This window comes from Struthio camelus, chromosome 5 (assembly GCF_040807025.1).
Source record: "Struthio camelus isolate bStrCam1 chromosome 5, bStrCam1.hap1, whole genome shotgun sequence".
NCBI classification, from domain to species: domain Eukaryota; kingdom Metazoa; phylum Chordata; class Aves; order Struthioniformes; family Struthionidae; genus Struthio; species Struthio camelus.
The window spans coordinates 39,770,735-40,052,840 of NC_090946.1; the positions used below are offsets into that span (position 1 = coordinate 39,770,735).

At 47.2% G+C, this 282,106-nt stretch overlaps 6 protein-coding genes across 46 annotated transcripts in view; 3 read left to right on the forward strand and 3 right to left on the reverse strand.

Annotated features, from left to right (window-relative positions):
* Window positions 1-201: 201 nt before the first annotated feature.
* On the reverse strand, window positions 202-24,818 carry ATG13 (autophagy related 13). 9 transcript variants are annotated; one of them, XM_068945783.1, is made up of 18 exons: window positions 24,679-24,818; window positions 18,917-18,998; window positions 18,014-18,094; window positions 17,284-17,403; window positions 16,821-16,867; window positions 16,127-16,267; window positions 14,979-15,019; window positions 14,329-14,425; window positions 13,866-13,964; window positions 13,004-13,094; window positions 10,437-10,535; window positions 8,154-8,264; window positions 7,287-7,420; window positions 5,926-6,043; window positions 5,045-5,122; window positions 4,634-4,750; window positions 4,083-4,211; window positions 202-3,327 (listed from the first exon to the last, which is right to left on the reverse strand). In XM_068945783.1, the coding sequence occupies exons 2-18, from the start codon at window positions 18,983-18,985 to the stop codon at window positions 3,250-3,252; spliced, it is 1,650 nt and encodes a 549-aa protein (XP_068801884.1). In that variant the 5' UTR covers window positions 18,986-18,998; window positions 24,679-24,818; the 3' UTR covers window positions 202-3,249. The 9 variants fall into 9 exon arrangements, with proteins under 9 accessions (XP_068801884.1, XP_009682881.1, XP_068801883.1 ...); XM_009684586.2 differs by lacking the exon at window positions 24,679-24,818 and adding an exon at window positions 24,340-24,469; XM_068945782.1 differs by lacking the exon at window positions 24,679-24,818 and adding an exon at window positions 24,340-24,462 and having other exon boundaries at window positions 18,917-19,043.
* On the forward strand, window positions 24,539-28,549 carry HARBI1 (harbinger transposase derived 1). Of its 6 annotated transcripts, none has more exons than XM_068945796.1 (3): window positions 24,539-24,674; window positions 26,008-26,741; window positions 27,340-28,549. In XM_068945796.1, the coding sequence occupies exons 2-3, from the start codon at window positions 26,072-26,074 to the stop codon at window positions 27,714-27,716; spliced, it is 1,047 nt and encodes a 348-aa protein (XP_068801897.1). In that variant the 5' UTR covers window positions 24,539-24,674; window positions 26,008-26,071; the 3' UTR covers window positions 27,717-28,549. The 6 variants fall into 6 exon arrangements, with proteins under 6 accessions (XP_068801897.1, XP_068801896.1, XP_068801895.1 ...); XM_068945795.1 differs by lacking the exon at window positions 24,539-24,674 and adding an exon at window positions 25,230-25,378; XM_068945794.1 differs by lacking the exon at window positions 24,539-24,674 and adding an exon at window positions 25,237-25,387.
* Window positions 28,550-31,023: 2,474 nt separating this feature from the next.
* Window positions 31,024-169,338, forward strand: AMBRA1 (autophagy and beclin 1 regulator 1). Of its 9 annotated transcripts, none has more exons than XR_011141458.1 (19): window positions 31,043-31,199; window positions 42,595-42,849; window positions 43,093-43,151; window positions 43,894-44,077; window positions 44,752-44,924; window positions 45,715-45,781; window positions 46,417-47,876; window positions 66,803-66,889; window positions 73,684-73,860; window positions 87,159-87,242; window positions 87,804-87,904; window positions 118,459-118,569; window positions 127,179-127,367; window positions 127,831-127,985; window positions 140,476-140,615; window positions 141,895-142,085; window positions 145,884-146,015; window positions 158,239-158,331; window positions 160,058-160,076. XR_011141458.1 is itself a non-coding variant. In XM_068945805.1 (19 exons), the coding sequence occupies exons 2-19, from the start codon at window positions 42,715-42,717 to the stop codon at window positions 168,235-168,237; spliced, it is 2,739 nt and encodes a 912-aa protein (XP_068801906.1). In that variant the 5' UTR covers window positions 31,054-31,199; window positions 42,595-42,714; the 3' UTR covers window positions 168,238-169,338. The 9 variants fall into 9 exon arrangements, 7 of the variants coding, with proteins under 7 accessions (XP_068801902.1, XP_068801899.1, XP_068801904.1 ...); XM_068945805.1 differs by lacking the exons at window positions 141,895-142,085; window positions 145,884-146,015 and adding an exon at window positions 167,747-169,338 and having other exon boundaries at window positions 31,054-31,199; window positions 46,417-46,563; window positions 47,722-47,876; window positions 87,162-87,242; window positions 160,058-160,251; XM_068945804.1 differs by lacking the exons at window positions 141,895-142,085; window positions 145,884-146,015 and adding an exon at window positions 167,747-169,338 and having other exon boundaries at window positions 31,067-31,199; window positions 46,417-46,563; window positions 47,722-47,876; window positions 160,058-160,251.
* A 31,074-nt stretch (window positions 169,339-200,412) lies between these two features.
* Window positions 200,413-222,087, forward strand: CHRM4 (cholinergic receptor muscarinic 4). 3 transcript variants are annotated; one of them, XM_068945806.1, is made up of 3 exons: window positions 200,463-200,542; window positions 216,671-216,712; window positions 218,921-222,081. In XM_068945806.1, the coding sequence occupies exons 1-3, from the start codon at window positions 200,488-200,490 to the stop codon at window positions 220,396-220,398; spliced, it is 1,575 nt and encodes a 524-aa protein (XP_068801907.1). In that variant the 5' UTR covers window positions 200,463-200,487; the 3' UTR covers window positions 220,399-222,081. The 3 variants fall into 3 exon arrangements, with proteins under 3 accessions (XP_068801908.1, XP_068801907.1, XP_009682894.1); XM_068945807.1 differs by lacking the exon at window positions 216,671-216,712 and having other exon boundaries at window positions 200,413-200,542; window positions 218,921-222,087; XM_009684599.2 differs by lacking the exons at window positions 200,463-200,542; window positions 216,671-216,712 and adding an exon at window positions 207,870-208,248.
* A 1,328-nt stretch (window positions 222,088-223,415) lies between these two features.
* Window positions 223,416-231,850, reverse strand: MDK (midkine). Of its 10 annotated transcripts, none has more exons than XM_068945812.1 (6): window positions 231,401-231,513; window positions 228,929-228,977; window positions 225,490-225,576; window positions 225,220-225,381; window positions 224,925-225,086; window positions 223,416-224,407 (listed from the first exon to the last, which is right to left on the reverse strand). In XM_068945812.1, exons 2-6 carry the CDS (start codon window positions 228,933-228,935, stop codon window positions 224,379-224,381), a joined length of 447 nt encoding a protein of 148 aa, XP_068801913.1. In that variant the 5' UTR covers window positions 228,936-228,977; window positions 231,401-231,513; the 3' UTR covers window positions 223,416-224,378. The 10 variants fall into 10 exon arrangements, with proteins under 10 accessions (XP_068801913.1, XP_068801910.1, XP_068801911.1 ...); XM_068945809.1 differs by having other exon boundaries at window positions 228,929-229,162; window positions 231,401-231,429; XM_068945810.1 differs by having other exon boundaries at window positions 228,929-229,126; window positions 231,401-231,427.
* Window positions 231,851-235,391: 3,541 nt separating this feature from the next.
* Window positions 235,392-282,106, reverse strand: part of DGKZ (diacylglycerol kinase zeta) — a 58,184-nt gene continuing 11,469 nt past the window's right edge. For 2 of the 9 annotated variants that reach the window (XM_068945826.1, XM_068945825.1), the window contains exons 2-31: window positions 261,935-262,043; window positions 261,089-261,184; window positions 260,159-260,236; window positions 259,754-259,810; window positions 256,908-256,976; window positions 256,367-256,438; window positions 255,922-256,038; window positions 255,752-255,823; window positions 255,273-255,368; window positions 254,912-254,994; window positions 254,263-254,323; window positions 253,737-253,850; window positions 253,174-253,314; window positions 252,399-252,477; window positions 252,035-252,090; window positions 250,878-250,940; window positions 250,554-250,627; window positions 250,326-250,437; window positions 249,817-250,016; window positions 249,423-249,523; window positions 249,207-249,286; window positions 247,683-247,752; window positions 244,870-244,910; window positions 243,809-243,999; window positions 243,211-243,242; window positions 242,284-242,327; window positions 241,775-241,895; window positions 241,178-241,214; window positions 240,742-240,841; window positions 235,392-237,970 (exon numbers count right to left, since the gene is read on the reverse strand). In XM_068945826.1, the coding sequence (XP_068801927.1) occupies window positions 237,854-237,970; window positions 240,742-240,841; window positions 241,178-241,214; window positions 241,775-241,895; window positions 242,284-242,327; window positions 243,211-243,242; window positions 243,809-243,999; window positions 244,870-244,910; window positions 247,683-247,752; window positions 249,207-249,286; window positions 249,423-249,523; window positions 249,817-250,016; window positions 250,326-250,437; window positions 250,554-250,627; window positions 250,878-250,940; window positions 252,035-252,090; window positions 252,399-252,477; window positions 253,174-253,314; window positions 253,737-253,850; window positions 254,263-254,323; window positions 254,912-254,994; window positions 255,273-255,368; window positions 255,752-255,823; window positions 255,922-256,038; window positions 256,367-256,438; window positions 256,908-256,976; window positions 259,754-259,810; window positions 260,159-260,236; window positions 261,089-261,184; window positions 261,935-262,043 (2,683 nt within the window). In that variant the 3' untranslated portion in view covers window positions 235,392-237,853. Of the gene's footprint in view, window positions 237,971-240,741; window positions 240,842-241,177; window positions 241,215-241,774; window positions 241,896-242,283; window positions 242,328-243,210; window positions 243,243-243,808; window positions 244,000-244,869; window positions 244,911-247,682; window positions 247,753-248,033; window positions 248,079-249,206; window positions 249,287-249,422; window positions 249,524-249,816; window positions 250,017-250,325; window positions 250,438-250,553; window positions 250,628-250,877; window positions 250,941-252,034; window positions 252,091-252,398; window positions 252,478-253,173; window positions 253,315-253,736; window positions 253,851-254,262; window positions 254,324-254,911; window positions 254,995-255,272; window positions 255,369-255,751; window positions 255,824-255,921; window positions 256,039-256,366; window positions 256,439-256,907; window positions 256,977-259,753; window positions 259,811-260,158; window positions 260,237-261,088; window positions 261,185-261,934; window positions 262,044-263,033; window positions 264,324-274,263; window positions 274,404-282,106 lie in introns of those variants that run through there. The other 7 variants (XM_068945822.1, XM_068945820.1, XM_068945824.1 and 4 more) reach the window with 7 other exon arrangements.

The window sequence follows — 282,106 nt, forward strand, 5'->3', positions numbered from 1 at the left end:
TTTCACTGGGATCCTACCAGCTACACCAGGTTTTGTGAACTAGTGTGCCCAGTCCTGTTGGAGGCAGTAACCGGTTCCATCCTGCTCTAGGACCCAAGCTCACCGACTTCTGCTGTTTCCCTGACAGGAAAAACTGAAAGGTTAGGACTGTTCCAGACCTGGCAATGCATGTGGAGAAACGAACAGAGCAGTGTGGCAGTCCATTGCTTACATAAAAGTTTTATTGGAAACTCTTTGAATACTTGAAGTACATTGGAGACTACTTCCAAAACAATGCAATTTAGGACCCTTCCCCTTCACCCAAAGCATCTGTAAATCAGCAGCTACATACTGTCCTTAATATAGAACTGAGGACAGCTGCTAAAATAAACAGCCCTCATAACACAATCTGTGGCAGGCCACAGCAGCAGCTAGATCCTTCCTGAAGCAGAACATTAATGCAGTGATTGGAGATCTGGGAGTCTAGATGTAGAAACTAGGTGTTAAAGCTGAGGAATGTCCAGAAAACAGGCACATACCTCAGCCATAAAGAAGATCTTTATTGCTGTGACCACCCAGCTCAACCCTAGCAGCTCACATGGACAAATTTCTAGCCTTTCAAGCAGAAAAAAACCTGCCACACTGAAAGTCTTACTTGTGAGATGTGGGAGCTGTAGCCACGTTAGGAACAACATCAACAAATGAGCATGAGTATTTGGCTCTGGGGCCCGTCTGGATAGCATTAGCAAGAATTGCATGCTTTCTATCAGCTCCACAGCTTTTCAGTGTAGCAACAGGACAGTAGCAGCACTGGCCAGGTGAAGCTCCACCTATTCCAGTCTTCCCTGTGAATACAGTGTGAACCAGCACTTTACTCAGTCTCTGCTGCTTGGCAGCTCAGATAATAGCACTTTCCCAAGCACAACCTGTAAGTTAAGGGAAAGGTGACAGCCCACTACCTGTCTGTGAGCTACTTCCTACAAGGTGGCAAAGACCGACTTCCTGAGCAGAATGGAGAGCCAGGGGATCCACTAACTGCTTGTGATCCTGGACCCTTTTGATACATTTTGCACCTGTACAAGAAAGTGGCTCTGGCTGTTGGGATCAAATATTTGTTAAATGCCGTGTAACCAAAGCCCTCTTGCGAGCTGTTTCTCTAGAAAGCCTTTTCTAATGTCTGTGCTTCTTTGCAAAGAGTAAGGAACTTCTGTATATGATGTTGCTGAAAAGTTGGATTCGTTGACGAAACTAGAAAGGTTCTGGTGGGTAACTCTCCTTCAATGAAGCGCTCACCTGGCGTTTTAGAGCACACGTGACCTCCCACCAAAACACATCACTCAACAAGAAAGCTGGTAAAGTTCAAAGCATGGTATTGCTCTTGATTTACAATAAGCTACCTCCTGAACTCAGTTCCTTGCTCCAGCAGCAGCACAGAGATAGTAGCCTAGAGATTCCCACAGCCTACTGTCATCTGATAGCAATCTCTTTCAATAAGGAATACACTACATTGAAGAAGAAACCACATTTCAGTAATTAGAAGGCTCATTACTCCACCAGTCTAAGGAAATTAAGATGGTTCCTCAGTACAGAGGAAGCCCAATCCCACCTCTGGGGAAAGAAGGGAAAAAAAAAAAAAAAAAAGTAGTGTTTTAAGACCATAAGGAGGTCTTGCAGTTGCTCACTCTAGTTACATATGAGAGGCGGGGAGAGAACCACAAAAAGACCTACCTTATCTAAGTTTCTGTTTAGTGTCACTATTTCTCCTCCCTTCCTCACATCAGGCAAAGGAGACAACAGCCAAAGCAACCATAGAGCACTGCCAGCCAGTCACACTGCTAATAGCCAGCTCATTACAAAAATAAACTCTCAGCTAATCAAAAGCCAGCTGATTAAAAAGTACCATAAGCCTCCCCAAAAATGTGCTTCTGAGAAGAAGCTGCCTTCTGAATGGCTGAAGAACAGAGCGGATTCATCCATGCCTATCAGAATACAGCTTTTTTGCTAAGTCCCTGCCACTCCACTATACTGATGTGTGCATTTCATTATATCAATGGGCCCTGACTGGATGTAATGGAAACACAGTCCCCAAAACAGAGTATTATATTAAATCAATCATCAAGTTTGTCTCAGAATATAAACATCCTGGATTTTTTCTGGCAAAGGGAGACCATTCCCACTGGACAGGATTCCATGGCACGCTTGCTGTCTGCAGTGATCCAGGGCAAAATGACCTGCACTACTACATGAAAACATCTTTCTTTTAAATATAGGTTTCTTTAAAAGCAATAAATATTTCTTGATTCTTAAGATCATCTATTAACCATAAAGCAGCAAAGTTTGCAAGGGTTAGAGGAAAGAATCTTGGACTAAGACTCCTAATTACACAACCCTACAGAAATAGGATTCCTAATATTTACAGTTGCATTTCAAAAGCGGAGACTATGAATTCAGCATTATCCCAGCTGCTACTTGTAGAACTGCCAACAAAGTCAACACTGGTCAACTCAGCATGGCAGAGTTTCAGTACACTCAGGAAAGGGTGGAAAGGAAACATGGAAAGTGCTTCTGTAGTTTCACTCTTGCTTATCAGACAAACATAACAGAAGGCCTCACAGAAAAAGACCATGTAGAGACCCAGTTCCTTGGAAGCAAAAAACAAAGGTAACTTGTATTATACAGGTCCCAGTGTCTCTCGCTGTGCTCCAGGCACTCACGCTGAAGTCAGGATGAAATGCCTCATTCTGTGGAATGGATGTCCTGGACTTGAAGCTGTTGAATCTGCTGAACTCACAGACCTTGGAAACAGGCCAAAGCTTTCTATGGCTCTAACAAACAGGACTGAAGACTGTAGGAAAAACAGTCTATTAGCAAGAAGCTGTATCTGGGGAAATTACACGGTAGGACCTGTAGAGGAAGCATATGGCAGCTTTTCACAAAGCCCCTCCACACAGAACAGAGACTGAAGAGAAAATGAGTTTCATACATTGGAGTTTGACTTCCTGTGTCCCCATTACAGTCACAAATTCAAAACTGAATGTGAACAGGAAAAGCGGTCCAGATCTATGCAGCGGTGTAGCTGAGGAAAACTGGCAGATGAGCTGTATGTGCTGCTGAAGACAGACAGCGATCAAACAAAGCTCACTTAATGGAAGGAAAGAGTCAAATGAGACAAAAGGTGGAGTGGCGGTAAAAGACAGAGATATTTGTTGACGTCATTCTCCAGGATGCCTTGAGGAGGAAGAGCTGTTGCAGCAAACTTGGAAAACAGCTTCACTGCAAGGTTTCTACAAAGGCATCAAACTCTTTGACATTTTTCTCATGGACTGCCAGCTTCTCTGGTAAGGAGTCCTGGAAAGCAAAGAGGGCACAGATCAGGACTCGCAGCAGATAAAAGGATGCTTGAATGTACACCATGAGGCAAAATTTCTGTTTCTGAGTCATACAACCCCTCCCACTGCTCTGGGCTCCCTTTCCCACTCATGCACAAAAACAGGAGTCCTCTGGCAGGAGCTAGCAAGTGACCCTGAAAAGGGTACTCTGCTCAGAGTTTGTTTGTTCTGCAGGAACAGTCAGTGCATTGGGGCCTGGCCTTGTACAATTCCCTCCAGCAGCTGCAGCACAATAACCTGCTCATGTTGCTGCCTTAATCAAGTCGCTTGCAGCTCTCAGCCTTTGATATTCATTTTTCCCCACAGTACCTTGCAAGGGCTGCAAGCCCAATACTGCGCTCAGCAGACATCACTCCAAACAACCAGATCAGGTTGTCTAATTCAGACAGTTTTACCTGTGTTCAGGCTGCAAGGTCAGGCCCAGTTTGCCATTAAGCCTGATATGCTAGAAGCAGGATTAGTTTTGGGGGTTTGAATGACAACCAGTTTTCCCCTCCATAGCAAGCAGACTGCAGCAGCTTTCAGATAAATACACCTGTTTCAGAGGCTCAGGTGTACACAAATGGGTACATTTGTCTGGAAGCCTATTAATGAGGGACCACTTTGAACAAGGGTCTCTCTTCCGAGAAGATACTAGCTTGTTCAGAGGAGGAATCGAGAGAGCATTATAAAGAACATGTGATTTCCACAAACTGAAATCTCATGGTTCCATACCAAATCCTCTGCCATGGACTGAGCTCCAATGTCAATTGAGAGGCTGCTGAGTTGAGGTGGGTTCTGAAACTCACGGTAAAATGTCCCCAGGTCCATTGGAAGAATGTCGTCTTTTGAAAATGCTGGTTTCTAGAATCAAAGACACTGCTGTTAATTCCCATTCAGAGACTTGGCTTTCCTTTTGCTCTAATCTCAGGTAAAGACAGCACCTCTTATCAGAAAACATCTTAGCATTACAGCTGTTGCTGCAATAATGCAGATTAAATAACTGAAGCTCTGCCCTGAGCACTCGGAAGAGAGAATTTCCCTGGAATCTGGCTCCTTTAGGCATTAAAGAGAGGAGAGCAAGCACATGTGTTGGTAGGAACTGGAAGATTATTTCGTTTGTAGCTTTTGGTTCAGAGTATCAGTGCCTCTGCAGTTTTGGGACTGTGAACCATGGGTCTTTTACCCCCAGGGAAAATTCTTGTGACATCATTTGCTATCATACCAGCACCTGGAGCCCACCTGAAACGCAGGTGTTGTGTGAGAACACTGATCAGGGCACTTACAAAGTCAATCATAACAAAGTCATCGTGGGTGTTCCCTGTGCTGCTGCCACTGGAGCCCTCCGAGTGTAAGCTGCCTTGCAGAGGAGATTCAGTCTCTGGGGAGTCGGGAGGATTCACCTGCTCAAGAAATCAAAAGACTGTGAGCGCTGATCTTACCATCGAGTCTGTCTGCATATTGTGAGTGTGGGGGCAGTTAGAAGGCTAGGCAATAAGCGCACACTACAGCTGGGGCAGTAAACACATTTCCTTGTCTGGAGAGCCCAAGGGCCAACACAGGAGACTTCTTGAAATCAAACAAACGTGGATAACTAAATCTTTGCTCAGAAAAAGTGCACACAAGGTAAGGAATAGGATGGATGTTGCATGAGGGATGCTGAGAAGGCACAGATTACACCTCTGGAAGGGGCTTACCATGGGGTCGTTATCTTCAAGCTCAACATTCTTGGGAGCAAACATGGCAAAAGGAATGTCTAAGTTGGCCATGGTCACCTGAGGAGATTCAGCAAACAGAATTTCATTAAGATGCTCTGCTTCCCCAGAACAGAAAGGATACTGGAAGTCTTTGTCAGGTCTGCTTAAAAAGTGCCTAAGATCACATTGGCAGTTTGCAGGAGGCTGACAACCTCATTTAAAAGGCATAAAACAGAGAGATTGTACTCAAATGACCTAATAGAGATATGTGCCCTGTGGAGGTAGGGTGGGTTATAGACATCCTATGCAAGACAGGCAAGGATTAATAAACTGCTACAGATTCAAAAAATCCCCCTTCACCCATCCAAAAGGCCTAGAAGAGAGCTTAAAGCTTACTTTGGAACAGCCCTAGGAACTGGGCAGATCTCTGCGCTGCCCTAGCTGAGCTTCTTAAATGATTACTTACTGGTGATGAACTGGTCTACTGCACATCCCTCCAAGGAAGGGAGCCTTGCTATCGATTTCTCGAGTTTAAGAACCTGTGGTAGTGGCAGATTGCCGTGGAACTCACATGAAGCCATGAACGTCTTCCATTTGAAGTACAAATAAATGACTTCCAAATGAAGTCTTCCGGACCCAAACAGGGTCTGGGGTAAGGCGTGGGGTAAGGCAGGGCAAATTTAATGGCTGTCACATCCCAAGTAGATTTTATGAAAGATATACTTGTGACAGGACCCTGTAAGCAAATGCTGCAGGCAGAAGTTTTTACTCTCATTCTCCTGGATTGCCCTGGCATTGTGGTATTTAAGTTTCCTCTGTGTAGAACTGCTCGGAGAAGCAGGGTATTATGGTGCCCTCTGAGAAGATCTACTGCCAGTTACCTGATTAATGGGTTTGTTGACAAAAGCTCCCACCTTCCGGATAAAGATGGTCTCCAGAAGGTCATGTGGGGAGCCACACTTCCCTTCGCTGCTGTTTGATACTGTTTCTGTGTCCTCACTGAGGGAGGAAGAGAGACTAACTAGTGACACATGGCACAAACAATATAGACAAGTCACATGCTTTACAAAACCCCTTCATTTTTCTGGGTTTACTCCTAGCATTGGAAGGAGGAGAAGAACAGAAGTCTCTGTCCTTGTACTACACCTTCCTCCTCAATCACCAGCATGAAGGGGGAACAGGACACCCATGGAATCAGTTTTTGCCTACAACTGAAAGAAAACTACTTAGCTGAATGAAAAGTTGCTGCTAAATGAAACAGCCTTTCCTTTTGGAGAGGAACTTTAAACTTCAGAACGTGCAATGAATTCACAGCAGTTCCTTTTTTCACAGTAGTTATTTTTTCAGTTTTTTCAGTTTTTAGTTTTTGCAGTAATACAGTGGTCACAGAGGTCTGTCTGAAGGTGTGGGCAAAAAGCAGAATTGTATCTATCACTCAGCTTACAGAGGCAGCAGTTTAATACATCACAGCAGCCACGGCCAGTATGATTAATTCAATGCACAGCTATTAGTTTTTTCTATGACCTTTTTTTCCCTAACACAAGTATTTGTAACTCTTTAAAACACAAAAACTGGTTGAATCTTCTGGCAAGAGTAAGACTACTTACATAAGGTACCCAGGAAAGTGCTAGTGCAACTATAATGCTTTTGGTTTCCCCATAGCAAAAATCTCCGCTCAAGATATTTAACTCAACTATATGAAAAGACAAGAGACACTTAACAAGAAATGAATGTGGCAACATTAAAAAAAAAAATTGAATTAACAACGAGGGAGATGATTTAAGACAATTTGAAGTTGCATTGTTTCCTTTTAAGGAACTTTGTGCCTAAAGTTTTTAAATAGAATACATGAACAGATCTTCAGTAACTACAACTGTTTTCCATAACAATTCACATTAAGTTTCTTGAGAACTTAAGACTCACTCGTGAACTTACTTTATCTTGCTGTTTTACAATTAGCAAAAACAGTGCAGAAACTGCACTCTAAAACTGAGATAACAGAAGATGCATAGATGTTAAGGTGACTAGAAGGTATAAGTAGATGGCTGAGATCATTGTTTGGAGAAAGGCTGAAAATGTCCTGATCGGAGAAAGCTGCTAGCTGTTTTAAGGGGGGGGGGGGAGGGGGAAAGAAGGCAATAGCTCTGCTACAAACAATAGCTAAAAAGAGAAAACAGAGTTTTACCTTTATATGATTCTAAATAGATTAAGACAAGTGGAGGACCATCTAAGACTGACCTACCTACTAGAAGGAGTAACTGCTGAGTAGTGGGCTCCATCCAGGGGGGTACATATCCTCTCTTGGTCAGCTTGAGTGCCATGTGCTGGCTGGCTAGGAACCGGGGGCACCCCCCCCTCTTTTCCTGGACCAGTCAACTGAAATGCAGGAGACAGTCAAGTTAGGTATCTCTAAATTGGTTCAACAACACAGTACAACATATAACTTAGTCCCAATATGACAGAATCCGTTCTGTTTTTGGCATGCGACTAGGCTCCAGCTACCATAAAGCGGAGGGGAGTGTCAAGCAAAAGGTGATCCCCACGATACAAATGCTGTATTATTTCCTCCCTTTCTCCTCTGCACTTCAGGCCTGATTTACACTGCAGAGCTCTATGCCCACAGCACTTCTAGTTCAAGGAGCAGGGAGGGAATCATACCCTCCTACCATCACTGTGTCAACAAAACTCTCGCGTGGAAGCAGTAGGCAGAAAAACGCTTCTGTCAATTTAGCTTATTTTATCTGATGAATGGATGCAAATATGCCAAAATGGACTGTCAGTGTATCCTACATCTAGGCTAGAGTGCTGTTCTTGGACAGCTAGAGTGACAGCGGCTCTGTACTACAGACAAGGCTTTGGAAGAGGCGACGTTTCTGTGCAGGCAAACAGGTTTGGTGCCTGTTCTCTTAGTGTAGCTTCTCCATGCCACTCCTAGCTAGCCAATTCTTAGCTCCTCTGCAAATTCTCTTTATTTAACCTAGATTCTTTTTATTCCTGAGCAGGCAGGATACCGGTGCATGCACTAGTTTCAAGGCCTCTCTCTGATGTACAAGTGATGCATAATGGTTGCAATACCAGCCACACCTGTTCTTCTACCTTGTACAAGTACCTGGTGAGGGTGTGCAGCATTCAAGCCACCAGCAAAGAGTACAGGATACCCCATGTCAGCTGATCCAACTGCCAAGGTAGCAGGCTGATAGGAAAGACGAGAGCTGGAAAGCTAAGAAAGAAGAGAAAAAACAAGAAGGACAAAGGGAGAGGAGAGAGGAAAGGGAAGGGGAATGCCCAACAGTCTGAATAATCATCAGTCACTGGAGAAGGAAGAGGAGAAGTTGGAGGCAGAGCACAGCGTTTCAGGCTGTCAGAACAGATGCTAGATGTGCAGTAGAAATCAATCATGAAGGTTATTACTTTAAACAGTTCTTATTGTAGGGGACTAAGTTTGGGTCTTGACAAGAAAACAAGACTGGTTTCCTACACACATAGGCGGCTGTGCAAGGTATGACTGACATCTAACATAGGGAAGCTCTGCTCTACAGGCCTGTTTCGCATACTGGAAAAAAGCATGAATGCCATCACCAACTTATTAAAGAGATACTATGTACATGTTTTTTTTTCCCAAAGCAACTGCATTATCAGCTGTTTGAACTCATTTCCATTGTATATGAAAATAGCTGACCTTCAGAGCCTGCTCAAACAGCTTCAGCAATACAATGTAGGGCCCTGAAGGTGTGCTAGTTAAAGAGAGAAATAGGAAACTAACCCTTGTGAGATTGCTTTAGGAATGAAGTGCTGGAAGCAGTGAAACCCAGGAGAAGTTTCTTACATACCTTAAGTAGAAATCTAATTGGGAGGATTAAATAAAACTCCTTCTTGGTTTGGCCTTCTTGACTTCAAAAGGAACGCTTCATTCAGAGCTCTGCATGTGACACGCCAGCAATGCCAACACTAACATCATTTACAGTGGTCTGAACGAGAACAGCACTCACCTGCACAAGAGGCTAGTTAAGCTGAATGGAGCAATCTCTTCTCAGAGAAGGTCAAGTATAAAATTGTTACATGTTGTGCTCCCGGAGATATCAGCCAACTTGACTCTTTTTGGAGGAATTAATATTGCTTTGGAGATTATTTTATGCTTATTTGGAGATTTTTATGGAGATGATTTATGCAGAAATCCCTTAAGGAACTCTAAGGACTCCCAAGTTCTGTCTCACAGTCATTGAACTTAAAAGTTTTACAGTTCTAATGCTAACAAACTGCTTCATCCTCCAGCTGCCTTTGAAAATCCTTTGACAACTTTGTAGTAGCTAAGTGTTCCTATTTTATTAAGTATTTCTCGGTCCTCTCTTTTAAGAGACTTGCACAAGCATGAGAAACATGACATCAGACAAACATGTGAGATGTAAACAAAGAACAGTAAATCAGGTCCTTGTGTTACTTGTAACCATGAAGACAGATAAGTGAGATTTTTTTTTTCTTTCAAATTAACAGCATCTCTGTTTCAACCCAGGAAAAGGTCTAACTAATGACTGCGTAGATTCTAGGGCATAGATTCTGTTAAGAGAAAACACTCAGCAATATGCCTTATTAGTTGTTGTGTCCTTGTCTAACACTTAATACTTGCAACAGCTGCTGTTTGTTCAAGTGTGCTTTTCCTGTCTTGGGAGACCTTAATTTGCAAAGGCATTTAAGCATCCAGCTCTCACTGAAACCCATACAAGAGACACAAATGAAAACTTTGGTAGACTAGGGCCCCTACAGAAAGCAGGTGACATTCACTGAAGCCAGTGGGACCAAATTCACCTATACTTCTATTTAGTTTTTTTTTTTTTTAAAAAGGCTATCAAAGTAGAGTAAAAAATTGATTTACACCCCTACGCTCTCGTTTCCTCTGTCCCCTCTTCTCCCTCCTTTGGGCAAGTTATATATAGCCCTCCTTTGCCAACAGCAGGCTGTGTTCTTCTAGGCGTCCTAGTGTTGCAGCTGTGGGCTGGGCTCCCATCTCAGCAGAGGTGAGGAATGCTTAGTTCCTTCTCAAACACTGACCAGCCTGACAAAGTACTGTGCACTTTTTTTTCCCCCCTTCTTTTAACTTAAAGACTCTTTCAAAAGCTTGCTGAAAACTACTCCTTCCCCATACCCTCATTAAGTGTTATAGGCTGCTTCCTGCAGGATTGCTGTTCAGCTCAAAGACTGCAAGTGTTTTTTATGTTTAAAGAGCAGTGGTTTTGCAAACTAACTAAACCCAATGACGTGCCTGTCTCATTTTTGGTTGACCAGTCTTTTTGATGCACAACAAACATTCTGCATTGTGAAATTTGTGCTTTCCTGTATTTGTTCTGTCAGGCCAGTATTATCTGGCCATGAATAACATGTTCTATTGTCAACTCACTTGATGTGAAAAGGCCAGTCCCATCACTGGGACCTTCAAGGTGTCCGTCACCACAGGAGGAGGGGTCTGAAAATGTGCCTTTGTAACAGTAAAAACACACTGTGCACAGACACAGACACACAGAGGAAACAAGAGAAACAGAGAGAGAGAGAGAGAGAGAGAGAGAGAGAGAGAGAGAGAGAGAGAGAGAGAGGACTTCAGAGAAGAACTATAAAGAGTTGGATGAACTGAATGCTAGCAAAGAGACTTTGGCTGCAGCAGCCAAGCCTACACAGAGAGCAGAATTCTCAATATTGCCAGAAACACATTAATTTTGTAAAGAATTGACTGCTTTCCAATCTCAGCGAACCACTCAACACAGCTAATATTTTAGACTCCAGTGAACACTGACAGAAAGTAACTGCCAGAAACTGTTCCACAGTTAATTGGAATTGTTAACAGCCAATTAGCAAGGAGAAGGCTGAGTAGTTGCCAGAAAAAGCAAAGACTAATTTTATTTGGAAATGTACAAATTATATATATTTAATTAGTCTCCATCCATACATTCTTAATCTTCCAGCATTCTAAAAGACAGCAAGGATCATATCTCGGCATGTCTGTACTGTGCACTCAGACTAAACAGGTCCCAGATTAAGGGACAGTTCAAATACACTGATGTGAAGAGAGGGCTCCTTCACTAGGACTGACACTCCATAATTAAACTCTGTCTTACAGAGGTGCTAATGCAAAAAGGGCATGCCAGTCCTGGGCTGGCCCCTAACTTCTCCCCATTTGTTTTCCTGCTAGCACAGTTCTATGGAATTTGCATTTGTGGGTACCACCTGTGCTCAGACTTTCTCCTGAAATTTAGGGTATTCTCCAATGCGCATAACAGACATTTTATGCAGGTCCACAGGGAGAAGCTAACACCTACTCCCTTGCATCATGCAGGTTGGGCCTCATTTCTATTGGGAAGGCAGGTAGAGCTGTGGATAATCTGCATATGAGCTGTCTATATCACAAAGTTCCTCTTATTTTCCTAAGCATTAAGTTGCATATAGAAAGCTGGAGGAAGATAAATTAGCCTCTTTTTTTTTTTTCCTTATTTACTGTAGAGCCCACTCTGCCAAGACAGTCTCTCAGTTCTAACTGTGATTAAGACTGGCAGTTGCTTTATACATAAGCATGCAGTGAATGCCAACTATGAGCCACAGAAAGGCAAGAACATATTTTCACACTTGATACGAATCTTCGAGGTTCTTCTGGTTTCCTGAAGCTTTTGTCTCACTGAGATGAAAAGCTTTAGGTTCCCTGGGAAATGCCAGCTTCAATGTATTTACAAACACCATTACTGTTAAGCAGTACAGTTAACACTGGCATGGGCAAGCCAGTAGAAATTTCACCATGAACCCTACTGCATTTCACCTGCTTAGTGAAAAGGCAAGACACAGCTCAGCCACAAACCCATCTCCTGAGCTGCATATCCAGGAACAATAAAAGCTTTATTCTATCAGACTTATCATGAGCGCTGCCTGATCAGTTCAACAATGCCAGACACCCCATTACCACAAATCCAGTCAGCACAAAAATGCTTCCTAAGAAAAGCTTATTTCTAGCTAATTCATTCAGCAGAATACATTCTGCTAAACCAATCAGACTAATTCTTGTGAAGCAGTAAGAAGACTCATAGCAAATTCTTTCAGATTGGAACAACATTCCAATTACACTTCATTCTATGCTTCACGCTCACACTAAAACAAATTTATAGGGTCTTTAGATTGTCTTTAAAGTCCAGTAGAGCCATCTGCTAGGCTGGATAACAAAGCAGAATATTCTTGAATATTTAAAGCTATAGGAAACAGCAAAACTGGCTAAGTCTTCAAAATACAGAATTGTGGAGTCAGTTGTATAAGGAGAGAGAAAGACAGAAGAACTGGAGTTTCCATTTTTCAAGATTCAGATGGGATCCATTTATTCTTTTAAAACTAAAACTTAAAATAAATGAAATTTGCACAGGTAGGTGGGAACACAGAGAAGTCTACTTAAAATCCCACCTAGTTCAATACTATGACCCATTTTGTTTGCTGGTACTTATTCCTGCTGCCCCAACTAGTTTTAGATGGGCCTACAAATAAGGTTTCTGTCTTTTTCCTATTTTCCTATTCTGCAATCCAGAAAACATGACTGTGCCACAAGCATTCTCCTGAGCGTTTCTTTCTCAGATTCAGTCTGTTATCGCTAATAATGCTGTCTGGCATCAATCTCCTGAATTTGTCTTTTTGCAGTGATCAGTATGTATATATATTTGTACGCTGCTATCCTCTTCAAGCATGTCTCAGCCCAGCTACAGGACTTGGTTCTTTCAGTCTTTCTTAATAACACAGTCTTCCTAGTTCTTTAGCACTAGGACTAGGTTTCACTCAGAGTGTAACAATAGGAGTAATAAGCTTACATATTAAAATTTAATTATACAGACTGATCTAGCAGCAGGAGGCTGCATGCTTGTACTACAGTTGATGCAGGAATAGGCACGCTCTGCTAATCGTGATTGGTCTATCTAGGAGTAGAAAGAGCCTGTTTCCTCTTACCTGAGATGGAGGAGAGGTGGAGAAAGATGTGGTACAAACTTCTTGGGAATCTTCCACTGATGGGTACACTGCACCATTGTCCTCACCAGCTCTAAAGCAGCAAAAAAAAACCCCAACTTCCTAACTGGAAATATTCCCCAGATAAAACAAACAGTAAAACACACTGGGACAAACATTGCAGGGAAACTGAGAGTATTTGGGTGGAGTTGAAAGGAGAATTATAAAGGGCTCTGATAATCTCCTTGGCAGAACTGAGGAAAACGAGGAATGGAAATTTTAGTTTTCCCCAGGATTATTTACCCCAGAGACTCTTCTTCCCACCCCTAAATAGGAACACTTCCTTTTAAAAACAAACACACAAACAACCACCTAAAGAAAGGTTTTGCTATACCAGCCAATGCTACTGGCTTCAGTGTTGAGAGAACCATTGTCAAACAACGCTGCTGGTCCCAATCTGACTGCCCTCATGTGAATTTTAGAGAGGGCAAACCCTTCATCTACAAAGATAAATTTCAAATCTGTAATTTTTCCCCTTGGAAATCTCTGGAAACACATGCCTCTGGACACCTAGTTCTACAGCAAGATTAACTGCTACCCTTTTAAATTCCCAAAGGCAGCCTAGTTTCAACCTCTTTTGTGGCAGAGTGGTTCTGTAAGGAATCTGGGAACATAACGGGGCTTGCTGCACTCAGCCTTCTAGACCTGAGGGGAAACATGCTGCCCTTCCTCATGTGCACGTCAATATGACTGACCCTGATCCTCCAGGCTCCCTTTCCACGTGGTCAGGTAGCGGAGAAGGCTCTGTGTTTGGGCGTAATGATGCCTTCACCATAGCCCATGACTGCACTCAGTGTTTCCTCACCTGTAATTGCAGGGATGCATGGGCGAAGAGCTGGGATAGGGACGGTCCACAAAGTGATCAATGATAATCCCCATAATAGGAGGGGTCCTCTCAAACTGCCTGCAATGCAACAAGCAAATAGTGTTATTGGCATTCCTCTCTACCATACCCCCACTCTGTGTGGTGCCCTCACAGAAAGCCCTAGTACCTGTTAGTGGGACCACAGCATCTTTCTTTACAATTCAACCCTGCAACTCCAGGCAAGCATCATCAAACAGCTCAGAGTCCCAGAGTCTGGCTCAGGGCTACCCAAATACTCCCCTTGCTGCAAGACTTAAGCATGACAGAGTATTCTCCATGAAGGAGCATCTCAGCAGGGCAGGATAAGGAGAAGGGAAAGATTTACAGGTTCATAATATGGGGGGAGGGGGGGTTAACAATACATTATGGTAAAATCCTTTCTGGCATGATCATGTTTTCTCACCTGGTTGACATGAAGGCAAGGTTGATTCTGTAGGCACAAGACAAAGTGATGGTGCCCACTGGAGTACCCACTGTCCCAACACGGACTGTCTGGAAACCTATACGGTTAAAGCATAATTATCAGATTCAATGGTTACACAGAATATGATTATTTATATTCTATACTTCCCTATTGTAAGGTTATATCATCTTATTTGTACTGTGTTTACATTATCCCTTGCAATCTGAACTCCAAACACAACACAGAACCTATAACAAAACAGCAGTACTAGGCTGCCTTGCTGTTAGGCCTCATCTACCAGACTCCTGATCTGGACTTCCTATCCTGGCCTCGCACATTGCTCTGAGGTGCTTCTCGATCCTGGGTATATCATTATCTCCTTTATTGGTACTGTCCCTTATACACATACCTCCATATTCTTTATTTCAGTTCTGGATTGCTGGAGTCAAAATGGCAGTCACCCTAGGTCCTGTCAAAGTACGTTATACCTGTCACCTTGTGACATGACCCTCTGCAGAAAATATCCACGTTTAAAAAGCACGTGTAAACCTCAGGCTTAATTTTCCTTGCAGCACTTAGAGATGGTAATAAATGGCTCACCAGTATGGAAAAGAGTTCTGCTTTAGTTTATGGCTGTTGCCTAACCATACCTTCTCCCAAGCCACTCAGCTGCACTTCACCAAAATATATCCTGCAGGAAAAAGAAAAAGAAACAGTTGTTAGGTCTAGTGGGGCATAATGCTAAATATATCCATATTCCCTATTTAATTTTGTAATAATGGAAGGGTTGGAGCCACTCTTCCTCTTTATAAAAAAGCGGAAGTAGCAGCCAGAAAGCCCATCTCAAAAAGTATTCCAGCTACTTCAGTCAACAGGAGGAAGTGTCATATGAATTTAAAAAAAAAAAAAAAAAAAGAAAGAGAAAATGGTAGCTGAGTCTAATCAGAAAAACTTTTTTTTTAAGCCTGTCAATCTCTGTGACAAGTCTACAGTTTGTAGCAAAAAAATGAACTGATTCAAATTTCAGGGATGGGTCTGAGTCTTAAAGCTGGTACTCATCACACAACATAAAAGATATTAACTGTACTGAAAAGAGAGCTGCTCTTAAGTATACACCAAACCAGCAACACAGGAGAGAATGAAGAAACGACTGGGATTTCTTTTAAACTTCTTGCCTGTGCAACTGATAACAAACATGAGACTTTGTGCTAAAATTATCTAAATTAGCTATGCACACACAAAGACTTCTCTTGAAGCCAAAAAGACGACCAGAAGGTGATAACCACTAACTGTAAGCCAGTTGGATCTCACAAGCTAAACAGAGCTCATTATCTGGATGAGAAAACTGTAGGAATCATAGGAAGCGGAGTTGAGGACGCACCTTTAAAATGGAATAGCAGGAGAGAGTCTGAGTCTCAACTGCAGAAGCGTGCAATTCAGTTATCTGCAACTTAGCCATGCGTTTGTCAGATACAGGGCACGCACTGAACAACTGGACGCAAGTAAGTAATTCAACCATTTAGCTGCATGTAGAATTTTTGTGATCATCTCAACAAGCTAGGCACGCAAGAATACTTTCAGAGCTTGTGCTCTTTTTTTTTTTTAATGCCTCAGAATGAGGCTATAAGGTGATATACAGCCCAAAGTTCTCTTCTTATCATTGATCTGTAGCAGTTAAATTCCAACCATTTCAATTTGTTATCGCTCATCCCTTTTGACCACATTTACAGATGCACTGTGCAAGTCTACAGCCCCCGCTGTTTCTATTTCAAGTACGCAATTTTCTATTTCACTTTACCTGTACAATATTACATATTCGTGGCCTTGTTTTCTTGAGAGTCTGTACGCTGGAGTTACCCTGGTTATCGCAAGTAAAGACTTCAGTAGTAGAGACAGCCTGTTGTACACGGTGTATGAAACTTTGATTTCTTTGTCACACCTACAGAACACATGAAAAAAATTAAGTCTTCTGTTTCCAATTAAGAAAGTAATTTTTTTAATCAAAATGAGTCTGGGCCAATTGTTCAATGTCAGTTTTATTGCCCAAACAATAAAAGAAAGCCTCAGCGTGACCACCTGTTGTTGACCAACCAGCTAAGAATCCTACTTCAGTCTAGTCGCTTCTTGTAGAATTAGTTACTGAAAAATGCCATGCAGCCTTGTAATAGACAGGAGCATCTTTACAGCATTAAAATCATTTGTAGTTATCAAGTATATGAACTCTATGTCTGAGGAGGTATACTAACTGCAATGGAAGAATGAAGAAAGAATGAAGTTTCTAGTTTCCTTTCTTGACACTGATATTTAACAGCTGGACAGCTGCACGAAACGAAGAGGAGACTTCCCTCTGAAGTGACACAGGCAGCAAAGCCAGCGTGTGCTCATTCATCCACGTGGATCAAGCAAGCTTCCCCATTTTATCAGCTAAAAACCCTCCAAAACAAACATCAGAAAACCCAGCAATACAAAGAAAGTTGGAAAAACGCACTTACTTTTCATTCATTTCTAGACACCAAATTTCCAGCTCCATAGAATCCCCCTGGATCAGAGAAAAGACGGTGAACAAAGGCTCATTTCAGAACACAAAGCTTTTCACATCGCATGAATGACCAGCAACAGCCAAATCTCTCAAAAAGACGTTTCTCTGGCTACCACTTTCTTGTCATCTTGACAAGAGACAAAGTTGCACTCGAAGCTTCATCGCAGAACTTGATCACTTCAGGGCATCACTTCCTCAGAATGGCTAAGCTCTTCACGGGCTAAGAAGCTATGTTTTGCTGCTCTCTCACTTGCGTGTTTGGCCTCAGATATTTGCAGTGAATTGCTTCTTTTCTTCTCGTTAACATACTAGCTAACTTCATGATTGCGGATGTTTTTCCATTACCTTGGGCTAAAATGCAGAAGCTCTGGTGGGTGACTTACGATGCAAGTCAAAAAACAGGAACCTATTCTCACCTCTGAGGTTTTGAGGGAAATCTCCACGCACATGGAACGTCCAACAGCAGGTAGCTGTCCTGCCAAGGCCTTCTTTGCTTCATGAGTAACCTCTGGTATGTCTTTGATTGCCAAATTGAACTGCAGAATGAAAGAGACAAATCAATTTTTGTATTTCTCTGAACAACTGCCTAAAGGTATGCTGCAGACAGATTCATACACCAGTGTATAACATACTAGGTCAGTGTCCATTGAAATATTTATGAAACGCAGGAAGTGGCTCAAGCTTTTCACATTTGCAAACAACATTTCCTTGGCTGCTAATTCAAAAGGTTTTCCTGATCCTGCTGTACAAAGTTATGCTACTTCTTTCTCACTTGAATTGTATGTTCACCCACAGAGTATCTCAAGTCACTTCAATGTTAATGAAGCCCATTACTTATAAAGTCCTGAATCACAGGTGCAAACTTCTGACAAAAAAAGAACTCATGATGCCACCCCAGCAGATCTTGGAAACGTGCCTTAGTCAGCAGGTAGGAGTTGCTGATAGGTATCATTTACCTCTCGTCTAATTAGCCCTCAGAGAGCCCAGAGTGACATGTTACGTGTCAACAAGGAGGAAAAAAACCCCACATAATTGAATATAGTAGTTATTATATATGAATAGTTATTGTAGTCTGCGCAAGAACTGCATGCGTTCTCAACGCTAAAAAACACAGTTATGGAGTTGCTTCAAAAATTATGACTTTACCCAGTCAGAACCTGTTGGAGATGATGATGATCGGGTACAGATTTTCTCTCCAAGTCGGGCCTGGACAATTACTTGTACCGTCTGAAAGAGAAAGGAAAAGACACAAACTGATTTCTTCAGCTCAGCAGAGCCCTCTATTCAGAACGTGGACCAGAAAAATTCCAGGTAAAAAAATTAAAGGATTGACCAGAATGTAGAGAAGTGGAGTTTGCTAGGCTACTCTTCAGGTATAATCACCTTAAATTATTATGTACAATAGGTAAACATATTTCAGACAGAAAACGTTTTTAAGCTGATCTTTTTTGTAATAACATGAAGCAACTAAGTCAATTTCAAGGAGCTGCATTTTTTTCAGTAATACTGAAACAAGATTTACAACTGTATCCTGAAGCTGGAGACAAAGTCAAGTGAGTCATCTGTTGTCAAGAGTATCTACGCGGCTCTAGTAAGGCCAAGTAGTAAAATCTGTGTACCAAGTAAGGCCAAACTTTTCTTTACAGTTACGTATCATGACTCAAAAGAACAGATACTATTTCTTCTGGATGCCACAGAAAAATTTAGATGGGCTGAAAAGAAAGGCTAGAACCCAGCAGGGGATACTATCTAGCTGCTGGAGGCAGTTAAACGCGTTGATAGGAGCTCAAAGCTGACAGCAGTATGATCAGCCTATGACTGATTTTATAGCAGGACATTTTTGGGGGAGGGAAGAGGAATTGACGGTGGGGGAGAAAAGACATTTTTCTAATTCCTCCTAGGATTCTCTTTTCTAAATTTGCCTTCAGCTTTTCTTGTTTTTATCTTTAGCAAGCAAAAAACCTCTGTTATGCTATGCTGTCTACCAGGAGTATGGCTTTTCTCTTAAACAGAAAAGAAGAGAGATTTGCGCACAAGAGGACGAGTTACCTTCAGAGCAAAAAATTTGATGAACTTGTCCAGGTCCTTCCTATCCTGGGAACTGAGATCAGTGTCCATTGCATATGGCAATCTGAAATACAGTACAGGTCTGGGAATGAAGTCTTCCTTCACCTTTCTGTTTGGATTTTAAGATTTCAAAATATTTTGCCATTACAGACTAGCTCAAGAGAAACAAAATGGCTAACAGAACTATGCGGAGTGTGTTAAACTCACAAGAATAATAATATATTTTGTCCGTGCAAAAGGTACCAGGAGAAAAACAAAGGAGGCTCACAATTAAAACTGGATACAAGTTCTCCAACTTTTTTAACTTAATGGAAAAAAAAAAAAAAACCCACCCACTCCAACACTACTCTGGGTTTGATATTAAATTATGCATAGACATGGCAGTCTCAGCTTCAAAAAGAATACCTCTTCAGTTATCAGCACAGGTCAAAACCAAACCAAATTGGTTTCTTGGGTCTAAAAATCCTAAAACCAGTATTCCAGTAGTATTTCAGCAGATACTGAAGTCTATATAACAAACTGCTGCTGGAATGGCCTATATTGCTTACCTCCAACAAATATGTACTTGCAGTATACCTGTATTTGTATTCTTCATTAGGCTACACATTTACTACAACCAACTATAAAGATGTATTCTGCCAATGGACAGATCAAAATTCTACATTCGCTTCTCTTGAAAGCTTTTGATGACAGATACTTAACTCCCACAATCACAGCTTGTTTTTCAAAACATTAATAATGTTTTAGCAATACAATGAAACCTGTACAGTGCATGAAGCCAGATGTGCCAAGGTACTAATCAGATCTCTGCCACCAGCACATGACATGGCCTTGGATAAATGATAATTTCTCTGTGTCTCAGTTTTTTCACTTGTAAGTTAATAATCAAAGAGACCATGGGGAGGATTGCCTTAATTAGCAGCATTAATCGTGCTTTTTACTCATAAGCCTTCAAAGTATTAATTCATTCTTAATCTCTATTGTTGTTTTTGTTTCAAGATGGCTAATTGCCCTGAAGCAGCTTGTCAAACAAATCTCATATTTATGGAGCACGCTGCTCATCACTGAAACGCTGGAGTTCGAAGGTCAGCAAGCACAAGCAGCTAACGCGCACACGGTAACTTTACTCAGCGCTCAAACTTTATGCAAAGAGTGACCTTGCAGCAAGCCTGTAGTACTGGGAAGGGTTGAGTGCTGTATTTATACAAATTAAAGCTTAGCAGGACAAAGGGGCTAATAATCCTGTTCATACAGGAAATATCATATGATCTTTAATGACTACATGCGTCCAGTACTCATATTTAAAATATCTCCACTGAATAGCAGTAAATACTTATTTTAAGTACTGCTTCAGAAGCATCATCTAAGAGGTGGTGCTGCCATTAGAGTACTGCAATTCATAGAGCACTTTACAGAGAGGAGTGCCGATTTCGGAAACGACTCTGCACAAAAAAAAAGTTTGGACACCTAATCTTGTTGAAGAGTTGTAGGCTACACTCAAATGGCATCTCCCAGCATAGTACAGTTCTCATCATAAGTTATAATTTAAATTGAAAACTAATATAAGCAATTCAGCATCAGATACATTCACAAATTATCCTTTGGATATTTTAACCTCATCACCAAAAATATTATACTTTCTTTCTCCCCTTTTATCTCAACTAGACAGAGATCATAAGAGTCTTTCAACTGCAGAGGGAATGCAAAAGAAAGTCAGCATTTAAAAGCACTACATGTTTGACTGATGCACTACTCTAATGCAGAAAAAGTAAGCTTTTAGTATGGATGCTTCCCATTACTAACTGTAGCATCATAAGAAAAATAGGTCAGAATCATTTGTTGCTATTCTTCTGACTTAAGTAAGCAAAGCACTGTAGGGGTTGAGAGGACTTGAGATACACAACAAAACCTGGCTGATATGGACAATAAAACATAGCATAAAAAAGAATTCTTTTCTCAGCAAGGAGAATGGTGACCTTTAAATATCAAGAGAAATCAAATCAGCTTTTAATACAAAAAAAGAAGTGAGAGGACATTTATGTATGACCCCTGAAGAAAGGTGCAAAGCAGTATACATCCTTGTCATAGGAGAGCTGTCAAAGCACCTACACTTTCTTCATGGGACTGAAAGAAAAAACCCATCCCTTTGGCAGAATGACTATTGCAAAACATTAGAGAACTAAAGGATGAAGTTAGGCCCACTGGTGCCTTAGGAAAAGAAGCAAAGCAGATTATCAAAGGGTTCTCTGTGCAGTACAAGAATTGGTTCGGATGCCTGCAATACCCAAATGTCTACAGAGAGGAGAGAAGTGGCCAGAGTCATGTCTTGGATTCACAGTTCAAGGAAATAGTGCTTCACAGGTCTGCCCCCCTCCAGGAAAATTAGGATTCTTTCTGCGAGATCCCACACCACCTGGAACATCCATGAAAAGTCTGGAGATTCATACTCTCATCTCTCAAGCTCCAAATGCTAGCAACAGTTGACTCATCAGAGCCTAAAATAAAGCAGAAAGCATCAGGTGAGGTTTCATGCCAGGGATCTGTAATTCCAGGGGGAAAGAGTGACCCTGGAATTCAGCTCCTGACATGTCTATGGCCTGTCATCTGATGGCCATCATCTCCTCATTTTTGCAGGGAACCACTGGGGAATACTTTTTTTGATGATTACCTGACATCTGCTGAGGCTTAGGACAGCGTTCCTTTTAGAATCATACTTGCTAAGGGTCAAGACAGATCTAGAACTACAGCTATCATTTGATTTACAAAAATGACTTTATACCCTCATGTTAGTTGCCATCAACTGACCTGAACAGGAAGGAAATCTTTTAAACTTAATTCCACCAAACTCATTCAATTTCTTAAGTCCTGTAAGTTGCAATGCCAACACAGCTCCCAGTTAAGTACCAGTTATCCGGGTCAGTGCATCCCACAAGTCATGCTTAACTCAAGGAGGCTGCTACCTAATTTCATACAAAATAGCCACCATAAGGAAATAACCTTTGGTCTAGGTCAGAAACCTACAGATGACTGATTCCCCCTCAACCAAGTAATCCATTGAAAAAACAGATATACCTCACTGCTTTAAGCTTACTCACAGGCTGTTCACAAGTGAAAACAAGCATCTTAGGCACATGGCTTTTTGCTTTGCCTCTTGCAACATCCATCTTTATACTATTTGCCTTAATTCATATGCATTTGTCTCCTCTTTACTCTAAATTGAAAAGTCAGAAACAAATGCTACATGCTGGTTTTTTTGGCTAAGGCCTTATTCTTTCTTACAAGACTACGATGCAGAGATGAATATGAGGCCTATCCAACAGTTTGACATCTGGGCAGTGTGCCTTATATACTCGGTTAGTATTTGTATTCTCCTTCACCAAGGAGAAGGACACATTAACAACTTCATATAAGCTGATGGCATCCTGTTGGCTGATGCAACAAACTGCAACAGCCCTCCCCTTCATGCATTGGTATAACCAAAAGACAAGAAGAAACTACAGCTACCAGCATGCCATGCTCTTGTTTGATGATTAGCAGCCCAGATGCATGCAGCCGTGTGTAGCCGGGGCATACGGCAGGTGCACAATGACACCTGTGAACACTCGAGTTACAGACTGTTTCACCCATGGGCACTTAGTGTGCGTGCGTGTTTGACTCTCACATAAATAGGAAAGGAGCAGAAGCACCTGACAGGTACCAAGCGTTACTACTGCTGGAGGGGAAAGTGTACATGGGCCACTTCCAATATCTCCCTCCTCTGAGATTTCACTTTGAGCTATGACTGCTACAACTTAAATTCATTATGGCTTCCTTTATAATAGATAGTTAGCAATGCAATATAATTATTCAAGGTTTCTACTGGAGAGTGACATCAAAAAGGCCATGGGGGAGAAATAAGAAGCGCTGTCAATGTTAAGAGGACGACTGTAGACACCTCTCATCTCAGTTCCCGCTTCCTGATTATCTGAGTGTGCCCTCAAAACTGAGTTCCTTGTTTCCACCACTCTTTCAAGACTTTACGTGAGTACAGGAAGCAAATCCAATCTCTCAGTACGTCGTATGTGAAGTTCCAGAAAATCCTTGTTGAATCAGTCAAGCAGACAAGAAGCCAATGCAAATGTTTCGACCTTTTAGTATAAGGGTGCCTTTGACAAATAGCTAGTGAAGCTTTCCTAGAACATCTCCTTCAGTGACCAAGAAGTTTCAGTGCAGACAGGTATTTTGTGCACATTAATAAGCAACTACAAAAAGATCTCCATAAAGAGAGCGCTCTGTTTCAAGGCTAGCCTGCAAGTTAAAACTTCAGTATCCTACAATTACTTAGTTTCCATCTTCCCCTTCCTAGGAGGTTAGTCAGAAACCTGCGGAGAAGAGAAAGAGATGGGGAGGGAACAGCTTTAAATTTTAATATCTGCCACTCTTATTCTTTAAAGTTCATGAATTAAAAAAAAAAAACAACAACAGAGCAGATTCAAGGGGTAAAACTGTTTCACATTATGTAAATATTCTGACCAAAATCAAAGGCTATCTAGTCTACCATATGGTTAAATTTTAACTGACAAAGAGGCAAATTTCCTGCTGATCAAGAAAGATTTACTTCTTAACTGAGAAACGGCTTCCCAATTTAGGAAATATCTTACTAAAGCCTGCACTGCGAGCTCTCCACTGGCTTGAAAACAAAATTAAGTAATTCCTGTTGACTGGCAGTTACATTCTGTACTTCCCTAAGGTCTAAAAATGGTATCAGTTCAAAAGTCCATCCTCTCATTTTGTTTGTCAGAGCAAAGCATACAGACTAAAAAAGAATCTGCTTCTACAAACCCCATACTACAACCCCCAATATAACCGCTAAGTCTCAACTTTTGTGAGAATACACATTAAGAAAACTTGAGATTATGCAGATAGCATTTAAACAAAATAAGGCGATCCTGTAAGATCCTTTTGGATCTACAAATACAGATCACTGACTGACCTGGATGACTTATTACTTGCTGTAAGGAGGGTTTCACTACGTCAGGCCGCTCCTGCAATAATTTGGAGACGCTCTAGACTACATTTGCATGGCCAACTAGCTTTCAGCTAAGGCAGTAACTGAACAGCGTTTTTCCCCCTTACGATGCGCCTAGTCACATCCCTTTTGAACTCTGTAAGTAGCTAGTCCATAGACTCGGTTCAAAGTGTCCCTTCTCTACCACTTTGCTAATACGGAGCGTGCTCCTGCTCCCACTGAATCACTAGGAAGTATTCTGGCAGCGGCCTCCTAATAGCCAGGAGCCAGGCTCTTAGCAACAGGAAAGAAAGATGTGATATTTAGTCAGTCTCTTGATCTCTCCTAACAGAAATCAAACTCCAGCGTTACAGGAAAACCAAATACAACGTAGTCTCAAGTTCGAAATATTACTTACAGGCTCTGAAGCATTTTGCTTTTAAAAGGCAACGCTTGGGGGGATTTCAAACAGCTCAGCATGCCACATCCACCCCACCGGTCACCAGCTCTCCTTAGGAAAGCAAACCCGGCCATGTTTACGTGCGGCTTCCAGGGCACCGTCGGGCAGATGCCGACTGACGTTTCTTCCAGAAGCCCTCGTTACGGAAATTCACGAAGCGAAAGCAAAATGGTGACACGGAGCTGTAACCCAGCGCTGCAGAGCCACCTCCCGCTTCTCTCGGCTCCGAGAGCGACGGGCGCGGCAGCAGCGGCAGCAGCAGCCCCCCCGCGCCCCGGCCCGGCCCGGCCCCGGTACCTGCGCGGCGGAGGCAGTGCTGGCGGCGCGGCGGCTCATCCCGCGCGGGGGCTGCCCGAGCGGGTCCCCCGCCGCGGCCTCTCCTCGGCGCCCCGCCGGGCACGGCGGCCCCTCGGTCCCGGCGCCTCCGAGCCCCGCGGCCGAACCGGGGCTCCGGCGTCGCCGCCGCGCAGCGCCGCGCTCGCTCCTCGCCCCCCTCGGTCCCGGGCCCCGGGTGCCGGGCCGGGCCGGGCCGGCGGGGGCCGCGCTACCGGCCGGCCCGCGGGCCGCGCACGGGGCTGGCCGCGGGTGTCAGCGCCCGGGCTCGCCGCGCGAGAGGCCGGCGCGGCCGGATCTCAGCGGCCGGGGGTGCGGGGGGCGCGGCCCGCGGCGGAGACGGGCTGCCCGGGGCCCTCAGAGCGGCGGCCGCGGCCTGCTCCGCGCATCCGCCATCGCCGCTGTTTGTTTTCATCCGCTCCGGGCGGGGGGAGGCGCCTGAGCGTCCGCGGCGGCACTTTCCGCACGGGGCCGCGGCGGCCCCTCCCACCCGCGCCGCCCCGCGCCGCCGGGTCCCGGGGGGGCCGCGGGCGGGGTACAAAAGAGGGCGGCGCCCGCCGCGGCCCCGCCGCGGCCCCCCGCCGCTGTGGCGAATCTGCGGCGGGGGATGCGCTAGGCGGCGGGGCGGGCTCCGCCTAACGGACCGGGCGAGGGGGCGGCTTCGGTGCGGCGGGTAACGGCGCCGCCGCGGGGCCGGGTTGGGGTGACCGCGGGCTCCCGGCGCGGTCGTTGGGGAGCGGAGGGACGCCTCGGAGCCGGCCCCGGCTGGGCGGCGGCGGCCTGGGCCGGGGTCGTGCCCCGGGCCCGCCGCCGGGTGCAGCTCGCCCGTCAGCGCGGGCCGGCGGCGTCCGGGCGCGGCAGCTCCTAGTGAAACCTGCTGGTTTTCCTCGTTGAACGTGGCCTGGGCTGGCAGCGGTTGAGGGCGGCTGCCAAGTAGGGGGCCGCTGGGATTTCCGCCGAGCTGTTGAAAGGAGATTCCTCTCGCCCGTGGGTCCCTTTCCCGCCCTTGGAGGTGGGCGAGTTTTTGGCTCGGCCGGGATCTAGCCGAGAGCGAGGCCCCGCAAGGAGGCTCACGCTGCTGGGCCCAGCTGTGAGCTGGCTGCTTTGCTTGCTTGGGCGCTTCTTGTTTGACACTGAGTTTGGTCCCCACGTTTTTAAAAAGCAAATGCAAAAAGGAATAAAAAGATTTGCTGTAACCTGCTTAAAAAGAAAATCACAACGGAGTCGGAGAGACTGGTTTTCTTTTGTCTTTAAAGAGCTGTTCTGAGTCTCCTCCCTCTTTGTTTTATGCAGGTGAAGCCTCTGGGAAAAGTTCTCTGACAGAAGCAGTCCCCAAGGAGCCCCTGGGGCACGCGCTATGGCTGTACCTATTGCGGTTCTTGACTGTGACCTCTTGCTGTATGGCCGTGGACATAGGACACTGGACCGTTTCAAGCTGGAGGATGTCACAGATGAGTATCTAGTGTCCACGTACGGCTTTCCCCGGCAGTTCATTTACTACCTGGTGGATCTTCTGAGAACCAGTCTCTCTCGCCCTACGCAGCGGTCCAGGGCCATCAGTCCAGAGACGCAGATACTTGCTGCATTAGGTTTCTATACCTCTGGCTCCTTCCAGACTCGCATGGGGGATGCAATTGGCATTAGCCAAGCCTCCATGAGCCGCTGTGTTGCCAATGTCACTGAGGCGTTGGTGGAAAGAGCCTCACAGTTCATTCGCTTTCCTGAGGATGAAGCGACGGTACAGAGCCTGAAGGATGACTTTTATGGGCTGGCAGGCATGCCAGGAGTACTAGGGGTGGTTGACTGCACCCATGTGGCAATCAAAGCACCAAATGCAGAGGACCTGTCCTATGTGAACCGAAAGGGTCTCCATTCTCTGAACTGTCTGATGGTATGTGATGCCAGAGGAGTCCTGCTGAGCGCAGAAACACACTGGCCAGGCAGCCTGCCTGACTGCACTGTGTTACAGCAGGCAGCCCTGACAAACCAGTTTGAAACTGAGCTACATAAAGATGGCTGGCTACTTGGTAAGTCAGTTTTCATCTTTGTTTTCCCTGGAAGTCTATTAGTTGTTGGCTCCTCATTGAGTCTAGAGCATCTGGGCTCAAGTGATAGATTTACTTCTAATTGTTTTCCTGTAAGTTCCTTGAAATCTGAGATTGTTTGGACTATCTTTCCCTTAGAAAGCTAGAAGAACAAAAACAACCTAGTCTGTGTTTTTTATGGTCTGATTATTATGTATATTAGTTATATACCTTCTGTTAAGTCCTTGTTTTCAGCATCCTACCCCTTTCTGAATTATGTACTTTTTAATTTTACGTATGATTCTAGTCCAGTTGTCATAATTTCACTGTATTGCATAGTAAATGAATCTCTCTTTTAACAACCCTCCTCTTCAGTGTTCTTTAGGATTTTTTCATGTCAAATAGAGTGTCTTTATTTTTTGTCTTCTATCACACTTGTAAACCTGAGTTATTGTTGATCTTTCATATTTTCTCATGTGTTCTGTTTTTAGCCGGAAAAAAAGTTATTCTAGATCTACAGTACCGGAAAACTGAGAATGAAGAGCTGAAACCTATTGTTAACCGTAGGTATGTAATCTCTCCTGTTTTTGAACACTAACAGGCGACAGCTCCTTCTTCCTCCGAACGTGGCTGATGACCCCTCTGCATATCCCTGAGACACCTGCAGAATACCGTTATAACATGGCGCATTCTGCCACTCACAATGTCATCGAGCGGACGTTCAGAACCATTCGATCGCGTTTCCGCTGCTTGGATGGGTCCAAAGGCACCCTGCAATATTCGCCGGAGAAATCCAGCCATATCATTCTGGCCTGCTGCGTGCTTCATAACATCTCCCTGGAGCATGGGCTGGATGTGTGGTCTTCCCCAGCCACAGGACACATGGAACAACCAGAAGAAGAATATGAGCAAATGGAATCAATGGACTCAGAAGCTTGTCGTATACGCCAGGAGCTTTTGCTTACTCATTTTAGCTAATTTTGTGACAGCTTCTAAAGGCTGGTCTGGGAAGAATACAGGAGCAAATATGCCCCTCTTCTGTAAGTTCATAAAGACTGATCAGATGTGCGACAGGGAAAACTTTACTGACTTCGTTTCGGGGGGTGTTCTGAACTTCTCTTGATCTCCTTCTAAATGTCCTATTTAGTTGCTGAATTTTTACTGTTGTGATGCACATAGACTCCCCTTTCACTTATTTTAGAGAATAGTCTCAGTAGTGTGAGATTAGAGGAGAGACTTGGAAAATGGTCTTTGATAATTATGAAAAATCTATAAGGTTCAAACGATTTTACAAAGCGCAGTTCTATGCTGGTTTGTAAGCTGAAACACTTAATCAGGTTTTTGAACAACATTTCAACAAATTAAACTTCCTTCTGGGCTCCAGGGTACTCTGGATTCATGAGCAGCAAAGTACAAAAAGCACTCCTCATTTGGCCTGCAGATACAAGATCTTTACTAAATTCCATTAATGGTTTTGCACACCTCCCAAAACGCAATGATTCCTGTGAATGCTGATGGTTGTATTCTGGGAGGAGTTAGGCTTTTTTGGTGGGTACACCTTAGTGTATGCACATATCTTAAAGACAAGAAGGGCTGGATGTTTCTTCTTTCCCAAACTGGAGAAGATGTTAAGCTACAGTTGGCTGTGTCTGTTACTTAACAGATACCAGGAAATGGGCTAGTGAATTTGAGTCTAGTTCTCACTAGATATGGCTACCACAACAAAAACAGTTGTTAACTATTCATCTTGTTGGTTGCTCTAAAAGAAATGTGAAGGACTGACTGGATTAAAAAAAATTGAACCAATTGCACATGTTCTCTACGTGCCTCAGCTCTGATATACGGGAAGGCCCTTCCACCATTGCTGGCAATGTCCCTGTTCAGTGGAAAAAAGACTCTAATGCACGCAGTTCTTGTTGGCACAAAACTTTGAAGTATCCTTATCCTGGCAATAGTCCCTTTCCAAAGGATACGTGCGTTTCCAAGGATATCTCTTGACAGCAGTCTGAGACAGTTTTGTTTCTTAGAGATATTATTGTTTACTGGGCAGTAAATGTAACATCCAAGTGGTAGGGAATTCAGAATGCTGCACAAAAACTAACACTCAAAGTAGCATGGCAATTTAGCCCAGCAGGTCTTCTGCTCTTTGTAGAGAAAATGAGCCTGGTTCATGCCTCACAGGTTTTAGGAATATGTCCTATCCTTTCTCATTCTTAAGGGGTGAAGATTTGCGATTAGACATAGTTCTGTCAGTTTGCAATAGCAGTAAGCATTTAGTATTTTATACACAATGAGCAGGCTTGATGAGGTATAAGCAACTTGTTTCTTGAGGCCTTGATTAGAACTGTAAAATAACATGTACAGCAATCTGAGATGTTCTTCTATTTTCTTTATACCTTCTCTCATGATATATCACTTAAGAACTACTATTTCTTACTGTGGAGAAAACCCCACTCCTTTTACCTAGGAGGAAATGTGCAAGCATTATAGAAAATCATTTGTAAAATAACCATAATGCCAGAATGAAAGGTAAGAGTTGCTGCCATGTATGTCTGGTGTCCCATAATCATATCTGACTGTGCTAAAAATGCTTATCATCAGACCCAGACACCAGTATGAGCTGAGTGGGTGAAGCGAAGGTCAAGTGAGACTTGGACGCATGTAGGTATGCTCAGCTGTCATGTAATAATGAGTTGAAGTTTCTCAGTTTATACTGTTAATAGCTCTTGACAGCATGCACTGAGACGAAAGCAGCGGCACTCCCTGGAACACATTCACCTCTGGGGTTTGTTTTCCTGCAGCCACAGTCGCCTTTGGTAGACTGTAATTTCAAAACTAATCTCACTCCTTATCAGTTTGGGCAAATACTGCATCAGGGTGTACTGACAAAACCAGCCTGCTCTTCGTTGAGTCAGACCTCAGTGCCTTTCAGTTGATTTGGGAAATGGAATCTCTTCATCTAGAGAAGAGTTTGTGTTATGTACTCCTAAGCAGCTTCCTTCAAAACAATCCATCTGGACTCTTCTGTTTCCCTTGGGCTTAGATCATATTTAAACCTGACAGCTGAGAATCGTATTTCTTCTCTGCTTTGCAGCTCCTCTATGCTTCCCCCCTCACAGAACTCATCAGCTGCATTCCAGAGTGCATAAAGTTTGTGTGTTGTCAGAGCTCTGAAATGTAAAGCCTGCTCTGACCATCACATGCTAATACTGTCTGGTAGATCTCAGCCTTCTGTTGGAAGAAGACAGTGACAGTCTATCCAAGGTACTGGAGTTTTCACTGCTTGACTAAGTTACTCCAAAAAATCACATCATCAGCCTTTTCCAGTTTTCCCGTTAAAACCTCCTCAAAGACTGCCTAGTGAAGCTGTTAGCTGCCTTTGCTCCCTCTTACGCTGCCTATTGCAGTAAACCTCAAGCTGTACGCTTCAGTCAGGTGGGCTTCTTGACTTTTTCCTTGCTGATATATAGACACAGAGTGCCCTCATTTGCTTAGACTTTTCCTCCTGACATTCAAATCTCTCCAGAGACTCATGTCTCTGATACAGATGAGGCAGCACAACCTTTACAGCAACTCCTAATATTAGTTCCTGCCTAGGGCTTCTCATTACATGCTGACCCTCTTTCCAAGGGGTTACGTACACGTTTTGTGTCCTCATCCACGATGTTGGAGATTAATATATAATAATGAATATTAACATTCTATTTAAGGAAAATAATCTTTTTCAATTAACTTCTATCTGATAGTATCTTTTTCCTTCTAAATGTGTTTTGTTCTGATACCATCTATCTTTTCTTGCCTTTTCAATTACATTCCCTCCCCCCTGCCATATCTACCTTCAGGATAAAAGATGTGAGACCTGGACAATGTCTTGCAGGGAGAGATTTAAGCAGCATGTTCAAGAAAAGATTAAGTGGTTCCTGTCTCTGCGTGAGAAGACTCCCGCTCCTAAAGAGTTCTGTAACAGCCAAAACGTGACATCCGGAAGTCTGAGCAGAGAAACCCCAAGCAGCCCCTCAATGCAAACCCAGTCAGACTAGAAGTAAGGGATGTATTTTTTGTTCAAGGCAAAGCAGCCGCTGCAGTGACTTGGGGGGGGGAGGGGGGGTGATGCCCCACCTTCCCGGGAGCGCCCCCACCCCTGCTCGCCCTTCCGGGCTCGATTCATCGCGCCTGCTCTCTGCCGCCCCCGGGCGGCCCCGTGGAAAGCGGAGGCGAAGGAGCTCGTCGCTCGGCTCGCGGGGACTGGCACAGTTCTAGCTTCGGCTGCTCGGGCCTTGGCGCCGCTCTGGGCTCTGCTCTTAGGGCCTGGCTCGGCGTTCGGCTGGCTCGCCTGGCCGGAGCTCGGAGCGGCGGCGGCGGCGACGACCGACTCTTGGGGCCGCTCCTCCGGCCCTGGCCCCGCTCCGCCCGGCCCCGGCCTCGGCCCCGCTCCCGCTCCGCCCCGCACCCCCGCACCAGGTAGGCTCCGGGCCTACGCGCTCGGCCCGGCTGCGGGGCAGGGCCGCGCCGGCGGGGGACGGGCGGGCCGGCCGGCCGGCCGGCCGGGGGCCGCGGGCGGGTTCGGGCGGCGCCGCCGCCGCGGGCGCGCCGGAAGGTTGCGGGCACCTGCGGGCGCGGGGCGGCGGCGGCGGCGGCGGGCGGAGTGGGGCCGGGGCCGGGGCCGGGGCTGGGGCCGGGCCTTTGTGAGGGAGGGCGGGAGCCGGCGCCGCCGCTGGGCCGTGCCGGGACCCCGCGGAGCGCGACGCCTTCCCGGGGCTGGGGCTCCGGCCGGGGCAGCCCCGGGCGCGGCCTTCCCGCGGCGTCTGCCGGTCCGCGGGGGGCTGGGGCGCGGCGGGAGCGGGGCGACGGGCGGGGAGGCGCCCCAGGAAAGCGGCCGTTGGGCCTGGGGAGCCTGCGCGTTGCCTCACGCGCGCCTGTCCCGTATGAAACTGCCGCAAGTTGAGCACTTCTTAAAACTTGACTTCAGCTCCGAGCTCGGGCACTCCATTTTTTTTTTCTTTCCATCGCCTTCTTCTCTTGTACTGCCCCCATCTTTATTTTTGTTAAAAGGGATCAATGTTTTACCATTTCTGCAGTCTGGATAACGATAGGTTACGCTTTCAGAGAGTGCGGTATTGAAATGGATATAACACTTTTTTGGTTTTCCTGTCTTATCCTCTTACAAGGTGAAATAGGTGCTGTTCTCTGTGTCCCTCCTTTTGTTTTTCAAGGTGCATATTGCAGAGTACTTACTTCTGTAAGTAATATTTTGCATAAAATCCATTCCTATATATGCCTCCAGCACTGTGATACTTGATTACATCTCTTCTTGTGGGGGAATGTGCCTAGTTAGTTCACTAGCGTTTTGTTTTGTTTTCTCTTACAATAGTCCTTCAGGCAACACCTACGTTTCTGTCATTTTCTTTGAGTTTTTCCAGGTTATTTTTAATCTTGCCAGTAATGTGTTTTCTGTTGTCTTTGGAAAGCGCTTAACCTAATTTCTGCACTGAAAAGCATTTCAACTTCAAGAGTGAGTAGAGAGATGTTTTAGATGATCACTCACAATTTTTTCCCACGTGTTCTTTGGCAGTATCTTTCTGCTGTAAGAGACAGATTCAAGTACCAAGAATAGCCTTTATCTAGGTGGAATTTTGTCCTCAGGAAGATCAGCCCTGTGAATATAGGGAGTGCATTAGCTGCATATGTAGGTTCAGGAAAAGTGCTTCATGCTGCTCTGTTTCTCCTCCATGTGAAATGTTCACTCATGGCTCTCTTTTTCTGTATTTGTCCTTTACTGCTCGACCAAATTTGGTGTCCTTTGCAAATGTCCTCTGGCTTCTTAGGCTTTGCCACTCCCATCCTCTTTCAAATTGCTAATAGGAATGTTAGAATGGGACCCAAAAATGACCTCCTGGTAACGTGCATTTACTGCCAATCCATTACAGTACTGTTCAGTTTTGTTGCTGGGCTAGTTTTCAGAATGTGGGATGGTCTTAAATCTGAGCAGATTCAAATGCCTTATGAGTGAGGTTCAGAAACAGTACCTGAAATTCTCTGCTAAAGTTAAAATCTTTATTCACATTCTGAATCATTACTGTAATGCAATTTCTAGCATTTGAAACTCCTCAGTATAGCTTGCTTAGTAGTACTACAGTCCACAATTAGTGTTGCTGTGGATAAGTTTTTTGTTTTTTTTTTTTTTAAGTTGGTACTTTTGTGTTCAGAAGGTAACAAATGAGTATACATGTATTTGTCTTGTACTCATCTGTTCATTTGTAGCAGTGTAGATGTTAATGAGTGTAACAGTCTATTAGCCTCTCTCCCCCACTCCCCAGTACTTGCGATGAATAATGTGCTTGGATCCAGATATCTGGACTCGTCTTTTCAGATTTGCCTATCAGGGAGGGATTGGCATTTTACCCAGAGTGTTTACTGTGCTGACAGCTTTTCTTTCTTTTCCCTTCTCTGTGTCATAACTGACCCTCTGGATTCTTGTTTGGATGTTTCCTACTTTTCCATTTTTCGCACAGCATTTCTAACTTTTACGCAGATGTAACAACTAGTTGTAAAGAATGCAAGCTGTAATACTGTCTGCTGGTATTCCTTTATCATAAATTAGAGATTTAAATATTTGCTCCTTTGCTGTGTTACAATTTTTATGAAACTTCTGGAAAATAACTGTAGTATCTTTAATGCAATGGTTGACAAGCTAACTGAATTCAAGGTTCTTGCACAGTTATTACTGATGTTCTTAATACAGTTAATGCTAATTAATACTGTTAATAGGAATGTTATTAAGCTACTTTTCTTCCTCCCCTCCCATCCCTTCTACTAAAGTTGCATTATTGGAGACCTGGTAAAAGGAGGTAGTATGTGTTAATAGTTAACTTGTTTACTCTTGTGTTAGCGGTTATGCACTAACCTAACAAGGAAAGTTATAGAATCAAAATAGTAATGAGGTAAGGAAAGAAGAATCGTTTAGTTTTCAAAAAAGAATAACGAGATAAGTGTAATGGAAGAGACTAAATATTAGGAATATTCTAATGCAAGGTTATTAAAATGTCTGTATAGTAGTCTCTTAATGAAAGACCTGTTAATTGTGTTGCTTAAAACATGAGGAGATGTAATTCTCTACTTGTTGGGATTTAACGTTTGTTGTTAAGAACCTTGATTATAATTGTTGCCTAGTAACTATCTGTTGTCTCCAATTTTTGTGAACTGTTTGTTGAAGGCTGATGAGGCTCTGGGCCTGAGCATGGAGAGGGTCGTCTTAATCTTTATGCCATCACAGCTCCGCTTCTAATGCTCTCAAGGAATCATTCAGTGAGGCCTTTGGGCTGTCTTAACAAAGCAGTTCCTGCTGCCCTGCTCCTGGAGCGTAGCACTAGTTCTCCACCTTGGGCAGCGTAGAATTGCTGAGAGGAATCTGTGACTCATGCGTTTGATTCAGTTCTTTTCTCCTTGTATTTTTCTTATACTCTCAGTCCCAGGCCAAGAAGGGAAAGAGTCTCAAGAAGTGACTATGTTTCTTTGTTCAAAGTCGAGATCTTCTTTTTCTCCCATGTCGTCTTTAGTTTTGATACACCTGTGCATGAAGACTACTTCAGCTTCTGCGTGGATCATCTTTGCTTTTGATTCTGTGTGATTTGTTACCTTTTTTGATTATTTCCATGTGAACAGGGAATCGCATGAACAGTATTTTTAAATTACGTTCTTGCTTCCACTTGCGTTTTCTTCTTTACTTGGCTAATGTGCACATGCCTTAAATGTAGCCTTGGCACTGTAAAATATTTAATTTTCATCTTGTGGATATCCATACTTCCTTTGTTACTCTGCAGTGTAAGTACTCCCAAATTTCTCTTCTGTATATGATGTCAATACGTGGCACTTGTCTGTGGCTCTTGAGCTTGAGGAGCCTTGGTGTGACTCTTACTATATATATATATAGGGACTTTGGATTTGAAATTTCTTTACTTCTCTATCTAAAAAGAGAGCATTTCTGCTAGGGTTAATTTGTGTTCTCTCTCTTTTTCCCTCCCTCTTCTTTCTGTCCCTTATTTTCCATTCTTTGCAGTACTTAGTGAAAGATGCCACAGGCCGAATGTAGAATTCGGAAGCAAACTCTTAATCCTCTGGATCTTAGTTTGACTAATTTCACAGTTTTGTGAAATTGTTTTTATTCTCATCTTCGCTTATGGATTGAGACTAATATCTTCTCAAGAATTCATGAAGTTTATGCAGAAATGGTAATAATAGTTATGAAAGTGCTCCATGGTGTCATTGGTAAATGAACCTGTCACCTTCAGATGCGGCTGATCACTTACTTTTTTTTTTTATGATGTCCCTTGTCATTTTTTTCCATTAGTTTTCTGACCTTTAGAAGTTGATATCTGCAACTTTCTGTTCCACTTCCTCATAATTTTGCTGTAAATAACCAGCAATTAAACTCTTGACTCAAGAGTTCTCTTGAAAGTATTTTAGCTCATTTCAACTCGTCTGGCAAGAGAAATTAAGATTCTAATGGCAATAAACTTTCTTGCAGTTGTGTAGTAGTTTGAATTGACAACGTACTGTTGACATCTGTGTAATTTAATTGAATTTCCAGACCTGTTTATAGTTTCAATGTAAAACCTGACACTGAATTTTGTAATCATGAAGCAATGATACTTGCTGAAGCAATGATCTTTCAAAGCTCTGTTCCAATTTATGTTCTGATTAATTCGTACCTGCAGCTCTGAACATTAGAGTAGTGTATTTAGGGCATCTGCAACAGATGTGCTTTGGCATTGCATTCCAAATCTCCCTGGCCTTAATCAAGGGAAAACTTCAGCTTACAGAATAGTAGTTTGGGGAAGATCTAAAAACTTAAAAACAGAGCCCTAGAACAGAAGTTTTACCTTCATGGTAATAATTTTGGACTCTGTTACATAGTTGCATGCAAAACTGATTTTTTTTTAAATTTTTTTAAGGCCGTACAGGAATGTTTTGTACATAGGTGTACATAGCTTAATTTGATCAACACGGTCCTTTTAAAACGCAGTAATAGTTTATTGTCTTCTCCCCTTGCCCTCATCTTAATGAAGTGGTATGGGATGTGGCTTGAGAACTGGCAGCTTTGGCTTCACCAACCTAGGTTAATGGCTGAAGTAGTCCTAAGCTACAATATTGTACACTCTGCATAGCCAAATTATCAGAAGAGAGTGAAGGTCAAAAAGTAGGATTATTTGAAAGCATCCATCTTGCAAGATGCAGTCACCAAGGAGAAACAAATTCTGCAGTAGTCCTTCAAACAAGACTTTGAAAATCTTGGTACTCAAGTTGAAGTCTGGCTTTATGCTCTCTAGTAGTCAAGTGTGAGGAACCTGCGCGTCTTAAATTAAGCTATGGTGTGCGTGGGTTTTCTTGTGTAGTGTACTTTGTGTATGTGTGTGTGTATATATATATGTGTATATATCTATACACACTCGTATACACATGTATATGTGTGTATATACACATGTATATGTGTGTATATACACACTTGTATATACATGTGTGTGTATACATATATGTGTGTGTATACTTTATATAATTTTATATATTTGTATGTATGTATATATGCATGTGTATATATAAAGACGAAACAACAAAATAGTTTCTGGAATTCTAGTCTTGCTTCTTCATTGTTTTGATTAGTCATGCTTAAGACAAGTTTGTTATGCCTCTATGAACTGTATCCGTGAGTTAGCCTTGCTTAAAATTCCAGTGCACCGTAACTTTATTTTCAGTATATATTTATTAAGTTATCTTGCAGCAATATATAAATGTTCCTTGAGGTTATCTCTTCTAGAAGTTTTTTCTGGCTTTGAAACCCGAGAAGAGCTAGAACCTCTTTGAACTGTTATAAAGTTCATGTAGAAGTGCTACAAATGGTGTTAAGGGAAGGCAAATAGTATTTTTAAGAGAAAACTTAAATATGTAGCTGATCAGGTATACTTACAGAAACTCTATTAGTGCTGAACATGGTATCTCCCTCTCCTCTAAAACTTGCCTTGAGTTTAGATCAGTGGAAGTATTCTGAATATGAGTCATGTCACCCTTTTTATTTTTCTTTTTTACAGATTTTTTTGTTGCTATTGCATTGCTCAAATTCCAGTGCTGCATACTTTGATTACTTACCAAACTAGGACTCTTTCACTTGTGCTGTTTGTTTAGCTGAGTTGATTCAGTTGAGAGAGGGCAAATCAGCTTTTTGTTTTGGTTTTAAATAAGCTTTTTTAAAACTTTACTGTCTTGCAAGTGAAAACATGAAAAGGGTTAGAGAGAATGGTGTGACACTTGATATGAATCAAACCAATATTTTTAATAAAACTACTGGTAGAGTTCAATCTGTGCACTTCAGAAAGATGTCAGTGTCCTTATTGCTACATCCGTTGCGGATGGGGCAATGGGTTTATACCCCAAACTGGGCTATAAACAAGGAAGTGATCTGGAAGGTCATTGGACAGAGCTGCGTTATTGCTCATGTCTGTCTATTCTTTCTTGGAGAGCTATTGTCTGTGGGTCCCGAAGAGCAAAGGTTTATCGCTTTTATTAATGAAACTCTTGTAACAAAAGGAGGAGGGACTGCATTAGTCTGTAGTCATACTGTTTTTCTCTTTTGCTCTTGGGAGTCTTTTGATAGGGGTTTCGATGAAGCGTTCTGTCTCAAAGTATGTAATATATAAGGGAAACTGGTGGTGGAAAATACTTTGCGGAAATAGCATGTCTTGTGACTACACCTTATATGAGGATCCTTGATAGTGACGGTAAAGCATTTGGCCTCCACCACGGCATGTACTGTCGTGGTATGCGCTTGTCTGGCCATCTTGTGACCGTTTTGGATAATCCACCCATATGCGCATTAGTGGGATTCCTAAGTTATGGTCAGTGTTTAATAAATACAATCAGAAAAGACTCCTGAAAATTTTTGTGTTCCATACAGTCCCATAGAAGTTGATTTGCCTTTTCTTAATCAGTTTTGACCATCTGTTGTTGCTGTCTATAATATTTGCAGATTCAGGTGGATCTTTTAGTAATGCTAATTACTGCCAATGCAAGGTGATTACTGTTTAAAAAATGACTTTCTGATATTTGGACAAAGCCTGAGATGTTGCAGCCTGAAATTTAATTTAGAATAAACGAAATAGCATACTTAGTTGTTAGTGACTGGGTACTTTGCTTAAGAACAGGTGTTTTGAAAATAGCAGATAATCGCTTACAGGATGGATAGGGCCATGAGCAGAGCTTGAGACAGTTCAGAGTATTAATAATCTGATTTTTCCTTGTTGCTAGAGACAAGTTTATTTGTGTTTTTGCAGGTCAGTGGCACATTTCAGTTCCTGATGGAAGTTTCCCCTGCCCCTCGCTGTGTTGGCTTAGTTCAGTGTACGCACTGGCCAATAGCCTATGGGGATCATATCAGTTTTACAGTCAAACTTGTTTTGTAAGTCTTCAAACTCTGCAAAGGTGCTCTGGGACAGAAACTAATCGCACGTGGCTTTTTCCTCTCTGGGCTTTTCTGGAGAAACTTGAGCGTGCGTTCTCTCTGTCTGTCCCAGATTGCAAAGCCAGAGACAGCTTTTATATTTCATTTAATGTTGCCTCTTTCTTCATCAGTCACTTGAGACTTCTTTCGGCAGCAAAACCATCTGAAGGTATTGGATATTTCTGTCTTTTGGACAGAACTCCCTTTATAAATAGCATTTACTGATTGCAGCTTTTTTTCACTGGTAGAGCTGTTCCCACCCTTTCTGTATGCACGGATCAGGAAAGGCTTTCTGTGCTGGGCTCGGCATGCAACCAAGAAGTCCTTAGGAGTGGTAAGAGAGATTTTTAGCCTGAGAGCTGAAGGCCACATGAAATAACTTTTTTCCCCAATGGAGAATTCAATAGCATGAAGCAGTACTTGGTTGACAAGAAGAACTGAAATTTTTTGTACCAAAAGCCAGCTGTGCTTCCAGAACAGTGGTACGAGATTCTCCCAAAATCAGTAATGCCAAAGATGTTGCGTTGGGGCAGGGGATATGACCACGATCTTTGTAAGGTGCTGAAGTTTGTAATTGGTACACTAAGCCACTGCATAATGCATCAAATATCTTGACATCCTTTCCGTAAGGTAGTTAGAATACACTTCTTTCATTCGCTGCCTTTCCCCATCTTTTTTTGGTGTTTTCTTGGTGTCCTGTGCCACTGTTAAGTGTCTTCTATTTGCTACTTCATTTGGCTTTCTAGATGTCCAGAATCTGTAAAAGTGACAGTTATAACTGAGCTTATATTGCTCTGAGGCTGGGAATCCTTAAGGCTTCTTCGAGGACAGCTGGCAGAGAGCAAGTAAGAAGGCTTGGGGCTGGGCAGTGTAATGCTCTTTCCAAAATTGTAAACAGCCCAGCATGCTGTCCTGAAATGCCCTGAAGGGAAAAAACTCTTAAGAAAACAAAGCTGCCAATTGTAGAAATATTTCTCGTTTCTCACTTTCAGAATTTCTCTGGTGCCCTAGACCACATCCGGGGCATCAATTAATCTTCCAGTTATTGTGCACCACTTTTGGTCATTTTGATTTTAAAAAAACCCAAAAACCAGAACTAGACCAATCCCAGAGCAGTTCCTTGTTCTGATGATTAGCTGCTTATCACTTGTGATAGCTTGCGTATTTGTGATACTAGCAATGCTGCTAATGAGTCAGTCCCCCACTGGTCTGGACAGGTTTGATCCAGTGACCTGCAAGCTTTTTTTATGCTGAGGCCAGAGTAGTATTTTCAAGACCACCGTGCCGCCTTTAAACTTTGCTAGTCAGATGGCTACTGTGTAGCTATAAATATCATTTGTACTTCAGTATTTTATCTGCTCATGGTATTTAATAATGCACTACATCATATTCTCCTTCTTATATTTGAGCAAAATGTTTGGAGTTGATGGGTATCTTTAGTCAATTACGGAAGGAACTGGCTCCTTTATTTAAAAAAAAAAAAAAGGCTATAGAATAGATGATTCAATATCTATTAATAAGATTGAAGACTTCCTGCTAAAGTGAGCAGAGTTGATATCCACACTAGCAAAGGAAAATAAAGTTAGAGCCTTCAAATGGAGAAGTAGATGCAATCTTGAAGTACTGCTGCATGTGTCACCCACCGCTGTAATCAGGCTTTCATTAAGCCAAGAGAGAGGAGTCAGCTTTTCCCATATGAAGTGTGAATTAAGCTTGGCCCCCAAAGAATCCAGGATGGCTCCAGAATGCCAGCTCCACTCAAAAAGGACGTATTGCCTTTTGGTGAGGTCCCAACTTTTAAAAATGTTGAGCGAGTTAGCGGGGTCCTATATAGGCATTAGCTCTGTTTTGTTTCAGGTGGGGCGAACAGGTGAGTTGGTTCAAAACAGGTGAAAAATGAGGGACAGTCCCTGAGAGAATAAGATCAGGTTTGAACATGACCATATATGAAGTATTTATTATATCCAGATTAGCTCAGCAGACGAGTACAAACCTGTAAAGATTTAGATAAGTTGGCTTAAAGTAGGTACTTGATTTTATTTTATGAAGATAACTTGGTCTTTCCACAAGGTGAACACATGAGGTTCACTAACTGCGGTCATAGCTGTGACTTAATTATTTTACAATATGTAAACTTACTCATGGCATAAACAAACATCAAGACGTTAAACATCTTGATTTTTCTTGTTGCTATTGTACTAAAGGTATAGAAGTATTGTGCTGATACTTCTGATAGGACTGAAACTTCCCAGGTTCCCAATAGAGCCTATTCTTTTTCAAGACTAATTGGGTTATCCTGCTTGTAAACTGATCGGAGTCTCTTAAGCTGTTTGGGTTGTTTGTCCTTTACACCTCTTGGAAGGCTATTCCAAAGCTTGATATTTTTGTAATCTCTTTTGACTTCCGGCTTATTCCAGCTGCAAGTCTGGGCTTTCATTTGTGTCCGGTTTACACACTTACTCTTTGATTGATGTAGTACTTGCAGCCTGAGTGCACCCATAAAGAACAGTCAGCTGCTGTCATCTTAATTTTACTAAATGAAACTAGACTTGGTTTCCTCCCATAAAATAGGCTCTTTATTGCCTGTGTAATTCTGAGCTGTCCTTCCCCTCCACGCTTCTTCCAGTTTGAATTAACTCATTTTTTAACATGGGTGACTGGTGATATTTGCGGACTCCAGATGAGTGTTTACTAGAGCTTAGTGAAAACAGATCTTGGTTTAGTGATTCCTTTTGGCTTTATGCGCTCTAGTTATCCTTGCGCTAGTATTTTTGGCTCTGGGTTTTTTTCATCTGTACTGTTGCTTCTAAGAATCCTCATGCAACGTGACATCATATAAGATTGTGTTGCATTCCAGTAAGACTTTTATTTTGTGGAATAACTCCTACCTAAGTTTGGCTGACTTTCACAGAAATTCTTGAAAGAAGACTTATTTTACACTGAAGAGTTTAAGTTCTGTAAAAGATCCAATCTGCATGTTGTTCACATTAAGCATCAGTGAATTTCTAGGTAGCTTGGATTTCTTTGTGGTGAACTCTAGTGAGGGACGCGTTTACTTGTTCATCGGCTTCCTTTTATTTTACTTTTACAAATGAAAACTGATCTGCTTAATTAGAACTCATTTTCCTGGCTTATCTCTGCAGACAGCTCCTCCCTGTAAGCAGCAGCTGTCTTAAATCATCAGTTCAGAAGGCTTTTTTAGGGGAGAGTGGGAGGAAAGGAAGGTTTGCTCATGCCTATTCTGTTTTCTATCATTTAATCGTTCATCTTTTCTTGTGTACCTGGACCTCTTTCTCCTGTGTGTGTTTTTTTCTTTTTTGATTTTCACTCCCTTTCCTGTTGAATACTGATGGTTTTGTTCAATATAACATGAACCAAGGAGGATTTGTCTTCAGAGATTTAAATTCTACGTGATGATAGAGTAATATGTGCCCTGCTGGGATCAAAAGATAGTAGCATTGTAGCAATGTTCCCTGTTTTATGTATTCTAGGGAACTACTCGTTTCTGGAGAGCTTTTGATAATGAACCCCAATCTGAAACCATTCCAAAAGCTGTGCAGCTTGGTTGCTGTGAGAGCTGCTTTATATGGTTCTTTCAAAGAATTAACCTTTTTCTAGAAAATAGGTAGTAATACTTTTTCCTTAACAGCTCCAAGTATACTAAAAGCATTAATCTTTGTCATTGTGTATTACTTGGGTGAACTGTTGTTCTAACAACAACACAGATGGAAAGAGGATGTGCAGGAAGGCTGAATAAATTGTCTAGCACCGCAAATAATGGAGAGTTGTCCAGTGTGCCCCTACAGTCCTTAGTGAAAAGTTTTTTAGTGTGATATGTGGCTGCTTCCATACGTTGTAAACTATTGTGATGGAGCTGGAAGTAATTAGGACTTAAGGTGTATCAGTCATCTGACCTTGCAGTGTAATGGTTATTGTTATTGAAATCTGCATAATTCCTCAGAGACTCCTCTCTTCTTATATTGTTAAATTTTTAACACTCTTCCCCTAGCTGTCGGTCACTCTTCCTAGATGCTATTATTGAAATCGTTGAGGTGTTAAATCTTTCTTCCTTTATTATATATGGCTAGAGACAGAGGGAAGGGGAAGGGTCACAGGTTCAGCTTTTTAATTCTTTTTAGGTGGTATATTTAGGGCATATGTACACAGAAAGGGCTGAATGCTTTCAAAGGCTGTTAAAATGCTGCAGAATTGCCATAGACTGGGGCTTGATAACGGAAGACAGTAACAAAGACTGGGAGGCAGGGTAGATTTTCCCCTTAAATCTAATCTGTTGGTATTTAAAACTCTTTCTGCATCCAGGTAATCCAGGTCAAAGCCACCTTTCTTATCATTCTCTTCTCTTTCTAGGTTTCCATGAAGAAAAACACTTGAAACGTGTGCAGCCTATTTGTAGCTTGGTGGTAGTTGTGATCTGGACCTGCTGGTGTCTCCTCCCAGTACTTGGTGTAACACTAGCTGCTGAAAGCCATGAAGGTTGTACCAGAGAAGAATGCTGTCCGCATCCTGTGGGGTAGGGAACGAGGTACCCAAGCTTTGGGTGCTCAGCGGCTCCTGCAGGAGTTGGTGGAGGACAAAACTCGATGGATGAAATGGGAGGGCAAGGTAAGGTTGTGAAATAGAGGTGCCCAGATTGATCTTGGAGTGGGGGAAGGGAGGCAGGCATTTGAAATAAATTGCCTCATGATTGTATTACACCTGATATGCTCTCTGGCTCTGTTCAGTTCCTGCAGTGATGCGATAATAGATATGTTCCTGCAGGGGGCTTCCCTTCTTGTTTACGTGGCTTACAGTTAAAGTATGATCATATGACACTTGCAACACTTCCTGCTTTGTTGGCTTTTTCAGAAAGTTGAGTTGCCAGACAGTCCACGCTCCACCTTCTTGCTGGCGTTTAGTCCAGACAGGTAATTAACTCCTAGTTCGTTCCCTGTTTCAACAGTCTCCTTACGCTAACAGAAGTGATGGAGGCTTGTACCCGTTGAGTTGTTCAGTCCCAATCAGCTGAGGGAAACCTCTGGTTTTTGACCCGCATGGATGGAATGTGCATACCTTCTTCACCTTACCATAGTTGGTATTTAATTTTTGAGGTACCTAAGCGATGCGTAGCTCTAAGGGAAAAGGTTCTGTCCAGCCATAATGGGATTTAGTGAGTAATTTGAGGGAATAAAGGGTGTTTAAGTGCTCAGCCAAGACAGCACAACAGACCAAATGGTGGGGCCGCTTGCCCTGGGATATTGTGGATTAAAGAACAGGGCAAAATGATGCACATGTTGAAAAAAAGGAATGGAGGTGGGATCTTTCTTAGTGTCATTTGACTTGACAGTAGTTGAGCTGGTGTGGAGAAGAACTGGGAATTGCCCTGGACTCTGTCACGCAGAGTTCCTTTTGAGATGCATGTTGACACTGACTTTCAAGGTCAGGTTTATGCTTGCAGATAAGCTCTTGTTTGTGTGGACCCTGAAATCTGGCCACAAGGAGCTCTATGGCCATTGGTGATGCAGTAGTCTCTTATCCTTTGAGCGTGGGGCTCTGAGAGGGAAAGCGGCTGGGTTAGGTGTGAACAGACCCTGTTGAGACTAAGCTAATCAGTCTGATTTTGTGATACTTGTCTCATGCTAATGTTTGTCCTGCCTTTTGCGTTCCCAGGACCCTAATGGCTTCCACGCATGTGAATCACAACATCTACATCACAGAGGTGAAAACAGGCAGGTGTGTTCATTCGTTGGTTGGACATCGCCGCACTCCCTGGTGTGTGACCTTCCATCCGACCATCCCAGGCCTCATTGCTTCAGGATGCCTAGATGGGGAGGTTAGAATCTGGGATTTACATGTAAGTCTTTCCAGAAACTCATGTGCCTTTGGGGCTTGGAGGGTGGTGACTTTGTTTCGTCTGAGTTGGTTTCCCAAACATTGCCTGGTAAGAGAGTTGCTTGGAAGGTTTGCTGGGACCTGTCCCTCAAAGTGTACAACAGACTGCGGCCTTTCTTCTTCCTCTAGAGAGGAGATGGCAAATTCTTCACTGGATTTAGGTTGTGCTCCTTAGCCTGGCTCAAGTATTTGATGAGTGGTACAGGTAATGCTGGAGTGTGGTGTTTTTTTTTTTTGTTTTTTTTTTTGGCAAGGTATCTGTTTAGGTTATATGAAAGACTTGCCATTTTTCATCCTTCTGAGTCTATTTGAACTCTTCATTAGAGAAGTTGCTGCCCTGTGAGTTTTGTTTTGCCTACTGATTGGTACAGAGACAAAATATATATATGTATCTGATTGCTTTGAAATGTAGTATTTGTACAGGCTGCTTGAGACACACCTATCTACAGAAGTCCGTCTGTGGTCATTGTTGCAGGCAGTGCTATGTTCTGGACATGACCTCAAACGAGAGCAGCTGTTGTTACCAGTAAGATATGTCAGTGCCATCCGAAGTCTTGGAATGATAGAACATACGTGGAAACATACTGATCTTAAACTGTATGATAAACTGCTTGTGGTTCTTGACTCCTCACTCAGGGTGGAAGTGAGAGCTGGTTCACAGATAGCAACAATGCCATTGCATCGCTTGCTTTTCACCCTACGGCTCAGCTCTTGCTGATTGCAACGGCCAACGAGATACACTTCTGGGACTGGAGTCGTCGGGAGCCTTTTGCAGTGGTGAAAACAGCCAGTGAAATGGAACGGGTCCGGTGAGTGCCCGTTTCCAGGGAAAAGCATATTTGTATGTGAAAAATGATCAGGCTTGGGAGATGTGGAAGGTTCCTCTTGAATGCTGCACATCCTCTCATGTTGAGGCAACAGAGAGCAGTGTTGTTCATAGCTTCTTGGCCAAACTGGCAGAACAACAGTCCTGTCAGCAGGAAAAAAGCAATTGGAAATAATGGATCAGCTTGGCTGTTCACATTTGTAATCAGCTGTGAGCCCAGTAGATGCTTTCAAGATCTACTCCGTGTTCATTTTTAAGCTTAGTAGTTAAACTTGCAGGCCGTAAGGGTAAAAGAACGCAGAAGCTGCCAGAAGAGTTCTGAACTGTTACTCCAGTGCAGTTTTAAAGGTAACTGTGTTACTGGAAACTTGATACCTTCTTTTGAGCAATTTAAATTGAGGCAATGAGATAACATTCGAGGGTTGTTAATCTCTCCCGTTGTACCAGATTCCAGTGTGTGTAACAACACACACCGTGTAATAACTAAAACTTCCTGCTATTTCAGTTGGATACAGGAGTATTTGCTTCCAGCTCTTAACTTCTATTTAATATTGCTGTGGACTATAAAATAGCTGCAGTCTTCAGCTGGACAAGTATGTTGTCGTCTTGTTAGTGCATTAACTTTGATATCCTTTGGAAGCACAGATTGTAATGTAGTAATATCCTCCTTGCAAATATTTCATGTGGGACTTTGTTTCCTCCTGTGTCTAGCTTCCTGTGCCAAAGTGGAATGTGAACTGATGATTGATACTCTGGTTCTGGTTTTATTTCAGACTGGTACGATTTGATCCCTTGGGACACTACTTGCTCACAGCAATTGTTAACCCTTCCAACCAACAGGTAGGGATAATATCAGTATCTTTATTGACTGACTAATTGTAAGATCTTCTACGTATGTTAACCCTAGTCTGTTCCTAAGCAGCCTTGTGCTTTTTTGAAAACCTGAAGTCATTCAAGGCTGAGTTCTGTCTTGCTTTACTTGGTCACACGAATGTTCTCATATTACATGTATTACATAAACATGTGGTATGGATGCATAGGGCTATTGAAGAGCTCTCCTGAGTGCTCTTGCCTTGCCTTCTCCTTCTCCTTGTCATTAGTGGTGGGACAGATGCCTCACTGGCCGTCGTCTTTCTGTTGTGCTGTGACGTTCTGCTGAATGTATTACTCTTGAAGCTACATGACGTTAGCAGTGCCCCCCTCAAATGCTGATGCTTCTGTTGGTGTGACTAGTGTATTGTTGAAGCTCATTGGGTTGTAGGAAGAGGCTTTCTGGATCCATAAAAGGAACTGCTGTGAAGTAAAGAGTCAGCTGGCTTCCTGCAAGTCAAGGCCAGGCCTTTTTTCCTCCCTCTAGGGAGAGGCTTATCATATCCTTTCATCTGTTCTGGGATGGTAGCTGGCTTTCTTCTGTTTACTTGGAGGTATGGGATTTTGCTGTGAGGTGACTGAACTTTGATTGCTTCCTTTTGCAGAGTGATGAGGAAGTAGAAATCTCCGTGGACAGCACGGAGATGCCGCATTATCGCCAGCGTGCTATCCTACCGTCTCAGCCCGTGAGGCGCACGCCTCTCCTCCACAACTTCCTGCATATGTTGTCCTCCCGCTCCTCTGGCATACAGGTGGGAGAGCAAAACAGCGTGCAAGACTCTGCTACCCCATCCCCTCCACCACCTCCGCCACCACCACCTCCGCCTCCAGCCAGTGAGAACACGAGGGCATCTGCCTATAACAGGCTCCGGGAGCGTGTCAGCTACCCCACAGCAGAGTGCTGCCAGCACCTGGGGATGTTGTGCCTTTGCAGCCGATGCTCTAGTGCAAGACTTCCTTCTTCTCTCTTCCCACACCAGGAAAATGCACCCTCCACGTCTTCTGGGGCCACTGGCACCTCCTTCTCCTCTGTGCAGACAGAGCCTTATCAACCCCCAGAGCAGGCATCTGTGGCACAGGAGGAGCAGGGGATACTTAACAGGCCCTCTGCTTTCAGCACAGTTCAGAGCAGCACTGCTGGCAACACCCTGCGCAACCTTAGCCTGGGGCCCACACGACGGTCCCTCAGTGGGCCTTTGGCAGGCCACCAGTCCCGGTACCAGCAGTCTGCAAGAGAGATGGCTTCGGGCTTAGGTGGCTCTGACTGGTCTAGGACAGTGCTGAACATGAGTTCTCGGTCAGAGCTGGAAGCCATGCCTCCCCCTAGGACCAGTGCCTCGTCTGTGAGCTTGCTGTCTGTGCTGAGGCAGCAGGAGGGAAGTTCCCAGGCATCAGTCTATACCTCTGCTACAGAAGGGAGGGGCTTCCTAGCCCCAGGGGCTGAGGCGGACAGTGGTGGTAGCACTGGCCCAAGCAATCCGGCCAGCATCCGTAATGAGCTCCAATGTGATTTGAGGCGATTCTTCCTGGAATATGACCGGCTTCAGGAGTTAGATCAGGGGATTGGTGGGGAGCCCAGCCAGTCGCAACAGGCTCAAGAAATGCTCAACAACAACATTGAGCCTGATCGGCCTGGTCCCTCCCATCAGCAGACTCCACACAGCAGTGAAAACAATTCCAGTTTGTCCCGGGGTCACCTGAACCGCTGTCGCGCTTGTCATAACCTGCTGACCTTTAACAATGACACGCTGCGCTGGGAAAGAAGCACGCCTAGCTACACACCAGGGCAGGTCCAGAGTGCGTTTGAGGGTGTTCCTCCAAATGCCAGCCAGGTGCAGCCTGCAGAGAGAACCGAGGGCAGAGCTCCTGCCTCTAGCAGGCTGCAGCTGGGCAGCTCTTCCACCCCACAGGAGGAGAGGACCGTGGGAGTGGTCTTTAACCAGGAGACGGGGCACTGGGAAAGAGTTTACAGCCAGTCGGCTTCAAGCAGACCTGGGAATGTATCACAGGAGGCCTTAAACCAGGAAATGCCTGAGGAAAGCTCGGAGGAGGATTCACTCAGGAGGTAAGACGTATGTTCTGCCTTCCTCCCCCATTTGTTCTTAAACCTTTCCCCTTTGGTCTGAGTTTTTCAGTATTTTTCAGAGCTCAAAACCCTTTCTCATGTGGTCACGTGCTGTTTTATGTAGGTGAAAACAGAGCCGTTGCATTGATGTCTTTTAGAGTTGCCACTGTCATACTGCAGATGTGTGACACGCTACAGGCATACATCTGAAGGTATGTCTGAAGGCTCTAATGGCAGAGACCAGACCCCTTGTGAAAAGGAGACCTCTTATGGACAGTACAGACAGGCAAAAGGGCAGGCTCTGGTAGCAGTTCTCTGGGATGAAACTGTGCTCTTTGTAGTTCCCTGATGCTCCAGGATGTACTGCACTGCCCTTTATACTCCATGCAAAGAGTCTGCTGCACACTGAGAGCCTGTCCTGGGACTAGACGTGGAAAAATCAAGCAAGAATAATGAGGATTTCTTCCCGAGTGATGCGTCTTGTTGAGGATATAGTTGCGAAGATGGAAGAGTTAACAAACATTTCCTTGCTGTGGTAACATAGGGCAAGAAAAGCCAAAGCTCTCTGTCCAAGGGTTAGGAGTATGCTTTAGTTCAGAGCGCTTGATCAAACCCACGTGGTTTGCTTGCCCTTGACAGAGGTAAGTTTTGACAGTGGCTTCCATTCACCTGACTCTAAGGTGAGCTGTTTAGGAGCATGTTGATCACTGAAGACATTGGGCTCTGCTGTATTTAGCAATCTGATTCTTTTTAGCAAGATGATTCTTTTCTGAAGGGACTTTTTAAACTTTAAATATGTTATAGGAAATGGAATGAGCCAAACTATGCTTGCACCATGAAGGACTGACTCTGTGCTTTTACGTGGAAGTGTTTCTCCTGGCTTGTACTGATGGTTCAGCGACAGTGATGCTTTAGGGTCTCCCTGCTTGTTTTAGTTTAGCGTCCTCTCTATCAAGTGGGCTTGTCAGAGGAAAGCTCCAGCCCTGCTGTTTCTGGGAAATGGGTGCTTTGTGCTTTGGAAGAATGAAGTTTCCAGGTTGGTGCAAATGCAGCTAACTCAATGAGGTTTGTTCATAGGAGTGCCTGAGGAAGGGGAATTTTTTCCTTCTTCCTGCAGATAAGCTGATTATACTCAAGCTGGAACACTAGCTGCCTTTCTTGTTGCCTTAGTTGCATAGCAAATAAGTGGTGGTGGTCATGAAACTATTCAGCTGCTTCTAAATCCCTTTCCCAGTTTTTATAGTCTACCATAGTGAGAGTCTCAAGCTGATTACATGATAACTGCTTCTTTATTGGGCCTAAACTTACCTGCCATTAATTTAAATCAGATATTCTCTAAATCCCTCTTAAAGGATAGGGAGGTGAGAGGGAGCTGACAAATTTAGCTTTAAAATGACACTTGGGTAAGTCTCTCTCTCTTTTTTTTTTTTTTTTCCTTCTTCTTCTTTTTGAAATAGCTGTACATGCTTATAGTATCCCTGCTGTGTAGCTTGTTCTCTGGACCAGGTCCCTGTAGTGTCAGAAGTAATGAGGGGAAGTAACCTTTTTGTTCATCAGGCTTTTAGCACTTACTTGGATCGTAAGATGTGATGAGCTCTGGATATTAACTTCCAACTAGCTCTGTAGGAGCTGTATCATTTAAAAATGCCCTGAGGTATATGCCTTGGCAGTCCACTGCAGCTCGCAGGGGCTGGACTGGTTGCAGCCTAACAGCTGGAATCCTGTGACTAAATCTCTGGGTTACTTTGGCTGTTGCGGGTGGTGGTTGCTGCTGTTTGCTCAGTGGCTGTTAACATCTGTGCATGGTTAGTTGCCTGCTTGGTCACCTGTGCAAACAGATGCTTTTTGCTGAGATATATGAATTTGGAGCAAGTGGTCCAATGTGTGAGCCTCATTCCAGAGGAATTCCAATAATAAGAAACCTTCCGTGAAATCCTGTGGCAAATTTTGCCAAGAAGCTCATCTAGAGATGCTTATTTTCCCAGTGTCCTGCTTCTGTCATCAGACTTTCTTCAAGAACGGACATGGTAGGGGCTTCTGCTTCCCTTCTAACTGAAGTTATGGTAACTGTAGAATATGCGAGGTAAGGAGGCTGGAAGCAGTGAAGAATCTGGTATTAAATGCATGTGGCAATTTCTCTGGAGTGAAACTTCTTTTGTCTCCTTGTTAAACATATTGGTTGGACCTCTGGGGAACTTCATGAAATTTCTCCTTTAAAGCAATCCTTGATATGGGGCAGATAAATCCTGCAAGTACAATTTTTTGCCCTTCCCAAAGTAGCTGGTATATTTTTTTCCTTACGGAGCAATAACAAATCAGCAGGTACCCACCTACCTAATTTTTCCATAGAATGGATATCCTTGAGTCTATTCTCTTGCCTCTCAGACCTAGGGTGTGTTCCCACAGTGGGAAGTGCTGGCACCACTTCTGCACAGCAGAGTGCAAAATATGCATTAATTTCTATAGTTTCAGAAGTATGCGAAGATGGCAACTGAGAGTCATGAGGTGTATGCTGTGTAATGCTCCAAGTGTGGCGGGAAGGTGAGGCCTGCATGCCTGAGGGAACATGAGTGATGAGTGCATATGAACTTTCAGTCGATGTAATTTTGTGCCTGTGGACCTCAGTAGGTTAGGACTTCGTGTCAGAGTACATCCATGTATTTGCTTGTAACCACTATCTTATCTTCTGTGTTTCTTTCTCTCTCCATTAGATGTCCTCATTGGGCAGTCGAGCTCTGTATTCAAACACTAGCTGAAATACTTGGGATAAAAATTGCATCTGAAAACTGTTTGTATAGTCTCATTCACTGTTTGTGGGCAGGATCCATTCCTTGACCTGGCTTGCCTGGCTGAGGAGTAGCTTACTGGGAAGACGTTGCTGTAGAGGGTCAATTAAGTTAATAGGTAGTTTAATGAAGGTTGTTCCTCTTTGAATTCTGTTGATGCAACTCTGCCAGCTGGGTAGAGAGACAGTTCTGCTATTTCGGATGGTGCTGGGCTAATTATCTCAGGCTCATCACAAATGCACCAATAAGCATGTAATGAAGTTATTCCTGACTGACAGCTCTGGCACCTCTCTTAGTAGAATGTGTCACTGAGAACCTCGGCAGCACAGTAGTCTTGCACAGGAGTCATATTCAGCTTGGGCCAAAAGCAGCGCATGCGTTGAGTGATGTGCTTCTTGATGCTATTTCAGAGATGTAATACGAAGTGGGAAAGGGACACGGGAGGATTACGGTCTACCTTAAGCAGAAGTTGGTGAGATTGAGCTTTGGCTTTCCAGAGGTTCTCCAGGCTTTTCTCATTAATTCAAATACAGGGCTTTTTTTTTTTTTTTCCCCCGGTAGATCTTTTTGCCTCCCTTCTAACATCAAAGTGAAAAGAGTCTTAGAAATCCCTGAAGTTCTGTCATGTGAAATGCGCTGCATTAAATTGGTGAGAGAAGGTGTTGGCAAGATTTGGATGAAGGGAAGATAACTGAGCAACAGATGATAGCTGGTTTAATTTTTCTGTAGCTTCCTGGTAATTAAAAAATGGACTGAGAAAGCATTGTGTTAATACTATAATCCCAGTATGGGAAAAAGATGCTATAACTTTCAGCCATTGTTACTTTGTGAGCCAATTCAAATTTATAATGAAAAGTTATGAAGGGGATGAGAGCAGATCCTTCTAGTCAGCTCCTTGTTTGACAGTAGCTAGTGCCACCTTCTTAAAAAAGATGATATATAAAGCCCTAGCAGTGGTCTTTTATGAAATATATTTCAGCTCATCCATTAATGACAGAGACACAGTGCAATGCTGTCTAATGAAACTGATCCTGATCTTCACATGCCTCCAGTAATTCTTTGTCCGCTTTAACATGGTACCAGTGACTTCAACAGAACTCTTGTGGTATTTCAGAAAGACAAAAAACCTCTGTTGTTAAATCTAATGTTGGTTCAAGGTTCTGGCATGTCACCTTAGACCAAAATCTTTCTTGAATGGATGCAAGGAGCAAGTAGGGTCCTGTGTCTCCCTGTTAACACATTTCAAACCTTAACCTGTGAAACCACCCCTAGAAAGGGCAAAGAGAGGTACACAAAGTTAAAATTGTCCTTAAAACATTCAAGATTTAGTTATTCACAATGTATTAACTAAGGGGGAAATTTTGATAGTGGTTACCTGTTTATTTTGACTAGGGATTTAGATGGATTACTGTAAATGACAGATGAGCTTTATCCTTTTGCCAGGCAGGTTTGAATGCGTTCTGTGTTTCACGAGGAAAGGCTTTTCGTCGTCGGTGTTCTTTCATTAAGAAGTGTTGTTTGGCAGTTATCTCAGGCTTCTCTAACCAGTCCGTTGCACTTATCCTAGAGGACACGTTCTATAGGATATGGTCCGAGTAACTTCTATGCCTGTGTTGGAAAAACGTGTAATGTTTTTGCCCCGCTCGTTTATTTGGTTTGGTAAACGAGATAGGCTACTGAAGTTATCTGAAGAACTGTAAAGCCTTTCTAACTGTCCCAGATAATGGTTTTGCCACACAGGTAGGAATGTGTGTGGGGTGTGTGAGAGTTTGTATTGTCTAGGGGCATTTGCATAAACTGCTTCAATTTGTTTGTGAGCAGAGAAAAATGCAGAGTCCACAGTGCTGTGCAAATAGTTGAACGGCCTAAGCTGCGCAGCTGACTTGGAAGAACTGTTTTTTTTGACATGTTTTAGGCCCTTGGATGCAGCGTGTACTGATGACAAATGCAGGCAATGTTTTCTGGAACTTCATGTAATAGAGTCCAGGGTGAAATTTGTTTTTAACCTTGCTAGCTCTTGTCTGAAAATTGATGTCCTTCCTGCTTGTGTTCCTGTTACACAGTGTGAGCCCAGTATTCTTTTCTGAGCTAAGACTGCATGGCATTGGTGCCTAAATGAGAGAGTCACGAATAGGATTGCAAATGTGAACCAGTCATTAATGCTATATGCTGCTAGTGAGCTTGGTTGTGTTGTGTTTCCTTTAGAAAGGTATATATGCTTTACTTGTGGTTTCACTTCTGTCAGCCAGACTCAGATCTGTGTGTCTGGCTCTTGGCTGTGGTGTGGAGGCCTGAAGTACCACCAAGCACAGCAGTGTGGAAGCAGTGGTAGGTACCATTCTTACCTGCCTGGGTGGTACAGCAATTCTAGCTCATATCACACCTTTCTTCGTTCATGATGGCCTCCCTGGCAGCATGTAGCTCTCCATACATAGAACAGGTATGAAAAGAAACACCTAATTTGTTTCCCTTTGATTGTGTCTGAAACAAGTTTCTTTGAGCTTACTTCATTTCCATATTGCCTTGCTGCCACAAGGGGGTAATATTGCTTCTGCTTGTTGTTTTCCCTGTCTCCTAACAGAACTGAAAAGTTTCTGAATTATTATATAAAGAAAACAGTGTAGCTTGAAACTTTGTCTTTTCCCCTGGAGTCCTAAATTGTTTTTTTTGCTTAGGTACCATACAAGTTATTCCAGTATATGGGGAAAGGTATGAATGGGGATGCTGAAGGGGAATTGGCTCTGATACAGAGCACAAGCAAGGGAAGTAGCTTATTCTGTTTTTATAAGGGATGGAAACAGATAAGGAGATGGATCTCAAGGTGGAACTAGTATTTTGTTTTTCTGATGAAAGAACGTTCATGAGTTAAAGCTGTAAGAGACCTAGCCAACTTCACAGAATTCATCCCAACTCCTCGCTGCCTCTTAAGCCTTCTTATAGTCTTTGTAGTCTGTAAATGCAGACATAACTGCCTAAGGTTTTGTCTGCGTTTAAATGGTTGTCCGTCCCTTCCTTAGAAGACTTTCATAATATGTGACTTATTCACAGATGATTAGCAGATGTTGGCTGGAGTCTAACTGGTCACCTTTTACATGAGAGTGTGTTTATTTTCTAGTTCAAGTAAACCTTGAACTATTACCTAAACTTTTAGGCATGTCTGTGAGAAGGCTCTGGGTATGCTTTTGTTGTTGTGGGTAGGCGTGGCTTATTCATTGACCGTGAGGAGATGCTTCTTCCAGTCCTAAACTGTAGCTACAGTGTTGATTGGTCAAGCTCAGACCAGTCTATGGTTAAATTAGATTGACAGGATAGGAACGACCTCGCTCCTGACCAGCACAGATAAGTGATGTATACAAGACAGGAAAGAGTGTGGTCACTCTTGTTACTGAATTGCAGCTGGAGTCTGAGACTCTGATGGGAAGCTCCAGTTTGATTTAAATAACTATTCAGATCTCTGCTGATACTGGCCTCTAGTAGCTTTTTCACTGTGTAAAACACTGTCTGGATAGGTGCGTATCACTCATACCCTAGCCTTAAAAGCAAAAAAAGCCAGAACACTTCCCTGCCTACAGGGTGCAGAGTTGCCTACTAGGAGGCAGCTCTGAGACTGAAATTTACCCTCAAAATAGGTAAAGGTGGCCTAAGATGGAAAAGATGATGATCATGTTCCCTCCTTTACTTTTTGCAAGGAGGGAACTGAAGCACAAGGGGGTTGCCTTTCCTAAAGCTATGACATACATCTTGTGGTGGAGACAGAATGCATACCTAAAATATTCAGTCTTGTTTTGTGCTTTATTCCACAAAAACAGCATTGCTGTTGTTTTTTTTTCCTAACTGCTCACAATAATTATGACTTGCTCATTCTCATATTTAGTATCTATCGCAGCAGTGGCATGTGCTGAGTCCCCTGAAAAGGGGGAATTGAGCGGGAGGATGGCAGGCTAGCCCTGAGCTGTTGAGAAGAGACACAGCAGTATGGTGTTGGCTTCTCTGAATGCCAGTTGTCAGTGTGAATGCTTCCCATGCCAAACCTGAACTGACCTATCCCAGTAGTGGATATTGAGTGGATGTGTCGTTTCCCCTCTGCCTGCTCATTCAGACCGTGACTACTGGAAACTGGTTGCTAGGCTTGAGTTCTGGCACTTACATTTTGGGCCCAGCTTGTTTAAACTGATGGCGTGTAGACCTTGCCTTTCTGCTGTGATAACGTTCTTGTGTTGGATCCTTGTTGTGGTGCTGAGTGAGCAACAAAGTGCCTGGAAGACTCTTGATTGTATTAGACACAGAGTGATAGTCTTTGCACAGAGCATGGGGTGTGAGGACAGGAGACTTCAGAAAAGATGGACAAGGGAAAAAGATGGCTTTAGATCGGTTTTTAGATCTGTCTTCCATTAACTTCATCTTGTAGGTGCTGTGGAAAGATTTTTCTAACAAATCTTGTAGCCTTCATTTGTGATAAGGTAGTCTTGCAGAGGTTTATGCTGTGCTCTTTTCAAGCTTGAGAAGAAACTCTAAAGAGGCCTGTTATGATTCTTGAAAATGGTGGAGATAGAGATATGCAGTAGTATTTCAGTAGTGAGTGAAGAGCAATGGGGTAAATAGAAGTTATGAAGGGGTTTGCAAGCAAAGACAAGTGAGTGGTTCAGATTTGTGGTTGGGAGAAGGGGCTTAAGAGATAAGACTTTGGGGTAGGGGAGTGATTTCTGAAAATTTCAGCCTAGACACGCAGGAGTGAACAAAGACTTAATTTTTTGGTGTTGGACATAAAAATAAAGTGATAATCTGAAGTGAGGTGAGCACTTGGACATGATTATTAGGTATGCTGATGGGTGAGATATGTAGCTTTTGGACAAAGCTTGGATGTGGGGTTCTAGAAAAGGGCTAGTTTCTAGAAAAGGGTTGCAGGATGGAGCAATAGGTAAGATAGTGAAAATACCCTTTTATAATCAGGCTGAGGTAGAAATTTAAACTGTTTTAATTTTCTTGCTTGAACTGTCCCATAAGGTTCTAGAAGATGAAGTTGGACGAGATGAGATTAGTCTTAGGCTAGTATAATTTGTTTGGCCTTTTCAGAAAATGGAAAGTGAAAATGGGTTTCATCATGAAAATGTGACCACAGTCTGAAATGTGGGAGAGGTGATTGTCATATCTAAACAGTCAGTTGATGTCTATGTGAGCTCTCTGAGGTTATTACTGCTCCGCTTCAAGGTTTGTTTTTTTTCCAGATGGAGTATGCTGTTATCTGTGTGCAGGCAGGAGAGGCTGTTTACTGAAGAGTCAGAAGTTGGAGCTCTCCTGAGCAGCTCGTTGTTATGTAGAGGAGCAAGGGAAGGAGGTGCCTGCTGTAATACACAAAAAGGATTTCTTCCCTTTCCCCCACCCCTTACTCCTGCAACAGCTTGCTTGTAAGCTAAGCCGGTGTAAAAATTACTCTGCCTTCTCCAATACCTTTGTGGTATTTCCTCACTCAAACCACTTCCCTTCTCCGACCTCTTTTTCTGCATGGATTGGCTTCCACAATAGACTTCTGTTATGGCAGCATTCCTCCATCAGCTTCAATTGTGGCTGAAGGATTAAGTGCAGGCTCTTGAGACTATTTCTTGGAAAAAACAGATGTATTGGTGTCAGGCCTCTTATGGTTGGCAGGTGTGCCCTTTCCTTGATGGAGATCAAATTAGCAAATTGTAAAATGCTTCATATTTTTCCCGTTACCTCTTGAAATAAATGGTGAAGAACAGTGTTTGTGCTCTATATGTGGTACGGCTATTGAAATCCCAAGATTTGCAGGTGATATTTGGGGGCCAGAGTATTGTTTACAAACTCAGGTTGTCACTCTAATATTCAGCCTCACCTCCTTCCATACAAGACAAGGTCTCTATATGGTGTATGAGTAAAGCAGTGCTTTTTCAAACCTGTAGATACAAAACAACGGATAGCTGTGTCCTGGTAAATAGAGCAGGTGAGCTCACTTGTTTGGTATTCCAGGCCTAGCTACAAGGAGTTCACCTTTAAAAGAAACTGAAAAACTTTTTATCTACCATGTGCAGGTCTCAGTTTATAGAACTGTTCTGGGGCTTTGCTTATTGTTATCTGCTCCTACGTGGTAACAGGGGAACTTGTTGGAAAAGGGCTCCAGTGATGCTCCTTAATAAGGACCAAGAGATGCATGCTTCAAAACTTTCTCTACCTTTATAACTTCTTCTGAAAAGTAATGAGATCTAGGGTTTTTCTGAGGGAGGCTTATATGAAATTACCTTACAACAAAGATCTTAGTTAAACACATTAAAAGTTGGAAGACAACTGGATTCAAACAAATAACTGTGTGAAGATACCATAAAATAGATGGTCAATTCTCAGCTTTTCTACAGATGGGAGATGATGTGAATAGCTTCCATCTTTTGAAAGCTGTTCCTTTGTTAGGCTGTCTCCTATGCTGTCTGCAGGTGGCTTCTTTGGGGCCTTCTGGTCTAAGTGCTGCATCATGGACAGCATGTCCGGACAAGCTTGCTTGAGCTGGAACAGTTGCTGCTTTTTCCCTCGTTACTTATGTACATAGAGCTCATGCATTTGTGGTATTGTCTCTAGAGATGACTCTCAGTTTATGATTAACAGTGTTCTTGACATGCTTAAACTATCTAGCTGTGATTCCTAGACCTTGTTTTCCGATGGCTTCAGATGAGCTGCTGATTTGCCTTAAAACAATTTCTAAGTTGCTTTGGTTTTGTTTGTTTTTGTTTTTCTTTTGCCAAGAATGTAGTTATGGGCAGGGTCCCTCAGACCTTCTATTTCAGGCCCATGCACTCAACTAAAAGCTCTCAGTAGCTTTCTCAGATGTGGGGAGGAGCTGGAGATGCTGGCAGTATAATATGCCTTTTTTTATGCTAATGTAAGCCTTTAATCATTAGGTATGCAGTCACTTACATATAGTGTATGCATGCACTCATTTTTCACGCTCTTTATAAATGTGCACAGCATGGTGTGCCTGGGGACAAAGTGCCCTCCTGCAATTATTTGCTCCTTATTACAGAATCTGGGCTAGAGAATTTGCAGCAGAATGCACATTTACTCTCTGGGCCTGGAGCAAATGGAGGAAGAGGGACCTGTAATCTCAGTAATACAACTGTAACCAAAATAGTGATGACTCTAGATTTCTCCAGTTGAGCTGTTCTAGTCTGAATAGTTAATGCATTTTAAACATTTTCCACGTACATATTTAACTGATTGCGCCAAATGGCTGTTTGTGTGATGATGTAACTGAGCCCCCTCCCTTGCTTGTCTCGAGAAAGCACCTGCTGGAACTGAAGTCTGTGAACAGAGTTCATTATCTGCCGGGAAACTGACTCCTTTTTCTGCTTGAAATGCTTCAGCATCAAGTCCTTCCCCCTTTCTTCATGAAGTAGGGAAGCTGGAATAAGTGGCTAAACTGCCCTGCTGGTCGTCTGTTGACCTGCATCTTTTGATATTCCAGTCTGAACAACAGCATTTTAGAGGAAGTGATTGATGTGCAGTAGGACCTCTGTTTTCATGACTTTAGAAACCTACAGAGGTAACAGTATGCCTTCTGCCCCCTCAGGAAAGACACCTCCTCTTCGATTCCCTGTGGAGAAGCAGGAGCCACGTGTAATTATCCCAGAAGCTGATGCAGATTTGCCTGCGTGGGTAAGCAGAGATTTCTGCTGTCCACACAATCTGTGGTGTTGGGAACTCCCAGAACAAGAAGAACTTGAAGTATACATTATACGTATGGGAGCAGGTAGAAGAATAAAGCTGTCTGCAGGTTCAAGGAGTTCATAGTGTATTGGCTGTGTTATGGCCATGTTTTCAAGCCAGTTATCATAACCATGATCATTAGAAACCAATCCCCCCTAGCTGAATTTCTGATATAAACGCATGTTGCTAGGAGTCTAGGTTCAGGCATGCGATGTCTGTGAATTCAGCTTGCCTGAGGTGCCTGTTCTGTTCTGAGCACTGATGTAAAGCTGCTGCTGTAGAGCAAAATAGCGAGTTCAGTAGCCTGAGCTGGGGTTGGTTTACGTTTCCTCTTTCCCTATCCAGAGTCTTTCCCCTGCAGAATGAGAGTGCAAGATCTTTCATTGTCCTTTTCATCTTAGAGTTATTACCAAGCTAATCAATGCTGTCACAGCTGCTCTTGGCCCTTTTAATGTCTTCACAGATGTGTGCTTCCTCTTGCCTGTTGAACTAACCCATTAGTCATTCCCTGGGTGCTGTATGATGAAGATCTCTGCATAATGCTCACTCATTTGTTTTGATGCATGATTTTTGCCAACAGGTGAAGTAACAGAGTAAAAATTTAGCCTTGGGTCTACTCAGGGAATCTATCATCTTCCTCAGAGCTGCTGACCTTCCCTATGTTGAGCTCTTCTGAAGGTGGTACTTGGCCCCTGTGGCATCAGGTGGTAAATGGAGGTTGAAGTTTCTAGTCGGAGTGTAGAGGTGCAGTAATAGCACAGATCATCTTGTGGTATTACTTTCTACTTGAACTGAAGCTGGTAAAATTAAAAAAGTTAACCATGTTCTTGAAGATGTCTGTGTCCTTTCTCCCAATCAGGAGAACTCAAATCCAAACATTTTTGCTGTCTGAATTCTGACTTAATCCAAATACAAAGACTGGTTCTTCACTTCCTGTAACTGTGCTCCTTTCCCTGCACTCCTTCTCCCTGCTGTCCCCCTGCCCTCCTCCATACGGACTCTTTTCCATCCTGGCTGAAGACCTGATGTGTTGTCTATGTTCTGATGGTGAAGTCTTTAAAACTTGCTTTCGATAAGATTCTTGCACTGAATTAGTGAGGGGAGTAAAAAAAAAATATATATATAATATATGTGTGTATACATACACATATATGTATGTATATACATGTATAAATACACACACACACACATATATGTGTATATATAATTTTTTTTCTCTGTGAGTACTTCAGCCCTATAAACAATGTGTTCTCTTCCAGAGATCTAGATTTTGGTTCTCTGATCACTCCACAGCTTCACAGAATCACAAAGTGTTTGAGGTTGGAAGAGACCTCTGGACATCATCTAGTCCAACCCCCCTGCTCAAGCAAGGTCACGTAGAGCAGGTTGCCCAGGACTGCATCCAGATGGCTTTCAAATATCTCCAAGGATTGAGACTCCACAACCTTTCTAGGCAACCTGTTCCAGTGCTCAGTCACCTTCACAGTAAAAAAAAAAAAAAAAAAAAAAAAAAAAAAAAAGCTTTTTCTTATATTCAGACAGAGCTTTCTCTGTTTCAGTGTGTGCCCGTTGCCTCTTGTTTTGTTACTGGGCTCCACTGGGTCTGGTTCCATCATCTTTACACCCTCCCATCAGATATTTATACACACTGATAAGATCCCTCTGAGCCTTCTCTTCTCTAGACTACACAATCCCAACTCTCTCAACCTTTCCTCATAAGACAGATGGGGCAGCCCCTTAATCATCTTAGACCTTTGATGGCCTCACTCCAGTAGCTCCATATCTCTTTTGTACTGGGGTGCCCAGAGCTGGACCCAGCACTCAAGATGTGGCTTTACCAGTGCTGAGCAGAGAGGCAGGATCATCTCCCTTGACCTGCTCATAACACTCTTCTGAATGCAGCCTGGATGCTGTCTGTCTTCTTTGTCGCAAAGGTACTTTGCTGCCTCATGATCAGCTTTTTCGTTAGGAACCCCAAGTCCTCCTCTGCCAAACTGCTTTCCAGCTGGTCAGCTCCCAACCTGTGCTAGTACATAGGGTTGTTCCTCCCCAGGTGCAGGAATTTGCACTTTGCTTGATTGAACTTCATAAGGTTCCTCTCTGTCCGTTTCTCCAGCCTACGGAGGTCCCTCTGAATGGCAGCGCAGCCCTCTGGTGTATGAACCACTTCGGTTTTATATTGTCAGCACCTTCACCTGGGTAGGATGTCATCTTTGACACTGTTTCCACTTCACGATTAGCACAAACTCCTCAGAGACCAAAGCTTTCTACAAAGGCCGTGTTTGGAACATATTTAGGATCATGTATTGCATCATTGTTGTCACTGCTTTCCATACTTTTCTTAAAGAAAGAAAGCATTATTGTAAAAGCTGTCCTTTATGTAGCACAATTTAAAAACATGATCAAAAGGATGCCTGGCAGGGCTTGGATATTCATAAGAAAAGCAACCACCAATTTCAGTTTGTCATTGAGGATGAGGAATTTAAGGTGAAGATGTGAAAAAGATGGACGAGCTAACTTAAGGAGCTGCAAAAGTGTGTTAAGTTTTCATCAGTGCTGAAATTCTTAAGGATGAGGCTAGGCATCCATCTCTTGTAGATGGTTCCAATTGTCTTAGGAAAATTTTACCCTTATTGTATTACTGTTTCTGCCTGGGACCTGTTTTAATGCAGTCCTGATGCCAGACTCTTTGTGACTAACCATAACCATGCGAAAACTGAAATGGGCTAGAAATGTGTAGCAAAGAGATGTCAGAATAGATTCTGTTAAGGCTTTAATTTTGGGAGTCATCTTTTCGGGGAATCTTTAGAACTGCACGCTGATTGCTTCTTTATTTTAAGCTTGGATATGACACTGGTGATAGCTATAGTGCTTTACTGTTTGAAAAGAACTACAGAACTTTTATGAAAAATGAACCTATGGAAGAAAATGCCTGATGGTTTCTGCTTATGTGACTTCAGTTTACTCTTTGAAATTCTGCAACACAATGCAGAGATTTCTGGTGAAATAGTTTTTTTCCTATTCTTTTGAGAATGGAAAGTAAAAAACCCAAACCAGTGGTTTGGATTGGGTGACATTTTTGTTTAGTCTGTCTATTCAGAGTAGAACTGGTCTCCGGGAGCTAATTGGGCTTGTTAACAGTTAATAATTGGACTTGGATTTGAGAGAGGATAGCAGTGTTATTGAACAGCTGGAGAACGTTCAGCTGTCTTGGTGCTTCAGCTTTCTTGTTATCTTTATGTTAAATTTTGCCCCTTCATAAGGGGAAGATGACTGAATAGAGTCTAGTTTTATGCTGTCACTTTTATGTTTGTGTGTGGAACCATAGGAGCATATGCATAGGGACCAGGTTCCCTATGCATAGGGAACTGACTGCTAGCTGTAAATCGGAGGGTTGTAACACATAGTAGTGCAGTAGTGCACCTCCAGATGGGCAACAGGGGATGCAAAAGCCTTTTGAGAGAAGATGTGAAGACCTGGGAGGAAATTCACAGAAGCTGCCAGTGTTGTCAATATGCTTTAGCGTATTCATAGTCTGTCTGTGTCTCTCTGTCTCTCTCTCATCCTAAGGGTGTCCTGTAACTTGGACCGTGTTTCATTTTCCCCTTCACTAGTGATTTTTGCTGTTTGCAGACCCAGAGTACATGAGGGGAGTATAGGAAGGCTGTTCCATAGTTATTGATATCTGATAGGAAAGGAGTCTGTTGAGATCTCAATATAACGCTGCTAAACAGAGGCAATTTATATCTCCTTGTAGTAGTAATAATGCCCCTCCAACCCCACTTCCCAACCCCCCTCCTGCTATTTTAGCAAGCTGGGCCTGAAGCATCTCCCAGGGTGAACAGAATTAATCTTCTTCATGACAGCATTGACTGACAACCTGGAGGATGTTAATGTGTGATTTCCCCCCACCCCCCACCCCCCTGGTGAGCGGAGGAGGAGAGTGGAAATTGCAGTTTCTCTGTTAATTGTACTTTAGATGTCATTTGTGACAATTTCATACAGTCTAGACGGGGATAGTAGAGCACTTACTTCCACAGAGCCTAGTGTTAGCCTGTTATAGATCTGGGCAGTGAAAATGGTGGGGAGATGAGGAGAGAAAGAGGGTGCTGTAAGCTCCAGGAAGGATTCTGGTTTTGAGCATCATCTAATGAAACGTTTCAAAAGGAGGTGCAATCAAGCAAATTGTATTTCTGTTCTCTCTTTGCATGCTCCTCTGTCTGAAACTGTTAGACACGGCGGCTCGCACTTCCCTGTGTCAGAGCTGCTACTATTCCTCCATGGACTATCTTTTTCCCTCTTAACAGAATTGCTACAAACCTCAGCATGCACCTTGGTAGGATATCAGACTACCTTAAACTTTGGGCTTACTGAAAACAAATTGTCCTTGTCTTTTCTGAGACTTTAGGCAGGTTGGCAAAAGCTATGGATGTAGGATCTAAGACTCCTAAAGAATGCAACGTGTGAACAGCACCGAAAATGTCTTCCTATATCTTCCTTGGGGACAGTAGGTACTAGTGTCACAAATTAGATGCCTCATTGGTGGTTATAGCAGTGTATCTGTTATTGAACCCATTTGTCAGTACCGAATGCATTGAGATCTGCAACTCTGGCCTCAAGCCAGAATGAATTAGTTGAATTATAGATTTTATCTGCATCCCATACTCTGTTTTCAGTACAGATTTTGTATTAAGCTTGGGATCAGTAAGTACCGAGACGGTTTGTCCGGATCGCAAGAGATTGCATGTTGCCTTTTTGTTTTGTTTTTCCCCTTTTATACATTGATATCCAGCTGTTATTTGCTGTAATGGTCTGAGAGGGCACAGTTGCAGGATGATTAAGATTTGGCAGTCAGATGTAAAGTTGGCTGTAGCCTCTGGCAGTTACTCTTAACTGAGTTATCTTTGCCCATGTGATTTGCATGTAGACCTAGTGTATGGGTCATATGCTCCAGTATAACATAACCATGGAGGTGATTTTGATGTTGGCAGGCTTGGAACGCTCTAACTTGAAAGACCGTTTTGGCTGAGACCGTTCTGCTCCAACAAAGTAGTCTCAGAGTGGGTCCTATGGAGTGCTTAATGGAGTGCGTTTGTCAGTCTAACCCCAACAACCCAGTAACTCCTGTTCTTTCTAGGGAGCTTTTCTCATTAAGGAGGTGCTCTTAAAGCAGCAACAGTTCCTTTTGCTTCAGAGTGGAGTTGCAAGTTCAGGTAAAATCACAGGGCTTTGAGGCCTTTGTTTACCTGGATGACTGGCCGGTGAATGTCAGTCTGTTGCTCAGGCAGCTGCTGATTTGAAAGTGGCCAAAGAACCATGTAACGGTTTTCAGCCAAGATGCCAGGTACCTTGTAGAGCAGGGGCCTACAAGTGTTTATTTCAAGGGTCAGTTGGGGTGTAAAGTTGAAAAGTGTAGATTTCCTGAACTGTTCTTTCTGTTGGTTCAAGCCAAGCAGACTGCCTCCTGCCAGAGCTATAACAAGATACTCTGCATGCCTTGCTCCTGTACTCTTCCTCCTCCTCTTTTTCCATGCCCTTTTGGTGCTCTCTGCTTGGTGTACCTTTGAATTTCCATCAACTCAGCTGCTGACTGCTTTCTGAAGATGATCCCTCTAAATCAATGCTCTATTCAGGCAATTGTCAGCCTTCTCAGATGTGAGAGAAGTATGGGAGGAGAACACCTAGAGACGTCTTTCCAGCAGAGCCTGTGGGGCCATGCAGCTTGTACTAGTCATCTTCCTTTGTGGCTCTCTGACTTTGCTGTGTCCTTTAGTGGATAGAGCCTGGAGGGCTGGAAGGGAGAAGGGGGGATATGTATTGTATGAACACCAAGACTTTTGACAAAGATGATGAGTTTGACAATTATTTGTGTGCGTGCTTTATGAGGACAGCGTGGGTGTTGCAGGGAAATGGCATACTTGGGAAGAGGGACCGCACCATTAGTGTAGCGTGTAGGTTGCTCAGACCTGGCAAGGAGGCAACTGCTGTGTCTGCGGCTCTGGATTGACCTGATCCTGCCAGGATCTGCGTGCTGGGGGAACGTATTCTCCCAGGTTAATTCCGAAGGGGCTAACAGTGCTCAGAAATGCACAATCCGCAGGTGTAGGAGTGCTCCTAACACAGGCCAGGCAGAACCTGACTCCTGCACTCACCTTCTAAAACGGGCTACTAAGGGCCTGAATAAGAATTCACCAGGCCTGCTGGGACATGAGGCAGTGTTTCACGGGCCGAACTTGGTCTGTAGGGCACCGCTTGTTTTGCTGTGTGTTTGGGTCTGGCACAGAACAAAGAAACTGCCCTGTTTTTTGCTGGCTCGTTGAAGCATCGTTTGAAGAATAGGAAGCCACCAGTATGGACTTATTACTAAGCTGGTCTGAGTTATTGGAAGGGCCGCTCATGCAGTGATTAGGCAGGACTATGTTGAGTGAGGTGTCAGCCTCCGCACATCAAGGCTACTTGCAGACTGCTGTTTTTAGAGCGCTCTGTTATATAAGCAGCCCCAAAGAGCAGACTTTAAAGAAACGTTGGTTTTGCAATGCCCAGTCTCTGAACTCTGAGTCAGCAAGCTAGAAAGGGGCCAGATGACTGAATACACAGAATGTCAGTTCTACCTATTTTTAATCCCTTCTGGGGAGATGTGGATTAAAGCAGTTTATATATGGTGCAAGTGTTAGGTTATGAGACAGTGGCTCGAGGTATACTTCATAAAACTGTTCTGCTGTTTGTTCTGGATGAGCTGCTTTTGCATGTATCGACTTTTGTGCTTGGAGAGGGAGAGAGATCTGGGTATGCCAGGACTGAGGTGTGATGAGAGCTTTCTAGGGAGCCAAGGGATTCCTAATATCTAGCAGTGTTGAAGGTTAGTACTTTTGACTCAGTAACTTGAGGAATTAATTCATCTCAAAGTTTAGGAGATTTAATAACTGTTCCTGAATAAGACAAATGGTTGCCAAGCAACTTGCCAGAAAGGACAGGATTACTTACCTTCTGTAGAGTCCCAGCGCTTTGCGGTAAGCACTGACTCTCCGCATCTGACACATGCCTTTCCAAGTAACTGGGGCAATCTCTTGCTGTTTTCTGTATCCTACATTTATAATGCAGTGCAGAAGGAAAATTTTTATTCTTGGAAAGCAATGCTGAGTTGTCTTGAGATCCTGACTGTTTTTTTTTTTTTTGGGGGGGGGGGGGGGGAGGAATCTCTCATTTGCATTTCTACTATATTTGCCTGAAAAACATTCTGGTTGGGCTTGTGTTCAACATCTCCTTTCTCTTGTGATATTAAGACTTGCTGTCAAGAAATAGAAAGTTGGACATGGATTATATCTGGTCCACCTTTATTCTTCCTGTGTGTAGACTGATGTTTGCTGTCCTGCATAGCAAATGGTAACTGCAAATAAGGAATGTCAGGCTAAGACTAAACGATTCAAATCTCTCTCTCACCAATGTGTAGGGGGGGAATAGAACAGACATGCTGTTGGATCTCTGACTTTCAAGCATAACGATTTTTGTTTGAGTTGCAAAGACTGGAAACAAAATTTAGTAGGAGTGTCCAGGCGAAAAGGCTTGAAAGGGAACTCAGCAGCCTTATAAACTTTTGGTAGTTGATTTTTCCACTCTCTACACCCACCCCAACTCATCTCTCTTGTGAGTGTTAACGTAATGGCTGCAGCAGGCTTGAATGAGTCAGTCTTGAAACAATGCCATGCTCTGCTTTGTGACAAGAAGCTAGATAGAGGTGCATGTAGAAGCCAAGGTGGAGGATATGTTCCTGCTATATACTTTCATTCTGCTGCCTTTCGTGACTCAGACTTGCTTCTCACATATTCAAGCTGTCTGGGTGCATTTGCATACATTTACTTTTTGGGTAATTATTGGTATCTTTTCCTAGGGCAGATTAAGTTACAGAGGAACCAGACATTTTTGTGCCTAAAGTCCTCTTTTTCTGAGCTTTGAGACTAAGATTGGATATCTTGCTGTCAGTAAGCCATAAGCAGTGTCTGTAGAGTCCACACAGGGAGCAGTGTTTTTTTTTTTTCCCATGCTCCTTGGCCCATTGTCCATGTAGCTACTTTTGAGTTGGTAAGTATTTGACAGATGGCTAATACAGGAGTAGTTTTATGGACCTGACAAACTGGAATGGTTTGTCTCCAAAGAGAAGTAGCACCTGAAATTTTCTCTTGAAACTTGGAAACAGGTGTGGGACTACTCTACTTCCTTACCTGAGGTATTCTCTCTCATGTATAGCGAGAATGTTATGATTTGAATAGCTATGTGGCAAAACTCTTATGTCATCAATCAGTGGATAAATATATCATAGAGTTCTCTGCACCAGTGATAGAAATATTCTTAAGAGACTTCAAGAAAGTAGGGCATAATGGGAGGGCTGCTCCTGATTGATCTTTGACTTCGTCATTTGTTTCTCCTTTCTAGGAGGTTGCTGGAGTCTTCCCTCATTTCGTTATCTCGCTATGATGGAGCAGGGTCCCGGGAGCATCCAATCTACCCAGATCCAGCCAGGTAAGAAAAATGCTGTCCAAAGGCGCTTTAGTTTCGTAGACAAAAGCATTTCTTCTGTGTAACTCACTGAATCCTTTGGAAACGGTCCTAGTATTTGGCCTGTCTCCCTCTCTATGACTTGTCATGGAGGGAAGGGGCAATCCAAACAAGAAGATACTGTCAGATTTTGGAATGAATGGGGAAAAGAGGAAGAAATTGCTGTTGGAGTAAGTGCATAAGCATTCGTGAGATCATCTGGGATGGAGAACACTAGGTGGCAAGCAGGTGCAATAGTAGATGAGATGGGATCAGTAAGTTTTAAATCTTTTTTTCCAGAAAAACGAAGCAAAAAGAAATAGTTAATTTGGGAGTAGGAGAGAATGCAGTAAAGGTAGTTAGGAGTAGATGTAAGCAGACAACATGCTTAGAAAAATGGAGTGTCTTCCTAAATGTATCCATATGAGACAGCATAACCAAAGCGTTAAGTATACTTAACTAGGAACAAAATACTGACACTTACTTCTGAAGAATCATGAATCATTGACATGAGACATATAAACAACTGTAGTGCTGCTTAATCCCCAGAAGAGGTGGGAGTGTTTCACAGGACCAGAAAAAGCAAACATGGTAGAGTTATCAAAAATGGAAAGGAGTGATCTTTGCAGTTACCACTTAGTGTATTAAGAAAGCAACAGATGGGATAATGTGACCCATAGACCCTGTCAGAAGAGATAATAGAATCATGAGCAGTAAGGAACGTTGGAAACTCTGAAAGACTAAATTGTGACAAATATGCTCTCTTAGTTGGATTTAGCAAAGCTGTGAATGAGGAAAATTCAGTAGGTGTAAAATGCATCTGATTTAGCCTCTTAAGGAACCTCTGACATAGTTGCTTGGGTTGAAGGCTGCTGGAAGTTATCATAAAGGGGTTTGCAGGAATAGCATTGTATGAAAGTTAAGTATCTATGTTGCTGTAGAAGGCTGTTTTCCCCCCACCCGTGTCTTCCAGATCATTAATGACAAAATCTGCATTTTGGTATAGACAGTACTGTAAGCAGAAGCTCTGAAATAAGAGGTTATGTCGTGAACAGCCCACACAGTGTAGTTATGCTTGTAAATAACTCCTTGCTAACTATCTTCACGTAGATAAACCCCTGTAGAGGTGAAACCTTATATTAGGCTTTTTTCCATTTATCACAATGAAGGTTGCTCTAGAAAGATAATTCAAAGCTCAGGAGTGGTATAAATAGAACTGTTGGTCTGTAGGAGGTGCAAGTAAGTTGAGGTGTCCTACCCTCTACATAAGGTCACTGGAAGATGTACCTAGGTTACCGCAGGTTTTGGGAATGGAGTGTCAGAACAATGTTGATAGAAGTAGAAGCTTTCTAGATGGCAGTTGATTAAATGACAGGTAGAGGGATTGATTTACCTGGAGAGATGGAAGTGAAATTTTACAAATATTTTTAATTAAAAGAAATTATGACATTCAGTTCAACTTATGAAAGCCAAGAGCTGTTAAATGTCTGGAAGCAGACCATTCCTTATTTTCTGGAATGCCTAATCCAAAGAAGGCAGACTTTTTCAGCAAAGATAGAGAGCTGACGCTGTTCTCACAAGGAGCTGCATTTTAAAAAGGAGCAAAGAGGGAGGGCCTGCCTGGCTTACTGATTTCCCGCCCCCCTCCCCCCAAATCAGATTGCTCCCATGATGAGCCTCAATAATGTATATGAAGAGGGAGCGCTGGTGAGACGTTTCCTAGCGTAAGGAGCGTTGTCAGAAGTATTTTTCTGCTTGTAGCAATTTTTGAACTGAGATAGCACTCTTCATGTGGAAGTTCAGCATTTTTATAGGTTGTGGTTGAAATTATAGCAGCTTGAGTATATAAAAAGCTTTGGAAGAAAAGGCCAGTGTTGAATCCTTCTCTAAGGGATTTAGTTTGTTCCGTTAAGTGTCACTCTGTCCTTTTCAGAAGATGAGATGCATAGATCTAGCAGCATGAGCTGGAAGTTTGAGTGGGGTAAGATCAGTGTTCCTCTATAAATCTTACTGGTGTGCTAGGCTAGTAGGATCTTTTTAATTGTCCCTTGACCTCACTAGAAATTGGGGATGTGATTTTAAAAAAAAAGTTACTGCGCTTTGAGTTTCTTGTAGCATCAAAGTTTGTAGCAGGAAAGTTAAGGCTTCCAGATGTCCTTAAATAACAAAGTGGAAAAAGTGAAACAAAAGTGAAATAAACATACATATATCTTTAAGACCAAGCTGTTCCCAATGGAATTGTTTAGAACTCCGTGTATGTGCAGAAGAACTTAAGTGTTTGTTTTATTTTTTTTAAATTTTTATGCTGTATCTACTGCTTCTGAGGAGTGATGCTTTATTTGAATAACTTAGGTCAGGAATGAGGCAGGGAGAACACTTTTTAAGTTTCCTCAGATTTGGAAGGAATAGTCTGATGCAGACTGCTGCAGTCTTTCTCAGTGGCCTCGCTGAACTTCTCTAAGGTCAACTTGGCCGTTACATCATTCTCCATAGTTTCCACACTTAAGCTCAGAAAACTGAAGTTGCAAAGGAATTTACCCTCCAAGTAGAGCTGACATTAAAGAATGCCCTATGCTAATACATTTTAAAATAGTGATATTCGGAAACATGCTCCCAGACTACATCTATAAAGTAATACAAGTTTAGAGTGTTTAGTAGATGAGTGTCTAGGAATATCTAAGGAGCTAGAGAGTTGATATGAAAGAGACCCTCAGGCTTGCAATTTGGCAGGCTTGTGTGTTGTCAGTGAGTTGAAGGCTTAAGTGGAAAGGAAGTGACTAAAAGTAGGTGTCCATTACCAGCTTTGCCTTCAGCTCAGGGACTGGTGATATGTATGCTTCTGTAGCAATCAACAAGAAAATTAATAGCACCAATCACATAACCACTTTAAAATGTGTCTGCTGGCTGGGAAACATTTAAAGATGTGAGTTGTAGTAATGGCAGTGAACAGCCTCGTCATCGGCATCAAGGCAGAGTTTGAGTGGTGTCACTACTTCTGAAATGCTAGGAAGTTTGGGGGTTTGCAGAGCAGTATCTTGCTCTTGGGATGCAGATGTGCCAGTCCTTGTTATGGCTGTTGTGGGAAGCTGGGTCCAGACCTCCTCCAGCTCATGTTTTTGTGAGATAGAAAGAGAGATATATACATACATATCTTTCCTATGAAGATCTTAAAACGGGGAGGGTGAAGAGAAACAGACTTTTTTTTTTTTTTTTAAATCAAAAAGAAAACTGACTGTATATAGAACCAGCCTGTGGATGTCTGACTGAGGTCATGTGTCTGTCTGGGGACTGAGGGCTACCTAGTAGCTTTTTCTTTTACGTTCATGATGCCGTTCAGAGTAAGATACTTGAACTTTACTAATGCTAGCAAAATATTCCTGCAGTTCCTTCTCTTGTAGGCTCTCACTTGCCAGCAGCACTGGTCAGTGAGCTTTCTCTTACAATAATACTTTCTCTCTCCCCATAACGAAGGCACCATCTTGCAGTTACATAGCTTATTGGATGAGACAGAAGCTGCTTGGTTGTGGCTTTTTGCACTGCAGCTTTCCTCCCACTCAGCACCTTGTTCTGTGGCTGTCATGTGCCCTGGCAGCACGGTCTCTCCTTGTGAGCCATCTGCTTCAGTAGATGAGGTCCAGTCCCCTCAGAAACCAGGTTAATTTAGCTCTTGTGGTGTTGTCAAACACGGCCTACGGTTGGGTAGACATAAAACTTGGTTTTAGATTTACTGGATAAACTCTGTGTTTTGCCGCTGCTTTATTAGAAGCACAGATGAGAAATAAGTGAACCAAGCAGTCTACTTTGATTGGCTTGTGTTTAGCCAGCTGATAGACTAAATTTGGTCAGGGCTGATTTACAGTTGTATTAAATAGCTGAATGATATGAAGAGTGCTTAATGTTAACCAGCATTTCTTATGCCACGTTATAGGCTTCTTATCTCTTCAGGATAGCTAAATCTCTTATGCTGACTCTCAGCTCTGATTCTGGTTTGTCTCATCCATATTCCAAGGACAGATACAGCCTGACAAATACGCTTTTTGCCCTACATGTGTCCATCTGCAAAGATCTTTTCCTTCTTCCATTGTGTTGATTGTTTCTCTCCTTCCCTTTGTGTTTTATCACTTGTGCCTTTTTCTATTTCAGATTTAAGCTTCTTACCTTTCCTTTGGAAATCATCTTCACAGTCTATCTGTTCTGCATACCACATGCTGTCAGGAAGCTGAATCTGGCCTTTGGTCATCCATTATGGCCAGCTTTCATTACTTAGTCTTTCTTGTTATTCAAACAAGCATATTTATGCTTTCTCTTGTGGTGCACAGCATATTTTGAGAAGACTAAACATGTGCAAATCTCATTCTTCATAGCCTTCTGTAAAACTCTCCCTTGACTTGATGTTAACAAAGAAAAAAGTTTCAGTGGTTAGATTCCTGGGCTGATGAGACCACTGTTTGTGTTTTCCGGTGTTGCCTCATTTCAGTGATCCTTTCTGTCTGTCTGTGCACATCTCATGTTATGGACTTCTAAAGAATGCACAGAAGCCTTGGTTTATGGAAAAACCCAAAGAAGAGAATAGCTTCCAGTTTACTGGTGCATTGCCATAATGCCTTGCTTTTTGTATACTTGGCCTGTTAAATCTTTGGGGAAGTACAGTGAAGTACTGTATTTGTACAGAGAAGTCTTCTGCGTCAAATAAGCATGAGCAGCTTTAATTCATCAAACAGTGCATAAAAGATCCAGGAGGAAATGAAAACGAAGTGCATGTGTATGATTTCCCTTCCCCCTTTTGCTGCCTGTTGACTAAATCTTTAGATCCTTGAGCCTGTAGTCTCTCTGCTACATCTACCTTTTTACTAAGATAGCAGTAGGGTATAGGGAACTTACCTTGGGCTCTCTCTTAGTATATAAAGAAAGTATATTCTTTCTTTCCTCCTCCTTTTGCTATATGCTCTGAACATGTGGAGGAACGGGAGATTGAATGTCCTTGATGGATGACTGCAGCCAAAATATAAATATAATCCATCCTTTTTAAAGTTAGTACACTACTTTTATGCTGCTCTAGGAAACAGTCTCTTGAAATACTATTAAATGTAGCTTTCCTTTGAAATATAATTTTAGGAATAGTAGCAGAGCACTTTATCAGGCCTGGTCTAGTTGTTTGTTGTTCATGCTGACGAATGTGAGTCTACTCATACGTACAGTAAATCTTATTCCCAATACTTCCCTATAGAACCAACGTAGCTCTGGAAGAAAAGAAAAAAAAAATCTTCTAGCTCATGTAACAGTCATATTATCACAGATGATTATGTAGTTATATTTTTGCCACTAGTTGTAGTGTAACACAGTGAAGCTGTGTAGTGTTGGTCCCTATAAAGCTGAGCTTTACCCTGGGGAGTCTTTGTGGCTAGCAGTGAAGTCTACTCTAAAAAGTACTTATCTTCAGGACTGAGTATCAAGCTAGGCAGGATTCCTGGAAGGCAGACAGCCTTTGTGCTTGCCAATAAGTCAAGAAGAAGGAATTCACTATCCCCTGGAATTCACTGTTTGAGATTTTATTTGATTATTTAAAGCTGTTCCAACTTGAATCTATAGGTAAAAATTAGGGCTCCTTTCTCCATTATCACTCACTTGTCCATGATGCCTTTGTAGGAAATGAGATCAGTACTTCCCAGGATCGTAAAAATAGTCTGGCTGCTGACATGGAATAAAAAAGTACATATATGGAGTGGGGGTGGAGCTAGAGGTGAAAGGAATAGACATCTTTGCATCTAATTAGTTAATTCTGAGAGCATTGTTTCAGTGTCAGGGTAGAGGATGGTTGCTGAGGACCAGGGAGAAGTCTCTCCTTTCTCTCTTTCTCACTGTTTTTTCTTTCTCTTTCTCTCTTTTTCTCCTCAAATTTGAGTTCAAGAATAATAGAAATAAGGCTGAAGAAATGCTTATTGAAGTATCTGAGGTTTCTGCACTTTACTGATGAGTAGTTGTATCACAGAAAGCATGTGCTGGGAGTTGTGGATATATGCAGGATGGGAAAAGGGAATCCATTTTTACCCACTGAACACTGAGGAACTAGGAAATAGTGGTGTGCGATGGTTCATGCAGACAAAGGCCTCGCTGCTCTTGAGAAAGTTTAATTGCAGAGGACACATTTCCATTTAGGTAGAATGAAATGGTTTTAACTATCCTCTTAATGTACATGTAGTGGATCTGATAAAATTGCTACTATACGAAAGACCCACCGTTTGGGTTACCAAGTAGTTGAACAGAGCTGTCAAACGTTTCCCCACTTGATCCTTGATATTTTATGATGCTCCCCTTAAACACCCACAGAACAGCAGGACCTTGATTCAGTATTTATGTGAAGACTGCTGCGTTCCTCTTGGTATTGTAAAGCAGAGTTTAGACTGGGTTTGGGCTTAAATCTTATCAAGGATGCTTGCTGGGATTAGTTGTGTGAACTTGTAATAAATGAAAGAATGGACTCTTCAGAGTCTTCAGAAGCAAACTTTTCTGTGCCATAGATGAGCTTTTTGTCTGTAGGTACTATGTAGTATTTTTGTTTGCACGACGGGAATCGTGTGGGAGTGTAATGTATAAAGAGGAAGTTGCACTTGCTTTTTTTTTTTTTTTTTTAAAAACCTCTGGCTTTGTCACTGTTAAAATACAAACAACCCATTTTGTGTTGTGCTCTTATTGATCTGGAACTTGGAGTTCAAAAGGAAGACTAAGGCTGGCTGTCATTCTCTACTCTTGTAATGAGTGTCTGTCTTTCTCTTGCTCAGGTTGTCTCCTGCTGCATATTATGCTCAGAGGATGATCCAGTATCTTTCCCGGAGGGACAGTATTCGTCAGCGCTCTATGCGATACCAACAAAACCGTCTCCGCTCTTCCTCCTCTTCCGCTTCAGAGAACTCAAGTCCCTCTGTAGAGGGAAATGATCTGGAATTTGAAGATTTTGAGTAAGTGTGCGTGCTGCCTTGCTCTCTTGCTTGACTGTTGTCACTGCAGCACTCCTCTGTGGCTTCCTGTAACTTAGCAAGCAAAGACATCTCGGGCTTCTTGTAGGAAAAAAGATAAATTAAGTCATTCAATCAGTAATTAGAGCAATGATTGCTACAAATGGGTCCTCCTCGTTTCTGTTATGAAAATGAAAGGTGCCTTTGGCATGCCAAGCTATCAACCAGACTTAAAGGACTGGTTAAACAAAGAAGAAACTCCTGTCCTGCCATGGAACTGAGATGAGGAGCCAAGAGGTGTATAAGAGCCTTCAAATCTTACAGCAGAACAGGAAGCACTAAGAGGCTTTGCAGGACTTTAGTTCTTTGGTCTAAGGTGGTGGTAGACAGCCAGCATGTTCTGTTTCTTTTACTTGCTGTAAGTGTAGAGCTTGTCAGATTAGCTAAAGTTCATGAGACTACTTTTTGGAAGACTTGATGATCGTAAATTAGTGTCAAGATCAAACTCGGCTTACTGTAAGGAGGGCAAGCAGCCTCACAGTGAGGCATGGCCCTCCATCCAGACCTTAGAACAGCACTTCCTCTAAGCTACTGTATTTCTTTCTGAGCAGTTCTGGTTCTAGATGAACTCTTAAGTCTGTTATCCAACATCTGCTTTTGGATCTGATGTGAGTTAAGTTAAAATCCACCTTATCAGCAGAACAGAGGATATGACCTTTCAAGTCTGTCTTCTGTGATTCCCTTTGAATATGGGATTTTTCCCTATCTGCTTTAAGTGTTTTACTTATTTTTTTCCCCGCTTTATGTATATTGTGCTTAAAAGATAGGATAACCCTGAACAAGATCATGAAAGTAGCCCATGGGGATATTGTAGTAGAGAGATGTGCTTGGCTGAGGGGAGCTATGAGCACCCAAAAGTCTGGGCTTTTATGTTGTTGCTATCGGAGGATGCTGTGAACTTTGCAACAACCAGAACTTTCATGCTTTCACTTGCTGCAGTGGCACATGCTTGAGGTGGCATGATGCTGAACCTCCAGGTCTTTTGTGTCAGGGTGAAGTCCCGTTGTGAAGGACACTGGTAAAACTAGCCACTCACAGAAAAGTAAGAAGTTAATCCCTTTCCGACTTTTAAAGTGGTGGTAGATTTTTTTTTTTTTTCCCTCTAGAATGTTGTTCTGTGAAGCCGTTGTTTTATGTTCCAGCAATTAAATATTCAGAAGCACAGGGTGAGTGAATGTCTTCCCCTGTCATTGTAGCCTGGTTTAAGATGTAAATGAGGGTAGATATGCAGAAGAGTCACTGCCTAGTAGCTTTTACCCAGCAGCTTTGTGGCCTGGAGAAGCAGAAATGTAGCGGCTGCTGGGCCCGTTTTATGGGGAGGGTGTCTAGCAAGCATAGACCTTAATATTTCCATTATTCCATCCTGTTCATCTGGGGCAACTTGTTCTGCTGGGGAAAGAAAGGATGGTAGGTTCTCCATTCAAAGAGCCGAGCAGATTCCTTCAGAGAAACGTGTTCCTCTGCAGATAATATTCATGCAGCAAGAGCGCTTGTTCAGGGAAGCAAGTCAATCAGCTATGCTAAGGTTGTCTTTTATTGAGGGAAAAGGATCATTTATTCCTTACTGTGCAGTGGCTGAACTTGTTGGTTGAATGTTCCATATTGAATCCTGGACTTCTGTTCATTCAGGGCATTCTGTACTTTTCCATCTCTGCTTCATTATCTCTCCTAGCTGATAACAGGGAGCTGTTGTGTGGGGTCCTTTGAGCTGGAACTTGTCTTGTGGCTCATTTGACTTCTGCTGGCACTTCACGATGAAATTTTTCTCACAGAGAGTTATTTTCTTCTCCTTTGGCTCCCTTGTCCCTTCTGCTACTTTGCTTTCTCACCTGAGCAGTGTCATTGATTTTGTTCTGGCCCTCATTCAGATGTTCCGGCTTCCCTGTCTTTCCAGCTCTGATGTAGAAAAGGGAGTTTCTACTATGCGTCCAACTGTCTGCAGCTCATGCTTTTCTCCCAGAATCCAGTGAACTTTCCCTGATGTAAAAGCCTTATCAATTTGCCTTGATGCTTTATCTTTCTTATCTGGACAATGTAGTTGGTAAATATTTTCTTCCCCTTCATTCCCTCCTAGAGATGCAGGAGAAAGGTGCAGGAGTAAGGGTTTTCCTGCTAAGGTTAATTATTGTATGTTTCAAATGAACTAGTAAGGGACATGTGAAACTTGGCTTCTGCACTGTTTCCGCACATAGGGCCTATACAAATCAAACTAAATCCTGTCCTCCCTTGTGCCAGTCTACTGATGGCCATTTTCTCCGTACTGCATGCCAGGAACAGAATCTTATTTGAATTCATCTATGAATACATTTAGCTTGTGACAGTGATAGCTGTGGTGTTGGTCTAAGAGCATGAGGTGATTTTGTTTTATTTTTAGCAGGGATTAGTAATATCCTTTTGTTGTTCCAGCTGTTATGGGGGAGAAGACGACACAAGCTTTACCTGTATTATTTGATCTAATAATATGTTATCTCTCTACATGTGATGCCTGTGTGTAACCTGTCACTGTTGTCATCTTACTGCTTATTAAATACAACTGACAACTGTAAACTTAGTCATGTCTATATGAGAGTATTTTATACAGGTTGTAATATATAGACAGATTGTAATAGAAGGGTATTAACAGATAAATTGATATGAGTGGGTTTTTAGGTTAGGTCTAACAGAATCAATCCTAAGCTAAAACGAAAAGGCTTATTGTATTCTGGGATAAGAGTTTCTAAGTGGAGAATGACATCACTTTATTCTTCCAGCATAACAGGTAAAAGCAGATTTTTCATAGACAAGTCATAGATGTTGAACTTTCTAATTTCCAGGTATTTCTGAGTGTCCCATCATGTTTGGAACACACAGTAAATTTAGATGGTAGGGCCAACCTGCCTTTGCTTCAGCGTGTTCTACAAGCTTAAGCTCTTGGATGGAGTTTGACTAAGTCTGTTCCAGAGATTTCCTTTGATCTGAAACAGCTCTGGTGCTGGAGTGATCCATATTGTGATTGATGCTTCTGTGACTCCTTGGACATCAGCAAGCTAATTTTATTCATACGTGAGTTTTTATCAGTCACTGCAATCATAATGCAGAGATGTTTCTGCAGATGAATTCAGGCTATCTATTTCCCTTTCTGTCTGCAGTAAGCATGGGAAAGAATACAGGTTTCTTTTGTGTGTCAGACTGAAAAGCAGATATGTAGGGCAGCGCGCCACCTTGCTGTCTCAAAGCCTTGCTGAAATCCTTCACTACAGTTCCATAAAGCTTTCAAGCTAAGGCTGAAGATGTGACTGTACCTGACTCCTCTGTCCGCTTTTTGAGAGCAGGCTGCCTGATAGAATACAGATATGAAGGAGCTTAGAGATTACACTGTTGTAACATCTGCAGCTTTTCCCCTTTCTGCCTTCTCCTTTTTGCTTTGCCCAGGAGGATCAGTGCTGGGTTAGATCCTTGCTAGTCTGTGACTATCGCACGATTGAACAGTCTTTGCTGTGTTGTCTCTGTACAACAAGAAGGGCTTTAGGTTGCAGTCCTGAGATCTTGTTTTGGTGCCTTACCTTTTGATTTGCGTTTGTGACACTGCTGAACCCCCAGCCTGAGAATGTGAGCAATAACAGGCATTCTGCTTTTGTGGAAGCAGGCTGTTGCTCTGCAGAGATGATGAATCGGCTGTGGAAAGCTTACTAGGTTCATTGTCATGGTTTTTAGCTTTCTTTGTTAACCTTAAACTCTTCCAGTTAAAGCATCTTCTGGACATAGACTTGCTGGGTCCTCAGATGGTCATCTTGCAGGGGTCTCTTCATAAGCATGTAAGATATACTACTACACGCTGTGTCTTTCCTCTACCATTCTTGGTTGCCTTATTGACACTTTCACAGCTGGAGCTGACAAATCTGCATTACTTCAACAGTCTCTTGCCTTAAAAGATTCTAAGATCTAAACTCACCAGCTGACTGTCGATTTGTTAAAGCTATAAGTCTCTCTATTCATTTCTTGAATATGATTTTAGTTTACTTCAGAGAGGAGCCTGGTAGGCTTCTTACCCTCTTTTCCATAGGTAAGGTGTTTGGTTTGGGAGTTTGTTTTGTGTCATAGTCGATGCTCCGTTTCAAGTTGATATTTTGGTTTAACTTTTTTCATGCATTAAGGAGAAAGATGCATGGCTAAACAGACATTCATGTGAGATATCCAGGCAATCACCCTTCTCTGGAATGTCTCCCGTTAAAGCATCTTTTCTTGTTAGCTTCTTTGTGTAAGAAGCTTGATGTGTGGATTGGTACCAAAAAAAAAAATTGGTAAATTCTTGGAAGCGATTGCATCTGAATTAACACTACGTGATAAGAAAGTGAAGGGGAAATGCATTGGCCATGGCAGTGTGTTTACTCAGCAAAGCCTGCATTTGGATACTTCAGGTTTTTAGGTTTGTTCTCTCTATGGCTTGACGAGTGGAATCACATAAGTGGTTTATGGGGAGGGATTTGTATGTCATAGCAAGAATGTGTTTTGCTTAATGGCCAAGATAGAGATTGGAAAGTTTGAGTGAATGAGAGGAGAGGGGATTTGAGGTTACCACTTGTTGAAACAATTTCTTCCCCACCCTTGGGAAGGAATTCCATAGTTGTATTTATCCTCAATCTCTGCCTCTTAAGACTTATCATATATCATTGTTTGCTGGAGGCACAGAACAACTGGAGCATTAATCTGTAGAAATGCAGTCAATACACAATGCACCTGCCGTTATATCTTAGCACATCAGCTACTAAGAGCTCACGGAGTAGAACTCTGATGACTTTTTGTGTTTTTGTTCAGCTAATCTTTGCCTTCGCTGTTCTCCTTCACAGCCTCTCCAAAATAAATTCCTTAAAAGTAGGAACCAGTTTTTCTTTACAGTAGAAAATAGAGGTTAGAACGGCTAAAGTTTTGTGAGACTTGAAATAAATATGGTGCTTTGATTTACAGCTCTAGAACAGCAACTCAGAGCAGTCCTCTCGTTGTGGAGGAGAAAGTGCCAGGAAGCCCAGAGATAAGGGAAGAGGGTTACTCTGTAAGGTAACTCTTGTTGCCTCAATTGACCTGTTGAGATGGAGGGGATGCCAAATGCTCGGTTTTGCTTATGGCATAATGAAGGTGGATAGGAGTTGACTTGATCAATGATGGCCTTTTGGTTTAGTGATGGTAAGGTAGCTTATCCAAACCACAGTGACGACCTTCCTCAATTGATGGTATCTTACAAGGGTTTTAAAAGCAGTTAGACTCTTCCCCCCGCCCTTACAGTTTCCATCCTGGTGTTTATCTTTTGAGGCTAACAAAAGACGTTATAGGAAAGACATGAGAATAGATGTGGGCTCTGCGCGTCACTGAAATGCTGATAGTCAGAGATCTTTAGCATCCTTGGTGCACAAGTATACCGGAGAAAAGGCAACAATTGCTTTCTGGAATTCCTAGGTGTTACAGTCTGTCGTGTCTTTCTGTCTCACTTGAGCTGCTACAAATAATATTTGTGTTAATATTTTGTTATTTGAGTTCAGATATTAAAAACAGGATTGCTGTTTGTTGCCTGTACCTGTCTTTGTTGTTGTTTTCTTCCCAGAGCCCTTTTATCTGTGCAGCTCTGTTTTTAACGTCGTCCCTACCACAACTGTTTCCGAGCTCAGATGGCTCTGCCTCATTGGTTTTGAAGAAGGTGGACCTTCCCAAAAGGGACTTTCAAGGCAGACTGAATTTTGTGGAACTTGGCAGTCACGTTTTGTTCTTTTTGCTAAAGATCTTTTGAGCACTTAGCATTGGGTTGGTACTTCTAGATACATAGCAATTTATGTTAATTATATTCATCATCAACAGTTGCCAGCTAAGAATGCGAAGTCCTGGATGAATGGGAGTGATACTGAATCTACACTTTGAACTTCACTTTTCAAGGATTAGAGTCTTAATTTTGTTTCTGATCTACTTGGAGTAGCCTGCAGCTTCATTTTCCCTGATCTTTTTATCTCCAGCTTTCGTAACGGTCTTATATTCTAGTTATCTTGATCTTAATGTCTAATACCAGTGTCTGGATGTAGTGACAGGCAATGACTGTTTCCTTATAGCAGCACTCGAGGACGTTTCTAATCTCTCCAGAATAATGTTGATTCCATTTGCTCAAACTGCAGAAAGGGGTAAGTGTCTTTCTAGCAGGGTGGTGAAAGAATTGAGTGCCTTCTGGAAGCTGAGTGTTGCTAGGCAATCTCACATTGTATTGCATGTGATTGGTGGCCTGGGCTTGTAGAAAGAGTTTTGATGTCGAGAGTTTATTTCTGCCATTGAATCTACTTATGAGCTTTGCTCATTCGCTGCTTTTTGTTTTTGTTTCGTACAAATGAAATTCTTAAGTTGATGTAGGTCACCTTGTAGGTGTCTTCTGGCATTAACGAGAGTGATTAGGAGGAAGCAGGTTGTTACTAGTTTATTGCTGGCAGTGGTTAACATTCTGCAAACTTGTAGGTCTCACAGATTAGGGTTGATCATGCAGTTATGTTTTTAACTGTATTTCCCTTGGAAGAGCAGCAGAGTAATAGTAGAGTACATAGAAAAAATGGTGTTTACTTTTGACTGTCAATTCTAGTGTTGAAGTCTGATGGGGCAGCTGCTTTACAAACTGTGTTCAATCAACACCAGTTGTGAAGTTTCCTAGAGGTTAGAATTAGCCATGGGTGAAGTTTTCCCTAGTCATGCCCGTCTTTGGATGAATATTGGAAAATGCCTAATTAAAGGATTGGAAGAGTGGTTGTAATGTTGGATGCTCAGTTTTTATAAAATATTGAATCTGGTGCTTTTCTTAATACTCATATGCCAATTCTAGCCTGGGGGGGTAGAGATTCTCTACCTTCCTCTGTCCTCTGAAGCTTTTGACTTCTAGTGATTCACTGTAGCTATGGGGTCTATTTACCTTATTCTGAAAGATATCATCAATTTATGAGCCCACCACACAGTGAGGTGATCAAATTAGAGGCAACTTGATACCTTCTCTGTGCTTAGCACTGTGCGAGTGCTTCATTGTGGTTCCAAATTAGTCTTTCTCGGAAGCAATTAATCCTTTGCATTTAACAGGCAAGTGCTGCTGCTGTTTCTCTTGACCAGATGATCAATCCTCGCTTATGTGATGCTTCTCTGAAATACTTGATCTTCTGAAGTGCCATTATTAATCTTGCAAATTCATTTCCACCTGATTGGCCCTCTAAGAGGTAATGAAGGCTGGGAGGGGGTATCTTTTTTCTGATCAGGAGAGCCATTAGTGACCAGCTACCTACAGTACTTCTGCTCTTTTATAGGAAGTTTTAGCTGATAAATTGCTGAAAGATCCCCCCTCCCCCCCCCCCTTTTTTTTCCCTCTTGATGTTCCCTTGAAGTTCTAGTAAAAGACTGACTTTCTGGTCCTCAGAGGAACATGTGAAAACGGAAAGGCATCATGTCTTGACTTATCTAACTTCTTCTTCAATTGTCGTATTAAGCAGCTATATTAAGAATAATTTTGCTAGTTCCTGTCCTTACAATTTCCTTACAGTTTCTCTGATATTTTTATTCTTCAATTTTTTTGGCTTCTACTGTTACACTCAGGATTGTTCTGCAGTCCTAATACATTTCCTTGCCAGGAAAGGCTTTTTGTGTAGCAGATGCTTCTTTTTGCTTAATTTTTTTGGTTCCTTCTTGTTGCATCCTTGTGTTCTGCCTTAAATATCTCTCCTTCAGTAATGCCTTTAAACATAGGCAGGTAGATTTATGCCTCTCATTTTTGCTAGATTATGTGTATTCTTTTAAATCAGTGTTTTCATCCTTCTAGTGTCTGTGGATGTCAATACTTGTTATCTTGTTTAATGTGCTTACTGCTCCTGACTTGCTTATTAGTACATACTTGTGGAAAGAGAGGCCCCGATCAAAGAGGTAAGTTAGTTCTTTTGCATCTTTTCTTTTAAATATTTTGCTCTTTTTAGGTCAGATACCCTTGTCATCAGAACCATACGTAGAGTGGTTCCCTTTTCCTGGGGTGAGTGTATGACTTCTCCAAGGTTCATAGTTTGTGAGCAATATAGAGAATATGGGACAGAAACTCCATGTTTTGATCAAGAGTAGTCTCATTGATCCTAAAGGTGTTACTCTGGCTACCATGTCTCACTGCAGAGTTATAACCAGCTTTCTACCTGCTTTTGTTTTTTCCTTCTAGGATACCTGCATCTAACTGAATATTCAGAATGTCAAGGTTTTATTTATTTCACATTTACTTTTCAGAGGCTTATTTCCTGGAAATACTTTGTCTTCCATAACTCCTTTTGTAGGAGGCAACCAGGATCTTGCAGGATCAGGCAAAGAAATATAAAAGCTCTAACATCTCCTGATGTTTGCTGTTCCTCTCAGTTGATAAAGCTAGTAGTTAGTTTTCTATCGTAGTGGTCCCAACACTGTATGACCCTTACTTATCAGTATGGTGCTGGAAAGTGATTGACATTCGTAGATTCACCAGAAAACTTCATGTGTCTTTTCTGTTTGTTTATTTCTTACTACTTCCACACCCTTCATGAGTAAAGCATGTGCTTTGCCTTGTAGTCCTGTGAGTGTACCCTTCACAGAATGTCACCTGTTTCCGTCTGACTCGGCAGAGAACCCTGTGAACTGCATGGCTTCAGGATCTTTCCTACTCCTTCAGTATGGCCAGTTTGGTATGGCATCCTCCACATACCTTAACTAAAGAACCTAGGGTCAGACTTGAGAGAATAAACTTGACAACATCAAAAGCCAAATGAGTTGGTGTTTTCTGGGAACTTCCACTGAGCTCTTGATATGATCTGTGTGCTACTCCTGCCCTCCCTGCTGTCTCCTCTGAAATAACCTGCTGCAATTATAGACGATTTTAGGTAAGTAAGTGGAAATGCTTTATGTTTCAAGTGTTTCAGGTATTTTTATGAGGAAATATTATGTTCTTTCTGTTACCATGTAAAGATGGTGCAACTGAATCTCATGTAAATACTGCAAGATATCAGTACTTGCCACTTAACCAATTATTTGTTATTTCTATTGTCCTCGAGTGTCTAACCTCTGCAATAGAAATTGATTTAACATTTTAAATCGGATCACAGGAAACACTATAAAATGCTGAAAATAACAGAAATTGGGTTGGTCTCACATAACTTGATTCTTAGGAACTTGCACGACTTACTGGTGCTGGCTCTCATAATTGAATGAGTTTTCAAAGAGGTCATTGTTGACCTAATTCTACTGCGAGTGTAGTCAGTGAGAGTTTTAATACTGACTATACTGAGAACAGTTAGGCCAACAGATTGCATTAGAAAACCCATGCTGTGTGTTTAATTTCACTTCCTAATACAACAGTCTCTAAATATTAAGGATAATTCTTGCCAAGATATGTTTTTTCCTTTTCTGACAATCTTGACTATGTTCTGCTTTTCTATCTTTTGTATCCACTCAGTTAATTAATGCGGTAGCCAGTTTACCAGACAAAAAGAATACTTTTTCTCCTAACTTTAGGATGCATAGTTCTGCATCTCCGTCTCTGTTTTCAGAGCCATAACTGCCACTCCGTTTTATCCACATTGGTCAATCTTTTCTATTAACGAGGAAACAAAACAATAGCAGGAAAAAAAAAACAAGAAGTTTTGGCTGTCTTATCCAATTTAGGATAAATCTTCATCCTCCTTCTGCTCTTTTAAAACTCCATCAACCTTTTTGAATATGTTTGAATGTCTTTTCTTAATCTACTCTGTGTTAATGTTAACTTCCCCCCTCGCCCCCAACAACTTTTATTCTCCATATTGCCATTTTGATTTGTCTCACGCTGGTAACTAAATGGGTTATTCATGAACTGAGTTTTGAGCCAAACCCTTAGAAAGTTATTTTGACCGTTTCTTGGTTCCTGCCATTTTCCTCCTAAGACAAATTAGTCTGTTAAATAATTATGGTGTTAAGTCTCCTGTGTCACTTTACCTGCTGATTACTTCTGATTCTTTTGCTATATCTTACTCAATGGATTGTTCACTTTCTCCATTTATTTCACTGCAGAAGTTTCCCTGTGCTATTCATGTTGGCTGGCGTACATATGACCAAGACTATTCCGGGAGATTTTTTAGCTTTGCTACAGCACTTGCTGTGGCACCTCTTTGTCTCATTTTTTTTTACAAGGAGGTTGTTGTGTTGCGTTTCAGAAGAGGCTTTTAGTATATACATACTCTGAAGGATCCACTTTTCAGATTATGTTATATAGATTCTGTGTTGCAAATCATTAGCTGATGAGTCTGTAGGAAGCTAACACTAGACAGAAAGGCAGAATGTGAGATCTTCGCTAGTACTTTAGAGAACTTGGAAAATTTTTCATTTCTTGCAGGAGTGCTTCATGCTGGCACTCCAGTCATGTTAACATCTGCTCTCGTCCCTCTGTCAGCAGGCTCTGCGTGATACAGAAATAACACAAAGTGCCACCCGTCTTCACTGATCTATAGGGTTTTTTATTTTCCTTTTTAGAAAGTGCAGGAAAAAATCTTCAGCTGGCACCAGGGCAATATCAGCTGCTCCGGTTTTTCAGTAGTAGATGCCTAAAGCACTCTTGCATAGAGTTGAGCATGGGAGTTTAGATGTAAATGACACTGTAAATTAGTAATTCAGAGTACTTGTTTGGTAATATTCCTCTTTCATGCAGCCAGCTACAGGATTGTATCTTGTGCTTCCCTTATGGACTATAGTAAATGGGAATTCTAGCACTCTCAAAGGATATGTACTGCTTCTCACTCCAAATTGTGTTACTTGAGTATAGGACAGTCATAGTTTGGCTCTTTTTGTTTTGTTGGGGGGGGGGGGGAGGGCAGAGAAAATAGGTTGCTGTGTCTGTTGTGGTAAAAACTGAAGAAAAATCTAGTCTATATTTTTTGTCTTAGAGGCTTTTTGTGTTGGAGGATGTATGTGCAGTGAATGGGACAGAACCGGATCTGAGTTCTCCAATCAGAAGCTCTAGCTGATTGGAAAATGTGTCTAAAAATATTTTACAGGTGCTAAGTGCATTGGCTAGTGGCATTAAAAAAATTTATAATGAATGATTAGTTTCTCTAGGTCTCTTGACACCTGCTGTGGGGGGACTTTGTACTTTTTTCTTTTTTCTGCGTGCCAAAACTAGTTCCTCATTCCTTCTAAAACCCACTGTAGAAGTTCTCTCTAACCAGAGAGTTCTGCAGTGTGCAGTCCTATTTTTGTTCCTCTTGCTGCTATTTGCCTCTGTCAGAAGCATCTTCTAATGCTAGTAAACGTCCAAAGTAAATGCAAACCCTCAAGACTCTTTTGCTTCTTTACTCCCAGGGCTGCATATCAGCAGAGTTTCAAAAACAGTAACAAGGACGTTTAAGAAATGTATTGCTTGTCTTACTTCTACTAGCTTTTACTGCGTGTGGCAAGATCTGGAACATGACACTTCTTGTCCCCTTTAGCTATTTCTCTTTGGCAGAAAAAGTTGATATGTCAGCACTGAACTTCAGTATTCCCTCTGTTATCGATTCGCTTCTTACTAGGCTGGAGGCCTCTGAGAAAAGAATGGCAGCAGCTTTTGCTTTGCTGATTTCAGGAACCCTGCTGGTTTCACAGAAACCTCAAGATGATGTGCTTTGTGTCCCTGGTTGTGAACCGCAAATGCTGCGTCTGCAGTGAAATGGGAGGAGAAATGGAAGCTTTGAGCTTTGATTTAGTTTGATTTGGTTTTGGTGAAATAGTTTGAAGTGCTAATGAGCTTTGCAGAACAACCTCTGCTCTTGTGTTCTTAGTTCCTCAAATGTGTGGGAAACAGCGTAATGGACTTTCTTCTCAGCCCACGTTTCTTGCTCACTGACTTTAAGAAACAAAACAAAAAAATCCCCGCATGCACAGCTTGCTGGAGTGGGTTAGGAATGTTCTGCTAGTGTCTTGCAGAAGGAATGCTTAGTTTTCTAGTGATTCTAAGGCTCTGCAAATAACATTCTCCCCACAACTGCCTAAGAAGGAGACAAGTACAACTTCAGTTATAGATGGGGATCTGGAATCCATGGAGAGCAGACTTGCTACTTGTGCAAGGTCACACAGAAAGTAAATTTTTGAACTGAGAATAAAGCATTGTGGAAGTCTGTTTCAGAGCTCGGGAGTCAGTGATGGAGTCTTGCTGTTTTCCTTGCAATTTTAGTCCTATATGTTTATAGGTTCTGTGTGACCCATGGATGAAGTTTTAAGTAAATTGTATTTGTTGAGGCCTCTGGAGGTTCCCTGGTCTAGCCTCCTGCTTGATGTGGGGCCATTGCCAACATGAGGTCAGGTCAGCCATGGCTGTTTAGCTTTGAAACCTCTGTTCAGTCTTGAAACCTCTAAGGATGACGATTCCACAGCCTTTCTGGGTAACCTCTTCCAGTGCTGCATTGCCCTCCTGAGGAAGAAGGTTTTCCTATCTCTACTATGGGACAATAAATCCTGGAGCCTTTCACCTCATTCCCCCAAGGCACAGCCATTTATTGTGGAACAGAATGAGAGGTTTTGAGGAGGTATAGGTTTATCTGATGTCACCTAATATTTCTGACTTCCCTGGAAAAGCTTATGAAGGATGAGATTATCTTAAGCTGTGATGGCGCTTAAACTTGATCTTGAGGGAGCTCAAAAGAATAGTCTCCATGTTATGCTCTGTTGTCAGCACTTCTGGAAATGAAGAAGTGAAACTTAACAGATCTCTCTGTCCATGAGAAAGTTCCCTTCAGGATTGTAGTGTGCTTGGTTTTGCTGTCAAAGTCCAAATTCAGAGGTTTCCGTTTCTTTTGCACTAGCGCTGTTGTTGATTTGTTGACTCTCTGCAATCTGGTCGATACTTTTGAGACACTGTCAAAATGTGAGGAAGACACATTTATTTCCCAGGTGACCCATATTTAAAACTTTCAGGACTCTTGGGTATAGGAAGTTGCATGAATTCAGAACTTTAGGAGCATATGACTCATGCAAGAGACCCACAAAAACTCACTAGTATTCTCAAGATGAGTATTTGATAATGTTGGATTTTTCTTTCCTTCAAGTTTACTTTATCATAGATTTTTTTTAATGTGTAGTGTGTGTATTTATTTTATTTTTTATATATATGTGTATGTGTGTGTATATATATGTGTATATACATGTGTGTGTGTAAATATATATATATTAAATATATATATATAATATATAATATATATATAATATATATATATATATATATATATAAAAAATTTTATTTTCTTTTGCTGAAGGGACAATGGAGACCGATCCAGGCACCGAGCTCCCCGGAATGCCCGCATGTCTGCACCATCACTGGGGCGCTTTGTCCCCAGGTAAGGCTTGTACGTGTAACATTGAAAGGGTAGGAAAATCCAGAAGACACCAGTTGCACTACAGCTCTATGGTACTTTCAGATGAATTCTCTTTCTTGTACTGGGCAGCTGTTTGCTTGCTTTGCAATTGTTGGAACCCCTGAGATGGCAGGTTAGCGTGATTGGTTTGTCCTGTGGCATTTGAAGAAGAGCTTGGTCTTTCGTGCTTCTTATTTGCAAGTTGGGGCTACAGCGTGAAGGCAGAATAGAAAGGAAAGGAAAACCTCATGGGATTCTCAGCGAGACCTGCTGTTTTGAGATTAGAAAGCTATCGTGGGAGGTAAGGGATTTGCTTAGTGGCGACTGAATGGCCACATCGATTGGGGAGGATCTGATCTGTGATTTGCCGCTTGTTTGAAGCACAGAAGTGGATGGCTCAGGAGAGGAGTTCAACCTTCCCTGTGCTATGGTCTGTTGCAATTGAGTCCTGTTCCCTCAAAGAAATTGCACTTGCTGTTCAGGGCTCTAGTACTCTGGGATGTCTTTTTCCTCCCTATTAGTTACTCTCTCTTTCTTTTGCAGGCGCTTCTTGCTGCCAGAGTACTTGCCTTATGCTGGGATTTTCCATGAACGTGGACAGCCTGGCTTGGCTACCCATTCCTCTGTCAACAGGGTTTTGGCAGGTAATGAGACTTCCTTGTTTGGAGTAATGGTATGTATTAGTGATGTTTCTTTTCATGAATCTGTGCCTAGACGGACTGATCAGCAAACGTTTAATTCCAACTGTTGAGGTGTTAGCCAAGTCCCTTGAGGCAAGAGAAAGGACTGCTGGAGAGTGGAGTGGTGAGCTTTCATTCAAGTGTTTGGGCATTGCGGATTCCATACTTCAAGTGTGTGTGCATCTCTACATGAATTGGGGAGGGCTGCTTTTAACAATTCTCCCTTTGCTTAACCTCCTCCCCTGTTCCTAGATATCTTTTTTTTTAACAACCTGACAGGCTAATGATCAGCTTGCTGCAGGTCCTTCTAATTGAATTATAGGGTGCCTTGTTCGTGTTCCGGCTGGCAAGATACAGACAAGGCAGTGCAGGATTCAATTAGGATCTTAATAAGTGTGTATTAAGAACTCTGCTGCCACCACGTACAGCGCACAGGCATTTGGGAGCCTTAAAAGGGCAGGCAGAGGTGGGGCAGGAGGAGCAATATGGGAGAAGAGGAATATGACACTTTGGCAGATCGTGAATGAAACTTACAGATGGCATAATTCTTGACTGGATCTGAATTTCTCTGCAATTAACCTCCCAGTGCAGAGGAGTCATCTTGGAGCTTAAGGGAGAAAGGGAAGATGTGTGGACAGTTAGGCTGGGATGTGCTGCTTTTCCCTTCTGTAGGTAATCACAGAATCATCACTAGAAGGAGTGCTGGAAGGTCTCTGAAGAGGTTGTGCAGCCCATTCCCTTATCCTAAGGCAGGATCAGCTATACCTAAACCACTTTTGACAGGATTTGTCTAACCTGTTTTAAGAGTTCCGTTGATGAAGGTTTCCGAGCAGTTTCAGTGTGTGGATTGTTGTGATTTTTTGCATGGCTAGTTTAGCATGACAGTGGTTTTCATCGTCTTCGATAACTGATTTCTGTCTCTTAAGAACTAGAAGCATCTCCTGATTTTTTTTTTTTTTTTTTTTTTTTTTTTTGTCTCCCTGGGCATCCCATTTGAGTGCATGTATGGTTCATAGTCCTTGCTGTTGCAATAGTAAGAGAGCAACCAAAGACTAAATTCCAAAACACCTCCACCCCTTTTCTTGGGAACCAGTGGAGCTAGCCTGTGGCTTTAGCTGACGCATGTTCTTTCCCATGCTTGCTGATTGTGTGGGCTTCAGCTGTTGGCACGTGGAAACAGCACACTGGCAGATAATTACTTGCTGCCAAGCAACACTGCAGAACTGTTCTGCAGCCCAGCTTTGTTGGAGACACCTGCCTTTAACCCTCCTCCACACCTCTTCACAGTGTGCCGTGTTCCTTTGTGGCTGGGAAACAGCCTGGCTTTTTCTCCTTGCATGTTTTAGGGAACATGAGCCCCAAAATGCACATGAGTGTTTGCTGCATGTAAGCAAGCTAAGATTAGCAAAAGAAGGCTGAAGTTGTAATAATAATAGGGCTCTTAACAAACAAGGCCAGTCTTTTCTGTATGGCACTATGCTGGACCTACTCAAGGCAATGTTTGTTGGCTCTTCCAGCGCTATGGTACCTTACACTGGAAATGACTGGGACTCCACAGTAATGGCTTTTATTGACTTAAATACAAAAATGATTCATTCTACTAGCGCAACAGCTCCTTGTGATATTCTATTTCTTTTACTTTATAGCCACGCTTTCAGAATGTAGTACATTTGTGTTTAAAAACACATTAACGTGTTACAGAAACTAGGAGAGTTGAAGACGTAAATATTAGGTGGAGGCGTGGAAGATGAGAACTAATTGTGGAATAATTAGAGGGTTGCTTGTGTTAGCTAAGTTGGTCAGCAGCATTGGCATTTTAAATATTGTATGTCAGAGCTATTGAAAGTTGCAGTGCTGATAGTATGCTTTCCTTTTTAGTTAGCCTGGGCCAAAGCAAGATGTTATTGTAGTTCTCTCTCCGCTACCATAGTGGAAAAACCTCCACTCAAGCTGACAAGTACATTAACCTTGGCCTGCCAGTTATGGCTGAGGTTGCCAGTCTTGGCAGAGGAAAATCAGTCATCTTCCCGTTAATACAAGCTAATCTAAACTTGAGTGCCTTAACATACCTGATCCTGCTCTGTATCCAGGCTGTCATATCTGAATTATGTTAAATTTATAAATGCCAAATATATTTCTTACGCAACCTCTCCAGCGTTTGAGAAAAGATACCAAGAAACTGTACTTCTAATCTGACAGCTTGCTGAAAACTAGCAATAGGCTTCGGTAGTGCAATAACTGTGGTCAAATATCAGTGAGAACTGTTTTGGGGGAAATACCCAATTACACTTTCTTTCCTGTCCCCTTACCCAGTTACTGACATATGAGGAGAGGAAATAAGAGAAGCAGAGAGATCTTATGGGTGTGGGAATTACTTTGTAGTGTGCTGACTAAATTTCTTAATGTCAGAGTTCTTGCTGTCAAGTTCTATCTGCATTTACTTTCAGCTGACTACTTTATATAAACAACCTCTCATTGTTTAAGTATTGTTCTCATGCAACTGTTGTAGGCAATAGTTCCATGCCAGGTAAGAGTGCCTTATGAATAAATTCTTAGAGCAGCCTGGTTTAATGAACCACTAAAAATTACAAGTTACCTAAGCAGACAAGGTAATACAACACCACTGTAAATCTGCACTGTAACAGCTCTGTTAGTATGTTAGGGCTCTCGGATGCCAGATGGGGACCTAAATTGAGGTTAGAGATTGCTTTGTACTCATCAGGGAGAGGTGGCAGTCCCTGCTCCAGAGCAGTTCCAGGCAAAGTGTAAGAAGGGTGACAACAGATGGGTAAAGCTGGTGGGAGTTTAGGGGGAGAATGAAGCAATAGTAGTCAACATGACAGACATATCTGCATGCCATAAACCTAATTTGCATGTAGTTTTGGAACAAAAACAAGTCCCAGTAGCACCCTCCTGACTGACTCCTCATCTACTGGTACAGTTTACGCCTATTAGCTGGTATGATCTGCTGCATCCCTGTGTTTTGTGGCACCAAGTAAAACGCCATGTCAAAATTTATTACATCAACGTTGTTACCTTTAGCATTCAAACTTGTAATCTCATCAAAAAGTGTTGTTAGTTTGACAAGTTATATTTTCCTGTAAAGTATATGTTGATTGGCAGTAATTACACTGTCCTCCTTTAATCCTTTATTAACTGAGTCTCATATCAGCTTTTTCATTATTTTGTCTAGAATCAAAGTCAGGCTGACAAGACTGACATGTCTCATCCTGTTTCAACCTTTTAAAATACTGGTATAACACTAGCATATTTTTCAGTCTTCCACACTCTATTATTTGAAGACTCATCAAAAAATCAGAGTTCATTTGGCAGCTTTTCTAAAGCTTTTGGTAGTGTAGGTTGTAAGCTACAGTCTGGACTCTCTTCTCCTCATTGAACTGTCATAAATGGTGAGGTTATGGTCTCCAAGGAGAAGTCTATAAAGTGAAACCTAGTTGAAGTGTTTTTTGAAACTGATGGTGAAAGGGATAAAGACGTTTTGGCTTTTAATTCCCTAGGACATGGCCTACTGTGTGCAATGTTACAAGTGGAATACAATGTCTTAGGGCTGTTTGTCTTTTAGTCTCTTGGGCTCTCTTCCCATTACCAGCCAGCAGAGGTTTTTGTTTTTGTTTTTTTTTCTGGTAGGCACTTGGGCTTCCCAGGGGACGCTGAAGGGCTGTTCTGTGGTATGAGGTTACACCTTTCCTAATGGACGCTAGTACTGCTGCAGAGCTCAGCAGTGTAATGTGCCTGGCTTTGGCTCAAGGAACATACAGCTCAGTTTTGTATGTGTACCACCTCCTATTGCTTTTTTTTTTTTTTTTTTCCTTGGAGCTGAATAATTCTGCCCACTGCTTTCTTTTGCAGATTTATCTTTGTCCTAAGACACATTGTGAACAGGACACTGCTAAGTAATTTGAGGGCGAAGTACTGGGTAATTTTCTTGAGCATCTGGTGGTAGACAAATGTAGATCTTAAAGCCTATTTAAAAATCAGTGAATAAATAGAAAACCCACTTCACTGTTGCCAGAGTGCTTATGACCTCTTGTGTGCCTGTATGAGCTTTTCCTTTGGGCTTTATAGCAATTATCTGACTATTTTCTTTGTGGTGAACAGAGACATGCTGATGCTATAGTGGAATAGAAAAGGCTTCATTTTCAGTTTAGTGGAAACTCAGAGGAAGAAAATCAGTTTTTGACAAGAAACTTGCAGGAGGCTTTAAAAATTGAACACAGATGCCGATTTGTTTCATTCCTGTTACTCAACAGGAGACCTGCATGTGAAGTCTACCAGTTTAAGGTATAGTTACCTAGCTTTGTGAAATGCTTCTGTCTCACTTCACTCTGCTTTAATAGAAGTTTATTCAGTTTTGTGCAGCTCATAAAATAAAATATTTTTTTCTTTGCGTGAGCACAGATAGTCTTTGTCTGGTTCTGGCTTTGCCAACAAGACTTATCTGTCTAAATGCAATCTAGCTTAGTTGCTCTGAATCCTGCACCTAATGGGGAGATCCAGACTCAGCATGGCTGAAGGGTTGAGTGGTATGACACTCTTCATTTACAGTTTCTGAGTTATTCCATTCCTATTTCAGGGCAATAGATTCAGACCAGAGGCTGAACACTTACACTTATTCAAAGAATGAGCTTCCTATTACAGATTTTCCCGTAGCCTGCCCCTAGTCAGACTGTGACCCGCTACAAAAGTGATAATGGTACAGCCTTGGATATCTCTGCTTAGATTGCTGACAAAGCTGTGTTATACAGATTGCGATGGCTATCTGTGGCCTTTTTACACTGGAATAGGACTGAGGCCTTGCTCAACTCTCTTAAAGGTAATGATGTTGGAGTGTTGACAGCCTGACCTTGATTGGGACCTATGACTTCAAAGTGTAATGTTCAGTATCTGTTCAGATTCTGTTTCCCCCCAAAGTCGTGTGTGCTATTCCATTCTTGAAAGCTTGGATCCCTGGCAGAATTTCATATCATAAATCTTTGAGTCAGAACTTCAGCTTCTTGTTTCTGGTACTTCTGCCAGAAACTACTGGAATATTAGAACACAGCTCTTCATCATCTAAAGTTTCACTGTGATAAAAATGAATTAAGGATGGATAAATGTTTTCCTTTCTCGGCAAGGGAAAGATTTATTGTAGGGCATGCTATTTCTCCTAATAAGAATTAGCACAGTGACCTCTCATGAGTCCAGATTTATGAACCAGACCCAGCAGCTAAGGTGTCTCCTCATTCATGTTCCCTTTGATCACTCTAGCCATGTTAACAGCTTACTTTTCAAATATATGCTAGTGGCTCCATCCCAGGATGTTGCCCCAAATGGATGTTGATGAGCCCCTGATACACAGACGATGGATAGAGTGTCAGTTACTGCTGCGACTAGAATTAGCCCAATAACCTTGCACTTCTCCTCTAATGATGAAAGTGATCATGATAAGAGGCTGGCTTGGTTGCCTTGGATACAGTATTGCAGGCAGATGCTCCAGTTCCTCACCATTGGAGGTGTGACTGATTCCCATTGCTCAAGCTTCCTTGACCTAAAATACTAGTCCTCTTCCCTGGAGATATTTAAAACCCACCTGGACCCAATCCTGGGCAGTGTGCTCTAGATGACCCTGCTTGAGCAGGCAGGTTGGACTAGATGATCTCCAGAGGTCCCTTCCAACCTTGGCCTTTCTGTGATTCTGTAATCCTGTTCTGTTGCTTGTAATATCTCTTGGTGAGCTGTGAATTCTGTTCTGAGATGCGCTCACCATTCAAATGTGCTTGCAGTGGTACACAACTGTACAAACTGGGACTGAGACAGATGACTTCAGAGCTCCAGAAGATCAGCAAGAGTTGATGGGAAAATACCTCTTTCTTGTCTCTGATGTATGCTTGTTTTTCTCACTGTCAGCAAGTGTGTACTCAATTCTTTCTGGGGGGGCTTTCTCAAAAGTTTCCTGAGACTGACTGTTGCTTTGGGACCATACCTTCAGATGTTTATCGTTGACTTCTTGTTGTTCGCTTGCTTCTGCCTTTTGAACTAAGACAACTACATGAATTTGGAGTAGTGTCCTGATCTAACCCTCCTTTTTACAATGAACAGATCTGTAGCATAAGACACTTTATGAACGTGACTGTGTACCTTCTTATGCAGTGTGTTTCTATTATAAGTCTGTTGTTCACATCTTTCCACATTAAGCAGTAACCTTTTGAGTAACCTCATTCTCTCTGTGCTGTCTCCATGATCTAAGTCAGTGGTCACTAAATGTCATAAAAGGCTTAAAATATGTATCAGGTTCTTTTGTGACTGGAAAGCTGCAGACACCTGTCTGCTTCATGACAGTTCCCTTGGGAACTGTTTATAATGCATATGAAAGTGCAACCTCCCATGTAGAAATGTAAAGAAGGAAAGAGGATGCAGTGCTGCTCTGAAAATGCATGAGATGCAAGCTCGTTGCAGTAGGGAGGGGAAAATGTGCCTTTGTGGAATTGTTTAGAGGTATTTGCAGGGATGTCCCTTTCCCCAGTACAGTATTGAAACTTCTGAAGTCAGCAGGATTTTGGAAGTATGTAGAAAACTGAAATGTGTGACATACTTCTATTTAAGTGTTTGTTTGTAAATTGGCTTCATTTATTCTAATAATACGATTGCACCGAATGAGCTTTCATAAAACTTAGCTGTTAGAACTCAGCTCTCACCTGCCTTCACCCTTCTTTTACTGGGGCTCTCCTAAAGCAGCTTTTTGCTACGAAAGATATTAACATTGCTGCTTGATCATAGTGGAGTATCCCATAAATAAAATATCCTGATAGACTGTTATTGTAGATGGATTGGATGAGGGTAGAACAAAATCATGTACTGTGAGTTAGCTGTGTTTAATATTAGATTGGTTATTGAGTTCTGTTTTGTAGATTCTGTAGCAGAGGCTACAAGACTATATGATGTTATGACTGCGGTCTGAAGGTGAGCTTCTTAGCAAACATTGTTAAAGTGAAATCCCTTCCCCGAAGGTAGGAATTTGCTTGTTCATGCTAACAAAATGGAAACAACCGGTAATATGTAACTTGTTGTGCCTATATAGGGGTCACAAAGCTGATCCACAGATTTTCCCTAGCAGTTCCATCTTTGTGGTACATCAGTCATTTCTCATGTGTTGCAAGATACTAGTGAACTTGTGTTATTTCCGGCTCTGTGCTTTAATTGGCAGTCCAGCTGCCCCTTTTCTCTTACTGTAATCTGTGCCATCCTGTAGCATTGTAGCTTGGCTCAGTGAAGACTGAAAGGTAGCTAATGTGGTTAGCATTTGAAGGAGCCACAGACCATCTCTTTTAAAATACTAGTCTTCTGCAAAGACCCCAAAATGTTCCTGAGCTGGTGGCATTGGTCTTAGTGAAGGTGAATGCTACGCTGAGAGAAGACTTAGTTCTGTCCAGTTGGACATCTCCTGAAAGGGAATAGCAGGTAATGTTGAGAGGAATCCATTAACATGTGCCTTTACGTGACAGAGAAGGTTGTGCTGTTACCCTTCCCCTCCCATCCAAAACGTCAAATTCCGCAGTTAGAATCCGTGCAGTTACTCATCCTCTTTTTGATATCTGCTCCTGACGTATGCTGTCACATACAGAAAGCATAGGCAGGATGAAAGTGTCTGAATACTTTGTGGGCTGGAATGGAAAAGCATTAATCTGGCTGTCTGCTTATAATACCCTTCTTACTCCATGCCTCTGTTTGCTTGTTCCTTCCGTTCAGCAGTAAAGGTACCTTCTGGGTGTAGAGGTATCTGTGTTGCCAGCTGTGAACAGATTCTATTTGAATTCTTCAGCTGGGGCATTAAGAATAAATACAAAGCACTGGAGACTGAAGGCAAGAGGGAATAAACAGACTTGAATCAAAACAAAAAGCATAATCATTTTAGCAGAGAACTGTTGTGAGATGCTATCCCCTATGTGATTCCAATGATGAGGGTACTCTTAAGGCCTGTGCAGAGGCTCCAAAAACAGCTTAACTTCTACAATAAACTTGTGATAATACTGTGCGTATCTTTCATACGGAAGGAGCTGCCTCTTCACACCTGGGAGCTGGTCCAAATAAGTCTCTTAGATATTGCATAATAAAGGTGCAATGGGAGAGTCAAAATGGTGCTATCAGTGCTTTAAAGCCTGCTCTTGCTCAGTCCTTTCTGTTTTTTGTCTTGCCTTTATGCTTTTGCAGCTCAGCCCATAGTTCATATGAACCTGCTAAGTCTGGTAATGTGTTAATTGGGAGGGATGTGAGTCAATTTGAAATGAGAATCCACAGCTATGTGCACTGTGGGGGGGATTTACACTGTAATTCTGGGCATCTGACTTGGGAGGCTAAGCTTCCTATATAGGTAGCAAAGAAAGAGAAGCTTCTGCTCTGATTCCTCATCTGAAGTAACTGAACTTAGGTGGTATGAACCTTGTGGGGAGTTGCCAGTCTCTTTCTCACTGATCATATAAGGAGCCTGGGAAGAGTAGCCTTCTACAATGGGAACGTTAGATATCCAAGATTAGGTAGAGCGCATCCTGCCCCGAGAGCTAAGTGTAAAAAGGGTGATATCTGGGAGAGGAGCCTGAGCAGAAGGGGTGAAATGAAATGAAAGCGGCAATGCAGAGGTGGTATAAGAAACTAAGAAAGAGGGAACTCTGAGAGGAAGAAAAGCAACAGTAGTTTGTATGGAGTTTGTATGTTCTTCCATGTGTACTCTGCTTCCCGAAGTAAATACTGCTTGGCAGAGTGGCAGCGCCATGGTAGCATACAGGTGCTGCTAATCACAGTGCTACTCACATGCTTTTCTTATTTTCTGCATTTATCCACTAGAATGGTAGAGTTGCTCTTGACCACCCTACCCCCAAATATACCCACCCTGCCACTGTCTGCAGCAGATAATCAAGTTTCCTTAGGAGAGGAAGGGCTGTACCCTTCTCTGTTTTTGTAACTTTTTGTTTTGCTTCTTGAGGTTCTTAATTTACTCTGGGTTGTAAATATTACTGAATATTTTGAGACCAGACAGTTAGTGCAGGCTTAGCTCACTGCTCAGAACGTATGAATGCTGTGCGCTTAGGCATTTTTTCTTGTTTCCACCTGTATAATTCGAAGCTGATGCTGCCACCGTCGCTTAACGTGCTGGAATGTTGCAAATGTGATTGTGCTATCAGCACTATGGAACTTGACTTTACAGCATGAGTGAGCATGCCTGCTGCAAGAGCACTTTCTGAGACCACATCAGTGTTATACTGAATAAAAAGACTTGTGCGACTTTCTCCTGGGTTATGCTTTTCCATCTTTATGCTTCCTGTATTTGTAGTACAGTGCTGTGACTGTTTACTACTTCTTTCTTCTCTTTTTCTTCCTCTCCCTACTCCGCAGCACTGTTTGCTGGATGTTGTGGATTGATGCGACAGGCTGTGGACCTGTCAAACACCTCTATTCAACAGAGTAGGCAAGAAACTCTGGTGGTACTCGATTAGAGGCTGTGCTGGATATGGTATGAGGAGACTCACTGTAGGTACATTCCCTGATGTAGCTTAGGGCTGTGTCTTCTCCATATTTCATACCAAAAACATGGCTACAGGACTTAGCAGGTAGAGCCTTGGTACTGTGAGAGAGGGAACTGAAGATCTTGGTCTCCTATGTGGAGGTAGATAACCATACAACAGTGTTATTGTTCATACAGCTGAGCTTTTTGCATCTGTTTTGCAACACTTGAATATGTGTTGAAATATTGTTTCTTGTGCCTCACAGTCTAACGTGTTTGTTAAGGGAATGCATGAGTGCTGTAATCCAGTTTTATTTGTAAGTGAATTAGCCTCATGTCTTGCATTGGTGGAGTTTTGATGGATCTTTCATCATGCCTTGCTCCTTTTTGGTTTCATGAGTCGAAACGGGTAAAAGAGGCTCATGCCAAGTGTATGCAGATAAATAAGGAAGTACCTACAGGATAGCGTTATGGGGAAAATTCTCATACCTTTTCTGGGAAATCAGCACAACTAGGTGCCTCTCTGATAAACTAACGCATGCAGCATGGGGAGCCAACAGGAGGAATTAGAGGTCTGCATGCGGTTGCAGGGCTGTGATCTCATTGGGATCACGTATGTGTTGGGATATGTCACATGAATTGAGTGCAGCAGTGGGTAGACCAGGAGGGCAAGGAGAAGGCATTCCCCTTTATGTGAGAGCAACAGGAATGCATGGAGCTCTGCCTAAGGACAGGTGATGAGCCAGTTGAGAGTTATGGGTCAGGATTAGCAGGCAGACCAGCATGTGCAATGGTAATGGTGATGGGTGTCTGCTACAGACCATCTGGATCAGGAAGAAGTAGTAGATGAGGCCTTCTTCAGACAATTGGAAGAGCCTCACATTCACAGGCCTTGGTCCTCATGGGGGACTTTAACCATCCTGATGTCTGCTGGAGGGGCAGCACAGCAGGTTACAAGCAATACAGGAGACTTCTGGAGTGCGTTCATTAAAACTTCCTGACACAAGTGACTGAGGAGCTGATGAGGGGAGGTTTTCTGCTGGACCTCATGCCTATAAACAAGGAAGAACTGGTCGAGAATGTGAAACTGGGCAGCAACCTTGGCTGCAGTGATCGTGAGATGGTGGAGCTGAGGATCCTGAGAAGCAGGCAAAAAATAGGATGGCAGCCCTAGATTTCAGGAGAGCAGGCTTTGGCTTGCTCAGGGAGCTGCTTGGAAAAATCCTATGGAAGATGGTCCTGGAGAGAAGAGGGATCCAGGAGAGCTGGTTGAAATTTTTTTTTTTCCCCAGGGTTCATCTTCTCCAAGCTCAAGAATGGTCCATCTGGATGAGCAGGAAGTCAAGCAAGAGTGGCAGGAGGCCTGCAAGGATGAACAAGGAGCTCCTGACAAAAACTCAAACACGAAAGGAAACATACAAGAGGTGGAAGCAGAAGTGGGTGACCTGTGAGGAGTATAGAGACGCTGTACAAGCATACAGGGGTGGGGTTAGGAAAGCCAAAGTCAATCTGGAGTACAGCAGCAAAAGGAAGAATAGAGAAAACATGGATCTGCTGCTGAATGGGGTATGGGAGCTGGTTAACAAAGGACACAGAAAAGGTTGAGGTATTCGATGCCTTCTTTGCCACAGTCTTTACTGATAAGACTTGCCTTCAGCGATCCTAGGTCCTTGAGACTAGTGGGAAAACCTGGAACAAAGAGGACTTTCCTTCAGTGGAGGAGGGTTAGGATAGAGACACTTAAACTGGACATACGTAAGTCCTTGGGCCCTGATGGGACATGTCCACAAGGGCTGACGGAGCTGGCCAATGTCATTTTGAGACCGCTCTCAGTTATCTTTGAAAGGTCATGGTGATTGGGGGAGGCTCTTGAGGACTGGAAGAAAGCAAATGACATCCCCATCTTCAAGAAGGAGGATTTGCGGAGTTACAGGCTGGTCAGTCTCCGTGGGAAGATGATGGAGCAAATAATCCTGGGAGCCATTTCCAGAAATACTAAGGACAAGAAGATGATTGGGAGTATTCAGCACGGATTTATGAAGATGAAGTCATGCTTGACCATGATGAGACTGCCAGCTTGATGAATGAGGAGAGAACAGCTATCTTGGGTTTAACAAAGCTTTCAACACTATTTCCCATAACAGCCTCATAGACAAACCAGTGAAGTACATGCTAAATAAATGGACAGTGAGATGAACTGAAAGCTGGCTGAACTACTGGGCTCAAGGGATTGTGATCAGTGGCATGAAGTCCAGCTGGAAGCCAGTCAGTAGTGGTGTACCAAGTCACTGGAGTTGATAGTGGGGCCAGTACTGCTCAACTTCTTCATTAGCGGCCTGGATGATGGGACAGAGTGCACCCTCAGCAAGAGTAGGAGGAGTGATTGATTCACCAGATGGTTGTGCTGCCTTTCAGAAGAACCTCCATAGGCTGGAAAAATGAGCTGACAGGAGTCTTAAAGTTCAATGAAGGGTGCAGAGTCCTGCCACTGGGGAGGAATAACCCCGTGCACCAGCACCGGTTGGTTTCTGACTGGCTGGAAAGCAGCTTTGCAGAAAAGGACCTGGGGGTCCTGATGGACAGGTCGACCATGAGCCAGCAAACGTGCCCTCGCAGCAAAGACAACCAACAACACCCTGGGCTACGTTAGGAGGAGTGTTACGAGCAGGTCAAGGGAAGTGATCCTTCCTCTCTGTTCAGCACTTGTGAGACTGCATCTGGAGTGCTATGTCCATTTCTGGGCACCCCAATACAAGAAAGATATAGAACTACTGGAGCAAGTCTAGCCAGGGGTCATAACGATGTTCAAAGGACTGGAGAACGTGGGGAGAGAGGCTGAGAGAGCTGGGACTGTTCAGCCAGGAGAAGAGATGACTCAAGAGGATCTTATCAATTTGTATAAATACCTGATAGGAGGATGCAAAGAAGACGGAGCAGACTCTTCTCAGTGGTGCCCAGTGAATGAACAAGAAGCAATGAGTACAAATTGAAATGCAGGAAATTACGTTTAAGTATAAGAAAACTTATTTTGCTTTGAAGGTGGTCAAACTGGAACAGGTTGCCCAGAGAGTTTGTGGGGTCTCTATCCGTGGGAACATTCAAAACCTAACGGGGCATGATCTTGAGGAACCTGCTCTAGTTCACCCTGGTTTGAGCAGCGGGGTTGGACTAAGTGATCTCCAGAAGTCCCTTCCAATCTCAACTGTTTAGTGATTCTCTGAACTGTGTAAGTAGACAGGAGCAGTGAAGTGATTTTTAGACTCAGTGTAGGTGAGAATGAAATTTTGTTTTGTTTAAAGCTGTGTTAAACAACATCTTTCAGCAGTAGATACAGCTGCATCTAGTTATAGATGAGCCTGTTATAAAACTCTGTGACGAGTCTGACTGCAGAGGACTTCTGGCTCTTTCGAGGCTTTTCTATGAGAGAGCAGACGTTACTGGAGAATGCTTTGTTATTAGCTTTCCATGAAGATACTTATTTTGTGTCAAATGTCTCTCATTTTTGGTCTCTTCTGGTAAGCTGAACCGAAAGGCAAAAAACCCTCAATCACCTGCTTACACAGAATAAGTGTCTATGGAAAGATTCAATGTGGATTAGCTGCCGTATTTTAGAAGCATAATTTATAAGTTCATTTGCCAGCGCTCATTAGAATGAGCGTAACTTTTCCAGTCAGAGCGAGTGCAGACCACTTTGTTTTACCGGATATGTTTGAGATCTCAAGTATCAGGGGATTTTTGGCTAGTATCTGGAAATGTGACTGCACTGAGATTAGCATTAGTTGGGAAGATCTGCCTTAACTCAAGTGCTCCAGGCATTGTCTGTGACTGGCTGCGTTTCAAGAGTTGTGGAGATGTTTGCAATGTGTTGTCCTTGGTTATGCTGTCCTGTGAGAGGAGTTTCTTTTAGGAGAAATGTGTATGACCACCTTTTTCATGCTCCTGCTGAAGTCCTGTTAAACGATTAAGAGTTTCCAAACACGGAGACCTGAAGCGCTTGCTACGTTATTGCCATCCTGTTGAGAAGGCGGCTGGAGTGATGATTACAGTTCCCAAAAGAGATGTGAGAGTGTAAATGCACTCTTACTGTTACCAACCCTAGACATATGCTTCCAAAAACATATGTGGAAGCCTATTTCAAATGGGAATGGAGTGGTACTGAAGGCCCTGAATTAGGCTGAATTGACAGGGAAGATCTTGAACAGTTAAAGAAAGCAGTTTCTATAGAATGACTTGAGGCCAGAGGTAGGATGTACTTCAAGTAAACCACCTGTGTAGTGCTATTAGGAGCCTAAAGTTCAGTGTTACTGGTCTGTTGCTGTTGGTCCATCAAAGAACCAGGAGTTTGGGGTCTGGCATCGATCCACTTCAGTCTTTCATCTGCAGAGAGTAAAATATGAAGCAATAGTGGCAATCTGTTTATTTGGAGGACAGGTCTTTCCTGCAGTTGCTTCATCCCTTGTGCTGATCCAAACAAAGGAACATTGTGGGTAAGTAAGTGTTACTGCAGTCCAAAGTGAGATAATGTACCTTGGCATGAGTAACATAAATCACATTTGCACGTTATGAAGGGCAGTTCTGGGTGAAGTAGTGATTCTGAAAACGTCTTTGGGGATTTATGAGGTGTAAACCAAGGGAATGTGAATTCCTATTGTGAAGATATGGTTCTAAGAGTTTATATAAGGCAGGTAATGTCAAGGAGTAGTGAACTGTTGTCTTTGTATATGATCTCAGTAACACCATTCCAGATGGTGTGCAAATCCACGAGCAACTCTTGTGTCTGCACTTCAGAAGGGCTCGAAGTAGCTAAAGGAATAATGAGCTGAGGAGAACTTTAATGTGGAGTGACTTAAGTTTAATGTAGTTAGCTAATCAAAAAAGTAGTAGTAACTACCTGATTGGTCTAGATATATCTATATGGCAGAAAGATTTCTGATAGAGCATCCTTTAATTTAATAGACAAAAGGCATAAAAAGATGCAGAAGCTGATGCCAGACCAAATTAGACTGGAAACAAACGGTAAATGTTTGTGTATGTGTGGTGTTTTTTGTTTTTTCTTTTACGCAGCAGAACCTGAAGGAGGGAAAGCTCACCACTTACCTTGTGGTAGTTAACTGCTGAAACAGATGTTTCTCTTCAGTAAATGGAGTGTTTAAACTAGTGAAAGCTTTGCCTGAGCTCAAGGAGAAGTTTGAGCATAGTGCTAGTCCACAGTTCCTAGCATACAGGAGGCTAGATTGGATGTCCTCGGTGGTCCTAGGTGCAGGAGGGGTCCAGCTAGCAGTTTACACTGTGTCACAAGCTGTAGTTTGTTTCAGCACCCCATGCTGGAAGCAAGCACTGAAGCTGAGAAAGCTTGTGTTCTGTCTGCTGATATGGGCTGTCCCAATAAGCTTTTTCTGTTTTGGTGGCTGGGAAACTAAAGGTTGCTTTGAGTTTGAGAATGGCAAGAAGCTTAGCTTGGGGAGATGATGATATTCCTATAATTGAAGGGTTCGGGCTGATTCCTTTTGTGTGCGTTGCTGAAGTGATGAATTTCTGGATATCATTATATCAGAAGGGGTAACATTTTGCAGAAGCGCTCATCTTTTTGTGGGCGGGGAGGGCCCCTTGGGGACACATCTCTTAGTGGGCGGTAAAGCTCACGTAGCCGTAAAAAGTAATTTCCCACAAATTGCCCCCTTTTTTAGGAAGAAAGTTACCCACACTCTAGAGCACAGAGGGAAGATAGGGAATCTGTGCAGTCTGTTGTGCAAAGGGGAAAGGAACGCTCAGTGACCTGCACTGTTTGACTGCCATTTATGAAGAGAGTAGACGTGATTTTTTTTTTGTTTACGTGTTTAACATAATCTGTCTTTGTTTTTTCCTTTTTTTTACTTTACCCTATATAGACTACTTTCATAGAGATTTTTATAGACGCTCCGGCATAAAGACATAGGAAACTCATACAACTCTGTTGCCATAGCAAAAGGGATGTGGTGAGGATGCCCCATATTGATTTCTGGCTCCCTTTCCCAGGTAGATGTGACTGTACCATTGGATCTTTATGCATGATACCTCAGAGTTTGTTTTGATATTTGAGCAATGCATCAATCTATTATAATTCAGTGTATGCAAGTCTAACATTGTCACTAGCTATTAGATACTGCATTAGTAACTTTCCCTCAACAAACTGTCGTCTTTACTTAATCTTACTGTCTTGGTTTTATGGTTCTGGCCTGATGGGTTTTCTTGATTATGGGGGAAGGGTGTACCAGAAAGTACTGTTAGTTGGTCACAACTTGCCTGCCCCTTTCAAGTTACTTTTGACTTGTGGGTTTGTTTGTCCTAGATGCTGTGCTTTATCTTAATGTAAGCTGTACTGAGAAGTTGCTCTCTGCGTGGAGGCTGAAGGAGTTTTGAAAATGGGCTTGATAAAGGCAGAGCCTGTGGAAATAAGTTTAGGCTATGGGCTTTTTACAAAATAGAGAAGTTGCAAGTGTTATGGATGTTGAATATGTGGAAGGTAGCAACTGTTCTGTGTGGGACAGAGTCTCTTAAAGACAGTCAAGCAGAGGACCCCAACAGTGTTACTGCAGTAGCAAGGGAAGGCCCTAATCAGGATAAGGGCACTACATAAACTCAGATCAACTCTTCAACTCACTATCTCAAAACTCAGTCAAAAGTAAATGGCAGACAGGAAGAGATTTGGTTCCTGCTTATACTTCTGTTAGTCTAAAATCAGTACGTGAAGTAAGGAGGTATGCTGCATTTCTGATCTCTCCCCCCCCCCCCTTTTTTTTTTTGAAGGGCATAATGCTACTTCTAGGCTGGAGCAGAGGAGAGGTGGGTCTTCATTCAGATCAGAGAGCTTGCTCTGAGCTGAGCAGGAGCTATGAATCAGTATTTTGCTTCATTGACCAGTGGGTTGACACACTCTCGTGCTGAACTCAGTTCTGGCTCTAATCCAGCGGTTCCTGGCACTTGAGAGTTGACATGTTTGAGAGTTCAAAATCAGCAGGAGCAATGAACCAGGATTTCATCTGTGAAGGCAATTGCTCTGGACTCTCACGTCCTGTTGAATTCCCTACTAGTCTGGCTTTTGAGTCCAGCTCTTGCTCACCTTTGAACCAGATCCATATCTTTTCCCCTTGCTTCAAGCACTGTTTGAAAGGACTACAACTGCCTGAAACTCCAACTTCGACTGTGCTGAGCTTCTTCAACCCACCTGTTTCTTGCAGCAATGCATGGGAGAGGGTGTGTAGCTGTGGCTTATGACCAATTAAATAACTTCAGAGCTGGCAGTAAGCGCAGAGATTGATGTGGAAGAAGTTGCAGTGATGTTCAAAATTGCACATTTGTCTCCTTCAGGATCTTCTGGTGTGGACAGAGTGATGGTGATGAAAGTGGCAAATCAGGAGCTCATTTACAGAAGCCCAGGGAGAAAAGTCCAAGCATTAAAACTGTTACTGCTTTTGACAAGTTAGGGATACCAATGATTAGTATACTAGTTCTGAGCTTTGGCCAGGAAGAGGTCACTAGAGACAGAGCAGTTTCGGTAGTATTTGAGAGACTGGAGATGGTCCAAGTTGGATTTGTCCAAAAAAAAAAAAAAAAAAAAAGAAAAGAAAGAAAGTGCCAGGAGTTCACATGGTGTAGTCTGAGTGTAGTCTGAGAGCTAGAAATATGAAGAAGATGGATCACAAAGAAGAGGTGACACTAAATATGTTTCCCCTTCTCACCCTACACGTCCAAACTGTGGTCCAGCGTATGTGAGGAATTCTGAGAAGTAAGAACTTCATGGATATTTGTATTGTGAGAAGAAAGAGAAGAGCATAAAAAAGGTGTACTGACAAATGTTACGGGATGGAAATCAGCATAAAAGAAATCGGGAGATGAGGATAAAATCACTGGGGTGGGCAGAATGCTTAGCAGTGCTGGGAAGATGCTTCTGTATGTGATGAGAGGATTTGTAGGAGGGGAAGGGAAGGCGAGTTGGAAAGATGGAGGAAGTAATGTCACTTTGTAATTTTCTTATAAGTAATTGAGATTCTGCACAGAGAAAAGGAGGCTGGAGAAGGGGAGGGTTTGAGAAATGAGTCAAAGGTGGTGACAAGGGAGCTGGAATTGCAGGCGTGGGTTTCAGTTAAGTTGGAGAAGCGCTCTTCTTTCAAACAATTGTTCCTATTAGCATTCATGGTGTGGGCATGCATACACCCAGCCATGTGATGCATATCTCCTGGTGTGCTGCACACACAGGTTGTTTGAGGAGCTCTGTCTCTTGGTTTATGTCAGAGTCCAGCTGGATCAAACCTTTGTGGCTTTCCTAAGGCAATGACAGAAGTAAGAGAAGTCTGTGAAGTGGAGGGAATTAGTCTTGTGACAGGATTTTCATTAGAGATGGCTTGCAATAGATGGTGAAATAAGAGCTGGTGTCAGGAGCGAGTCAAGCCCAAAATCTGGTGGGGGGCATGACTGTGAAGAAAGAGGCGAAGAAACCCCCAACTCCTTATGAGGAGATTGGAGAGCTTGGAGAAAATCCAAAACTACTTTGACAGAACAAAAAGGAAGGAAGATATAGGAGGAAGAGGGTTGAGGGCAGGTGAGTAACTAATAGTGCTTATAGACTGGAAATCATAGGAAGACAGAATGACCACACATGAGGAAAAAAGGTTGATAGTAAATACTGAAAGACGTTAGGGTATGGTGGGGAAGGATTCAATAACAGGTTAGAGAAAGAATTTGCGGGCCAGATGGGGTGAACAAATTTGCAAAGCCTTTGAATGATGAGGTGAGAAAGTATTTAGTTGAGGACCTGAATGGGGTCCTCTGTGTGGAAGGCATAGTAATGGAAAGAGCATGAGGGGGGTGTGTTTCTACCTTCTCCTGGCCCAACTTGGCTGTTGAGGTTCCACAGAAGACCCTTTGTTCGTTAGGTATATATATTTCTGTTGACACAAGAAATAGTGGAAGCTGAAGGCAGAACGTTGTTGTGACTTTGCTGCTTGCAAGGAAACTAACTGTAACTGGAAATGTCAAAGTAGCGCAAACGTGTGATGTGGGTGGTGGTTTTTTGTTTTTTTTTTTTTGTCTGTGGCAGGTAGCAGCTCCTACAGGCCTAGCCTCCTCAGCAGAAAGCCATCTGGAACAAGGTGCAAGACCTAATAGACCTAGCAATGCAAAATGCAGCACTGTTATCTGCAAAGTAGGCTGTACTGATACTGTAGTTCTCATTGGAAAAAAAGTCACTGCTGAGAGCTAGCTAATGACCTCTCCTCTGCCATAAGTTTCTTTTATTTCAGAGTTCTTGCTGTTGAATGTGCACATACAGTCCTTAATGTCTATGCTTTAAGTGCCTCAATTAAACAAGGTAGATGTGGTAACAGTGCCCTCTCTCCAGCTGGCTGACTGTGCAGAGCTGTTACGAGAGAGATGTCTGTCTCCCACTCCTATAGTTTTAGTGAGTTACTGCCTACCTTCTGCTGTCCCTCTGAACTGGAAGGCCCAACAAAATTGTTCTGTGGGGATGTAATTTTACACTGAGCCCTAGAACTCAGAGGGTAACTTGGAGTATTCATCATCTTCTGGTCTGTACCAGTGCTGATACTTGAGACTGGGAGCTGGACCTCTAGGTTCTGCTGCTGGGAGGATGAGATCTTGGAGCTTCTTGCCACGGTTTCTTATTAGTTTGTGACCTCTATCTCCCACAAAGCATGGCCTCTTCCACATCTTCATTCTGTGTACTGTCAACCTGCAAATAGGGATTGCTCCATTTACACTATCTGAATTTCCCTCCACTTTTGCTTATAAATGCATTGGAGTAGCTGCACTGGTTATATAGGATAGTAGCTTCTTGGTCAGGTCTGCTTAGCATCCTTTAAAAGTATTAGGAATTAATTCAAGTTGGATTAAGGTCAAGTCTGCCCTAAAAAGAAATAAAAACCTATTTGAAGTAACCATCCCTTGTGAAGCCCAGGGCCTGCATGCTGAGTAGCTGAGCTGCTCTACTGCTGCCCCAAGCTCAGGTTTGACTTCAGTTTTTGCGTGTGTGGATTTGAGTTTGACTTTTAACACTCCTTAAAGTAAAAGGAAAACGTGGCAGTCTCTCTTGATCTTGCAGTTGCTTTTGGAATTGCAGTGAATTGGACCTGTCTGGGTTGAACTCAGCTGTGGCGGTGATTTACACAAGTCACTGCAAGGTTATGAGGCTTAGCTGAACTGCTTCGTGGAGTCCTGCTACCTTCTGGGAACTCTGACTGAGTAGTGTCGCTCTGTTCTGAGTGTTGTGCTATTACATTCATGTTGTTGCACGCTGCTCTAGTGGGGTCTGGACCAGGGTACTTTGTCAGTCTTGTTCTGCTTACTCTGAGATCTCAGGTTTACCTTTGTAAACCTGAATCCCTGCATTGGCTCTATGTGGAGATTATTGCTCCCTGAGATGTTGGAACCTGCTTTGTGTATTGAAACTAATGGCAATAAGGAAGGAGTCTCACTCCCATGGCTGTCATCTGGATCATCCCAAACTGCCCTCAAAACTTTCTCCATCAGAAAGTATTCAAAACATTGCATGAGCCAAGTACTTTATTTACTGTAGTTTTCTTTTACTTTGTTCTTTTCCAGTGGAACAGTGTGGTCTCCTCATTGTGTTCTTCCAGCTTTGGCTTCTTCCTTTCCCTCTCAGTCCTTTAATTTTAAACTGCATTTCCGTTAGTTTCACTATTGATAGTTTCTGTTTTTTTCCCCACTTTGCTTATGTTCTGCCCCTTTCTATTGACTCCTTGCTCACTGCTTTACCCAGAAAAGAACTAGCTGACTGCCTGCTGTGCAGTTGCAGTCCTGCCTTCTCTCCTTTTGCTCATCAGATTGGAGAGGCCTCATGAATTGCTCCCTCGGTGATGTCCTTCCAGCTTTGTGTTCCCTAGGCAAGGTTAGTGCTTGGTGACTTTGCAGACACAGTGACTATGCAGGAGCCGACTATGCAGGAGCTGTTGGACTGGGTAGACACCCTTAACGAGCACAGTGCACTTCTAAAATACATTTCATAAATGCCACCTGTCAGCTGTTCATTTTCCCCTAAGACACTCTGTTAGTTTATTATATGAAGTTTGTTTATTTAAGTTGTCAGGACCTGCATTCTTATTAATGGAGTTGCATTTCCTCCAAGGACACATGACTTCATCTTAACCTTCCCTACATAAGTACAGTTTCGGAGCAGGCAAGTATTTCCTCAGCAGAGGTATCCTGTTCACAGGATATTATGACTGTGAAATGTAATCAACCACTGAGCATGTTTAGCTTAGTGCTCTGTATTGTGATGGCAGCTTTGTCCATGTTACTAGGCTGACACAGCGTTTTCCTTGTAGGTTTTGATGGTTAGGGCTTACGCTGTAATGTAGCTAGTCTTGAAACGTATTTAGGGATAGAAAGAATTTGTCCAAGTCTTCCATTCACTGGTGAGTAGAAGCCTTTGAATGTGTTTCTGTGCTTGGAGATTTAACAGAAAGCTCCGAAGCATACTGCTATGGCATACGTGCATACTGCTATTGCCACAGTGAGAAAGTGGCTTCAGTGTGGAAGCTTTGTGTTGCACTGATATACAGCGAAAACTTGGTCATTCAAATGCTTTTAGGGAACATATTGCTTTTTGGATTAGTGAAAGTTTTGTATTGCAAGGTAGTGATTGATAAGGCATTCGTATGTTCTATAAAGATACTGTTGAGTTTTTTCCACTGAAAATGAGTATTTCGCTTTTAAAGTTGTACTAAGCACATGTTCTTGCATTAAGAGCTGCAGAGGCAGTAGCAGGCATTCGACTTGCTGATTTGTTTGGATTAATTGGGTTTTGTGTAGTTAAAATGCACACTCACAGTAAAAAAACGGCTATTCTATGTAAAAGCAGTTTCACTAGGTATTTTCGCCTTTGTTCTGCATCTGCCTGCTGGTGCAGTTATGTTGATTTGGAATAGTCTCCGTCACTGTTTAAGTATCTGCTCAGAAAAGGAATTTTTTGGGGTGAACTAAAGCTGTGGCCACACCAATCTTTAACATAGGGAATTGATGATAAAGTAAAACCTAGATAGAATATGGGATGAGGTTGGTAAGTGTGTCAGTTGCTAAACTGAAAGTTGCAGGAGCTCCAAATTATCTAGAATTACATGCAGGCTTTTTGGCAAGACTGGATTAGGGTCTGATGCTACAGTAGCATCTGTGTTAGATGAGTGAACTGTAATAGGCCTAATAGTGTGGATGATGACAACTGTAGAGAACGCAAGTTAATATGAGCCTTGAGTGGTAAGGACCTTCTAGTTAGGGAATGAGAGCAGCCTTGTGAAGGGATTTTCTATTGTTGCAATTGAAATATTCCTCTGAATCCAGGCAACCTCTGCTAGACCAGAGAGTTAACTTCATTAATGATTGCTGGAGGCAAAAGGATCCTAGTACTGTAATGGTTCCATTTCTTGGCCTGTATTCCTGGACAAGGTATTGCTGATGAAAAGGCTGACTGTGCATGCCAGTGAGACTTTGCAAGCTTTTTATTCAGATAAGAGAATTGGGGCAGGCGTCCAGACAGGCAAATGAGTCTTTAAAATTTGATGTTTAGCTTCTTTGCTTTGGCATATAGCCGCACTATTTGAGGACTCAGCCCAACCGGTACCTGAGTTGTGTGGTACAATGAGCTCAGATCAGCTCTTGTGCTCAAAGGGCTGTTTAAGCAGAGGAGGGGAAATCGGGGAGAGCAGGTCCTCCTTTCTGCTATAACTGCATGGGGAGGTTTGTCCTTGCATGCTTCAGAAACGTGGCAAAGCAAGACGGGAGCTCCGGAGACTTGAGAGCTTAAGTCTGGTGACTGCTCACGGCCTGTGCAGAGTTGTGCTCCTTGGTGGAAGGCTCCCCTCTTTGTCTCATCTCCACAAGACTCACCATCTGAGGCAGTTTGGATTAGCTGGCACATTTCATGCTCTGAAAAGTCAGAAAGGGAAAGAAAAGGGGGCTTTACAAAAGGAAATGCCTGCCAGGCACAGATTTCACTCTGTTTTTGTGCAGAGGATAAACACAGATGTGAAGGTTAAGAAGCAGACTTCCAACAGCATTTAATGATGGGCTTGGAAGCGATGCAAAGGATTTAGCAGTACAAGAAAGTGGAGGCATTGCAAGGGGCAGAGCTGGCAGAGGGAGGAGCCCATGTGACACACAGCACAGATTAGCTATTGAGACCTTGCTAGTTCACCTTCACAGGGATTTTGTGAAACTTAAACTCTGGCAGGAGAAACTTGGCATTTTGATTTGATTCAAGAGACACCTACTGTTTCTGGAAAATTTAGGAAGGAGGAAGACTCTGAACGTGCCCTTGCCCTCATGTGTGGGTTCAAACAGAAGGTGAAAGAAGGTTTTTTTGTGTGTGTGGCGGTTTTTTTTCTTTTTTCTTTTTTCTTTTTTTTTTTTTTTTTGGAGATTGCGAAGTTCAGCTCTCCTCTGCTTTTTCATCCAGCAATGTGTCCTGGCCTCATTTACTCCCCTCACCCTCTCAGCCCCTGCCAGTTTCATTCCGAAAAACACTTTTTGCTTGCAGTGTTAGTTGCTTGGAAGGGAAGTGACTGCAAATGTAGTATCTTACTGATTTTTAATAGATTGATACATACCTCCAGATGGAGAAAAGACTGTAACCCAGATCTTTGCTTCTCCTCACATTGACAAAGTAAAATTGTATTTATCTCCCCAGTATTTGGCCAATAGTTTTCTGACTCCCGTGACAAGGCAGTAGCTGATGGCTATCATAACTGTGAATCTGAGTACGAGAGGATTGTATGATGTGTCAAATAACAGAAATAAGGAAGAAAGTGTTAATCCCTTCCTCCAACCCTTTACTCATTGTTTTTTTTGTTAGAGTTTCTTTGTGTGTACAGATGACAAAATCATCTGAAAGGCTGAGAATCTGCAGAAAAGGTTGAAACAAAATATTAGATGAAATAAAATGCAGATGGAAATGTATTTTTAGTGCTTGATTATTTTCTCTAAAATCCTATACTGTAGGAAACATGTTTTACTGCATGAATCACATGGTAGAATGAGGCATGCTTTTGACACGTGCTATGGTCACGTGAAAATAAAGAAGTGTTCTCAAAACATGAAACAATATCTATAGGAACTTCTTTTAAAGCCTCCAACAGCTGCTCTGGGAAGACTCCGGCCTTGACTCATGTTTCCCAGCGTGGGTCCCAAATCTAAATAAGGAAATTTACCCACAGACTTCTCAAGCAATTTATGAGCTGGTAACAGATAATTTCTTTAGCTTCCACAACCTTTTTCTATCAGATTCTCTTAATGATAGAACGTTTCTATTTGTGGACAGATTTCAGTTGATTCTGTAGCCCAGTAACGTTTATTTTCACCTGTGTAGTTCATGGAGCATCTCCTTCTCTGTACGTACAGTACTGGAGTGATGTGTAGTATTAGAATCTCAGGAGCCTTATGGTACTCCCTAAACAAATCTGGTTTTGTTGTTTAAATCAGTATGTGGGAATGTGTGCATGCATGCTCTTACATAGGGTAAAGCAACCAATGTGGTTGTACAGTACTTGCTACCTTGCAAGAAGGGACATCTACGCTATGCAGATTCTCTGACGTAGTGAATCCATACAGACCAAATAATTACATATCACTATCAAGATACAACTGCTGCTATGTGTTTCATTTTTCAAAGTCAACCTCTCACTTGTCTCATCCCTCCCTTCTGCTTTCTAGCAGCTGCTAAGCAGTCATTTTACTCTCTATTTATTGCTAAGGTGAGGCTTGAGTAAGACATACTGATATTCCCACAGTTCAGATAGTATTGCTCATCACCTAGATTTTGCCTTATGGCATGAGAGACTATCTATCTTATAGACAAAATAGTGTGCAAGATTTTTTTTTTTTTTTAATCCTGACAGACTTTTCTTGTGGCAAGGTTGCTAGCGGTGATAACTGGTAGCGATTTAGGAGGCAATAAGAAGGAATTCCTTTATTAGTTTCCTGCTCAACTATGAATATGTGATATGGATGGTTGCAGAAGTTCTTGGCAAGTTGGAGACCGTGGTCTATGACTACCAGAGGCCAAGAGACTTCAAGTAGCTTAAGGAAGAAGTTGAAACTGCTTGTTCCTTACTGGTCATGCTGAGTAGAATGAAAGTGCTTTTTAAAAAGTCTGCTTAATCCATACATGTGTACAAAGGCTATGTTAAGATACCTTATTTGTCACTGAGGAGAGTATGATATTTTTTCTAGTCTGAGGGGTTCTACGTGAAATACTTTTGTCTTGACTGCTGTTAGTTCTGGAAAGTCACAGTGCTCTTTCATAGTTGATTTTCCTACTCCCTGCTGTAGCAGGGTGGCATGAAGAGCGGTATCTCTATGGGTGAAGAACAGCAGGGAAGCAGGGATTCTGTCTCTTAGGGAGAAAAATTATCAGCTTGATTGGTGGAGTGCAAACTATTCTGATGAGAGAAATGCATTTGAAGAGGATCTTAACCTCTTCCAGTTTCCTTTCAGGGAAACTAGACTCTACCATCAAATGCTATAAGCATTTCTTTATTAAATGTTATCTGACCAGACAGAGGAAGGTCTCTAATGTCAGCAAGGTAAGATGTTAAGGCATCATCATGACTGTACTAGGGATGGAGGCTTTGGGCAGGCATCTGTTTGTTTGTCTTCGTTCTTGCAAATCAATTGATTTTTCTTTTGAAGTCTGAAGCTTGTGGCAGTGAAATTATTTTCTGTGTGATGCTTGCATTGTTCACAATGTGAGTGAAGCCCTTGGGCACTTGACTTAGATCCTATTAGGACAGTCCTCTTCGCTCCCTGCAGCTGGGGTCTGCTCAAGTTCCCGTTGATTGTAGGGCTGTGGAACTGGGCATGCTAAGTATTGCTCCTGTTGAAAGGAAATTTTTGTAATAGCAGTGAGCGTGAATGGTGAATTGCATTTCTTCTTATTGTTGTACAATTGGGGTAAAGGAAAAATAATGGCCTTTTGGAAGAGTCCAGTCTTTGGAGAGCATAGATCTCTTTGGAGCTTTCTCAGTTAACATCACAGAATCTAAGCTTCCTTCAGTGCTTAGCATGTGCTGAACTAATTAACATTTTGTACGTTCATTCATTGAATAACAGTAATTTTGCCCATTTCCTATTTAAAGCTTGCTGATAAAACAGTCTCTTGAAATGGCTACTTATCAAAATGAATCCTTGAAAATACCAGGCTGCTCTGCATACGGTTTCTAGAGCGTTAGTCCAGTTCTTTTAGTGAGCTTTGCCATTTCAAAGGCAGTGTGTCTGTGGTAGCCTGGAACAGAGGTTTGCTGGAATTTGTCAAAATCATGTCCAGGAGAGAATGTATTTCCTGTGATCGAAGGTAGTCCCCCAAAAAAGGCTTCTCCATAAAATATTTCAGGGTCAGAGATGTCCAAGCGTCTATTACAACTCCACCCACTTCAGTAGGATTCAGTGACCAGTAGTCACATTTTGATTCAATCTAAATTGCTTCAGAATTGTCTGAGAGAACCTGATGCATTCTTGCAGCAAAGAGCTTTCTCCTTGGTTCGTTAAATAGATTTGCCCTGCATTTTGGGCTTCCTGAACACTGGATTAGAATAAATCTAGTTCTAGAAAATGTGGAATTTTCCAGCTGTGATAGATTTGCTCTGCAACTGTTAGATAACCTCAGTATCGTTAGCTACAGTTACAAACAGGCTCCTAAAGAGGTAATTACTGTTCAAAGGTGCTCTTGCTTAAAAATGCAGGTACCAGTCCGGAGGGAATTTTATAGCAGGGCCTAATCACGGTCTCAAATTGAGTCACAGCTTAAATTAACTAGCTCAGGGATTTCTCCAGCTTATCTACGTTATCTTTAAACATCTTCATGAATTTTTCTCCAAGTATCAGGGAGTCTGCCAGAAAATAGGAACTTAAGCATAAAGGACCTGATCTTAAAAAAACAAACACACACACACAAACAAGCAAAATAAACCCTCCAGTTTCTGTTGAGTCTATGGCAAAGAAATTCCTGTAATATGTAGGTGTTCTGCATCCTTGAAACTTGTACCCCAAGGCCTGTGTTGCTGTAGAGTACTAGGTCCTCCTATGAGAGCCTGATAGTAGTCTGGAAGTACCCTGCTCTTCACTGAAGAGTGTCATGCAGAGTTGGTCTTTTCAGTCTAAGCTCAAACATTGGTTTGCACGGCTTGGCTCGTAAATGAGCAATAGCTGGCTGACAGAGGTTGATTTCTCCACATGCCAAGATGAGTTGGACCCTCTGAGGGGATTGAGACTGATGGTTAAATAACTGTCACGTGTAGGTGGCCTATAAGAAGAGATTTTTTGTTTTTTCAAGTCTTTGTTAAGACTTCCCCCCCCCCAACTCTTTAAACTCTCTTGTCATGTGCTGAGTGGGGGCGGATGGAGATCGGAGTGGTGGAAGGAGGGGGGGGGGTCCTGAAAGCATTTATCTTCGTTTCTGCCATCACCCAGTGTTTATTACCCAGTGATAGACAGACACAGGAAAGCTGCCAGTCAAACCTACATTCACTGCATTTCAATTGGCCTTCACTTTGGATTTCAGCATTCTGAAATCTACATCTTCTCTGCAGAAAAAGGTCGTTTTGTTCATGGTGATGACAAGCCCGAGACCCTCGGGTACCTACTGCAGTCACTTGTGATTCCATCAAACAATGGAAGATCCAGGAATCAGGAGAGACTGTCAAGTGTTTGGTGAGAACTCTTCCTTGTAAGAGCTGATCTCCTGCTGCCCATATTTACGAAGCTGAAGTGGTGTGGGGTTTTTTTTGGTTGTTTTTTGTTTTGCCTGCAGGTTACACTGGAACTAAAGAGGCAACAGCACTTTCTTGTGCTCTTACCAAGGCTGAAAGCCTGCCTAGGCGAAGCCTGCACTGACAATGAGTTCTCAAGCTGTACAGTGAATGGAAGCTCTGTAGTGAAGATTTTAACATTCTTGTTAAGTTTTTCACCTGTAGTCTCAAATCTGCCTTATTAACCACTGGAAAAAGAGAACAAAAAGGGTTAGGACAGCAGAGTTGTGTACTGGGGATTACTTTCCTCCCTAAATTGAGTGTCCGAAATGTTCCTCACTTTTAGTTGTCTTCACTGTAGGACAGTACATGTGTTCAGCTCCTGGTGGGGTTAGTGATACAAAAGTTATTGCATTTTGTTATATGTAACTAGATCTGCTTTAATAATTATAATTCTCAACTATGTAATTAGTTTAAATGGAGGTAATTATTTAATAAAAATATGTAGATAATGGAATTGGCATTAGCGCTTGGGCACTGGTTTGGATCCTTTGAGAAGTGGACCCAATCCTTCTGAATAGGCACTTTCACTCAGCTATAAACTTTGTTCCGTGTCCTCATCTGTTTGATAATAGTATTTAAGTTGCCTGAAGCACTAACCTTAGTTGATAGCTTTTGCTGACTCTGAATGTTGTGCAGAGCTGTCAAGTAGATGAAGGAGAACTGCTTCTTTTCTTTGTTGGCCTTTCCTGCGCAAGATGTGACCACCTGTCAAGGTAGAGGGGACAAGAGGTTTAAATGAACATCATAACTAACCTCAGAGTTCCAGGGAAAGGGATGAGAACACCAGAATCTCAATGGAAAAATGTCATAAACTCTCGCTAACGCCTTTTTGGTGTTACTTTTAGCGATAGGTACAACAGTTGTTGTATGAGCCAGACACGCTTGCTGTTTGTGCAGTGGTTAATGATGTTGCTAGCCCTCTACTATGAGGTGAAGGGAGTGAGTGCAAGATTACTCTCCTAAGATAGGCATGGCAAGTAATATATGAACTGGAGGATAATCTACCAAGTTTGTTCTCACTGCAAAGCAGGAGAAGACCTTGTAATGTTCATCTGTAATAAGATAAATATTCTGGAATGATGTACCCTGAGTAGTACTTCCATTGTCCGTGTTTGCAGAGTATTTCTTTTCTTGTCTCATTCAGTCCTGTAATGCAGTTATTACCTAGTTAGCAGTGTTAGTTACTGTTTCTGTGCAGCCAGTCCCACTGCTTGAAATTTAGATAGAAACTTATTTTCTGTTCTCCATCCGGTGGTGGAGGCAGCACAGCAAAAGGGCTGCTGTTCTGTACCAAACACTGATTTGCAAGGGGGAGACTTTTAAAGGTGAAGCAACATGAAATTTAATTGTCCTTCCTCCACTTCTGGTTGAAAAATGTAATTTCATTAATGCATTGAATCAACTTTCTCCAGTGCATATCTTTTTGTTTAGAGGAGATCTTTGTTTTGGGGGATATAGAGAACAAGGCCTTGGGCATATGCAAGAGCAATGGAAATATTCTTAATTCTGCTCTCCAAGTGATGTGTGAGCATCTGACAGAGGCAGATACAGAGACTGAGCAGAAGCACAATGGAGGTCTGTCAATTGCTGGAGGCCTGGCACAGTTGAATACACAGTGTAAAGCTGACTGCTCAGAAATCTTGCTCTTGGCATATTTTCTGAGTTTTCTCCAGACCTGAAAACCAGGACTGAAGACAGCTTATCTATGAAAATGGGACTAGCAGCAGCCCTCTTGATGTCTTTCTCTGTGTTTATCAGCAGTGGTCTAGAATTTGCTTTGCCTGCTCTGCCTTGCCCCCCTCTCCTCTCCTTGCTCTTTACTTTGCAGAGAAAATGTAAACCGTGTTTGTGCGTATGCGCTTGTTTTCAGGCCACCTTTATTTTACAGCCCTGAGTGTTCTGCTTGGATTTGATAAGGAAAGTAAAAGAATCCAGCCTTAGTCTGCTCACCTTCCTCTGTACCACTTTCCTTTACTATCAATTAGCAAGCTTTTTAGCTGTCTGCAAGGGCAGCTGGCCTGCCCTTTATCAGAAACAGAATTGTCCAAGAGATGATGTCTCTTCCACGATTGTTCCTGGGGCAGCAGAGTCCTGGACCAGCCCTTCTGGGAAAACAAAGTTACTGACTTTTGTCTGTGCTTCCCATCAGTGTTGAGATGTCTAAATCCAGACTGCTTAGAGTCTGAAGGCTGCATTTTTCCTCATTTGTGCTTGGGGATGATCTTGTTTTACTCTCTCTTATCAAACTTTCTTGCCTTGAGTTTCACTGGGGGTCAGTGTGTGACTGTAGTACAAGGGCTGCTCGCGTATGAAGGTGTCGGTGTCTGAGCAACTAGGAGTAGCAAGAGATTTTTTCTTGATGCCAGTACTGCTTTGGGAGGACTGTTTCTTTTCTCCGCTTGTCTCCACAGGGATTGCGTTTAATGCCTGTGAGCTTTTTTACATATATGCCAACTTGAGGTACTAGTGGCAGTTCCTTTCTGACTGGAAGATGATGTTCTTTGCATAAGTTTCTCAAGCATACTGCTTAGCCTTGTGCTTTGGGCTGTTGCCTGGATCATATTAGCAAGGATGTTGTCGTTTGCCTGAAGTGGTACTCTGCTGTTATTTCAAAGGGTCCAAAAAGGACTATCTGTGTCAAGGGCTTAACAGTGGGTTCTAATTTCACCTTCATTTCAGGTAATTAAGGTTGTTAATATTTAGTTATAATCTTCACTGTGGCAAATATTGTAGGCAACCTGCACCCTCTAAGAGTGGAGTTTACAGTAAAAGTAGAGAATGTGTCCACAAATATTTGTGATCTGGCAGGGCAACACTGTTGCTTACTATATACTCTGGTCTGCCTTCGTAGGTGTACTGGAAAATTTTGGGTCTGTGAAATGTAGCTTCACTAGTGCCAGTAAAATAGAATGCGCTTGGACTGAATCAGATCCGGACTTCTGCCTGTATCTGGGCAAATATTTTCTCTTATCGGTTTTCTTTTCTTTCAGAAATGTGTGGCTGGGATGTGCTTTCCTATTAATTTCCTGTGCTCTGTGGTTTATTTAGAAGGTGTTGCCATTTCTATAAATAAGGTTTCTTTAAGAACTCAGAGTGTGTATTGTGTATTGGATTTTGATGAGTATTCTATGGGTTTTTATGTCTCCTGAACTATTTTCCAGGTGGTCTTTTGGAGGTTAAGTTGCTAATTATTTCCCCCTTTTCTGTAGGGGCTGTGATTGGGGATGGACAGTCAGCAGTAGCCAGCAACATTGCCAACACAACCTACCGGCTCCAGTGGTGGGACTTCACTAAATTTGATCTACCTGAAATCAGCAACGGTAAGCTGGAAAGGACGCTAGCACTTTTTTTTTTTTTTTTTTTTTTAAACTCTCTACCAGCCAGAGCTGCCATAGGCCCTAGGTTCTTCCAAAGGCATGTGGCTAGATGTTGCAGTCCCTGGATTACTTGCCTTGTTGCACTGGGAACTGTAAAACGTGTAGCCTTTTGGGAAAGTTGACTAAGTACATGCAGAGCTGTTAGTTCTCTGTTTAGCTTTTATGTTGTTGCTATCAGCCAATTCATGCATAAATGGAGCTCTTCTGTTATTTCAGTGAGCGTTCTCATAAGAATATACAGTCCTCTTAGAATCATCCTATATCAAATCTCCTCGTTCTTCTACCAACGCATTTCTAGAGGGCTAACTGAGTAACATATTGGCTCTATCCCTTTGCATTAGAAGCTGCTGCTAACTTCGATCTGGATTCTCCAAGTTATTGATGTTGGTGTGGGTTAAAGCACTGAAATACATTTTGGGGATCTGTTGGATCCTGGTCTGTTGTAAGCTGGGGGTAGATGTGGCTTCTTGCTGTTTGCCAAAGCAATGATTGTCCCAGATCTCAGGTAGAAGCTGCTTGCAGGTCAAGAACGTGAGCAATAATACGGAGTTTTTCTTTCCCTTTGTGAAAATCTGACCATAGTTTTAACATGTTTTATGCTAGCAGTAAGCTGGCTCTCACCCTGGAAGAGGCTTTGTGAAGCTTGTGGCCAGAACTGACCAAGGAATGATTTTGGGAGTAAAACTAACTTGACTAGAAAGGCTATTTTTTACCCAGAGTGGTTTCCTGATGTAGCTTGCTGCGCAGCTGCAGACGTGTTTGTGGCAGCCTAGGGTGAGGATAGGAGGTGGATAGGACTGTTAAGTTGAAGTGTTGTTTTAGCTTAGGCCATCTCCATGCATGTGTGAAATTTATTGCTTGAGTGCACAGCAAAAATCAGGTTGAGTGCTGCTTTAAGGGACTGACTGCTTTTAGGAGGACAGGGATTCTGTTTTCAGGAAGTCTTCTGCTTTCACACATAGACACTGAAGCAAATTAAGAACTGAAAAGTTTCTCCCAATGCCAGCTCTGTCTGCTCCATAACGTCAAAAATTATGTATCCAACAAGACTCACCTCTTTGGCATGCTGTCCTGTTGCTTACAGAACCTACCAAAAGAGCATATATGTTGGCACCATAGTAGCAGCGATGCTGGGAGTTGAACCTGGCCATGGGAGGGACATTATACCTCCCAGTACTCTGGAAGTCAGAGTAGCTGGGAGAAACCTGGCGATAGCCAACTGCGTTACAAAAAGCCGTTTCTTACTGCATCGTTCCTCCAGATAAAATATCTGGTGTTTGTCTCAGATTTCTTCTGAATATTGTCCAGAATGCTGTGGGGTGATGCTTATAGTCTGGTGGGAAATAAAAGCCCTGTTTCTGGAAGTTAGCCTTCAGTGTTGTGCAAGAGAAAGATGCTTTATATTTTGTCTTTGAGAAGCATTTTGTCCCTTGGGAAGGAGCATGCAGTATCATCCTGAAAGCAGAATATTGTGTTTGACTGCAATGTGCTAGTGTGCTGACACATCTTGTTACATGCCAAACTCTATAGTTCTAGTATAAGGTTGTAGGCTGAGGATCAGAGCTGCGTAGCAGGTGAACTTTCTGCTGTGTGGCATACTTTCCATGGTCCCGCCAGACTCCAGAACAGAGTAAAGATGAAGTTAGAGCAGGAAGAGTCTTCCTGCTGGTTTAAATTCCTTGGGGCTTTTCTGCAGGCTTATAAAGCCACAGCTGCTAATAGCTTTTCTGGCTTCATCTGGCTGCGGAGCAGTAGGCTGCTGATTAAAATTTTTTCTGAGATGTTTGTTTATAATTTATGGAATCCCACAGAAAGTAAGAACCATCTGTTCCTCAAAGCATCAATATCTCAATCTTTTCCTTCTTACCTATCCTTCTTACTTCCAATTAGCTGGGAATTGGACTTGGATATTCCTAAGGTTTCTGTTGTCATTGTGTCCTTCTTGCAAGCAAGGTTTGTGCTGCAAGCCCATCCCCAGCCTTTCTGACTCCCCACTCTGTACTGCCTAATACTTGGCTTGTCCATCTTGTTTTATTACTATTTGGAAACATTTGATTTTGTTCTCCTTTTTCCTTTCCACTTGCTGAGCTCAGCTCTGGCGTTTCGAGGTTGTTAGCCGTATCTCCCTCTGCCAGGGTCTAGTAGGGCTGTATAAAGATGGAGCAGCTGTGCTCATTCTAAAGCAGGCATTTGCCAAGCTTGTATAGGCACAGAACAAAGGCAAGTTGCAAGTTCACCAAACCAGAGGTTGTTAATGTTGATGAGGGCCACTAGTAATCCTCTTCCTAGCCTGATGCTTGGTGTGTGGCTAATCTGTTTTTTTTTTTGTTAAAACCCTAGGCCCAGTTTTATATAATAGGTATCCTTGTGTAAGATCATTTTGTTTCTTTATAGGGGTCTTATCCCAATGTGCCTTTTGTGCCACTTTCTAAAGTGTTGGTACAGGTGCACAAATTCGTAGGAAGATATTGTGAAGCTAAATAAGTGGTAGTGGAATGGTGGATTGGAAGATTTTTTTTTTTTCTTCCTGTCCTTGATCTTAAAAATAAAGTATTTTCCCAGAAAAGCATGTGGCCTTCCCTCCCCCCTCTCCCCATCCTTTCTGATCTGTAAACTAGAGACGGTCATGTGAGAGAATCTGCTTACAGAGAGGGTGCTACTGCGCTTCCTAGGACTTACTGAGCCACAAGTGGTTTGGGAGTTAAGGCAAATGAAATGATGCAGCTGTAATCCGAGATTGCTTGCCAGCTCTACTTTCCATCAGAAAAGGCTGCGGGGCCAATCCGTACCTCAGAAGAGCTCTTCTTCCTGTTATAGTTAAACAAAGAAAAGATCATTTGGAAATAGGATGTTTTTCACTGAAGCGGATCTGTCTGAGCAAGTGGCAGCAGTGTGATTAGTGCGGTTGTGTGACCTCAGCCGCAGGGCGCAAGCCCCATGCTGAGCACTGGCTGCTCGCCGCGCTCAGCTCCGTGCAAGGACCTCGCTGATGCTGCATCCAGTGCGTGCCTGAAGGAGGGCTCTGAAAGTCTTGAGGAGATGGCTTTGCAGGGACATGGGATTTTTAGTCTCAACCCTGTCTTTCTCTGCTAATTATGAAATGGAAGGAGATGGACTTGGATTTCTTCTCTGCTTTTGCCAGTTTTGCTTTTAATAACTCCGAAATGAACATGACCCAGCCTTAGACTGTAACTGTCAATCATAGCAGCACTGGGCTGGGGAGTTTATTTGGCAGCGGAGGCAAAGCTATCTGTTGGCATTTATTTTATTTTCTTCTAGTAGGTGTTGCTGATTATTTTATGGATCTGATTTAGTGATATCCAGCAGCTAACGGGTGGAAATTCAGTCCATGAACACAGTATAAGTGCAAACATTTGAAGCTTTTGTCTTTTGTTTGTATCTCTTGAATATAGTTACTCTCATGCTGCTCACTGCTCGTTATTTCAATTTCTGCCTTCCGTGGGTAAATCTAGTCCTATTCTTCTACATTTAGTCACAGATCAGGAATTTGTCCTCTATTATAACACTGGCTGGGACTTAAGGAAAGAGATGTGATTGATACTCACTAATCCACAGTATGATACAGAACTTAAAAGAAGGAAAAAAAAAATCCATATAAGCAATGCATAAATAGGAGCAGCTGTTAAGAAAGTGCATCCTTAAGAGTGGCTAGGAATGGATGGACTGCTGTGCCCACCGTTATTTCCTGGGTTACCTTTGGCAAATAGACTGCTGTTCCTGCTAGTGTTCCAGACCTTTTGCAGCTTCAAGCATAATTATGCTGTAGGTGTTAAGCACCCCAAGTTGGCACAACAGCTTGATTAATTTGTTCTTTTATGTTTCTTTTGATTTGTTCTGTCAGCTCAGTGGCTGCATTAACAACACAAAAGAAAACAAGATGAAAGGGTAGCCTTGTTGCAAATGGTTTTTCAAAAATAGCAGTTTTTACCCTAAAATCTTCTGTATTGGCTTGATTTTCGTAGAACTGGCCTTGGACTCAAAGAAATCAAATAGCCTGTGGCTTTGTCAAATTTATGAAGATCATCCTCTCCATGACCGGGGAATCTGTTAGATGCTATTCCTTAAAATTAAACCATGCTGAGATCTCCACTTCTTGAGTCTGGACTTTTTCAGTGGGCACACTAGGCTCCTTTGGCTCTAGGTGTCGGTGCTACCTGTGCCCGTCATATTTTGTGAATGAGGAAAGGGCAAAGGACCTTAATGTCAGTATGAATTGGATCTTGAAAGACTGAAATAAAAGGCATTCTTCTTGTTCAGTGCAACTTGCATCTGTGATGTTTTATGTTCTGGGCACACATTGCGGGGGGGGGAGGAAAATAGTTCACTACTGCAGGGGAGCTCACAGTCTGTCTAAGAGGCATTCACCATATGCAGCAAACCTTAACAAGAGTAAGACACATAGTCATGTTGGACATCATTGCGGGTAGCTCACCAAAAACCTCTGTCCTGTGTGCTGTGCTAAAGGAGGGGGGAAAAAGAGGAAAACCCATGTGGATAGAAAACAAAAAAAACGTGCTATATAGGCTAAATAGACTCTTGGTGATTGGTCACCCCAAACCAAGATCACTTTAAAAAGGCATATAGTAAAAGCTAGATGGGGAGAGAGGAGGGTTAGAGATGTGGGGAGGAAAAAAATTAGCAGTGGAACCGCTTCATTTAGAAAGAAGGTATATTCAAGACATGACAAGGTCCCTGAATCTGTAAATGATGTAGAAGAAATACAAGCATTTCTTACCTTACAGGAATAAGAAAATATGTTTTTGTTTTGTTTTTTAACTCATGAATGTCCAAAGTTCCATTAGATTAAAAAAAAAAAAAAAAAAAAAAAAAGACTGACTTTAAAAGCTGAGAAGAGGTGTGAACTCTCTAGACTGTTTTTCAGTAGTTGTAGAAACAAAGAAGAAACATAGGCTGCGCCCACGGAAATCATTGTCTGCCCCCTCTAAAGTTTCTTGCACCTCCTTGTAAAGCAGCAGGAATTGTTTGGTTAGGGCTCCTGGGCTAGATGCTCTATCAGGCCAAAGGTGTGGGTTTCAAGGACAAACTGTCTACTTTCACTACTGAGCACAAAAGGGCTGTAATTTTAACACTGTAGAGAAGCTGTGGATACCTCATGTGTACTATATCCTGATCACAGAGATGCAGGACTCCAGTTGATGTATTGAGCAGAATAGAAAGGAGAATGAGTAGTACTTCTTTGAGCCCAACCTCAAAGAAGGGGGTTGGGCTACAATGTATCTTCAAATAACTGGAAGTTTTTGGAGTATGGGGTTTTGTGCTTCATAGCCATACCTCTAGCAAATGCTCTCCCTGTGTAATACGTCGGTTTGCTTTCTTGCCAGCCTTCTTACTTGGCTTTCTAAGTAGTTAACACAGATTTGGTTGGGAGGGTCACAATACTCAGCTGTCTGGCAAGTTCCCCTTTCCTTTCTTGTGCTGTTTTCTAGATCACTGCAGATTAGAGTACAACTCAAAGGAATAGGTGAAAAAGGACCCCTGAACCTCTAAATCTAGTTTCCTGCTGTCTCAGGCAACCACATCTTACAATTCCTCTTAAAATTAGTCGCGTTCTTTGCCCCTTACACGGCAGTTGAAGGGCTGTTCCAGAATCTTACTCTTCTGATATAAATCACCTAATTTCAAAGCTGAGTGGATGTTTTTATCTTTACCCATTTACTCACCTGCCAACGTTATTTGTTAAGAGAAGTACGATTGATGTGCTCTGGCATTTACATTTCTGATATATTTTTGTAAATACAGTCCTCTTTCCTCTTGGTCGTTTTTAACCACACTCTCATTCCCTCAAAAATAGATTTTGCGTTTTCCCCTGCCATCTTCGGATCTTTGGTGGACTTGTTACCTTTTTAGGGCTTAATATTTCTTGAAGGCAGATGACTAAACCAGTACCCAATATTTTGCACAAGTTTTTATATTAGCACATATATTTCTCTGGGAAGCGTGCTGCCTGATGCAGCTTAGGATTGCCATCTCTTTCACTGTTATGCCATGTGGGTGGCTCAGTCATTGCTACGATCACCAAAGTTGATACTCTGTTTCCAACTGACAAGCTCCTAGATAAAGCAGAAATGTGTAAATGTTAACACACTAGAATTTTTTTATGCTTCTGTGTAGCTCGGTTCTCCATCTGTGTTCTGATCGTGCTCTGTTAATGAAATCGCCCAACTTTACCAACAGAATTCATCAGCCAACTCCTCTCTTTGTGCCTAGCCCATTGATAAAGATAATAAATAGGACTGGTTTTGAAATGAGTCATGGAAGAATTCTGCAGGAATCTTCCCATTTTGATGGGGATGACAGTGCAACCTGTTGTCATGTATCCTTTAGTTAGTTGCCTGCTTATACTGCAGTTCTTCTGTTAATGCTCATCTTCTCTTGTAATGACAAAACGAGTACTTTAGTAAAGCCTAGAAAAAAAAATGGTGGCAAATTTTAGTTATTCCTTTTTTAAAATTATGTGGCACAGTCTTTAATATGTGGTCTTTCTGTTCATCCAGCCTTAGGCTAAGTACTCAGGAATTTTGTCATCTTTCAGACTGTCTGTTCTTTGAAGTACCATGTGTATTTTGAGTTCTGTTATTACAGCACTGGCAGTGACTACCATTATTTACCTTTTTCTGTTCAACATCGTTTTGTTTATACGAGGCTGAGAATTACTGTTTTTGGCAGCTCTGAGACTGGAAAAAATGGCTGAATAATTTTAGAGTACAGGTGTAGGTGGTTTGGTACAGAATGTAATTAAATAGTGCATTTTTATGCTTATTTTTGTATCGGGGTTTCTTAAATGAAACAGTAGAAGTTGATGGTTCCTACTCAACCACATGGGAAAACAGTTCCCATGAAAAATGTCTCCAAGACCAGAGAATATTAAATAAAGATGAGGTTCAGTGAGCCCTCTAAATCAGCCATGCTGGGAGAAGGAGCAGTCCTCTTTGACTCCCCCTCATGACTTCTTTTTCTGCTGCTGCAAGCGTCTATGTGGCCATGTGGCATACCAGGTTAGGGAACTGTTCTGGCTGAAAAATGACCTAGAGATTTTTCAACTGTATCAGTTACCTGATGTAGCTTTTCACAGAAGCGTTGGGCACAAGGGTCAGGGATTGTTTCTTCTGGCAGCAGTGCCAGTTTGTTAAAGCACTGAGTTGCAACCTTGATTTGATTTGGAAGTTCAGGCTTTCAGAAGTATGTACAAAAGCTTTCTTAGCACTGTTCTTTTGTTAAACTTACAACTACTGTAGTCCAAGAAGTACTTTCGTAAACTTGTGCCATTTTAGCTGAACAAATCAAAGCCACTTGTATGCTGAGTGGGGTGTGAAGGTTTGGAAGAGAGTTTCTGGACTACAGACACTGACATAATGCTCTGCGTTATGCCATAGCTTCAAGTGCGGGGGACAGGGTGTACAGTCTTCTAGCGTGCAAAGTCACCATATTGCAAATGTGGGCTTGCTTTCTTTTTTGTATTTTGTCTATTTTTGTCTTTTCTTTCTGTATTCCTTTGAGTCTGAAAACACTAGAATGTGAAGTTCCCCTCTGCCTCCCAAATATCATCTATGCAAATTCAGCTCTAAACCTTCTGGAATGGTTTTAGTCAAAAATTGGAGTGCTTTAGGTCAGGCGGAGGGAGCAAACATAACTCCATCCATATCTTATCAAACCGCATTTGAACTGTTCATGATTATGATTGCTCCAATAGGCCTTGTAGCCTCATTGTGCTAGGAATGGCACAGGTGCATAGTAAGAGTCGATAGCCCAAAGAGCGTATAGGCCGAGTACACAAGGCACAGAGGGGAAAAGATTTGTATGAGGTGACCCAGAGGCTCTCTGGCAGAAATGGAACTAAAACTTATGTCTTCTGAATTGCACTCACTGCCCTTTCTGCTGAACAGTTGCTTCACTGGTTGCATGAGTGAGACAAATAGACTCTCATTTCATTTCTCATGCTGGAGTAATTAAGTGGTGAGCTGGCTAGAGAAGTCCCTGCACTTTCTCACTAACTTTATCCAAGGTTGGTATACGAATCAACTAACTGTCAGAAGTGAATGTCTGTACCTGCAGGGAGGAATGTTTCTCTTACCTCCTGTTTGTTGGAGATAAGGGTAGGTGGGACTGTGGGCTCCACATGAGAAGGGGAAATGAATCAAGGTGTCCTGTTTCTAATGATACCACTGCTGGAGTTTGTCAGAGAATTATGATTTGGGACTTGTTTAAACTGTGCTGTCCTTTGCAAAGAAAGGCAGGATTTGATGAAATGCAACCACCACTAGTTTGTGGCTGAAAGCTCCAGGAGGTAAGTAGATTTCATTCCCTGGGCTCGTTGCAGTGTCTTATCCCTGTTTTGGAGTAAGTTTTGTATTAATCAGGGTATTAATATTTCACAAACTTCTGGAGGATGCTAAATGTCTCAAACATTTTTTGCATGGACTGTCCTTCCTCCAGCATTAGGTCTTAACCTTGCTTTGTTCTGGGTTGAACTTCAGTGCTTTAATCATTGTTCTTTCCTTTCTTCTTTGCAGCCTCTGTGAATGTGCTTGTTCAGAACTGCAAGATTTACAATGATGCTAGCTGTGATATCTCTGCAGATGGGCAGCTACTGGCAGCCTTCATTCCCAGCAGTCAGAGAGGCTTCCCTGATGAAGGAATACTAGCTGTGTATTCTCTGGCACCCCACAACTTGGGCGAGATGCTTTACACAAAGCGATTTGGTAAGCTTGCAGCAAGAAGTCAGGATGGGAGGGAGTGTGAGAAGTTACCTCAAAGCTCAGCCTTCAATGAGAAATGTAGCAGTCCGAACTATATACTGTGACTATATACTGTAGTAAAAGGAGATATTTTATTGGCCTTCCGACAGCCACAAATACAGTATTGCTAGATAGAAGCTTGTGATACCATCTGGACATATTATAAGGTGCTGATGGGGAGAGAGCTGTTAGGGGAGAATTTTTGACTTCATAAGGCAGTATCTTTATAGGAGGCCACATACTGCAAGGAAAACTACCGCAAAATTTGTACTTGTGGAGGTCTGCTTATTCCTTTCTGTCTCCTGTGAGAATAAGCTTAGTATGTCCTGCATTATGGGAATGCTGGGAGGGGATAAAGAAGCTGTGAAGAGGAGGGGTGGGGAGGTGTAACAGCCTTCAGGAGAAATAACCACTATTCTGTTTATAGGCCCTAATGCTATTTCTGTGAGCCTGTCTCCAATGGGCAGATATGTAATGGTGGGACTGGCTTCCCGACGCATCCTGTTGCACCCCTCCACAGAACATATGGTTGCTCAAGTCTTCAGGCTGCTACAGCCCCATGGGGGAGAAACCTCTATGAGGGTGAGTGTATGTGTATTTTGTTTCTGTGTGTTTTTGCAAGTGATTTTTTCTTTCTTTGGCTCTGGCCTAGTTGTTAGTTGCTGGGTTTCCCCAGCAACTAACGGAGCTTTCTCAGTCTACAAGGATTGCTCTGAGCCATCTATCCGTTGACCTCATGTTGGAGAGAGACTTGCCTCTGGGACAAATTGCTTGATTCAGCTTCAGAATGTAGCTGCTCTATCAGCTGATGTAAAACACATTTATCTTTTTCACCTGCTCCACACTGAGGCAACATAAGGTCAAAGATGAGGATATTCTTTAGGGAACCAAGTCACTAGTTTTTCAGCCCTGGTTCTGGGCTATTGTTCTCCTGGCACGGGTATCTTAAGGTAGAAGACTGATAGATTAAAGAGTATTTATGAAAACAGCACTTCCTGGTCAGTAGGTACAGTTGCTGAAAGCTGTGTGTAGGTATGATGAGATCACTAGTTACGTGGGTTCAGTATCCTGCTGGATCCTTTTAACGGTCTAATTTTCCCTGATACTGCTTCTGTTTTCATTTATTGTAAGATCCCAATGAAATTTGTAGGTTTCTCTGCCAGATACGGGAATGTCTCTTCCCACAGTCTTTTTACCACATGATAATAAACGAAGATGGAGAAATCCTGTTATCTCACATTGTATCCCTTCCTGTAAAGGACTATGGTAGGATTTTTTTTTTTTTCTTCTCTCATCCATCCTTTACATTTAGCTCTAAACTTCAGTGGATGAGGCTACTAGCCCTTCCTTTTGGAGAGTTCTTCTGTAGCCACCTAGTTCAGTAAGCTTCTTCCTAAATCTTCCATTCAGATATCTTCCATCTGTATTTCTTCATCTCCATTTCAAACATATCTTCTTTCTCCATAATGTTTTATACTCTTCAAATGCTTGTACCCTTGCTCTTAGTCGCCACTTGGTGAAGTAATGCTTTATGCTCCCTTAATCTTTTCTTGTAATTCAATCTTGCAGCTTCTAGTTTTCTTTCTTTTCTGAATTCTCTCCAAAATACTCATTTTTTTTACCTCATTCTGACATACATTTAAATGTATGGAATGTCGCACCAGAACCCCACAGAGGACTTTTTTCTTGCTTTTTTTTTTTTTTTTTTGGACTACAGAGCTTTGCTTATACAGTCATCCTATACATCCTTATACATGACATCTGTTTTTTGCCATTCTGGTGCATTGAACATTTTATTCAGTTTTTCCCCACTCTTTCTTTTCAGACTCACTGCACCCCTGTCTTTCTCATCTGTTGTACTTCTGGATTTTTCTCCAGATGGATTGAATGTATTCTAAAGGTTGCTTTTTTCATCTTTCTTGCATGTGTATTTTTAGCCTCCAAATTGTGTTTTCAGATCTAGCCAGTCTAGCAGGATTTGCTAACTAATGCTGTTTTTCCCCTTCTCCACATCACAATTGAAGATATTAAGTACATCTAATGTCTGACTGGTTTATACTTCCAGTTTTCTGGTTATGTGACAGGGTCACAATTAGATTAATTTGAATTAATTTGGTTAAAGAACCTTCCTCTGGGAAGATGTTGAGTATTTTTTCAACATTCTGCCATGTTGTTGGTCATCTTTTGCTGTCTGTAGGGCCAGGCTTGGAAAACAGAACCGTTGATTTTGCAAATGTTATCCCTTCATCTAGTTGTAAAAATTAGTAAATTAACTTTTGTTTCTTCTGTCTTGAGTTTTGCAGTAAGACACCTCCATAAGTTTGTAAAGCCTTTCAGGACATGTAAAATGAACAGTTTAAAATAGGAGACTTCACAGTATTCATAGTACGCTCAGTCTTGACAGTGACTGCTGTATTCATATTCAGTTGAGTAAAAATTTGTTTGCAGCTTGGCCCGCATGCAGTAGAAAAAGGTTTAGGAAGAAGGCACTGGGGCGGAGTTCTTCAATCTATGATTTAAAATATACATTCGAGAGAACTAGGAAGCATCTTTGTTGCCTCTCTACTGAAGCGGTTTGTGACGCAAAGCAATTGTTGCTCAGCTTTTTAATTAAAAATAAATCATAGCCATGCTCTGAACCAATGCCTAGTGGATATTTTAATTTTGCATTGCTTGCAAAACTCCCAAGAGAGAAATTGAAGAGAAACGCTACATCAGATTCCATGGAAATTCTTAAAAGCTATCTCATGGTCATTCCTTCCTCCTCTGACAACTTTTGATTTGCGGTCAATGATGGACTGGGAGAATAAGGCTTGGCAATATGGCCAGTAAGTCACTGCAAAAGCTTGGCAACCTGCTGAGGGGTGAAATACAATAATTATTTCTGCTTCCAATTAAAATGGAAAGACCGTTCCTCCACCATTCCTGACTAGCAGTCAGGGAAATGCAAGTTACTTTTCCTCAGACAGTTTCTTCCTCCTTGCTGTTGAAATTGAGGTTTTGAAGATACAAGTTGATTAACTTTATTACATGAAATGCTAATGCATTTAATTGTACCTAGAAATCAACTGACAGCTGGTGCAACTTTCAGAGCTGGGGAGAAATGCCCTTTCTGAGGGCTACAGAACTTGTGGATTGTGCTAAAGAGCATCTGAGTTATAGAGCTGTACACTATCTAAACGAATTGCTACAATGGAAAATATTTTAATATTTACGAGAGATTGGGTAGAGTTCTGCGGGTCAGGATTGATGTGATTTGACAGTTATGAAATTGCACTCAGAAATGGAGTAAAAGTAGTGAATTGTCATCAAACGTGGTAGAGTCATGAGGCAGAGGTTCAGGCTCTTTCCATTCCCTCCCTTGAGGCTGATCTGCTTAGCGTTTCAGATGGAAACCTGCCTTTGCCAAAGAACAAGTTTGTTTTTGAAACTGAGGCTTAAAAAGCCTGCTAGTAGTGTTGGCTTTTAACGAGTGTGTGGCATGTGTAAGCCTGAGACAGATATTATTCTGGCAAGCTTGGATAGCATCTCTGAAATCTATCTGTAGCTGAGTAGTGTAGTGAGGGAATTGCTTTTAGCTGGTCTCTAGCTTGGTACAGGTAGCTATTGCACTGGGATTTGTGTTGAAACAGCTGAGTTTCAGAGGTGGGATGTTTGGAGAAAGAACACAGGCTTTTGCAGCCTATTTACAAATCGGAGAAGAACAGAGAACATCCAAAACCCATTTTGGGAAGCACTGCTTGTATAGGCTGCTGTGTAAGAGCTATATGCAGCATTCAAGAGGCCTCATCCAAAAATGCAATTTGTTGCTGCAGTGCTGCTAAGGTTTACATGGATCTGCATGTGATCTGCACATATGTTAGATTAGTTTGGCCACAGACTCTAGGCAGCTCTATAATACTTGAGAACTTTTGGGCTAAATCATAATATAATCACGTATGGAGATGGTGCAACTTTTCTGCCCATGCTGTATCTTCACGGATAAACAGAGAACGTCCCTGCAGTAGCTACTATACAATAGGAACGTTGTTTTAACTGTATAGAAATAATCATGGCAATGGTGATCCTACGTTTGAGATGATTTAGGTACAGTCATCTTGCCAAATTCAGCTTAGGGGAGGGGAGTCTAGATGAATTACTTCCAGATCTGGCCATGGGCTAAGAAGAGGTATGCAGTTACATCGTGGTTTACTCAGGTACTTCTTCCTGCCATCTTCTTTAAGTCAACTGTTTCCTCTGGTATTTATTCCTTCCAGATGTGTAGGCAGCTGGATGACAGCCTCCCCTCATCCAGATGAGGGTGCATATAGCTCTGTCATCAACATATTGTTGACACTTGATCTTGTATGCTGTTCTCTTGAAGCTAAGCAGATGGAGAGCAGGATGGAATGGCAGCTGTATGTGAATCCTTTGCTCTTGTCGTTAGATCTTTAACGTATTGTAGATTCTGCTATTGCAGCCTCAGCATGTCGTTTAGTGGGAATTCAGAGGTTCTGCTTTTGGTTTGCAGTCTGAGTTAAGGGGAATAGTAGAGGTTTGTCATTCTTTTTGCCACAGAAGTGACCATATTTTTATTAGATTGTTTCAGTATTGACTGCTGTCAGTGATTTTTGTGAGAGAGAGCAATAGCTGGAGGCACATTCCTGTTTGCACAGTTCAGTTTGCTTTTGCGTCTGCACTGAGAGTGTACTCATCTATCTTTTGTCATGCTAACGCCCCCTTTGGCATTCCTGCTTCTGTCCTTTCATCTCTTCCACTCGCGCGCGCGCGCGCACGTGTGATTGGTGAGACAATTGTTTTGTTTAGCAATTTCTTGCTTACTCAGCCTTAGGTTTCAGATTCAGGCCTGGCCTAGTGCTTTAAAGGGCTTTGTGGAGACATTACCCTGTCTTGGCAGCCCTTTGGAGACCATTAGCAAATTAATGAGCCGCGTTAATCCAAGAGTGTTATATTCCTGAGTGAGAGCTTTGTTACCTGAAATGATCAGCTTGTACGACCTAGTTCTTGTCAATTTTTTGAAGCTTCCCAGTGATTAATTTGAAGCTGTTTCCTATGTAATAGTTGCATGGCAGGCTTGTGAGACAGAGTACCAGATTATAACGCTAAGAGCTACTCTAAAGAAAGGAAGGGTTTGGTGTGCTGTAATGAGACTTAAGCTGGTTTGAAAGATCAGCAATAAGCTACATGATCAAGCACGGTCAGGAAGAACCAGCAAGATTTCATCCGTGTTTAAAATTTCTCATTCCATCCACAGGCACTTCTGGTGCTTACTGGTTTTAGGATATGGGTCAAGTATCCTCAGTTGAGGTTTCAATTGTTGCTGAAAATTAAGGGTTAACTCTGAGGTAATTCACTGTGGCCCAGGAAGCTAGGATTTTCATCACTGACAGCAAATGGGGAAGGGAAAAAAAAGGGCAGAAAGACCTCTGTTGCATCGGTGAAGAATGAATTTTATATAAGATCCTGTTGCATCTGGGAAAGATAAATGGAGTTGAAAGAAGTTTTATTTGTGCTGAGCAGTGGATGATAAGATCCATTTGAGGATAAGACTGACAAATCCCAAAAGATGCGTGCATTATTTTTGCTTCTTCCATTTTAATAGAGAAGATCTAATGGGAAGACATGTATTATGTTAGCAGAAAATAGCTGTGGAGGAGGAGATGAGAGCAGTATAGACCAACCTATTTAACAAGAAGAGACTTTGTGAGCAGAAAAGCAAGATTTTTTTTTCTTCTGGCTGATCATGTGAAATGCATACTTTTTTTGCTGCACCCGATTCCCCCTTTTCTTTATCTGCATATAGATACAGAAAGGAGACTCCTTCCAAACAGAGGAAGATCTGCCAATGTCCTTGTTTGAAAATGCCAACTGATTGACACTCTCTTATGAATGAATATATGGAGCCATTGATAATTTATTCCTAAGAGCATTTACTTTGTTTCACATTCAAGGTCCTCTACTTTAGACAAGCTAGACCTAAATTCTGCTGCTGAGGGCTCAAGGTTCTGTGACAGTGCAATGCCGAAGCCTGAATTTCAGCAACTTTCATGACGTTCATAAAAAAGAAAAAAAAAAAAAAACGAAGTAAAGAATTATAATCTAAGACAAAAAGGATAGTGTTATTTATTAAGGAGGTCAACTAAGGAAGTCTGTTTCTTATTATACTTCTGGACCTTAAAAAGCCACAGACTTGTTTAAACTAATTGACAGCACTATAGAAGGCAGTGATGCAGATGGCTTCCTAGGAGCTAAGCAAAGGGCATATAATACTTTCAGTACAGAGTGACAGATGATTTATAGCAACTTCTTATTCTATGTCCTAGTATGAGAAGTGAACTAGTTAATATGTTGACATAAAAAAAAAAAAAAACAGGTGAAGTCTTTCAGTTGCAACACCGTATTGAGATGAATAGGGCAAAAAAGATACTGAATTGATTTAGGTACTGTTCAGTCTTGGTAAGGTGCTTGCAATCAAAAGAGATGAGATGAAACTTCTAAAACTTCAAGTTCTTATTCAAGGTCAGAACTGTGGAGCAGACGGTGATGGGCAGATGAGGACATGCAAAATATGTGCAGCCCAAGTAGCGCTGCTATTGTTTTTGCTCTGCTTATGCCTTTCAGTTGGTACTTTACAGAGCAATAGATGAGGCACAGTAAAAGTGTAGTTCTGTAAAGTTTTCTGCCTGTGTTTAAATGTTCTTGAAATAGTCTCAAGGTTTTGCTTTGGGGTGTCCTTTTAATGAACATCATAGTCTTGTGGATTGACTGTGCTTTTGAGGCTGCATTTGTACTATATAGTTCCTGTAGCATAACTTGTTAAAGCATATTATCATATGAGGTGTCTCTGCTGGCTAAAGATGCTAGTATAGCTGCTGATATATTAGCAATGCTGTGCTGCCTCTACAGTTACTCTGTAACCTGTATCCATACTGAGAGCACTTTGTGCGCTAATGCGTATAGCTCTACTGGCAATGCTTATCTTGTGCCTGTACAAATCTAAAGCATAAGCTGGTAAGCACTCCTTTCTTGAAGCTCTTTTCCCTACAACCCATGCCAGAGTGGCTGTGAAGCTTTGGATATTACCAGTAAGAGAGTCTGCTGTCCAGGACGCAGAGTATGACGGTTGTACAAATGTGGAAGGATACAAGAGCATCTATACCAAGGTTGGAGTAGAATGAGGTGATCAGGGTCCTAGCATCTCAGGTCTTCCTGCTTGCACAGCTCCAGGTAGGAGGCGCAGCTTCTAGTTCTTCCCTGGCGTGCTGCAGGTGAAATCTACTTGCCCTTTAAGCCTCTGTACTGTGGTGCTGTAGCTTTGGGCCCTTGAGTCAGTTCTGGCATTAGTCATCACCTTCTTCCCAGGGAAGAGTCAGCTCCTTACAGGATGCTATTTGTTCTGCAACTTGAAACTCAGATTGATATAGCCGATGCAGTTGTCATCTTTGGGTTCAGATCCTTTTCTGTAACTTAGTGTATCTTCATAGCAATGTCTTCTTACTCCCACCAAACCACCCAATTCCCTCTGTGTACTTCTGACACTCTTCAACTTTGTTTCTATTGGAGTTAGCATGTCAGGTATTTCTCTTCTTGTGCGTTTTCACAGTCGGTCAGCCTCTGGTGAGAGCATCAATTCAGTTGAAAACTAGTCGTTAAATTGTAGGCTAGTGCCTGACAGTCTGCTCCAGTCTTTTCTCTCCTTTTACCTATCAGGATGGAGCTTCACGGATGACAAGGTTTCCCCACGTAAGCAAGAGAACAGCTGCACCCCATGCTCCACCCTGCCACATAGGCTCTTTATTGAGGCTGATCTATCAGCCCAGTTTACTGCTTGGGCTAAGTAAAGGTAATGGCCTGAAATTTATTAGCATCTTGCAAAGGAGAGGCATCTAGTTGAGAGCAGAAATGTCTCTATTGAATTTAGAAAGAGAAAATGCAAGAGTTCCTGCTGAGTTTCCCTGCCCGCTTGTGCCAACTTTCTCTTCTCCTCCAGCTTCAAAACGTTTTTCTTCCTTGGGTGTCAGAGAGAAGGAGAAAAAAGGTCCCCCTCCACTGAACAAGCATTTGGCACTTTCCTTCTGCTCTCCATTGCTGTCCTTATAGGTAGGAAGACCTTAATCAGACAAATGACGGTGCTGATGATGTGGTGCCTCTGCTTTGGCCAGGCGTGGTACTGCTGGGACCAGGGCAGTGGTGCAGCGCAGTTGCTCACTGGCAGCAGTAGCACAACAGGCTTAGGGCAGCCTGCTGCATCCTCAATGACTGACAGTATCCTGGTGAGTGCCGTCCAGCTTTTTAATGTTGGCAGACCCCATAAATGGAGGGGGAAGATGGAAATCGAGCAGTGTAATTAAATAGCAGCACCTTCCCTGGGACAGAGTGAGGGGGGAGGAGGGAAGCATCAGGTCAGTAACCAGGGTTTTGCAGAGCAGAGGCTTCTAGCGCAAAGTTTTCTTACCCTTCCAGGGCAGGAACAAATTAGCTCTCTAGCTCTGTGCCTGTGTTGTGCCCTGGGTCCCCTCCTTCCCACGCAAGTACAGCAGCTTGATGGGGAGGGAGGGATCATCAGGAAGGCTTCCTTGAGGCTGTTGATTATCATGCAGCCTCTCTTGGCTCTCTACCATAAGTAAATATTTAGTTTAATGTCTAAGCAGTGGCTGTGCCAGGTGCTACAGTGCTGATGTTCCAGCACTGCTGAGTTGAAGGGGGAGCAGCAGCAGCCGACTTGGACAGCCTTTGCGCTCCCCATGCAACGTGTTTGCTGAACACTTTGGCGGCCTGGGTTTTTTTGCCTTTCCTCTTGCCTTACATCCCTTTTCTTTCAGAGCCGCCTTCTTCCCCTACCAGGCCAGTGTTGCTCCTAGATTAGCCACAGAAGTAGCTGTGAAGTGATAAAATGAGCTTTAGGGAGCTTTGTAAAGGATGTATATGCCCACTTCTGTTAAAGGAGAGTGGAACAAGCACACCAAAGAGATAAGTAGTTGCTTCTAGTATAATCTTTGAATATAGAGAAGTACAGACATAAATGACTTAACCAAGTCTTTCCCCACACTTCATGGATACAGGGATGTAAAATGGAAGTAGCCGGCTGTTTCTTTAGTGTTAGAGTTGCCTTTTATGTAGAAGTTTAGCTACCTAAACAATTTTGGTATTTCTAGAGAAAAATGTCTCATCTTGATGACGTTCTCCTCTTGAGAGATGGAATTCCTTAAAGTACAGGAAACTTGTGGAATTCCCTGTGAAATGTGAGGAGATCACCTGATATAGGATTTTCTACAGGAGTAAGCAAAGGTTAAGCAACTGTTCCGTATGATCCAGACCAGGCTGTGTAGTCACTAAAGGGAAGGGGGAGTATCTTCCTTGCCTATTGAAATGACATCGCATATGTTGTTGCGAAGAAGAGAACGGCTTACTATGCTTATGTTGCCTGTTGGGGCTAAAACTTCCATAGGGATACTCTGAAATGTCCTGTGCGGCATCTGAAGCTCCCACACCTCAAACTTTGCAGCATTTGTAGCTGGAGAAATGTGACTTTCAAAACCCTGTTCCGAAACAGCATCTGAGAACAAATGAAATACAACTGACGGCTTAATAAAATGCTGAGTGGCCATGTCTAATGGTGTGGTTGTGGACGATTGAATCAGTTAGTATAGCAGTGCCAAGGGCGAGTTTGACATTGATTCTGGTGAACAGTTTGGAAGCTTGCTGTGACTGCTGATAGTGGTTATGAGTTGAGGAAGTGTGATGCAATATGATCTGTCCTAAATCAAAATTTCATGCTATTAAATATAAGCTCTCTAGAGGCTTTGGTAGGGCGTGGTGGATGCTTCAAAGAATGGTGGACACTTAAAGCAGTGGTTTTAAACAGGTTCCTGGACCCTTGCTGGTCAACAGGGCTATTACACATGACCTACAACTAGTTTGTGGGCTGGTCCTAAAAGGGGTAAGTGGTGAATTGGTCACTTCTATGCATTCATATTGCTAGTTTTAAGAGCGTTTGAGGCTTGGCAGTGATGACCTAAAAGTTGTAGAATCATGGCAGTATGGGATGCCTGTGATAATTGAAGTTATTTCTAGAAGTTCAGAACTAAAAACATGGACAATCCCACTGGCAAAGAGGTGCAGTCACTCCGTAGCAACTTTTCCGGCTGGCTAGTTTGGCTGAAATATTTCAGTAACTTCCTATAAGATTTAATGATAGAAGCAAAAAATAAAATAAAAAATCCCAAAAGGAATTGGCTGTGATCTATGGAGAATGATGCTTCCTGGCAGCTTTCTGACCTTCTTAGAAGAGAGGGACCTGCTGCTGTTGAAAGAACTTGATTTCTACCCCTCGCCCCCCATGGATAGAGTAGGGGGTCTTGCTAATGGATGCAATTGTAGCAGCCAGTCTGTATAAATGCATCAGATTGATTAGCTGGGTCCTGGTTACTGCTGCGAGTGGTGATTGTGCCAGTACAGCTGCTCTCTCTTTTTATGTGCTAATTACTATACCTACGGATGTCATCACCCTTAACACTGCACGGAGTTGTCCCATTAGCATGGGAGTGGGAAGCAGCAGGGGAGGGGAGCTCTTCAGAGTGACGGACTGTTTAGAAGCGAATGGAGAAGTGGATTGATGAAGCAACTAATCTTGTGTAGAATTTTTAAGTCACCCCCTCTGGGAGATTCTGCCCTCAGCCAACGTTTTTGCAGATTTGTAGGGCCAGGCCCATGACCTTGGCAGCACTTCCCATTGGGTATACCATTTACTGCAAAGGACCTGGATGTTGAGCTGTGGCTAACAAGTCTCCCACCTTCAAGCAACCAGTTGTTGAGCCTACATGGCAACAGCTGTACAAGTTGACTTACCAGTGGAGCAGAACTTAGGGCTAGCCCATAAAATGAGCCTCACTAGCTGTGGTGCCTTACAAAGTCATTCTCAGGAGAGAAGAGAAACTGTTTCTGACTTACTAAAGAAGTGTATAATAGAATACCCTTACAGTTTTTGAGAGATTTGGGGTGCTCAGTTTCTGAATTGATGCTACCTGCTCTTAAGGCCCCCTCCCTTCCCTCCTCAAAATCCAGTCTCCCCATCTCAGAGTGTACCGTAACTTCCATGGCAGCAGGTGTTACCAATGTACATTTCTTGTTCTTTCTACAAGATAAGCAAGGGGGTAGAATGGGGCAGGTACAACAGGGATGAGTAAGAGATACTTAAACCCCTAAAGGCCTGTTCCTTCCATCCAAACGCTAAGCTTCTCTGAATAACGCTGACTGCTGAGTGATATCCAGGGTAAAGCGTGACCATCATCTGTTAGTAAGGAAATCCTGAAGTACGCTTTCTCCCCTAATGTGGCCTCTTCAGAGGAGAAGTTAAATGTGTTGCTGATAATAGGAAATAATATAGCTATATTGTTTTGCTCTGGCTTGCTTTGTATTATGGTAGTCGAGGGGAAGGTTCTGGGTACCAGCTGTTGTAGGATATATGGTTATGTGTTTTCTTCATCAGACTTCTCAAGCTAAATAGTCAAAACAGACAACATATGGGGTAGAGTTGCAGAGGAAAACAGGTACATAAGCTGTCCTCCTGAGCCAGTTTGGTATGCTAGCCAATGAGTCCCACACTAATGAATCCTAATTATTACTTCAGGCCACTTCAGCAATGCAGTGGTGGTTAATTTGTATTCATGTTTACCATTATCCTTGTGTCCCAGTGTATCCGCATTCCCTTCCCTGCTTCCTGATCCATCTGCCTTTTGAGGGGAGTCTTGAACAGAAAGTTTGTGAATGGATGGATGCCCACTAAAAAAATCTAACGAAAACATGCCTCTCGCCTATGACAACTCCTTGAAAATCTAGATCCTGAGTCTATATTACCTGCAGTGATTCCAGGTTGAAATGATAGGTAAATTTATGCGGAAATTCTGTTAAAGATTAGGGCTAGTAAACATGATCATTCAGTCCTGCCCTTCTGAAGCCATGATTTGTACTCACGATGCAGCTTCTTTTCATGTATTTCTAGTAGCCAAACCAGCTCATTACTCCTCTTTCCACTTCCCATATCTTAGTTTTATCGTCTAGATTTGTCAGATTTTCTGGCTGTGTGGAATGTTGTCAACATACCCAATTCTGGTCGCTGGACGGCAGAGCACATGGAAGCGTCGTGCTATACGAAAGACATCAGTGTCTTGGAGCAGAAGGAGAGTACCCATGTAGATATAATCTGCTGCACTTTCATTGAAGCTCAAATGCTTTGGAAGCCAGACTAGTGCAGACTACAAAGCAAGACTAGAAAGCAGAGCTTGCTGTTGGGTTATAGACTATGTCCTTAGCACTGGGTTCTCGTTCTCCTTTATCAATGCAGCGTTTTGGAAGCACTGGTTTGTAAGGCTAACTATTTGCAGTCTTAGCATTTCTTCAGCTTCTTACCCCACTGAGGGTTTTATGAACTGAGGAGTGTGTTACTTCTGTACTTGTGCCGTTCTCATGAGCTCTGGATTAGATTTTTTTCCTTATCTATGCACCACTGAGGGGGAGGGAAGGAGTTGGTCAAACTCTGAAAACATTTTAGAAAGTTGTTTAATTTTTTAATGCAAAAATGATATAACTTAGAAAAATCTTTGTTTGCTTAATAAAAAAGGAACTGCTGATGTTGAAAGCCCGTATATTTGCCAGTTTCCTGATCCACCCTGGTGGATTAAGATGAGAGGTGAAGTTAGAAGGCCTGAAGATTCCCGGTTGCTCAGTTGTCTAACAGCAATGCCCCTTGCCCCCAGCATTTTATGTAATTAGTTTGTATAGAGGGACTGTGCAGCCCACTGTGAGTGATGGTTGGATTCTCCTGGTGGCGGCGTGTCTTCTGTTCTACAGCTATGTCCTAATCAGTCTATTAAACACTTGTGGGCACACGTATGTGCTTTTCTGGCAAATGCTTGCTCTTGCTCCTGGGTTGATGGTTTCTTGCAACGTTGTGTAAAGTGGCATGTCTCCTGGGCCAGCTGTGCTGCTGCAGGGAAACTGAACATTTGTTTGAGCCTCCTTGGCTCTCCTGCCTTGCATTGTCCTGTCAAGTAACACTCTGTCACTGTTTCAGAGAGTTTTCAACGTTCTGTACCCAATGCCTGCTGACCAGAGAAGACACGTCAGCATAAACTCTGCTCGCTGGCTGCCTGAACCAGGTCTGGGATTGGCATATGGTACCAACAAGGGGGACCTGGTGATTTGCCGACCAGAGTAAGTGATTGCTTTATGTTTTTACTGCTGTGAACCCTTGACTTTTCTGTTTTTAGGGCGGTGGGGAATAAGATGGCTTTTCACTGCTTGGGGCGTTGTGTTTGAGAGACGAAAAAAAGTCCTAATACTTATTTTGAACTGCTATGGACATTATCTTTACCATGTCTTTCTAGGCTTTCCACTTCCTTTGTTTCATGTGTGTCTAGTGCGATGTCTTTCAGTCTCTTTGGGTTTATGGATCTGTAAAACTTTCCAGTGGAAACAGCAGATTTAAGACATTGAGATATGCTTACTTTTCTTAGCTTTCATGGACTCTCTGGAATCCACCAGCCACAGGTTGAAAGTTGCTGATGTAGATTTCTCAAATAGTTGTTACAGTATTTAAGCATGAGGTTGTATGAGCTGCAAGATTTTTTTTTTTTTTGGTCATGATTATGAGCAAGTCAATTAATTGTTTTGGTTCTCACTTGAAAACCCATCGCTGTGATGCGTAGACTTTAGCTCTATTTATACAGTGCCGTGGAGGATGTAACTGTCCCTTTGTTAACTTACAAGAAAACCTTAGCTAATTTAGATGTTCTGTGACACAGATGATAACCGACAGTTTGAACGGTGAAGTGTGTGTTGCTTTCAGTATTTATGGGTGGGTCTCTGCACCATATATATTCATTGATTCCCTTTCCTCTATAGTGTTCTGCAAGTGTTTCTTTTGAAGCAGTTTCTTTTGTGCTGTGGAAACACTTCAGAGGTTTCTCTCCTTCATTTATTTCCTGTTACTGAGCTACCTTGATACCCTCGGGCTATGCTTCACACGTTGAAGTTCCTTGTAGCTCTGAAGTTGGCAGCTAGACACTTGCAGCACCGCTGGTGATCTTACCACATGCACGTGGACTCCATCTGTTGTACATGAGATCAGCATGTGGTGCTTGTGGAGAGTCATATGGTCAGTGTAGAATCGCAATCTAAATGAGAGTAAATATATGCAATTGTAATAGTGACTTATTCATTACAGCCTTCTGATGAAATCTGCAGTCAGAATTCAAATTGGACCAATTTCAGTAGTACAGAATGCCAGCACTCTTCAAACAGCACTCTTGTTCTCTTGAACACAGTCTTTCATTAAAGCCTTACTTATACATGAAGTTTTAGAAGATATTATTATGAAATAAGCTATAATCACTCTCTTCCAGGATAAGTGGCTTTCTTCAAGAATAGTTGCTGTACTTTCTAAGTAGGAGAAATATTCAGGAATAATGGTTCTCTTATTCTTGAACACTAGGGAGTCATTTCAAGTTGTTCTCAGTATAGAGAAGTGATAAGATCTAGTCTACTGATTATGGCTTCTAAGATGAACTTGGACAAGAACCCAGGGAAATGGAAGAAAGTCTGCCTGAAGGTGGGTGCTTTGACTGAAGGTCTCTGCTGCAGAGCTGAGCTTGGTCTGGCTGCCCTGGCTTGCCACAGCCTACAGTAAGTATTCATTCTGGTGCTTGCAGTAGCCTTGAGTTAAGTGGCATATCTCTTATTGATGCCTCACTAACTAAAGCCACTCTAGGAACTTTTTCATGGTGTATTATATTGTCACAACATCTCTGTGCGATCTTTATAGCTTACCATGTTGCTAGGGCACTCTTGTCTCCTTATTTCTGTCCTAGCAAGAGTCATGCACAAGTCCAGCAAAAGTAAACTCTTTTGTATATGGACATGAAAAAAGGTGGATGTAGAGATGGGAGATTTAATGATGGTTTGACGGAGATGCTTCAGCAGGGTCCCTATTGGTGAATTGGAGTAACTGATACTTCTAGTGATTTTTTCAGACCTCACGTGAACTGATGGGTCCTTTTTGGAGCAGCACACCTGATGTGTACTCTGTTTTGGACTGCATCGTTTTATAGACCAAGTACAGGCCAGAGTGACTTAAAAACCTCTATGAAGACAAAGGTATTCACTGAACTGAGTAATTTGCATCGAGACTCAGACATCAGGGCATGCAAATCAGTAAGGCTGTATAAGAGCAGAAGTGGCTTGCAGCTGCAGCGTCTGCCCCAACCTGCCGCAGATCTACTTCTGAGGTGCTTGGAGGAAGAGGAGAAAACCCAATATATAGACACCATCTGAGTAGTTCCTGGTTGAATAGACTTGGTTCGAGGTTGGCATACTTGAAAAATTTTAACTTGAGAAATGAGGGAGAAAGATGAAAATATTTGTTTAGTTTTCATATGCAGTTATGCAGAGGAAGAAGAAAATTGAGTAGTGGATTCAGCAGTTGGCAGAGGACAGTAAGCGGAGGTAGTGTAAGAAACAGCAGGGATCAAGAAAAGAGTGTGTTGCTGAAACCACCCCCACTGTTCTAATATGGCAAAGAAAACTGTGGTCAGTAATGAACAGCAGAAGTAGTTATAATTCCCTGATTCTCTATTCCCATGTACAATGGAGGCATTTGAAACTGAGTACTACAGGGATAACATAAACAGGTTGGAACAGCAACTGTGCTTCAAATACAGGATTTGGAAAGCACATGCTTAGGAAAAATGAGATAGGTAGAATGGAAGAACAAACTGACATGAGCAAAAACAATTTGAAGCCCCATGGGCTCATAATGAGAGAATATGCAAGTAGTTTTTTGAGAATTCTAAAGCAATGGTTATTAAAATCAAGTTTGGAGTTATCTTGCTATGTTGAGGTAGCACCAATGGCAGGGTATTTTGTAGATGGAAATGGGGAATGTCAGGTTGTTTTGTCAATCTACAATGGGAGCTAAGTACACAGATTTTTTTGAAGGAAAAAGGAAAGGAAAACTAAAAACGTGCATGGGACAAAATGCATTGTAGTTTACCTAAGGTAGGTTATAGCAGGTTGATCTCACCCCTGCCCTTAAGAATTTTTTTTTTTCCTTCTTCTCCCTTCTCCTTCCAACGAAGGAGTTGCTCCAAGTCTCATATCTCTGCACTTTAGCAAGGCAGTTCCTGTGTGGAACTACAGTCCTAAAGAGTAAGGCTTAGCAGAAGAGCTGGTAAGGAGAAGGTAAAGGTCTGGCTAAAGGAAAGAATGCAGATTGAAGGTGAACTCTGTCACGAGAGGTGTTATTGATGGGCTTCCTTAAAAACCTGTTCTGGGGCTAGTTGTTATTACTTTTTGCATTAATGCCCTTTAAGGGTGTGCTGAGTAAATTTGAAGAGGTTGTGACATTACCGTTGTCATCAGAGAAGGATTGGAGTACTGCACAAAAATTAGATTGCCTTGAAAGTGACTGGAGCTATAGAAATGAGAGAATGTAATACTACAAAGTGCACTTAGTGACTAATAACACTAAGCTCAGTAGTTACAATGACAGAGGAAGAGAAAGACCTGAACTTTTAGTTAATCGTAGGTGATTATGAGGCATCAATGTATCGTGGCAGTGAAAACAACAAATGCAGTTCTAGGATGAGACACAAGATACTTAACAGTAGAGATAGGAGAATGCTAATATGACTGCAGAAGTAACTAGAGACATTAGGTGAAGCAGTTTGAAATTTGGGTATGCGTATTTAGAAGAACCACCTTTGAACTGGTACAACTGAGAAGAGCTGCTGGTGGAGTCAGTGGAACATATTAATTAACTAAGACGACCTGCAGCGTGGGGTCTTTAGCCTAGCATAAGGAGGAGGTTATATAGCCTTCTGTAAATACATCACAAGAAAAATATGTGTAAACTACAGGAAAGGAGAATTACTTAAGCTTATATACTTTTTACTAGAGAACAAACAGGCATAAATTCACTATGAGTAGGCTATGGCTGCAAACTAAAGAAAGTTTCTAACCAACTGACTTCTGCAATGGCCAATAAGCAGGTTGGATGGATGCAAAAGGCTTAACTATTTGGAGATGCAGCTTGGCTGACTTACAAAGGCAAGTATATGAATTGATTGCTTGTAACTGGAGGTAGGACTGGATTACTGACCCAGGAGGCTCTTTTCAGTATTTTGGGCCAAGGTCCCTGTCTAAATAGGTGTTGACTTTCGGAGCTGTTGTAGTGTAGAGAGATGAGGTGGTGACAGCCCTTATCCAGAGGTATAAATGCACCTAAATGGGCCTGAAAGAAGTCTGTAAGAGACTGGAATTCATGAGCTGTGATGAGGTATTAACAGCATAGGTCTATAGCTTGTTCTGTCTGCAAGATTTTATAGGATACGCAGGCCCTGGTTGATGCCAAGGGCAAGTTAATGAATAACTGGGGCAAAGTAAAGAATGCCTGGGTTGTTATAACCTGCTCTGTCTCTGTACAGAAAAGGACATTTCACCGTACTCCCTCTCTCAGGAGTTGATACTACTAAACCGCCTGTGGCTACTGTTTGCCCTAAGAAAGTTATTCTGGGACAGTGTGCTAAACAAAAAGCTGTTTCTGCATGAAGCACTTGTAGGCTAGGTTATTGTCTGGCAAATGATAGGAAGATAGCACTGCCTCCAAAACCCTGGGAAGCTGCCAACGCCACTTGTGTCACTGTGATGTGCTGAACATCACAGCACAGTAGCTGTGAAGTTAGAATGAAAGTTTTATCAGCCAAAGATGTTTTAGATTTTTACCTTTACAAGATTTGCAACCAGAAAATATATCTTGTTAGCAGGGTTGTGTTGTAGTGAGCGAGGGAAAGAAGGAACCTTGTGTACCCATTTCCTTAGATTTCAGGGTGTCATTCAGTATACTGTCTTGTCCTGTTGAAAAGCATCGGTTTTCTTCTTCTTCCATTTATGTGACTATATTGGAAGAAACTTTGAATATGACTTCGGGAAACTTTCTCCTTTCCCAAACACTCAAAGGCCAACACGTTGTTTACTAATACCTTAGTCTGAACTTACAATATTAAATACAAACTTGTATTGAAAACTGAGATATCCCAATTTCCATTAAATGAATAATATTCTAAATAAGGATAATGAGTAGTAAAGGTGGTGGAGGTGGTGTTCTGCAGCATCTGCCCATTCTTCCCCTGTTCTTTTCTTTTGCTTGTTTAGCTGCTGGTTTGACTTGCTTGCAAATAAGTCAATTGACTACCTATCTTGGAGCAGGTCTCTAAGACCTACTTAAAACCTTTTCCACTTTCCTGCTGAATTAGTGTCTTTTTGAAGTTTGGTCTGCCTGAGAGCATTAGGAAGGGAACCCAGCATTTGGAAATAAGTTCCTTTGAAAAGTGACTAACAGGACAAGCAATTTACTTTTCATGTTTCAAGTTTAAAAGTCTGTTTGATCTTTGTTTTTCTTTGAAAAATCATCACCCGCCTTATAAGAGAAGGAGTCACTGGGAGAAGGTTCATGGAAGTGAGTTTGGAGAGAGAGCACAAAGTGCAGGAAGCTGGGATGAAGAAAGGCATCTGTAAGACCTAAAGATGCACTCAATTCCATTCATTTTTCTATGTAAGGTAAGCTGTGTGGTGTCCTCAGGGGATACTTAGTGCTTGTCTTGCTTTTTAACCAGTTGCAGTGATGATAGGCTGGAGCAAGGGTACTCAATCTGTGGTTCCCAGGTGAGTCCTGCCCATAAGAGCAGTTTTGGCCTTTGGTCCCAAGTCTGAAAGTCTCTCGGATGTGGACTGGAAACAGGTTTTAGTCTGAGATTTTGACAGTTTGTTTCTTCCCTGAGAGTCCTGTAATCCAATCTTGTCACGGTACAGTGACAATTAGTAGACATGAGCATGCATAGTAGATCATGAGACTATTGTCTACTTGCCTATGGCTTCACATTATCACGCAGTACCCTGTGCTTTTTGGATGCAAGATGGGTTTGTGTTCAGCCTAGAAGTGTGGGATTTGAAAGGCTTTGTGATTGACACATTTTAAAGGCTGGGCACAGTTGAGCTAAGTCAAGATGCCAAATTCATGACAGTAATGTTCTTTGGGAGGGACATTCCTCATAAGCACTGGAATCCCTTTGGCATATTGTGTGAGGTAGCATACTCCGCTTAGCATATGAAGTGAGTTACTACGTATTCACTGTGGCTTAGAGGTCTGTCACAGACTTTGGTACAGAACAGTTTGAATTCACCCCTCCCCACTGGTATCCTGCTGCACACTGACATTTCTGCATAGCTACTAGTGCTTTTTAGCCTCCCTCAAGCTGTTTCTCCTTCACCACGCTCTGCCTGACAATTTTTGTATCTGGGTCTAGTGCTAATGCTTACTAAGGGTTTGTACTTGTTTTTGTGTAGTTGAAGGTTTGATTCTGTTCCTGAATCTTTATTATTTTTTTACAGCACAGAATGAAATCCAGTGTCTTGGGACAGTATAAACTCCTCTACTGAATTAAAAAGGAATTTATCTTTGAACGCTCATAGCATTTCCTATTCTGTCATGCCCTAACAAGAGCTTTCCTATTCAGAAACAAGCCATGATGTGGCTTCTTAGACATTAGTAGTCTTGTAGACCACAAGCAGGTGAGACTGAAAGTGAGCAGTTGCAGTCTGCACGCTGCTTGTTGCCTGTGCTGTCTCCTATTGTGGAGGACTGCTGTGGGAAAAAGGGAGGCGGTCCGAACATCAGTGCCTCCCTCTTTCATCTCAGGGGGACCCCCCTCAAGTTCAGGAGCAGGTTCTGGAGGGCTTAGGTGCTTTTTAAAATACTAATCCAAAAATCTCAATGTTCTGTAAATGCTATTTCAAAACCAGGCCCTAAAAACACCTCGCCTAGGGCTAGCTATGTAATTCAGGCATATGCAAGAGAGGAAGGATTTCTTCTGCATAGAGAGCCTCTGGTAACGGAATTAAACTACCACCTGCAGATGTGTCTAGTTCAGAGACAGCATCCAGTGGAATTCCCTCATGGGGAGGGAGGTGTGGAGACTCTCAAATTGATTCGGTGCTATGTGGTATGCATATTTTAATTTTTGTGGTGAAACCTCCCTCTAAAGTGAAATTACTCTGTGCAAATTCGCTTCACAATAGATTTTCATGCTTTGCAGAGGATCATTGCAATTGTCTGCAATTGTGCCAGTCCAGGCTTTTTTCCCCCCTCTGAGAATTGCGTATCCTCTCATCTAGTGATGGGGACACTGTGTCTGCATCTGGTTATCGATGCTGGTAAGGAGATGGTGATCTGTCCTGCTGCCTGGCATGCCATGTCGTCTCTCTTGGCTGGCTGACTCCATTTGTCAGCCTTTTCAGCCTTTAGCAATGATGCCTCCCAGCAGCATAAGCCCTGGTGCATTGTTTACTTTTAAGAATAGTTTCAGGAGGATGGAGTAAAAACAAGGAGACAGAAGGAGAGGCTATCTTCCTTTGTGTGTAACTGAGAGATGTTATCAAACCTTCTACACAGGGGATGTTTTCACAGCTCTTAACTGGTGCAGCTGCAGAGCTTGGTTATGTTTGAGTCCTCTGCAAATGGCCTCACAAAAGGCAGCATCTGAGCAGTGGCCTTTGTCCTCAGCCAAGCCAGCAAATGCTCGTCCTGGACCTGTTGCCCGCTAACTACAGGACACACTGAATTTTCTAAATGAAGATGAGAGATGGTTTTGATTGATAAAAGGACTGCAAACGAAGGGGTTGAGGTGGCCAATTTTGCACTGAAGATGCCTCCTGATAGTTTCACTTGGATTTTGTCATTCACCCATCTAAAAACTGAAGTGAATTATTTTCAAATTGTTCAAGGAAGCCTAGGTATCCTGAGTGTTGAGAGACTCAGTCATTGCAGATGCAAGTGAAGTGCAGTAAAAATTTGGAGGCTTAAAATGGTATCTCCATTTTGCAAATGTTTTCTATTCCATTTCTATTTCCATTTCTGTATGTGAATTTGATGTCAAAGATGAATGACGTTATTAGGTGGAAGATGCCCTCATACCATTCCATTTAATATGTCTGTGATTCCTGGAGATAAATTTTGAGTTGCTTTAAGTAAGTAGCTCTTTGGTTATTAGCAAGTTCATTTCCAGCAAATCTTGAAGAATAGGATGAAGAAGAGTTAAATAGTGAATTTAGTTTTCCTTCATGAGAAAGAGAGCTTAGTTCAGAGCTCAGTGTTAAAGAAACCAAACTGACTGCTGACAGTTTGTTTTTAAACTCACTGGGTTTCTGCCAGTCCCTACTGGTTCTCAGGTAAGGTAGCAATCTTCCTATCTAAGACTGCGGCCATGTATTTTAAGAACACTTAGCAAATGCTTCATTTATGTCTATTCAGATCACATCTGCCGCCTTCTCTTCCTTTCCTTTTTTTCTAATTCCATCTACAAGAGCAATTAAATTTTATGCAAGCAATTATGTGACTTACTAAAAGCCCCCTGCCTACTGCTTGTGGCTTGCTCTTTCTTTGTTTTCAGATAACTTCTTTTCTCTTTGTTATACTACTCTCTTAAGGATAAAATTGAGGCTTAGAAGAGAGTAATTGCCAATTTAAGGATGTCTTCCTTTTTGAAGAATGCTGCCAAGTTGGCTTTTTGGCCTTTTGTCACTTCCTCAGTTTTTTGTAACTTGTTAAAAATCAGGTGCGAGTGGCACAAAAAATTAACTTATTAACTTTTTCTTAATGAGTACAACTAGCTGCTATACGTAGCTTTGTCTTTTGTTGAAGACTTTCTTACTCCTGATTGTCTTAGTACCCTTTTTTGTTGTTGTTTTGCTTTTTTTATTTTTTTTATGTGGAGGCTTCAGAGAGACAATTCAGTATCCTGGCCACTTTGAATCATCGTTGCTTTTGTCCTTTGCCTCACCGATGAATAGACCTTTTTACTTCCTAATACCTTTTCCCTCATGTTTAATTTTGGAATATCTCGTCCCTCTTTGGCAGCACCAACCTATCCTGCTTTTTTATAACCTTTCTTTTCTCTGCAAGTCTGTACTAGACTTTTCTTTGATTGTTTTCTCGCTTGTCTTTCCAGTAAGAGCATCTTTTAATCTTCTAGTCTTTGATCGAGTTCATTTGTGGAGTGTTATTGGTTATCCTTTGTGCATGTGTGTGTGTGGTGGTGTTGGTGGTGCTGGTTTTTTGTTTTTGTTTTTTTCTTTTTTCCTCTCTCCCTGCAGTGGGACTGTAGTGAATCCAGGTATCAAGTACAGCAATCAACACTTTCTTGATTTCTTCCTCTTTTTTAAATCCTCAAGCTGTCTGGTTCTGCAAATGGTCTCTACTGAATAGCTGTGAAAATGTGATTAACTGGAGTAATTGTACTGTTTTTGAGTAGGTTTCCCCCTACGTATTATATGGAACACTTTTAGTTTTTTGATTGGCTGATTTCAAGGCTTTTAAAGATAAAAATATCAAACTTGGCTTGTCCTGTGGATCTCATTGAGATTGGATCAAGCCAAGGTCTTGATTCTGTGGATTGGCAGCTTCATATGCATTCATCGTGATGTTCTGTTTTAAAAACAAAACAAAACAAAACAAAAAACACTTGCTACGCTTGCTGTTTTTAAACATTTATTTTAAAGTTGTTTTTTTCCCATTTGAAACACATTTTCCTGTTTTAGTTTGTTTGCGTAACATCTACAAAACAAGCCTACTTTGAAATTTCTTTATTTGAATTGACTTCAATGTTTCTGGTAAAATGGAAGTGGAAGTTCCATGTAAGCTAAAGAGCGAATCTGGCTCTTAAGACTTGTAGCTGTTTAAGATGTTTAAATACTTACAAGACTTAAGCAATTTGTAATTCCCTGAAGACTCCTAACGTCTTAAATTGTCTCAGCCACTGAAAGAGCTGATGGGACATAAACAGCTTAAGATATTCTAAGGGTTCAAAGCTCATTGGAGGCTTGAAGCTCAAGTGTACTTGTAATCACTATAAGCAATTAACAAGGCTTTCTTTACCTTTTTAAAGGAATTTAAGCAAGTTTAGAGCTTAGTTTAAGGCAATGTCCAGCTAAATTGGTCTTGTTTAAGGAAATAAAACTCTGCATTCTGTAGACTTCCCTTCGAGAGTATCTCTACATGCTACTTGGAGTAGATTGGAGCCACATAAATGAAGGATAGCCTAGAATCCTGGCAAGTTGTTACAGGTGAGAAGAAAATCAGTAAAAATTCAGGAAATTCATGAGTTTGATCTGTTTCTGTGTTGTTTACTCAGACTATTTGGCCTGGCTGGTGTATTCTTATTCTCATAAACATGGCATTGCCTTTATTAATTGCTAAAACTGTTGTGTAGTGTGCTACATGGTACACAAAGAGCACGTCAGTGTTGCAGGAACAGATCTTAACTCTGGATCTTCTTCTCTTGAGGGCTTCCTTTATCTGCTTACACTGTTACGCTTGTTCAAAAAATTTACGTTTAATGATGGCCTTAGTGTGTCCCTCCAAATTGGGATATCTCTCTTTTAAATGTAAGAGTAGCTGATGTAGTCACGACATACACAGTGCAAGAGTCAAGCTCAGGACCAAGAGGGTTCCCCTTGCTTTCTGTGGCCTGGATTACAACTTCTTGTGTCATGCTGAGAGCAGCATGAAAGAGCTCAGGAAAAAGCTGCTTTGGAAAACAGTTACTGCATTTTGGTAGAAGAATTGATATGGGCAAGAAGACTCTCTGTGAGAGAGACTTTTTTGGTTTTTTCCTCAACACAGGAGTTCTACTGTATTGTTCCCTCAAGGCCAGCGCTCTCGACCACAATATTTATATTTGGATCCCAACATAATCAAATGTCCACTCTTATATGCAGAACTGTCTCCTTCTGCTCTGTCATTGTTTTGATGCCTAATTTCCGTTTATAGCTCTTGTTGAATATGCTGGAGGAACAATCCTAATTTAGTATTTTCTCCCAATGAGTGTGAGACATGTTCTTCTTATCTTTTCTGTTGGGGTGTCCTCTATGTTGCTCATCTTATGCGTCTGTCCATCTGCTACATGCAGTCTGCTAGACAGGCAGGTTACAAATTTTGAGTCCAGGAAGTCGCTTGGGTTTTAGCAGAAGTGACCCTGTGGATCAGAAGAAACCATTCTGCTTCTGTTCTTCCTACTGCGTTTATATTTTTGCGCTCTTTCTCGCACACTTGCGCATGCACACTCTTTCTCTCTCATCTCAAACAGCTTAGCTGGTAGATGACTACTTCCTTTGTTGAGAAGTCACATTTTGTCCGGGGAAGAAGACTGATAGAGGTGTGCCTTCTATCTAAATCTTATCCACTGGCTGCAAGAGTCTGACTTGCATTCAGCTGTAGTTGCCCGCGGAGGAACAGAGAACAAACTCATGAAAATTCACGCTGTTGAGACAGAGAAGTGTTGTTAGTGGTGCTTCCAGATTTATAAGGCTATCGTCGGTTAAATGGTGTGAGTTTGAATAGAGCTTCTTCAAAATCCCAGTGTTTAACATAGCTGGCAGGATTGCACAGTTGGATAAACTGGGTCAGTCATCTTGTATAGTGTTCTGAGTTGAGTTGGCATCCTCCCTGAAGCAGACATGTGGCTACCAGCTGCACCAGGCTGCCCTGCTCTCCTGCTTCTGCAGCACTTTGGCAATTCAAGTAGGTGTCGGGATGTGTTTCTGCATGATTGCTGGTTTCCAGGCAGATGAAGATTGCAGAATTTTGGAAGATAAGCAGCCTCTATAGAAATAAAGCAGTAAAAGTGCACCTGGTAATTAGAAAGAGTAACTTAGAGGAGGAGTAACCTTTTCTTTGTTCCCAAGAGTGGGATGAGCAGGCTAATTTCATATGTCACTGACATGTTGGTGGTTCTCAAATCTTAAACTTTATGTTCCATCCTATGTTCCATAGGATTTACCTTGTTAGGAGTTCTTTTATTCATTCTTATGCTCTTCCCCGGCTAGTCACACGTGGGCTATGCTCCAAGGATGCACTCCGAAATAGGCAGGTGTCTGTGACGCTGCCAGCTCTTCCTTGGTCAGAGGGAATTACTGCCCATCAGAGCTACTCCCGGAATCCTGCCGTTCCATACCGTTGGCATTGCAGCCACTTTTCACTTGGATTTGTACATGGTTCGCCTCCTGCACAGAAAGCTAAATATTTATGAAGTAGGGCATTAGAAAGGTTGGCTTTCCTATCCAGGAGTCTGCGGGTAGTGCCAGACTTTGCCTAGGACTGACAATACTGTTGCCTAGCTAATCATGGGAGCCAGAGCTGGGCTTCCTGTGCTGGTGATCATCATGTGCCAGCAGAAGAGATAATGAGCTATTTGGAAGGGGGCATCTGGAATCGGCTGAGCATTGCGTGGGAGACCATGTGCTGCTTCATCCTGCCTAAACCAGGACAATGGATTCCTGGTTCTTTAGCACAATGTCACCTTCCTTAGTGCAGCTCACTCTGTGTATTTCCTTTACCCATCTTGAATGATTGAGGAATGACAAGTGTTCACAAAGGGAGGAAAGTATATCATGGGAAATTACAAATCATTTGTAAATTAACCCAGTTTCTCCTGCTGGCTTAGTGATCTTGAATGGACAGTATATTTGAGGAAACTGGCTTTAAAGAGTAACTTTTTCTTTTTTTGTGGAGAAAGTCAACCTTGGCAGCATGAAAACCAGATATTCACCTAGCTGTGGGCTATATGGTTTCACTTTGTAGATGGTCTTCTCCATATTTGGCCTCCCAGAATCTTACATGCTAGTAGTGGGATTGTGCTGGTTTAAAAAAAAAAAAAAAAAAACAGTGCTGTAGTAGACAAGTAGTATGGTGCTGTTGGGTCCTTCTATGTGGCAACATTTGGAGAAGGAGAACAGTACATTTGCTAATTGCTGGTGTATTCTTCAGTGTTTGGGATGCAGTAAGCACACACTGTATATGCCTGCCTGGATGTGCATATACTATGTGCAAGATGATTTCTTTGTCTTACCATCTTGCTGCTCAGCTTTATTGTTCTAGCAGAATTGATGAACTTTTTTCCTAATCCCTCTTCCTCCTCCTCGACTTTGAATTTTGGATATGTGAGCTGGGGGGATGTTTCCATGATGTTTGAATCAGTTTGTGCTGGCTTGTGCTTTATCAGTTAACTCTTTTAATACTCATCAGATGTGGTAAATAGTATTTTTTCGTCTTTCTTGTCACATGTAAATAATTTTGTCGCTAATTCCTAGATACTGGTCCTAGTTTCTTCAGGGGGTCACACCTGAGTTCCATGCAGAGGAAGAGGCTGTGCTACTTCAGTTGTTGCTGTTTGGTTCTTACAGGCCCTTCTTTGAATCCTTATTCAACTATCAGCAAAGCTTGCAAGTCTGTGCCCTTCACACTCTCCAAGCTCATTAATGATGTGAGCTGGACAGAGGCGTGAAGGAAAAGTCCCTCTCGGAACAGAACCCCTGCTGGGAAAGCCTGCCTGTGACCAGCTCTGCATTCAACAAAGCTAATGGAAATTTCTAGCGAGAGCTTAGGGAGCTTAGTTGACAGCCGTAAAAAGGAAGAAAATAAGAACTTGCCAAAGTGGACTTCACTGCCCATGACTGACACAGTGTGGAGAATTGCAATTTTTCACCCTGAAGCCCTGGGCAACAAATGTCCTCCTTATTGCATCCACATCCAAGTGGCAACATGCTCCAGACTACACAAAGGTTCTATCTCACGCTTCCAGCATTTTTGTGCCTAGAGTTTGCTGGAGCAAAAGTTAAATGCTTCCATTACCTGAAAAATATCATTTCTCCAGTGTAAGCTCTGCTTCTGTGAAATGAATAGTCAGGCCTTGATATGCACATCTCCTGGGTAACACATTGTGAAAGCTTTGCTAGTTTACAAAATTCTGGCAATATTTTGCATTGAGAGTTTAGGGGAAAACAAAATTTCTGAACAGGGAGATTGCACTGTTTTAAATGGATAGGGCTGAGCCAGTGCAAGTTTTAAATGTAGTGAAAAATCTGATTTAAACTGAGATAATTGTCACACACTTCTTGTTGTTTACTTAGGGTGGTTTAGGGTGCAGCCATTCAAGATGCTAATGTAAACATGATTTTAAGACTGGGACTTAACCGGCAATATAGCAGCATTTCTCTGATAAGATCTTTGCTTTTCAAGAAGGGAAGGAGTCTCCTTTGTATAAATGATTGTGCCTAAACAGCTCCCTCCCCAGACATTTGCCTTCTCCTCTGTTCCTTGGTGCCATCTGAAATGTCTCTTCTGTAGAGTCAATCGCCTAAAGGCTGGAGGACCTCATCAGGAGCAAGTGGGATATCTTTTTTTAGGGCTGTAGTGAGGCAGAACTGGGTTCCAGGTCAGAGAGATGCAGATGCATGAAAAAAAGAACAAAGATTGAGATAGTGCTGAGGGCTTTGTCATTTGAAGTCTTTTAAGAGGTGGGGTTGTGAGAGGGTAAATTGATTGGTTGGCCCTGCTGGAGGAAGAGGCTGTGGAAGGATGTCAGTGAGGATGTTTACCACAGTAGGAAATGCCAGCTGTCTATTCTGAGCCAGTTTTCTGGCCCTGCAGAGGGAGACACATTCAGTTCGGTGTAAAAAGACAGGTTTAAGTGGTGTTGAGGATGTTGAACTCCCATCATGACCCAGTCCAGTGAACCTCGGCTTTGGCCTGTTAGTCAGCGTTCCCAGAGTCAGCAATGGGAGCAGCGACACCTGCTGCCGCGGGTTCTCCTTCTGGGAAAGGAGAGCAAAGTTCTCGATTCTCTGGCAGTAAATGAGTAGCTAATGGGACCCTGGCAGTGAAACCCAATTGATAAATGGCAGCATTTCAATCCGGTGTGCAAAGTCACGTATTAAATGGAACGGCAATTGATTTCACTGCCCAGGAAAAGGGGCAAATCAACAGCATAGCGTGAGAACAGACCTTTCTATCCCACAACGTGACTGTAGTGTGCCTCTGCAGAACAGGTGGGAGCAGAGAGAGAGTTTTTAGCTTTGTATACTGCATGTCAGCCTGGTACCATGACACTTGTAGAGGCAAGTTGAATCTGACTCCTACTAAGGAAGCGTGCGAGTGCAGGAGATGAGCTTGCGATGCATTATGGGCACTGTTTGGGGAAAAGAAGAAAGTGCAGTATTGCCCACTCACGTTTTGGCCTTGGGAAAACTTTGCAGTTTTCTGACTTCTAGAGCTCGGAGCTGACAAAGACAGGTAGGGTGCACAGAGCACCTTTGTGAGGAATACCAGTTGTGTAGGTGGTTGAAGGGACCATGCCTGTGCTTTGGAGAGCACAAAGTAGTATGACAGGAGGGGGAAAAGAACAGGGGTCAGCGCACTTCTATTGAATAATAGCTGCAGATGCCAGGGAAACTTTTACTTTTTCTGGAAAATTTAACTCCCAGGCCAGAAGGTATCCCTTGCCTAGGGAGCGTGTTGCTTTGTAGACAGCAAAGTGTGGCAGTTAAGTCTCAGTGCAGTAGGCAGAGGATGGAACAGTCAGAGAGGGGCTGGTAAGTTTTTAGTGATGGGTTACCATCTGTCAATAAACTGAGGCATTTACAAATCAGCTCTCCCTTGCAGCTGCTTTCATGGGGTATAACGCAGCAGGTTAGCTCAGCAAAAAATGCAATGACTGATTACTTCCTGCAGACGCTGTGCATGGTTTTGTTGATCTCATTTCCTCCAGCTTTTACCTTTGGTCCTAACCTGGGGTGCTCTTGCCTCATCAGTCTAGCCTTAGGCCTCCAGCACACACAGTTCTCCCAGAGAGGCACATCTGATCTGCAGTACCCTTGCCTCTTCCAGCCTGGGATTCTTGCCACAGTTCTGCTGAGGCGTATTGTTGCTGGGACATCATGTGCTTTACTGTAAAGTGCTGCTTTTGTGCCTGAGCCATAACCAGCTACCAACTACCTGCCCTGAATCCTTCCCTCAGATTGTGGGCCTATCCTTAGTCAGTGCTCTGAAAATGCCTGCGGAGTGACACAAGTCTGGCTCTTCACGTGTAATTCTCTTCTATCCGCACAGGATCTTATCTCAGTCTCCTTAAGGTGACCCCTGCACTGTTAACTTTCTATCCGTTTTTTGTAGCCTAGCACCATCATGGTCAAATGGGCAGTCCAGCAGCCATGTGGCAGTACGAGGCACGGTTTAGAAACGCCCAGGCTAGCTCACAAGGGATCTGGTATGTCAGCATGGCATAGCAAAGAACTGTTTATAAATTTTTTGTCAGACGACCAGCCCCATGCCAAAGCAGCCTGTACTGCTTCTGGAGTTGGGATGCTTGGTGATAGGTGGGAGATCTCTGTACTGTCCGGGACTGCACAGTGTGTGCCTGTGCTGTCTGTTGGTTTAAGGAGCTTTTTGTCTCGTATCACCATGTAACTTGCTGACCAGGCTTCCTAGTGCTCTGGGGAGCAGCTTGCTTTGTGTCTTTGTATCAGGGGATCCATGAGTTTCAGCTGCTCCCTGCTTCTACAGCCTGTGTGTTGAGCTGACCAGGCTACATGTACGTTTCTGTTATCTGAGACATTTTTTGCACTTTGTAACCTATGCTTCTAAGGCAGAAGCAGCACCTGAGAGCTGTTCCCTGAGCCTGCTAACCAGGCAAACAGTAACAGTGCTTTAGGAAGTTCTCTGACATACCTGACTGGCTGTGCTCCTGTGAAGTGTGATTTCTGGAGTCCCAGGAGCTACTCATGCCACTGTCTCCTGTGCGTCAAAACTATCCCTCCAGGGTAAGGCCTTAAGCCACGCTCTGGATCCTGTGGAGGGAATGGGGTTACAAAATGTTGTGTAAGGTTCTTCAAGCTTATATTTATGTCCCTGCTATTGTCCTATGTTTCAGGTAAGTGAGGTCTAGTGCATGCTCTAGGACTTTAAGGGAGTAGAACTTGGCTGTCTAGGCAACGAGGCTGTCTGGCTCAAATCCCATAATTCACTGCTTCATTTCTGTAGCAGAAAGTGCGTGCTTATGTGCCTAGGAGGTCTCAAACATTTCTGTACAGTATAGAATATGTTGGCTTCCGTCTTATCCTCTCCCAGTTTAAGAATGACTGGGTCCCGGAACTAGAGGGAGGTGTATTTATGGTGCCAGGATTATGAAAGCTTAGTTTCTGTGAGTGTCTATAGTCTTTGGTGAAGGTGTGTTGATTAACTGCATGATTTTTTTAACCTTGCCTGCTCCTGTAAAATAATTAGCCAGCCCTGGATTTGCACATCTTTTTGGAAGATGCGCTGTGAAAGGTTGCTAGAGCATTGGCTATTCTGGTGAACTCAGTAGCATTAATTGTAAAAATGAAGTTTTGAACTTCAGACTTTTCTGGCACTGACATAGTTAGTCCAGTACAACCTCTGTTATGGAAATTTTTCTTAGAGTATCTTCTACATCTGCCCTTACCCCACATGAATAAGACCAGTGTTTTACTTAGTATTACCTAGTACAGGAAATGCTGGCAGGTACCTCAAAGAGAACTGGTCTTTCTACTATTTTAGTCACTTGGAGGTCCAGTAACCTGATTTTATACACACAGATGTACATCTTCATTTCCTGAAAATCTCTCTGCTGATGTAGCATGCTGTGCTTCAATGTTAATATTCGATTAAAATAAATGGGATCTTCCAGAGCAATTTGGGTAATACAGTACTCCATGTTTGCAAGGCTGTTATGATGGTAAGCTCTCGTAAGGAAAACGTGAACTGTGCTAGATCTGCAGTTTCCGTGGGGCTGCAATCAACACGCTCCTTCACGTTGTGCGGAAATACCATAGGTCGACTGGAACGGTGTCCTGCCGTGCAACATGAGCCACAGTGAACTTGTGTGGATAATAGTCTCCATTGTAATATTTTTTCTTCTTTTGGCATTTCAAGGGCCTTAAACTCTGGAGTTGAGTACCACTGGGACCAGCAGAATGAGAACGTCTTCGCTGTGCATTCCAGCAGCAGGAGCACTGAGCGGCCTGGGTGAGTCTCTTGGGTGTGGATACGAAAGAGCTGACCCTTTCTGCTGAGGTCACTACATCTGACAGCATTGCTTCTTCCTCTTTGTTCCCTTCACACTTTCAGCTTTAAACTTGCAATTTTCCCTTTGGCACTGCCTAGTCTGTGCCACCTGTCATGCTTCCAGTAAGTGAAGTTGAGTGCCCCAAAGTGCTGTCAGTGATAGCGAAGCCTATCTGTCATCCATGGCCTCTGTAATACCCTCGAGCAAGTTGCTGGAGGAGCGTGTGGGGCTTGTTGCATGAAAAGCACCATGCAAAGTAAACGATGCCTTTGGAGGGTGTCTGAAGAATGTGAGGGTCACAGAGATGAGCCCAAATGCATAGGGCAGCCTTTGTGACTGGGAATCGGAGGAGTCTGTTTTTTTGTTGCTGGCGGTGGTCTCCCCCCCGCCAGAATCACTGTGCTTGATTTCTGGTCATGGGACAGTTGTTTCTTAACAATGAACTCTTAAAAATAAATCTAAATTCCTTGAAAACCCTACTGGCCACTTCACTTCATCCAATCTGTCTGATGATCCACACACTGCCCTAAACATGAGGGTGATGTTGGTAGTCCCTTCCATCTTGCCTCTGTGAAGAGTACTTCTCAAGCCAGCTGCCCTCAGAAAGGAGGGCAATGTTGTTTCTGGCTTGTGACCTCCAGAACCCAAGGAAGTTAAGAGCTAGTGTGCAGGGCAATGTTCTGTGCTGTCCTACACCCTTGGTGTGACTAGGGATCAATAATAAATGGTAAAGATTATTTTCTGTGCTATGCAAGTGGCCGTTGCCACTCACTCCTCACATTTTTGGCAGAACATCAGTCTTGCATGATTGGCTTAGAAGTAACTGAAGGATGAGAACTCATACCCCCCCCCCTTTCTTTAGGGGGCTCAGGCACCAAAGGCAGAAATATTGCTGGAGAACAAACTAGCTCCTAACAGAGGGCAAAAAAAGCGTGGCAGGCTTCAAATATTTATGAAAGAATGTGGATTGTGCAATAAGGCAATCTTTCTTAGAGCCTCTTTAGCATTCCCAGCACTTACTAACAGAGGTCAGTTTTTGGGAAGAGCATCCAACCGTTGCCAACATTGAGCTTTTGTAATGCTATAACTTTAACTATTTCTTTCTGAAAAGAAGCTAATGAACCTTGAGGCTGCTCCTGTTATTTACATGGGAGAACAGAGAATTTCTCTTGTCTGACTGGAATGGGCAGAAATGCCTGCTGGAGTGCATTCATGTGTGATGCTGACAAACTAGGAGGGCCAAAGGAGGGAAGAGATAAAGACTGTACCCTTGGGAGCTGAAACCACCCTGCTGATGCTCAGAGGGAGGTGGTGGGTGTTTTGCAGTCCTGTGCTGTGTATTGTGTACCCGACTCAGTGGCCCTGAGACACAGAGTTTGTTCTGCAGGCTTAGTGGTACTACAGGGACATCTATGTCTATCAGGCACGCGGCCTCTGTGGAAGGGTGAGTTGCGTAAAAGACTTTATTGGCTTGAGGTCAGCCAGCTGAGAATGGAGGTGTGTGTCTGGGTGTGAGTGTAAATAAGTGCTAGGCGACAATTACCTCCATCCTCCTCTGTCTGCGCAGTGGCTAGCAGGTGCCTGGTTGGAGTGGAAGCAAGAAGAGGCTCAGGTGGATGTTTCCAGGTTGCTGGGACTTGTGACCTCCAGTGCTCCTGGTCTTATTTGTTTTTTCTCTCTTTTCAGAACCAGCAGAGCCACATGGAGGACAGACAGGGACATGGGCCTGATGAATGCCATAGGCCTGCAACCCCGAAACCCCCCCACCTCTGTTACTTCGCAGGGTACCCAGACCTTGGCGCCTCAGCTGCAGAATGCCGAGACTCAGACAGAGAGGGAGGTACAGGAGCAGGAATCCACCTCTGCAGGGACTGGGGAAGGTAGGAGCTCAAGCAATGACTTACTTGACGTAGCTCAACCTGGTGGTAAGGAGCTTCCACATAGGTTTCATATCCTGTGAATGCATTTGGTGGACACTCTTGCATCTCTTCACCAAAGGTTTCTTTAGCTTGATTTTTCTGTAGTCAGGCCAGGATGATCAGGACAGTGAATCTCTGTCCATTTGGTAAATAAGTTGTCTTTGCTTGCTTTTAGAAGGCAAAATGAACTCCTCTCTGGATCACTGCTTCTTTGTAAATCAGTTGCACTGGCATCGCTCCTCCCAAATCCCCTGCACTTCAACCATCAGTGAAGTTGCAAACTGTTAAGAATTATTCTTTCATCCTCTGTTAGAGCTTAGCTTGGCCCTCTAACCCCAGCATCTAAAATCTGTGCAAGCCTCACAAGCTCAGCAACTCTGGCAACAAAATAAGATGATGCAAATCACTTCTCACAGAGCAGATATGGGTATTTTGTTTAATCTGGTATGTAAAGGCTGTGAGTGTCCAGCTCAGCTGTTCAGAAACCACCTCTAGTGTTTTCCAGTCTGATAATACTTATGAGTATGTAAAGAGCTGGACGCACCTGATGTTCAGTTCCCGTATGATAACAAATCACTGATCTTTTGAAAGCATGATGATTATATCCGGGTTACCTGTCTCCTGTATTGTAGCATGGTGCTTGGGTCCAACTCTGAAGGCTTAGCTAGGAAGAAGTCAGGTAATGTATACATAGGAAAGGCAGGGAGAATCAAGGAGGCAAGTTTGAAAGGGTTGATTTGTGGTCATCCTACTTGGCTTTGGAAAGCAGCCCCGTGACGTGCCTGCTTGTGCCTGTATGTTTGGGCACTGTTGTTCTGGAAGATGCTTTTTGGCATGAGTCTCTTGCACAGTTTCTGCTCTGTAGCATCCAGCACATGTAACATGTCTTTGCATTTCTCTGATCTTGGCTCTTCTGTTCAAAGTGAAGTGGCGCATCTCTTCCTGACTTGAGGAGCAACCTACCAGGTTATCTCAGTGGAGCTGGGTTGACCATCTCTCGAGGGTTAGTACAGTTGAGGGTATGTGAATCAGGCTTGGAGGCGGGGTGTCTGGACAAACGTTGAACTTGTGGGAAAGGTGACCTTGTTTCTTCCACTGAATGCATTGTGCTGACTGAGAAATGGTAGACTGTGCAGCAGCTGCAGGATGTCTTTCCATCAAGATAACAATGGCTGATGCTGCAGGGTTGTGAACCTTTCTCTCTCTGCTCTGTTAAACCAGTGGGCTTCTCTAGCTCTTCTCTTCACTACTGCTGTTCTGCATTCATCTGAATGTTTCATTATCCCATCCTTTTTAATTAGCTCTTCAATTTTCCAATCTAGAACAAGGTTTGTGACTAGACTGTTAATGAAATGAGGAAGGGGTGTCCTTTACCAGTGCCTTGGGCAGGCTATCTCTGGAAAGGAGCAAAACAACGGCATTTGGCAGAAAAGGAGTGTGGATAACAAACCAGAAACAGACACTTCCTGTCCTCTCTGTCTTTTTGATTGGAAGAAGATTGGCAGGTTCTACATCTGGATGTGATCTCTGGCTCAGACTCTGACTTCCTGCACATCTTTGCAAGTGGCTTGGCCTGTAAAATGGGCTGTCACTTTCCTGTCTACTAGAAGGGTTCTCAAAGCAGATGAATTAGTTTTAGTGTGGGTGCAGGCGCTAGTGGTGAGCCAAGCATTCTTACCTTGTTGCTGATCAGATCTTTTGCCAGTTGGGTTTTCAGCTGAGACTCCTGTGCAAAGGCTCGAGAGCAGCTTAGAACAGGGACTTGTCAAGAGATAACTCTCGGGAGAATGTAGGATCCAGAAGCAGCTATAATCCATGACAGAGGAATAGTGTAAGGAACTATTGTGAAGTGGGAAGACAAGTTTGGATGGACTGACTTGCTCATCTGCTGTTACCAACGCAGCCAATTAGCCAGGGACTCAGGGCATGCTTCATCCAAGGGTCCTTTAGTGCTTTGCATTAGTGCAGCTTGAGCCCCATTGAGCTTGCTGTGACGTTAAAGTTACTGTTTGGAAATAGATGTCAGGGACACCTAAAAATATTAGTGTGCTGTCACTAACTTGGTGCGTGACGTAGAGCAAATTATTAATCTTCTATAAAAGGGGAAAAAATTTTCCCATTGTACAGTGCACCAGGGGCTGTGAAGATTAATTAGTTTTTTGTATGGGGCTTTGAAGATGTAAATCACTATGTAAGGGCTTTAGCAGTATTATCAGCAACAGAAAGGATAAATCTGATGTGATTGAGTAGTGTAAAATAAAGTGTTATCATCTCATCATAAGGGGGGGAAAAAAAGGCAAATATTTATTAAAAAGGGGGGGGGGGGGAGAATGAGTAGGGGTTGGTGCTCCCCCAAGAGGGGGTTTCTGCCCTATGTCCTGTGAGCCCTGCTGGTGTGGGGAATTCTGGATCGGGGCTTTTCTCACAGATATGTGCTTGCTTTTTTTTTTTTTTTTTTTTTTTTAAAAAAAAAAGGCATGCAGAATTGCATCAGAAATCTAATTAAGCTCCATGCGGGTATAAATAGTTTCCTTTTCTCATGCAAAGCTCTGCAGGGACTTTGCTGTTCTGATTCTCTTTCTGTCTCCTTTAGAGGAATGAGTGTATGATGACTTTTAGAAGTGAATCCCTCTAATGCCTGTGTCTTTTTGTTTTATGGTAGTTGATCACTGCCTTGTGAACTCTGCTTGTAAAGCAAGCATAAGCCAAAGGAACATAGAGTTGGAAGAGAAACTAGGAGAGGTACCAAGAAGTGCCTGATGAAACAGTGTTTCAGCTGTCTAGTACTTTCTTTTAAACTAACAGAAATAGTGGAAATTGTGACAAGTTGTAACTTTGAGGCACTCTTACTTAGAACAATCTCCTGGGACTTGCACTGCCTCTGCCCTTGGAAATGGAAGAATGCAAGGGGGGAGGGATCTGTTTGCAAATTAAACCTCACTTAAATGAGCAAAGAATCCTTATGAGACTTAATGACCTAAAGTTGTAACCTTTAGAAACTGTAGTTCCCAATCAAGATTGGGTAAGGCTGTGGCAGATGCTTGTTCATGCTGCAGATTCTGTGGCATGTGGTACAAGTGGCAGTAGCCGTCAGAGACTGGAACAGTGCAAAAGGTGCTGTAGGCTGAGATTAAGGGGTCTTTATAGAGCTGCAGGAAACTTGGCTGATCGTGTATGTGTGCTGTCCCTGGCCCTCGCCCATGTATCAACATCTTTTCAAGTTAATGCAGTTAGTTTAAAAACAAACAAACGAAATCCTTGCTGGAAGTAAGTGAATGGCAGTTGTCATTTCAGATCCTATCATCTAGATGGTATTTGGGGCTTAAAATTCAGATAGGTTCCTTATCCTGAGAAATTAGGAAAGCAAGCCTAGCTACTAACTACTGTTTGTTTTAGAAAGAGGAAAGTTGGGAATAGGACAGATTGAAGAGTGAGGCTACTGTATCAAACCGTCACAGACGAGCCCAATCTTAGCCTTGCTTCCATGGGCTTTTCACTTTATTGGATGTGTGCTCTCCATGCCCACAGGTAAGCAAATTGTGCTCCCTGTAGGTAATTCAAGGTCCACTTTCTGTGATTCAAGAAAGGCAGTGCTGCTGCCTTATGCTCAGCCTGAACGCATGCCAGACGTTTTGCCTATGTAGTCTTCTGTGTCAAACTCCCGTCTTGCTGAAGTAGTGTGGCAGATGACTTCTAAAGAGAGATGCATTAGCTAGGAGGCATCCTGGCCACCATTTTGTTAATTATTGAAGTCAGTCGCCTAGACTGACAGAAATGCCTTGGTCTTTGGGATAGTCAACTGTGCATGGAGAGCACACATCCAATAAAGTGAAAAGCCCCTGGAAGCAAGACTAAGGTTGAACTGGACTGTAGTAGCAGTAGTTAGTAGCTAGGCTTGCAAATGAAGCTTCAGAATTAGAACGACGTGTAAGCACTGCAGAGATGTCTAAGTCCTCAGAGCATGTGGAACGATAGCTCTGAGGTGAGAGCTGACCCACTAATTCAGACGCTCAAAGATAAAAATATTTGCACTTTTAAGTTAATTCACTTGTTGCATAAGGAGAGAAAAGGGAGGGTCACAGCTCTGCATGCCAGATATGAACGATCACACCTCCCTTTAGTGCCACAAGAAACGCTGTCTGTTACTTTTCCCCCGAGCCAAGCTCAGGCGCATGCTCAAACTCCTTCTACAGGAGCTCTGGAAAGGTCACTTTAGCTATTGTAGAAAGGTCTGTAGAAATAGCACTGCGGACATGCCACTAATATTTCTATTGTAGAAGGGAACCCTGGATGATCCTTTTCTGTCCTGTCATGCACAGAACGTGTACATCCATGTCCAGAAACGGATGGTGATTGTCTCGGGATAGCTTTCTGCTCTGTGATGAATTCTGACACAGCGACAGCCTGGGTGGCAGGCAAATTGCCAGGTGTTATGTGCACACAGGAACTTCATGTGCTTTCTCTCTTTCTGGAGCTGGTTAGCTCACTCAATTTTTTGGGGTTTTGTCTGTAGTGCTCTGTGGGTATTCTGCTGTTTTCCTGACCCAGGAAGATGAGCTTAAAAGAATGTGAGCTTAGGATAAAGGATTTTACAGGGCCTGGGAGATAAGAATTTAGTTGTGAGCATTAAAGGAGAGAAGAGGAATGAGTTGTGCTGTCCCTTGGCCTGTTCCTCCTGCATGAACTCAGGTTCATGCTCAGTATATGCCTGAAGTCCTTGAAGTCTGGAGGGAAAAAAGAGAAAGGGGGAGGGGGAAAGCGTCACTAGTATGGGGTTTCTCTCTGCACTGTTTTTGTTCACCTGGTGGAGCGAGGAATGGAGTTTGGCCACTCCAGTAAGCTGAAACCTCTAGAGACCCGAGGTGTAGATTTACAGCATTGCTGTTGCTTTGGGGTAAGTGCCTGTGTACATGCTCTGAACCTCCACTAAGTGGAAGTTAGCTTATCCCGCTTCTACTGAGTACTAATGTAGCCTGCGTTGGCAGCGTGGTGAAGAATGTGTGGGAGTCACCAGGCAGTAGAAATGGGCTGTATATGAATCTGTACTGTAGCTCAGCTCAAGGCAAATCTCTCGGGAAGCTTTGTTGCTAACTGTTCAGCCAAAGTCATTGTTGAAACCTGAGGGGAAAAGGAGGTGGGGGAGAACCCCCCCAAAGGAGAGGGTTCTTGGCTGCTTGTGCGGTGAGGCTGACTTTCTGGAATTTCCAGCATCCTCTGTGCTCTTAGTCTGAAAGCTCATGACCTAATAACCTACCAGTTTTTGCTGTGGCATCAGCCCTTGCCTGTCCCTTGAGCAGGCAACAGCCTCAAACCCTGGAACTTCAGGCGCGGCAGGTGGTACTTAAGTGGAGGGAAGAGCAGAGGGTGCTGTGGTGTGTGCTGCCTGCATGGACTGCTGTTGTGAAGCACATGTTCATGTTAGGAGCATCAGCTGGGGATCCTTGCTGATTGCAAGTCCAGTGCTCCTGGTGTTGATCAGTTTATAGCATGTGGTCTGTCCAGGGTAGAATACTGGCTGTTTCAGGTCTCGTGTAGATAGGGCTGGCTGGCATGCCTCTAAGCCAAGTTGCACACCCAGGTCTTCCTCAGCTTTCCTCTCAGGCACAGCCAGATGCTTGGTAACAACGTACTTATGACTGTGTCCTCAGAAAGAAATGATGACAAAATCCGAAATCCTACTTCTCAAATCCTCCGCTTACCTCTTCCTCATCATTAAGGCTCCAAAGTCCACAGGCATTTACGCTTTTCACACTGACGTTTCTAGCCATCTGACAGTCTCCTCTGCGCTCTGTGTTGCGCGCGCTGATCAGCCTGGTCCCTTGTTCCTGAACAAGGATCCTGAACAGGATTTCTCTGTCAGAGTTGTTGGCCAAACTCTGCTCAGTGGGTATTGTTGCACGCTTCTCTAGGCTCTGCTGTAAACGCTTGTGTAGTTAGTAGTGTCTGTGGTCTCAGTCACGCTCTAACCGAGGAGCTATAAAATTGCCCTGTGTATAGTGTATATAGCAGGCTAGTACACCCCTAGCAGAAAAAGGTTATTCTGTTCGTGAGAATTAAATTTGCCCTTAGTATCTGTGGTATATCTGTGACAGGGCAGTATGTCAGCAAGCTTGTCTGACGGTGAAATTAGCCATACCCTGTGGTGGAGGCAGTCCCTGATGTTTGATGCAAGTACCACTGAGCCTGTGAGGAAAGGAAATAAGCTGTCGCTGATTGTGTGCATGTTAACAGTCTTAATTATCTTGGGATTTTTTTTTTTTTGTTTCAAAAAATTGCCTCTACAGTGGCATGATATAGGCTGTGCTGAATACTACAGCCCCATGTTGGAAACAAAATCTCCACCCGCAGCCCTAAGCTGTTTTGTCTTCCTAGTCAGTATGGCATTTTATTTGTTATTGTTTTTAAACTCCTACCTCTGTTTAGTCTTGTTGACATTCGTGTTCATTTCCCTGGTGCCAGGAGAGCTCATGGCTTTCTCCTGTCCTCTAATCAGCACCACGATGGCTTCGTGGAGAAGCCATCCAGTGAGATTTATCCCTTTAATAAGGATCGGCAGGATGCCGCTATGGAATCGTTCTAGCAGTTTGTGATTACAAATTTTTTCCCCAGTCTGGGTGAGGTTTGCAGCAAGAGGAGGATGCTGGGAAAGAGAACTGGGCTGGACCTTCCTGCCATGGGGATTTATTCTTCTAGGTGGGCTGTCTTTCTGTGAGACTGTTCTTCAAAGTTAATCTTCAGTAACCAAGGTGTCTAATGATGGTTCCCTCAGAGCTCAGTACAACCTGACTATGAAGGGAAGGCTAGGAGATTGAGTATACAAAAGTCCTAGAATTTAAGAGATGCTCTTTGCATGCCTTAAAAGATACCAGCTGAGGGGAGCCTAAATGCTTGGTCTTTTGCCAAGGATAGGTGTTGTGGAAGCAAACCTTGTTCTGCAGCTGTGATCCCTGCTGGGCCAACTGCCCATGTCCTCCAGAATATAAGGGAGATTATATGGGGTGTTCTCAAATGGGTGAAGCAGGAAAGGCCACAGGGCTCATTTACACCATGGCAAAGTGTTTGCTTTATTGCAGTACAAATTAAGCTTTTCTCTTCCTATCCCTGTTGGACTGGCTGGGCTGTCTCCCTAAGCATGATAAAATGCTCTGCCTCTTTGAGCTCAGTCTCTCCCTACCTGTACGGCTGGGTAAGAGCTTCCTCTCCAAGGCTTGGACGTGCAGTCTGAGAGATACTTGTGGCAGCGGCAGCAAAGTTTTCTTGAGAGTGTTGAGGGCCTTTTTTTTTTTTTTTTTTTTTTTTGGCACTTCAATGAAAGAGGAATAAAACGTCAGGCTTCTGGAGCAAAGCCAGTTTTCTGTCTCAGCCCATGTGCGCTGCGATGCACCTATTGAGCCTGCTTTTTCTTTGTCCTGTGGTTTACCTTGTGTGCCAAAGTTGCTTCTGTTCTCTCTTGCAGGTGAAGGTCCAGAATATGGGGCCAGTGGGGAGGATGCCCTGAGCAGAATCCAAAGGCTCATGGCAGAAGGTGGCATGACTGCTGTGGTCCAGCGAGAGCAGAGCACCACCATGGCATCTATGGGCGGCTTCGGCAACAACATCATTGTGAGCCACCGGATCCACCGCAGCTCTCAGACTGGTGCAGAGCCCACTGGGGCTGAGGGCACCTCAGCACAGCAGTCCACCTCTCAGCAGCTGGCAGCTGAGCTGGAGGGACGGATCCTTTCAGAGTCTATGCAGCTGACAGAGCATGGCCTGAGCCCGCGGACAGCCACTGCTGGGAGTGAAGGACAAGGAGCTGGTGATCTGGACCTGTCAGACCAGGCCCAGTCCTCCATGGACACTGAGGGACCAATTGAATACAGTGACCTAACTAATAATAACCATCTTCCTGACAGTACCAACTTCTATAGTAATGACAGCACCAGTGGGGAGTCGCGGAACAGGTAGAGATGAGTTGTGTGTTGGTGCTACCCTTGTACTGCTCAGCAGAGACCTGTACCTCACAACTGGCCAGGAGCTGGAAGAGTAGGGACTTGTGGCTCTGGCAGGATGTTGGCAGTTTAGAGGGCATCTGATCTGTACCCTGGGTGAGTCGGAAGGGATAAGAACTGCAAGAGAAGCCATGGGGAAGAAGGCATATTATCTTAACTTCCAACATTGCTGCTGAATAGTTAACAGGAACATAGACCATCCTGGCTGCACCTCGTGCAGATCTTGCAGTCCCGTGGGATCCCCTAACCCCTCAATTTGGTAAACATCCTTTGTAAAGCTTCTTTTCTTTCCTCTTTCCTGCCCTTTAATGCCTAGGGATTGATGAGTAAAGTGAAGAAGGGGAAAGGGGCTTGCAACATCCTTCCTGAGACAGGCAGTCCTACTGGGCAGACCTGGGTGTGATGCTCCAGCTCTTCGCTGGAGTGGAGGAGTCTTCCGGGCCACAGTCCCACTCCATGGCACAGCCCTACTCCCCTTCAGAGCACGGTGTATTTTGGGACCCTTCCTGCCTGAGTTGTGGTTTTCTCTGGGAAGAGCTGGGCTTTGCCAAAACCTTCATGGCTCACAAACTGCTCATGAGTGGGCTTCTTTCCCTTTTAGAGTGTTGGTTTAGTACTCGGCGGGAACCTAAGCAGAGCTGCTATTACAGATGGGTAGAGGGACAGGGGCTACCGCTTTCTAGTCAGGATGCAGTTGACGCAAGGATATTCTAAGCTGTGCCAATCTTAACGTGAATGAGCCATCCCAGCAGTCTCATGGCGCTAGGCCTGAGCTGCACCTCCTTGGCAGGGGACAGGGAATACTTTCAGCTCCATGCCGGGGTGTGAGGTATGGGTCTGTGATGTAAGGTGTTGCATGTGAAATCTTGACCTTGTACATGTAGTTTCTAGTGGAGAAATCAAGGCTCTGATATTTTGTTTTTAGTCTCAAATGTGATTTTCCTTTTCGTTTGTAACTCTCCATCCCTAGCAGGCTTGTGGAGGAAGGACGGGGAGAGCGTGAGTGCTAACGAGGGAAACACCAAAGATCAATGTCATTAAAATATGACAAACCCTTGCTTGACCTACTGTCTTCACTTGTGTGATGAATGTCTGCGCATTTGGCCTTGGAATAGGTATGTCCAGCTCAGAAGCTCAAAGCAGTTTACAAATGCCAGACTGCGACCACCTCCCTCCCAGGAGGCAAGCAGGCAACTCAATGGAGTTGGAAGCCCAAAACTGGGCAACAGGGGGGAGAAGCTGGAAGTCTTGTTTCTGAGTTGCCTTTTAACCCCTCTGAAGGTAAGCCGGCACTTTGACGTTCACCGCCGCTCAAATAATGCAGTAGGGAGAAAATGGAGAAAAAAGGCATACAGAGATGCTGTGCTGTCAGTCTTAGGCAAACCAAGAGCAGTCTGTCTTGCATACCTCTTAAAGCAGGGAGGAGATACAATATCTGGCTGTCCTGAATAAAGGAATGCACTCCCCAGTGCCTGTTACCACTTCCTGCAGTGAGGGATGCTTCCCCTGCCATCTGAGCACCTGCCAGCAGCTGCTGCGCTCCTGCCCTGCTCCTTTAGACTCTGCACTGCAAAGACATTACAATAAATAAGACTGTCATTAGGCAGCACTCAAGCTCCCAGTCAGAAGAGTCTGTTAGAGAACATTAAGCAAATCTTCTCTTAAATCACAGCCTGGAAATGAACCTTAAATCAAATCAGCTGCTGCCAGGCCTCATTGCAGAGTGTTAATGAGGCTCTAAAACCTGCCCTGAGCCAACCACATCCCTGATCTCTGACAGAAGAGCAGCCTGAAAAACGGGATTCCCTTGTGTGGTGAGGAAGGCTTCATGCATCCCTGTCTTGCCTCAATGTAGGGTGGCCTGGGGATGTGCTGACACTGGGAGCCAGAGGAGCTGTGTCTCAGCTGGAGACTTGCGCAGACAGGGCGGGTACAGGTCTAGGCAGAGCTGTTTACTGCTCTCTTTGAAAACAAACAAAGGGAAAACAGAGCCTGGAAAAAGCTGCCTTTGCTTCAGCTCGGCCTGGCATGGTCCCTCTCCCTGTGTGATTCCTGGAAGAGTCCTGAGGCACATTCTTAATAAATGTGTTGCAGAGCATTTATGGATGTCCATTTCCATAGCCAGAGCCAAACTGCCTACGGAAAATTTTCCATTGTGGTTGGAGAAGGATCTTCTGGGATGCATTGCTCTAGTGCTGGCAGATTCTCAAAAGCCTGATGTGCACTGTTGCTGGGGCGCTCTGGCTAGGCTGCTGCACTGCAGCTGTGCAGAGGCCTGAAGCCTACTCTGCTGTGGACTTCCCTTCAGTCAAGATCTGCCCCCACTGGAGACAGTGGCAGAGCAGACGGTGAGCTCTGGTGGGAGCAGGAGCAAACCGCAGCTATTCTATTTGACATGGACTCAGGGCGTCTCTGCAGCTCTTCATCTGGAAGCGTGTAGGGAAGCTCCTCCAGATGAGGTAAGGATGGAGGCCTGATCAGAACGGGCAGATTTGGTGTTTCTCCTAACTTACTTGCAGCTTTGGGCCAAAGGCTGAGAAGAGCTGCACCCTGTTTTCTGTGTTCATACAAGCATTATGCAGTAATGACTGGCAGGGATAGGTGAGGGTGGGCTTGATCTGCAGAAGCTACTTGTAGATGTCCTGCTGTGGCTACAAGACTAGCGGGTGCTCTTCAGTGCCAGAAGTGGTAGGCTTAGACATGGAGAGAGCAGCGTTTTATTTTTGAGTTTCAGACATAGAATCTGCCAGGCTCCATTTCTCTCCCTTGCCTGAGACCTGATGGAGTGAGGTGGAGGGGCAGGAAGGTGGGGGACAGGGGAGGGGAAAAAAAAAAAAAAAAAGGCTCACGTTCTTTTCCCAGTATGACATATTACTTGTACCTTCCATGCTTCTTGTGGGAGAAAACCCTCTTCCTACCTTGGACTTCTGTGTTTTGGCCCAGCAGTCTTGAAGTTCAAACTTTGTTTGAAGGTTTGGACAGGGCTTGAACTGAGCTGTGTGCTCAGGCCTAGAAAGCCTTCTGAATCTGTATGGTTACTTGGGGCATGGAGTCTAGGGCAGGACAGGAGGCTGTGGGATTGCTCGTGTGCAGGGGAAGGGCAGCAGTGTTGTGAGGCTCCTTCCCAAAACCTCGCAGCTTGTGTGTGTGCTGCAGTGTGACAATGCACTGTTGAAGCAAACACCCTGCCAGGAGCGAGGTGGAAATTCAGCAGGAGCTGCCTGAGAAAACCAAGCTGGAGCCACACGTGTTTGCTGGCCCTATTTAGGAGGCAAAATGAGAGCTCTGCTGCTCAGGAGCAAAAAATAATCTTAAAAACCAAAACCTTCTCTCAGCTCTAGCCTGTCAGGAGCCTTTAAATGTGCTAACAAAATCCTGGAGAAAGAAGAAATTCAGTGCAGACAATTTTATTTAGCTTTCAAAAGGCTTTTGAAAAAGTTCCTCACAGGAGGCTATTAAAGAATCTTACTCACCCCTCAAGGGTGAAGGGGTAAAGTTCTCCTGGAGATGAAAGCTGTTTGAGATGGGAATCAGAGCCTAAAGTAAGGGCCAATTCTTGGTGTGGAAAGAGGTTAATGGTGGGTTGGCCCAGGTTTGGCAGGAGCCAGCCTTCTCTGAAGCCCTAATGAGCTGGCAGGGGAAGGGAACAGCTGAAGACAGGATCGTTTAGGTTAAGCTGGGAAGAGAGAAGATGTTCAGAAGCAAGGGGTAGAAGAAGGAGCTAAAGTAGGAGCTGCTGTGCTGGGTGGGAGGAGGGTTTTGTATGATCCTTCATAATGCTACCCTGCAGGGGCACTGCTGCAGTGGAGGAATACACCAGCACCCTGGGCCTGGGGCCAAATTAACTCCTGATGAGCACCAGCTGACACCAGTTCATCTCCCAGTGCCTTGTCTTCTATCCTCCCTCCTTTGCTGGCTCTTTTCTCTGTCCCCAGCACCCCCAAATAACTCCTCCGCCAGTCCCACGCTGTGGTGAGCGGCAGGGTTGGGGTAACCCCGTAGCGGAGCGGTGCTGGGATCCTGGCTCTTCATGATGGCCAAGAGCTCTAGGAGAGGAGGGAGGGAGAGGGCAGGCGCTAGTTTCATATCTGGGTGCATCGGGGAGGGTCACTTTGTTGGTATCAGTGGTGTCAGCAGATGTTTTTGCAGCTACCTAAACCAGGCGGCCTGCAGGCCTCGTGTCCTTCTGCATCCCTGCTGCAGCCGCGCGCCCTGGGCAGCGGGTGGTGGTGTGCAGCTGTGGCAGCGAGGGGCACAGGAGCTGCAGGGCTGCCTGGTGCTCAGCCCTGGGGGAGATGCTGGCAGAGACATGAACCGTGTCCTCAGGGAAAGGTCCCTTTGCAACCAGAAGTGGTTTGTGACTTAATGGGAGCTCTGGGGTGTCAGGAGATCCTACTGCTCATCATGGCTTTTCTCATCCCTGTCGGCCTGTGGAGTCCCGGTAGCTTTCCTCTAGAAATAAGGAGGGGGCTTCTGCTGTTGTCAGCCTTCCCTGGGTCAAAACTGAGGCCCAGAGCTGACCTCCCACCCTCTGCTTGGGCTGATGAAGAGGCAGTTTGCTGGGGAGCAGCTGCCCTCTCTGCTCAGTCCCAATCTGTCAGAGAAGCCGTTCTCCAACAGGAAAAGGCAAATTAATTAAAGCGTGCAGTATGTGAGCCATCCGGGCTGTAATTGGGATGTTGGTGTGCAGCACATAAATGTCATGCTGCTGCTGACTCTGCGTAGAGGGGGCTCTCGGCACACGGCGGGGCCGGGAGGGAGACAGCTTTTGAATTCTAGCAGACACCCTCTGCATGCTGCCAGCCAATTAACGTCACTGCCCCTTCTTGCTCACTCTCCAGAAGCAGAAGTCTCTCCTCCCTGCCCTGCTGCTGTTGCTTGGTGCTCCTGCCATGGTAATAGGTGGGAGACTCATTAAAGCATGTTCGGTGCACTCCAGTGAAGGCAGGGATTTGTTCCCCCACAGCGCCTTGAGCAGAAGTGCCTCTCATCTGTTCTTGGTTAGCTCCCTGCACTAGTGTTTATTTTTCCTTTTAAGTGATTGTTGCTAGCGTACAGCACCAGTAGGAGCTATCAGGGCTCAGGCTGCTCCTCACTGGGAAGCTGGCACTGGGGGCATCCTCGCTGCATCTGGGCAGAGTGCTTTCCCAGCAGGGCCCTGCCAGGGCCTTGGGGGCCGCAAGGCGTCCTTTCCCGCTCTGGCCAGGAGCAGGCTCCTGTGGCATCCTGGAGAGGGCACAGCAAGATTTTCTCTGTGCGTCCCATCTGAAAACCACATGCTGTTGCTCAGCCCCCAGCTGCGCGCCTTCCCCACGCGGGCTCCTGGTGCACGCCAGGACATCCCTGTGTGAAGGGACAGTCTCACCTGCCAGTTGAGGCCAGGCTCCTCCACCTCGGTGGTGCTGTGCAGGCAGGATGGGGTGAGGGCCCAAGCCCCAGATGGGCAGGGTTCAAGAGACACTTGGCAGGGTAGGGGAGTTGTGAGCATTGGGAGACATGTTCCTGTCTTGGCTTTAAAGAGAAACTGAAATTTACAGTTCCATAGGGTATAAAATACCTATTTTACAGATGAATATGCAGAGGAAAGGTTCAGTGATCTGCCCAGACTTTTACTCAGAAAAGGAGAGGCAGGTTTGGAAGTAGAACCCAGATGTTCCCGTTTCCCACTCTAATCCCAAAGTCACTTCACACTGACAACAGCGTTGCAAGAACTTGCTCAGCTTTAGCAAAGCAGCATGTTTCTTTGTGGCAGTCAGGAGGCTCAGCTGGGCACAGGGTGTTCCTGCTCCTGCAGCCCCCACGCCACGCTTTCCTAATGTCTCTGGGGAAGGAAGATACGTCGCATCCATGGGGTCAGGCACACTGACTGCCTGCGCTGGCGCCTTTGGGTCCCTCCGCTTTCGGCGTGCTCCAGCTCTGCTTTTTCTGGCCCACGCTGTAGGCTGACAGACGGTCGCGTTTGCTGGACATGAACTCCTGCAGCAGCAGAGCCACGAGATGTTCAAGCTGTGAGTAGCTAGTTTCTGCCTTCAGTCAGACCAGCTCCCCCCTGTGAACCCGTGTGTGTGAACTAAGATACAGGTTCCTCAAGGCAGGAGTGGTGTCTTGGGCTGCTTGAAAGGCTTGTGCTTGGTAGGGGATGGGTTTATGTGCCCTGTTGATGGCTTTTGTGTATGAATCTAGGTTAATTTGGTGCAGGGATTAAAATACTTTTAGCCTCAAGAATTTCATGGCGTGCAGTTCGAAACACAGAAAGCATGCAACGTCATGGCCTTTCCTGGAGTCTAATGTTTGATCCCTGATAACATTGTAGCTATTAAACTCCTCTCAGTTCCCAGTTCAATAATACAGTAATATCCTAATGGGATCACGGGCTGGCTCTGATTGCAGATTGGCTCTAATCTCTCTTTCAGAGTACAGAACACGGGGCAATGCCACCACATCGCAGGGAAACTTTAATTTGCAGATCATTTAATTTTCATGGCAGACTTTAGAGTCAGGGATAAGCCAGTTCCTGTTACTAGTGTGGTGGCTACTGGCTGCTGACCAGGCGCTGCTGAAATTCAGTGTATTTTGCTAGGCTCTGTCATCCTTTGCTATCTGGCTTCCACAATCCAGCTTCTCTCCTTCGACTGTGTCCTTGTGAAGCCTCCTCAACAGTGTAAATGGAGTTGCAAAGGTCAGGACTCTCCCTGGGTATCGATAGCCCCTGGATTTGCTCAATCCTGCCAGGTAGGGCTATACCATACCACCGAAGCATGCACCCATTTGCAGGGCACCCACGTGGAGCTGCCCACCCACATTGCCACCTGCCCCTGCTCTCTCTGAGTCTCCCTGCTCATCCCGAGCTCCCTGGCGCCACGGCTCAGCTCTCGCGGCTGGGGAAAGTGGGTCAGGCCTGGCCTCCTGCCCCGCTGCAGGGCTCTGGTGCGATGCAGTTTATATCTGGGAAGGAGACTGGGCAGATGGTTGGCACGGGAAAGGGAGCGTTTTCTATCAGGAAGGCACTGCGAACTTGATCGGAGCGCTGCATATGCTGCTTCAGCCACAGACAGAATTAGAAAAGACTCAAGTGGTCTAATTAAGACTGACTGGCAGCTATTAGGGAGGGTGATATTAAAGCATTTAAATGCAATGGCAGTACAAAGGGTTGCACTTATCTGTCTGCCCACTGCAAAAGTTTGCAAGGAAGCCCTGCCAGCAGCCCTGTGCTAATCACCTACATCAAAGCAAATGCTAATTAAAACAATTATTTAGGGAGGAAACGAGGCTGGTCCTTCTGCATTGCTGAGGGTGTCCGAGCACAGCCACGAAATAGCAGCTTTTGGGCTCTGGGACGGGGTGTGAGTAGCAATGACACACGGTGTTACGAAGGACAAGGCTGTTTGGATGCGTGCAGGGAGCGAGGTCTCTTGGAAAGCTGAGCAGAGAGTTTCCAAGGGCAGAGGCAGCAGGAGCCTCTTCCCTTGCTCTGCTCTGACTTGGTGCCAGGTGCAGCTTTTTCCCGCTCTCCTTTCCATCTCCCATTGCCCCTAGTGGAGCAGAAGAGATGATCTGTGCTGTGGGTCCTTTTCTGCAAGGTCACGCAAGCTCCTCTGTGGTGGCACTCGCTCTGCTGCTACTGGCAAGTGTCACTGTGGGTGTAAGAGGGCTGTGGGCTGCTCTTGCCTGGAAAGCTGGTTGCAGTGTGCTGGTTGGGGGTGCGGGGTGGTGGTGTTGCCGCCGGTAGTTTTGGCCCTGGATTGAGTGGCTGGCGCAAAGGTCAGGACGCAGTGACCCAGGAGAAGTCTAAGGGCACTGAGGAAGGATAAACCTGGTATTGTTTTTTGATGAGATTTCAGATTTGGTTGACAAAGGTAGCTGCGTTGGCATAATATGCTTAGACTCCTGTAAGGTATTTGACATAATACTTCATGACAGCCTGATCAGAAATTAGCCCTATGCAGCACTCTGTGGATTTAATGCAGCTAAGTGCAAGGCCATATGTTTGGGGACCCAGAATGTAGGTCACGGCAGGGAGACGGGGGCTGTCCTCTGGAGGCAGCGAGGCGAGGGGCTGGGCGGCCTCGGCAGGCACCGAGCGTGGCTGAGATCCTGCCGTCGCAAGTGGCTGGCGTTACTGGGGCATCGCGCTTGGCTGCCAGCGGCACGGAGGGGCTGAGCCGGTTGCCTAGAGGTTATTTTGGAAGCCGAATGCCCTGGGGATACCCTGGCTAACTGCCTGCCAGGAGTTGGAGATGACACGAGAGGGCACAGGGCAGGCTCATGGATGCCAGCAGTCACTAAACCACCAGCAAATAAAACTCCCCCCACCCCCAGGTCCTGCGTGCCGCTCCCTGCCTCGGAGCCCGTGTGGACGTTAGGGGAGACCTGCGGGGTCCGTCACCCAGCCAGGAGAAGCCCTTGGCAAGGCCTCTGTCCTCCGCTCTCCGCTGCCTGGCTGGAAGGTCCCGTGTCCTGCTGCCCTTGGTGAGCGAGCCCATCCCCCTGTCCCTGCGGGGGCCGCGGGGCTAGTTCTCCTGTCCTCCTCCAGCCCGGACCATGCCTGCGCGGGGGCCAAAACGTCCCAGTCCCGTCCGCCTCAGGAAGACGTGTGAGAGCAGTAGATGCTGGCCCAGGGCAGAGTGGTGGGACAGGAGAGGGCATCTGGGAAGCTGTCGCCCCCGGAGCCTTCCTGGGGGGAGGAGGGGTCGCTGGCCGCCCCGCGTGCCGGGACGCAGTGTGTCGGCCCACCTCGCGCAGGGACGGTTCAGCTAAGGGAGGCCTCGGCACGGGCAGCGGGATGGCGGCTTTTCCTTGCCTGCCTCTGGCTGGGGGGGAGGGATCCTGGTACCTTCTCCTCTCCTGTTCACCGCGTTGTGCCCGTTGCCAGCAAGCGCAGCTTGTGCGCGCCCTTTCTCGCCCGAGCTCCCCGATGAGCTATGAGGCTTGGCGGGATGGGGGATGCCCTCCCCGAGGGTTCGCCTTACCGTGCGCCTGTCCCCTAGGTGTCTTCCCTGCCCTTTGCCCATCACCTCTCACCAGGTGATTTTCTCTAGCAGCCTCATTCTGCTCCTTTTCTCCCCCCCCGCCCCCACCCCAGCATTTTATTTATCTTTATAAATAAATATATTTATTTATCAGTTTAAAGTGGCTTTTCTTCCCAGGAGCTCTGCCTCCCACACAGCTAACGGGACCGGTGGAAGCGGGGTGGTGTGAAGATGGCACTCGTTGGGGTTGAGGAGGATCACGGGGACCGGGCTTGTGTCCCACCAGCACCCCCCCCCTACCCGGAGATGCTCCAGGGTCGCACGTGTTCCCGCACCGGCTTGGGCACCCCCAGCGTAAGGAGCTTGTGTCAATGCCGCCGGAGGCGAGCGGGGCCAGGCCGGCAGCGTCCCGGTGCCCTGGCCGAGCCGCCGCAGCCTCACGCCGTATAGCGGGATGTGTCAGCCGTCTGGCCGGGCCGCGGGCGGCCTGGTGCTGTCCCCGGCTGGGGTGCGGCGGGAGAGGTCAGCGGCCAGGGGTAGCTCTCTGCCGGCACAGGGGCTGCTTCCTCTTCCTCCAGGACTGACCCTTTGCAAGTGGTTTTGCAGCCTCAGTATGTTTTTTTTTTTTAATATATATATTCCTCCCCCACCCCCAAGAGATTTCAGGCTTTTGTTTGAGGTATAATAAACCAGAGAATAAAGTAGCTCTCCCCCAGGGAAGGCCCTTCTAACTAGTTCCTTTTAATGTGGCTGATAAGGTATTATGCAGTTTCTGCCTACACAGCCATACCCTCCCTTTCGGGAGGGATGGTTTTTTGCATATATTGATTGATTGATTGATTGATTGATTTTGATCTCCGCCAGCGATGTTGGAGCCACGCTCGGTGATTCAGGATCCAGCTGTTTCTTGCTGCTCCTGCACTTGCATCTTGCCTCATCAGCCCCTCAGGGGGTCTGATGCGGGCCCACGGCGGGCCGTGACCTCGCTGGAAGGCGAGTGTGGGGGAATCCAGGCGCTGCCCTTCAGCAGCCTGCTGCAAATCCCTGCTCCCTGCCCGCTGCCTTCGCGCTGCCTGCTCCCTCCCCTGGCCAGGCGGTGGGGCGCTGCCTGCGGGTTGGCTGTGCGGGCTCAGGTCTGGGGGCAGAGCGCGGCTCCTTCTCCTGCATCCCCCCCCCCTCCTGGTGCATAGGGGGATCTGTGGGTAGGAGAAGCTGGACTGGCCAGGTCTGGGGGCTACGTCATCTCCTAGAGCTTGCAGTCCTTGCTCATGCCTTGGTGAGGGGTCTGTGATGCAGCACTCGGGCTGGGGGAGCTGGAAAACTGGCAAAGAGCTACAGCCAGGGCTAGGGCTGCTCAGAGCCCTTCCCTTTCGCTCCCTGTTGCTGGAGCCTTCTCCCCACTCCCTGCTCCTTGGCCTTTAGCTGCAGCATGTTGGACCTGGGGGCAGTGACCGCCACCGGGCATCTCTGGGCAGCTGCGGCTCTGCAGGCACCTGCAAAAGGGATGGGGGAGGCCCCCTGGAGGCTCCTTGGAGGTAAAGATCACCCTGGCTGCTGTATGCCCCATCTATTCCCTGGGCCCTGATTTTTGCTCTCCCAGCTCTTCCCCACTTGCTGGGTGCTGGGGGCTCAGGGCTGTCTGGGTTTGGTCCTGCTTGAACCCTCATATCCTACTGCAGGGCAAGTGCCCCAGTGCTGCTGCTCCTCTGCCACAGGGCCCTCTCCTCTGTCAGCCTGCACAAATGTTAGCTTAACAGGGCAGCAAACAGCCAGAAACTGCCAAGGTTCCTTCTGCCTTGAGCTCCATCTTCATCAAGGCTGTTTAAGGCCATCCAGATGGTCTAATGGACCTTATAAAAGTACAATTTGTATCACAGTTCAGAGCTATTTGAAGACTCCTAGCTTGACAGGGGTGGTAATGGTTTGGCTGGACTGGTTGCACGTCTGCCTCAGTTCATTGAGGACATGATGGATGGAGCAACCCATGCTCCAAGAGCTCTGGGGGGAAATCTGGCGTGGGGGCTGGGGTGCGGGGGGCAAGGAAGGACCTGGGTGACTTTTGCATGGAGACACAGTCAGGTGCGCAAGGCTGGTGCTGGTCAGGTCCCCCCAAGTGGATGGAAGTCATTGGGAGTAGCTGCTGCCACTGGGGATGGGTGCATTTGCAAGAAGCAGATTTGGAGACCTCCCAGGCTACACCAGACTGGCCTGGCGGGGCAGACTCTGGGCCTGGCTGAAGTAAGGAGTTCATCCAGGATGGGAAGGCTCCTTACCCATCTTGCAGTATGTCTGTAGGCACATGCTTGGTTTTGCACTGAGTATATCCCTTTTTGGGCTGTGAGGTACCCTCTTGCTCTGGCTGGAGACTGAAAGGCACGTGGCTGTGACACTGTCTACAGAAAGAAGTAGGTCACCAGCCCAAATGGCATGGCTGCTGGAAGAGCTCCTTGCCTGGGGGTGTCACTGCCTTGTGTTTGAGCATCCTCCCCAGGTGAGGGAGGAGGCTGAGCCATGGCACGTGCAGGACACCTTGGTGCCTCGTGCCTCTTGCGCTGTGAAACGTGCCATGGGGCTGGCATGCCCCGGCATCCTGCTGTGATGCCGGATGCAGACCCAGACAGCGCAGGTTTGCCACTGGCCATTTGCTGTCCGAAGGGATTGTTCCTCTCTACCAATCTCTAACAACCATCTTTAGCTCTTTACATGGATTTTTTTTTAAGCTTTGCTTTGCTCTGTGCTTTCCAGACAGGCTGTCTGTACTGCAAGAGTCCTTTAGCACCATCTCTACCATTGGTGCTGGGCTCCTGCCCCACTGTGAAGGTTGGTGGAAATCTTGTCTTCTGTGCTAGGGCTATTGCAAGGTCTCCAGGCATGCTTCAGTCCCTGAGTAGGTGGAAGTACTTTATTGTAGAAAGAAGGAATGTAGATAGTCTTTCAACCTATTTATCACAACGTACCTGCAGCTCCTGTTTCAAACCAAGGAAAACCAACCCCTGGCAGATGCTGACAAACTGGAGGAAGTTCAGAGAAGAACAGCACAAATGATGACCTGAAGGGGTAGCTTTGTGAAGGGAGATTGAAAGAGCTAAACAGTAGCTTGGCAAGAGTAGCTTGGCAAAGGACCTGCTATGTAGAGATGCAAGGAATGGTTGCTTGTAAAGGTAAAACTACAGTGTGGGGAGAGGGGTGCTGAGAGGGTTTAGGGGGGAGGATGGGCAAGGTGGAGGGGCAGCATGGCCTGTTACTTGCCATGAGGATGCAGGGGGGCTGGACAAGGGGCTGCTGGTGGATAATTTTCCTGCTGTCTGAAGACCCCGTCCCACAAAACAGTGCATGAGGTTTGCCTTGACAGCGTTCTTGTATTACTCTGGCTGCATGTGTTGTTGGAATGGACCCAGCATCCCTTTTATGGAGGCTCTGAACCTAAAAACTGTGCTGTTCCCTTGGCCAGATACTGCTTAAGTGATCATGGCTGCTAACGCCATGTTTTCAGCAAAGCACCTAAAAGCCTTCTGGAGGTGTTGGCAGCTCCACTCCTTGTGCTCCTGAGTTGCAAGGCTGCATGTGCGTTCCCTTCCTGCCCTCTCCTCCTTTCTAAAAAGGCTCCTGGTCTCACTTCCACCAGAACTCCTAGCCCGGGGCACGAGCCTGTGCCACAAGCTTCGTCAGCCACCCGGCGGTGCCACTGCACTGCGTTTCAGCCCTTGAGCCTAATCACCAAGAGGCTGGGAATTAAGTCCCATCACAGGCTCATTTTAGTTAATAAAAACATCAGGCTGGGCTGTTTTTTAATTTATTTTTCTGATGCGATTATCTGCCTCCTGCTCACTGCTCCACCAGCCCCCTGCCAGGCACAGAAAGTGGGGTTGCTCCATGTGGGTGGTAGGTGGGTTAATTCAGTGGTGGGCTCGTGCTGGGGCACTTTGCTGGACAAACTGAGGTCTATCCCCTGGAGAATGCTGGTGGCCTCTCTGGGGGTTCAAAATGACCCCAGTGTCCCAACTCCCTTTCCACTGCCCCTCTTTCTGCCCAACGCTTTGTTTCCTTTTGCTCTTCCAGGCACTTTCCCACCAAGGTTCTCCTCTTGCAATGGTGTTGCTGCATTCACGCTCTCTCTCAGCCCTTTGGCCTTACCTGCTGTAACCAGACTTGTTTATTCAGTGAGCGATGAGGCTCCTGGTCAGAGCTAACCCCCACCTAGGCTGTCCTGGGTTAGACGTGAGGGGAAGTTGCAGGGGGGCCTGGGCATGGTGCCTCCAGGCTCGGCTTCTAGGAGAGCATGGAGGGCAGGGCTCACATGTTGGCCAAAGAAAGGCCAAACGTCGGTCATCCCAGACTCTGTCTGGGAGGAGGTGGCTTTTGGTGGCTGTTCAGCCAAGACCCTTCTCTGGCCACCAGGAAGGCAAGCTGCAACACACACAGGCAGTCTCCCTCCCGCCCTGGCCCTCAGCATGGGAAAAGGTCTTGGCACCAAGCTGCGAGGGAGAAGCACTTCGCCTCCCACTGAGCAAGCGCTCCCACGTAGAGCGAGTGACACTGGCGAGTTGAATCTCCGGCTCCAGGGCCAGCACGTGGGCAGAGGAGGAGCTTGCCTGTCTGTGGCTGCTGTTCTCTGGAGCCAAGAGCAGCATGCTGCAGGGAGGAGGAGGAGGAGGGTCTGTATGTGCATATGCACAAGTGCGTACCTGTAGGTGTACAAGGGAGTGCTTGGTTGAAAGGGAGTGCACGTGAAGGGGCGAGGAGGGCAATAGCCTGAAAGGACTGATGGAGCTCAGCCCTCGGCATGAGATTCAAAACCAAGCACTGGGGACGCCTGTCTGGCCTAGGGTGGCCTTCCACCCTCCTCTCTCTCTGCTTTGAGCAAGGCTTATTTAAATAAATGTTGCAATTACTGGAAATTAAGGAGAGGTGAGGGATTGATGTCAAAACAGAAGCTTCTAATTCTCAACTCTTCCAGATCCTCAGATTTTTCTGTACACCCTCTCTGTCTGCCTCTCTCAAGGTTTCTCTTTCTCCTAGTAAATTCTTTGGAGAGATGGAGACCAGCCTGCTTGGAGGTTCATTCCCTCCTCCCTAAATGTCTTCCCCAACTATGTTGGCTCTTTCAGTGACTTCTTGGTAGTGTTTCATTGCAAATATGTTGCTGAATTCAGCATGGCCTCCTAGAGCCAAGCCGCAAGGTCAGGGTCTGATGGTGACCCCAAAAGGCAAGTACTTTACCCTGTCTGAGGCAAACGAAGCTAGGACCAGTGCTGGTTGCTGGGTGTTCTGGGGGCAGTGTTTTGTTATGCCCCACAGTGTCTGTAGGGGGAGCTGAGTTTCAGACGGACTGTCTGTATTCCCATGCTGAGGGCGTATCTCCATGTTTGTAGTTTCAGGTTTGAATCTACTATGGCCAATTTTCTTCATTGCTTCCACTTTTTGCTGCTGGGGGCTATCTTGGGCACCAGAAATGGCTACAGTTGGGCAATGGTCTTTTCTGCAAAATGTCTTTGCAATGCAAGCCCTTGCAGATGAGCCTTCTTATAGGTGCTCGTGCCCTGCACTCCTCTCTCCCTGCAACTGTCCCCAGCGTCTGGGTCGGCTGGCCACAAGGCTGTACCTTGCAGAGAGCTCCTGCTCAGCCACTCCTTCTGCTCTCTGAGCAGCCCCATGTTTGCCTCCCAATTCCCTGACAGACACAGCAGTTAGATTATTGTAATGATCCCCAACAAGGCAGTATCAGGAATTACGCTGATAAATCTAAAGAGACAGCTTATTTAAGCAAACAAACAAAAAACCTGGGCCTGTAATTTAATACAGTGTTATTAGCTTGGCTGGCAGAGAACAGAGCTCTCATCCTGTAGCCTTCAGTCTCCTTTGTCCCTGGCTCTGCCTTGAGAAATAGCTTCTTTCCCTAACTAAAGCCTTTAGTGAGGTTTTATCTTGGCTAGGGCTTTGGGCAGTGGAGTCTCCTCTGCATGGCAGGCGGTGAGTGCTGGTCTAGGGCTGGAGTGTGGAATGGGGTAGCCAGGGGACAGACCTGCTCATGAATAGGAGCCTCTGCTACCAAAGGGACTGTCCAGGTTTTCTGGCAGCAGAGCTGCCTTAGTCTCTACAATATATAGCAGCTCGGGACACTTTCTCAGCTCTGTCAATCCCTGATGTGGGCTCTCTGTGCTGCTCCCAACAACTCAGCGCTAGCAGGGCACCTCCAGGGCCCTTTGTGGGGTACCAGGAAGAAGCGCCCTGAGTTCAGCCTCAGTGGAGTGAGAGTCAGCTGGGGTAGTGGAAGATGTGGGGAGCGGATGTGGGGCTGTGCTGGTGGGGAGAAGTGAGTGTGTGCGGGAACTGAGAGGTTTGGAACAGAGGAAGAGCAGAAGAATCAGAATGGGGCAAGGATGCGGGAGATGGCTGGAAATAATAATGAGAGACAGACAGGGGAAGCAAGAGAGAGAGAGAAAATAGCAGAATCAGGGAATAATGGAACGAGGTTAACTTTTAGAGAGAAGACGCACAGGACCAGGTAATGAAGAGAAACACAGACACACTTCCAGAAGATGTGATTACTGAATTCCTTGTGGACATGCTCACCTGCCCTTGAGATTAAGGTAAGTGACTTGTGGCTGGGCTGCTGACTTCCCGCGACCCTGCAGAGGAGCAAAGGCCATTGCAGTTCAAAGGCTTAGCACAGAGCAGGTACAGCATCTCCTAGGCAGTGACTTAGTGATGAGCAGTGGAAAGTCACAGTGGGGAGCAGTGTGGAAGCTGAAGGAGATGATGGCCTGTGGGCTCGGGACCCTACTTCCTCCCCTTTCCTTTCATCTCAGTGAGAGTCCTTCTCAGAGGACAGGCACAGGTGTGAAACAGTCATAGGGTGGAAGTGAATCTTTGTCCTTTGGAGCGGCTTTCATCCCATACAGCCACATTGAATGTGAATGTAAAGGGGAAGTGTTGCCTTGGGGACCAATTGAAACGTAATCTAACCCCAAAAATAAGCCTAACCTTGGTATCAGTGAAGGCCCATCCACAGCCCAGAGAAAAACGTCAGTGGACAATTTTTCTGCAGCATAGCCCTTCCTTGCAGAGCACCTCTGGAGACTGACTCTAGCTCTACCTCTAAGCTTTGTCCCTCTGCTAATCCTAACCATAAGGCTAACTGTAGGCTTTGGCTGAGAATCGGCCAAGGACCCTAACCATAAGCGCAAAAGAAAAAGTTGTCAGAAGAGAAATCCTCAGGTATCCTAAGCCTTCTTTTTGGATCCCCTTTATAGCTGTACTCCCACTGAACCTTGAGGCTTGGCCTCTTTCCCTATGCAAATTGTTGTCCTAAAATTCTGCACTGGCTGTTCCTTAGCCAAGAACACAAATCCTTCACCTAGAGGAAAACATTTGCAAAGGACACTTGTTTTCGCAGCCCACCAGCTCCTTTGCATTAATAGTCCAGCTGCAGCTCTCTGCTTTGTCTCTCTCTAAAACTTGAACCTAATGCTAGCCCTAACCCTAGTTGGAGTTGAGTCTAGCCAAAAGGGCCCAGGCAAGATACAGCAGAAAATGTTGTCAGAGGACACTTCTTTCTGCAGCCCAGGACTTCTCTTAGAAGCCTCTTTGCAGCCTCGCTCTTGGTGGACCTCAAAGTTTTGTCTCTAACCAAACCCTACACCTAGCCATACCCCAATGTTTCTGTAACCCTAGCCCTCAAAATGAGCTCTGGCACAGCATCAGCCCTGGAACCTCCATCCATGGGTGCAGAGAAAGAAGGCGTCAGAGGAGAATTTTTCAGACATCCTATGCCTTCTTTGGGGAGCACCTTTGCAGCCTCATTCCCACTGGACCTCGAGGCTTGGTCTCTCTCTCTAACGTAACCCTCGTGTATCAGACTATCTTTGGCAGTTGCTTAGTCAAGGATGCCCATATGTGGAACGGTAGAAAACATTGCTGGAAGGCAATAGTTTTGGAGGCCCAGCATTTGCCTTGGAGGCCCCTTTGCATTGGCAGTCCAGGCACAGCTCTCTACTTTGTCTCTCCCTCTCTCTCTCTCAACCTTAAGCCTAAACATAACCCTAACCCTAGTTGGGTGTGAGGCAAGGCCAGGAGGGCCATGCAAGTGGGAGCAGAAAACGTCAGAAGATGATTCTGTCTGCAGCTGAGGACTTGCCTTGCTTACCACTTCTCATTCCCACTTACTTTTGACCTTTTGGCTTTGTGTCTGTCCCAACCTGAACCCTTATCCTATACCTTGTGTTTGGGGGTTCTTTAGACACTGAGACCTCTGCATAGCTCAACCAAAAATTTTCTTAGAAGACAATTGTTTCTGCAGCCCAGGACTTCAGCTGGTGCCCTCTTTTCAGCCATATTCATACTGAGCCTCTCCAGTTTGTCTTTGTTTGAACCCTAACCTTTATCCTTAACCTGATCTTGGCTGTTTGTTACCTAAGAATTCCCTTGCAAGTGCCAGCAGAAAACGTTGTCAGATTATAATGATTTTGCAGCCCACCTATTCCCTTGGAGGCCCTTTTTCATTGTCAGTCCAGCCACAGCGCTGTCCTTTGCCTCTGTCTTAACCCTTTCCCTTGTCCTCACCATAAAGTTTGGTTTGGCCTGCCTTCAGCCAAGCACCCCTATCCATTGCCCACCAGAGAACAGTGTGGGACGAGAATTCTTTGTTCATATTATGCCTTTTTTTTTTTTTTTGGTAGCCCTTTCTCAGCCCCAATTTGCGAGGGTTTCTACACTTTGTCTCTCTCTCCCATCCCTTACCACAGTCTTAATCCTAACTGTCACCATTACTCTTCTATGATCTGAGTGTAGTCAGGGATCCACAGCTATTTTTTAGGGGAAAATGTTTTCAGAGTTGACTTCCTTGTGCTGGATTTGCCTTCCTTTGGGAGCTCCTTTGCAGCCCCACTCCAAGGGGGCCTCTAGGCCTTTTCTCTCTCTGCATTGACAATAGAGTTATTTATTTTTAAATTGCTCTTTAAGAACAGTTCCAGGCTTCAAGATGCGTACCTGTTTTAAGAGTCTACCAGGTCCTGGCCCCCTTGCCCCACTAAGGGTCTTAAAGATGCCCTTGAGAATTTGTTGTGAATATCACTGGTTGTTTCCATACAGATACAAGTTTTTCAGCCGCACAGAAGCTGAGCGTGAAGCTAGTAGGTAGCATACGCCATATCCTTGTTTCTTCCAGCCTTGGGATTGGAAAGATGCTATTTAACTCCTTGTTGTAGCTTCCCGAGCTGACTGCAGGGTAGCCCACTTCCTCTTCAGGATGAACATGTAGAGGAAGACTCCTTAAACTGTATTAGAGTTAAATATTCCCCTGGAGAATCCTGTAATGGGGATGTGGGTGCTGGAGTGTGCCTTTCATTGGGAAAAAAATTGTCTGGTTCATTCTGGTTGTGCTAAATGTTCTATTGACACAGCAATTGCTAACTGTTTTTTACCTGCTGTGGTTTTTGCATGCTTGCTGTGTTCCTCCTGGTTTCATTGCTTGTGAACAGGACTGTAGATAGCATTAATATTAATGGGGCCTCTCAGCTAGGTAAATACGTGTGTGGGTAGCACAAATTCTGTCCAAACATAGGGGCTGATCTGGGCTGCTTGAGGTGAGACACACACACAGAGTTCTCTGTCTCCCAGCAGAACAGGCGATTACATCAAACATTACCTTTTTAAGAGAAACATTTAAAACAGTGAGTGCATTAAAGCAAATATTTATTAGGCTGCATGATTTTTATAAGCTAGGCTCCATCAAGCTGCCTAGTGAGTTAAATCTGATGAAGGAGAGACTGCGATGTGGCCAGGGCTACCTGTCCCTACTTCCAGGGGGAGAAGCCGCCCATGGTGCTGCAGGGAAGATCTCAAAAGGGCTCGAATTTGCCCATGTGCCCGCAGCGTTCCTCTCAAGCAAAGAAGCTTTTGTGCCTGCAGACTGGTGCTTCAATATCCATGCAGGTCTAGAGCTTGTCTCCTTGTTTGGGATAAGTTTTTTTTCCGGGGGTGGCTGCCACCATCTTAGGTCTTCTTGGATCTGGTGAAGGACTATAAGAGTTAAGTGCTCCTTCCCCCGAAGCTTAGGGCCTGCTGCCCTGGGGTTGCCTCTCAGGTAGTTTTCTCTCCTCATCCCCCAAGGAGCATTGATGGGAAGCATTGTGTCTCAGCAGTGGCAGCAGATCTGGGAATGTGCTGCCGAGTGCAAGTGTAGGCAGCTACTCGCAAAATTTGGGAGCTTGCGCTTGTTTCTCATCACTCACATTCAGAAGATCCTCATTGCCATCCACCAGTGCATTGGACCATGTCCCAGGATGAACCTAACTTTAACCTCAGTAAGATGATTTCAGACTGCCCAAGGGTCGGATTTCAGTTTCATTTTGGGACAAATTATCCATCAGTTAGGGCAATTAACCACAGACAAATGCTCTTTTGCATGCTCCTTCCTGAGGCTGTTTGAAGGACGTTCATTTGAGCAAGGGCCTTCTAATCACATTCCTGGGCTGGTTTCTTGTTAGATGAATGTGTAGGTGTTTGACTTCCTTTGTTATCACCAGTGAACCATTATGGAAATGTGCCTTTTCCTCCAGGCTGGAGGTTCATAGTTAATCCCCTTCCTCACTCTCTGGCACTGCCCTAGCCATAGAGTGAATGTACACAGATCTGGGAGAAATTTTGCACTGAGAACTCACTCCTACCCATATTGGCATTGATTGGATTTATTGCAGTTATGCTCCCTGTGCCTCAAAATAGCAATGCCTGAACTCTTTGGCGGCACTCAGTGGCACTCAATGCTGTGCCAGCATTGTTGTCTGCTCGCGGCTGCAAATGAGAATTTGTTGTTTTATCAGTCTAACCAATAATTTTGTCCCCTCCTTGTCTCTCATCTCTTCTCTCACAGCTCAGACAGGGATTTTCTGGCCCTGGTCACCCAGGAGCTGCTAGCTCTCAGGGGAGGCACTGAACAGAGCGGGGAGTCAGATGCTGCTGTGGGGTCAGATGCTGCCAGCCACAACAGGCTTCTGGGAGCTTGGACAGAGGCTCACTCTAGGGAGTGAGACGGCTGGTTGTGAGCAGTAGGGAACCACAGGCAGTGCTTCCTGATGTACTGGCAGGCTCCAGGAGGTCAGGACTGGCCCAGAGTCTCAGTCGTTACCAGGGACACTTGTGGTCTTCTACAGCAGCCTGAGAAGTGACAGGTTAGTAATATGCCAAGGGAACAGATCTAGCCTACCTTTTTGCTTTGTTTTTTGGTTTTTTTTTTTTTTTGGATAATAGGTATAAAAGAAGTGATTCAGAAGCACTTTACCCCTTCCATTACCAGAAAGCAAATGAGACTTGCAAGAATGGGGACTGCAACAAAACAATTGTATTGAAATATTCTAAGTCGTGCTTATATGGCAAATGTGACAAAATTGAGTGCTACCTTAAAATAGCAACAGCAATCTTTTAAAACACAAAAAGCAGATGATTATTGACTAAAGAGATTGCAGCGCACCAGGATGGGAGGCACGCTATTGTATTTAACTCTCTCCAGAGCTATGTGCTCTGTGGCTCCCTGAAAGCTGCAGTGGGCATGGGTTGTGGCTGCCTCCCTAGTTCTGATGAATTGGGAATGTCTCTCTGGGCTCATGGGAAAAATTTTGCATCCTTAGGGCTTGGGAAAGTGCTGCTTTGTCAGGGGATGTGCTGCCTGGGCTAGCGCAACTGGCTGCTTGTGGGTCAGGCGAGAGCAGTGGTTGCCTCTTCTTACAGTTTGGCAAAAGCAAGTAGGACTAGACTCAGCCGCTGGCATGCCTGAAACCACTGAGGTCAGCTCAGGAGAGTTTCAACTCTTATCTTCTTCCTGGCATATCTGTGGGACCCTGACCCATCTTTGCCAGCTACAGCTTGGGGGTCTAGTCTCAGAGTTATCTAATCTTGCTCTGTGTGCAGAGCTAGGCCCTTTCTGAGGGTGATCCAGGGGCAGACATGTGCAATTCATATAATAAATCACCCTCAGACAGTGCCTAACTCTTCACAGACTAGAGAGGGAGCTTGAACAATTGACTGTACCCAACGACCAACTTTTAGAGGGCTGAAATCAGATGAGATGAAGTCTAACGTTTCACCTGTCACACCACCTTAGAGAATTTCTATCTGCGGTGTTCCCTTATTAACTCTATGAGATATTTCACCATCCCTTTGCTGGATGATTTAAAGAGAAAAATAGCTCTTAAAAACACTGACCAATCTGTAGACACCTGGTCATTCTGCAGGTACCAGAAATAGCTAATTAGCTGTGTGAGTTAAGAAACCAGTGTCTGTCCTCGTGCCAAGAGCATGAATATGTGATAATCCTCAGGCACCTAATGGATATTCAGTGACTTATGTGAATTGTGTTAGTGGCCTGTGCCTAGGTGTTGGAGGATGACTTTCCACATTAGTCTCAAAAATTTTCTTCACACCCAGCTGGCTTCTTTGCTGGCAGCTTCAGGAGAGAGGCTGGGGATGGCACAGGCTGCAGAGGCCAAACTCTCCTTTCCCTGCCATGCCCTTGCAAGGGCCCTTCAGACCTGAGTGGGAGGCTGCTGGCAGCACCTGTGCGAACCTTCCCCGCTGCTGCTGGGACTGCACTTGCTGTGTGGCTAAACATAGGCATCCGCTCCCTGGGGCTGTTGGTCTGGCATCTTTCACTGGTGTTAAAAATGACATTTTACAAATAATGAAAGAATCTTTCATCACCCTGTCTCTACAAGCAGCCTGGGAGGCTGGGAAACAACTGAGCATTAAGTGGTACGTCTAACACAGCTTTAGCTTAGATATGTTTGTTCCTCTGTCCCTGATAGAAGCATGTCATGAAGCATGATAATATTTGGCTATGGATAACTCCCGGGGGGCCTGGATGAGGTATCAGAGAAAGGCCATGTACTTACTTTGAGTTCCCTCCTCTCGGGAAAGCTGCAGCAGCCCTGCTCCTCCCGGATCCATGCAAGGGTCTGAGGTTGGAGTCCTCCTCAGCTCCCCCTGCAGCATCGCTCCAGTAGGTTTGCTCCCCGCAGCACGGTTTTGTCCAAGCATGTTATGGGGTCCTGGCTTGCCTTGGGTCATTGAGTGATTCCCCTCCCTCAGAGTCGGCCGTTGTATGTGTCTGCTGCTGCCCAGGCAGACTGCTGGGGTGAGGGGAAAGGCTGTTTCCCATGTGGAAATTGCTTGATGGGGAAGAGGGGGATTTGTCCTCACACCTGTCTGCGTCTCCAGCCTTTGTACGCTTGGAGGCTCCAAGCAAACGTGATCTAGAGGTGATATTTATTTCAGACCCTTTAAACTGTCCTGATCCCCTTTATGCATGCGCCATCCTATGCTCTTTGACAACTATTAATGGAGAGGCAGGTGACCCTAAGGGGCTGTTCCCTCTCCTGCTCCCCGCAGGCCAGCCGGGATGACAGCTGGCACCTCACGCTGGCCCGGGCCAAGACGCACGGCCCCTCCGTGGGCTGCTTCTCACCCATCAGTGCACCTGGGGCAAGTGCCATCCTGATAGCAGCACCACACTCTTGCCTCCAGCCCAGAGCGTGGGTAGGGAGACTGAATTACGACCTTGGTGAGGGAGCCAGCTTCTGTATTTAAACAGCTGCCTCTCACCAGGTAAAACAAGCTCACTGCTAATGAGCGAAGGGCAGCGTGCCCAGGGCCTCGCATTCCCCTAGGGCCGGCAGGAGCCTCTGTACCACAGCACCAGGCACAGCCAGGCGAGCTCTGTTTACGACAGGATTTTGGCAAGCAGCTTGGCCCCCCCGCCCCCTTCACAGGATGCCCTCAGCGAGGAAGGGCTCATGGCTTGTCTCTGGAGCTGCTGAGCGCAGCGACAGGATGGGAAAGGGGAGACATATTCCCCTCCACCTCTCCCATCGCGCCTCCTGCGAAGGGTCCTGGGCTCTGCCGGTGAGACCCAGGCGCCAGCCTGCACAAGGGCAAGTTGTCTGGCTTTTCCCTGCTGATCTGCAGCTGCCTCTCGTGCACGCGCAGTGTGTGCGGCTCTGCCGCACACCATCTCTCCAACACAAGCATTCCCAGCTTCTTTCTCTCCCCGCGCTCTTTCTCTGTGACACATGCTGTGTCTGTGTGTGCCTCTGCCGCTGTCCCTTCTTTCCTCTCTGTTCCCCACATATGCACGCGCACACTCTGGCAGCTATACATCGTGCATCTCTGTGCAAGACTACCTGTTCCTGCTCTTTTTCCTGCCTCCTCGCATTTTTTTGTCTTGTTATCTTGCATACACACATGCATACCCACATGGCTTTCTCCCTGCAGAGTTTTCCAGGTTGTCTCCTTTCTTGGCCTAGTAGCAGAGAGAGCTGCTGCTCCTGCTCCATGCATGTTGGCACTTTCATGCTATCAACAATTGTTGATAGAAGCCTTCACACCTGTCTCCCTTCACAGGATGATGCTTGGGAGGGCTGAGTCTTTGTCAGTGTAACTGTACTTTTTCTCTCTCTGCCTATCCCTTTCTGGCATTGTTTTGGGAGGGAGGGTGATAGACGGATTAGCATTTATCACCAAGCTGACTACTGGAGGGTTATTAAAAGTGATTTGCAATGTAAATACTTTCATCATCAACCACATTTTCTTTAGACTAGAGTTGACTTTTATGAATATTTAAGATGTATGGATGGGTTCACCAGGTTTGTGGGAGTATGTCTGTTAAAGGGGGAGGGCTGGGTACATGTGATGTGCTTGAGAATCTAGGTTTGCCTGAGGGCAAAAGGATCTCTTGTTTGAGGGAGGGAAGCAGAGCGTGAAAGGGTATATGTGAGGCAGAAGGAAAATCTGTGTATGTAAGACAGAGATGGGCAGCAAGAAAGGAGAGCGAGAATCTGAGCATATGTATGAGGGCATCTTTGTATGAGAGGACAACAAATGGTGTCTGAGAGAGAGAAAAAAACAGGAAAGCAATGTGTATGAGACCTTTGCTCCACTTGCTCTTCCCTCCTCCCTCCTGTTGCAGTTCTCTCTCCCCGTTTCCAGGATGCCCTGTGCTCCCCACTCTCCCAGACTCCCTCCCACGCTTCCAGAAGCCCCCTTAAAGCGACACTTTTTTGGCTTAAACAGACTCTTCCTGAAATGCCACAGCTTTGCCCAGACTGAGCAGGATGGGAGGATGAGATGGGCCAAGGAGTTTTCACAGTAGGAAAGAGGTGGGCTGCTCAGCGAGGAGTGCAAGCATGAGGCGGGAGAGGGGGAAATGCAGGGCCAGTGAAGGAAGGCAGTGCAAGGGCTGCTTCTCTCCCCAGCCTGGAGAGAGGGGGGTGATAATGAGTTTGTCCCAGGCAGTGCACAGCAGCAGTGTGCATCTAAACACTCACATGCTAAATAGTTCGGTAGCTCTAGTTGTTTTACATGCTGAAGTGATGACTGATAACTATTTCTTCATGTGCAAAGCACATGCTGTGAACGTGGGACTACAGCAAAAGCAAATCCAAAAAAGCAAAATCAAAAGCAAAGCAAATCCCCCAGTAGCTGAAGGCTGGCATTAATTTGTGTTCCAGAAGCTGCCGAGGCAGGTGCCCCCGCGTGCCAGAGTCCCCCATGCCAGCTTGGCCCCGCTCCCTGCCCTGCCTCTTCTTGCAGGCAGAACAACAACGCTGGCTGAGAGGTGTGAGGAAGGAGTTTCTGGTCCACAGAGGGAACGTGGACCACAGACGCGTTCCCTGCCTTGTGCAAGGATGTGTGCGTTAGCCCTGAGCTCTGAATGGAGGCCGTGAGCATCCTGGGAAAGGTATGTGCAAATATAGTAATGAGTTGCTGGGCTTTGTGCGGGGAGAATGGATGGACATTTGTGTGCCTATACTGTGCAGATGGGCAGGCTAAATGACTCATAAGGGCCTTTCCAGTTTTTCAAATAGACTTATCTCCTGAGCAGGATCTCTCCCAGCTCACTGGCATAACCACTAGGCCATTCATCTTCTTCACAGATCACAGAATCACAGAATGGTTGAGTTGGAAGGGACCTCTGGAGTTCATCTAGTCCAACCCCCCTGCTTAAGCAGGGTCATCTAGAGCATATTTCCCAAGATTGTGTCCAGACAGCTTTTGAATATCTCCAGGGAAGGAGACTCCACAACCTCTCTGGGCAACCTGTTCCAGTGCTCAGTCACCCTCACAGCAAAGAAGTTTATCCTCATATTCAGATAGAATTGCCTGTGTTTCGATTTGTGCCTGTTGCCTGTTGTCCTGTCACTGGGCACCACGGAGAAGAGACAGGCCTCATCCTCTTGACACCCTCCCTTTAGATATTTCAATACGTTGATGAGATCCCCTCTCAATCTTCTCTTCTCCAGGCTGAACAGGCCCAAATGTCTCAGCCTTTCCTCATAAGGGAGATGCACGAGTCCCCTCATCATCTTTGTAGCCCTCCACTGGGCTCTCTCCAGTAGTGTCATGTCTCTCTTGTACTGGGGAGTCCAAAATTGGACAGAGTACTCCAGGTGAGGCCTCACCAGGGCTGAGGAGAGGGGGAGGATCACCTCCCTCCACCTGCTGGCAACACTCTGCCTAATGCAACCCAGGATCCCATTGGCCCATCTGGCCACAAGGGCACCTTGCTGGCTCATGCTTAACTTGTTCACCAGGACTCCCAGGTCCTTCTCGGCAGAGCTACTTTCCAGCAGGTCAACCCCCAGCCTGTACTGGTGCATGGGATTATTTCTCCCTAGGTGCAGGACCTTGCACTTGCCTTTGTTGAACTTCATGAGGTTTCTCTCCGCCCAGCTCTCCAGCCTCTCCAGGTCCCTCTGAATGGCAGCACAGCCTTCTGGTTTATCAGTCACTCCCCCCAGTTTAGTATTATCAGTGCAGTTGCTGAGGGTGCACTCTGTGCCTTCCTCCAGGTCACTGATGAGTACCTTGAACAAGACTGGACCCAGGACTGACCCCCAGGGGACACCCCTAGACACAGGCCTCCAACTAGACTCTGCACCACTGATCACAACCCTCTGGGCTCTGCCATTCAGCCAGTTCTCAATCCACCTCACTGTCCACTCATCTAGCCCACACTTCCTGAGTTTACCTAGGAGGATGTGATGGGAGACAGTGTCAAAAGCCTTGCTGAAGTCCAGGGAGACAACATGCACTGCTCTCCCCTCATCTACCCAGCCAGTCATTCCGTCATAGAAGGCTATCAGACTGGTTAAGTGTGATTTCTCCTTTGTGAATCCATGCTGACTACTCCTGATCACCTTCTTGTCCTCCACATGCTTAGAGATGATCTCCAGGATGAACTGTTCCATCACCTTTCCCGGGATGGAGGTGAGGCTGACAGGCCTGTAGTTTCCTGGCTCCTCCTTCTTACCCTTTTCGAAGACTGGCGTGACATTGGCTTTCTTCCAGTCCTCAGGCACCTCTCCTGATCTCCAGGACCTTTCAAAGATGATGGAGAGTGGTCTAGCAATGACATCTGCTAGCTCCCTCAGCGCTCAAGGGTGCATCCGATCGAGGCCCGTGCATCTGTGAATGTCAGGCTTGCCTAAATGGTCTCTATCCTGATCCTCCTCGACCAAGGGAAAGTCTTCCTTTCTCTAGACTTTCTGTCTTGTCTCCAGGGTCAGGAATTCCTGAGGACGGGCCTTGGCAGTAAACACTGAAGCAAAGAAGGCATTCAGTAACTCTGCCTTCTCTGTATCCTTTGTCACCACGGCACCCACCCCATTCAACAGCATGGCCCACATTTTCTCTAGTCTTCCTTTTGCTATTGATATATTTGAAGAAGCCCTTCTTGTTGTCCTTGACATCCCTTGCCAGATTTAATTCCAAATGGGCCTTAGCCTTCCTTGTCGCATCCCTACATACTCGTAACAATGTTCCTACATTCCTCCCAAGTGGTGTCTCCCCTTTTCCACGTTCAGTATATTTCCTTCTTCTGTTTGAGTTTTACCAGTAGTTCCTTGCTCATCCGTGCAGGTCTCCTGCCTGCTTTGCTGGATTTCTTACTGGATGCACCAATCTTGAGCTTGGAGGAAGTGATGCTTGAATATTAACCAGCTTTCTTGGACCCCCCTTCTTTCTAAGGCCCTAACCCATGGGATTCCTCCAAGTAGGTCCCTGAAGAGGCCCAAGTTAGCTCTCCTGAAGTACAGGGTTGCGATCCTACTTATTACCCTGCTCCCTCCTCGTAGGATCCCGAACTCCGCCATCTCATGGTCACTGCAGCCAAGGCTGCCCCCAGCCTTCACATCTCCAACCAGACCTTCTTTGTTTGTTAGTGCAAGGTCCAGCAGCACACCTCTCCTTGTTGGCGTCTCCACCACCTGTGTCAAGAAGTTATCATCAATGCTCTGCAGGAACCTCCTGGACTGTTTGTGCCTGGCTGCGTTGTCTTTCCAGCAGATATCAGGGTGATTGAAAGTTCCCCATGAGAACCAGGGCCTGTGATCGTGAGGCTACTTCCAGCTGTCTGTAGAAGGCCTCATCAACTTCCTTCCTGATCAGGTGGCCTGTAGCAAACACCCACAGGAGTGTCACCCTTGTTAGCCTGCCCTTTAATCCTTACCCGTAGGTGCTCAACTTGCTCTTCATCCACCCCTAGGCAGAGCTCCATACATTCTAGTTGCTCCCTCACATAAAGAGCAACTCCACCACCTCACCTTCCTGGCCTGTCTTTCCTAAAAAGCACATAGCCATCCATGACAGCATTCCAGTCACGTGAGCTATCCCACCATGTCTCTGTAATTGCAATGAGATCATGGCCATATGACTGCATGCAGATCTCTAATTCTTTCTATATATTCCCCATGCTGCGAGCACTGGTGTACAGGCATTTCAGAGAGGTAATCGAGCATGTAAGCTTCCCAGGAGGGGTGCAAGAGGATCCTCCATAGTCGTGTCCCATGTGCACTTTCCCAGCTGCATGCACCCTCTGGAGGCATTCCAACTTGAGATGCTTTTTGCTGACTGCCCTGTCTCTATAACTTTCCCCTCCCCCCATCTTTCCTAGTTTAAAGTCCTCCTCACCAAGCTGGCCAATCTGTTGGCAAAGACACGTATGCCCCACTTAGTGAGGTGAATCCCATCTCTCCCCATCAGTTGCCCATCTTCATGCAGGGTCCCATGGTTGTAGAAACCAAAACCCTATTACTAAAACCAGCAGCGCAGCCAGTTGTTAACTTGGAAAATCTGTCTTCTCCTCCTCCCATCCTTTCCCCTCACTGGCAGGATTGAGGAGAAAATGACCTGGGCTCCTAGACCCCTGACCACCATTCCCAGAGCTCTGAAATCCTGTTTGATGATTTCCAGTTTGCCTTTGGTATCATTAGTACCTACATCGATGAGCAGCAGAGGGTAATAGTCCGATGCATAGACAAGCCTTGACAGTCTTTCCATGACATCTCTTATTTAAACCTCTGGCAGGCAGCAAACCTCTCTAGACAAGAGGTCAGGTCGGCAGATAGGTGCCTCTGTCCTCTGCAGCAAAGTCACCCACAACAATCATTTGCTGTTTCTTCTGGCTGTTCCCGCATGGCATGGGGTCTGTCCCGCCATTTGCTTCCCTTGAAGCCATGCCCAGCTCCTCCTTAGCCTGAAGGACACTAAACCTGTTCATCAATTGCAAGTCTTGAGGAGGAGTAAGAGCCTTTCTCCTTTTATGAGAAGTGATCAGTTCCCATCCTTCTTCTACAGTGCTATGATGCACCGTTTCACACAGCATAGAGCCCTCTGGCAACTACACTGCTGGAGGGGGTTGGGACTCCTGGAGCTGCATGGTCTCTGAGAATACTCTGTCTCTCTCTTGCTTGTCTTCTCTTCTACTGACTTCCTCCTGAAAGTCCTTTACCTGAGGACACAACTCATCAACAACAGCACACCTTCTGCAGGAGAGCTGACTGTCAGCCCAGGCCTCACGGAGAGGCCCCAAGTACTCCCTGCAGCCTGAGACCTGTAGAGCTGCATCTGCTGTCAGAGGGTCTATCCATGTCGAAGCTTCTGACACAGCTGATGGGGTGCAGTGTGCCATGACCATATCTGAAGAAGTGTAGACTACTAGGTTTGGAAACAAAGATGATTATGGATGGAAGCTGTACACCAAGAAAGAGCCTCAAAGTGTCCATTTACCACTGATCCCTACATGTCCCATTTTGGGGGCAGATGGGAGAGGTCTGGCTTTGCTGGTTTCCAGGTGCATGCATTGTTTTGAGGTGGGGGTGATGTTTGAGATGAAAGAGCCTGATGGAGCCTTGACAACAGTTACATGAGACATGGCCAGTTCTAGGATTTTCCTAGATCCCTGGATGATTAGATATCCTAACTTTTAATCTCCAGTGATCAGACCAAGCTGAGTCAATCAAACAAGATGGTAGGGAACACAGACTGTCACATATTCTTATACCAGGGGAGACTAAGAAAGCTCCTGCCTTTGCTCGGGCCACTTATATGGAGACAGGTTAGCTAACACAGCATGTGTCAGACATATGGCAACTAGAAATCCCTCCTGCCTCAGTCTGTAGAAAGACTCATCCCACAACAAGATATAACATATTTGGCCAGGGAAAGTTTTGAAACTGGGGTCAGATTCTGGAGTAAAATATCATTTTTCTTGGCCAGTTCATACATTGCTTAAGACGAAAGGTGATATCACTTTAAGTAAAAGCAAGTGTCCAGTGAAACTCACTGGCAGGCCATGAGGAGGGAATGTGTGAAAGTTACAAGGCAAGCAACTGCTATTTCTAATCGGAATATGTATGGGGAGTGTTTGCTTCCAGGAACTCAGCTTCTTTCGACTGGTGAGGGTGGATAAAGCTAGGATAAGAGTTAAAAGCTGAAAAGTTTGGGTTTTTATACATAATTTGGTTGCACTTTTTTATATCCCTGACTGATCACCATTGGAAGAAGACTCCTTGCAGTTCATTACAGTCTTATATCTATCTACGGGGAGCTGCAGCTTCAAACCACAGGCCAGTGCATTCAAAATCATCTTTGGAGCAGATATTTCCTCAATCTGCTGAGTTCACCCAGAGCATGGCAAAGTTTTATTTACATTATTTTCATGGTGGGGAGAGAGGAGGAGAGGGTGGTATTTGTTTGAGGTCAGGGCTGTGGAGAGAGAGAAGAGACTCCAATTAGCTGACTGGAGGCTTTGGCAGGTTTTGGTCAGTGACTGCAGAAATGGTGTAGGCAGATCTTAAGCCGGTGAAAGTCAATGAATTCTTGCTGTGGTCAGTGTTTAGTATCAGCCCACATGGGGAAAGTTTTGTCTTCACACTTCTCAAAGGTTGCAGGAAAGAAAGTGAATACCCAGTTGACTTAACATCAGTAAATAAATGCCAGGATCTGGCCAAGGGTGAGCAAAATAAAAACGGTGCATCTGCCTTGTAGCTGTGGCAGGAGCCTGTTGGTGTTCAAAGGGAACAGCCTAACTGTGTATGCAAATGCTGATATGTTTAACCTTTCCCAGGTGCAGAATGAAGCACTTGAAGCTGGAAATGTGTCACCAGAGAAAATTGTCTGAATTATCATACAATGTTCTCTCTGCTGAGATTCAGAAGTGTGTTCTCATCTCCAGGAAGGAAACCCTAGACTGTAGGATTTGGGGAAAAGAGAGGTCAAATCTGTGAGTTGGGCCCATTTGGTTAATGTTTTTGCAGATATTTGACCTCAGACACTGGCTTTTAGTTAAATGCCACCTCCCAGGGGGAGAGATGTAAGAGAGGAGGGTGCAGAGATGAAGGAGTGGATGGTGGGAACATGTCTGAGGTTGTAATCACTCCAAGGAGGGAAAAAGGGGTAGGGTTATTTTTTTATGTATATTTATATATGTACGTGTGAGAGCAGAGCAGATGCAAAAAATGACATCCACATGTATCTGTGAGACAGCACAAGCAAGATGCAAAGGCTGGCCGAAAGGGTTGGTCTACGTATGAGCAGAGAGAAGGGAAAGGTGTAGAGGGAAGGGAAGACAGAGGACTGTTTTGTCTTGCCTAACAATTTATCACAGCTACAATGAAAGGAGAAAGCAGAAGGTATAGGGCAGACAGTCAAATGGTATAAAACTGCCTGTTGATGTTTTTGTTCCTGGGGGAAAAAACCCGATATAGAGTATTACTGACAACCCAGAAGAGAGTTCTTCTAGTGTTTGAAGTGTGAAAATGTTTATGTGAGAACTAGGTTTTAGTTTTATTTTCGGGGGTAATGAGGAGCAGCAAGGACACCTTTTGCCCGGGCAGCGTCGGAGGACCCCACTCCACCTCTCGCAGCCTGTGTAAAGGCCAGTGCCTCGCTCTGACCTGCTGGGGGGAGCCAAGATTTGGTGCTCCTGCCTGCGGTGGGGCAGGGCTGAGGAAATGTTTGGGGCTCACCCCAGCCTGTTCCTGGCCAGCGTTAATCGGGCCCGGGAGGGAGAAGGCGCTCGCGGCCGCGCAGACCCGCCGCGCCCTGGCTGCACTGTCCGGCCCGGCGGGGTCGGGGCCGGGGCCGCCGCTGTCCGCGGTGCTGCAGGGAGCGGCGGGTCCCCGCCGGCCTCCCCGCCCTCGTGCGTGCAGCGTTTGGGGAGGAAAAAGGAAAGCTGAGGGCGGGGGGCCGGAGGGGGGCCCGTCGCCGCTGGACCTGGGTAGCAGGGCAGGCGGCAGCGCTGCGCTCCGCGGCTGGTGACCGCCGCCGCTCGGGGTCCCCGCCGGGGCTCGGGGCATCCGCGCCTCGACCCGTCCCGGGAGCGGGCGGCGGACGGCACCGGGGGGCCGTGCCGTGCCGTGCCGTGCCGTGCCGGCGGGACGGGGCTGCGCGTGGGCTGCCGTCCCCGTGCGTGCCCGCGGAGCCCCCGGACGGGCGCTCCCGGCCGCCGCCGCCGCCCCCTGCAGCGGCCCCGTCGGGTGCTGCCCGCACCCCGGGTGCGGCCCCCTCCCCCGCACAGCATCTGGCCCGCGGCGGCGGGGCAGGGGCAATCTGGCGGGGGGCAGCCGCCGGTCTGCGGGGGAGGGGGGGCGGGCAGCGGCGCTGGGATTGGCCGCGGCTCCGTGACGTCGCTCTGTGTGTGTCCCCCTCCCACCCCCCCCACCCCCCAACCCCGGCCCGGGATGTCTTTGCGGCGGGGGGCGGCACATCTGGGGGCGGCACATCTGGGGGCGGGGGAGGGGTGAGGACCCGGCAGAGCCGGCGGAGTTGTGTCCTCCCCCCTCGGCGGCCGCCGCCGCCCTCCCCCCGCCCCTCCCCGCCCCTCCGCCGCGCTCGGCGCCGCCGGGAGCCGGCCGGGGCCATGCTCGCCCGAGCCCCCGACGGCGCGGCGGCGTGCTCGGCGCTGCACCATGGCCGCTGAGAACCGCTCGGCGGCCGGCGGCGGCGCGCCCTGGGGGCTGCCCGGTGAGTCGCTGCTCGAGGGCCCGTGTGCACGGGGCGGGGGGCAGGGCATTCCCGCGGGTCCCCCCCCCCCGCCCCCCAGGAGTCGCTGGGGGCGGCGGGGGGGGGAACACAGCATGGCTTGCCTGTGCATGGGTGTGTGTGTGTGTGTGTGTGTGTGTGTGTGTGTGTGTGTGTGTGCGTGTGCGCATACCCCCGGGCAATGTTGCATCCCGGTCGTCCCGGAATTGGGGGGGGAGAGAGGGGGAGTCTGTCTCTCTGTCAACTTTCTTGCACCCCTGGATCCCCGGGGGTGCCTAGCGGGTTGGGATCGCCCTCCTTCCCCCCGGCTTATCACCCTGTGGTGGTGGGCAAGGCTGCAGCCCTGCCACAGCACTGGGACGCGGTCTGACAGCTCCCCTTCCCTGCTCCCATCCAGACCGTCAGTGCTCCCCAGCATCCTTAGTCCAAGGCACCTCGGGTCCCTCTGATCACCTAGGAACGGGCCCTGTTGGTACTGGAAAAGGTGAGCCTGCCGGGGAATATGTGCAGCCTGCACCCAAGTGAGGCAGGCACCCCCCCACAGTGAGGAACACAGCGGGAGGGCAATTTGCTCCCTGGTTACCTCCCTTGGAAAGAGATTTGGTTTTTTGGGCAGGAAACTACCTGCAATTTTTCTCTGCTCCCCTTATTTTCTAACAGGAGCAGCAGGGAAGAAGTCCCTTATCTTTGGGATACTTTATCCCTATTGAGGATAAAGAGCCTCTGGTCCTTGTGGACATCTCCCAGGACTTTAAGACATGACTAGGCAGAAGCTACTCCACCTCTCTGCAGAGCCCTTTCCAGGCTGAGCATTGCAAGGGGAATAGATTTTGCCCCCGTCGCCCCGAGATGTGCGTCCCACCTGCCCTTTATCCCTTGCTGGCACAGCTGCCCAGTGCTCTCTGTGACCTGCTGTGGGCAAGAATCAGGCAGCCCCACCCTTCTTTCTCCCAAAATAATGACACTGGCCTCAAATCAGGGAACAGTTCTTGTCTTTTTTTTTTTTTCTTTAATCGAAGCAATGTTAGGTTCTCTTGTCCCCTGCTTTAAAGCTCTCTGACTGTGCCATGGCCACATTTTCTAGCTGATCTTTGCAAACACCAAGCCTAGAGAGTTACTTTCTTGCCTGAGAAAAGAAATAGCTAACAGTGCTTACACCCTGCTGGTAGTTCACAAAAGTAGTGGCTCTACTTAGACATTTAGAGGCTCTCTAATTTGTCACAGGTGCCTTGAGTGACCTCTCCGAGTGGCTCGGCTTTTCCTGCCTCCACTGGCAGAATGAGCGGGGGTGTGGGGAGGGCTGGCACCCTCCCAGTGGGGTGGCTTGTTGATGCTGGCACTGTCTATCGAAATATTGAGCTGCCAGGGTCCTAGAGCCCAGGCCTTCAGTGAAACGTTATCAGTGGTGATGCTTACGTTTAAACCAGAGGCAACAGCAAGATGCTTTTAGCTGTCACTGTTGCTGGGCACTCCTGCTTTCTAGCCCCCTGACCACTGTGACCTGAGTGCCTGCTGTCGCTCTGTGGCCTGGACTAGGCCTCCGTACATGTCCCAGCAAAAAGCAGGGAATCTGAGTGGGTGTTTTCAGCCATGAAGACATCCTAAAAGATAGTGACACGTTCCCTGTTCACTGACTGACAGACTGGCCAAAGGGCAGAGCCCTAGGTTTTCTCCAGCTGGGAGGAGAAGCAGGGATGGAAGTAGGTCTCTGTGAGGGGGGTGGTGGTGCTGTCGCTTCCCGTGGGAGCCAAGCCAGGATGTCACTGCTCAGAGCCTGCACCCGGCAGAAAGTTAGCAGGTTTGCTGAACAGAGTGGCAACGTAGGCCGAGAACTGACCTGGTGAGCAGGCAGGGGAGGCTGCAGGGAGAAGTAGGAAGGTTACCAGCAGAAGTGGTTTGTTTATTCACATGAGGGGGCATGCCCATCTCAGATGGTTGGTCTGTTTTCTTTCACAGAAGAGAAATGAACTGAAATGATTAATTAATGCTGTGATCTAATTACTCTGAGTTTGCAGAAGGAGCATGATTTTCTCTTTAAACTGTCCCCACAAGGATCCTATTGATATTGTTTTCTTTGTCATTGTTGTGGGTTTTTTCTTTTTTTTTTTTTTAAGAAAAATGACAAACATCTCCCCGGGGGGGAAAAAAGGAGAGGGGGCGTAAAAATAGTGAGAACAACAAGGACTGCTGATACACACTAGTATCTAGCATGCCTTTACTTTGGAGCTCTTCTTTCCCTGGTGTGCTGCTACCCAGCGAGCAACAGAGGTGATTAGGACTGGGCCAGCAGGTTGTTCTGCCCAGCAGAGCTGACAAGGCAGCTACATATCTGAAAAGACAGTGGGGAGAGCAATAGCAAGAGGAGGAGAGGGAAATGGAGGCCACAGTTGCAACAGACTGCTGCTTTGTGCACAAACGCAGCTTGACTTTCCACATGCATACATAGGCTGCAAGAGTTTCATGTGCACAAACTGATCCCTTCTCTTAGGCACTCTAAATCAGAGCTTTGATGGGCATCTTTTGGAGAAGGAGACTTTGTCCTTGAGAGAGTCTCTGTTTAGTTTGACATGGTGATATGCCCTTTTCATTCTCCAGGAATCTAAGGGTAGACGTTTGCTTTGCATTTCAACATCCGTTCTGGGCTAGGTCTAAAATACCTCTTTAAAGAACACATTTCAGGAAGTAGCAGGGGAGTGGGAACTGGGGCAGCGAAGAAGTAAAAGTTTGAATCAAGTAATTTCCACCTACTTCCTCTCTTTTTTCCACCCTTTTCCCAGCATCTCCACCCACTCACTTCTCCTTAGCCTGCATTAGCACTAGAGCCAGCCACAAGCGTGGCTGCACCAGGCACCAGCGGGGTCCTCAGCACCTGGGCCACGTTGAAGCCTCTTCAAGTCTGCATTTGGAGTCACGCCAAAGCCATCTCTCTTCTGAGAGATTCAGACAACCAGATAGAAAACAGCTGCCAGTTTCTAGGAAGGCTCATGTGCTCTTCTGCGCAGCTCCTGGGGCAGTCTGTATAGTGTTACTAGGTAGCTATTATTTAAATAATAGCCAGGTGGGAGAGTGTGTCAGCCTTGACTAGTTCCAGCATTTGTGGCCTCTAGAAGAGCACTGCCCACATTGACATCCATGCAACTCTTTAGGCACGGAAAGGGCTCAATGCATGCAGACCCTTGTGCTCACTGAGCTTGAGAATGAATTTCTATGAATTCATTAGCCGAAGCTTCGAGGCAGAGTTAGGCATTTCCTAGGCAAATGGTTGCCAGGCAGGCTTCCTCTCTAGACTGGTTTTCTGCTGCGGAGGGTGCAAAGGGGCAAGTGCCCACGAGTGCAGGCGTGTAGAGCATGGTATCGCTCCTGCAGGTGTGCTGGTTGGGTCCCCCCACACTGAGACAAGATCATCTGGGAGCTGCACTGAGGGTTTCAGCGGCAGGTGCACAGCCAGCCTCTGGTCTCTCCTGGCAGACACACAGGTGTCCCTACGCTCTGTGTAGCCATCCACCTTGTCTTTCCTGCAGATGTACCTGTCCCTTGTTTGGTCTTGACTTTGGGCCAGTATAACCTTATTTGATATGACTTCAGACCTGAAGTTCCCTTGAAACAGTGAGCATTGGCAAGCTACTTCCTGAGAAGACCCTCTGCTGGGAAAATTCCCCAGCCTTGACCTCCTCCCTTGTCAGACACCGTTTGTCATGCTTTCCACCCTAGGGCTGTTCCCACAGCCCTGCAGGAGACACCTTCAAACCTAAGGCAGCATGGCAGGACAGAGGAACTCAAATGAGGACCCAATTTACACCATATAATACGTTAGTTTGCTGAGAAAATAAACTTCACTGGCCTATCAAAGTCTTCAAATGCAGTGGCTGCAGACACAAAGCCTTATTACTCTGACAATCCCCACACCTTTTCTGGAGGTCTTGCAAGTCAGAGCTGTGAGCAACATTGGCCCTCCAGTCTTGCCATGCCCCTCTTCCCATCGCGCTACTCCCGAGCAGCATGGGCCTCAGCCCTGCTCAGTGAATGATGCAATTGCAGAGATGCCGCAGACTCCCTTACTTCCTTCTTCCCCTCCCCAAGCATTAGGAAGGCTGAGATGTGCCTTCAGCAGAGGACCAGCAGCAACCCTGTTCATTGTTTCTGCACTTCAGAGACGGCTGGAGAGGGCCATGAGGAACACACTGGCTGTTTCCTTGGCCTCAAGAGCCTCACAGATGAGTTCCGTTCATGCAGGAAGAGGAGGTGCTGGAAAGTTTGAGCTTTACGGAAAGACTACTTAAACCATGGCAAACTGCCCCTGGACGCTTGGGAACTGCTTGGGTGAAGTGGGTTCTGCTAGAGCTCCTTGGTAACTATGGTGCAGCACTGCTGACACCAAACATAAGAAATCCAGCCAGGGAAGCAGCCTTTGTATTACCACAACTGGTATTAAATTACATGTAATTTACAGCACCTTGCAGCTTGCAAGTTACCGCAGCAGGTTGTATTGGCAATGCCCACGTAGCCTGCCAAAGCTGTCACAGGAGGCAGTGGCGACTGGCACCAAAAGCTGAGGGGTGCCTCAGCTTTTGGCATCTGGAAGACAAGGCTGTTCAGGTATGCCCGGAACATGGAAATTACTGACTTGCTTTGTAGCTGGCAGGGCAAGAGCTAACTGCACTGTCTGCAGGTTTAAGGGTTAATGCTGTCTTGGTTTGTGTCAGACAGTTCATCTTGAGGCAGTATCAGATTGATTATTCTGTGGGAAACTCAAAGTTTTAGTTGCAATAGCAAGGTCTGAAAATACCATTTTGAAAACACAATGTCCTGGACTCTGTCGTGCTGTTCCGGGTCATGGAGCAACTCCTACCACAGCTGCTCGCAAGTGGAAAGCATTACTTCAGTGACCCCTCACTTGGAAACTGTCCCAGTGTTGATATTAGCTAGTTCCCTTAGAAAGGCAATGAAACGGTCTGACTGCTGCCTCGGAGGGACAGGCCTCCTTGTAGGGTCTTTGCATGATTGAGATTGAAAAGAACATGCTGTGCATCTTGCTTTCTCTAGAGGTTTTGGGATAGTTTGGATCCCCGCTCCACTGGCAACTGCCCTGTTTTCAGTCCCAGATAAAGCCGTAAGAAGTATGTGTGGGAGCGGAGAGCGATGAAATCCTATTGGCATCAGCTTTTGTCGGACAAAAGATGGGAGTTGCCCAGATTTGGGTCTGTCTTTCTGTAGTACTTAGGAACTGCGTCTAGCACACTCGCCTCCATCCCTAGGCTGAGTGTTTGTACAGCTCAGGCCACCAACCCACTGCTCGTAAGTGCTGTCTGACTCCCAAAACCCTCTGCTGCTGTGTGCAGCCACAGGCAGTGAAATGGTTAAAGCCAATGCACAGCACAGCCACGTGCCTGCAGAGTTAGTATAGGGCTCTGCCCTGGCCCAGAGATCTGGCCTCCTCCTCTGCACAGCTCTCTGCAGAGTCCTTGTCAGCCCCAGAAGACCCCACACAGCCCTGTCCTCCATCTCCTTCAGCACTGAGAAACGTCCCCTGCAAGCCCAGCACTGTTACCTCCTCTCTGCTAGGATCCCGGCTTGTCCCCAGAGTCTCCTGTAGGACTAACCTCAAGCTGTGTGTGGCAAAGAGAGCTCTCTGACTTTTCCAGTTTCAAGACTCTTGCTCCCACCTTATTTGATCTCTGTGGGTGAGATCTCTGTCCTGCCTTTCACTCTCACCAGTTGCTCAGGCATCACTTTCATGCCCAAACTCTCTGGTGGGTCTCATGGCCAGGAAGGCTCTAATACTTTCAGTTCTTTCTTTCACAGCCACTCTGAAGATTTAGCTCTCCTGTCTGTTCCCACGACTACAGCTCTCCTCTGATCCCCCAGCTGCTGGGATGTCCCTTCCCTCTTGCTTCTGTAAGCACAATTTTGCACTGTCACATCCACATCCAACTTGCAAGCCCCTCTCCCTTGCTGGTTTTTCTGTCCTTGGCAGTCCCCTCCATCAGCTCCCTTAAGCTCACCCATCACTTAAGTGGCTTATTTGCCATTTCAAAGCCCTGCAGAGCCTCTCCTTGCTCCATGGGGCAAGGGGCTCTGGTCCCACTGGCCTGCTCTTTAAAATTTCAGCTGAGCACCTTGGTGCCTTCTCCTCCACTGTCACTCAGCCTTGTGATGAGCGGCTTACCAAGGGAAATGCAGCCTCCGTGCTGCCCTCCCTCTGCGCTGGTGCCTGCGAAGGCCATGGCGAACGCTGGGTCCCTGATGCACAGAGCCCAGTGTCCATCCCGCTGCCCGCCTTGTACTCCTCCAGGGCATCTGTAGGCACCCAGTGCTGCTGGATGGCCCTTTTCCCCCTCTGTACAGAGCTTAGGAGAACAGTGTCTGACCAAAACCCTTTGGCAACATCAGTGAGGGAAGGATTACTAAAGGATGCCAAACAGGTGAAGTTCTCCCTGGTAGTAAGTGGAGAAGGAAAGAGGGTCTTTCCTGGATGGTCTGACTGAAAGGCACGTCCAGCCTGGAGGCCTCCAAAAGAGCCCAGCACCCAGCAGGCTGATGTGCCTCCCTCCAGGCAAGCATCCCCCCCTCCACCCCCGAAAAGGGAAAAAGATGAGACTCGGTCTAAGGAGGGCAACTATTCCGTAGAGGTAGAAGTCTGTGCTTTGTCCAGACCATGCCCCCACCCCGCATCCGTGGGGGCTGGCGCAGGGTGCTGTGGCACTCTGCACAGAGGCCCAGCCCATGCGTCACCCAGTGCCAGCCTGGCTCCTGCGGAGGTACTGGGCACAGCTGGCCCCCCGGGTGGGCGGTGGGTGCCCAGCACGGGTGGTCAGGTTTCTGTGGGGCAGCAACAGGGTAGGGAGAGGTTAGTGATGCTTCTTTGCAACTGGCTTCCCCAAAGCCTGGCAGGGTCTGAGTCCATCCCCCTTACTGGCCTCAGGTAGGGCTGTCTTTGCCTCTCGGGTGGAGGGAGCAGCTCTTTTTACCACCCACGTCTGGGGTTGAGGCTCTTCTCATAGTTCCCTGACCTCCGGTGTGCTCTTTCCCTGGGTCTCTCCTGTAGCACTGTCTCTCCAGCAGGCCTCTGATCCCAGACACTGACCTCTCCCTGGGGAGAGCACAGCTGATCCAGACAGCCACTTGTTGCTGTAATCCTCTGTCATCCTCACCCGCCTTACCCTCTCTGCTGACTGAGTCCATAAGCCTTTCCCAGAAGCAGAACCTGTAGCTGCAACAGGGTTATTTCTGTTGCGCTGCCTTGAAACAGCTGGGTCCTATTAAAGCTTCAGCCCAGGGATATAAAAGAACATGAGCATCTCTCTGAGGCAGAGAGGATTAGTGCAGTAGACAGGAGGGGAGAAATACAGCTCTATCTGGGCATGGCTGAAAGCCTAGCACCTCTCCAGCTGAATGGCACAGGCTGAAGTCTGCAGCTTGCCAAGAGCTGTGAGCTGCCAGCTGTGGCCTTTGGGCAGCTGAGGCATGGTTTGCAAGAGGGATGGGTCAGTGGGTCCCCTGTGGTCCCGCTGCAGCGTGCCGTTGTGCTGGGCAGGCGGCTGGGGCCCGCTGTGACATGAGAGCTCGGCCCTGGCAGTCCCTGCTAGTTTGTTTTCTCCCGTAGTGATGTTACCCACAGGAGCCGGGTCTGGTTTGGGAACTGCTCGTGAGCTACTGGTGCCCAAGGGCTGCAGGCTGGGCACAGCAGGGTAAGGCTAAGGTTTATTTTGGATGTTGTTTAACTGGTGTACTTTCTATTAGAGTTCCATTTATAGATTGTTTGCTAGGCCTAAAGAATGAGTAGCAGATGGTTAATCAATTGTCAGAAAGGCCAATATGCTGGAAGATTATTTGTATATGTGACTTTTAAACACTTAAAAGCACTTTCTCACTGATTTGTTTTTTGTCTTATGATGTTGTGAGCAGACTGTATATTAGCCCCTTGCAAATGATGTATGATGCAGAATATGTTAGAGACATGGGCAAGCCCAGGGAATATCAGGGGAGGGGGTGCCCTGCTCAGGCATGGGGGTGTAGCAGTGCCAGAGCAGCTGGAAAGCTGTTTGTCTGGAGGGTGAGTGTTTAGCCGTCTCCGGTGCTGGGCCTGGGCTCAAATAGATAGGTGCTAATTAATCTGTTGGAATGAGCACTAATTACATGCTTGGAACAAAAGCGATGGGCTCAGACCAGCAGGCATTTCTCAGGGCTGAGTGGACATCAACTTGGACGCTGTCTCTTGGTTTTGTTTTGAAATCCAGTGGCAGACACCCGGTCGCAAAGGGAGCGAATACAGGGAGACTTCTGGCTGGTCGGATTAGGTGATTGCAATGCTCCCTTCTGGCCTCACTGGCTGTGAATCTAGGAATTTTTCAAATCCTGAAGCACAAACGTGCTGAGCACAAGGGTGACTGATTCTCCATTCCCCTGCCCTCACCAGCTGCCCTCTGCTTGTCCTGTGGCTCCTGGAAAAACCGTCAGAGACGCCCTGCTTGTGAGGACAGAGGAATTTTCTTTCACCTCCTCAGAACCAGTTGAATAAGAGAGAAAAAAACATGAATAAATTATTCAATGGAAACAAATAAAATGCCTGGATCCATCCCATACGTTATTGGAGATGAGCTATTCTGCCAGCAAGATGGATCATATCTTGCTTAGAGCTAGATAAGGACTTCAAGGGATCATTGACCGGGTGCCAACGCTGCCTGCCAGCTGGAGCTTGGAGGGCACAGGGAGCCCTGGCATCTTAATGGAACAAATACCGCTGGCTGTTCTCCTTTCTGTTTTCCTGTTTGTTTTATTGCCTTAATCATTCCTGATGTAGAGGCACAGGAGCAGCCTGCCCAGCCTGACATCAGCCAGGCAGAGCCCTCCCTGACAGTGCACACCCAGGCTAATCCCCCTGCTAGGAATAGCCCCCACTTTATTCTCTCTCTCACTCTCCATCTATCCATCATATTTCTAAGGTGCCTATTACTGGTATCTAGGAGCTATATTTTCACACTCTTTGAGGGGCGTGAATCTGTCAACCAGAACAATCACTCACTAAATGTAAACTGGTGCCATGACTCAGTAACTAATTAATGAGTATTAGGTAACGCAATTATCACCACAAACCATCACCCATCCTTCCCTTTGTGTCACACACACACACACACACACACACACACACACACCATAAACACAAGTAACCATTTAGCATTTTCTATCCCTCCCCTCTTTTTTCTCCCTCTCCCTTCTTCCCTCCCTCCCTCCTTCCCTTTTCTCAGAGTTCAGTTATCTCTGTGCTAAATGCTCAGACCTGCATTACGTTAGCAATTTAAGATGACAGAACTAATCCCATTAGATTTTTACCCTCTCGGCACTTTTAGGAAGGCCAAGATAAACAGAGGACGGCTGGGATTGGGGCTGGGATGATTCTTAGTGGGCTTTTTGCCGCTTAGGGCACATTCCTTCAGCAGCTCTTTCCAATGAAAATACCAGCCTTAATTTGGTCTGGCTCTGTGCTAACCTCGACCTTCAACCCTCCCCACCGAACTGGAGCCACAGTGCCTTGGGCTGTACCTACCTGCGAATGTCAGCCCCTACGTCGTGGTCAAAACCTGCTTCCTGAAGGCAATGAACCTGCCGGTGCTCCCTGCTCCAGGGTGCCAGTTGGGTCGAGGTCCAGGCAGCCTCACTGCAAGGAGCTGAGCAAAACCCGTGGCCTGGGGCCAGGGTGAGCACCAGCTGCGCCTTCGGACTCAACCCAGGCTCAACCTATTCTCAGCGTGCAGTGGGTTGTGCTGTGGGATATGTGCGGTGCTCCAGGACTTCCCTGCTCCGACGGTGGGGAGAAGGGGCAGCTTCCCTCCCTCTTAGAGAGTTATACAGAGTTTGACCTCTGGAAAGGCTTTATTGTATGTGACGTGCCTGGAGTTTACACAGATAATATCTAACCAGAAGCAAATAGCTACATGAATCCCTTCACTGCTGGGGTGGGAGTGCATTGGGCTCAGTGTCTTTCAGCTTTGCTGTTCCTCCAGAGGTCCTGATTTAATAAGTGCAGATCAAAAGCCTGTCTCCTCTGGGAGCAGCTTACACTCATATTCCTTTAAGAATACAAAGGGTTTATCTAATTCCTGTCCTTCCTCTATGAACGTCTTCCTCAGACCGACATATTGGTATTGAGCTTTGTTTCATATGATGATGTGTGACGTCCTTCACTCATGTTGGGTGTGTGCACAGTCCTGCTCATTTCCTGAGACCTTCTTACAAGCCACACATGGATCAGACATCAGTCTGCCTCTCCAACCTCCCTCTCACTCTCACATGCCCTGCAAACTACACGACTGCATGTTTCAGGTCCTGGACTGGGGCTGGGACAGAGGCAGAGCTGAGAGCAGGGAGAGAATGGCTGCCCTTGGGGTGGTGGACAGGCCAGGGGGACGTCGTGGTGTAGCAGGAAGGCTGCACGCAGCAGGAAGCGGAGTCAGGAGACCCCGGGGCAGCAGGGACAGACTGGGGTGGCAGGAGGAACATCTGACCATGAAGGGGTGGCTTCTTGTGGAGGGTCTGAATTGCACCTCAAGCAAATGTGCTGTCTGACTGATGGAGAAGGGCTTTGTAGGCTCAGCAAGTTCAGACCAGAAGGAGCAATCTGAGAGTCTGATTTGAGCACAGGTCCTTATCGCAGGCTGTGGAGTTACCCCGCTTATCTCCACTGATCTCTTGCCTGCAACTGCCTGTTTTCCGGAGAAGCATCTGATTGCAGCATTAGGACCGCAATGCTGAGGAGCTGACATGCCTTTGGCAGCTTATTCCAGGAGTTAGTGCCACAGATCAAGGTGCCACTATTGTGTGTGCGTGCATGTGAGTGTAAATGCCAGTATCTTTCCACTGACAAGCTTGTTCTGTGGGGAGCCATGCTTGGCTGTATTCACATGCGCGCCTGGGGGAAATCAGCCATCGCAACAGAGATGGGGAAGGAAGCTGGGCTTCTACCACACAGGGAGTGATGGGGTGGGGAGGATGGAGCGCAGCTTTCCGGACCCTCCGTCTCACACATTGTGAGTGCTCAGCAGGTGCTTAGTTACTAATTGCACCAGATGGAGTGCCTGCTTCTATTTAATGCATGTTTTTTGGGTACAGGATGATCATTAGCAATCCATGATAGGGCTTTCTCCTTATTTACCTGGCAGTGGGCTGCCAGGCACTTGCTGTGCAGGAGGCTGGAGAGCCATGAGGGCTCATCAGGTTTGCTTACAAGGTATATGTCAAAAGAATAGCAGGGGCTTTCCCCTTTCCACTCGCATTTCACCCTGTGATGGAGGAGTGAGCTGGACTAACTTCTTTGGTCTCTCGCTCTGTAGCAGACTTGTCTGTCTGGTCCTTCCACAGTAGCAGCTATGGTCTCAGACAGGGATGGGGACCCTGTTGTGCCAAGTGCTGCCTAAAGAAGATGGACTGCACCCTAGTTACAACCTTTTCTTCTTGGATCTGTGGCTATCTGTGCCCCATCTCCTCCTCCATAGCCCACAAGGGGGGTTTGGGAAGGGAAAGGCGTTGTCTTATCTTGAGGACACACTTGCTAATGGCTTGGCTCTGCAGGGCTGGGGCCACAGAAACCCTTAGACCAAAAGATCTTATCGGTGGGTGAGGAGTCCGAAGCTCCTAATGGCTCAGAGGGAGAGCAGAAAAACAGCCATAAATCACTGCTAAAAGGCTTAGGGAGGGAGGAGGCCAGTGATTGAGTTTGCTGCAGCTCTCTGGTGAAAGCGGGTCTGGGAGAGCACCCGCAGAGCATCGCAGACAAGGGGCAGTGAGTGCAGAGAGTAAATCCAATTGCTCTTTCAGGTTATGGTCTCTGCCAGGCGTCGGCCCTCAGAGCCCTTCTGAAATGTCATCTGGGCTTTGCCAAGGCTGTGTTGTCTCCTCCTTGACTGTGGTGCTGGCGTAGAGGGATGGGGCAGAGGGAGATGGGCGCTGAGGGAGATGGAGACAGGGAGGGAGATGCAGCATAGGGGACATGAAGTGGGAGGAGAGGGAAAGGGGAAATAAGTGCCGTGGAGGTGCAGGAGGCAAGAGATGGGCACATGGAGGACAAGGGGGACAGATTTAGCATGGTGTAAGGAAAGAGGATGGTTTGAAAGCACCCTTCTCTGTCACATGTGGGTGCCTGACAGCTGGAGAGGTCCCTCGCTGGGAGGCTTCACGGCAGCCTGGGGCAATGATGTGCCTGGTGTGAGAGCAGAGCAGGAGTCGTGCTGAAGTGTCCATTGTGGCACCTCAGCTCTGCCACCTGCTTCCTCCATCCTTGGACACGTCCTGCTGGGTACAGGCAGAGCTGGGGCTTGCTGGCTGCCTGCCAGCCCTGGGAAGCCCAAGGGCTGTGCCTGGCCCTGGCCCCTCCACGTGCCCTGCGCGTCGCTGACCCCCACCATGCCTCCCTGAGCTCCAGGGTCACTTCTGAGAGATGAAATGTCCAAGGCGTCCCCTTGCCATGAGAGTACGCATCAAAGGCATCGGGCAACTGAGCAAGAATCTCTCTCTGCCAGGTCAATCCCATGGCAATCACCAGTAAAATTCTCTTTTCCTTCTCATGAAAATGCAGAGAGGGAGACAAGGAGCTGTTAAATCATGTGAAATGTAAAGTATGAAGATAGCTTTCCATGCTAGCAGACTCCCCCATTGACTCTGGGGCTGCCTGTCCATGGGGAGGAGAGAGGGAAGGATAGCAGGAGAAGAAAAGCAGCTGCAAAGGGTTGCAGTGTTTGCTGTTGAAGGAGAGTCCTATTATCTCTAGGACAAAGCCAGGCAAAGTTACCCAGAGAGGGCTGCAAAGCAGCCCAAACACGACACGCGGTGTCTATCCCCAGTGCCACCCCTGCAGCCGTGCTGCTGCAGCTCTACAGACACCACATATGGCTTGATCAGCCACACGGACACCAAGCAAATTCATGCCATCTTTGGCCTGTTTCCAGCTCTAGACCGAGCTGCCTACTCTGGCCATGGATACAAAGTGCCGCTGTGGGACAGGCTGTCCTGGCAAGCTAAGAGTGTCCTGGGCAGAAGAGGGAGATAACAGGATAGAGAAAGCAGAAGATGAGGAAAGAAAAGATGCCTGATCAACTGGGGCAGGGCAGAAAATTGCCAAGGTGTCTGAGGTTACTTCAAGTGTTATATGTGTCTTCTTGCTGACAGCATCAGGCAGAGTGTCCCTCCACATCAGGCTGCTGGAGGCCTCCGTGTGTTGGGGCAGGTCGGGAGCGAGATGGTAGCACTCACTCTTCCTGGCTGTGCACCCTTACCCACTGTCATTCTCCTGTCCACTCGCCAAAGGCGGACGTCTTTATTTTTGCCTGTCAGCAAAGTCTCATTTTCAAGACACCAACTCAAGTCATTTATTTTCAGAATCCAGTTTCCTCTTTTTCAGCACACAGGTTTTCAACTTGACCTGTGGGTGGCATCCAAAGACATGTTAGCTGAGCTAAACCCAGTCTTTTTGTCTTAAATTTTTGGGTGACTTTTACAAACAATTTTATGTATTGGGATGAGCTGGACTTTCCCTACTTTGGGCAACTAGGAGTACAGGCTTTTTTCAAGAGTCTGATTATTAACTAAAGGCACTTAAAATGAAATGCTGTTGCATAAATTAAAGTAAAAAAAAAAAAGGAAAATGAAATTTCATCAGTTAAAGTAAAAAAATTATTTTAGTGAAGAAGAAGAAAGGAGCTTTGTTTCAAGATGTACAAATTCTTCCTGAAAGACTTGGGATAGATGCTTGGTTGTTTGTTCGATTTTTGATCGGATGTTACAAGGACGACAGCTAAATCTTCCCACGTTACTAAAGCTAAGAATTTACAACTCACTTCATTTGTATTAAAACAGCACCCAAGCTGCCATGACTATATGTTTCTAAGCCATTTATATATTTACCACCTCTTATCGCTTCCTTGGCTAAGTGCCCAGACTGGATAAAACCAAGAAAAGCTTTTCCGCTATCTTCATATGGCTTTTTTTCACTTGGAGCGCCACACACTGCACAAAGCAAGACACTGCCATGAGTACGTCGGTGGGCTTCCTAGCTGGGTTAATAATTAGCTCTTCTACTCTTTCTACCTGTGGGTTTTGCTTTCTTTTAAAAGCACTTTTGTCTTCATAAGCCATTTGTAACACTCTAAGAGGATAATAGTACAGAGGTATTTCTTTGTCCCTCACCTACTTACCTTCCCCTGACGCATGTAAGAAAATCTCAGCCACTATAGCAGCTGTAGCCCTTCTAGGGGGTCTATTCTGTACCTGTTCCCATGCACAGAACAACAAACTACCTCAAAACCACTGTGGTTTGGGCATGCTGATCACAAAAGCTTTGATACTGCGGCTGCCCTTTCACAGGATTTTGAATCCTAGTTCATGGCTAGTGTAGAATCTGCCTTAACAGCTTCACTGGTACCCCACTTTTTATTAAATACTCAGTTTTAGCATCTCAACAATCATGCTTCTGTTTTCTTACTTCTGTATGTCTTTAAAAAGTGATGGTATTAAAACCTTGGATGCTTACTCATGACAAAATTCTTCTACTCTCACCACAAACCAAAGGCACAGGGCATTTTTTAAAAAAGACTTTAAAAATATGAGATGCTATCAAAGCTTGCCCAACTCTATTTTTGAAACTCAAGTGTTAATAGAGTGTTTACACGTTTAGCAAAAACAACTTCATGATGTCCAAGGCATTTAAAACCAGCTTCGTTAGTCAAGCTAACTTTAAGAGAAATGCTTTGCCAAGCACGCTCAGTGCCACAGCTTTTAGCTGTCAGATGCCTGCCTGACCTGTTGGATCATGCTGGGCTGCCTTCAGGAGAGTCAATTGGCCCCGTGGTCCTGCAGTGGCCACCTGATCCTGTCATTGACTCCAAGCAGTCTGAAGGAGCTTGATTTCTCAGTGGGTGCTTAGCTATATGACAAAAATCATCACAAAAGATATTGTCTTTTTGTGAAAGATACAGAAGACAAAGAAAAAGAAAAACATTTGCCCTGGAAATACTACGAAATAATAAGTAAGGCTTCCTTTGAAAGAATATGTATTCCTCATTTCTTTTCTTTGCTTTCAGCTGTGGCAAGTTTTCATAAGGCATCCTCCCTGTTTGCTCTGGCATCAGAGCATAATGACTGCTAGGACAGGGATGGCAGAGGGTAAAGGATGCCCAGGGCACAGGGGAGAGCAAGGCAGCAGGGCTTCTGCCTTGGGCCATGGTCAGGGTCTAGGTGGAGCGGCTGGGGCAGTGCCCTAGCTGGGGCAGTGTGGTCAGGATGCCCCCAGGCCCCAGGATGTGGCTGGTGAAGGCCCAGTGGATCTGGGAGACCCAGGGATCTGGGAAACCCACACCTTCACCCCAGGCTGCCTGATCTGCTTACTGTCATGGCTAGTGTCTGCCGAGAGCCTGCAGCTGGCCACGCTCACAAATTAAATTGCTCAGTAAAATGAAGGGCTCTGGGGGGATACATTGTGAAAACATTACAGGGTTTGGCTTGTGTCTATTCAGAGGCGATGGAGCAGGCACAGTCCATCCGCTTGCTGGGAAGAGGCACTTTGGCCAAGTGGAAATCAGTGCTTTCCACTGATCCCGCATGGTATTATGGCTGGGGTGGGAGCAGCCTTGTTTGTTGGGGTTTTCTGTATCTTCTTCCAAGTGATGTCACCTCTTCGTTAATGTGCCAGGTGCTGCATTTCGTGCAAGTAATCAATCCCATATCACTTTTTCAGGTAAGGCTTAACTCCTTTTGAAGTGAGGCAGAGATAGGTTCACAGGCAGGTACCGGGTACCTTCTGCGCACACCAGTCCCTGTCATCATGTAAGAGCTTGTACTATACTGTGATGGCCCCTTTGGTAATCTGGGAGAGCTTAATTTGGGAGAAAAATCCCTCATTGACTAGCAGCACCCTGGCAAGAAAAGAGGCCTGTGGGGAGAGGCTTGACCCTGGGGCTCCTCCTGAAATGGCAGCATATACCCAAGCTGCTTCAAAACCAGCCGCACCCTCGCTGGAAGAGCTGGCCAAGGTGGCCAGGTTTGTACCTGGTAAGAGATTGTGGGGCTTGCACGAACACCTCAGGGCTGATGTTGTGCCATAACTTGCTCTGTTCTCTTTCCCAGCTCTCATCCTCCAGAAGGAGTTGTTTGCTACTGGAGACAGAGGTGAGCTGTGCAGGCCTTGGCACAGGCTTTGCAGGATGCTCCCCCGCAAGGGATTGCCCTCCCGCGGGAGGCTGGAGGTGTTTCAGGGCAGCCTCCTGGCCTCCTCCCCATGACTCGCTGGCCACATGGGGCAGCGGGACATGCCTGAGGCACACCATATCCTGCTCTTGTCCTAGTGGCAGGCACTGGCTCCGTGCCCAGAGGTCCTTCCAGCAACCACCGCGTAATGCTGCCAGGCTCTGCAACTAGCTATGCTTGGCTCAGAGAGACCCCTTCCTCCAGGCAGACACTGTAGGATCTGAGCCTTTTTTTTTTTTGGTCTCCTCCCAACACCCTTGCAGGAGCTCAGGCATGCTGGGGCTGTGGTCCTACTGCAGAGATGCTCCCTGGCCCCACAGAGATGGGGCTGAGTGAGGAGGCCCCTCTCCAGCCATCAGGAGCTTGGATCCCCGCCAAGTGAGGGCTGCAGAGCCTGCTCTGGGGGTCACAGCCAAACTGAAGGCCTCTATGTTTTTCCCGCTTGGGTGGCTCTGGAGAAGCTGTGGCTGGTGTCTCCCAGCCCTAAAGCAATTGGCTGCCTGGTGGCTTCGATCTTGTCACCTCATGCTCACCATGGGGGCATCTTGGCACTTACCAGCCCAGCTGTGGCTTAGCATGGATAGGTTCACACAGACAGGAGGAGCAGGGACTTACATGAGGTTGCGCTGCAGCAGGGGAGTAAAGGATCACAGCACAGAGAAAGGGAGGAGTTGGGAAACTATTAGCCCTGTGGTGGGTAAATCAAGGGCCACGGGTCACTCCTGGCAGTACATCTCTTGGGGGCCAGTTACCGAAAACAGGGCCCAGCCAGTGGCTGGGGAATGAATACGGGCTGGGAGGACACATGCCCTTCCGAACACTCCTGCCAAAATCCCTGCTGCAACCACAGGCAGAATCTTTAGAAACGATGCAAAGGATTTAGCCACCTTGCAGACGTGGCCTCTGAGGCACACCAAAGTGGTCCATTTCAGGAGACTCTGAGACCAAAGTGGCCTCTAAAGAGGTAGAGTGAAGGCCCCAGTGCCTTGGAGCACCCCTGGTAAGGAAATGTGCTGGTCTGGGGACAGCTGCTCCTTAAAGCTGAAGGGCCATGGTGGGACCCCAGGACCACCCACCCCCACCCCGGCTCTGCAAACTGGGGGCACATGGTTGCCCCAGGGCCCCTACTTCTGGGAGATGCCTGCCTGGACACAGGCATCCATGGCAGTCCCAGTGCAGCACACAGTGCGGGACACAACCAGCAGAGGGCAAGGCTGGCCTTGCGAAAGCCCAGGGGAAAGGGCTGCTGCCCCATATCTTCCCTCAGATCCTCTCCCTGCAGCCCTGTGTGTCTCATCCTTTGCTAAGCAAGGCCAAGGGATGCTCCCAAGACTGCTCCGCTCCAGGGATACAAAGTGTAGCTTGAAATAGCTCCTGGATAGAGGGCTACAGGGGCAGATGGGGACCTGATAACACTGGGAGATTTTTGAGCATTAGCTAAATACAACACTGGCCTAGGAAAATGATGAAGTGGAAAGCACTGCAAGCACTAGGGTTGAGCAGCCCCTCCTGATGGCTCAGTTGGTGCCTGTTCCTCGTTCACAGGACTTTATCTTGGGGCTCTGCTCCCACCCAGGGCTCTGTCTCTGTCGCGGAAGCTGGGGTTCTCTCCCACACTGTATGTGGGAGATGGGGAGGTGGATCAGCTGGGCAGGAGCTGGGTGAGGGGGTGCCCTGGTCAAAAGAGAGAGTATTCCCTCACCCTTTCAAAGCCTGGCGCAAGGGGTTCACAGGGATGTGAGGTGTTGCATGGCTCAGCCTGCTGATAGGGATGTGCCACTTCCACAGCGCATTAGTATCAGTGCTACAAGAAGAAAGCTAAAGTATCACTTCAGTTTACACTCTCCTGACCTCCAACCTCCCTGCTTCATTGTTCCATGCTCCTCACATGCAGCTCTGGAAGCACCTAGGCTTTCTGGGTAAAAAACATAACAGCACAGCAAGAAAAAGGTGGGAAAAGGGAGGGAGAGAAGACATGAAAAGGAAGGAGTTGGATCTTATATAGTTAACCCTAGTATGTTAACTAAACTAAAACTGATTAAAGAAGCTCACAGTTATGGTGCTGTGGTTGGATAGACGTATGGGCAGCAGATACAATAGTCTTCCCTTCTGTTCCTTCTCCCTTTGCAGACCCCATGCACAACCTCTCTGCTCAGCCCTGGCAGGCGAAGATGGCCAACCTGACCTACGACAACTTCACTGCCAACAACCACACCGAGGTGACCATCCAGCCTCCCACCAACTACAAGACTGTGGAGCTGGTTTTCATTGCCACAGTTACCGGCTCGCTCAGCCTCGTCACAGTGGTGGGGAACATCCTGGTGATGCTGTCCATCAAGGTGAACCGCCAACTCCAGACTGTCAACAACTACTTCCTTTTCAGCCTGGCCTGCGCGGACCTCATCATCGGGGTCTTCTCCATGAATCTCTACACGGTCTATATCATCAAAGGCTACTGGCCACTGGGTGCCGTGGTGTGTGACCTGTGGCTCGCCCTAGACTATGTGGTGAGCAATGCCTCTGTCATGAACTTACTCATCATCAGCTTTGACCGGTACTTCTGTGTCACCAAGCCCCTGACGTACCCAGCCAGGAGGACCACCAAGATGGCAGGGTTAATGATTGCGGCCGCATGGATATTGTCCTTCATTCTCTGGGCCCCTGCCATCTTGTTCTGGCAGTTCATTGTGGGCAAGAGGACAGTCCCTGAGGGGGAATGCTATATCCAGTTCCTCTCCAACCCTGCAGTGACCTTCGGCACGGCCATCGCTGCTTTCTACCTGCCTGTGGTCATCATGACGGTGCTGTACATCCACATCTCACTGGCCAGTAGGAGCAGGGTGAGGAGGCACAAGCCTGAAAGCAGGAAAGAGAGGAAAGGCAAGTCCATCACCTTCTTCAAAGGCCCCTTGATCAAACAGAACAACAACAACTCTCCTAAGAGGGCTGTGGAAGTGAAGGAAGAGGTGAGGAATGGGAAAGTGGATGACCAGACCTCAGCCCAGACAGAGGCTACTGGCCATCAGGAGGAGAAGGAGACCTCCAATGAGTCTAGCACAGTCAGCATGACCCAGACCACAAAAGACAAGCCAACAGCAGAAATCTTGCCAGTGGGGCAAGGGCAGAGCCCATCCCACCCCCGAGTGAACCCATCTTCCAAGTGGTCCAAGATTAAGATTGTCACTAAGCAAACTGGGACCGAATGTGTCACCGCCATTGAGATCGTCCCAGCTAAGGCAGGAGCCTCTGAACACAACTCGCTGGCCAACAGCCGCCCTGCCAATGTTGCCAGAAAGTTTGCCAGCATCGCCAGGAGCCAAGTACGGAAGAAGCGCCAGATGGCAGCCCGGGAGAAGAAAGTCACCCGAACCATATTTGCTATCTTGCTAGCCTTCATATTCACATGGACTCCATATAATGTGATGGTCCTTATTAACACTTTCTGTGAGACCTGCGTACCTGATACAGTATGGTCGATTGGCTATTGGCTCTGCTATGTCAACAGCACCATCAACCCAGCCTGCTATGCCCTCTGCAATGCCACTTTCAAGAAAACCTTTAAGCACCTTCTCATGTGCCAGTACAGGAACATTGGCACAGCCAGATAAACTGGCACTCAGGGACCACTTTAGCAAAGTTATGGAAATCCTTCCCTTTGCCTCCTTTGCTGGGGGGGGGGGGAGGTCCTCTGCCCCCCACTCATAAAAGTGCAGACTGTGCAGTGAATGCAGATGATGCCCTTCACTCAGTGCTGACAAACGTCCAAGGTACCTCTGAGATGCAGCTCCTTCTAGTTACTCTTGGCCTGAGGACTCACTTGGCAAGCCAGAGGGGAAAACCACAGGCAAGATGATGCAAGGAGATGAGATTACCAGGAACCTGCCTCAGCTCCCTGCTCTTGCGACGTTGGCCAAACAGCATCAATGTTTGTCACCTCTTCTCTCCCTGGATGACCTTCTCCAGGGCTTTAAAGTTTGTCTGCCCATGGAGGGCCTAACGCTGGATGCTTTGAACAGGCTCTTAAACCATTTATTCCTCAAGATGAAAAGAGACAGGGGCCAAACATTTGTCAGACATTTTGGACCAGTCTGGCATGGATGTGCTCGAGGAAAGTCCTTTTGGCCCATCCAGCCCCTCTCACAAGGCAGTCAAGATTGTGCCCTCCTGGATGGGGAAAGCTCCCTTCCCTTTCCCTTCAGAGATATGCTGACCTTGGGGAAAATTTTCCCTGGGCTTTGACGCCACCATCCCCCTAGGGCCCTTTCTGCCCTGAGCTGGCAGTTGGCTGGATGGTTGGATGGACAAAATAAGCATCTATTTTCTGGGTAAGGAGCGTAAAGCCAAGACACGTCCTACAACAAAAGAGACTAAAACTGCAAAGAAAAGCAGTGATATCATGCAGGATTTCTCACCACAGCCCTGAGGGAATGTGACCTCTGAGAACCAGGCAGCAATGATGAAAATAACTGCCCTTGAGGAGGGAAACAGGGAGCTGCTGTCCTGCTCAGAGGACAGAGCTGCACAGAGCATCATGCAGAGGAGAGATACAGAGGCAGAGGGTCTTGGAGGGGGTCGTGGCCCTGCAATATGGCAGAGATGCCCCATGTGTCATCTGGGCTGCAAGCATGCCCTCCCTGCTGCCCATTGCAGGTGTGGAAGGGACACTTCACCCACCATTTGCTGGGTACTGTCTGGATGATATGTGGCTCACTGGTGGGGAGGGGGGGGAAGGTAGTGCCCCCCCAAACCTCCTTTCCTGCCCTGGCTGCAGCAGGACACCCCAAGGGTGTCCAAAGGAGCTGGCCACTGATCTTTGTAAATGGATATAACCCTGTTGTCCGTGTTGTCAGAGTCCTCAGCATGCAGGGTTCAGTGTATGTGTCCAGACCCTGTCCCAGCGTATTTATGTATACAGACCAAATCAAGTAATACTGTTGCTCAGCTTCTCCCAAAGTCAGGTTTTTTTTTGTTGTTTTTTCTTTTTTTTTTTGTGAGCATAGCCAGGAACAACTGCATAGGTGAGGGCCTGGCTGGGGCCACCTTGGCGTACGTGGGCAAGCGCTCTGAGTGCCCATGTGGGCCTTACTCTGCGTCTGTATGTCCTTCCTGTCCCCACGCCACGGCGATGCTGTGCAAGTTAGAAAAAAGGCTGCTCCAGCCCAGGTGGGGACTCCCACTCACTGCCACTGCCTTTAGGATAATTTACATAGCATTACCCAAAATGCCTGATGAGGTTTTTTTAATCATTACAACCACAGCAGAAACCTGAGACAAATAAAGATCTTGGACCATAAACCAAAGGTTGTTGTGTGAGGAGTGAACGAGTCGTCACCCAGTCCCTGCTCCCCCGGCTCCTGGCTGAACCACAGTGCCCCAGTGCCGAGGTGGCACTTGCCACTCTGGTACCTGCAGCGCAGTGCATGGGGCACCCTGCAGCACTGGGGCCCTTTGGGCTGCATGCTCCCTAGCTGCAGCAAACACCGCCTGCGCCGGCCAGGCAGCCCCATGCTGTTGCCCTCGCTGTTGCAAGCAGCTCTTCCTCCCCTCTGGCTGGCAAGCGGGGTATCGCCCTGCTGCCGGGATCCCACATGATGCTGGTGATGCCGGCCTGCCTGGGGGCTGCGAGAGAGCCCAGGACCAGCTCCTGTGGTGGAGGTCGGCCACCTGGTTCATTCAGATGCTGCACCGGCACATAATATCTGCCCCGGTGTCTGTGGGGTTGTGCAGCCTGAGGCCCGACCTGCTCGCTGCACGTGTTGCAGCTGAGAGGCTCTGGGAGCTGGCCGCCCTACAGCTGGGGCGCTCCAGCGAGCTCCGGGAGCGGGGGGATTGCCTTCCTTGAAAGGGGGTGGTTGGAGATGGACTACCTGCAGCCGCTGCAAGGCCTGCGGCCCGCCAGCCCTGGCCAACGGCGCCGCCCGCCCCGGGAACAGCTATCAGGTCCTTGCCAGGCTGCTGCTGCTGCGCTGGGCTAGGGGGAAAGGAGAGCACAAAAGCGCATGGTCCAGTAGGACACCTCCAGGGCCACGCTCAGCCCTGCCTCGGTGCCAGCGTGCCCCCTGCCCCCAACTCTGTCTCACCTTTATTTGTCACCGACCGCTTTCCTGCAGAGCACGGGTGAGCCCAAGGGAGCAGGTCGCAGCCCCCTTTCCTCCCTCGGGGAGCAGCTCCAAGGCAGCCGAGACGTGGCTGCTGGTGTCAGCCCCACGTTCCTGCCTCGGGAGCCGGCTCGCGGCAGCTGGGCCACTGCATCCTCCCACCGCCCATAGCCCTGTCCCTGCGGCTCCTTGCTGTTCCCGGCTCTTGTTGAGGTTGGCAGAGCTTTGAAGGGCCGTGGCTCCCCGCGCCGTGCCCCCAGCCCCACGCCGGCCCTGCTCCCCCCTGCACCGGCAGCATTGCCCTGAGAGGAGGAGGAGGGCTCCTACCAACGCAGGGCTGCTCCAGGGCTGCTCGGTAGCCCACTGAGGACCTTCAGCCTTGTTTCACTTTCTCTTCCCACACTGGCCCCTGGCAAAAATGAAAAGGGAAGGCCTGCCCTGAGCCAGTCCCGTACTTTTCCTCCTGCCTGGGCAGTGTGCTGTCTGGGGTTTCCAACACAGCTGCACAACATGAGAACTCTAGGTGGTTTCTGATTTTTTTTTAAAGACTTTTATTGGAAAAGAAAACAAATCCCATTTTCCAAAAACAGAGCGAGCTCCCACCCAGCACCGGTGTTAGAGCATCAAAGGCAGAGAGGCTGCAGCCCCGGCACAGACACACAGGTTGAAAGTGATGGAGGAGAGGAGGGAAGAGGACACACTGGTCACACAGGAAGAGGTTTTTCTTTTCCCTGGCTGCTGCAGGAAGCTCTTGCATCTGCTGCAGGGAGACACGAAGAAGTCTTCTGAAAGGAGAGCCCCATCCTCATGTCAATGAGGAAGCACGTGGGAAGCAGAGGGCAAGGGGGCAGTGGGATGCATGGAGCACCTCCAACTGCAAGGGGAACCTGCCTTGGGCAAAGCCAAGGAAATGTGGTGGTGGGGGGGGAGGGAGGGCCGTGTCCCCACTGCACATAGGCCTGATGGTGAATACCCAAGCGGGAGGTTGGAGGTTGTTTTTTCTCTCTCTTTGCTCCCCTGTCCCTTCCTCCCCAGATAGGATTGCTTGAGCATTCAACACTGAGCCTTTCCCTCAAGCACCGCTATCAAGCAGAGGAGGCAGGAGGCTCCCAGGCTTGCCAAGGGCAACTCATTTGTGGCCAAGGGTTAAAAAAAAAAAAAAACATATGGGAATCCCAGCTCTCCACATGCATCCCAGCAAACCTTGAAACAAGCCCAGAGAAGAGGAGGGGGGGATGCACGGACAGTGCCGGTGGGGCAGCAGGAGGGGAGACAGCACCTTCTGCAGGGAGGGTCTGGGTCTGCTCTCTACAAAACTAGTGAATAGAACAAGGCATCTTGGTTAAAGAGGAGGAGGAAGAGGAGGAGGAAGACTGGCAGTTGGCAAGGCGTTGCCGAGCGGGGGGACCTGGCTGCAGCGCAAGTGGCATGCGTCCAACCATTCAGGCACCGTGTTGAGGAGATGGAGGTGAGGACGCTGTCTTCCCACTCTAATCCTTCCCCTTGCCCTTCTTCGCTGCTGCCGGTGACAGAAGGAGACAAGCGTTAGCATGTCTGCTGGCAGCACCACCCGCTCCCCTACGCTCGGCCTTGGCAGAAACATGGTAGCCGGCACGGCACCATGGCACCAGCCAGCAGGGACCCCACACAAGTGTCACCAGCATACTGGGCATACTGGGCCTGCTAGGGAGAATGGGTGGGACCCCTGTGCTGGCAGGTCACATCCTGGCAGCCTCTCCCCGCCACGCAAATCCACATATTGGTCAGCCACAATGGAAAAGGAGGAAATCCCCGTCCCACCAAAGCTGAAGGTGAGTTGACAGGGGGGTGTCAGGGCTTTTCCTAGAGACACCTGTGTCCCACAGCTGAGGTTTCTGGGCCTGCCGCATGCAATGACGTGGAGAAACCCTATGCAGCCCTCTGCACCGCCAGCAAAACCCAACCCCGGTGGGCTAACCATCCCATGGGGACCCAGGGCCTGGGGCCCCAGCCCAGGGCCGCTGCACCCTCTGGGGCCAGGAGTGGTGGGGACTGACCTTTGGACTTCGACTTGATCTTGGAAGAGCAGGGCTTGGTCACATAGACAATCTCCTCACACTGGGCATTGTACAGGGCTTTCTTCAGGATGCCTGAGCGAGTTTTCACACCCGTCTGAACGCTACACCCACCCCAGCTCTCAAATTTGTACTTGCAGTCAGCTGGAAGAGAAGTTAGACATGTGAGACCCAAATAGGACCCGGGCAGGACACCAGCCTCTCAGAGGGAGGCTGGAGGTCTGGCCCCAGGCTGAGGGGTCCCCAGCTAGTCCCGCCGCGACGGGCGCACACACACCTCCAAACTTCTTCTTCCAGTTGCAGGGAATCTTGCACTTGAGTTTCTTAGTCTCGTCTTTGCAGGTGCCTTCGCGATAGCCCAGGCCGCAGTCTTTGCTGTTGGGGACGCAGGGCCCCCAGCGCCAATCCTCGCACTCGGAGCTGCTCTTCTTCACCTTGTCTGCAAGGGCGGGGAAGCTGGTGCTCGCTGCTGGCCGCTGGAGTGCATCTGGGGGCTCCCTCCCGCCCCGCCGGGCCCACTGCCCCCACCCCTGGGCGTCCCACTTACCTTTCTTGTTTTTACCAGCCTCAGTGGTTGCAGCCAGGAGGATCAATGCCAAGAGGAGGAAGAGGAGGGCCCGGACCTGCATCATGCCTAGGGAGGGAGCGGGGGGTGAGGATGTGATACAGCCAGCCGGGACACAGTGGGCTGTGGGTAGCCAGAGCCAGGCTGCAGAGTAGGGCCTGGGGGTGTCCGGCTGCTTCTTTGTAGGGGGGGAAGCGTGCTGGAGACAGTATAGGGTGGCCACCACCACACGTGTGCGTGTGTGAATGCACGCCTCCGTGCCCAGCTCGCACGCCTCCCAGCCTCAGGACACCATGGCATAGATGGATAGCGGGATCCCAGGCCCAAGCAGTCCCTTCTGGGAGCTTCTAGGGGCTGGGGGCAGCGTATGACCCTATCTAAATGCTATGGAAGGAATGCAGGGTCACAGCTCCAGCAGACCAGTGGGGCTAACGGGGGTGCAACTAACCCTGCCCTAACCCCCCAGCCCACCGCATCCCCACCTGGCGTTACCCCGGCACCGGCAGTGGTGAGAGGGAAGAGGGGGAACCCTGCCCGCTTGGCAGTGGGAAGGGGCGAAGCAGGTCTCCTCCGCGTTGCTGCCTGGCAAACTGCATCCAGAGGAAGAGTTTTAATGGCCCCAGGAAGGTTCATTGCACAGCGCGGGGCGCTGCTGGGCTGGAGGCTCCTTCCCAGCCCTGCCGTCCCTCATCGCCCTTCCCAAGAGCTCTGTGTGGCCAAAATGCTCTTTGCCCGGCGACGGCAGCCCGGCACGGCGGCCTTGGGACCAAAGGCAGGGCAGCTCTGCCAAGCCTCGGCGGGAGGACAGCTCCCTGGGGAGGCTGGGACAGGCAGGAGCAAGGGCTCTGGGGGGCCCCTGCACCCCAGAGGGCAGCCGGGGACCCCCCCACGGGGCTGGGTTCACCCAGAGCCTGGGGAAAGCTGCTGTGTCCAAGTGAGAGGAGGGGGTCGGAGGGCCCAGCTCCGGCCTGGCATCCCGCTGTGCATAGCGCAGTGCCAGCCACCAGCGCCCTCTGCACGCAGCCCAGCGCCCCGATTCCTCCACGGGCCGATGCCCGTTTGGGCCCATCGCTCCCACCCCTCTGCAGTCCGTTCCCCCATGCAAGCGAGACCCCCGGCAGGGGAGCTTGGGCCTGGGGTGACGGGGTGGCTGGGGGACCGCGCACGCCACAGCCTGCGCAGCCATCCCTGCAGCGGCCACGAGGGCTGGGGCAGGCCAGTCCGCCCCAGGGCTGCGCTGCTCCTGCTCCTGGCTGGCCGCGGAGCCCCCCTCTGCGTGCTGGCAGGGGAGAGGCCCTGCTCCCCAGTCCCAGGCCCCAGCCCCCTTCTGCCCCCATACCCCTCAGCGCCGCTTTTATCCAGCGCCCAGCAGGCTGCCGGGCCCAGAGCAAAGAGCCCTGAGGCCGGGGGGGGCTGCAGCTGCCGCGGCGCCTTTCTTTGGCTCCACGGGAATCCAGGGTGGAAAGGAAAAAAAAAACCAGCAAAAAACGGACCTATTGCCATGGTGGGGGGGGGTGGGGAGGGGGGGGGTTGAGAGCTAAGCCAGCAGCTTAAACAAAAAAATCCACACAGTGTGGGAGCTCAGTAGGAGATTTAGAGGGAGAGCTGCGCCCACTGCTGGCTCCACTGGCATCAACCCATCACCCCATGCACCGGGGTGGGGGGGGTGCCTGCACCCAGCGGGTGCGTGTGCATACGTGCGCACGCACCCAGCAGCGCGTGCTCAGGGCACACCCAGTGGCACACACACAGCGAGGGGGTGTGTGTATGCATGTGTGTGCACCCAGGAGCACACACAGGGTGGGTGGGTGTGCACGCACCCAGCAATGCATACACAGGGGGTGCGTGTGCACACATGTACACGCACCCAGGAGCGCACAGGGGACGGGGTGGGGGGGGTACATGCTGATGTCCTTGGGTGCGTGCAGGAGAGGTGTCTCTGTGCTGGGGTGCAGCGTGGGCCCCATGAGACCCGAGGGAGTGAAGGCCTGCGGGCTCCCTGCCCACCCCACCATGGTGGGCTTGGGCCAGGCGATGGCTCCCAGCCAGCTCCCTCCAGGCCAGGAGCAGCTCCCACAAGTGAAGTGAGAGCCCAAACTCCGGCTCCAAATGGGGACGCAGTAGCCACAAGACTTTTCCACCTCTCTCCCGAGGGCAACTTGCATCAGAGACCTCAACCCTGCCAGGGCCTGGCCTATATCTGCACACATTAAACTTTCACTGATCCCAAAGCAGCGCTGTTCAGCACCGGCTCCAAGCTAGGCACCAACTCCAGGCTTTCTCTAGCCCAGGATCCCCCAGCCCAGTGCCCTCTAACATAAAGCTGAGCCTCGCAGAAATTCGCCTCTTTACTGGACACTTTGGAAATCATCCAGCAGCTCACGAGCTCCTCTGCAGGACACTGCTGCCACCACTGACACTTTGCCCCTTCTCCATAGCTGCAGCCCAGCAGGCAGCACTGTGAGCTTGAGCCCTGGCTTCTGCTCTTCCTGGGGGAGAGATGTGTGGGCACTAACTTTCCAAGAGAGGCAAGAGGGAACTCACGCTACGCTCTCCCCTTTTGGCACTATCCTTGCAAGGACCTCAGGTGGAGGTTGACGGGTGGGTCTCCCCCTTCTACAAGATGACCTGTTCTGTTAACCCAGCTTAGCTTTTCAGGGACCACAGGACCTGGTGCTCTCAGTGATTGCCCTCGGTCCTCCTGCTAAAATCAACCCTGGGAAGTGCTAACAGCCTCAGCCCCCCCCCACACCCACCTCTTTTGGCCATGCTGAGCTACTACAGCCAGTGCAAAGGCCAGTTTCCCACAGCAGTAAGGCCTCTCTAGAGGAGGTATGACTCCTCATTCGGTCTTGGGTTAGCAAGCTCCAGCCGCTGAGCCCCAGGTTGCTGCTGGGCTGGAAGAGCAAAGCTGCAGGCACTGTGCTGGCCACCGCTCCTCCCTCCCCTTTTGCAGCAGCCCCTGGTCAGCAGTGAGGCTGGGAAGGTCAGGCTGAGCTGTCGTAAAAATCACATCCTGAATGGTCTCATTTCCCAAAGTGCCCAGGGTGCAGCAGGTCTGGCGTGCCAGCCAGGTGCTCAGAGGTGCTCCTGGTCCCAGCAGGAGCGTGGATGCTCAGACCCAGTGTCTCAAGTTTGGTAAGCCCCTTCCCCATACCCCCAAGGCCCTGTTATTTAGAGGGACAGTCATCATCTGCTTGAGAGCAGGCAGCAAGCAGCTACATTGCACCTGCCCCAGACCCACTGGGAGCTTGGTTGGGACTGGGAACGGAGAGGTCAAGACACGCCGCGTGCCCCGTGGGGAAGACAGCGTGCAGAGGAAGAGCCCGGAGTCAGCGTTCGCTCCCTGCCCCCCAAGCTCCCCTCGGCAGCGTGTCGGAGAGAGCAGCTCCCTGCATTATGCAGGCTCCAGTGCACTCACCTTTCATGCGTCTGCTGCTGCGGAGCTGCTGGCTTCACTCTGAATTGAACTGTCACAGGGAATTACACAGCCCGGCTGGCTGAAGGCAAAGCCGAGGCAATGAGAGCTGCCTTCCCCCCTGCCCCGCTCAGCTGGGAGTTATCCCATGGAGCACAGCACTGGCCAGAGCACGGCTCAGTCTTCTTCCCGCTGAGCTGCCTTCAAAGGGGACAAGAGCTGGCCAGGACAGCCCAGCTATGGAGAGAGGCTGGGGCTGAGCGGTCTCTGTAACTGACACTGCTGCCCTGCTTTCCACAGCATCTCCTGCTGCGAAGGGATGGGGCAGCACCTCCAACACCCACACAATTCATTGGGTCCTCCAGCTTTTAGGCACTCCATAAACTTCTCCCATCCTTTGCCAAGGAGCTTCTGCCTCTGCTTCTGCACCTGACTCCTACCCCGGCTGCCCTTTCAGCACTGACATGGGGCTTTGCCTGAGACCCTACCGAGTAGATGTGTCCTCTGTGCACCCAGGGAAGACAGCCCCCGGTGCTCAGAGCTGGCTGTACTCACCCACCTCCGCTTGCCTCTGAGCACCAACCCCTCAGCCCTGAGCGCAGAGCAAACGCGCCTGGCTGAAGTGGGAACCAGCAGCACGCGGTGCTGAACCAGTTTGACCCCTTCTCTGCCCCCGCTCCGCCGGTCAAATAAGAGCAGTTCCAGGTCAGGCTGCAAATGCTTTCCCTGCTGTTCATGCTGCCAACTCATCCCACGTCTCTGCTGGGCCCTGGCACTTGCTCACGCCCTGGCTCCTCATGCTGCTATCCTGGCCAGCTCTCGCTCCGGTTTGGACTCGCCCCAGACGGGCTGCACGTGTGGAGCAGTAGCCTGGAGCCTACCTGCACCTTGGCAGTCCCCGTTTCCCCTTCCTCTCCCTTCTCCCCTCCTTATGTGCCATGGATTTGACTGAATTATGATCAGATCCTCAGAAAATCACCAGGTGACACTGAAACAGGACTGCAGTTGCCAGCCAGTACAACAGGGGAGCCCGGACCCCTGTCTGGCCACCGCTCAGGGCCAAGGTAATGCCGTGGGCAAGCGCTTCTCCCAGGGCAAGCGGTGTCATGCTCCCCCGCCCCTGTACCGGCCGGCTCCTGCACCCTCACTGCCGCCCTGCTCCTTTCGGGCAGGCTGCTGGGCTGTCAGCCCCCCCCGCAGCCCCTCCACCTCTCGGCTCGGCTCCAACGGCAGCCTGCTCCAGCAGAGGTGCAGGTGGACGCAGGAATGCCTGCCCTCCCTCCGCCGCAGAGCCGGCTGCCTGAGCTGCTCCTGCCGCCTCAGGGCAGGGAGCCCAGCACCCAGGGGCCCCAGCGCCCTCCCAGCAGCAGTGTCCCTGCAGGCAGGTGCTGGCAGGAGGGGGAAGGGGGAGCCTTTCCAAATGAACTAAGGCGTTAGCAGGGCACTGCTGGAGGTACAGGGGGGAAACAGGGCTCTGGGGGTTGTAAGCCTTGCCAGCAGGCTCCCTAACCTTCCCCTCAAGGCGAGGAAAGGGTGCTACAGTGAGAAAGGTGTTGCTCTGCTTTTTGCTTCCCTCCCCTAGAAACCTGCCAGCTGCCTATGCATTAAGTGGGGCAGAGGAGGGGCAGGCAGTGCCCTTCCACCCTTCTACCCGCTGCTCCTTCCCCAGGGCAGTTTCTGTCCATCTTTTCTATAGTCTCAGCAACAGCCCTCGCTTCCCCACCATCAGGGTAGTTTCCCTGATCTTTCCTCTCTTCTCCTCTAGGGAGCTTGGTCCTGGCCAAGCTCCTGCTCTGGGGGAGCTCCGGGTGCCCCGAGGGGTTTCTCCCGTGGTCCCCGGCTCCGGCCGGAGTGAAGCGCCCACCACCTGAGAGGTCATCCTGAGAGAGCTGCACACCCCTGCGGGGTCCCATGACCTTCCTCAAGGGGGGAAGCTAAGATCAGGGCCCCGTACCTCCCCCCCCCCCGCCTGCTGCCCCTCCAGGAGCCCTGCTCCCCTCCGAAACTCCCCCTTCCTGCACCTCCATGCGCCGAGGCACCTCCCCGGCTCCCTGCATTGCAGGCGAGCCCAGCCCCGGCGGTGGCTGCCTCCCGGGACCGCTGCCCCAGTTACCCAGCCAGGGGCACGGTTTGTGTGTCGTCCCCCCCCTCCGGGGGGAGCCCTCTGCCTGGCCGGATCGGGCCTTCAGCGCGCCCGGGGGTGCAGCCTGCCCCGGACACCCCCCTGCCCGGCGGAGGGGACCCTGCCTCCCCGCTCACGCCAGGCACAGCCCCCCCCCCCGGGACCGGGGCTGCCCGGTGCTGCCTGCCTTAGCCCTGCCCGCTCCCCCCGGGTCCCCGGGACCGGGGGGCTGGGGGCGGCCGCAGAGACCCCCCCCCCTCCCGGGGTGGCCGCGCCCGGGGCGCTGCGGAGCCAGCCAGGCTTTTTCGTGGCCCCGAGGAGGCGAGGGGGGCGCCGGCGCCCGGAGCCCTTACCCTGCTGGAGGCGCCCATCCCCGTGGCGTCGGGCGGGAGGCGCCGGGACGCGGAGGGTGCGCGGCCCCGCCGTCAGCGGGGGCTGGCGGAGCACCCTGCCCGGGGGCGGCCCCGGGCTCCCCGGGGCTGTGCCCAGCCGCCGCCCGCCGCGGGGAGCCCCACTCACCTGCGGCGGGGTGCGCGGCGGGGTGCGCGGCGCGGCGCGGCGCTGCTTGCCTTTGTGTGGCGGCCGCGTGCGGAGCCCACCTCGCAGCGCACAGCGGCCCCTGACGTCGGGCTCCGCTGGCAGCAAAAGGTGGTTTTAGCCCCAAACTTTCTCAAGCTCCTCCTCTACCCCCCGGCAGCCCGGCCAGGCACAAAGGCAGGCCGGCCCCGGCGGGGGCCTGTGCGCCGGCCCCACCGCCCCGGGGGTGCGGGCTGCGCCCTGCCGCCCGGCGGGGCCCTGGGCTCGGCGCTGCGGCCCCCCCGACGGCGGCGAAGGGGGTCTGAGCGGAGGAGCCCGGGGAGGCTGCGGCGGGACGCGGCCGGCTGCGCTCGCAGCCGCTGAGCTGGGGAAGCTCCGGACCGGGGGTGGCTGCGAGGGGCTGTTTCTCCCCCCCCCCCGAGGGACAGCTGGCTTTGCCCCCCGTAGCTTTGCTCCCTGGCACGGGAGCTTTGGCCCTGGGGGGGGGGGGGTCAAGCCCGAGCGCAGCATGTGCCCCCCTGCCCTAGCAAGCGCGTCTCATCTTCCTCAGGGGCTCCCAGGGCTCTTGTGCTGCTCTTCGGCAGCATGTGTCTGTGTGTTGCACCAATAGAGCCGTCGGCGTTCAGCGGAGCCTGTGCTTTAACATTGCTGAGTGGCTGAAGCGGGGGGGGGGGGGGGGGTCAGCTGGTGCTTATTATTATTTTTTATCGCATTTCATGCTGACCCAGGGCTCTCATAACCCGCTTGTGACAGTCTGTGGCTCAGCCCTGCTGCAGCCGTTCTCCTTGGATGAAGCATCAATACATCATCAAATTGCTGGTTGGGGATGAAAGGACTTTGTAGACGTGACTGCTTACCGTGTCCACTACCGCATTTTCTCAGGAGGCAAGGCGATGCAGGGGCCAAGGCAGCTCTTTTCTCGAGTTACCAGCCAAAAGGGCTAGTGTCATGCCAAAAGAATGGGGCTGTGGTGGGGAACCAAGCCATTTTTCCACCCCTTACCCTGGAAGAATGCTGCTGAGAGAGCCGGGCAGCCACCGGTGGGATTGGGGGGGGTGTTTTTTATGAGCTGCTTCAGAACCAAGAATCGCTTTCCAAGAAATTCCTGCTTTTAACTCACACCCTGCCAGTGGTTTCCCAAACATCTGTCGAGGTTTAGACGATAGTTGGCAACCATTCGGAGGGTGTGATCTCCCTCCCCCCTCTCCACACACACAGAGCAATGGGTGCTGCTGGGGGTAGGGGTACCACTAGATGAGGAGCAGCAGGGCAGACAGAAACAGACCTTTGAGCGCAGGGTGCAGAAATGGGTCCTGACAGCTGGACACCTAGCAAAGTGAGTGGCTCCCCCTTGGTCCCTCGTCACTGGAGGCCCTTAAACCAAAGCTGGAGAAAGCGGCAGGGACAAACTTCATGTTCAGAAAGAGGAAGGGAAAGCGACTAGGTGTGTTGCTTTTGGCTAGGATTTAGTGGCATCAGTTTTGCAGTCCTGAGTCATGGAGCTGTGATGAGCAAACCAGGGCCTGTTAGAGCTGTGAAAGAGCTGGCTGTGGGGTGAGCGCTGCTGGTTTTCTTCAGCCTTCTCTGGACAGGAGCCATGGAGACCCTGTCAAAGTCCCCAGCACAGAGCAGCCTGAAGTGCTGAGAAGCTCACCACTGAGTTTCGCTCTTTCCTTCATTTCTATCCTTTCTCATTCCTTTGCTGTTCTCTCCTTGGGTTGGGGATCAGAAGCCACATCATGGCTGTTTGGGAAAGGGCATCACGCGCATCACTTTCAGACATGGCTGCGCTTGGTCCCTTCTCCCCCTTTCAGAGGGATGCAGAGAAAGTAGTTCCTTCTCCAGCTTAAATAAGAAGCAGAACGCTATGTTTGCAGAAAGGGGCCTCATACCGAGGGAAGGAGGGAAGAGAGGGAGAGAGCGTGACAAACCCAGGTGCATTTCCCTGCAAATGTTTAGCTAGAGCATTTTACCTTTAAAAATGTCGCAACAAGGTAATTCACAGCATGAGACTCCAGATTTTATATCCCCACTAAAAGCCTGGTCCTTGGGGCACTGTTACTGTATGGTGTAGTAGTGGCAGTGCAAGGACGCAGCTGTCCATGGCACAAGTTTTCCTTGCTCATGCTTGGGCAGGAGGCACGAGAGTTGTAGGCACAGGTAATAACTACCTTGGTCAGCTGCTGTCACCGCAGGTCTGTTTAGCTAGGGCGGGTTTTGCACGGCATTCATGAGTGTGCATACATACCCATACATGCGCTGTCTGTGTGCACATCCCCCAGCTACACCCAGCAGAGGTGTGTTTCCTTGCCACAGGAGGCCAGACAAACCTTTGCAGTGTTTGGCCTGATTTTCTGCATCCCGCTGCAGGGGAGAGACTGGGGAAGCTATAGCCCTTTGTACAGAACTGCACAACTCTCTCCAGGGCAGGAAGCTCAAGGTAGACTGCCCATTTCCTAACACCCCTCATCAGAGCAATTGCATTTGGGGATTCTTTTCTCCCTCACCATAAATTTGACACCAGGGCAGCTGGAAAACTCTCATTGCCATGGTTACTGACAGTGCTTGCTGCGGAGAAATGGGCCAAGTGCCAATACGCTCGCTGGGTCTGGGCACTGAACTGGAATCAGCCTTTCCTTGCAATCACATGTACATCTGGTCCCCGGGCATTGACCCAGGAGGGCTGGGACAATTCGGTGTGCATTACACCCATTACAGAATCCCACTGTTAGCTTTGGGCAGAAGCTTAAAGGCTGAATCAATGAAAGGGAGGCTCTGGGGGTGGAAGGGACAACGTGTTGGGGGAAGGAGGCTGCTTCTCTACTGAATTTGGACAGAGAGGGGGAGGCAGTAGTGACAGGCAGGCTGCCAAGCTGCCCTCAGAAATCTGAGTTTGCGGTATGAATATAGCTCCCAGTCACAGACCGTGTCCATCTCCAACTCCCTACCACAGGGCTGTGGGGCACAGCAGGCAATACTACCTCTGTTTTGCAAAGGAAACTCTGAAAGAGAAATGATGTTGGCCACAGTCATCCTTATGAGTCAGTGGCTGAGCTGAAAGCAGAAGAGCTCTTAATCCCCTTGCTCTTGCAATCCTATCACAGTCTCCCTGTCAGGAGTTGGGAAGATAACACCAAACCCTGCCACTGCAGCCCCAGCTCTTAACACTAGAAGCAGGAACCAAACGCTCCCCTCTAAAGCTGAGAATGAATAGGAAAAGCTCTGGCTCCTGCTGCAACAGAGGAACATGGCTGGGGACAGCTGCACTCACCACAAAAAAGGGCCTTGGAGAAATCCGCACAAGCAGAAACATTTTGAAATTTGGGGATTGGATGCTGCCGTAGTAACCAATCAATAGGTGTGCAGCTGCAAAGGGCAAGTCAGGCCTGATTCTCAAACTGCCGTCTCCTGTCCCAGAAAAGAACGCGAGTAAGGCAAGAAGAACAGCAAACTGGCAGCTCACGACTCATGCTTTCAGGCTCCTGTGGGTCACATGGGTGGAGGATTTTCTCCTTGTTTCATGTTACAATGAATATTGATGTATGACAAAGAGTGGCCCTGAGGGGGGAGAAGCTCTCCCATGAGAAAGGCTCTGTATCCAGCAATTGTCCTAGATGGCTGCTGTGCAGGGAAGTGGACCAAAAATCTGATTCAGCAGGGAAATTCCCAGAGTACTTTGAGCTTGTGGTTAAGATGTGGGACAGAAACCTTGGGGAAAAACTTGTTCACACCAAAGAGGGTGTTTCATTCGTACAGCATCCACCACGTTCTCGCAGATGCAGAGGGAAAGAAGAAGGGAGACGGGAAGGAAAACATCCATCTTTTTATTCCAATGGCAAGAAACAACAACATCCAAACAGTCAAAGTTGAAAAGCAACGGGAACACAGGTTCATGCCAGGCCCTCAGCCTGGTAGAGCTGGCTCCCTTACAGAGTTACAAAAATACAGTCCTACAACAGCATCTAAGAAACACAGAACCAGGTATTGCACAGAACCTCTGCCCTCCACGGGCAGAGCTACAAAACACCCCCTCCGCCTTTGCCTAAAAACAAGCCAGGCTTGGAATTGCACAGCAACTCAGCTCACGCGTGCACACACAGGGGCCAGGCGGGGAGGGGGACAGTGTGTGTTCGAACTACCTGTACAAAAACTAAGGGAACATATAAAACTGGGGGGAAGGTGGGGGGAGGGAGGGGACAAGCTGGGGCTGTAAACGCTTTCAGGTCAGGCTGGGCGTCCTGGCTGGGGGACAGCGGCTTGCACCTTCAAGAAGACAACTGTGTCTTGTCTGTCTGTTGCTAGTGAGCAGCACTGCCGGAAAATTCTGATGCTGCTGGACTATCACAGCCCTAAATGCATTGGGATACCAACATTATTAATTGCTGATACTACTGCTGGATCCCTGATACCAGCCTTTGTGCTCCACTCTGCACTGCCCTGGCCCCAGCTACGCCTCTGCTCCCTGCCACAACTCCCCTGGTCCTCTAGGATAACTCCCTGCCCCCTTGACCAAAAGCCTGAAAGGTATTGCAGTTCTCAATGGTATTGTGATACTTTTTTCGTATTGACATTATGAAAGATTTGAAAGTTGTCACCTAATACCACACAGCAGCCACAGCTTGCTGTGAGGACTCGCACCCTGGCTGAGCTCATGATGATGGTGGGGTCCACACAGACCCCATTGGGGCAGCAATGCCCCAGTGTCCTCTCATGGTACCCGACCTGCGAGAAGCAATCTAGACCCGTTTCACAACCGCCTCCCACTTGAACATGCCAAGTAGGTACACAACCCCAGGGCTGTTTGCTCATCTCATGTGCTGGCACCTCTTGATCTCAGAGACTGTTGGTGCTGCAAAAGCTTGTTCCAGGTCTGGTGTGCTAACAGCACACACAGTACGTGCAGCGGAGATGGGCCACGGTGCCCTTGTGCCCTGTGGCAGGTGGTATGTGAAACGCTGTCCCATTGCACACATGCTAACTCTGGGATCCCTGATGCTGTCTTTCTATGCATCCAAATCCCTCTTTCTGCTAAAACCGGAGAGGTCAAGCCAACAGCCTGCCCAGGAAACCTGGGTGAGCTCGCACAGCTTTCCCTGCAAAGCCCTATGTCCAGTTTGGGAGGGGATGGCAGAAGTCACGCTCAGAGTAGGCATATTTACAGGTTAGGGAGGTGGGGGGGGAACTCCTGAGAGCAGCGCTGACCGCAGCGCTGCCTCTCCAGCCGAGTCTCACTCTTAATGTTGTGGGGGAGCTGACACAGAGAGGGCAGCTGTATCCAAGTCAGGTAACTAGAACGTTAGGGAAATGTAACAGCCTCCATCATTCACCACCGCCCAGGCCAAGTGCAGCTCTCCACCACAGCAATGGCACAGCAGGGTCACAAAGAGAGGCCCAGCAGACAGCCGTGCGCACAGGCTGCCCCCACACAGCCCTCTGAGGGACGGAGCGTCAGGAGGGCTCAGTAGCCTTCCTCCGTGCCATACCTATCCTACGCCAGACCGTGGGCTGTCAGAGCACTGGAAACAACACTAAAAGCAACCAGAAAGGCAGTGGCTGGAAAAAGGGCAGCCCCAGTGCTCAGCCCCAGCTGCTCTGGGGAAAGGTTGGGTGCACGTCCTCAAACATGTCAGGGGACATCCTCCTGCCACAAAAGGGCCCCACTAGGGCAACACAGAGACCCAGGGCAGTCCCAGACCAACAGGAGGGAAGAGGAATAAGAGTCATGGTGCTTCTCTTCGGCCAAAGTCTCAGGCTCACAGACCCCACGCGGGCCATCCTGCAGCCTGCCCAGCACTGCCTGTGCCTCCTGCGGCTGTGCTGGGAAGGACAGGAGGAACTGGATATGGGCCTAGCAAAATGTCCAACAGAAGGCAGAACATCGCCTGGGAGAGGGGTCCAAGCAGCAACATCCCACAAGGATTACAGGCAAGAGCCTATGGGGAGACCAGCATCACTCCCATGTGCAAGGGAGACAGAGGGTTTCATCCTTGCCTGCTGCAACAGGCCCGGTAGGAGGGAGCCCATCCACAGCAGGGAACATGGTGGAGGAAGAACAAAGTAGGGACACACAAAGAGCCAGGCTTCAAATCCCAAACACCCACTGTCCTAATAAATAGAGTCCCAGCCCAGCCTAGGGCAGAGCTCTGCTGTCTCCATCTCCTCCGGGACCAGGCAAGATCTAGGGAGGGCTGGGCCAGACTCACAGCTGTGCCAGTTGCCATCCTCTTCTTGTCTTGCCCGAGCTGGCTTGGGCTAAGGCACGCTGAGCACTACACAGCTGTCTCCTGGTCCTCCCGCTGGATCATCTGGTAGTGCTGTCGGTTCTCGAGGTAGGCAGCCAAGTCGGGGTCATTGGCCTTCTCAGCCCTGTGTTTGGGGGTGTCTCCCTGCACGGGGAAGGCAGTGTGTCAGAGCACCGAGTGCTGCCTCGCGGACCACTCTCGGCACCCAAGGACCCCCTTCTCCCCACCAGAGGGTGGCTCCAGTGGGGGCCTGCAGCACCCACAGCCAAGCCCTAAGGCAGGTGATGTGCCAAGGTGGGCGGTAGCGAAGGCATGCTCCAAAGGAGCCTGGCTTTACTAAGAGGCTGGGTATCAGTCCCCTGAAGGGACACCTGCCCCACGTGCAGGCCAGGGCAGAGACCAGCTCCAGTCTTCCCAGCTTGCCTGCCGCACCAAGAGGAGACAAAGGTCGGTCTCTGTGACCTGCTGCTTCTCCGGCACTGTGGAGGCAGGCAGGAGAGGGTGAGGAATGAGGGGTATGTCTGGGGAATGCCCAGGAATACCAACCCCCCTTCCCTCTCGCAGCCTCACTAGCGCTCCCACTCCCAGAGGGGGATCACATTTCACCAGCTTATTGCAGCCATCTGGACTGTGTCCACTAATGAACTCCCGCACTCCATAAAAAGCAAATCTGTTAACAGCTCTCAGCTACGTCTCCTCTCCCCCTTCCCTCCCCCTGCTCCTTGCTCCTTCTCGTTAAGTGCCTGGGCTCTGCGGTGCTGAATAAACCCTCTGCTGAGAAAGGCCAAGGAAACCTGGCACACTGCTGCTGCCATTGAAAACCAGCCCCAGAAGGAAAGCACGGCTTGCCCAGCTCATCCCGTGGTGCACAGCAGGGCAAGGGTGGCTGCAGCGGGTGGCAAGGGCCTCCAGGACAACCCACAGCTATATTTCTGCAGCACAAACAATGGCCAGAAACATGGAGTCTCCACCATACGTAGATAACAACTGTGGACAAAAGCCTGAGCCCACCCACACATACCGCCACAAAGGCGGAGAGATGCCAAACACACACGGCTGCCCCGTGCAGTCAGGTATGCCATGGGGACAGCGCTGGAACAGGGGGTCTCCCTTTCTCTCATGCTCACACACATAGACAGGAACTCCTAGGGTTACCCCCGTTCTCACGCTGAAGCACACTTTTCCTAAGAAACTTCCTCTTCTACACACACCACGGCCTGGCCATGCCACAGGGGCCCTGTATAGGTCTCCCCTTACCCCCGCACATACAGGCAGGGGGGACGGAGACCGTTCTGTGCTTCACTGCCCCGGTGCTCCTGAGGGGGCCTCCTCCCTGTAGCCACTGAATCCAAGCACTCATTTAACAAAGCGGGGGGGGGGGGGAAGAGATGGAATTGAGTTTCTTTTTTGTCTGCCTACTGAAGCCTTGATGTAACGCTGCCTGCCCAGATCCGCAGCCTGAAACTAGAGCTCCTGGGGCCCCTCTGCATGGCCAGGCTGATGCACGCTACCCGATAAGACCCAGTCTCCTCCAGCACTGCAGGATACGGGACCAGGCTGTTCCAAACCCGTGCCCCAGCTATGCTACAGGTCTGACACAGGCCTCCTGCAGTGGGGTTTCTAACAAGGTTGGTTCTTGCCTGTGCAGGCACGTTGTAACCTGGGGCCTATGCAAGGTCAGTGCAGCAGAGCAGACGGGTCCCCAGACAGCTACAAACCCAGACATGCATTTACACAGGCACGTGCAAGCCCCGTTCCCTGGGGGAGTCTGTCATTCCTGAACTAGGCTCCCTTTTGTGCTGGCAGGTTTGGGACCGTTCATCTCCTTCAGGCAGATGCTTCAGCAGGGAGATCTGCACTCCTGCCACAAAGGGCCTCTGTCCTACGGGCAGAGCGGGGCTGTGCTTCTGGAGCTGCCCTCTCCTCCTGGCTCTCCCCAGTGCCTCTCTCACCTGGGCATTGCCTGCTCTTCCTATGGCTGCTGGCTGAGCCTCCAGTCGAGCCATCTCTGGGTGCTGTGCGAGGCCCTAGCCTTGGCCAGGAACAAGGAGGATTGACTGGGAGCCAGAGATTGTCTGTACGACATCTCCCCGGCAGCTGGCAAAGGGGCTGCTCATTGTCTGAGTCTCCAAAGCTCTACCAGCTCCAGCAAGTCTGGATCCCCAGTTGGGCTCCTTCCCTGTGTCCCAGACCCATAGACTGCACCTTCTTGGCTTGTCACTGTATCTCTCCTCCGCTACAGCCTGTCGCTAGGATCCTCTGCCAGACAGACATGGCCACGTCCCCTCCACTGCATGCCAGCCCTGGGAACCTCATGTACCAAAACACAGCTTAGTCCCTTTCCTACAACTCTGTGGGGGCTGGCACAAACCCCTGACACCAAGACACATCTCAATTAATTCAGTATGTGGCTGAAAGTGCCATGGCTACGTGATAATGCTCTCTGTGGGCCTGGTTCATCCGAAGAGCTCCCAGCCTTCCCATCCCAGCTCCACACGGAGGAGGGAACTCCCTCCCAGCTGGGAGGGAACTTGCCAGCGAGACTGTCCTTGCTGTGACCTCGGAGGGTAGAAAGGGGGGAGACAGAGATGAGACATTCCAGCCCCTCGCTTCTAATTTAATAAAACAACACAGAGGAGAGCAGGGAGGAGAGGGATTTAACCCCTTACGCAGCTGGGGAGCAGGCTGAGCTGGTGGGCTCTGCTGGGTGAGCATTTATATTTCATGCCAACTCATCAGGAATCATAAACGGCTCCTCCTGGGCCTGCACACTTTTTCCACACACAGGCCATAAGCTGGCAAGGACTCGAGCCAAATACTCGTTTTCTGCTCTTCTGGTGACCTGGTAGGGCCCTGCTCCCGCCGACCCCTGTGGTCCCCACGGAAAGCCCTGTTTCCAGCCCTCCCGCCTTCACCTGCAGGTCTGTCTTCATGAGCGAAGCCCCAGCCTCCACAATGTAGTGGCAGATAGTGCGCTGGCGTAAGGTTGCAGCCTGGTGCAAACTGGTTTCGCCACTGAGGAGAAGAAAGCAGGAGACATGAGACGTCCCCACCCCAAACATGCTGAGCGGGGACAAGCAGCAGGCACAGAAACAGCAGCAAGAGACTACCCTAGGCCTGCTGAAAGAGCTCACAGTGGGCCGCAACTTGTCTGGCAAAACCTGCTCCCAGCCCAGACAGCCTTGAACTGAGAAGGGGGGATGCTACTCCAGGGTTACTTATTCCAAGAATGGACAGGAAATCATGGCTGATAATTAGAGCAAGGGCAACTGTGTACAAGACGGGCTGACAAGACTGGTCATCTCACAGATGGTCTGGTCAACAGATAATACAAATCACTCAACCACTTACTACTTTTCTTCTGTGGCATCCAGGATATCTGAAGGGGCTGCGGAGAGAAACACAATGCAGGGCAAGTGTGACCAGGCTGCAGGACAGAGATGGACCCACCTATTCCCCAATAACATAAAGTATCTTTCCGTAGGGGCTGCTATTTCCATGCTGCCTGCAGAGGTCTCATCTCCCAACCAAAGCATTCAAGATAACAACTGCATCTACCTCTCACCACCGATTGAGATCAGGGAAGAAGAGTTGCTTGTGGACACCATTACAAAGAAATATCTGAATAAAAACAAAGCAGCCTGCATTTCAGTGAAAGCTGCCAAGAACAGCAGGTCAGCTCTCCTGAAGGTAGAAGCAGGATGCTAAAAGATGTTTCCCAGAGATGTGCTGGTCCCAGCAGGGATGTGGCAACACTTGCGGGGGCATCCCAATACCAGCAGAGAGACACTAGGGAAAGCCCATGCCATAGAGGGAGGATGTAACGAACCCAGAGAGAAGGGGTTCTGCCCTCAAGAGCATCCCCTCTGAGCAGAGGGTCAGGCTCTGTTACCAGTCTCTCTTGCCAAGGGGGGGCACTTTGCTGACCGCAAGATGGCCCCAGCTTACCGTTCTCAATGATGTATTTCACAATATCCTTGCTCCCTGATTTGACGGCATGGTGGAGGACGGTCTGGCCTGAGGAGTCTCGCACCATCAGGTCTCTTCCAGCCCGGTGCAGCTCCTGGAACTATAGGATTGCCAAAAAGCTCCAGATGAGCTTCCTTTCTCAGCTCGCCTCCAAACCCCAAGCCCCTTGTCTTGCATCTCCAGGGCCCCCAGCAGGAGGGGGAACTATGTCCAGCTCAGCCACGCTGCCAAGCCCCTTCCCTCCCCATCTGCCTGGCAAGTAACGGGGCTTCTTGCCAGGAGCCTGCTTAGTTTCCAGCCACCACTCCCAGTTAGGGTGCTGCCTGAAGGAAGGACCTCAACAGGAGTTGCTCAAGGGCAACAGCGGAGTTCAGGTGGCAGGGCTTACCACAGCCCTGAGGGGCATAGGAACCAGGAAGCCTGCTGGACGAGTCCAGCCCAGCCTGCAGCTCGGGCTGCATGTCACAGCACACAGTAGGAGCGCTTACCTGGCTGAAGTTGCCACTCTTGGCAGCTTCTATCAGAAGGTCATCTGCAAAGAAGGGAGATGGGTCAGGGTCAGAAAAGCCAAGCTGTAGTGCTGTTTGTCTAACTGGGATCCAAAAGTTGGGCACTGGGGGACTCAAAGCAGTCAGCTGAGGCTACAAGATGAACTCCTCCAGGAGCTACCCCTGTGGTCTCAGGGCAAACAGCAGCCAGGCTGGTTCTACATGGCTCCTTCAGCCATGTGAGGGACAAGCCATGGGGAAGGAAGGAGACACCCACGTATCTGGGGTTGCAGCCAGGCCTCAGTCCCGGCAAAGCGTGTGTGTGCAAGAGGGGGTGCCCCTATCCCAGGAAGGACGACTGGTGATGGAAGTGGGGAGCAGATCCCCAGGGAGTCAGTCAGCAGCCAAGAGGCCTCTCACCAGTGACTCACTCACACTTCCAGGCACTGGGCTCTGCTCAAGCTCCAGGAAACTCTTTCCATTTGCTCAGCTCAGAGAGGCCCCTGACCTTGTGCTCTCACCTCCTGAGTTCCTGCTGGGGCCTGGCAGTAACACCTTTCCCCCCCGCGCCAGCCCAGCCAACAACACATGGCTCTGCAGGTGGGGGATTAACCCCTCTGCCATGTCATTTCCTGCCCTCCCCACACGGCACTGCAAAACGGGGAAAGCACCTTGATGGACTGGTCTGCAAATGAGAGTCACATCTCTCCTTGCCCACCTCCAGGGTCACCCTGACCTCCGAGACTCTGCGCTCCCACCTAGCACACCAGCAGCAGGGCCTGGAAAACCTTGCTCCATTCCTGGGCCACATCTCCGAGACAGGACAGGCAAAAAAAATGGTGGGGACCCAAAATAACTTGACCCGAACAGATGCACAACAGCTTGGGAGCCCTGCTAGATGCCTGCAGTGAGGACAGAAGAACTCACCTTTATGAGGGAGGCAGAGCCCAGCCTCAGCACTGGAAGGGAAAAAGAAAAGGCATCACTAACCCTACTAGCACATCCCCCAAAATGGCACACAGTGGGAAAAGGAATGGCTCTGGAGAGGCCTACCTGTGGCCCTCTTCCAGCAGGCTGAAAGAAAGGCAGGCCAAGGACCTAGCCACCCTTTGGCTATGCCATCTGCTTTTTCTCCTGATCAGGGTTCTTTCTCCTCCTCGTTCCCATTTCTACTTCTGTTCTGAGCTCCGGTGCTCACCCACACCCAAGGCTGGCATGATTTGGGCCTACAGAGACCTTTGCCCTGTGGATCAAGCTTTGGAGCTTGATCCCATGTCTGAGTCACCTGGTGATGCTCTACTACTATCAGCAGAGCTGGCAGGGAGCAGAGTAGACAGGGAGGCATCTGATCCCTGGTCTAACTTGCCAGTGAAATCTTGCTCGCTTCCTGGGAGCTCCTCCGTAATCTGTCCCGGGAATTGCAGCTGCGAAGCCAACCCCAGCTCTCTCATTCCTGTCCTCTCCACCCCTCTTGACGCCCAGCACCCCATTATCTGCCACTCCAGACCACAGCATGCAGTCTCACCTGGGGGCAGGAGAGGAGGGTGGAGAAGAGGAAGAGGATGGGAATGTAAAATGGTGCCCAGTGGGAGCGGAGGATGAGTCAACAAGGTCAGGCATGGCAGGAGAGGTGCCCACAGTCTGGGTGATCACCAGCTCTGGGTCCAGCACATAGAGCTCGTCCTGAGAGATCTCTGTCACATAGTTGAGGTGCTCCTGAAAGGCACAAGTCAGCCACTTCAGAAGCAAGATCTACTTCTGTATAGCTCTGTCTCCCATCCCCGCAATTTTCTGTGCCTTGAAGCCCACCCACTAACTCAGCAGAGTGATGGTGGCTCAGAGAGTGGTGGGCCCTGCACCTGGGAAGCCTCCATCAACAGCAATAAAGCTGATGTGAAGCTGAGAGGAAGAAGCATGGTGTGGAGCCTTGCAGAGCCAGAGGTGGAGAAAGGAAGGGAGCTGGATCCCACCTCATCCATCCCCAGGAAACTTGTCATCACCAGTGTCCCTCCACCAGCTTCCAAGGTCGTGGTCAGGCATGCCTTCGCTATATCATTCTTCCCCAGTCTTCACTCCTGGGCTGGCACAAATCCCACCCCTGCTCCTCATCAGGACCTTGGTTCCTCACCAAATTCCTGCCACGGCCCAAAGCTCGCCCTAATGATGCTTGGAAACTAATCACCACTTGGCCATGTTGAAAGGAGACCACTTCTGCATCCTTGCCCCCTGCCTTGGGCAGGCCTCTGCAGGCACCTTCCAACCCAAGCCCCTGTGCTCCCACCTACTCTCTCTGCCTTTTCAGAGGGGACCGGCAGGTGCTAGGGCAGTTCCTCGGCTAGGTAGCACACTGCCTGCCACACCACTCTCAGGGACTCCCCCATCTCCACAGGGCAGGGCTGCAGCAAGGCAATGCACGTCCTCCTGCCCCAGAGCTGAGGGGAGCACTTAGGAGGCGGGGCAGCGTGGGGTGAGAGACCTGCGCGTCCTTGTGGCTGAGCCAACCTGTCAAGTCTGTCCTATCAGGACACGCAGAAGAAGCTGGGCAGAGGGGAGGACACCACAGACGGAGGATGAAGCCGCACTCACCTGTGCACGGTCTATCCTATAAAAACGATCAGCTGTGGTTGCTGTAAGAGAGAGAGAGAGAGAGAGAGAGAGAGAGAGAGACACATAGTGATTCTTGTGCGGGATGAAGAAAACGGCCACTTTCCACCACTGAGCGGTAGTATTCAATCATTTCTCGTCCTGCATGAAGGGCACAGGAAAGCAAACAGCAATCTCCTGACCAGGAACAGCCCCCTGATGTCCACAGGGCGTCTGCTAGGACCCTGCTGTTCTCTTTGCCTGAGAGGCAGCCCCTGGTGCCTACAGATCACCATACCCCCGTGCAACATGCCTTTGCTTTACATCTTCTCTTCAGTGACTCCCAGCAACAGCCATAACCTATGGGGAAGAACAGAATTAGCTAATGCCATGGCCTTTCTGGGGACTTTCAAGTGTTTTGGTGTTGCAACTGCAACACCACACTACCCAGAAGAGATCAAGCTCAGGGCCGCACGCTGCACATCTCAGGATTTGCTTAGGCTGGGTGAGCAACTACTCTGATTCAACATGATGCACTTTATTACAGAGCGCAGAGAAACGGGAGCATTAAGTGAGGCTGGGAGAATGGGGAGCTCAGCCTCTCTTCGCTCTGACTTTACTTAGTAACACCCCAACAGACCACCAAGAGGCCATGTCAGAGCTTACGACTGCCAGTCACAACAGAGCACACAATTTCCAGCCGTAGATCCAAGTTCCTGTTTCCTAGGATGGCAGGAGAGCTTCAAACTAGCCTCCAGCCTGTTGTTCGCAGCCCTCTGTCCAGGTGCATCCCTCCACTCATCCCTCTTCCTAAGAGGGGAAATCACCACAACAGGAGAGGAACTCCTCCAACAACGATGAGGCAAGTGGCTGTGCTGGAGCCAGACCCATGCAGCTAACACTCCCGGGGGAGCAGGGAGGGTGTGGGGACTTACCAGTGTTACCCAGGGAGGACAGGACAAGTAAAGGCAGAGTGGCAGGACAAACAGGCCCCCAGGCATGGTGGCATTTCTCCTGTGCTGCTGCTGCCTACCCCAAGCAGGCTCCAGAGGGATCCTTGGGGGTCTGAGGAATTCTCTCCACGAACAGAATGGGGATGGGTATGACACAAGCCAGAGCAGATCAGAGGAGTGACAGAGCCCCGTTTATTCTGGAGATTTTTCAACCACGGAGATGCTGATGAAGGCCTGTAATTCAGCCACTTTAATGAGCCCACACTATCTCGAACAAGGCTCTGGCCTCTTTCCTGACACATTTTCCTGAGCTCACAACCTGCTACTGAGAGACTGGCATGAGGAGGGAAAAGTCCTGGTAGTAACACCTGGGAGCAGCAATCCCAACAGCTCCATATGCAGGGCTGAAGGCCTGAAGCAGAAGCTGCACCTTTTCTGCCTGACCCAAGGCTTGTGAGGCCTACTTTGCAGCCCACGGCTGTGCCTGGCTTCCCTCCCACAGGGTACCAACACACGTCTGAGACCTGGGGTCTCAGGGGAAATGCAGCATCTCTCTTGAGGTGAGGAGAAAGGTCAGTTTTCCCTGCTGACTTGCTATGATCCCTGCATCATAAGCCTTGTGCCCAAAAAGGCCTTAAGCTGAACAGCAGTGGCTGTCAGCTACAAAGAGGGGCCTGCTCAGTACAGCGCCCCTTCCTCCTCTCTCAGGTGCTCATGCAGGTTCGGGGACTTGCTCCAGTATTGTTAAGAGGGCACAAAAACCTGCACTGACCTGGGCTCTGGGGAAATCCCAGGGAACCGCTCAGATCAGTGGAAAAAAAAAAGACACCTGAAATAAGCCTCAGTAAGAACAGCAGTGCAGCCTGGAGGCTTTGGGAACAAGGTGATGGCCATTTGGACAGAAAAAGGAGCAGGGTCTGAGAAATGGGACTAGAAGAAAGCTGAGTTTGTAAAAAAGTCCCTGTGCCTTGCTGCGTGGGTGAGGTCTCCTGTAATTTGGGCTAGCTGTGCCACAGCCTCAGCCCCACAGCCGTTGCCTGTGCACAGCTGACACCTGAACCAGGTGCACAAGAGGCCTGTGTTGTGCATGACAGCATCTCCTGGGGGAGAAGGCTACCATGTAATAGTCTTCCCCCACCCTAGGTCCTCTCCCTTGGACCTCCTCTTAGCCCAGGCTAGGGCTGGCTCTGGCTTTTGGCTTTCTCCTTGGCCTTCCATTAGCCCTCCTGCACACAGGGGCTGGGATCCTGTGTGCTGCTCTCCAAACACACGGAAGAAGGTTAGCTCTGTCCTGCTATAAGCCCTGTTACTGGAGTTAGGAAACTTCTCTTGCAAGTCAGGGGGATGAACTGTCACCAGCAACCACTTCTCTTGGTTGGCTTCCAGGTACAGAGAGAGAGCTCTGCATCCTCCTGGTGAGGGAAGGCAAAGTTAAGAGGAGAAAGTTGCTTCTAGGAGGGGAGGAAAAGCGGAGCGCCTTCTCCAGGCAGGCTGAGTCTGGCTGGGGGCCTCTTCCCCCATATCACTGGGATCCACCCTGGAGGCTTTCGTTAAGCCTTGCTCCCAGAATGCTGGAGCATGGGGGCCCCCTGCCTGTATGATACAGGACAGCAACCAGACTACTCCAAAGAGCCTGGACAAAGCAGAGCTCACCTGGCAGGCTCCTTGCTCTACTCACGGCCCGGCCCGTAAGCAGAAGAACAGCTAGTGCCTGGGACAAAGAACTGCTGAGCTTGCTGCAGAGATCCCGAACATCCCTGAGTCCCAAGTCTCAAATGGTTCTCAGTGGCTTTTTGCTATAGGTCTATCCCCTTGCCCCCAAATTCACACACAGTCAGCACTCCAGGGGAAAATGATACTCACAGTCCAGGAAGCACCACTTGGGGGACAGCTTCTGGGATGACAGAGTCTTTGGTTTGGCTCCATCCCCTTCCTGCACAAAGGGCAATAAAGTTATGTCTCTTGGCTTCCCTGCCTCTCCCCAGGCTGTCCCTCCTGCTTTGGGAGGTCCCTGCAGACTCTGCGGGCTGCAGGTGCTTGGACAGAAAGAGGAACTTTGAACACAGGCATAGCGTATGGGGACAAGGAGCGGCACGGGACAGATCTGAGCTGACACACACCAACTCATTGGAGAGGTGCCACAAGACGAGCCCACGAGACCAGCATGGTGCACATGACAGACGGGCCTGGGGGAGGGAGAGAGGCCATACACACCTGAAAGAGCAGGCGCTGTAAAGCAGAGGGCTGTGGAGGGAAATCCTGCAGAAAGGCAAGGTGTGCCGTTACAGTGTTTGTTTGGGTGACCCCTTCCCTCTTCAGTTCGTAGGGGTTTCCTCTGTCCCCCTACAGTAGATATGGCAGGCAGCTCCCTGGCTTTACGTGCTGCCAGGCCGAGGTTCCAACCCTGCCTCGCTCTGGGGCCAGAGCGCAGCCTTTGCTCAAGGAGAGAGAAGAAGTGAAACGCGAGGTAACCAAGGCACACCAATCTCAATGTGCAGCTTTACAGGCATTTACCAGGTTGATGCCATACCAAAAAAAAAAAAAAAACACTACCCTCTGAGCCCAGGAGCCTCCTAGCCTCATGCCTGGCTATGTCTCCCCACGAGCGCCGTGGCCACACGGGAGGCAGAAGACAGGAAAGCAGAGCAGGCAGAGCGAGGCGCAGGTGCCAGTGAGCTGGCCTGGGCAAGCAACTCTGTAACTCAGCCCTGCAGGATGCTGCACGTGTGCTGGATGTGATTTCCTCAGCCTCCAGAGCCAGTCAGCTGTGGGCTGGGCAAGGTCCCTTAAATCTTCTGAGACAAGAACAGTTTGTGCAGCAGGGCATACTGTGGGCTCAAAAGGTACTGCTCACCTGGGGCTAGCATTACACAGTCCATGTCCGGGTTGAGGACACGCACTACACTAGTACCTTGGCAGGAGCACAAAAATTTGTACTTGCAAATGAAAAAAGAGTTGGAGGTGGGGAATAGCTCTAATCGGGCACCCCGGGAGGGGCAGAGCAGCGGTGACAGGAAACACAAAGCCCACAGAGGGCTGAAGGATGCACGGTACAGCAAACAAACGGAAACGCCTCCCCAAACACGCGGGATGGGACAGGCCCTTGTGGGATGGGTACTGGTTCTTTTACTGCCTCGTAACTTTTCTGGGCCAAGGGTACAGGATTAGAAGAGCAATGCTGAGAAAGAAGCTGCCACACAGAGGGAGATCAACAGGCCATCCAGCCTGGGACCTTGCCTCTACCATGTGTTAAAGGCAAATTGTGAAGTGCTACCAGAAGCAGGAGCACGTGTGGGTGTATGCAGGTCATGGGGGTCTAGAAATCCCTTCCCTGAGCCTCTTCATCCTTGGCATCCAGCTGTGACCACTTCCCATGTGGCACCTCACCTCCTGCAGCCTCTCAATTTGGGTCCGGCACAACTCCAGGTCACTGTCTCCTGGAACCACAATGATCCCCAGTGGCACAGCTGTAGGACAGGGCACAAACACAACTTAGTGAGCAGCCCATGACTGAGCTCCAACACCTCACGCAGCTTAGCTGCGAGCACTGCTGGAGTTACTGACAGTGACTCCCACCCCCTGGCTACTCAGCTGGTCACTCACAGGCTTCCTTGAGCTTTTCCTTATCGTAGTGCAGTGCCTCATAGTCATGCATGCTGATTCGGCTCACACGGATTCGCAGTCGCTCAGGCACTGGCTGCTGGCTGCACAAAGGGGGAAAGGAAAAGGGAAGGTATCAGAAAGTGACAGTCTGCTCTCTCCCTGTCATCCTCCTTCCTGCAAAGGGAGCAAGGCAAGATCACAGACCGATGTGAGGAGCTGCCATCTGCAGCTTCTTCAGCATCAGAGTTTGGCCACATTTCTGTGGCCTGATCCCTTCCCAACCTCTCCCTGGGAGGATCAAAATTCCTCTGGGAGAGATGGATTAGTCCTGCCCCTTCCCCCTCCATCCCTTATGCTTTGGAAAGGAGGTGATGGATTGATCTGAGGAACCTACTCATTGAGCAGAGGCATGGAGTTGCGCCGTTTGGTCTTCTGCACCATGTTGGCCTGGTTGCGCAGGGAAATGTGGATGCAGGAAGCTGCCAGCTTGCAGGGCTCCCCGTCTACCTGCATGGGGATGGCCTTGGATGTGGTGAGAACCACCTGCCGGCACTGGCACAGCCGCTCCCCATGGCCACCCACCTGCAAGGCAGCCTGTAAAAGGGACCAGAGTGAGAGCAGAGCACAGAGGAGTAGACGGGGAGAACACCCAGTGTCAGCCAGATGTCTCAAGTGAGCCGAGTCCTCAGGGTCTCAAGCCTGTTCTCAGTGGGAGGGGATCCACAGAGACTAGTGCACAATAGCACCTTGTTTCAAGTTTTAGAGAGCAGATACTGTCAGATAGGCCTGCACCATAATTCCTCCGTAGAGGAGCTGCGGACCAGGCGCGCTAGCTGACTCCTGGGCAATGGGAATGAGCGTTCCCTTGGTTGCTAGCTACCACCAGCGACAGCACCAACTCACCAGGGATGTCATGGTGAAGCCAATGACTTCAATGCAGCCGTCGTCATGGCGCTGCGGCTCGAAGTCGTGGTGCTCCCCAGGGTTGCCCCAGGGCATAGTGCCTGCACAGTATCTGTGGAGAAACAGTGGGTGAGGGGCATGGACAGCCCCTGCCCCCGAGTCCTATGGAGATCTTGTGGATGGGGGTGAAGAGCCCAGCACAAGAGAGCAGGTCCTGGGGCTGCTCACCTGGGAATGTTGAGGAAGACCAGGCATTGGGGCTTCAGGTCCTGGATCTTGGAGGTCAGGTCGGTCCCATCACACTGAAGACAACACAGGAGCGTTCAGGCTGCTGTAATGGGGGGGCCTGGCCCACCCCACCCACCTGGGAGGAAACGGCCTTCCCTTTTGCTCCTCAAGGTATCTATCCTCCAAGCCAAGGGAAGCCAGTGCCTCAAGGAACCCATCCTCCCCACCAGCCCCGAGATATTCAGCATGCCGAGAGGGACAACTCTCCTTCCCTGCTCCACAGTGCGCCCCCCTCCCTGGGCCAGAGCACTGCTGCATACTCACAACCAATTTGACGTGCTTCGCTAAATCTTTGGAGCTCCCCATGAGGAAGTCAGAGAAAGCCGTCTGCCAAAGAAAGAGATAACATTTGCATTCAGATATCCACCTAAACAGACAGCCAGGAAGATTGCCATACAAACTTTTAGACCTCAGGTGCCGAGAAGGGCAAATCACTTCCCTGTCCACTGGTAGAAGCCTTCTTCTCTCCCCCTCCCAAAACAACCTGATCAATTCCCCTTGCCATTTGGCCCACCAAAAACCTTGGGTCACCTCACAACTCCAATAACGCAGCCCAGTAACTCCTCGCCAGCCCAGTCCCGGCTTTAGGGAAGAGCTGGCAAGGCAGGCCTCCTCCAGTAAGAGACTGGAGTCACAAGAGAGAAGTTCACTCTCAAGCTGTAAGGAAATACAATAAAAAAGAACTGATGGGACTTCATTTAGAGATGCCAGGAGAGATTGTATGGCCTACGTTACACACATCCTAGGGTCTGTCCCCTCTGGGTTCAACTGCACAGAGGGGAGGGGAGACACAGACAGGAGAGATGCAAAGTGATACAGAGCAGCACTTGTCCTTGAAGACAGCACAAATACTGGTCACTCAGACATCAGGGTGTGGGGGGGGCAGGGGTGGAGGGGTGTGTGTGTGTGTGGACACCAAGACACAAAGCTCTGGAAGTGAGATGCAGGAGGCTGGCATAATTAGCCAGGGAGTTGTAATTGGCCTGAGGTGTAAAATAAAAGAGCAAAGCAATTTGGGAACTATGTATACAGAGGCTTCCCGTTCCACAGCAGGAGGGACACCTGCCTCCCCACAGCTCCAGGGAGGTCCTGCCTGGGTGACTGTCCATGAGCCTGAGAACAAGAACAATAGTGGAAGGAGATCAAGAGAGCAACTGTACTGCAGGCCAGAGAGCAAGCTGTACCACCAGCAGCATTCATAGCCAAAAAGGAGCTGCAACTGCCAGTGCTGTAGCCTTTCTGCAGCACCTCACCAGCTTCAGTGGGATGGTTCAGCGCGGGTGCATGCAAAAGCCTATGTAACTCAGATGAGTGACTTAAGGGTGTAGACAGGAACTGGAGCCACACTTGTGTGTTTAAGCTAAGGCTATTATGAAGGCATGCCCAGCCCCTCAGCACTCAGATATTCTCCATGTACTCACCCCAGCATAGAACATTTTATTCCGAAACCGGCTGTTGAATTTCTCTGGATTTGCCTCTAGGGAGAGGAGAAAAAAGTCCAGGTTATTGGTCTGCATATGGAAACACTTCACTTTCCGGCTCTCCCCTGAATTGGGCTCTCCAGTCAGCATCAGCCAGAACATAGGCCCCAGGTCACTTCCCTTGCAGAAACCCCTGTCCCCTCCCCAAACCCTCCACTTCCTCCTCAGATTTCACCTTTGGCCATGTCCCTGGGTCAGCCCTTTTTATCTGCTTTCCTGTGGCTGAGGAGCATTTTACTGGCCCACCTCTGTGGCATCCCATCACCGTAGGTTCTGCCTTCGTCCTGCCACCCCCACTGCATACCTCGGGATTCGTGAAACTCCAGCGTCACCCGTGCGTCAAAGCCAAGGCTGAAGTAGTTATTAAAAACATCCAAGGGAAGCTGAAATGAAAAGGAGGGGTAAGACTGGGAACCTGGTGCTTACAGGATGAGGTTGCCAGTGTACAGCCATGGCAAAGGAGAGGTCGTGTTATAGCAGAGCCAAGTACTGCACTCATGAGGCTGAGGGAGCGAGGGCCTGCCTTCTCCCCAAGGAAGGCAGCCTGAAATGACAGACTACCCCTTTTCTGTCACTCTGAGCTCAGTGGCTTTGTGGAAGCTGCATAAGCCCGAGCGCAGGACATGGAACATCCAGACATAGGGATCACACAGAATATGGGAGTGCAACATCCCACTCACCCTCTGCTCGGCAGAAGTGCAGCAGATAACCATTGAGGGCATTGGAGCCCCAGGCAGCCTGCCCAGGTGAAGAGCACTCTAGGGGGACACGCTCTCCTGCCTGAGATACCTTCAGCTATCCGTGTTTCTGCTGAAGAAACAGTTTTGGGAGGGAACTGGGCTTATGACTGCTGCAAGTTGTCATTAAAAATCCCTTTGGATGTTCAGTTCTCATCATTACATGCCTTTCCCAATGATGGCAAAGGGGATGAGAGCCATGAGGAGAGAATTGGAATTGGAGCAGGGAGAGGGAAATGACAACCCACTGCTGTACCTTAGATGCTGGGGCTACCTGAGCCTGTGAGACACAGAACACAGATCCCCAGAGTAAAGAACAAACGTGGACAAGAAGTGTCCCACCTTGTCTGTGGCCGCCTCATCCTTCTCCTCAGGGTTTGCGTCAGGGTTTGGTTCCACATGGAGGTTCCAGCGATCGAGCTGCACAATGTTCCCATCTTCCACGTGTGACAGGATCTTGGACAGAGGCTCATCTGTGTAACCCTAATGATATGCAGAACTTGGTGAGTGCCCATCTGCCTCCCGCAGAGGTGCCCCAGAGGTAGGGGACCTTGGGTAGGTATCCCAGAGCAAAGGATGGGGAAAAGATCAGAACAACTAATTGGGACTTTGAATTTAAGATAATATACTTTCCTTCTAAAAAATCAGCCAAATAAAAATTAAGTTTGAAATAATGATTGCTTGTATTAATGTCCTAATATCTGATATTATAATATAATTCAGAATAATTCAAATCACAGAAGAACTGCAATATCCAAATGGTGCTTATTTGTTGGTCAATAATTAGGGAAAGTCAAAACACGCAGTGGTTGCAAATCCCTATCTCTGTCTCTGGAACCAGAGCTGAAGCACCCAGCCCACCCCTGTCAACAGTGGGCTCTTCAATGGAAGCAGAGGTCACTTACCCCACCCCAGTTCAGTGTCCTGGCCAAGTCATTCCCTGTCCCCAAAGGTAGGATGGCCACAGGAGGAGGTGGGTTGAGGCGTAACTGGTCGAGAATGGACAGTATCCAGCCCACCTACTCAAGCAAGAGAGCACAAAGAAAAAAAACTGGTTATTTCAGGACCAGCAAGCAGGTGAAGGTGACTCAGAGCACTAGCTATGGCCCAAGGGGAAGAGACAGGGGTCCCCTTAGCCACTACAGAGGCTATTCCATCCTTTGATGCTCTAAACGAGTGCTGGTGGAGATACCAGTAAACCTACTGGGGACAAAGTCCCCTAAAGAACCCCAAATCCACACTACAGATCTAGCATCTTCTGAAGCAGTGTATGGAGTGGGGGAGCCATAGTTGTCTGGTGTTAAGAACTCTACCACAGATACAATATCCACATTTTGCCCTGTTCTGGATCACAGCAAGGAGGGCTGCGGCCAGCACTCAACAGGCCTGGGGCAAAGAGGGCTGCAGCCTGGAAGAGTCTGGGAGACTCACCGTGCCATCTCCTCCACACGCCAGGATCCGTAGGTTGTGGACCTTCCGGTACAGCTCCAGCCTGTAAGCAGGGAGAGTGGGTCAGGAGGGGAGGGAACAAGCACTGAGGCTGCAGCCCCGAAAAGGTGTTACTCAGCGGTTGCAGGTTTTCTGGCCCTCACAGGGTCCTCAGGGAAGGTGGCATTCACAAAGCCATGCTTGCCTCTCTCTCCCCAGCACCTCAGCAATTCACAGTACTGGCTGGTCATAGTGACTTCGGGTGCACTGGCTCTTGTAGAGGGATAACAGAGTGATTTTATTCCTTGTACGCATGGATAAACTGAAGTACAGCGAGCAGACAGGACTTGCATGCCATTAATGGAACATTAGGAACCAGATTTGAGAATATCACCCCACACCTTTGCTCTTCGCCATTAGCCTTCAGATTATACCATCTCTTCCTGCAGGAAACAATGAAAGGCCAAGACTGTCCTAGAGAGTCAGGCAGGCTGTCCTAGAGAGGCCTCTCAAATCCTGAACTTGCTTTGGGTGCTTCTTTGCACAAGGAAGCTATGGAGCATCAGGCCTCTGCTAGCTGCAGGAAGAGCTCCTGGGAGGAAACTCTGGAGCAGGGATGGGGGAGAACGGGGCTGTCCCCCTCAGTACTCACGCCTCCTTGGGTCCACCCTGGCTGAGGTCGAAAACCTGCCGTGGGTTGAGATACCACATGAAGGATTGGATGATCTTTGCTCCCTAGGGGGATAAGAAAGATTTCAGGGAACAGTGAGATCCCAATGGACAGAGAAAAGAAGGTATCTGGTCTCAGAGACAGGCAGCGACAACACTGTTCTGGGGTACTTGGGCAAAGCCTGGCCTAGGTGGGAAGCGCCAGGTCACAAACTGGCATTGCTGAGGGGGCCTTGCGTCTTTTGCAACTGAGACATTTCCAAAACTATGTTGAGTTCTCAGCAGCCGGATGGCAATGCCCCAACAGAGCTGCCTTCTTGGGGAGATGCAGAACAAGGACATACCTGATTACCACCGCTCTTGGGGTTCACAAACACCAGCAAGGGCTTCATGAGAGGAGCTGGCATAGGCTTGATGACAAAGGGTTTCCACCTCCCCTCCTGCAGGAGATACCACAAGTCCATCAACAAACCTGGGGAAACGCAAACTCACACCTCCAGGTGAGCCCTAACGTCACACAAGTCAGGAGTGGGAGGTGTCAAGAGAATGTGACAGCCACCCTGTAAGCCTTAAATACTAGGACTTGCCCTGATAGAAAGCAGAACTCACCTCCCAGCCTTTTTCACCTCTGTTGCCTCCACTGAGGTCTTCAGTGGCTCCCAAAGTTTCTCCTTGCCCCAACACCCTCCCTCCACCTCGTCCCACTTAGCCCTACACCTCAGCCCAGATCCTGCAAAGCGCCCTTGCTTCCTGATCCCACTCTTTGCTGCCCAGCCCTTCTGCCCTTCCAACCCACAGTCACTCCTGTCCCCTCATCTCTGACCTCAGCCCCCTTTTTGCTGGATTTCCGCTTGAATGATGCCCTCTTCTTCTTCTTACTAGACTTCAATGGATTCTAGAGAGAGAAGAAAAAAACGAAAGAAATCCCAAAACTATGTTAGGAGCTGCTGGGCAAGGAGTCATGAATAAACCACGAGAATCAAAGTGACTTACCTGGGGCCGTCGGACCCGCACAATCCAGGTAGGAGGAACAACAACAGCAGCGTGAGCCCCTAGCGAACAGGGCTCTTCTATGTGTTGCAGCATGAAACATGACACTTTGCTGTGATACTGGGGAGGGAGAAGGGGAAGAGAGAGAAAAAACTCAGCCGCTCAGTTTGCTGGGGACCGCCACCTTTTCCTCCCCCAGGCTCCCCCAGGCCAGTGCAAAGACTGCTGTGGGAAATGATGCAGGAATTTGTAATAAGAAGGCTTCCCCTGGGAGGCCCTGAGAAGAACTTATCTCATGGGAGCTCCCAGCTACTACAGCACACCCTCTCCCAGTAAAAGGAGCTGTGAGGGCAGGCTGCAGAGAACAAGCCTGGGGAGCTCCCAGCAGAAAGTAGAGGTCATAGATACAGAGCAGATTGGTTAAGATGTTAGATGGGGCTTTGCTCACCGCTTGCTTGCACCAGGAACAGCTGATGGCTACAATCTCTTTACTGTGGAAGGCAAATTTCTGCTGGAAACCCTGTGGAGGGAAGGATAAAAGTCTTGAGGAACTTCCTCATAGCTTTCTACCATCCAACAGGACTTCTCCACTGCCAGCAGAAACATTACTGAAGAGAACATGCCTGCAGTCAGAGCTCTTTGGGTCCCTCTCAGACAGCCCCAATCATCACTAGAGCATCAGGGAGGTCACTGTGCTCTGCAGGAGTGTCCCCACTGCCCAGGGAAAGCGTGTCAGGAAGGAAGTCCTCTCCAGGGTAGACTGGACCCAGGGGAAGAAGAACTCTATGCAAGAATCCCAAACCTACAGCACTTATGTACTGCTTCACTCCCTGTCCCTCTGCAAAACAGGGCACGAGTCCTGGTTTTGCTGCAGGCCCCTCCTGTCCGTCAGGAATAGCGGGATCTCTCTCATTCACAGCTCTGTTACCCTCCCTAGTCTGACCTTAGCTTTCCCTTCAGGCTGAAAAAGACGCAAGACACCCTCTCACCTTGCCACACTGCCGGCATTTCCCTTCCTGCCGTCTCCGGTGCACCCAGTGATGCCGGACAACTATTGGCTAAAGAAGAGAAAAGAAAAAAAAAAATGATGGGCCGAGTGTGAGGGAAGGCAGGGATAGGTATGAGGTACGGACACGGGCCAGCTAGAACCTCTGCTCCGGCATGAAGCACACTCTCACATGCACCAGCACCAAACTCTTCTGAGAAGGCAAAGCCAAAGAATTGGGGGCCAACAGGTGAAACGGTAGTGCTTAGAAAAAAGGGAGTAAAAAAGCTACCCAGGAAGGAGGACAGGGAAACTGAAGACTAAGAATCATTCACACAAAGCAAAGATAGCCGAGAGTGGATAAGTAGTAGTCTGGAGTGCTGTTTTGGTCATAAACCACTTCTCTGCCTCTTAACATCTCTGACCAGATGCCTCCAACGAAAGGTAAAAAATAGCGTCAATGGAAACTGTGAAAAATCCCCAGAGACACACAGTTTGCGCACACTGCAAGACCATGGAAGTGCTTGTGGCCCCAACACATATGGTGAAGCTGCAGAGCAGAAACTGCCTAGCTCTTAACAACCCTATTTCTTGGAGGAGAGAAGCAGCCCCAAAGCCCTTCACACAAACTCATCCTGCTCGTCTCCTCAGATCAAATCCTGACAGCCTGGGCCCCTGCCCGCAGGGAGAGGAACAAGCCTGCTCACAGGCACCTTCTCCCTGTCTGCGGGCATGGGAACAGCTCATTCTGGGTACAGGCTGGTACCTGACAGGGGCAAGTGTGGAGGCTGAGTAATGTGACAGGGTGACCCCTGAGCACTGTAGAGGGTAAGAAGGCTTACACTGAAGTACTGCATCTCCTGTATCCTCCTCTCTTCTTTCAGCCTTGGATCATGAATGGTGTGCGTATGGAGGGCGGAGTGACAGCAAAGATTAAAGAGGGGAGTATGAGTTCATAGCCCAGTACAGTAGGACCCAACATCTTTGCTTTTGACAGCTTTTGGACTAATGACAATAGAGGCAGAAATGGGCTGTGTCTCCCATCAAGCCTGAAGGAGATTTGGGTGAGCTCCAAAGTTGTCTGCTCTAAGTGCAGCACATCGGAGAGGGAAAAGGGCCCTGCTGGATTCAGTGGACACTAATTCAGCGGCAGCAAAAGGGGAGGCTACGCCCCGAGCTCAGCTCTACGTCCCACTAGGCACATATAAGGGAATGGATTGACCCTGAAGGGGATCCCAAGCAGCACACACTCCAGAAGAGTCCCTTTCTTGGGGAGTGACAGGGAGGAGCCCTCGGAGAAACTGAGGAGAATTAGGAAGATAGGATGGATAAGTAGCATTTGTGAGTAAAAGGAGAAAAAACAGGGAAGACGAAGTAGAGAAAGGGCTGAGGGATAGAGAACTGGTAGAAGCTGGAGAGGATGAAAACGGACACAAGAGTGAGCAGAGCCAGAGAGGCACTGCAGGAGATATCAGGAGAGTTCAGAAAGTAAGTGGAGGACAAGTAAGGGAGCTGGAGTAAGAGTGAAATTGGAAGGAAGGCTGCATGAGAGTACGTGGCGGGAGAAGCAAAGAAAGAACGAGCAGTTTTTAGTGATGTTGAAGCCTCACCTTATCACACTGGCATTTCTGAGCAAGCAGCCCAGAATTTGAGTACTCTTTCTCCTATTGTGTCTTCTGTGCCAGCACAAGTATAGTGTGGGTGCAGCTGCTGTGTTACCAAAGTGGCCCTTGACGAAGCCATCAACACCCACTCCAGAGCATTGTGTGAGCTGCTCTGGCTCCACAGGCTGGAGGGTGATCCATGAAAGGTGCTTTCATCAGAGCAGCTCAATAGACAGATCTCAGGCCGCTGCTTATGCTCGTTACATTAAAACGCGGCATAAAGGGGTCTGACAAGCACCACTGCAGACATCTTCCATTGCCACAGGGACTACTGTTGGCTGTGAGACTCCCTGCGGGTGTTCTTGGACTAGGTGTTACTGAAGCATGGCCTGCTAGCTCTGCCCTACAGCCAGCTCCTGGGGGCACTGCTGGGACCCTCCACCCCCACCTCCCAGCCTGGCTTAGAGCAGCATGGAGAGCTCCTGCTCCCTAGCACAGGCATGGGTGCTCCCACAGGAAGCCAGTGGGCGCTGCCAGATCAAAGCCCTACATGGCAGATGGGAATTCCTCAGACCCTGGCTGTATTTCACATCACAGCAGCACCAGGAAGCCCTCCAGTGCAGGTAATGCAGAGACAGTGGGGAGGGCACTGAAGAGGAAACACCTTGATGCGCTCACTGCGCACGTAAGCAGAGCAGGGATGGCCCTGGCATACGGACACAGAGCACAGTCCTGGCTGGGCTGAGGGGGACATGGAGTGGTTAGGCTGGGAAGGACACAAACACCAGATCCCAAGGATGAAGAGTTATGTTAGAATCATCTAACTGCAACTTGGAGTACCTGTGGCACTAAGGATAGGGCTGAGGGGAAGCACTAAGTCAGCCAGTATTGTCCTCTTTCAAATTGTGGCAGTCCTGGGGAACTGCTGTTTGCCATAGCATCCTTTATTTGCTTGGGTGAAAAACCTTCCCAGGAAAAACCATGTGCAGGGTTCCCCCATGCAGATACAGGAACTTTTGAACATGCGAACTGGTAGATGATCTACCTTTTGCTGCCTGTGATTTCCTCTGTCTGTGCTGCTGCCTTGCAAATAAATACTCCTTTAAAAGGCCACCTCTTTGGTGCCAGCAGGCAGCACAATGCCTGTACTTTGACGGGCAACATACTGACACCACCTGTAGCCCCCACCACCAAGCTGGGAAGGCAAGGGAGCAAATATGGGCAGAGTCCCAGGCACATCTCTCACCTCCCGTACGTTCCGGGATCCTGACTCCCTGAAGGAAGGTTTGCAGCGGAAATTTATCTGTGGATTGAACACATATGAGAGGAATCAGCGGAACCATCACCTGAAGAAAACCTACTGGAGTTTATTTTGCTACAGCAGACCCAGAACCTCTGGAGGTGTTCAGTGATTGTCTGTGAAACTCACCACATGCTTCTCTTAGTGGAAAAAAAATGGGGTCTGGGGTCTTAATCATGTTGCTAGATACTCCTTTTGGAATCCTCTCTTCCAAGAAATCTCTTTTTGCAATGACAACAGCCAGAATCAATCATCTTGGGGTTCACTATAAATCTCAGAACAAGGGCTGGCCAGGAAAAGGCTGTTACAGCTTTGCAGGACACAGAGAGGGCTTTAACAGTCTTTACTCACTTTCTCTAGCTGTTCTATGCAGGGTGTATGCACGACAATCTTGCAGGCTGCACACTTACGCCTGGAGAGCGGTTTCTGCTGCAGGATGAGAAAAGGGGAGGAAAGATATCCTTGTGAATAGCAGTGTTCAGACCAGCAAGCTCATCCTCCCCCTACCCTTTCTTCATGTTTTTCAGGATGCAGAACAAGTCCCGTAGGAAAGTTAAATACAACCCAAACTTCTTGCAAGTAAAGGGATCTAAGTATGTGCCTCGAGGCTCTCAAGTCTGCAGCAGAGCAGGAAGGTGCTCTCCCACTGCATAATCAGTCCTTGGCCTCTTCTGACACTGCCTGAGAGCATCATGGAAGGTGGTTTGGGAGGCACTTGTGGGAAGGGGTGTGTGGGAGGCACACGCTGGAAGCCCAGTGGGCAGATACAGGACAGCATCAAGGCTTGGTGTCCAACACCTCAGGTAGGAGCCAGCCTGCAAGTAGGGAAAGCCTTGCTCTCCCTTGCTGCAGCATCCCCATGAAATCTGCCCGGGGCAGTCCTGCAGGTGGGGTCAGGCAATGTTAGGGCTGAGTCTCCATTGCTCATTTTTCCCCTCTCCTGAAAGGTCTTTCCAGAGAAGGCGGATTCAGATTCTCCCTCTGAGCGCATGAGATCTCAAAGCCTCTCCCTGGAACATCCCCTCCGGCCTGCTGGCAACCTTGTGTCAGGTTCCTGTTACACAGTGAATGGCTTCCCTGGCTCAGACCAGGGGTGAGGCCCTCCACTACACATAGGTAGAAAGAGCACACTGTCCCTCCCCGTTGCTAGCTCCCCGAGCCCCCCTATGCTTTCCCCAGCACCAGGCAGTAGCAGTGCTTTTGCAGTCTCTCCGCCAGGTGGCAGCACAGCCCGCATCCGTGGATCCTGCCAGGGGACTCGCGTGACCCCAGGTGACTTACCAGCAGCTTTGCCATACAGTTTTGCTCCCCAACATAGCAGAAATCCCCAGAGGCATTGGTCTCAAACCAGATGTGCTCCCCATAGACTGCAGTCTCCTGAAAGGCACAAGACAATGCTGTGTTTCTCTGAGAGCACCCATAAGTGATCATCTGATCTCCTAAAATGCTTTGTGCTAGGGACAAGACAACTTGATGTGGGGGTTGGGGGGGCTAGATGTAGGCAGGGAGACAAGATGCACAGAATCACCAGGGCAAACACCTGCAGAGAGGAAACCTTACAAAGCTGCTGCCACAGCCCACCCTGTTGGAAATGAGAGGCCCCCAGGAAACCAACTCTCCTCTCTCTCAGATCCTATGGAAAAACCTACAGCCTAGCTGTGTCCCATTCAGTGGGGCTGCCTCTATTCCCCCTGAGAAGAGGCACCTCGGCAAATTCAATGCTGGGGTCTCTCCTGAAACAGCCTCTGTTCCTTGACTTCAGGCAGGTTTTGACCTGCACCCTTCCTTTGCCTTTGCAGGAGGAGGGTTGGGGCGGAGGCTGGCACCCATATGCCAAGGAGAGCCCTGTGTCCCAGGGACTCCATTTGCCAGAAGACTTCCACTGCCAAGAGCAGAAGAACTGGAAGTTAAGTAGCTGTGCAACCTCCCAGGGAACTGCCTGTGCCCGCATAGCCTCTCTTCGCAGCATCAAGGGGTGCTGCCAGCAGCACAGATGCTGGCACCAGCGGAGGCCACAAATGTGTCAAAGCCAAAGTCACCTGGGAAGCCCTGGCCTGGGAAGAGCCTGCTGCTTCTTGTCTCAAAGCCCATCCTACCTCATGCCCAGCAAAATGCAAAGCAACTTACGCTCCAGTCCACAGTGCTGCGTATCTGCCTCTCTGAATCGCTCCTCAGGGCTAGCGCAGGGTTTGGCTGGGCTACCATGTGCTGGAGGCTGGATTTGGCAATAGCTTTTCTGGAAGACACGAGGGCTGCCTATTAGATCAGGAGAGGAGGAATGTGCGCAAAGAACAGCCTGCCTCTGGGATAGACAGTGATACTGGAGAAGAAAACCATCCTCAGAACCAAGCAGCTGGAAGTGCAGCGAATCCCCCAGGACCACTGCCTGAGGAACATCACCTCTCCGGCAAGTCAGTCCCTGTAGGGTGCAGAGGTGCTGGCCACATTGCTGACACTCACCAAAAGACATCCTACATCCGGCAAAAGACAGGCTAGACCTGCTGGGTCAAAACTCTCAGGGATGACAGGCCCACTGCATGACAGCCCAGGATACCCCACCAGCAGTCTCCACCAGGCTGTAGAGGTGGGGCTGCCTGTGCAAGGGCAGCCTTGAGCCCCTGCCCCAGTGCAGCTCCCCATAGCTTCCCACATATAAAGGCACCTCAGAGCCTGAGGCATTTTCAGAGTCCGGCACAACCGGCTAAAGCAAAGTAGCTTGTTTGGGACTAGGGAGCTGGTGAGCTTCCTTCGGGTAGGTTAGGGTGGAGGAAAGGACCAACAGGTCTAGTCAACTGGAGAAATTAGACAATACCCACCTCTAGCCCTAAAAGAGCCTTGGCCTCTTTTTTCACACCTGGGCTGGGAGAAGGCAAGGAATACAGAGGTACTTTGTACCGGCTGGAAGGGGACGTGTGGCAAGCCCCAAGGGGCTGCGGTGAGAGCATCAGACAAACAGAAAACTACCTCAGCCCTCAGTGACCTAAGGAGGAGACTGGCTCCTTGCTCTCCTCTACAGACACAAACAGCACTGCAAAGACATTGACAGCGGTGAGGCCTGGCACAGCCTTCTCCGACCCTGGCCACGTGGCACAAAAGGCCTCAGACCCAAGCCAAGCCCCTGCCCCTTCCTTCCTTCCCCATCCCCGGCCTGGCAAGCCTGGAGCCCCACATCCACCTCCCCTCTCTCAGATACTGCCTCGCTAACGTCACACGCCGCCATACATACAGCAGCCTGGGGCTCCAGGAGTCGGGGGCGGCAGGGCAGACGGGCTCCGATCCCAGGCACTCGGAGGGGGCAGCGGGAGGGCGCCTGGCTCCGGCTGCAGCCATCCACCTCCTGGGCAGCAGCCGCGCTCGGCCCGGGGAGATCAGCGCCCCGGGCCCCACGGCGTCACTCGAACGCCGGTGCTGGCTGAGGCGGCGGTAGCGCCCTTGCAGGCCGTAGGCAGCCCTGCCGTACACGAACTCGGTGGGCAGGAGATGGGAGGATCTGCGACGCAGGCACCGGGGGCCCCTCAGCAGCGGCCTGGCGTGGAGGGGCCGCAGCACGGGGAGCATGGAGAGCCAGGTCTCCTCAGCCCACCACCTGCGCCTGCCTGGCTCCGCTCCCCTGGCGGCCACGCTCTCCTCCCTGCCACCACCGTCCTCCAGCGACTCGGATCCGGAGCTGTCGGCACAGGGCACCCCTTTCCCCTCCTCTCTCATTTGGATAAGGCTGGCCAGGAGCATGGAAGGGCCCATCAAGTGGGTATCGATGGATCGCACCTGACCCCCGCGCTTCTTCTGCACGGCGAAGCGGGGGCTGAGGCATGGCGGTGTGGTGCTGGAGCGGCGCCGGGAGCCGGGGCTGGCCTGCTGGGGCCGGCCCAGGCAGGAGAGGGCCGGCAGCGGCGCGCCGGACCTGCACCGGCGCTGGACCAGCGAGGCTGAGGGCAGGCCCACTTGGGAGCGGCGCCTGGCTTTACCTGTGGGCACTGCCACCGCGCTGGCTCGCCGCGACCCCGAGGGCCCCTTCCTCTGGAAGTGCCTCTTAAAAAAGGTTTCCATAGCACAGAGGGTGGCACCTGAAGGGTGGCTGTTAACATAGAAACCAGCAATTAAAGAGCCTCCTGGCTAGGCTGCAAAGACCAAAGCAGTGACGGGCCAGGGGACGGCCCCGAGCTCACAGGGTGCAGCAGAAGAGAGGGCAGGAGGAAGGTGAAACAGCAGGAAACCCAGTTGCCAGACCTACGTGGTTGCTGCCGAGCTCTGCCTCTCCCTGCCTCAGCCCTCTCTACACAGGCAGAAAAGGAGGATGGGGAGAGGCGTGAAGGCCTTGTCTGGTGGCTCAGGGGGTAGCAACGAGCAAACAACTGGATGCTGGGATGCCTCCACCTAGAGCGAGCAACAAGACTGGGACCGGCCTCTGGTATACAACACACATTATTCACTGCTTAACGGCACTGCAGGAGCAGCTGGGCCACAAGGCACCCTCTCCTCTTGAGTTCAGAGCCAAATAAAGCTCTCCCTCTTATTAAGGCAGTTTCTAGGTTTATTTTCACAGCTTAGTGGAGGGTGCTGTGATGGCAGGGCAGGCATCACGTGCTGTTCCTAGTTCCCTCTAGATCCCCTGCTCATCACTGCAGGATCAACGTAGTCCTAACTCCTCTTTTGCACTGCACAGCTTCCATTTCCAATCTCTCAGCAATCTGTCCAGTCCTCTTCAGATTTCCTAGTCCCCAGCACTGTAAGGCACAGAAAAAGCTCAGCATTCAAATGTAGCCTCCTGTCAGCACTAGGATGATAGCTGGTTCCTGCAGCTACTTCTCTGCAGAGGGCTTTGGGTGGGAAGAAAAAAAAAAAACAGTGAATTTAGGAGGCTGGAGGTGTTAAAGGGATAATTTCTTGACTTGGAGCAGCTAAGAAGAGACTCCCTTTAAAAGGAACAAAGCCTTTCCTACAATCTCATGTGCTGAGCTGGATGGAACAAGGGCACGTGGCACTCGATGCCTTCGGTGAGGACAGCCAGGCTTACCCTGGAGAAGGTGCTCAGAAATACCCACTGGACTACTCGGATGTCTGCAGAGGCTGAGCTCCCCTCTAGACGACCCTGTGGAGAAGAGCCTCTGTACTGCTTGAAAAGATCAGCCCTTGCTCACGACCCCCAGTCACACGCATTCATCCCCTGGTGCTGGCCCTCCTGTTTTTCCAGTGGTAACCGCTCTGTGTAAGCACCAACCGCACAGAATTTGATGCAAATGAAAACAAAGGACTTACGAATTTGCAATAAAAGCAAGGCCAGTAAAAGAGGGGCAGGCAGATTTGGTAGAGGCTGGCAGAGGGAGCTGGAGTGGAGGTGGCCTAGGAAAATCGTCCTGTCCGTCCTGCTCAGAACTCCCCTCTCTCGGTGGGAAGAGCTTTAACATGACTCTCGAGCTTTCATTGCCCAGCTCTCAAAGCCTAACTCGTTGCCAGGACATTACAGCTGTTCGTGAAAAGCGCTGGGCCACAGATGGAAGTTGCTACAACACTGGTTTAAGCACTCTCAGCTTAGCATGCAAAGGTTTAAAAGGAAGAGACCGAAGCTGACTAATTCCAGTGCTCCTCTGCTCTAAGCAAAGTGCTTCTCCTCTGACCCCCCAGCCACTGCTTGTCTTCAACCTCTAAACAGAGAGGGTTTATCTGAGGACAACTCAAGAAACACTGACACTCACAGCTTGGTAGAATCTTTCTGGCGCCTCAAATGCTACAGAGCCAGGGGCCTCCAAATTAGGGCAGCCTGCAGGCACACGCAAGCCACCGTTGTCACTCCCAGCAACTTCTCCGTGCTGTAAAAGGCTGCTCCTCTACCCATCGTGAGCGTACAGGCACGTCACTCACCACTGCACTAAGATTAGCTGCGCTCACTTCTGTCTTCCTTTCTTCTCATGCTTTCTTATGCGGTCACTTGCTGGTCAGCAGTACTAAAGACCTTCAGAACAGCCTGGCCTAAACCTCAACAGCCCTGAGGGCCATGGGAACAGGCAGATTTGTCAGACAGATGCTTCCCTTTTTGCTTGGGAGACGCATTAAGATAGCACACGGGTGCTATTTTCTGGACCATAAACAGGCAGTTTTGTTTAGTGCTTGTATGCAAGCAACCCACTGGGCTGTACCTCTGCTTCTTTTAGAGAAGACTATAAAGCCAAGTTTGCATTTTGGAGAGGACAAGACATGGTTCATTCCCCTCCAGCCTGGTAGGCAAGGAAGTTAGCTCTGTAGTTTCTGTAGTCTCACTGCTATTCCCTGTGCTACTGTTGTATTCAGCAATGCAGCCTAGGGAGGGGAGAAAGTACAGCAATACTCTACAGAGGAATCTGCAGCTCGGACAGCAGCACTGGGGGAGCTAAAGTCTTGCTGAATTGAAAGCAAAACCAGAGTGCCATCTCCTCAGAGGAATTTCTCAAGTTCCACCACAGTGAGCGATGCAGATACGTCAAGCGCTAACTGATCACTAGCACATTTAACCATCGTACCGCCGAGGCCTGCGCAGCTTCGCAGATGGCATAAGCAAGTTCCGCTGATCACTCTGCTTCTAGCCCATCCTTGACCCTGCAATATGCTAGTCTTGTCCTTTCTCCCCACAATTTATAGGATACCTCAGTAAACTGGATTATCAACAATAGTCTTAAAAATTGTCTGAACAAATGGAACGGGTTAACAAACAACAGAGGACACTGCCTGGGAGTGGCAAACCGCAACAAGCTCTCTTTGATCATGTTTACTTGCTAGGGTAGATGTACTGCCAGGCTACATCCCGAATGAGTTGAATTGGTGCCCTCTTCTGCCCCAGATATTCCACCAACATTCAGGCTGATGTGCTGCTGGCCAAGCTGCTGCTATGGGCAGAAAGATCTTTCAACACGGCTTCCTTCCTTTTTGCACCACGGTCTCGTGAGGAAATTTGCCTCAACAACCTTTGCTTGACATTTATATTTTGGTTACTAGTTGATTAGAGTTTTTTTTTTTTTTTTTTTTTTAATCTTCAAGGTTGTCAGAGAGTGGCGCACACTCTCTTGTTCCAGTCACCAGTGGTGAAGGGTATTATCGGGAAATCATTTGACAGCCCATAATGGCACCATGCAGCAACTCAGATGGGGAAGTTCTTCACCATCCTATCTCTTGCATCTTACTTGCAACCTGAGCTGCCAAATGCTATACCGTGGGTGTTAAGAGCTGCTGCTGGCAGAGCACGGCGCCTGAAGGCAACGAGGCACGGACTGCCTAGGGCTGATGTGCACTGGCAGAGCCGTGAGCAGGGGAACCGTGCACTGCGGGGAAAGGAGCCTGACCAGAGCTAACTCTTGAAAGCTTCTGGCCCAACACTTGCACGTTTCTGGAATCTGCAGATTTCTCTTAAAAGACTATTTTCAGCTGTGAAGATGGATGAGAAGCAGTGCTTGTTACTGTTCTGCAGACTGCATCGCTCAGTTGAGTTAGGTAAGGAGGCTGGATGGAGGCAGTCTAACATTAGCAGGGTGGGAAGGAAAGGAAAGGAAAGGAAATAATGCTGCACACACTAGCATATCAACTCTACTTACAGGCAGCTTTACATTATCATTACAATCTGCTTCTGTGAATGAGGAAGGAGTCGGCAGCTTTGGTGTGCAAGTGGAGCTTTTGGGAGTTTTTTTTTTCTAACCTGACCCCTCAGTGCTCCTCAGCCTCAACCTCCTGCCTGTGCTCCCAGCCTAGCATCAGTGAGCAGAGATACCGCTGAAGCAGGAACACACCCCTGACCATGGACAGTCAGTGGCGCTGCCCCTGAGAGCTGAGGAGGGGCTGCAGGAAGCTGTCTGGGTGCTCAGAGAAGGCTGCAAGCTGTTACTCTCAGGATAGAGCTAATCTCAGTGGAAGGATCTAAATGCCCTGGAAAGTCAAACAGGGATCTAAGAAAAAAACCTTGCCTCTCATAACTTCAGTAGATGCAGAGCTGGTAGATCAGCTGATAAGGGGACCCTGCTCTCCAGAGAGCCACCCAAATATCCAGCACACATCCCTTCCATGGCGGTGGTAGTTCCAAAACCAGAAAAGCTGATTCCAAGGCCAGAACATGAACTTTCGTCCCTCAGGCACAGGCTTTGCCCGTGGTAGGGAGAGCTTCTTGGTATGCAGCTCCTGTAATTCTGCTTTGCTCCAATAGCCTCAAGCAAACCCCGGTGTACTGTACTGAACAAGCCCTCTGTGACCTTCTTATCTGTGTACATGGATGCTGTGCCACATGTCTGTTCAGTCCTTCCCCTTCATTATTATCCCTTCACCCCCCCTCCAGTGAACTGGTCTCTTCCTGAGAGGACCCAGAAGCAACAGAGATCCCAGGCTGCCTTTCCAGCCCCATCACTTCCATTCAGATACCACAGGTTGCCGTCAGTTAGTGTTTCCACCACAAGCTTGCACTACCGCTCTCAGTGCTCTGATACTCAAGTCTTTCCATGTATGCTGCTGTCCCCATACCACCTCTGCTGGAATCCTGTCCCAGCTCTCCCTTCCGGCTCCCAGGCATCAGCTACTGAACCCTGCTCCCCAGTCAGCCCTCTCCAATACACAAGGAAGAGCAACTCACATGGATTAGGTTTGCCAGGAAAGGTGTCCCTTTCTCAGAAGCATCAGCCACTAGTCCCTGTCACAGATGGTGAAGAGAGCATCTGGGTCAAGACATGCTATAGCCCTTGGGGCTTTGGTTGAGGTGAGCTGAGCTGAGCTGAGCAATTATCAGCAAGTTCCCAAACTCTGTGCAGTTTGTTTCTACCTAAAATTTACATCTAAGTTGTAATCTGTCCTACATCAGGCAAATAAAACAGGGACAGAAGCTGCCTGAGGGGGCAACTTCACGAGAACAAGGGCAAAAAGGTCTGAGAATAACCTGTTACTGAGTACAGCTACTACTTCCTTGGGGAACACCAGCTCTCATCTAACTGTGCAGAAGTCTCTCTAGCCAGCACTGATGCACACACACCTCTGAAGGAAGGGCAGAAGAGCAGCAGCCCTCCCCTGTGCTTTTGGTACAATGGTGGAAAGTCTGTGGGCTGCACAAGCCATCAAGAGCTTTCACAGCAGGGAATGCAACGCTTACCTCGTGTGCAGCAGCTCTCCTGTTTACTGTCAAAGCCAGCCCAACTCCATTCCCATTCATCATCACAGCTGATGTGTGAGTAATGCGGCACACCCAGCCGCCACTCACGAGACTGAGGCAGGCACCCTGAGCTAGCTCAGGGTCTCCTGGTGCTGGGGACACAGAGCACTTTCCACTATTAGCAACAAGAAACAGCTTCCCCCACACCAATAGCACAGGGGTGGGATGGCTCAGTCCAAATCATGGGTCTTTCATAGCAAGGTACAAAACAGCCGTGTGGTGTGAGGGGGTGAGCTATGGGGCTATGCTCACCTTCTATTTTAAGCTTCATTCATTTGATGAACTGCAACAAGTGCCACAGCCTACATGGGCCACAGCACCTCGATCCCTGGCTCCTGAGTCAGAAGAGCACAGTATTCACAGGGCAAAGCATGGCGAAGGACATCCTCAGTGGCACCATCACTCTCACACCATGCAAGAGGAGATTACTGCCATAACGTTAAGGTCGCCCCTCCAGGCAGCAGAACGCGGTCTCTGGTCCGTGCAGGACAGTCAGAGGGAAACAGGTCCCTCTGTCATTCATCTCCGAGTGAGCCCTTTACATTGATCCAGGGGACTTCAGACCTCCATGCTAGCAAGACTACAAGGCATGGGCTTAGAAACTGGCTGGCTGGTCAAGTGTGCTCAGCTACAAAAGACCTCCCCGCAGCTCCGAGGTCTGTGCAGCGTGCAGGCCACAGTGCCCCTCTCTGCAGGGAGCTGCTTGGAGGCCCGTCAGGGATGCCTGAGCATCAACAGTGACGGCAAGTCACTCTAGACAACATCTAAGGACTTTACTAACTTGATTAGAACTATGTCAGTGCTACTGGGCCCTTTGGTTCACCAAACTCAAGGGCCACCTCCCTTCCCGCCCACTGCAAGTCAGCAGTTTGCAGCTGCTGGTCATCTGCTACCCACAGCCCACCAGACATGTGACACTCAGCCTGCTGTTAAAATACAAGCGTAGGTAGTCCAGGGAGTGCAGCTTGGGCCACACTGTGTCACCAGGGACGAGCAGAAATATCTGTTTGACCTCTCTGTACTTTCCTGTCATTCTTCTTCTGTCTCATTAATTCTCTCAGCCCCCTCCTCTCCTCCATCCCCAGACCAACTCTCTCCCAGACTTTTCTCCTTCCCTCCTGCGTGTTTCTCCCAGCCTGCTCCATGCCAGAGGAAAGCAGCAAGGTGAAGCTGGAAAGCTCAGAGGTGTACCTGCTGCAGTAGTCATGACACTTAGCAGCTAGGTCTGCACACACAGACCAGACAGGAGGGCACCAGGGTGCAGACCTAGTGCAGAGGCTGCTAACTGCTTGTGTGGAGCACCCTGCCAAGCAAGAACAAAACTCCCAGCCTCCTGCTCCCACACAGACAAGCTTCTGCTCCGTGACTTCGCCACAGAGCCAGCACAGGGACACGATCCAAACATCTGCAAGGTCTGACACATTCCAGACACCAAAGGGTAACGGGATCCCTCCACAAGATGGTTAGAAGCGAAACTCGCCCACATGCTTTATTTCAGGGGACAGGAATCTCACAGCACACCCTAGACACCATGGCTGACAGCAACGCAGTCAGTGAAATGGTACCAGTTCAGCATCATTTCTCACTGCTGATGTCCAGGGCAGATTACTACACAGTACACAACAGGGATGAGACAAGGCTTTGCAGATAGCCACCACTAACTTGAATCCCACACCATTAATAGACTTTCTCGATATTTTCACTCTTCCAGGAGCTGGGGATGCCAACCGGCTGATCCTGCCATCAACAAACCCAGCAAGCAGATTAAAGCAGGACCCTCACTGTTTCCTTCCTGCCTTGTCCAAGGGACGAGGACACTCATCTGTCAAACTCAAGTAACTCCTGTTGTGCTTAATCACACATTAAAACCACATGTTCCCCAAAAGCCAGAAGGAAAAAATTCACCATTGAAAAACCCCTTCTTGTATTCCTTCCCTAAAGCAGCCCATAAACATCCAAGCTCTAGCCCGCCTTCATCCTGCACCATCTAGTTCTTCACTAGCACCTCACTTTGGCTGACTTCATCATGTCACAGGAGCCCGATTCCTGCTGTAGGGCAAATGTCTCTGCATCCATATGTGTTGGGAGGAGGAGACAGGACTCCCACGGAGAGTCAGAAAAGTCCTGCAGCCTGGAGCGAAAACAGATTTCCCCCTGTGGTCCACTGCGTCAGTGAGGTGGGGGAGAGGGAAGTTTGGCATAGGGCAGAGGGCTGGCACCACCCCCATCCCCTCTGCACTGGCTCATCCCCAGCAAGCACTGGCTGAAAGCACCTTCACCGACACATTTTAATTAAGAGCTGCTGAAAAACCGTGTCTCTGGCCCTCTGCAGCTGGCAATTAACAGCACCAGCTAACATAACACTTCACTCCTCCTTTGCACCAGGCCTGGAGAGCAGCTAAGCAGATCCTCTCTACCCTCACGCATGCCAGAGATTCAACAGCCTCCCATCTACCCTTAGGGAGGAAGGCCCTGACTTTGGGGAGTGCTGGTAAACCAGTTCCCTCCTCCCTTCCCCTCCAGGCCTTGCAACCCATCTCTCTGCAACCTCGCGCAGCCCTCCACAGCCCCTGGCCACGTCCTCCCTATTTAAACACAGGTCACTCAAGAGGCAGCCTGTCACAATACCGGAGCAGGGACAACACACCCAAGTTTCCACCTCATGAGTCCGTTGGACTAAATCCTAGAGAGAGAGAGAGAGATAACAACCAGTATTTACCCAGATATATAGAAAAAAAAAAACCAACTCTCCCACGGCATTAGGATATAACATTGCGAGAATTATCTCCACTCAACAGAGAAGAGGCAGCCCTCTAACCCTTGTTCTCTGAAAGTGCAAGGAAGGGGCAGAGGCACAGCCTATGAGCTAGCAGCTGCCTTGCAAAGGGCTCGTAGGCAAGCTGAAGAAGCCAAATATTGCTGCTTTGCAGATTTTTATGGGATGCTTCTCCAAAGGGAAAAGTGGAAGGAACTGCCCACTTTCTTCCCACAGCAACCTGGGCACAGTCCCTACTGCTTGGCCGTACCTTAATCAAAAGGGATCCTTTGTCTCACTCTCTCCCCTGGCCCTTCACAAGAAAACGCTTTCAAGATGCAGCTTGTTGGAAAGAGCAGGAGCTGGGAGTAGAAGGGTCTGACGCTTTTCTTTGCTGTTCTTCACATAATCCCACCATCTTTCTGTGCGGCAGCCACATCCTGCCTCTCTCCAAGCTCTGCATGATATTCTGGTGTCCCCTCCCCTTCACTGATTTCTCAGCACAAGCTAGGCCACCCTCAGCCCCCTCTGGTGTGACACGCAAAAAAGCATTAGTTAACACGCTCTGTGGTTTCCTCGCTCTTCCTTTCCCAAATCCAAGCCTGCACCCACCTAAGGCTCACACTGCAGAGAGGATTTCAGTGCTGTGCTCGGAGCTGCTCCTGAGGCACCGCTCCAAACCCTGCTGCCTCAGCACCCTCAGCTCCCTTCACCCACCCTGTTCAACTTGCTGCTGGAGGCCAGGCCTCAGGCCTGCCTTCAGGCTCCTCTGCCAGACTGGCTCAGGCCCTCTATTTATGCTTCATAAAGTTAAGAGTTTCCCAAACCTAAGGCTCAGAGTAACGTTCCCATTACAACAATGTGATTTCCATCCCCAAATCCATGGAAGACAGTGTTTTGTCTTAATTTAAACTGAAGCTGTCTCCTTGGAGGCTCCTGGGCTGGGGCTGGGCATTCATATCCCTTGACAACTTTCCACCATCATAACATTATGAAGTTTATTTGCCACTACACTACATAATCTGCCTCCTGGTTATCAAGAAATTGGACAGCTCTGATTTAAACAATCCGTTGCTGTGTTTGCCTGGTGTGCCAAGAACCAAAAAGTAAGACTTGGCCAGTGAATTATCCAAGATGAAACGCAGAGGGTGAGCAACTAACATCAGCATGCAGGGGCCAAGCAAAAAACAGGGGACGGGGAGCTAAACAGGTCATATAGTTATTATTTTAAATCATGTCAGCATTACCAGTGACTCAGGCTGGGAAGGATGTTAAAAGTTCCTTATCTCTGAAAGCTCCCTTTGCAGAGTTACACGCACAAAAGCCAAGCCTGGTGAGTTGGGCAGGCTGGTCCTGGCATTTTGGGTGCACAGAAAGGCCGAATCCGTGGTTTATTTAGCAGATTCCCTCCCCCCTCCCCAGAGCTGATCCCTTCCTTTGGTACACACAGCTCTGCGCCTCACGTAGAGGAGGGACCCAAGGGACATGCTATTTCAAGGGAGACCAGTCCCACAGCCCAGTTGTTTGATCCAAACTCCTGGAGCATCCCTGGATTCCCTGGGGAACGAGGGGGAAAACTTCTTGGCACAGCGCCACCCTGGGCAGGGGAACGCAGCATCTGTCCCTGCAGCAGCCCTGAGGAGGAGGAGGCAGTGAAACGGGTATAAAGAGAGCAGTGCAGCTTTTCCCAGAAGGCTCCTATGTGACAGATGCAGAGCACAAACAGTCCCAGCGATTCCCAGGGCTGGAAGTTTGCACAGGCCTCCCAAAAGCATGTAGCAAAGCCAGCAGAGTCCCAGGCACTCGGCTACAGGCAGCTGATAACAGAGAGACAGCGGCAGGACGCAGGGAGCTGCAGGCCTCCCTCCAGCCTGCAACTGCAAACGGGAAGAGCCCATCCTACTGTTCCCAGCAGAAGCAATGTCCCATGGCTACCAGCACACTGGGAGGTGCCGAGCACCCAGAAATCTCTGTCCCACTTTCCCAGCTGTTCTGGGGCAAAGCTGCTGGGACCCGGGGAGCCCAGCGGCGGAGAGGCTGGCTCCCCCGTCCTCACCACGCTGGGGATCTCACCCTGCCATTTCCCCTATTCCATCCACGTACAGCCAACGCTGTAATAACAAGCAGACTGTGCAGCTGGAAATCCGCCTCTCACAGGGAAAAATCCTTCCCCTACTTCCCAAAGGGAAGCAACGGCCATGTGCAGCAAAACACCACTGAGGCCGTATTTCCCAAAGTCCAGGACTCCCGAGCCCCTGCGTCAGCCCTGGGGGATGCTTGCAGCCCCTCAGACGGCTGCAACCCGCTCCAGCCGCCAGGAGCGACCATAGCTCAGCAGGAGCAAGGCTGAGGGTTTCAGAGGTGGCTCTGGGGTCTGCTCCTCCCTGCCCTGTAACCTGTATGGTGGATCACGGCTCCTGCTCAGACCATACCCACAAGCTAAAGGTCCGGGCCCCTTCCCATCCCCCACCCAGCACAAACGAAAGAAGTGGGGAGGAAGAGGAGGAGGAGAAGGAAGAAGGGGAAAGCGTGGGGAAAAGCCGCTGTGACCTGATCCGGATCGGAGCAGCTGAGGTCCCTGCAGGTAAAGAGCGGGTGGCGGTGGCTGCGCAGAAGTGGAGGGCCAGCCCTCTCCGACCAAGTCCTAGTTTGGAGAGCGAGAGCTCTGTTTATCCCTCCGCCTCCTCCCCATGCTGCAAACCGTGACAGCACTCGTTAAAATAACCAACTGCACTTCCTCTCCGAGCAGCCCTGGGGCAGGCGCTCTCCCAGCGAGAGAAACAGACAGAGGGGGCACAAAAAGAGACAGGGTCCCCCGCACTGGCCACTCCGAGCGCCAGCCTGCAGCCCCCAAGGACACCAGCTTTGCACGCACAGCCTGAGCCCTGGGCCAGCGCGCGGGAACGCTGCGTGAGCCTGTGTGCACACGTCTAACGTGCAGCTCCCACCCCGTTAGCACCATTTCCTCACCCAGAGCTACAGCCGCTCCAACACTTTTCCTGGGGCCCCTCTGTGCAGCCTGCACCCCCCCCCCCCCGCAGTGCTTGCAGGCAGCCTCAGCAACCGCTCTCCTCCCCGGGAAGTCTCCCTCACTCCAAACCCATGCGCTCTGCTCTCAAAACAGCACCGATGCCCAAGCCCCAGCCATGCCACACCAGCCCTTCCACTGAAGGAGGCTTCCTCCGAGGGCTCGGCTCGGAGAGGTGCTGTGCCTACCTCAGCAAAACTCCTTTCCAGATAAAGGAGCTGCTGCAGAAAGCCCCTCTAAGGAGCTGCCTTTCCTCGGGGAAGTGAACTTGTTTTGATATTTGGGTTCATATCCCTGTGCAGGGCAAGCCCTGAGCACCCCTTGCACAGTGAGCCACACCAGGCACAGGTAGAGGGAGCTCCTCTTGGAAGCAGACACTCTATGGCTACACAGTAAGGTGCCATATCCTCACACCTCTCACAGCCAACCCACTTTTGCAACTACGGGATGCAACAGTTTCCCTTGAAGCAGCAAAAAAACAAAAAAACAACAAAAAAAAATCACGGCAGGAACCTACCACAGAGGTGATTCTTTTCTGCCTCTTTGGAGCGTTGTTAAAAATAAAAGATTCTGCATGCCTGATCACAGCTGAACTGACTGCCATGGAGACTACGTTTATACACAAAACAGGCCCAGCACAGACAGCAACAGGGCAAACACCCTTTCTCATTTGACACACTGCTGCTGAAGTGCTAGGAAAGCATCCACAGCGCTCTCGTAGGGAGGGTAAGAGGAGAGTCAGTCGCCCAGAACCTGTCCTGAAGCAATGTCCTCCTGCAAGGAGCCACCAAGACCGGTCTCTTGGGACCGCAGGGCAGGTAGTGCACTTTGCCTAAAAGCTGAGCTTGTCTATTCACCACATCCAGGAAGGCTGCGACAATAGACACAGTACTGCCAGAAAGTAACAGCTAGAGGCTCTTACAGCCACTGCTGACGGTAGTTATTCACACCCATCTGCACATACTGACACACACAACGGCTGTACAGCAACAGAGTTTTGCTGTGTGCCTTGTTCCCCAGGGATATCTTCTGGACTCTCATATCCCTTGCCACTGACATCAGCACTCATATCTCTCTGGAAAGAACAATTCTGCTTCAGAAACAACTCGAAACAAATTAGGGTCCACAGCCTCAGATTCAAGCAGGCTCCACTGACAGGTTTAAGAAGAGTGTATTTTATCTCCCTTCGGTGTTGCAAAACTCTCACGGGATCCCACAGCCAAGCTGGGCTTTTCCCCGTCACACCTTACCACTCTAATCTCAGGTTCCTCAGCCACCCTAGGGACTTCCAGGGCCTTCCCTCGCTTTGAATGCCTAAGAGCTGGCAGATGTAACCAACCCTGCTGCTCCCAGCGCTCCAGGTGAAACGCGGTCCAGCTCCTTTTCTGAGCCACAAAAGCCAGGCCACATGCAGCTTCGCTGACGTTAAGCAGGTAAGCACAGCACGGGGCCTCTGTGGAGGGGAGGTGCACTGAAGACTCGCTCGCTCCACGATGCCCATAAGGAATGACTCTCTGGTTACTGTTATTGAAGAAACGAGCACTGGCAGTTAGCTCTGACAGAAGTGCAGTCGGCTGCAGTGAGTCACCGCACGATTCCACAGCTGGGACCTCGTCCTTTCACACCCTATCTCCTCCTGACTGTTTGTTCCCCTTGCATACATGTCACGGCTAAAATTAGACTGGGAGCTCTTTATGTGTGTGCGAGTGTGCGTGTGTGCACTTGGACCGTGCCCAGCGCTCCTCAGGGGCTGGAGAAAGAATACAGTAAAATGATAATAACAAAATGTCAATGGAGACTGCTGCCAGAGCAGCAAAATCAAACATGGCCAGCTGCCTTCCCGCTTCAACACTGCTGATGGGTATCTTGAAAGCAGTTCACAGGAAACCATTAACCAGAGGGGAGCCAGGCCTGGAGGCTGAGCTACTGTCACATGCTGCGATCTTTGTCACGGCAGAAGGAGCAAGTGGCCTTTGCAAAACGTCAGGAGCCGTGGGTGGGAGAGAACGCGACAGCAAATCCCTTCACCACCAAAGCTACTGCTTACCTCGTGGCTGTGGCTGTGTTCAGCCCTGTTCTCATACCACTGGCCAGGAAGGGGAGCTGGAGAGGCCCAAGGGAAGGCAGCAGGAAACATTTGCTTGCCGATGCCGCTGCTCAGCTCTCTCTCCTGTCAAATCTGGCAACTGCTGAAGGATGGAGCTCTCTGTCTCACTCCTTATATAAAGTATGCTTCATTTGTACTTCCTTCCCTAGTGCCAAAAGGCATTTGTTCAGGGCTACTGCAGAAAAAGCCCAGGGCTTGCCCCACAATTAATCACTCTGCTCCTTCCTCTGCCAGTTTGAGGCCCAGCAGCAATCCCTGATGCAAAGTTCTGGGCTACTTCCAGTCTGGAGCACTTGTTTGGAGCTTCTAGCAGCTACAGATAGCAATTACCTTTAGGTAATTTAGGTAGCCCGTTATTCCAAAGAAGCCGGAAGGGAAAGGGCTAGCTGTCACTAGCAGTCGAGCCCATCTCTGTGTCCTCACAGGCCCTGGGTGGCTGTGGTGCAGGCTCTGACCACAGGAGAAGGACGGCTGAGGAGCAGAAGCTCTAAAAGGGCTCCCCAGGTAGGGAGTCGAGTTCATCGTTGCTAAGATCCACTTACTGGGACGGGCAGAATATTTTCCCAATGTATTGATCAAAGAGGAAATTAAAATCATGTCCAAACAGAGCAAACAGGAACATGGTAAGAGATCTGTGCGGTTCGTTCTCTTGTCCAGTCAAAGGTGTTTCCTTCTGACAGCTACAGCTCCATGCCCGTCCTGATCTCCCTGTCTGTAGAGGTCTACGAACAGCAGAGACTTGCCTGTTAACACAGCTATTGCTTCTCACCTACCCCACGTTCTGACTCCTGTCTTGGGCTGGCCCGACCTGGACCCGCAAACAGAAACAGCCCAGAGGGATGCCCAGTGCAGATTCAAGCAGGCCTCCTGGAGGGCCCTGAAATCCCTTCCACTCTAAATCACAGGGTCAGGAAAAATCAAAGCAGCTAGGACCAGCAAGAGAACAGTTCACTGGTTTTCCAAGTCCCTTTCACCGAGGCAGTTTGAAAAGAAAGTGTAAGAGCGCTCTCAAGTCAGCCAGTCAAACCTTGCTGCTGCTGCTGCCGTTCTCCCCTTTCCCCCTATGACTTACTAGGCCTGACACCACATGTGTGCAGGCACGTGAATGCGAGACAAGGGAGACCTTCAGCTCCCTGTGTCGCCGTCACAAGTTTCAGTCTGATGTGTTCAAGCTGAAACCACACAGCTCTGAGCCGAGATGCTCCAGGCAGCCGTTTCCCCCCCCACGCAGCCCTGAGTCAGGCTTTCCAAGCAAGGAGGCCCCTGTTCCATTCGGGGAAACGCACCTGAAACCACACAGCAAGGGGCAGTCACTACAAGCGTTTGCAACAAAGGAGAGAGGCTGGAAACCAGGGGCACCACTCAGCATCTCCGAGAAACCAGGTCCTGACTGATCTACCCCATACAAAGCCTGAGGGTGAGACAGGAAAGGCACCTCCTGTTTCTGCATCCCAAGCCTTCATCATAACCCCATGACTAAGCAAAGCACGCTCTGGCTTACAACCTGCAAGACATTTGTTGGTTTAACCGTGACCCTATCACTGATATCAAGTCTAATCTTTGGTTTCACTTTTTCACCTCGTGGCAGTGAGTTTACAAGCCATTTTCTGCACTCTCACATTAAAATTAAAGTAACTCCTTTTAGCAACGTTAAATCCATCACTTCTCAATTTTGCTAAACGTCAGCTTGTTCCTCTGTTATAAATGGAAGGGCAGGATAAGTTGATTTTTTCCTCCACCCTTTTTGTTCTGTGCGCCTTCAGCATATCTCATGTGCTTCCTTTTCTTCTCTATTCTCTCCTCCTAATGTTCCTTTGCCTGGAAGTTTCTGCAGCCTCACTTTTGGGCTCTTTTCTTCCACTGCCTTTTGGAGAGGAGATCCCAAGTGAAAAGGCATTGCTGGTTCAGAGTAGAGCGCTCTCTCCTTTTTCTGTTGTGGGCTAACACTTAGGTGCAGACTGGTAGCACAGTGCTGCCTAGCTCTGCTCACTGAGTTTCTTTATTCCTGCGATGCTGTAACATTGACTTTATTCCTTCAAAAAGGGAGGCAATGCATGGAGACCGTGCAATGGGTGCTCTGAAAGCTTCCTGCTGGCAGCTTTCACCTAAGAACTAAAAGCCATTAGGGGCACAAACAGCCTCAGCTATGAAGATACTGCTGCTGGCTACTTGACCAATACCCTTACCGCTTTTCACCCAGCCTGCCACCTTTGTTTGCTTAATCCCAGTACCACCGGGTGACATTGGGTGCTCTGGAGATCACCAGAGAGGGGGGGAAAACAATCCAGAGACCAGGCACAATAACTGCATAGACGCTGGGTGGATACTGAAGCGCAACACTGAGGGGTCAACAAGCTATGAGACCCACTGTAGCAGCAAGCTGGCTAAGAGCTTGTTTTGGCTGGAGATTTGCCTCTGAGCATCAGCAAAGACAGAGGGCAGGGGCTAATAAGGTAAGGCCAGCAAACTTGCTCAGTTCACCCATGGTGATGCTGAATGAGCCCTGCATGGACACTTTGCTAAGTCCTCCCTTCTGCAGGAGGGAGGAGAGAAAAAATCAGCAAAGGCCCAGGAGCAAGAGAGACAGGGACAGGGTCCCTGTATGGGGAGCATCCCACAACATCCAGCTGAACCAAGCCCCAGGGAAAGGACCAGAATTGGTCTGAAGAGCTTTTCTCTCCCCATTATCTGTTGGGCGTGCAGCATAGAAGAGTGATCGTGCCCTCTGGTGTTCAACCCACAGCACTTTGGGCCTCTCAAACCCCATCCACCTCCAGTTTGCAGAGAGCCACCCAAACACACCGAGTCTTACCCATAACATCTCCACCCAGAAGACTCCTAAGCAGCACCAAAAAGAGATCTTCGTCCTTTGCAGGATGAAGCCTTTGAAGCCTTTTGTGCCTACAAGGTGAGACAAGCTGAAGACTGCTGTGATTAGAAACACCACTCACGGCAAGGAGCAGGAAACTCAGAAAGGCCCAGGATACTATGCAGACAGGGTAATACCCAGAGAAGCCATTTAGCAGAAACCAGAAAAAAGCAGTCTTCAGAACAGCTCTTCGTTTCTGCACAGTACTCACACAAGCGCAGCCAAATCCTCACCAGGCCACTGTACAGTAGCACAAATACCATGGTGTAAGGAGCCCGGGAACAGAATCTGGTACTTCCTCTAGCTCCACATCTCTTTGGGAATCACACACAGGCCCCCAACACCACTGTTACCCTAGATATTATTTCCCACAGAGTAACGACATCCCAGCAGTTGTGGCTACGTTCCAGGCCCTGGGCTTCCTCCACCTCTGGCAGGCCCAGCCCTCCTGAATTTCAGGCCACTTTGGCCATTCAACTAAAGTGCCCCCTCAACTTTCTCATCTCAGGTCTTCATAGCGCTCAGGTAGCGTAGGATCTAGGTGTTGCAGCCTTCCTGGCCACCACAGCTAGGAACCGGAGGAGGAAGGACACACATCTCTGTCCCAAACACCAGCAAAGCTGGGACTGCCTCATTAACGGATGAAAGTCCAGCAGCAAGCTGCCCTCTAGAACAAGGTTAGTGACACACGCAGCAGGCAGGCAGCCTGGCTTTTGGTGGCCTTGGTTAGTGCAGACACAAGAGGGTGACGTGGGGTGAGACGTAGATGGGAAGGAGGAGAGCTCTTGAGCAGCAACGGTGCAGCAGCTGCTGGAACTGCACAGCCTGTGTAAGCCAATAAAAATACCACATACTTATACACCGCCGGCCGGTGCTTTATCCTCCTGGATCCCCATCGGCCGGGCTGGCTGCCCTGGAGACAAGGGAAGACACCTTTGTGGGGCAGGTGGAGTCTAGGGACACAAAGAGAGTGGTCAGCGAGCTCGTCCCACAAACAGATCTGGCCACCCGGCACACAACACTGCTCTCCCCCTCCACAGCTTTGCTGCCCTGGCTCTGTCTCTCCACCCTGCGTGCTCTCTCCCCACAGTCTCAGCATTCACAGACCCCCATGAGGGTCCTTGCAGCTATTGTGTCACCACCCCTGCTGTCACTATGGAGACTGATGAAGGCAACATACCTGGAGAGCATGGATCAGTATCCCTGGTGGTGCAGTAACCTAGTTGGAAAGGGAAGGTCTCCTTTCCTGCCTCGAGGCAGTCAGCAAATGCCAAGCACCATGCTCTGGCTTCTGGGCTGGGACCAGAGTCACCTCATGCCTGACCCAGCACTGGGGCCAAAACAGAGCAAAAGCTGCCCGTTGCCAGAGACCTTCAACTTGCACTCAGAGGGTTAGACCCAGAACGCTTCTCCAGCGGGTCACATCCACTTTATTCCTCACCTGGCGGACTTCACAGTAAACTGAGCTTCTCCTCCTCTCAGGGGTCTCAGCACCCCCCCCCCCCCAAAACCCAGTGCTGAAGGCAGATAAAGCGAGACTGCATCCCTCCCACGCTCCCCCCATCACTCAGGGCTGCCTGGCCAGAGAGCAGCAGTAGCCATAACTCATGCCACCAGGTGGCAGCTCTGGGTGCCAGCAGGACGAGCCTGAGGGTGCCGGGGTCATGCACCTCGAGGGGCTGCAGGTGTGTATGACCCAGATACTTGCCAGCACGACTCAGGGACCAGGGCCAGGTTTGCAGGAGGAAGGAGCCATGCTTCCCTCCCTCCTCCCCTTCTTCTGCCTGCTGCGCCATCCTGGCTCCTGGCAGCCTTTGCCTTGCCTGCTGGGCTCAGGTATGGATTTTAATTTCAAATAAATTATGAAGGCACTCAACAAACCTTGCACGAAGGAGCATTGTTTGAGCAGGGCAGGGCAGCCTGCCTCCTCCGAAAACCCCAGCTCGTGCACTAGGCACTAAGCCCTGCCTGCAGGGAGAGGAGGCAGAACACCTGCCCCCGCACAACAGTGCTGGGAACAGCCCAGGGAGCCCCAAACCCCCCAAGTCGGGGGCTGAGGAGCAAAGCAAGTTCATCATCCAGCAGAGACAGGAGGAGAGCTTTCTTTGCACCCCTTCAGCCCCCTCTGCAACCTCATCCGCTTCCCCCAGCATTCAAATCGCAACGAAATTTGAAAGCAGGTGATGCCATCACTCAAAAGCTGAGACAACAGGGTCTCTGTTGGGCGGCCTCCACTAAGACATGTGCTCCCCTCCGACAGCTCCCTGCCCCTCCTCCTGCTTCCTCAGCAGGCTGCAGAGCAGGGCGAAGTGAGCACACCTAACCACAGCAGCAGCGACTACAGAAAGTTTCTCCCTGGCCTGACGGCCCCAGTTTCAACCTACACATC

Excerpts from the sequence above, each read along its gene's own strand:
- ATG13 (XM_068945782.1), bottom strand. The coding sequence starts at position 24,455 with ATGGCCGGGTTTGCTTTCCTAAGGAGAGCTGGTGACCGGTGGGGTGGA. Across the intron at positions 16,868-17,283 it reads TTTCCCTCAAAACCTCAGAG|GGGGATTCTATGGAGCTGGA; the intron begins GTGAGAATAGGT and ends TCTCTGATCCAG. Across the intron at positions 16,268-16,820 it reads TGTCTAGAAATGAATGAAAA|GTGTGACAAAGAAATCAAAG; the intron begins GTAAGTGCGTTT and ends TGTGTTCTGTAG.
- AMBRA1 (XM_068945798.1), top strand. The coding sequence starts at position 42,715 with ATGAAGGTTGTACCAGAGAAGAATGCTGTCCGCATCCTGTGGGGTAGG. Across the intron at positions 127,986-140,475 it reads GGGGAGAAACCTCTATGAGG|AGAGTTTTCAACGTTCTGTA; the intron begins GTGAGTGTATGT and ends TCACTGTTTCAG. Across the intron at positions 140,616-158,238 it reads CTGGTGATTTGCCGACCAGA|GGCCTTAAACTCTGGAGTTG; the intron begins GTAAGTGATTGC and ends TGGCATTTCAAG.
- HARBI1 (XM_068945796.1), top strand. The coding sequence starts at position 26,072 with ATGGCTGTACCTATTGCGGTTCTTGACTGTGACCTCTTGCTGTATGGC. Across the intron at positions 26,742-27,339 it reads TAAAGATGGCTGGCTACTTG|GCGACAGCTCCTTCTTCCTC; the intron begins GTAAGTCAGTTT and ends GAACACTAACAG.
- MDK (XM_068945812.1), bottom strand. Across the intron at positions 225,382-225,489 it reads GGCTGGTAAAAACAAGAAAG|ACAAGGTGAAGAAGAGCAGC; the intron begins GTAAGTGGGACG and ends CCGCCCTTGCAG. Across the intron at positions 224,408-224,924 it reads GATCAAGTCGAAGTCCAAAG|CAGCGAAGAAGGGCAAGGGG; the intron begins GTCAGTCCCCAC and ends TGTCACCGGCAG.
- CHRM4 (XM_068945806.1), top strand. The coding sequence starts at position 200,488 with ATGGCCGCTGAGAACCGCTCGGCGGCCGGCGGCGGCGCGCCCTGGGGG. Across the intron at positions 200,543-216,670 it reads CGCGCCCTGGGGGCTGCCCG|CTCTCATCCTCCAGAAGGAG; the intron begins GTGAGTCGCTGC and ends TCTCTTTCCCAG. Across the intron at positions 216,713-218,920 it reads GTTTGCTACTGGAGACAGAG|ACCCCATGCACAACCTCTCT; the intron begins GTGAGCTGTGCA and ends CTCCCTTTGCAG.